Raw genomic sequence first — 288,358 nt, 5'->3', positions numbered from 1 at the left:
CTCACCAATGAATTCAGTAATGTTGCAGGATACAAAATTAATACACAGAAATCCTCGGAGTTCCCGTCGTGGCGCAGTGGTTAACGAATCCGACTAGGAACCATGAGGTTGCGGGTTCGGTCCCTCCCCTTGCTCAGTGGGTTAACAATCCGGCGTTGCCGTGAGCCGTGGTGTAGGTTGCAGACGTGGCTCAGATCCCGCGTTGCTGTGGCTCTGGCATAGGCCGGTGGCTACAGCTCCAATTCAACCCCTAGCCTGGGAACCTCCATATGCCGCGGGAGCGGCCCAAGACCAAGAAATAGCAAAAAGACCAAAAAAAAAAAAAGAAAGAAATCCATTGCATTTCTATGTACTAACAATGAAATATCCAGAGGAGAAATTAAAGAAACAATTCCATTTACCGTCTCATCAAAAAGAATAAAGTACCTATGAATAAATCTACCTAGAAGGTAAAAGACCTGTACTCAGAAAACTATAAGACACTGATGAAAAAATTAAAGATGACACAGATGGAAAGATATATTGTGTTAATGGATTGGAAGAATTAATATTGTTAAAATGACCATATCACTTAAAACAATCTATAGACTCAATGATCAATGTAATCCTTATCAAGATATCTATGACTTTTTGTTGTTGTTGCTTTTTAGGGCCACATTTGCGGCATATGGAAGTTCCCAGCCTACTCCACAGCCACAGCAACATGGGATCCCCAACCCACTAAGAGAGGCCAGGGATTGAACCTGCATCCTCATGGATACAAGTCAGATTCATCTCTGCTGATCCACAATAGGAACTCCCTTCTTTTTTTTTTTTTTTTTTTTTTGCTACTAGAATATAGCTGATTTACAATGTTGTGTCAATTTCTGCTGTACAGCATAGTGACCAAGTCACACATAGACATGCACTCTTTTTCTCATCCTGTCTTCCATCATGTTCTACCCCAAGGGATTGTACATAGTTCCCTGTGCTGTACAGTAGGACCCCACTGCTTATCCATTCTGAATGTAATAGTTTACATCTACCAACCCCAAACTCATCCATCTCATTTCCTTCCCCCTCCCACCTGGCAATCACAAGTCTGCTCTCCCTGTATGTGATCTGTTTCTGTTTTGTAGATAGGATCCATCTGTGCCACCTACAATATTTTTCACGGGACCAGAACAAATAAATTAAAATTTTACATGGAAAGAAAAAAGATGCTGAATAGCAAAAACAGTCTTGAAAAAGAAGAGCGCTGAAAGTGTCATGGTGCTTGACTTCAAACTATACTACAAAGTAATTAAAACAATATGCTACCAGCACAAATACAGAAATATACATCAATGGAACAGGATAGAAAGCCCAGAAGTAAACCCATGCACCTATGGTCAATTATGACAAAGGAGACAAGAATACACAATAGAGAAAATATAGTATCTTCAATAACTTGTGCTTGGAAAATCAGACAGCTACATGTAAAAGAATGAAATTAGAACATTCTCTAACACTGCACACAAAGTAAAATGGATTAAAGACCTAAACATAAAACTCTAAGGTACTATAAAACTCTTAGAGGAAAATATAAGCAGCATATTCTCTGAAATAAATTGCAGGAATATCTTTTTAGATCTGTCTCCTAGAGTAATGAAAATAAAAATGAAATAAACAAATGGGACCTAATTAATCTTGAATTAATTAAAGCTTCTTAATGTGTGAAAATAGAATGTGTACATGATGTGTAACTGGGTCACCATGCTGTACAGTAGGAAAAAAAATTATATTGGGGAAATAACTATTAAAAAATAATGATAATTTTAAAAAATTAAAGCTTCTACACAGCAAAGAAACCATAAACAGAATAACAAGGCAACTTATTGAATGGGAAAAAATATTTGCAAATGATGTGATTGACAAGGGATTACTCTCCAAAATATACAAACAGTTCATACAACTCAACATCAAAAACAAACAACTCAATCAAAAAATGGGCAGAAGATCTAAATAAACATTCTCCAAAGAAGACATATAGATGACCAAAAAGCACATGAAAAGATGCTCAACATTGTTAATTATTAGAGATATGCAAATCAAAACTACAAGGTATCACCTCACACAAGTCAGAATGGCCACCATCAAAAAAATCAATGAATAATAAATGCTACAAAGTGTTTGCAGAAAAAGGAACCCCCCTACACTGTTGGTGGGAATGTAAATTGGTGCAGTCACTATGGGGAACAGTGTGGAGGTTGCTATGTGTATAGCTCTTCAGTGTTCTCACCACAAAAAAAAAGTTAACTATGTAAGGTGACAGGTATATTAATTATCTTGATCTTAGTAATCATTCTACAAAGGGTATGTGTGTACCAATACATCATTACATCACACATATATTTATGTAAAATCATTACATTGATCACTTTAAATATATGCAATTACATTTGTCTATTATTCCTCAATAAGTAAGAAAAAAATACTTCTATCAATTAGCTGACCTTTATTATATACCTACCTTGGGCCAGATTCTGACTATGGCTTCAAGAAATGAGGACTAGTGGAAGAAACAATAACAAATGAGTGAAAGAACTGAGAGAGAAGCAACTTAATAAATATACTGTGTATAATAAGTATGTAGAATGAGCTCTAGCTAGGAAAAGTAAGACAACTTCCTGAGGAGGAAAAAAAAAAAATCTGAGTTATGGCAAGTAGTAACATAGCTCAGTTGAGAAAAACTTCTTTAAAAATACTTTCCAAGAGTTCCTGTTGTGACTCAGTGGTAATGCATCTGACTAGTATCCATGAGGATTCGGGTTTGATTCCTGGCCTCACTCAGCAGGTTAAGGATCCAGCATTGTGGTGAGCTGTGGCATAGGTCGCAGACACAGCTCAGATCCCACATTGCTGTGGCTGTGGTGTAGGCTAACAGCTACAGCTCCAATTTGACCCTAGCCTGGGAACTTCCATAAGCCATGGATGTGGCCCTAAAAGACAAAAAAAAAATACTTTATAGGTATTATATGCACCACTTCTGGTACATATTTATTTTATTGAAGTATAGTTGACTTACACAATGTTGTGTTAATTTCTGCTGTACAGCAGGTGATTCAGTTATATATATTTACACATGTATATATTCTTTCCAATATGGCTTATCACAGGATACTGAATGTAGTTCCCTGTACTATATAGGGATATTGAATAGAGTTCCTTGTGCATCCATTCTAATAGTTTGCATCTGCTAACCCCAAATTATTGTCCATGATATTTTAAATGTTGTCATATAGATGAAGACTAGGCATGCTATTTCCAAAAGTTGGCCAACCATTGAGTAGAAGTCAAACAGGTTTTTTTTTTTTTTCTGTCTTTTTAGGGCAGCACCAGTGGCATATGGAGGTTTCCAGGCTAGGAGTTGAATTGGAGCTATAGCTGCTGGCCTACGCCACAGCCACAGTAATGCCAGATCTGAGCCGCGTCTGCAACCTACACCACAGCTCACAGCAACCCCAGATATTTAACCCACTGAACGAAGCCAGGGATCGAACCTGCATCCTCAGGGATGCTAGTCAGATTCGTTTCCACTGAGCCATGACAAGAACTCTCCAAACAGAATTTTAATCAACACTTCATGCCAGTCAAAAAAATCTTAACCCTGGGCTGGATCCAAACCTTGTGATGAGTGTGTGGATGCAAATTTAAATATGACCCAGGGAAGGACTTTCTGCTTTTCTAAGGCAGCCATTAAACAGAGTTAGGAGGATTTGCTGAACACTTTTTTTGGTGAATGGCACCATTTTTGTAAGCCTTCTAAAACCAGGAAAAATATACTTAATTTGGAAATAATGCAGGCATATTAATATCTAAAACCTCAATGTACCTCAGGAATATAACTATAAATTTTAGTGTAAATTGAGGAAAGGTATGAAGCTACAATTGGCAAGCCTTTCAAGTATACAGCAGTAAATGTAGCCAAAAACATTCAAAGAAAGCAGAGCAAAACTAAACTGAATAAAAAGGAATTTAAAACACTGCCAAAATGCAAAATTAAGCTTTCTGGTTCTCTCATTTTGCAGTTAATTTACCCCATTATAATCCCTTAACCTATTACTCACTATCAATTTTAGCTGTTCTGTTAATGTGTCCTCAGTTGTAGATATATGAACCTCAGGGTATAAATGACCTTCTGAGCAAAGAGAAAGAACCCACTGAACCCAAAGCAACGCATGCCCGGAACACTCTGTAATTCCTTCCAGCATCTGGAAGTACTTGTGTGTGAAAAATCTGCCCTGGGCCATTTCAAGCAACAAATTGCAAAATATAGATGTGAAGGAGTATTTAATGAGATTCTAAAATGATACATCTTTGCTTTAAGTTTCAACATTGTGTTACTTTGGCAAATCACTTAACTTTTTTTAAGCCTATAAAATGTGTATTATCAAAATGATACTTCGGAGTTCCTGTCATGGTGCAGCGGAAACGAATCCAACTAGGAACCATGAGGTTGTAGGTTTGATCCCTGGCCTTGCTCAGTGGGTTAAGGATCCAGCGTTGGCATGAGCTGTGGTGTAGGTCACAGACTCAGCTTGGATCTCACGTCATCGTGGCTGTGATGTAGCCCAGCAGATGTAGCTTAATCTCAAGAGTTGTGAAAATTAAATAATTCATTTTAAAACTTTTTATATGATTTTTATTTTTTCCATTATAGCTAGCTTACGGTGTTCTGTCAATTTTCTACTGTACAGCAAGGTGACCTAGTCACACATACATGTATACATTCTTTTTTCTCACATTATCATGCTCCATCATAAGTGACTAGATATAGTTCACAGTGCTATACAGCAGGATCTCACTGCTTAGTCATTCCAAAGGCAAGAAAACTCTTAACATATAGTACAATATTACTAGTGGTAGTACAAAATAATCATTGTAATAGCTGTTACGGTTGTTTACATATTATGCTTACAAAACAATTCTAGTCTTCTTATATGTCACAGCAAATTCCTATTGAAATATCCCAGAAAAATACAGTCATTCAGATCTTGCTTTGCCCAAATTTAGACCTTGAAAAACATAATTCTCTCTTCATATGCAGTTAGTTTTCAGTAGTACATGATATTCTAAGCCTACCTATTACATCTTATTCCTGTTCTTTAGTGTATTAATTTCAATAAGGTTCACAAAATGCATAGATGTATAGCCTATAGAAATATACACTTTTATAGAATGTAAATGTATTACATGTATATATTAAAATTTGTTACTTAGGAATAATTCTTTGCTCTGATGAATTAAGAAAAAAAAAGAAAAAAGAAGGAAAAAAGAGGTGCCAAAACCACAGACACCAGACCATCTCTGAGGAACAGGGTAACTACCTGCTCAGACCAATATTGTCACTGCCTTCCCTCCAGGGCAGTAGAACAGCTTGTTCTGAAAGGATGAGTATCTTTGGCTACAGGTTCTATCTTGGGTGATTGTTTCCTATGTAGACTATACTGATAGCTGGGCAAGTAATAGAGAAGTCTGTTTTAATCACAAAGATGATGACACCCTATTCTTCCCTGCAGCTTTCTGGAATGTGGAATGTAGCAGAATGTCTGAGATTCCAGACCACTAGAACAATTGAGGGAATGAAGGATATGCATATAGCATCAAAGTGTCCAGTCAGTTTACAGAAGGCCATATAGGAACATTATATCAAAGAAGTCACAAACTTCTCAGTAACAATGAGAATAGGAAAGATTCCACAGGAAATCAAATAGTGAAATGTATCTCAACACTGCTTTGAAGAATACAAATACAAAACACAATATCTATTTGGGAAATGATTAAAATTCCTGAACCAAAGCTCTACTTAACTTTATTCTTTCTGGGTTCTTTCCATCTGGATTCTCAACCCAGAGAGACAGGGGAAGACCAAAGTGCAACTCTGTTTAATTGCAGGATCCTATGTTCACTGAAAGTCTGAAAGCCTGAGTCATTATTGGAAGCTTAATCTACATCTCTTTTACAGCAGCACAGTTCTACCTGGGCCAGCTTTCTTTCTGTCTTGGCAAGTGAATTTAACCCAAAGAAATGCATTTGCTTTATTCTCTTGGACAAACGGAGTGTTGGCGGGATTTTGGCATTCTGGAATAGGAACTCTCATTATTTTCTCTGTTGTTACGCACAAACTTTGACATCTTCCTGTCAGTAGCATTATGCATGTAATTCATCAGAGCTTCGGTTCCAACATAAACTCTTCAAACACATCTTCACAGCATGTGAAGTATGCTCTCTGGCTTTCTTCTGTTATATCCCTTCAAGTTAACTTCCAGCTGACAGACCAAGATTTTCTTTTTCTTTGCTATAACCATTCATCCTCGCTGAAAAGCTGTTCAAATGCCTTCCAACAGCTTCAGGGGTAAAGCCTCCTGCTGGCACTAGTAACACTTATAAGTATTACTGGGACTAAGCATGTACATCAGGAAGAGATTTTTAACCCCAGAGAACATGTAAGAACCACCAGCAGTCTCATTCTGAGTGAGGAGGAGTTGTGCAACTGAGCACAGGTGAGAATGCAAGCAGGAAATTAGTTAGCAAATGAAAGGACAAACAGGTGTTCCACACAGGCTCTGCTTCTAGGGAGCAATAAGAACATCACACTTTATTGTGCATTGTTGTTCCTTATTATTACATCTTATCTCCATCAGTAAATGACAGACTTCCTGCAAGAAGCATCTTTGTATTATTCATGAAGTATTTGGCAGAAAAGCATTAAAAAAAAAAAAAAGTTTGCTGAATAAAGGAATGGATGAGTGGATAAAAGGGTGGATAGCTGGGTAGATGGATGAATACCTTGTAAAATAAAGTTTATATTGTTCACATGTCAAAAAAAATCCCTGGTAAGAACATACTCCCCAATATCAAGATGAGCAAAATATTCCAAGTCTTTTTTAAAAGAACTATCACATTATTTGTGTACGTATATATGTTTATGCTTCAAAGCCACCCACACAATTTCTGCAACTGTTTCAGAAACTAAAAACACCACTGTATTTTGAAAAAAAAAATCTTGATTTAGTTATCGAGCCATGTGCTGGAGTCTTAGAAGGATTTACTAAAGACATATTACCTATAGAAACCAGTCCCAGAAAATTATGACAGAAAAAAAGAAACATTCTTAACAAATCAGGTCAAAAAGAACCTCTAATATGCTCCTTTAAAAATTGTACTTAAGGGAGTTCCCATCGTGGCACAGTGGAAACAAATCCAACTAGTATCCATGAGGTTGCAGGTTCAATCCCTGGCCTCCCTCAGTGGGTTAGGGATCTGGTGGTGCCATGAGCTGTGGTGTAGGCTCAGATCTTGAGTTGTTGTGGCTGTGGTGTAGGCCAGCAGCTGTAACTGATTCAACCCCTAGCCTGGGAACTTCCATATGCATCCCTAGAAAGAAAAAATATATATACTTAATGTTTAGAACACTTATTTAAAAGTTAGAGGAGGGATAAAGCTCTTGTGCTGAAAGATTATGAATTTAGAGTTGTGGAATTACATTTACCACATTTAAGTGTCCTAGTGAGAATAAAATCCTAACAAAGAGAGTATCAAAATGTTTCTTCTGTTTCATTATTTCTATTTTACTCCCAACAAGCTGGCCAGCTGAGCTTGCTGGTTCGTGATGGTTCTGTATAAACTTACATTGTGATAAGCAAGTCTGAGCACAGCTTAAAACCCAATGCAAAATCTAGTTTCTGCCCCAGACATCAGAACTATTGGGCAGAGAATTTAAAATAAATTAATAGGTTAAAAGTCCTAATTTAAAAAGTAGAAGACATCTAAGATCAGAGGGGCAATTTCATCAGAGAGATGCTAGAAATAAAATAGTAACAGAGATAAAGAATACCCTCAACTGCTCATCAGTAGACTTGATACTTGAAAGAACAGACTTGAAGGAAAGGCAAGAGAAATTACCCAAACAGAAATACAACAAGAAAAAAAGGAATGAAAAAAAAATTTAATAGAACATCCAAGAGCTGTTGAACAATATGCTAAGGACAAAAAGGAAAGAAAGGCCCAGAAGAACATATTTGAAGAAATAAAGGACAAGCGTTTTCCAAATTAATGATAGTTATGAAACAGCATATTCAAGAAGTTCAGAGAACAGCAAGCATGGTAATTTTTTTAAATATAGGCCTATCATATTCAAACTTCTAAGAACGAAGACAACAAGAAGTTCTTAAAAATAGCCAGAGATAAAAGAAGCATTATATACAAAGGAATGAAAATAAGAATTACAGCAAACTTCTTACCAGAAACATCCAAGTTAGAAGACAATACTATTTAAATGGTGACAGAAAAAAAAAAAACTGTCAAGCCAAAATGTTTTATCCAGCAAAAATATCTTTTTAAAATGAAGGAAAAACAAATATCTTTCAGACCAAAACTAAGGAAATTCATTGCCAACATACCTCCTCTACAAGAGGCTATAGTGTAAGCCAGCAGCTACAGCTCCAATTTAACCTCTAGCCTGGGATCTTCCACATGCTGCAGGTGCAGCCCTTTAAAACAAAACAAAACAAAAAGAAGGGAGGGAGTTCCTCTAGTGGCTCAGTGGCACAGGAACCTAACTAGTATCCATGAGGACGTGGGTCGATCCCTGACCTCTCAGTGGGTTAAGGATCCAGCGTTGCCAATGAGCTGTGGTATAGGTCGCAGACATGGCTTGGATTTGGTGTTGCCATGGCTGTGGCGTAGCCCAGCAGGTACAGCTCCAATTCAACCCCCAGCTTGGGAATTTCCATATGCCATGGATGCAGCCCTAAAAAGACCAAAAAAAAAAGGAATGGTTCTGAGTGTGCTGAATCACTTTGTTGTATGCAGAAATTATCACATTATAAACCAACTGTACTTCAGTAAAACATTTAAAGGTGAAAAAAAAAAAAGAGCGACAGAATGGATAACAACAAAAATGACCCAACTCCTGTGCTCTTTTAAAAAAAATCAATCAACTATAACTGATGAAACATAGTGATAGAAAAAGATACATCAAGCATTAATCAAAAGAAAGCAAGAGTGTCTATATTAATATCATAAAAAGCAAGCTTTAGAACAAAGAAAATTACCAGGGACAAATTGGAACATCACATAATGATAAAGGGTCAATCCACCCAAGAGAGAAATTCTAAATATGTATGCACCAAAACAGAGCTGCAAAATAAGCAAAACAAGAACTGATAGAACTAAAAGGAAAAATAGATAAACCCACAATTATATTGGAGATTTTAACACTCTTCTCTCAACATTTAATAGAACCACTAAATATAATCAGTAAGGACATAGAGGGTGCTAACAGCACCACCAACTAGTAGGATCTAATTGACATTTACAAAACACTCCACACACTGATGGCAAAATACGTATTTTTTCAATTAAACCAGGATTCAGACATGTTTTCAGTATTTATTACACCCACTACACTTTCTTTAATTGATGTTTTTCAAACAGAAAAAGCAATAAATATTTGCAATTATATCTACTATAATAATACAATATAGTAATAAATAAAGATAAATCTAATCATGTCAGACCCACTCCTCTCCAATCACTATCCTCAAAGTTATTACAGGCATGAGAAATCTGCAATCCACAGATTTACTGGCTGCCTCTGATATTTCCAAATTTTTCAGATCTCTAAGCTTCCTTTCCCTCATCTGTATAATAGGGATAAGAATTACAGCTACCTTACAGGCAGTCTTGTTATCTCTTCCCAGGCCTGCACCGTCTCTCACCTGCTTCTCTCTCAATGTGTTCTTTTCTTCCCTCTGCACACTAGAAAAACAAAACAGGGAAAAACATGTTCCCACATATGGCAAAGTTTTAATGTTCTTAATATTTAAATTTCAATTAAAATGAATATGGCAAGGAAAAAAAGACAAAGAACATTTACAATATTGTATTGGTTTTTGCAGTAGAGTTAAGTGATTCAGTTACACATACATTTTTTTTCAGATTCTTTTCCATTATAGGTTATTACAAAATATTGAGTAATATTCCTTGTGTTACACAGTAGGTCTTATATGGCTATCTATTTTAAATATAGTAGTGTGTATATGTTAATCCCAAACTCCTAGTTTATCCCTTATCCCACCTCTTTCCCCTTTGGTAACCATATATTTATTTTTTTCTATGTCTGTGGGTCTATTTCTATTTTGCATATAAGTGCATTTGTATCACTGTTTTTGCTGTTGTCTCTTTCAGGGCCACACATGTGGCATATGGTTTCCAGGCTAGGTGTTGAATGGGAGCAATAGCTGCCCACTGGCACCACAGCCACAGCAACGCAGGATCCAAGCCATGTCTGCAACCTACATCACAGCTCACAGCAATGCCAGATCCTTAAGCCACTGAGCGAGGCCAGGGATTGAATCTGTGTCCCTGTGGATACTAGCTGGGTTTGTTTCCACTGAGCTATGATAGGAACTCCCATTTGTATCATTTTTTTTTAATTCCACAAACAAGCAATTGGATGAGTTAGGATTCAGCTCAGACCCTCTAGCTCCAAAGCCCATACCCACGGGGCTATAGAGCTACTTCTATACCAGGAGAGATTTGTAACAGTCAGAATCAGCTATATTGTGATTTTCAAGTCCTGGTGGGTTCTTCATGTCAACATACAGCCATTTAACACAACAAACTGAAGTGTAATGCACGCTGTCCAAATGTTGTGGTCGTCGGCTGCTCCTATTTTTCGCACAACCTTCTTTCAATCTTGGACCTCTCTCCTTGCTGTGGCCTCCTCTTCCCAAAACAACACCTATATCCTCACATTTTATCTGCCCTCCACTACATCAACATTTATGAACATGAAAGAGCCTTTTCAACTTTTCTATTCTAAAGTATATAATGACTGATGTGACACTGTTACCCCTTCCAAGAAACAGGTTCTTAAATTAGAAGACCAAATCTCTAACAGTGAAGGTTTCAAGGATTGGCAAGGCTGTGAAGCAAACAGCTGGATATAGAGAATTTCTTGTGCCATGAAATTTATATCCACAAAAGCGACCATCTAGGCCTCTGAAAACAGTATGAGCTTTGGAGTCTACTATTTTCTATCTGTGTGAACATAGAAACGTAATTAATTGGGCCTCCTTTTTTTAATTTTTAAAAGAGAACATGGTACCTACTCTCTAGGGATGTGACAAGATTAAGAGATAATGTATCTAAATTAGCGCCCACAATCTCTGATGTAAGGTTAATGTTCCATAAATTGTTGGTATTGGTGTTTAGTATTCAGTTTGGTATTAGCGTAAGTATTAACAATAATTAACGTTAATGAAAAAGCACTGAATCTAGCATCAGAAAACCTGGGCTTTGAGCATTCTTTGCTCAGCCCAGACTTTTGAGAGAAATGATCCCCATGGGCCCTGAATAACCCTCCACATTCTTTCTAGCTGTGCCAAGAATGGAAGCCCCTGGGGGCTCTTTATCTGGGCCATTTTCTCAGGTTGTTTCTGCAGCAAGCAATTTTGAAGCATCAGGTAATGCCGCCACCCAAAGAGCAAGTTTGCTTCTCGCTCACTATAAGAACAGTAAATTCCTCTACTGTGACACAACCCACTGCAAGAAGTACCTGTCTGGGTCCATCTCTGTCATCCCATGGGACTCGGGGGGGGGGGCATGGAGAAATGGAGCCAACATCATTCTCATGCTGTTTGCTGTGCTGCCTTTGTCTCTGACCTAGAAGGGGTTTTTTGTTTTGTTGTTTGTTGTTTGTTGTGGTAGCTGTTTCATTTTTTAAACTTTTGCTGAAGTACAGTTGATTTACAAGGTCGTGATAATTTCCGCTGCACAACAAAGTGATTCAGTTATACGTATACACTCATCCATTATTTTTCAGGTTCTTTTCCTACATAGATTATCACAGAATACTGAGGTCCCTGTGCTAAACAGCAAGTCCCCATTGGCCCAGTCATTCCCTATACCTCATTGTGCATATGCCAATCCCAACCACCAGTCCATCCCTCCCCCCACCACCTGTCCCCTTAGGTAACCATAGTATGTTTGAAAAATCTGTGAGTCTGTTTCTGTTCTGCAAGTAAATTCATTTGTGTCTGCTGCCAGTATCCAGAGAACATAACAGGCTAGCTTGTCACTTTGCACAGAGGGTAAAATTTCAGAGACTTCACAGGTCATGACAGACCCCTAATTTACCACAGAAGAATACTACCACCAGCACTCACTCCCTCTTAGGACTATTGGAATAGCTAAACAATGGAGTTCCCAGTGGTTAACAAACCCAACTGGTATCCATGAGGATGGAGGTTCGATCCCTGGCCTTGCTTAGTGGGTTAAGGATCTGGTGTTGCAGTGAGCTATAGTGTAGGTAGCAGACTTGGCTTGGATCCTGCATTGCTGTGGCTATGGTATAGGCTGGCAGTTGTAGCTATAGCTCAATTTGATCCCTAGCCTGAGAACCTGCATATGCCACTGGTGTGGCCCCAAAAGACAAAAAAAAAAAGAATAGCTAAACAAGAGATATGCTCATGCAGACTGTCAATTTTTAAATAAGATGACACAAGTGACCAAAGACCATAAGGAGAGCCTTGTGTCATGGCATTGAGAGCACTCTCAAATAAACTAATACTTGATTGTTAAACACAGGTCAGACTCTATCTTAAATGCATTCTGTGGGGTTTTGGCACCAAGGGTACCAGATTCAGAGAAATGGCACGTGAGTGATAAAATCCTATGCATGCAAGACAAGGAGCCTTCTGGTAAATCAAATGGAAACACCGACAAAAGTTTCCAAAATATCAACTTTCCCCTGCTGAGAATTCCATCACCCTTTTTATTGTAGTTTTACTGTAACAGCTTACATATTCATTTTTCACTCACTCAAATGAACTTCATCCTCATTGCTTTCCACAAGTACTTGGTCTGTTTTTATCTGGACCAAGAACCATGAAGATCCACATGGAAGGCTAGATTTACCTTGCTCCTCCTACTGCACACGTATCAAGGCCTAAAAGAAAACATCTGCTCTGAGACCTACTGCCAAACACAACGGACTAATAGAAAACCAGGGCCTTTGAGTGATGGGAATGCTAGTTACAGTCCTAATCTATCAAGTGACACCAAATATGCAATGACTCATATGCTGAAATCTTCAATCTGCTGGATGGGTCCTGCTCAGAAAACCACTAAGTGTCATTTAAAATCACCATAACTATGAATTCTATCAAACATTCAGAGAAGAGTTAATACCTCCTCAGAAATTCTGAAGCTCCTCAAAAACTCTGCAGAGGAACACGCCCAAGCTCATTCTATGAAGCCCCCATCACCCTGATACCAAAACAAAAGATAACACAAAAAAAGAACATTACAGGCCAATGTCTCTGATGAACATAGATGCAAAAATCTTCAATAAAATATTAGCAAATCACATATAAATATGTATTAAAAAGCTCATACACCACGATCAAGTAGGATTTATCCCAGGGTTGCAAGGATTCTTCATAATCTGCAAATCTATCAACCTGATACACCACATCAACAAACTGAAAGATAAAAATGATATGATCATCTCAATAGAGGCAGAAAATCCAATGACACATGCTAAGTGAAGTTAGAAAGAGAAGGAGAAACACCATATGATATCACTTACACATGGAATCTAAAATATGGCACAAATGACCTGTATACAAAACAGAAACAGATCATAGACACTGAGGACAGGAGGGCAGGCTTGCATTTGTCAGGGGGAATCAGGGAGAGAGGGAACTTGACGGGGAGTTTGGGGTTGGTAGATGTAGACTGTTACATTTAGAACAGATGGGTGATGGGGTCCTGCTGTACAGCACAGGAAACTGTATCTAGTCTCTTGGGTAAGAACATGATGGAAAATGAAAATAAAAATAAGTTTGTATGGGTGGCTGGATCACTTTGCTATACAGTGGAAATTGAAGGAACATTGTAAATAAACTATATTTTAATAAAAAAAATTTTTTAAATCACCATAACTAGTACTCTCAATATTTCCCAAACCATAAACCAAACCCTGCCCATATGAAAACTAAGTGGGAGTTCCTGTCATGGTGCAGCAGAAACGAATCCAACTAGGATCCATGAGGTTGTGGGTTTGACCCCTGGCCTTGCTCATTGGATTAAGGATCTAGCGTTGCCGTGAACTGTGGTGTAGGTTGCAGATGCGGCTTGGATCCCGAGTTGCTGTGGCTGTGGTGTAGGCCAGCAGCTGTAGCTCGAATTCGACCCCTAGCCTGGGAACTACCATATGCCATGGTGTGGCCCTAAAAAGCAAAACAAAACAAAACAAAGCAAAAGTGACTAAAGGAAAGGTCATTAACATACCTTTCATACTTCATATGAAGCCTGTAATTCAAGGGCAGCCTTTTGCTTCCGCAGTAAACCAAAATGATACGAAATCCATACGCATGTGAGCATGATAAATGTTTTATTAATAACAAGTGGGCCCACACTGAAATCCAGATGTCTGGTGCAATGCTGGGAGGCCAAAAGGAAGTAATTTGCCTGAAAAAACAAGTGAGTTTTTGGGTTGTTTTGTTTTGGCTGATGAAAGAAAGAAGTTTTGTGTGGCACCTAAGAAATTCTGAAAAAATGGACATGAGAATACTCTGCATGCACCTCCCATTTGCAGCTAGACTCCAGAGCACCAGGAGGGAGCTGCCTGTGAGGCTCTGGGAACTATCCAAGCATAGACTGTAATCTTGATTCCAAGTGACAGAATGAAACCTTGGAACACGCAGTCTCCCTGGCAAACAGAATTTGTATTCCATAGCTTTTGTTGCTCTTACACCAACACTTGAACCATGCGACTGCTGTTTGCTCCGGTTCAGTGAGCCTAGACAATAGACCTTAATGTGAAAAACAGGTAAACAGCTCAGTATTGCTAACTGAATACTACAATAATCTCTTCAGGGTTTGAGGGGATTCTTTGCAGCTGGAATTTTCTCATAAAAGCAGCCAATCAAGAGATAGAGAAAATGAGGGAAGAAAGAAGAGAGAAAGGAAAAGAGACACAGAGACCATAGCTAAGAAATTAAATTCCTGAAAGTATTGTTTTTGTTATTCTTCATAAAAAGAGCCTTATTTTTCATTTATTCTGTTTACCTTTAATTTTTTATATTGTTGCTATGCTACATAATTTTCTGTTTATATAACTAACCTCTTCGTAACAGAGCATGTGCTGCTTCTAGTGTTCATCACTGTTCCTCAAATAAATGCAGCTGCTTTCTTCTCTTGGTCTTTTCAGGCCTCTAGCACTGACCTGGTACTCGTCTCCTACCCAGGAGATGTTCAGATACTCAGAAGATAAGCTGCTCAAGAGTGAGGAAGGCAAGGTTGCCACTCAGCCTCCTGAGGCCCTGAGAGAACATGGACACTCTAGGCAACCTGAAGTCTGACCATGAGACTCCATCCTTTTAGTGCAGGAGCCAGGAGCTCCTGGAGACTATTATTCAGTTTTGGAGGAGGTAAGTTTGGAATAAAGAGGTCAAAGACTTTTTAAGAACAAACTGCAGAGAAGAAGGAGACAACTGGGAGTTCCCGTTGTGGCTCAGCAGGTTAATAACCCAATTAATATCTATGAGGATGCAGGTTCAATCCCTGGCCTCGCTCGGTGGGTTAAGGATCTGGCATTGCAGTGAGCTGTAGTGTAGGCCACAGATGCAGCTAAGATCCAGAATTGCTGTGGCCATGGCTGTGGCTGGCAACTGTAGCTCCAATTTGACCCCTAGCCTGGGAACTTCCATATGCCACAGGTACAGCCCTAAAAAGGTGGGGAAAAAAAGGAGAAAACTGGCCCTCACTGAGGCAGGTACTGCTTTGTTCTCTACTGGAGCTATACCTGCCTGTATAATGCATGTCCATTGCACTTATGTCCAGTGATAAGACTTGTTTAGCTGCCTTTATGAGGGATAAGAAGTTTCAAGCCAAGGACTTGATGCTTTAATTATATTTTGACCTTTATATCACTCATATATCATACACCAATATAACCCCAAACTACACTGTAAACCATTGCACCCAGGCCATATCAACCTGAACATTCAGTTAGGACTATGAGATCTGATAAGACATTCTCAGGATCGGCCTCCACAAGCAGAAGCTCTTCCTGACCCTGTGTCAATCGGCCCTTCTTAGAGAGGGTAGCTGTCTCACAGGTGTTCCTAAAGTGTGCCTCTCCTGACCACCTCCCTGAATCCTCTACCAGGGACTGTGATGCTTAATGCCATTCGTGGAGTGTCTTTTCCACTAAAGCTGCATAAAAGTGGGGACCAATGTCCTTGATACCTTGTTCCTGCCATGATTCATTGAATTCTGCTTGATCTACTTTAAAACTGTCCTCTAATAAATATTTTAAATAGGATAAGTTAGTATCCTTTTTCTTTTTGGCCTCACCCGTGGCATACAGCAGTTCCCGGGCCAAGGATCAAACCCATGCCACAGCAGTGACAATGCAGATCCTTAACCCACTGAGCCACCAGGGAATTCTGTTTGTATCCTTTTTTTAATTTGCAGGGGGTGAGGAAGGGGAAGGGCAAGAGGGAGTAACTACCATTATTGGAAGAAGCAGACCTTTGCAGTGTTAAATAAATGAAATTCAATGGAGTAGATCTGAAGAATTGGCTTCCTTCAGTGATTCATGAATAGGGCAGCATCCCATCTAACAATGAGGAGATGATCATGTTCATATCTTTTTATAATTAAATGTTCCTTCTGCCTCCCATATTTCAGTATTCTAGTTCTCTTGAGTGGGAGGGATCAAAAAGTATTCCCAGTGAAGCCAGAAAAACTGGGTTCCTACTTCCTGACATTTTCCAAGGTAATTATCCTACCTCAAAGGTAGTTGTCAGATTCCCTTATGTGATGCAATTAGGACCAGAGATTCATGGGTTCATTTTAAAAAGAACAGAAATATGGAGAGATTTTAAGAATTAATAATATATAGTACAGTAAACAAAACAATAGCCTCCAAAACATCTCCTGATCCTAATTCCCAGAACCTGTGAACACGCTACATTGCATTGGCAAATAGGAACTAAAATTGCAGATGGAATTAAGGTTGTTAATCAGATGGTTTTAACATAGGAAGAGCATCCTTGATTAGCCTGGAGGGCCCAATGCACTAAGGGTCCTTAAAGAGGAACAAGCAGAGAGCTGAAAACCTGAGAAGGATTCAGTCTGATATTACTGTCTTTGAAGATGGTGGAATGGAGCTACAAGCTGGGGAGTGTAGGAGTCCTCTAAAAGATGGGAAAAGCAAGGGATTGGATTCTCTCCTAGAACCTCCAGAAGGAAAGTGCCCTGCTGACACTTTGAATTTAGCCCAGCAAGACCTGTTTCAGACTTGTGAACTACAGACCTTGTAAGATAATAAATTTGTGCTGTTTTAAGCCACTATTTTGGTAATTTGTCACAGCAAAAATCGGAAATGAATACACATATGTTAAGCATTTCAGGTGAAAACATGTAACTGCTCATTCACCTGCCAACCTTTTAATACACTACCAAAACCCTTCACGTGAATGTATATCACAGTTTGTAGTCACATAAAATCCTTTTTATTAAATCACCCATATGTTTGGCTATAACTTTTTTTTCATGGCCATACCTATGGCATATGGAGGTTCCCAGGTTAGGGGTTGAATCAGAGCTGCAGCTGCTGGCCTATGCCACAGCCACAGCAACGCTGGATCAGAGCTGCATCTGCAACCTATACTGCAGCTTGCAGCAACACCGGATCCATAACCACCTGAATGAGGCCAGGAATCCAACCTGCATCCTCATGGACACTATGTTGGGTTCTTAACCCACTGAGCAACAGTGGCAACTCCTGGCTATAATTTCTAATTCAATTTCTTTTGCTTTTTTTTTTAGGGCCACACCCAAGGCATATGGAGTTTCCCAGGCTAGGGGTTGAAGCAGAGCTGCAGCTGCTGGCCTACGCCACAGCCACAGCAATGCCATATTCGAGCCACATCTGCAACCTACACCACGGCTCACAGCAACACCAGATCCTTAAACCACTGAGCAAGGCCAAGGATGGAACTTGCAACCTCATGGTTCCTAGGTGGGTTCACTTCCATTGCACCATGACGGGAACTCCTCTAATTCAATTTTTTAAAGTGAAGAAAATATCTGCTGAAAGAGTACATCTAGTAGTTCCCGTTGTGGCACAGTGGTTAACCAATCCGACTAGGAACCATGAGGTTGCAGGTTTGATCCCTGCCCTTGCTCAGCAGGTTAATGATCCGGTGTTGCCGTGAGCTGTGGTGTGGGTCACAGACGCAGCTCGGATCCCGCATTGCTGTGGCTCTGGCGTAGGCCGGTGGCTACAGCTCCAATTCGACCCCTAGCCTGGGAACCTCCACATGCCACAGGAGCGGCTCAAGAAAAGGCAAAAAGACAAAAAGAAAAAAAAAAGAAAAAAGAAAGGAATGCTGGTGAGCCACATAACAAGTAGGAGGAGGAGGAGAAAAGAAACAAAAGGAAGAGAGAGAGAAAAAAAGAAAAGAATGAAAGAATGAAGTGAGGGAAAAAGGAAAGGAAAAAGATATATTATTTTGAATATGTTCAATCAAACAAGACATACAACACAAACAATCCTTGAAAAAAGCTACAGGACATAAAAAATTAAGCAGTAATAATGTGGATCTAAAATATTATATTATGTTTTATTATCTGAGGGTGCAGTTAATGGTAGGAGAGGCAGAAGGTAAAATCACACTAAGTTTCTCAGGTCCTACCCTGTGCCATAAGTAAAGTATTTTATTTTTTATTTTTTTATTTTTTATTTTTTTATTTTTTATTTTTTTTTATTTTGTCTTTTTTGCCATTTCTTGGGCTGCTCCCACAGCATATGGAGGTTCCCAGGCTAGGGGTCTAATCGGAGCTGTAGCTGCCAGCCTACGCCAGAGCCACAGCAACACGGGATCCAAGCCGCGTCTGCAACCTACACCACAGCTCACGGCAACGCCGGATCGTTAACCCACTGAGCAAGGCCAGGGATTGAACCCACAACCTCATGGTTCCTAGTCAGAGTCGTTAACCACTGCACCACGATGCGAACTCCCAAGTAAAGTGTTTTAGATTTCCAAAAACAATAAGGACTTTGAACAATTTAAATGTTATACATTCATTTTAAAAAGTTACATATTCATTAAAAATATGTATTTCCTTGTGATGGTCATTGCACAACTATAAGTGTAATAAAATTCACTGAGTTAAAAAAATAGTATATCTGAGCCATAAAAAGAAATGAAATTTTGCCATTTGTTACAACATGGATTATGCTAAGTGAAATAAATTAGAGAAAGACAAATGATATCATTTATATGTGGAATCTAAAACACAAATCAGGAGTTTCCTGGTGGCTTAGCAGTTAAGGATTTGGTATTGTCACTGCTGTGGCTCAGGTTCAATCCCTGGCCCTGGTAACTTCCACAAGCCGTGAATGTGGCAAAAAAAAAAATTTAATTTTAAAAAATAATTACTCTTCAACAAAGGAGGCAAGAATATAAAATGGGAAAAAGAGTCTTTTCAGCAAGTGGTGCTGGGAAAACTGGATAGCCGCATGTAAATCAATGAAACTGGAACATACTCTCACACCACACATGAAAATAAACTTAAAATGGCTTAAAGACTTAAAGACACCATCAAACTCCTAGAAGAGAACATAGACAAGACATTCTCTGACATCAACCTTACAAATGTTTTTTCAGTTCAGTCTCCCAAGGCAACAGAAATAAAAGCAAAAATAAACCAATGGGACCTAATCAAAATGACAAGCTTTTACACAGAAAAGGAAACCAAAAAGAAAACAAAAAGACAACTTACAGAATGGGAGAAAATAGTTTCAAACGATGCAACTGACAAGGGCTTAATCTCTAAAATATACAAACAACTCATATAACTCAACAGCAAAAAAGCCAACAACCCAATGGAAAAGTGAGCAAAAGACCTGAATAGACATTTCTCCAAGGAAGATATACAGAGGGCCAACAAGCACATGAAAAAATGTTCAACATCACTGATTATTAGAGAAATACAAATCAAAACTACTATGAGATACCACCTCACACATCACTGATTATTAGAGTAATGCAAATCAAAACTACTATGAGATACCACCTCACACCACTCAGAATGGCCATCATTAATAAGTCCACGAATAACAAATGCTGGCGAGGGTATGGAGAAAAGGGAACCCTCCTACACTTCTGGTTGGAATATAAATTGGTACAACCACTATGAAGAACAGTATAGAGATACCTTAGAAAACTATACATAGAACTACCATACAACCACTATGGAGAACAGTATGGAAATACCTTAGAAAACTATATGTAGAACTACCAATCACACTCTTGGGCATATACCCAGACAAAATTTTCCTTGCAGAAGATACATGCACCTCTATATTCATTGCAGCACTATTCAAAATAGCCAAGACATGGAAACAACATAAATGTCCATCAACAAATGAATGGATTAAGAGGATGTGATGTATATACACAATGGAATACTACTCAACCATAAAAAAGAACAAAATAATGCCATTTGCAGCAACATGGATAGAACTAGAGACTCTCACACTGAGTGAAGAAAGTAAGATAGAAAAAGACAAATACCATATGATATCACTTATATCTGGAATCTAATATAAGGCACAAATGAACCTTTCCACAGAAAAGAAACTCATGGACATGGAGAACAGACTTGTGGTTGCCAAGGGGGAGAGGGAAGAAGGGGAATGTACTGGGAATCTGGGGTTAATACATGCAAACTATTGGATAAGCAATGAGATCCTGCTGTATATCACTGGGAACTATATCTTGTCACTTATGATGGAGCATGATGGAGGATAATGTGAGAAAAAGAATGTATATATGTATGTGTGACTGAGCCACTTTGCTATACAGTAGAAAACTGACAGAACAATGTAAACTAGCTATAATGGAAAAAATAAAAATCATTTAAAAATTAAAAAATAAAAGATAAAAATTGAATAAAAAACAAAACAAATGAACAAACATAACAAAACATTATAGACTCAGATACAGAGAACAAACAGTGGTTGCTAGAGGGGAGAAGGCTTGGGGAATGAGTAAAATAGGTCAGGGAGATTAAAAGGTACAAATTTCCACTAACAAAATAAGTGAGTCACAGAAATGAAATGTACAGTGTGGGGGATATAGCCAATGACATTGTAATATCTTTGCATGGTGACAGATGTTAACTAGACATATCATGATGATCATTTTCTAAGGTACGGAAACACCAAATCGCTATGCTGTGTAACTGGAACTAACATGGTGATGTAAGTCAATTATATTTCAGTTAAAAAAATACGTAGACACTGGAAGGAAATACATCAAAATGCTAATGATGATGACCTCTGGGGGGATGGGGATTAGAGTGATTGTTAATTTTTAAGTTATGCTTTTATGTAGTTCTATGTCTGCAATGAATATGTATTGCTTTTAAAATTAGAAAGAAAATAATAAATATCACTAAAAATAAAAATATATATGTATTTGTGGTAAAAGACAACACAGTAAATCCATTTCCCCCCAGGTCACACTGACCAGATTTGGTTCCCATGCCTATCCCTAAAGCTAACATTTGCAAAGACTAATCATGAGGCATCCTGGGTTCAGAGTGAGGCTGACCTCCTTGGAGGACATGACAGTTTCCAAAACATCTTGGTTCTGTTTCCAGGAAAGAAGGGATGCTGGGATTGGCTGTTGAGAACTCAGGGAATAGTATTAACATCTTCCAACCAAAGATCACCAGGAACACACCTATAGTTAAAAGAGTTGGGCTTATTGCGGTGCGGGAGGACACACACTATGGGGACGTGGGACAGCTCAGTAAGAGAAAGGATTCATTCTAGAAGTTGGGCAAGGGGTAGGTGCTCTGGGGAGGGCTGAGCACTTTGCTATAGAACAGATACCATCAGGAAAGAAGGGTCGGTCTAGACGAGACTCTTCATAAATCTTATCTATAAGGTATGAATTGAGGGCTGTGATAGTCACTCTAACTGGCTAAGACGGGGGGACATTTGCTATTTTTGTGGTTTGCTTTTGTCTGTTTACCGGCAAAAGTTTCGAGTCCCCTCATTTGTTTTTTTCTCTCACTTCAGCACAGTAACATGTCAATGTTCTATGAGATTGTTTATGTCCAACAGGAGAACACTTAACCTGTGAGTGTGCTGCCAGTTTCTGAAGGTCGGGAGCTGCTTTTCTCCTTTTTTATAATTCTATCCAGATTTATCTGGAGATGAGATGAGAGCTAATCTACTCCCAATGCTATTATTTGTACCTAATAGTCTCAATGCTTCATCTGTCAAAGAAGGGGCACAAATTTGACCAGATTCAACTAATCACTATTTTGAAAGAAAAATATATTTGCATTAAAACTAATGAAACAGTTAATCTTCTCTGTGCAGGAAATGATGATCCCCCATTCCCACTCCTCAGTTCCCCCACGGAAACCTCAACAGTGGTTCTGTTTGCAAGAAATATGTAGGGCTTTGTTTACTTGGTCTTCCTTAATACTCACAAATATTTATTTATATCAGTGGATTTATTTAAATGGCAAACAGAAAAGAGCCCCTCCAAATAAGCATTTCTAAGCCAAGTTTCTGGCCAGAGGGAATATGTTTCCCTTTCAGTTATAATTCTCTCCAAACAAGGTACTATCAGGGGAAGCCTGAGAAACAGCATATGTGACTCAGCCTATTGCTGCTGCTTTATGTCAGGTTTCAGCTCCATCCAGGCCCGAGTCACACAGCACAGAAACCAAAAGAAACAAAAGGCTCCATGCCCACCAAAAAGAGCAGCTTCTGGGTCTCAGCAGAAAGGAAAGAAGACTTCTCGTAAACAGAAAATGAGGCTTTTTCTAGCCCTAATTTACCTTCATTCGCGCTGCCATGCTTAGCTTTCTCACCATTTTAACCCTCTCAGCTTAAAGAAACCAAAATAAGAAAAATAAGCTGGCAGTCATTAAGTCTGTGAGACAAAATCACCTATTGGGTAACTATCTTCCACAATCTCCTGAGCTGGACACAGAAGACAGAAAGACACCCCAGTCAGGTTTGTATGCCTCTGCATAACTAAGGAGCCTAGGAATTGAGACAGATCTGGGTCTTAGCTGTGCCAGCCCACCCGAGGTACAGAGACAGCCAGTGGGCAACCCTCACCATCTGAGGATGCGTCTTGTCCTTCTTGATAGGGTGGAGAATTCACTCTCTGTGGTTTTCCATCCTTTCCCATCCCCCACTGCCTGCACTGGCACAGACTTCTTTAATCCTTGGTCAGTTGGTCAGAGTAGCCCCTTCTTCCTATTTCTGGGGCATTGTTCCACAACAGAGCCTTTCAGCAAAAACTTCACAGGAGGTCACCCCTACCTTGTTCCTCTGATTTTGCCTTCCCGTCCCCTCCCAGGTACAGCCCAGGTCCAATGTGGCAGGGACAGGAAGTAGAGCAGCCATTCCAGATCTCAAGGTGGTATGCCTAGACCCATTCCTGTGGTCCATGGACTTGGGGGTCTGCTCTGGGCCATCTGGTAGACCCCTAGTCACAGCTCTTCTTTCTGCCCACTGTCAGGACCACATCCCCTGTCTTACAGTGTTGACCAAGACCCTAGGACTTCTTGATTTCTTACTGCTCCCTAGGACCACCTGAGCCCAAGGAAGCCTGATTAGGGCACAAAAATCATACCAGCCTCTCCCAGGAGATTGGGTACTATTTCACCTCTCTGTCCCTAACCAGGGACATAGTTGAAATTGAATTGCCTTTACGCTTTCCAAAGTTAAGACTTTCACATTGATTCTAACCTGAATAAATGTGAGGTCTTCAATCCTCTGTTCTCCAGAATATCCTCCATTGACTGGGAAAAAAACACAAGTCAGGTTCACAGCCTTTCTCTACAAACCTCAAACCAATGATGTGATGTAATCATGCTACAATTAAAGGAGGGGACAGAGTACCTGTAATAAATAAGAAACCGCTTTGCTGTGAATAATGAGTCTGAGAACAGTTTCTACTCAAATTTAGGGGTATAAACGGCCCCCCAGCAGAGAGCACACACATGTGAAATCGAATGCCCGCCTGGAAAAGAGCCACACGTCAGTCGCGTGTGATGAATCAATCCCACATAATGGTCACATTACAAATATCATTATAGATTTTAGAGTTCAAAACATGTGGCCCCTTCTAACGTGGAGGTGCTCCCATCTGCTCCTGAGGTGATAAATCACGGTCCTGAGGAACTTGCACTCCCCTCCCTTTCCCTCTTCCCAGGATTGTCTTGAGGGCTCCACTCTGCCCTTCGGCAGTGATGAATGGAGTGTTGTGCTAATGCTGGGCACCTCCATTATTCATGTTCTCATCCTCCGTCCCAGCCTATAATTGCAGCATCTTGGAAGGAGAAGCAGAAACTGTGTTACAGAGGAAACCTTCATCTTCCTGATTATAATACCTGACAAAAGACAAGCTTTGCTATTAATCTCGGGTACCTTCTACCAGAGGGGCTTTCATTCACGCACCTTACATGTGAGGGGGCCCACATCCAGGCAGGGTCCCACAGAAACGGAATAGGTGGCTCTTGGGTTCTATAGATCAGCCTGAAGAAGATGAGGTCATAGTCACATCCCTCCACTGATACGACGATAATCACATCAATCCTTAGTGGGCCCATTACGGGCATAAATTTGGAGTTTTACTGGAGAGAGTCCATAGCCCAGAATTCCTGACTGTCAGGACCCAGATGAACTCTGCTGAATATCAAGTCTTCCAGCACACTCTCGCTCTCTCATTGCAGCCTATTATAATCCAATTCATGCTTATTCAGAAATGCCCTGGATTTGTCAGTGTCATCTCCTTCCCCCTTTTCAGTTCTTAAAGTAATACTCAAAAGAGGGTAGTCAGTTACACAAATTATATCTAAAGGATATTGGCCAAAGATTTATTGTTCAAAATGTATAATGATGGGGATTTTGGTCATAATTAACAAAGAGGCAGAACAAGTGGCAAGCCCATCAGAGCATAATAAAAGCATCAATGTGGGTTACAAGACAGTCCATTACTGTCGTTGATCGTGGTTTCTATTAAGTCTTAGAGCCACAAAGGTTGTAACTTTGCCATCTGCTACTTCATCAAATGGTTTATAGGAAAGCTTCTGGCCTGGAGAAAAACTGTGATGCAGCTGCAGGTGGCTTCCTTCTCTTCTTTTTATATTAAGATTTTTCATGAAAGTCTAGGATCCAATCCAAACTGCAGGAAATATGGTAAATGAATTTATGTACTACAGTACCCACAAAATATGGTATTCAGAATTGTAAAAGTTTATCCATGCTTTATTTCAGATCTGCTATATATTGGGCACTGTCTTAGTCACTAGAGCTGTCTAGGTAAAGGAAACAGAATGAGAACCGACTGGAAGTCGTGCCACACATCTGAGACATATCTATCTCTCCAGACAGACACAGCAAACCTCCATCCAGGTTGCCACACTGGAAGCCACTACCCAAGCTCTGTATAGCTGCAGAGACATTATGAGAGGAAGGCAGGGCCTTTGCTCCTCCACCTGCCCTGCCTCTTCTTGGACCACCCTTTTCTGGGTCCACAGCAGAACTGCCTCTAGTCCAAGGCTGACTCTTAGACTAGATAGACAGAAGAGAATCAAGGGTCTACTCCTAGACTATATCGACTAGGGCCTGTAAACAGGCAACTCCAAGCTTTCTTTAAGTAACTTAAGTTTTACTAAGAGTCTTTGTATCCCTAAGATTGAAGAGAAAACATGATCAACTACAGCCTCAATTGACTGATTTTAAAAAGGGAGTCCAGGGCCTAGACAAACAGGAAATTACTTATCTAGAGTTGCCATTTTCTGACAACAAGCCCCCTTTTCTCAAGACCTAAGGGTAGATCTATGCCTTGGAAATCTGGAGCAAAACTGGCTTTACCACCTCATGGTGGGAAAAGGGAGAGATTCCAGTTGGTAGAAATAGCCAGTGAACTTTAAACAGTGGCATTGTATTCTATCCTGTGATCTTTCTCATAGAAGCTAAAGTGTGTGTGTGTGTGTGTGTGTGTGTGTGTGTGTCTGTGTGTGTGTGTCTGTGTGTGTCTGTGTGTGTCTGTGTCTGTGTCTTTGGGGGAATGGTGTATAAGACAGACAAAGGATCAAAGTTAAAGCAAGCTTTTGGAGAGTTTCTATTCTCTCAAACATCTCATGATCTACTCAGAGAAATGGACAAGTAAACTGCACTAATTGCAAAATAGCACATTGTACTTTACGGTGGAGGTGTCATGTCGACACCAAGGAGGGAGCGGTAGATGCTGTTGGGTAAAGGCAGAGAAGGCTTTGTGGAAGAGGTGATGATAAACTGACTCTTGAGGGATGGTAGGAATTTCCAGATACCTTGGTGAGGGTCAAGGCCAGTTCTGCTTTGCTAAGGTGGGTGGTTCTCAAACCTTAGCATGCATAGTCACCTGGAGAGTTCATTAAAGTACAGACTGCTGAGCCTCACCCGCAGAGCTTCTGATGGAATAGGTCTGAAGTAGGCCCACAAATCTGCATTTCTGAGAAGCTCACAAGTGATGCTGATGCTGAGAGCCTGAGGCTTAGGTGCAGGGTAAGGAGCAGAAGTGGAGAACGATATGCTGGCAAGAAGACAGACACAGGATCATAAGGGACCCAGGGGTCCATAGAGAGACCATTCACTTTGTGGACGGTAAGGCTTTAAGTCACAGAGTGCAATAACCATTTTTGTTTTCAGAGGGCAACTCTGGTGGAAGTGTAGAGGGAAAGGGCAGTTATAACTCGTTCCAGTCAGCCTCTCAGGAAATGATGCAGTTAGCACAGAAGCCCAGGGGAGTGATAGGAATGTTGAGGATGGATCTGAGGTTACTTATGTGACAATGAGAACAAAAGCCTGGTCTCTCGAGCTACCCTCTCAAAGGGGGAAAATAAATCAACTGTCTCCTTTGCCTCCAGAAACTGTTATTTGTTCTCATCCCTTATTAAAATATGCATGATGGATCTTCTGGGAAAGGACACACAGACTTTAGTATCATTTCCTTAATAGCCACAGATTGTTCATTCCCTTTTCCAAGAAAAAGGGGAATATCTTTATTGAGTGGAGTCAGAGTATCCCATGGGTCTTTAATAAGCAATCTCTGTCACCTCCAAAGCCCTGGTTAAGGGTACCTGGTGAGAGGGGAGCCTGTGTATTCAGAGTTTGAGCAAAAGTCAACCCCAAAAGGCCGGAGTAGCACAGAGTAGTGATGTAGAGAAGGCAGGAGGAGTAGCAGAAATAATGAAAGCTGGGCCACCTGAGGACTTCTAGAAAGTCTCAGAAATATTCAGGCAACTGAATTTCCTGTAGAATATGCTACACGAGAGAAATATAAAATTATCTTACTTTACAATATTACCAAAGCTAACATTTACAGAGGCCTACTATCTTAGCCGGGGTTTTCCCAGTAGTAGAGTCTGAGACAAAGGTTCACATGCTGGTGGTTTATTTGGGAAGGGGGTGAGGCTTGAGAGCAGAGAAACCCAATCCTAGGCTATGGGACAGAAGTGACCACCGCCTGGGGCCACAGCTCACTTGATGCAGCAGCAGCTCCTAGGAAGCTTTATCAAACACTTCTCAGAACCATCCTCCTGAGGAAGAGAGGGACCAGGATTCCCTCAGTGGTCAAGGGCTGGCCTGCAGGACATTAAATCTCTCGGACTTCTAAGCTTCATACACTGGGGCGCCCACTGCAGGTGTCAGAGAAGCCCCAGGCAGGAAGTGAGGGCAGCTGGGAGCTGTCAGGTTGCACCTACACCAAGTGAGCCGGGCCTGGGCAGGACTGGTGACCACCTGTTAGCAGTGGAGGTGAGAACAGTAGGAGTTCTCTTGTGGCGCAGTAGGTTACAGATCCTGCATTGTCACTGCAGTGGCTTGGGTCCCTGCTGTGGCATGGGTTCAATTCCTGGCCCAGGAAGTTTCATGTGCTGCACCTGTTCAGTCTGGGAAGCAACTACTACACTTGAGATGGGCCAGATTCTGGGTGAAGGGTTTCACATGTATTCTTTTATTTAATGCATACAACAAGCCTATAAGGCAAGCATTGCTATCCCCACATTACAGATGAGGGAATGAGGGTTAGAGGCCCAAGATGAGATAGCTGAGAAATAGCAGGGTTAGAACTCAATTCTGCTTCCCTGTGACATGAGCCCATGCTTAACCACAAGATTAGACTGCACCCAACACATTAAACTAGAGGGTTATTCACATTTATATGGAACAACAAAAGACCCAGAATCGCCAAAGCAATCCTGAGAAACAAAAACCAAGCAGGAGGCATAACTCTCCCAGACTTCAAGAAACACTACAAAGCCACAGTCATCAAAACAGTGTGGTACTGGTATCAAAACAGACAGACAGACCAATGGAACAGAATAGAGAACCCAGAAATAAACCCTGACACCTATGGTCAATTAATCTTTGACAAGGGAGGCAAGAACATCAAATGGGAAAAAAGAAAGTCTATTCAGCAAGCATTGCTGGGAAACCTGGACAGCTGCATGCAAAGCAATGAAACTAGAACACACCCTCACACCATGCACAAAAAGAAACTCAAAATGGCTGAAAGACTTAAATATACGACAGGACACCATCAAACTCCTAGCAGAGAACATAGGCAAAACACTCTCTGACATCAACATCATGAATATTTTCTCAGGTCAGTCTCCCAAAGCAATAGAAATTAGAGCAAAAATAAACCCATGGGACCTCATCAAACTGAAAAGCTTTTGCACAGCAAAGGAAACCCAAAAGAAAACAAAAAGACAACTTACAGAATGGGAAAAAACAGTTTCAAATGATGCAACTGACAAGGGCTTAATCTCTAGAATATATAAACAACTTATACAACCCAACAGCAAAAAAAAAAACAAAACAATCAATCAATGGAAAAATGGGAAAAAGACCTGAATAGACATTTCTCCAAAGAAGATATACAGATGGCCAACAAACACATGAAAAAATGCTCAACATCGCTGGTTATAAGAGAAATGCAAATCAAAACTACCATGAGATATCACCTCACACCAGTCAGAATGGCCATCATTCATAAATCCACAAATAACAAGTGCTGGAGGGGCTGTGGAGAAAAGGGAACCCTCCTTCACTGTTGGTGGGAATGTAAACTGGTACAGCCACTATGGAGAACAGTTTGGAGATGCCTTAGAAATCTATACATAGAACTTCCACATGACCCTGCAATCCCACTCTTGGGCATCTATCCGGACAAAACTCTACTTAAAAGAGACACATGCACCCGCATGTTCATTGCAGCCCTATTCACAATAGCCAGGACATGGAAACAACCCAAATGTCCATCGACAGATGATTGGATTCAGAAGAAGTGGTATATATATACACAATGGAATACTACTCAGCCATCAAAAAGAATGACATAATGCCATTTGCAGCAACATGGATGGAACTAGAGAATCTTATCCTGAGTGAAATGAGCCAGAAAGACAAAGACAAATACCATATGATATCACTTATAACTGGAATCTAATATCCAGCACAAATGAACATCTCCTCAGAAAAGAAAATCATGGACTTGGAGAAAAGACTTGTGGCTGCCTGATGGGAGAGGGAGGGAGTGGGAGGGATCGGGAGCTTGGGCTTATCAGACACAATTTAGAATAGATTTACAAGGAGATCCTGCTGAATAGCATTGAGAACTTTGTCTAGATACTCATGTTGCAACAGAAGAAAGGGTGGGGAGAAAAATGTAATTGTAATGTATACATGTAAGGATAACCTGACCCCCTTGCTGTACAGTGGGAAAATAAAGTATTAAAAAAAAATTTTAAAAAAATATAAACTAGAGGGTTATTCAGGAAGTTGGTTCAGGAAGCCATATCAACAGGCTTTAAAATACTTGTTAATTTTATTTCTAGTCTAGAAATCTAACTTAAGGAAATAATCAGAAGTCTTATGTATAATGGGATAGATACATAGATGATAGATAGACAGACAGGTAGATAATGCAATTATTTTAAATGACTATGAAAAATATAAAAGAGAAACACTTATGACAACAAGTTAAGAAAAAATATAGCCCATAGAACATACAGTGCAAGCTTAACAACATATAAAATATAAATACATAGGAGAAAGACTGAAAAACCAAAAGTGTCAAGGTGGTGGTAAGATAACAATAATTTAAAAACATGTTTCTTGGAGTTCGCACTGGGTTAAAGACCAGGAACTTACATTTTCAACTTCTGCTTGAAATTTCTGAGTACCTAACTTTTTTTATTAACATCATAGAAAAGGGTCCCTGCCTGAAAACGTACATTAAAAATCCCAGGTATATAACACAAATTGCATGTTTAGACATGCAAGAACAACTCTGTCCTGAAATGTTTAACAAAAAATTTAACCTACATTTTCAGGCCAGTAAAATTCTCCAAAATGCCTAGGGGATGTGAAAAGGTGAAAGGAAGCCAGATTGTTTTGCTGGAAGTCGCCATCTTCCCCCACTTTTTCTCCATATCCAGAAATTTCTTGTGTCTCCAGGTAGTTCTCTAGGAGTGCTCTGCCCAGGCAGTGTCAAAACACCTCTCCTTCTTACGCTTGGAGGATATGGTGGAGTTTAAAAAGCTAAGCTTGAAGGAGGGCCATTTACAAGACACCATGTTTAGCAAATGAATTACTTCATTTCATCCTTCTAACTCTGTGAGGCACCATCATTACTGTCATTTTAAAGATGAGGAAAACAGATGAAAGCAAGGAGTCCAAGTTCTCAGTGAGTCTGTGGCAGAGGCAAGACATAAATGGTGGGATCTGACTCCAGAGTTTGTGTCCTTCAGGACTGTACCCTACTGATAGAGCTTGACAACAAGCAGATCAAAGACAGAGAAGGGAAATGTTGGGTGCTGCAAGGAAGCTGCCTGCCATATGCAATAAGGACCTCTCCAAAGCTCCAAGATTCAGAGAGAATCCTGGGGAGTTTCACAGGGGGCTGGGCTTCCCCATTAGCTAGTGAGGACCAGTCTCTGATGTATGCATGATAGTGAAACTGAGGACCCCATGGAGCTCCTAGGCACAAGCTTTTCTGTGTCCCCCATTTCTTTTTTTTTTTCTTCTTCTTTTTAGGGCTGCACCTGTGGCATATGGAAGTTCCTAGGCTAGGTGTTGAATTGGAACTGCAACTGTCAGCCTACACCACAGCCACAGGAACATGGGATCTGAGCCACATCTGCAACCTACACCACAGCTCATGGCTATGCCAGATCATTAACCCACTGAGCAAGGCCAGGGATCAAACCCACATCCTCATGGATACTAGTCGGGTTCTTGGGCCACAAAGGGAACTCCTCTGTGTCCCCCATTTCTTGTTTTTAGGGAATAAGCTTCAGCCTCCACAACCTTCCTTGAGTTCCCAGGGGCAGGTTCAAATAGTTGCTAATCAGGGAAGGGAGGGGATGCAGAGATGGGGGAAGAACCATCAAGAAACAATAGCACAGCCTTAGGGCAGGGTCCTGGTTCCTCTTCAAGGAATAGAATAGTATTTTCTTTGAGCTCTACTGCAGAACTAAAACCTCCAACAAATGAAAACCAGAGAGGAGGACCACCAGGACCAGTCCTGGGGCCACCAAACACCGACTGTGAAGAAGAATGAAAACTTGCATCTACCCTGATCCTGTGGCCCTATTTCCTCCTCCTAAACTATCAAACCACTTCCTTTTCTCTCCCAAGGGAGGGCACAGTCTTTAGGGCATTAGCCTGCTGTGGTCTCCTTTGCCTGGCCAAGCAATAAAGCTATTTTTTTCCTCCTTCACTCCAAACTCCATCTCCCCATTTCTATTCAGCACTAGTGGACAGAGGCCACCAGTGAAAAGAGGTGGAATTTGGGCACAGATGAGGACCTCATCCACAGTCTGTGACCTCAGGAGTTACAAATCCTATCTGTAAGGAGGCTACAGTTCTTATTACAGAGGGTGGATTCTTTCATTGCCGACTGATCCTTTTATGTCTTCATTAAAAACCAGCTAAAAGAATAACTTCCAGGAGTTCCCGTCATGGCGCAGTGGTTAACGAATCCGACTAGGAACCATGAGGTTGCGGGTTCAGTCCCTGCCCTTGCTCAGTGGGTTGATGATCCGGCGTTGCCATGAGCTGTGGTGTAGGTTGCAGACGCGGCTCGGACCCTGCGTTGCTGTGGCTCTGGCGTAGGCCGGTGGCTACAGCTCCGATTCAACCCCTGGCCTGGGAACCTCCATATGCTGCGGGAGCGGCCCAAGAAATAGCAACAACAACAACAACAACAAAAAAAGACAAAAGACAAAAATAATAATAATAATAATAACTTCCAGGGTTTCTGCTGGAAAGAATGGACCCAGGGTTCTTGCTGAAGCAGCCCCTGCCTCAATTCCACCTTCTTCACCATCTCACTTTCTCAGGTTTCAGGAGAATTGAAGCCCTCTCCAAGAAGTAGTGCAGCATACACCTGGGCTCTAAGCCTAACCACCACACAAGGTCCAACATCTCAGGCAACCTAGCTGACCTCTCTGAACCTCAGTGTTTGCATCTGTGGAAAGAAAATAAACATTCTTAACTCACAGGACTGATATGAGGATTAAATGAAAACAGTATTTAACAAAGGTCCTGGCAAAGACTACAAGCTCCACACACAAGAATTACTTGGATAGAGTTCCCGTTGAACTGACTAGGAACCACGAGGTTTCAGGTTCGATCCAGGCCTTGTTCAGTGGGTTAAGGATCCGGCGTTGTCGTGAGCTGCGGTATAGGTTGCAGACGCGGCTCGGATCCGCCGTTGCTGTGGCTCTGGCGTAGGCCAGCAGCAACAGCTCCAATTAGACCCCTAGCCTGGGAACCTCCATATGCCATCAGTGAGGCCCTAAAAGGACAAAAGACAAACAAAACAAAACAAAATAAAAGAAAGAGTTACTTGGATGGCTCTAATCTCTTCCTAAATCATTTATGCATTAATTTCTTTACACACAAGTCCCGTCAGCAAACATTTCCGAGTTTTGCACTTTTCCTTTGTGTATACACATGATAGATGGAGGACGTGGAGGTGTGTTATCAGGCCTGTGCTCACTTTCTCAGCAAAAGCTGTATCTGAAATACACAGCCCAGCTGCTGCCGTTTGCTTCCACAGAGCCGCCTACGGCAGAGCGAGGCCGAGGGATCCAGGGAATCGAGCTCTCTCTTCCTCCATGCGCTTTATCTTTTCTCTCAAAACAGCAAGAGCATGATTTCTTTTCACAAGGGAATAAGCGGGATGTAGAAAGTTTCTCTTCCGCTTACAGCTTCCCTCCCATCCCTCCACCATTGTGTATCCTGCGACTGTCCATAACCGAGCACCGTAAATCAGGTCCACATCCCAAAGCCACATTGAGGAATAAGTAAGACAAACCCAGATAAAAGACCATGCCTGTTCTGATGAGCGAGGACTGCCAGCCCCATCCGCTGAGGTAAGACTGAATGATGCCTTTCTAACGTTACGTGGATTTCATTTTCTGGCTTGCCCCCAGTGCCCCTCAGGTTGCCTTTTCTTCCATGTATTTTTGATGTTTATTCATAGGAATAAATGGATCATTTGATCTTTCTGGATTTTCCCGTTCAGTGACTAACCAAGAAAAGAAAAAAATCAAATACATAATTTCAAGCCCTCAAACCACTGGTTGCAACTGCAAATAAATGATAAGAAGTAAAAAGACTTTGTTCTTTAACCAACTGTTATGTTTATCATTCATTATGTATCACATACCCAGCTACAGGCTCCCTGCCCTCAAATCTCATAGACAAGAGCAGGATTTCTCAAACTCAGAATTATTGATGTGCAGCTGAAACTCAAAACACTTATGACTTGAACCTAGCCAGAACCCAGAAGCGCTTCTTTGCCTGCCCACTTAATAAAGTGTCCTATCTTAATAAATCTATTTCCTGCCTATCACTTTGTCTCTTGCTGAATTCCTTCTGTGCTGAGACACAAAGAACATGAACTTCAGTAAGTCCAGACACCAGGGGAGTGATTCTAAATTTAAAAAAAACAAAACAAACAAAAAAAAAAACCAAGTGGGTTCAAGTCCCTATCTGGTTTCTGGCTGGGTTCAAGTCATAAGTGTTGTTGGTTTCACAGGGAGGGATGGTTCTTTGTTGTGGAGAACAGTCCAGTGCATTGCAGGATTCGGTAATATCCACAGCCTCTACTCACTGGATGCCAGCAGCATCCCTCACCTCAGTTGTGCCAACCAAAAGCATTTCCAAACATTACCAGATGCCCCTTGGAGGACAAAACTTCCCCTGGTTGAGACCCACTGGACTAAGGAGACATGTAAACAAATTCCAGTAGGGAAATGAGACGGTGATCTAAGGCAGAAACATGTCAAGTGCTACAGCAGGAAAAACTTACTCCACCAGGGAAGGACGAAAATAGAGGATCAAGCTTTGGTGGTCAAAAGTAACTCCCTATTTTGCTTTTTACATAACTACTATCCTTCAGTCTAGAGCCTCTCATTTGATCCTTTGAAGTGAATAAATGCAAAAATTAATTGTCTGTGCAAATATTTCCCAGCTCACATGATATTGTCTGAATCCACTATTCTGGACTCTGGTCTTAAAGAGAAGAACGGGGAAACAGTCAATGGCTGAGCCTCAGCCACTGTCAGTGAGGAAGAGGGCAAAGGGAAGAGCAGTCCTGGGAAAAAACTTGAGAAGCATAAATGTATCATCTGTCACTAAGCATAAGCATCCAAATGTACAAAGTTTGGGCAAGAACTTTACCAGTCTGATATGTTTTTCTACTGTGAAATGAAACAAAAGTGAGCTATAGCAATGGAGTTTTTGAAATGTCATAAATTTAAGCTACCATATTCAACTCTTATCCAGAAACTCTCTGCACATGATCACACTGTTGCCTAGCAGTGTTCCCTTTGCTCTCCCTCCACATTTTAACTGTTTGCGCTCCTCTCCAGGTTAAGAAATGTTTCAGCGGAAAGAGCAGGTGCTCAGACACTCCCTGCTGTAGGCCATTCAGGCCAGGCAGCCACTCAGGATCACTGTCCCATGTAAGCAGAGCTATGTGGGTATATGGGAGTCTGTTTAATCTCATTGACTTTTAATGCTGATAAACAAAGTAAAAAGTAAAACAAAGTAAAAAAGGAAGAGACAGGAAAGAAGCACTCTGGAATGGTGGAGTAAGAACTGAAACCAGCAGGACCTTGTGGGGCCTTCCTGGGTACAAGCCCCTCCATGTCTCATGCTTCTTGTTTGTTTTAAAAAGAAGAAAACAAGCAAACAAAAAAAAAAACAAAAAAAACAAACAAACAAACAAAAAAAAAAAACCTTTGGTCTCCTAGGCCCTCCTCAAGTTCCAAAGAGCAGACTCAAATAGCTAATGATTAGTGACATGAGAAAATGAAGAAATAGAGGAAAAGCAGTCAAGCAAGAAAAGTAGCAATAGTTCAGTGGTAAAAACAGAGTCAGAAGACTCCTAGTTCCTCCTCCAGGGATGTAGGTAACAATCTAATGCATATCTTTGAGTCATTTTGCAGAAACTAAAACCCAGTGGAGGATTTTAACTACTTGTTGATCACAAACACATAGACCCCAGACTGGTGGGAACCAGAAGATTGTTAATTTAAAATTCCCAAGACATTGGAGTTTCCTGTCATGGTGCAGCAGATATGAATCCGACTAGGAACCATGAGGTAGTGGGTTCGATCCCTGGCCTCGCTCAGTGGGTTAAGGATCCAGTGTTGCCGTAAGCTGTGGTATAGGTTACAGATGCAGCTCAGATCTGACATTGCTATGGCTCTGGCATAGGCCAGCAGCTCTAGCTCCAGTTAGACCCCTAGCTTGGGGACCTCCGTATGCCACGGGTGTGGCCCTAAAAAGACAAAAGACAAAAATAAAATAAAATAAAATAAAAGTCCCAAGACATCACCCTTTTACTTCATCACCAACCAGTCAGAAAAGTGTTCATGTGTAGGAAAAAATGCCCTGATAAAAAGGTAGAAAGGAGATACCTCGGCCGTGATGACTAAGCAAAGTCAAGCCAAATGCCCTTAACCACCCCTCCTCAATACATCTGCTTCTGCAAAGTTGCCTCTGCAATTACAACCCTGCCTGTTCTCACTCCAGTCCTCTGATCAGCCAAGCACAGACCTGGAAGAGCTAGCCCATAAAAGCCTTGTGGAAACCCTTCTCCAGGGCTCAGACTCCAGAGAGCAATCTCCTCAGAGCCCACTGGCATAATAAACCTGAGTTCTCCAACTCTCCAAGAGCTTGCTTGGTTTCTCGCCAGGTGAAAGAGCTGCTGGAGCTGATACACTGCAGCCACAGGCCTGCTGGGCAGCTGCCATAACACATGAGCTGATCACACTTCCAATGATCATACACCTAATGTTGCCTTTAAAAATCTCTGCCTGAAAGCCATCAGGGAGTTCTAGTCTTCTGAACATTAACAGCCCATTCTCCTTCTTTAGTGCTCTGTAAATAAACACTGAGCTTTCCTTCACCACACCCCCATGTCAGTAGACTGGCTTTGCTGCACACCTTGAGCGAGTGAATGACTTTGAGTTCAGTCTGGTAAAGAACCTCTAAAAATCCAAGTCCCCCATAAAAGCAATCAGAACACCAGCACAAAAAAAAAGCCAAAATCAACTTTTTCAGAACTCTATAAATTAACTAAAAGCATGCAATGATCCAAGGAGTATTTAATCAAGAAAAGTGGCTGGATTTCAGTAAAAAGAGCCCAAGTTGAGATGTTTAAACTTGTCCTATAACCATCCTGTTTTGAATCAGAAAGTTTGCACCATTATTTGTTGAACAAATAGACGTAATTTGCTCTGGTTGATTAAGCATCAAATGGTTTATAAATGGCTGAGAATACACATGAAGAGCAAATAAAAAATAAAAATAAAATAAATAAATAAAAAGGAGTTCCCATTGCGACTCAGCAGAAACGAATCTGCCTAGGAACCATGAGGTTGCTGGTTCCATCCCTGGCCTTGCTCAGTCAGTTAAGGATCCAGCATTGCCATGAGCTGTGGTGTAGGTTGCAGACGCAGCTTGGATCTGGCATTGCTGTGGCTGTGGCAGAGGCCAGCAGCAACAGCTCTGATTAGACTCCTAGCCTGGGAAACTCCATATGCCATGGATGCAGCCCTAAAAAAAAAAGACAGAAGATAAAAAAAATTAAAAATGGCAAATAAGTAATGTCATCATCCATAAACCCAGCTTAGGCAGCTAAGTTTTTCACCAGTAAGTAGACTGACACAGTAATATTTCTCATGGCCTCCTGGAATTCTTGTAGATCCTAAGAGATGACTTTAATAAAGAGAGGATCTGAGCGCTTAATGTCCATGGCACATATTGAGTTCTTTGTGAGTTGTTGACAAGCTATCAACAACTACCTTTACTATAAAACATGTCAATGAGGGAGTTCCCGTCGTGGCGCAACAGAAACAAATCCCACTAGGAACCATGAGGTTGCGCGTTCAATCTCTGGCCTTGCTCAGTAGGTTAAGGATCTGGCGTTGCCGTGAGCTGTGGTGTAGGTCACAGACACGGCTTGGATCCCGCATTGCTGTGGTGCAGGCCAGCAGCTACAGCTCCGATTTGACGCCTAGCCTGGAAACCTCCATATGCCATGGATATGGCCCTTAAAGAAAGAAAGAAAGAAAGAAAGAAAGAAAGAAAGAAAGAAAGAAAGAAAGAAAGAAAGAAAGAAAGAAAGAAAGAAAGAAAGAAAGAAAGAAAGAAAGAAAGAAAGAAAATGTCTATGAGCTTTTAACTGAGCTTAGAATTATAAAATAGGAGTTGTAGGGGAAGCAACAAATAATCTTTCACTCTAACTACCACTCCTTCTGGGATGTAACTCCTCCATCAGAATGAAAAAAGAAAATTTAAATTGCCTAGAACTGTTAGTGAGTGTTTTAGGACTTTCCACACCATTTTTTTTTTAATTCATTTTTGCCCAAGAGTATAAGTCCTTTTCACTGTTCATCTCTGACTACATTGGTTGCCATGGTTTTCTAGCTTTCACTACTCCTGGAAATAAACAGCCCATTAGATTTATGTCATTGTTAATTTGTCTCCTTGTATAAAACACATAGGTGATTTGTAGCTTGGAAATCAGCACTAGTTACTCAAGTCTCCTTTAGCTAAAAGTTGACACTAGAATGTTTTACCAACATATATATATTAATATATATACAGCATGACTTTTATGAAGGAGGCCTGTTCTTACGTTCTTATCAAAAGTATTATTTTTAATTAGTATTTCAAGTTTGTGTGCTCCTAGAATTGCTAGACAGTTAATTTTATTAATCTTTTGTATATTTTCGGTATAACCTGTCCAAGTCCCTTTTTCTGTAAAAAATGTGAAGATAAAAATTAGCCTAGGCATTCCTGCTGTGGTCCAGTGGGTTAGGATTCCAACTGCAGCAGCTCAGGTCCCAGTGTAGGTGCGGGTTCAATCCCAATCCCAGTGCAGCGAGTTAAAGGATCCAGCACTGCCACAGCTTCAGTGTAAGTCACAGCTGTGGCTCAGATTCATTCCCTGGCCCAGGAACTTCCATGTGCCACAGGTGCAGTCATTAAAAAAAAAAAAAAAAGAAAGAAAAAAAAATAGTATAAATTTTTCCCCAAAATCGCAAAATTTAGTGATAACTTCAAATAAATGAGATCTTTTTAAAAAAACATTTTTACTTGAAAGTGATATTATAGCCTTATCTAGGTATTCTTTTGGGAGGTTCTAAACCCTTTTTATTCACAAACTTCGGACACCAAATACATGGGTTTTTTTCCCCCACTCCAACCAGTTTCCCAACCCTCCAGAATTAACTGGGTATCTGCAGTTCAACTCTGACACTAACTAACCAGAGTTAGGACAGATCCCACAGGTTGCAAGCTCAGTCCCACAAGACTGCCCCCACTTCACACACCAAGTCACAAGTCCTGAGTCTCTTGTCCTTTGGACTGTCCACCTATAAATCCAGGTTCCTGTGACCCCCTCCTCAGGTTTGATGGTTTGCTAGAATAACTCACAGAATTCAGGAAAAGTTTACTCACTATTACTGGTTTATTCTAAAAAATACAACTCAGGAGTTCCCATTGTGGCTCAGCAGATAACAAACCATGCATGAGAACATGGCTCAATCCCTAGCCTCACTCAGGGGGTCAAGGATCGGGTCTTTCTGTGAGCTTTGGTGTAGGCTGCAGATGCAGCTCAGATCCAGGGTTGCTATAGCTGTGGTGTAGGCCGGAGCTGAAGCTCCGATTTGACCCCTAGCCTGGGAACATCCATATACCATGGGTGCAGCCCTAAAAAGTAAAAACAAAAAAAATAAATAAATTTTAAAAATTAAAAATAAATAAAAAATATAACTCAGAAAGAGCCAAATGGAGGAGATGCATAGGGCAAGGTTTGGGGTGGGGCACACAGAGCTTCCCCGCCCTTTCCAGTCCACCACCCTCCCAGTACCTTAATGTGTTCACTGACCCAGAAGCCCTCCAAACTGTCTTCTAGGAGTTTTTATGGAGTGTTCATTAAGTAAGAATGATTAGATCATTAGCCATAGATGGTTAACCAATCTCATCATTCCTAGAGGCCAGGGGATGAGAATGAAAGTTCCAAGCCTCTAACCATGTCCTGGTCTTTCTCCTTTTTTTTTTTTTCTCTTTTTTAGGGCCACACCTGCAGCATAGGGGTTGAACTGACACTGTAGCTGCTGGCCTACGCCATAGCCACAGCAACGCAGGATCCGAGCTGCATCTGCAACCTACAGCACAGCTCACAGCAATGCCAAATAATTAACCCACTGATCGAGGCCAGGAATCGAACCCTCATCCTCATGAATACTAGTCAGGTTTGTTACAACTGAGCCACAACAGGAACTCCGTGACCTGGTCTTTCTGGCAACCAGCCCTTCATCCTGACAGTAACCTCAGTTCACCAATAACCTCATTATCACCCTAGAGATTCCAAGGGTCTTAGGAGCTCTTGTGTCAGAATCAAAAGGCAAATATTACAACAAAAGACACTGCTATCATCTCTGTCATTCAGGAAATAACAAGAGTTTTAGGAGCTCTGTGCCAGGAACTGAGGACAGAGACCAAATATATATTTCTTATTATATCACAATATCACAGAGCTACATCAACTCTTTCAAGCCACCAAGAGAACCAGTCAACATTCTGCGGGGTGTGAATGTTCACAATGACCTCATCCCCACCCAGTCCAGGACCCAAAGAGAACTCTGTCTGAAAGAAAATGCACAGCTTCATACCCACTATCGAGAAAAGAGGTTCGTAAAAAGTTTACAATCTCCTAAGGACCAGGTCCTATTTCCTGGGGAAATTCTCTTAAAAGCTCCTGAATCAAGATCATATTTCCTTTCTATGTCATGGAGAATTGCTGCCTAAAATCTTGATGCTGCAACTTCCCATCCCCCCACTCCACCCTACCCCCACCATCTCTAGCTTGGTTGAAATTTGGCATGTAATACTTGCTAATAACTTATGGCAGAGGTCCTATCTTATTCATGCGTGTATTGTCAGCACATACCACAGAACCTAATGCATAGGAAACTCTCCATTGTATTGAAATATGTGGAACTGAAATCTTTGCTGAATGAGATGTATGCACAGGCCTGCAATCATAGCAACTGGCATGCAGCTAAAATAAGGTATTTGAGGGCATAGACCAATGGGCCCATCCAAGCAGAAGCCCAGTCAGCCTGATAGAAAGAAGGATAGCAGATCCAAGGAGAGTGGCCAAGAATCAGAACCTGCGGGAAGGTCAGACACACCTGTGCCACTGACCAATTCAAGAAGCACTAAAGAGTCAAGATCACACATTAAAATTAATTACCTTCCCTACTGGCTTTGGGACATAGACTTGATTTCCAGTGTGCCCTGAATCCATTTATGCTTTGATTCACCCTTCTACAAGCTCATTTACAAAACCCTTATCTATGTAATACAAGGAAAACAGAAGCCTTCCAGACCCTCCAAAGACCTTCGGTGATGGACATAAGCAGCCATAAAACCAAGTCCAGTGGACACAGTCATAAGAGGGAGGTAACAGATATTAATGAATTCATTAATAACCATCTGATTATTACCAGAGAAGTTCTTTCTTACTGAAGACTTTTCTTTCTAAATATATGTATGCAGAGCAGAAAGGGACTATGAAGTGGTGCTCAGACTGGTCCCTCTGCTTACAACACTGGCTTTGCCCACCCCTTTCTCTTTCTCTACTCATCTTCAGATCTCCACCTAGAAGTCAGTTCCTCCAGAACAACTTTGATCCTTCCACTGTCCCTGCTTCCTGCTTCTTGCCTCATCAGAGCACTTACCACACTGTCTCCTAATTACTTCCTTCCTTTTCTATTCCTCTAATTAAATTCCATGCAGACAGAACTGCATTTGGCTGGGTCACCCTGTGTCTCTGCTCAGGGTCTTGGCACACAGTAGGCATGCAGTGAACCTCTATATGGATTTACCAATCTATCAACACAGGGCAACTTTAAAGATCCTCAGCAAAAATCAAAGTGGGATAACATTTAGTAGTCAAACTGCTCATAATCTAATTGGACATGAAAACAGATTAATGTACCTTTTCCCCACCAGGTATATAATTAAAGGCTAAAGGTCCCACCCTCATTAGGGAAAGGGGTTCACTTGTACTAGCAATAGGTCATAGAGGAAATGGAAGCAGAGAGAGCATTTGAAACACAAGATTATCCAACATGTGTTGATCAGTTTCCCTATCACCATAATACCTTTTAGCAGAACCACTAATAAAGAGGAGAAACCCTGCCCTGACTCTCCTCTCCTCTCCTCCTGCTTCTGCCTTCTACAAGCCTTGAAAATGAGCTGGCAGTAACCAGCAGAAGAATGAGGAATAAAGGGAGTGAATATTCCCTGCACTTCAACTTTCAGTTGTCACGCACTGTCAGCTTCTGACAAAGGATCAGAGTCATGCCCAAGGCTTAAACAATCAGGATGCCAGTGCCCAGGGTTCTATATCCCCAGTCCCAGACCCCCTACTCAGGAAGCTTCCCCATACAGCGTCTCCCAGGCTACCTGGGGAGGCTGATCCAACACCCATCAGCATCACCAAGTGTCATGCCCACCCAGACGCCGCTGAATGTGACCCTGAGCAGCCATGTTATCACTGGGACGCAAGCAATAAGCTGTGCTGCACTTTCCAATGAAAATGCTCCCATGTGATCCGTATCTGTACAGACTGCTTTCTCTACAAGCCTGTCACTGTATGTGATGCCTCTATTAACATACCCAGCCTCTGGCACCACAGACAAGACTGAATCCCTGCCCAAAATCAAAACGTACCAAAGCAGATCAAAACATGGAGCAGTGCTAAGCTGAGGTGGAGAGCAAATCACAGGCACAGACATCCACCTTCACTCTTTCTTTGCTTCTACTGTTAATTTCTAATTGGACTGTGGCAACCTGATTGGATGCCACATCACATCATCTTCCCTGCTCCTCAAAGCCATTATCACCACCTAGAATCACCCAGATTCTACTACACCCTACAATGATGTTCATTGGATTCTAGCAGAGAGGCAATGGAAACACAACAGGACATCTTCCATTTCCAAACAGAGCCCAGGGAACGCGTCGCTCCACCAACAAATGCTTGCTTTCAGGCACTCCCAGCTATCCCCAGGTGGTTCACATGCACACCCCGTTGGAGAGAGGCACTTTCCAGTCCAGAGCAGCTGCTCCTCTGAGCCCCCCTCAGAAGGCTGCCTCAGCTAAAAGCCCATGTTTTATGGCAATGCCCGCAGATTAATAAAGCATGTGCAAAGAGACAGCCCTCCAAATAACTAGCCTTCTTATGGCAGATTGTGGGAAGTCATGCCTGATCCAAGCCTGCCTCCAAGTCTGGCTCCTTTAACCAGCCCAGTTGTGAGCAAATCGGGTCGTCTGTTTAAAACTTCAAGCACCTTTCTTAAAACATAGGTGAAAAACACAGGACAGAATGGCTTCTCCCAGCTCTTATCGGAAGGCAAAACTGCCTCTCCCTCTGACCTGGAAGACAACAGTGGGGTAGCCATAAAGCTCCTAATTAAAATGAATCCAGGAGTTCTCCTGTGGCATAGTGGGTTAAGGATCCTGCATTGTCACTGCCATGGCTTGGGTTGCTGCTATGGTGTGGGTTCGATCCCTGGCCCAAGAGTTTCCACATACTATGGGTGTGGCCAAAAATATAAATAAAATAAAGTAAATCCACATCAGGGGAGGGATGAGAACAAGGGCTGATTTTAGAGCTTCTTGACTCCATCTTCCAGGAGGTGTGAAAGAAAGGACTGATAAAGAACCTTGTCAGGATCGATTCTTACAGCTGTTTAAAGACTAAAGTGGGAGTTCCCGTCGTGGCTCAGTGGTTAATGATCCGGACTAGCATCCATGAGGACTTAGGTTCAATCCCTGGCCTCGCTCAGTGGGTTAAGGATCCGGCGTTGCCCTGAGCTGTGGTGTAGGTTGCAGATAGGGCTCAGATCTCACATTGCCATGGCTCTGGTGTAGGCCGGCTGTGGCTACAGCTCTGATTCGACCCCTAGCCTGGGAACAACCTCCATATGCCACAGGTGTGGCACTAAAAGAAAAAAGACATAAAGAAAGAAAGAATAATGTGTTTCTTATTACAAAAAAAATTAATGTTCGCTATAGAAATACAAACAAGCATAGGGGGAAAAAGGTAAATTAGCAATAACTCACTTTCCAAAAGTAAGGATTGTTAAGATTTTAGTGCAATTCCACCTTGTCATGCTTGTGTGTGTATTTGCTGTTGTGAGTATTATTTCATAACTAATATTTTTACTTATAAAACTGCTCTATAGGGAGTTCCTGCAGGGATGCAGCAGGTTAAGGATTCAGCACTATTTTTGCAGTGATGCAGGTTTGATCCCTGGCCCAGAGCAGTGGGTTAAGGATCTGGTGTTGCAGCAGCGATGGCTGCTGCACCTTGGATTCAATCCCTGGCCTGGAAATTTCCATATACTGCAGGTGTATCCAAAAAAAAAAAATCTTCTATATAAATATTTTTGTACATTTTTTAAAGACCACACATATGGGTACTAAAAATAGCTAACATTTTCCTGAGCCAGGAACCTTGCTGTACTATCATTGCCTAAATCGTAAACTGAGGTATAGTAGACATTTTTAGAGTTGAGCAAAACTCTATTCAAATCCAGCAGCATCAACCTGACAGTGGTTAGAAACACTCTACTGACAGGAGTGCAGGGAGAGACTTAGAAAAAGTGCAGAAGCAAAGTAAGAACATTGTTAGTTGGCTACAGCTTAAAGCCTAGTTGGCTATTTGTGATTGGTTGCCCTTAGCATTTGATTCTGTAACTTTGAGGCATTTACAGGCTTAGATTTGGGATTGCTTATGTAAGGCAGCTTTAGGTGCTTTCTTACCTCTCCACACTCCAGGTAGTCCAGCCCTGAGAGAACAGGTCACCAGACAGACCTTCCAGGATCGTCTCTGCCAGGCAGAGCGGGTGTGCCTGCCACAGAGAACTCGGGTCCCCACCCACTGCCCCCTGATGCTTTCTTGCCCTGCTTCCACCCAGTTTTGGACCAGAACTTGGTTTTAACACTAATGTGGGAGAAGCAGAGCACCATTTTCTGTACGGTGTTCCCTCTGTTTTTTGTTCGTTTGTTTGTTTGCTTGCTTGCTTGCTTGCTTTTTAGGGCCACATGTGCAGCATATGGAAGTTCCCAGGCCAGGGGTTGAATCAAAGCTGCAGCTGCCAGCCTACGCCACAGCCATAGCCACAGCCATGCCAGATACCTAACCCACTGAGCAAGGCCAGGGATCAAACCCATATCCTCATGGATACTAGTCAGATTCTTTACCACTGAACCACAATTCAAACTCCTCCCTCTGTATCATTTTGAAGTCATAGTTCATGGGCTCAACTTCAGTCGCGCCAGGACCAGAAATCACATTCACCATGTTTGCTCTTGTTTGTACCACCTCTTTTCTACAAGGAGTTGAATCTTGTTTTCTCCTGCTTATCTCTTATTTCTGGTGATTTTTCTTCCATTTCTCTTCTCTTCCACACTATTTTCATACTGCTTATATCTTTGTAAGATAATATTTGTTCCCCTTTCTTCTCTTATTCCCTTTGTTCACTGCACCTCTCCCTCACCCCAGCTCGTTTTTCCTCTACCAGCTCATGAGCTCTGAGCTCCACTGCACAGAAGTTCCTCTAGCCTTTTCACCTTGGTCTAGCATGCTCTTTTAAGGCCGCCCCGGCATATAAAAGAGCCAATGGCACCAAAATTGACAAATCCCCACTCCATATAATAAAGAGATGGTGGGAAATTATCCCATCTGGAAGAACCAGCTAGCTGCTGCCACACACAGGCACCCTGACATCCCATTCATCTGCTCTCTCCTTGGACCTCCAGCTCCTGTCAGCACCTCAAACAACCAAAACCAACATGACTTTAATGCTAAAAGGTCTTTCCTAGAGCCTCTCAGTGGGAGTTTGTCTTCCCAGAAAAGTTACACCTCACAAATGCAAAAATACAGGTAATGAGTGCAGAAAGATTACAATGCACCCTCCAGGTACCATCTGGAGGCAGCTCCGCTTTCTGACAAAGGCTGGGATGTTCTGGAGACATTTCACTGCAATCCAACTGGCTACCTAGAAACCAGGCTGCCTAATTTCACTTGTCACCAATAACTCAGGTTTAGGAGTCAGAACACTGCCAGCAGTTTGGGCAGAAGCAGGAGAAGGGGGGCAGTCTAAAAAGTGATTCATTGTGCTTCCGGGCTGGCTCTCTGGCCAAACTTTAGGGAGCACTCGGTTTTCAGTTTTGATTACGTTCCTTTACCTCTCCGGTATCTGCAGCATCTCCTGTCTCTTCTCTGTGCCCTGCCTGCCCCCCACCCTAGTTTTCACATGCACACGCACACATGCTCTCACACATACACACACAAAACTATACACTTCAGATTCCAAGGTTTTCGAAATGCACTCACTAATGGGAACTAGGCGCTGTTTATAATGAGTCTTTCTGTGTGTTTGTTTTTCATTTTTACCATAATGGAAAAGAGAGAAGTAAAGGTATCTGCTAGTACAAGGACCAATCCCTGAATATCTGCTGAGACCTGTCCACTGAACATCTCCTCAGGGGAGCAGACAGCTCCCATGGGACCCGTCCCCACAGGCTTGCTGCTTTAGGCTCCTAAGTTGCTGGCAGCCTCACCCGAAAATAATAAATGACCCACAACTGTGTGCTGGGGCTACCCACTGGGTTTGCCTTCTGGAAGTCTATCCAATCCTGACCTGTCTTCTAATGGCAGCACTTGGGGAGCTATTTCACAGACAGCAGTGTTGCATGGAAGAGTGAAGAGGCTCCCATATGAATACTTTGAGATCCAAATCCTGTGGCTGCTTTACCTCACTTAAGGCTAAATGACAGTGGTGCAACTCTGCTTTGCACTGAGCTAGGAAAGAGTCTACATGATATCCTCAAGGATGACAGAAACATGCAAAAATATGTCATGATACAAATATCTTACTTAAGAATGAGACAAAGTCTATAGAGAAATCAGAAGAATCATTGATTTGGGATGATCTCAAGCAGGTAGGAATGAGAGGCAAGGTTTTAAATAGCTGCTGCCATCTATAAAAATAAGTGAACTGTAAATTCTTCTGACTGGAAGCTTCCTAAAACCTCAGAGATAGAAATATTCCTGAAATCCTAATGCAGGGAAAGTCACGCAAATAAATACTTCTTAAGGTAATCGATGCATTAAGAGGAAGCATTTGCAGACTAAAAGCCACATAACACACAGAGGTTGCATCCTGACAGGATAGTTGTTAAAAGAATCCATTTGCGGATTCCAATATTCAGGGTCAGTAATTTCTCAGAAAAAGGTTAATGGAAACAAAACAGAATTCAGGGCACATTCTCCCAACCAGCATGCAGAAAGAAGCACATTGGTATACAAGCAAAAATATACCCTTAGCATAGTCTCCGGCTACAGAATGCAAAATTGTTGCAATATTCTATTCAGCAGAATTTGGCATCAATACAATGGAGAACAGAGGCAGTCTGGCTATAGGGGGACATCTGTGTGGTTGGGCAGATGGACTAAATGACCCTTCCCCGGTTAAGGATGCAATGAAGGCAAAGAGTATGGATGTGAGTACACCAAGGGGGTGAATGGACAGAGCTGAAGAAATTTTCCTCAAATCAGCTTCTCAGCCCCAGAAGCTACTCTGAAATTTCTATAACTATGTCACAGAGTCACAGAAATTACAGTAAGTTGACCAAGAATGAAGCCATAAAGCCTAATGTCATCTGATCTTCCATCCTGGAAAGAGAGGGAAACCTGATCTGGGCAGCAGAGTTTTAGAAAGATTGGGACAGTGGGAGTCTGGCTTGTGTTTCAGGGTCGAGAGCAGCGATGTCCTTTGGAACATCACAAACAGAGCAAGAGTAGGATCAGGCTAGAGAAGATGTGAAGAGAAAGTCTTAGAAACACAAACAGGACCCAGAAGCAAGAGGTTTGGAACCAAAATGAGGGAGCAAACAGGAGACTGGAGGGAATCCTTCCAGAAAGGAATGTCAAAGTTCTCCTAGTTGAAGTGACTTTTGAAAACTACACGGTCGCATCTAACATGCTACACGGGGAATGTAAATTGGTGCAGCCACTATAGAAAACAGTAGAGAGGTTCCTCAAAAAAACTGAACAGAGAGCTACCCCATGATCCTATAATACCAACTGCTGGACATATATCCAGAGAAAACCATAATGTGAAAAGATACATGCACCCCTATGTTCACTGCAGCACTATTCACAATAGCCAAGACATGAAAATAACTTAAGTGTTCATCAACAGATGATTGGATAAAGATGTGGTACATATATATAATGGAATACTACTCAGCCATTAAAATAATGAAATAATGCCATTTTAATCAACACAGATAGACCTAGAGCTTATCACCCCAAGTGAAATAAATCAGAAAAAAGATTAAATACCATATGATATGACTTAGAAGTGGAATCTAAAATATGACACAAATGAACCTATCTATGAAACAGAAACAGACTCAAAGACACAGAGAACACACTTGTGGTTGGGGAAGAAGAGGGTGGGGAGGAATGGAGTGGGAGTTTGGGATTAGCAGATGTAAGCTATTATATTCAGAATGGATAAACAACAAGGTCCTGCTGTATAGCACAGGGAACTACAGTCAATATCCTGTGGTACATTACTATATATAAAATAGATGGCTAATAGGACTTACTGTATAACACAGGGAAATTTATTCAATACTGTGTAATCACCTATATGGGGAACGAATCTGAAAAGAAATGTACATAACAGATGCATAATTAATTTACTTTATTGTACACCTGAAATTAATACAACTTTGTAAGTCAACTATATTCCAACAAAGATTATTATATATATATAACTGAATCACTTTGCTATACAGCAGAAGTTAACACAATATCAATTATACATCAATAAAATAATTAAAAAAAATAAAATAAGCCACAGGGATAACCATGCAAGTCAGTCACAGCAAGAATTGTATGTCCTCTGACTGAGGGTGGTAGAGTCCAGGCTGGTCATGAATGGCTTTTAGGGAGGCCTCACTCCCTCCAGACTCAGAGCTAAGTGTCCTGCATGAACATGTTATTTAGTCTTCACAGCAACCCTCCATTCTGATCAAATCCCTTAGTTAGAGAAATAATATTTAAAGTGGATTCTAAATTGTATCCCTTGAGAGTTCCTCTTGTGGAAAATGGAAATGAATCCAACGAGCATCTATGAGGATGTGGGTTCGATCCCTGGTCTCACTCAGTGGGTTAAGGATCCAGGGTTGGCAGTGAGCTGTGGTGTAGGTCGTAGATGTGGCTTGGATCCTACAATGCTGTGGCTGTGGTGCAGGCCAGCAACTTCAGCTCTGATTCGACCCCTAGCCTGGGAACTTCCATAGGCCACCGGTGCGGCCCTAAAACAGCAAAAAAAATAATAATAATTAATTAATTAAATTGTATCCCTCTATTAAACTAGACCATCAGAAAGTTACACAACAAGGAATATTTGGGGGTACAGAGTGTTATCCTCTGTCCTCTACTCCAGCCCCTTTGACTGAAGAGCCCCGTAGTACTCTTGTATGACACTGTATGAAGTGAGTGTTGACACTGTATGAAGCAGTCATGTGACAAGCATCATTGGGCTTAATGTATCTATCACATTACGCAGGACCCTCTTCATGAATCCCCAAGTGACATGATTCCTAACCTTAGTATTATTACACCCAAGAATTATTATAGCGCTCTTAACACTTGGCATGATTTTACGTTACAGGCACTAGATTTTGCAGCTGATCCTGTTTTTCTATTAGCAGTGGCCGCTAAGAAGCTCCAGGCCATATGTGTGACCGCATTCAAGACAGGCTCTAACCTCATTCCATTCCATTCTTTCTTGCTCCACTTTTTAAATTTAGTGACGTTTTACCTTTTTTATCCTATAAAATTGTGGACATTGATTAAAAGCCTTTTTGTACAAGATAAACATGTACATGTACACTTTCATGTGTACAAACCTAAAAGTGCTATGGCCAAATTGTAAAAACGGTGCAGGTACTAAGAGATTCACGCAGATACAACTGAAATTAGTGAAATTCTTGTCCCTGTAAAATTATTTATTATTAAAATATATAAGTAACCCACTTTCCTGTTTCACATTTTTATTGAGGAAATCCATGTTCAACTTGGTAGAAACTTGAAGTTCTTTAGTCTTGTTGGAGGAACCCAGCACTCCGATTTGTATGGAACAATGTTGCCATCTATTGGCACCATTTAATATTGCAAATAATATCTTGAAATCAAATGTTCTCTTGTTAGCCTGTGGAAATTTTCCCCCCAATAAGAATCTCAAAAATCTTCTGCTGTCAATAAATACACCACCCCTGCTTTAAGCTCTTTGCTTTTAGGAGCTAATAAGCCTATAGAAATTAAATTCATGGCACTGTCACTGGGCTGAGAGGCTTCCTAGATCATAATCCCTACCTCCTAAAGGAAGTCAAGCCAAATTTTCCAAAATAAAATATAAAGGAATAAAGAAGTATTATGCATATACTTAATCTAAACCACCTTAGGATATAATAATTTTAATTTTTATTAAAATATAGTTGATTTATAACGTGCCAATTTCTGCTGCACAGGATAATTATTTTTAAATCATGTTTAAAAGTTTAGGGTTAGTAGAGGTAAACTATGACATTTATTGTTTTTGTTTTGTTTTGTTTTTGTCTTTTGTCCTTTTAGGGCCACACCCGCAGCATATGGAGGTTTCCCCGCTAGAGGTCTAATCGGATCTACAGCTGCCGGCCTATACCACAGCCACAGCAACGCCAGGTCCAAGCCACATCTGCAACCTACACCACAGCTCACGGCAACACTGGATCCTTAACCCACTGAGCAAGGCCAGCGATTAAACCCACAACCTCATGGTTCCTAGTTGGATTTGTTTCCACTGTACCACAACAGGAACTCCAAAGCAAACTATGACATTTAGAATGGATGAGCAATGAGGTCCTGCTGTATAGCACAGACAACTATATCCAATCACTTGTGATAGAACGTGATGGAAGACAACATGAGAAAAAGAATGTGTATGTGTGTGTGTGTGTGCGCGCGTGCATACACACATATGTATGTACATATATATGTATGACTGGGTCACTATGCTGTACAGCAGAAATTGACAGAACATTGTAAGTCAACTACACTATTTTTTTCTTTTTTAATTTTTTATTTTTTTATTATTCAATGAATTTATCACATCTGTAGTTATATAGTAATCATCACAATCCAGTTTCACAGGATTTCTATCCCAAAACCCAAGCACATCCCCCCACCCCCTAAACTGTCTCCTCCGGAGACCAAAAGTTTCTCAATGTCTGTGAGTCAGTATCTGTTCTGTAAAGAAGTTCAGTCTGTCCTTTTTTCAGATTCCACATGTCAGTGAAAGCATTTGATGTTGGTGTCTCATTGTATGGCTGACTTCATTTGGCATGATAGTTTCTAGGTCCATCCATGTTGCAAAAAATGCTGGTATTTCATTCATTTTAATGGCTGAGTAATATTCCATTGTGTATATGTACCACATCTTCTGGAACCACTCCTCTGTCGATGGACATTTACGTTGTTTCCATGTCTTGGCTATTGAAAAGAGTGCTGCAATGAACATTGGAGAACATGTGTCTTTGTGAGTCGTGGTTTTCTCTGGACAGATTCCCAGGAGTGGGATTGCTGGATCAAATGGTAGTTCTATGTTTAGTTTTCTGAGGAATCTCCATACTGTCTTCCACAGTGGTTGCACCAATTTACATTCCCACCATCAGTGTCATAGACTTCCTTTTTCTCCACACCCTCTCCGGTACTTATTGTTTGTAGACTTTTGGATGATGGCCATTCTGGCTGGTGTAAGGTAGTACGTCATAGTGGTTTTGATGTGCATTTCTCTAACAATGGGTGATGTTGAACATCTTTTCATGTGTTTCTCGGCCATCTGTATGCCTTCTTTGGAGAACTGTCTGTTTAGATCTTCTGCCAATGTTTTGATGGAGTTGTTTGTTTTTTTGGTATGGAGCTGCAGAAGGTGTTTATAAATTTTGTAGATTAATCCCTTGTCAGTTGATTCATTTGCAAAGATTTTCTCCCATTCTGTGGGTTGTCTTTTCAGTGAGTTTAGGGTTTCCTTTGCTGTGCAGAAACTTTTAAGTTTAATTAGGTCCCATTTATTTATTTTTGTTTTTTACTGTCATTACTCTAAGAGGTGGATCTGAGAAGATGTTGCTGTTGTTTATGTCAGAGAGTGTTTGGCCTATGTTTTCCTTTAGGAGTTTTATAGCGTCTGGTCTTATATCTAGGTCTTTAATCCATTTGGAGTTTATTTTTGTGTATGGTGTTAAGGAGTGTTCTAATTTCGTTCTTTTCCATGTGGCTGTCCAGTTTTCCAAGCACCACTTTGAACAAGCTGCCCTTTCTCCATTGTATATTCTTGCCTCCTTTGCCATAGATGAGTTGGCTGTAGGTGTGTGGGTTTAATTCTGGGCTTTCTATCCTGTTCCACTGATGTATATTTCTGTCTTTGTGCCAGTACCATGCAGTTTTGACGACTGTTGCTTTGTAGTATAGTCTGAGGTCAGGGAGCCTGATTCCTCCAGCTCCATTTTTCTTTTTCAGGATATCTTTGGCTATTCTGGGTCTTTTGTGCTTCCAAACAAACTTGAAAATATTTTGAGTTCTGTGGAAAATGTCCTTGGTAATTTGATAGGGATTGCATTGTATCTGTAGATTGCCTTAAGTAGTATAGTCATTTTGATAATATTAACTCTTCCAATCCAAGAGCATGGTATTTCTATTTGTGTCATCTTTGATTTCTATTTGTGTCATCTTTGATTTCTTTCATCCGTGTCTTGTAGTTTTCACAGTACAGGTCTTTTGTCTCTTTAGGTAGGTTTACTCCTAGGTATTTTATTGTTTTGGATGCAATGGTAAACGGGATTGCTTCCCTAATTTCTCTTTCAGGTCTTTCATTGTTAATGTATAGAAATGCCATCAATTTCTATGTATTAATTTTGTATCCTGCGACTTTGCCAAATTCATGGATGACTTTTTTTTCTTTTCTAAGGCTGCACCTGCAGCATATGAAGGTTCCCAAGCTAGGGGTCAAATCAGAGCTGTAGCCACCGGCTTAGGCCACAGCCACAGTAACACCAGATCCGAGCCATGTCTGTAACCTACACCACAGCTCACAGCAACACCGGATCCTTAACCCACTGAGCGAAGCCAAGGATCGAACCTGCATCATCATGGATGGTAGTCAGATTCATTTCCACTGAGCCACGACAGGAAGTCCTAAAAAATCTTTTAAATAAAAGATGCATGAAATATTGAACATGACAACATTTCAATCCTCATTTTTTACAGTGTATCAGTGACAAAACACAGGGGCATCCAAAAGGGCCAATCAGTTCTGAAAGTATGTGTCACAGACCAATATTGAAAACCGAGGCAGAACCTGTCTCACCATTCCTCTTCCACCAACAAATCTCTCTACTTTTGAATAAGTCATTCCCTTCATTGGACAAAGCAATCCCACTTTCTTGTAAATAAAATACCCTTAAATTTTTTAAAGCATGTTCCCAAAATCGTTGTGATATTGCAATATCTATATTACTATATATCTGCTGTGAATTTATTTATATGTATATCTCTTACATTATTACTCTACAGATCTGAGCTTAAAACCCAACTCTTTCACTTACATAAAGTGAACGGCCTTGAGCAAGGCATTTTACCTTTGGAAACTTCTTTCCTCATGTATACATGAAAATAATACTAATTACCTTGTAGATATGTTTTGAGGATTAAGATATTTTTAAAAATACATAGCACTTAGTAAATGTTCAATAAATGATAGACTAGTAACAATTTTAGCTGTTGTGAAGGAAGAAGAAAAGGCTTTGTCACACTTTCCCCACAAATCTTTGACCTCTCAATTCTTCACAAGCTGAATCTCTAACTTAATGAAAAAATTTCAGAGGAACTGGTTCATAAATAGCAAGAAATAAGAGCCTTAATGAAAACTATGATGTATCAGACAGGAAGAAGCAAATGGAAACAAAAGAAAAAATAATTAAGAATTAGAACAGAAATCAATGAAATCAAAAATAGGAAAGTAAGAGAAAAAATCAACAAAACACAAAGTTGGTTCTTCAAAAAAAATCAATTAAATTGGTAAGTCTCTAGCCAGGGTATCTAGGCAAATAAGAGAAAAGACACAAATTAACAATATCAGACATGGAAGAGGAGACATCACTATAGATCTCATGGATATCAAAAAAATAATAAAGGAATACTATGACCCTCTCTCTGTACCCACAAATTTGATAACCTAGATGATATCAACCAATTCCTTGAATGACACAATTTGCCAAAACTCACACAAAAACAAGAAGACAATCTGAATAAGCCTATAGGTATTAAGGAAAATATATTAATAATTAGTAACTTTCCAAAACAGAAAGTATTAAACTCACATGGCATCTGGTGAATTCTACTAATCATTTAAGGAAGAAATTTTACCAATTGTCTACAATCTCTTTCAGAAGATAAAAGCAGAGGAAATACTTCCTAACACATTCTATGAAGCCAGCATTACCCCAACACCAAAACCAGAAAAAGACATTTAAGAAAACTACAAATCAGTATCTCTCATGAACATAGATACAAAAACCTTGATGAAATATTAGCAAATCAGGAGTTCCTGTTGTGGCTCAGTGGTTAATGAATCCAACTAGGAACCATGAGGTTGTGGGTTCGATCCCTGGCCTTGATCAGCGAGTTAAGGACCCGGTGTTGCCATGAGCTGTGGTGTAGGTTACAGACATGGCCCGGATACCACCAGCGGCTACAGCTCCAATCCGACCCCTAGCCTGGGAACCTCCATGTGCCATGGGAGCAGCCCTAGAAATGGCAAAAAGACACCCCCCCCAAAAAAAGGAAATATTAGCAAATCAAACCCAAAAATGTGTAAAAAGAATATGGTACATCACAACCAAATGGGACTTATCCCAGGTATGCAAAGATGGTTCAATATTTGAAAATCAGTTAACGTGATGCATCTCATCAATAGGCTAAAGAAGAAAAATCACATGATCATATCAATAGATAAAGACAAAGCATTTCACAAAATCCAACACCATTTAAGATTAAAAAAACTCAGCAGGAGTTCCCGTCATGGAGCAGTGGTTAATGAATCCGACTAGGAACCATGAGGTTGTGGGTTCGGTCCCTGCCCTTGCTCAGTGGGTTAACGATCCGGCGTTGCCGTGAGCTGTAGTGTAGGTTGCAGACGCGGCTTGGATCCAGCGTTGCTGTGGCTCTGGTGTAGGCCGGTGGTTGCAGCTCCGATTCAACCCCTAGCCTGGGAACCTCCATATGCCCACAGGAGCGGCCCAAGAAATAGAAGAAAGAAAAAAAAAAAAACTCTCAGCAAATTAGGAATAGAGGGGAACTTCCTTAGTTTGATAAAGAACATCTACAGAAAAACCTATCACTAACATCAAACTTAACAATGAAAACCGTAAAGCTTTCCCCCAAATATTAGGAATGAGGTAAGGATGTCCCCTCTCACCACTGCTTTTAACATCTTATTAGAAGTTTTAACTAACTCAGTAAGAAAAGTAAATAGAAGGCAGACAGATTGGAAGGAAGTAAAACTGTCTTAGTTTGCAGATGAAAGAACTGTCTATGCAGAAAATGCAGAAGACTCCTGAAACTAACAAGTCATTATTTTACTATAGCAAGGTTGTAGCATACAAAAATAAAATATGAAAGTCAATCACTTTCCTATATACCAGCAATGAACAAGCACAACCTAGCAATGAACAAGTGAAACTGAAAATTAAAACTAACACTCCTAAAAATGAAATGCCTAGATATAAATTTCATAAAATATGTACAATGATGAAAGAAATCAAAGAACTAAATAAATGTTCATGGGATAGAAAGATTCAATATTATCAAGGTGTCAGTTCTTCCCAACTTGATCTATAGAATCAACACAATCCAAATTAAGATCTCAAGTTATTTTGTGGATATCAACAAGCTGGTTTTAAAGTTTATATAGAGAGGCAAAAGATTCAAAATAGCCAATTCAGTATTAAATGACTACCTGACTTCAAGGCTTACCTATGAGGCTACAGTAATCAAGAAAGTGTGGTATTAATGAAAGAATAGACTAACAGATCAATGGAACAGAATAGAGAGCCCAGAAATAGACCCATATAATATAATCAACTGATTTCTGATAAAGAAGCAAAGACAATGCAATGGAGCAAAGATAGTCTTTTCAACAAACGGTGCTGACACAGTTGGATATCCACATGCAAAAAAAAAATCAAAACACGGACCTTATACCCTTCATAAAAATTAATTCGAAATGGGAGTTCCCATTGTGGCTCAGCAAGCTAAGAACCCAACTAGTATCCATGAGGATGTGGGTTCAATCCCTGGCCTTGCTCAGTGGGTTAAAGATCCAGCATTGCCACGTGCCGCAGTGTAGGTCACAATGATTTTTTGATACACCACCAAAAGCCTGATTCATGAAAGAAAAAATCACTAAAATTAAAAATTTTCGCTCTGTAAAAGATAATGTCAAGAGAATGAGAAGACAAGCCACAAAACTAGGAGAAAATATCTATAAACGACACATCAACAAAGGACTAGAGTCCAAAATATACAAAGAATATGGCAAACTCAACAATATGAAAATGAACAATCTGATTAAAAATCCGATTAAAAAATTAAGATCCAAACAGATACCTCATCAAAGAGGTTATACACATGTCAGGTAAACACATGAAAAGATGCTCATGATGTGTCACCAGGGAACTGAAAATTTATACAACTATGACATACCATTACATACCTATTAAAGTGATTAGAATTCCAAATACTGACAACACCTAATGCTGGAGAAAACTTGGAGCAACAAGAACTCCTATTCACTGTAGGTGGAAATGCAAAACGGTAAAGCCACTTTGGAAGCCTACTGGCAATTTCTTCCTACAAAGCTAAACATATTCTTATTGCACGATTCAGCAGTTGCACTCCTTGGTATTTATCCAAATGAATTAAAAACTTATGTCCACACAAAAACCTACATGTGGATGTTTAAAGCAGCTTTATTCATAATTGCCAAAACTTGGAAGTAACAAAGTTATCCTTCAATAGGTGAATGATTAAATTAACTGTGGTATCCAGATAATGGAATGTTATTCAGCACTAAAAAGAAATAAGCTATCAAACCATGAAAAGACATGGAAGAATCTTAAATTCAAATTACTTAGTGAAAGAGTGAGTACAGAGGGTATCCAGGAACACTGTAGTTTCCTCAGTTTTGCTGTGAACCTGAAATGGCTCTAAAAAATTGTTAATTTCTTTTTAAGGTCATGTTAGTTTTTCTGACAGATAATAATCAATAAATTATAAAATATACTTTCACGTACTGTTATGTGCTGTCAGGGAAATAAAGAGGTATGTGACAGAATGTGACTGGTTGGGGGGGGAATCTCTGTATTTTTCCTCTATGATTTGTGCTTTTAATGTCATATCTAAGTAATCTACGCCTAACACACATAAATTATTTTCTCCTATGGTTTTCTCTGGAACTTTTATAGTTTTAGATGTTAAATTTAAGGATATGATCTCTTTTGAGTAATTTTTTACTATGGTATGAGGTATGGGTAGAAGTTGATTTTCTTCAATATGGATATTTAATTTTCCTTACGTATTTTCCATTGAATTACATTTGCATCTTTGTTGAACTCAGCTGTCTCTGAAGATGTCATGTATACATATGCATATCTATTTCCAGACTCTATTCTCTTGCTTTGATCTCTGTGTCTATTCTTTCATCAATACTATACTATCTTAATTGAAATAGTTTTACGATAAATCTGAAATCAGGCATAGTGAATGCTTCAGCTTGATTCTTCTTTTTCAAAATTTTTATGAAGTTCTCTGGTGACCTCACAGTTAAGGACTCAACATTGTCACTGCTATGGCCTCAAGTACTGCTGTGGCTCAGGTGTAATCCCTGGCCCGGGAACTTATGTGTGCTACAGGCACGGCCCCCCAAAAAAATTGTTATGGATATTCTATTTCATTTGCCTTTCCACCATAGGAAATTTTAGAATCAGCGTATCAACTTCTACCAAAAAAAAAAAAAAATCCTGCTGAATTTGACTGGTATTACATTGAATCTACCGTTCATATTGGAAAGAACTGACACCCTAATAATATTGAGACTTCAAATCCATGATCACTCTATTTAACTCTTCTTTGATTTATCAGTGTTTATAGTTTTCAGCTTACAGATACATACATATTTTTTAGATTTATACCTAAATATTGTATAATTTTCATACTAGTATAAATAGGACTGATCTTTAATTTCTAACTATTTGTTGCTAATATATAAAAGTATAATTGAATTTTATTTATTGACCCTGTATCCTAAAATTCTGCTAAACTTACTTATTAGTTTTAGAATCTTTTTGTAAATCCTTTGGGATTTTCCTCATAGTCATTTCATCACCTACGAGTAGAATACGGCTCTTTCTTTCCAAATTGTATGCCTTTTATCCTTTTTCCTAGCTTATTTCACTGGCTTGGACCTGGAACAAAATTGAATAGAAGTGATAACAGTGAATGGTCTTCTCTTGTTTCTGATTCTTTTTTTTGGGGGGGGGGTTGCTTTTTAGGGCCACACCTGCGGCATATGGAAGCTCCCAGGCTAAGGGTCAAATCAGAACTGTAGATGCCAGCCACAGCCATAGCCATAGCCACAGACACACCAGATCTGAGCTATATCTGTGCCCTACACCACATTCATAGCAACACCAGATCCTTAACCCACTGGACAAGGCCAGGGATGGATCACACATCCTCATGGCTACTAGTCAGGTTCATTACCACTGAGCCACAATGGGAGCTCCTTGTTTCTGATCTTACAGGGAAAGCATCAGTCTTTTGCTCTTAAGTATGATGTTAGCTGAAGTTTATGAAGATTACTGTAGATGCCTTCAATCAAATTGAGCAAGTTCTCTTCTGTTTCTACTTTGCTAAAGTGTTTATTATGAATAGATGCTGAATTTTGTCAGATGATTTTTCTCCATCTATTGAAGTGATTATAGTTTTTCTAAGTCTGTTGATAAACTGAATTACAGTGGTTAATTTTCAAATGTTGAACCACCCTTGCTTTCCTGAAATAAGTCATGATATGCTATCCTACTTATATATTGATAAATTTTTTCAAGATATGCTATCCTACTTATATATTGATAAATTTGATTGGCTAGGATTTTGTTGAAGATTTGCCTGTTCTGAACAAAGGGAATCACATGATACGTGGTCTTTTATGACTGGCTTTTTCCATTTAGCGTGATGTTTTCAAGATTCATCTATGGTGTGGCATATATCAATACTTATTCCTTTTATTACCAAATAATATTCCATTATATGGGGATACCACTTTTCGTTTATATATTCTTTAGTTGATGGACATTTGGGTTTTTATACTTTTGGCCAGCATAATAATGCTTCCATATAAACATTCGTGTATAAATTTTTATATGGATATACGTTTTCCTATCTCTTGGGTATATACCCAGAAGAAGAGTTCCTGAGTCATATGGTTAAGTATGTCTAACATTTTGAAAAACTTCCAAACTGTTTTCAAAGTGGCTTCACTATTTTACATTCCCACCAAAAAATGTATGAAGATTCTAATATCTTCACAACTTCATTAATACTTGTTATTGTCTATCATTTTAATTGTATTTGGTTTTTAAATGTTTCTGCTTTAAATACCATATATGTCTACAAAATATTTCCAAGAGAATATTTTATATGGTTTAGTTATAACAGGATCAATAAAGCCATAATCAGTTAATGAAGTAGTACAAAATTCAAATATAGGAGTTCCCGTTGTGGTGCAGTGGAAGTGAATCTTACTAGGAACCATGAGGATGCAGGTTCCATCCTTGGCCCAATTCAGTGGGTTAAGGATCCAGCGTTGCCATGAGCTGTGGTGTAGGTTGCAGACGGGGCTTGGATCCTGTGTTGCTGTGGCTGTGGCATAGGCCAAAAACTGTAGCTCCAATTTGACCCCTAGCCCAGGAATTTCCATATGCTGAGGGTGCGGCCCTAAAAAGCCAAAAAAAAGAAATTCAAATGTCTATAACTTGTATTAGATAAATAAAATTTTCTACTCCAAAAGAGTTGTTTGTTTTTTTTTTTTTTTGTCTTTCGTAGGGACGTACCAGCGGCATATGGAGGTTCCCAGGCTAGGGGTCTAATTGGAGCTACAGCCGTCAGCCTATGCCAGAGCCACAGCAGTGCAGGATCTGAGCTGTGTCTGTGACCTACACCACAGCTCACAACAACGCCGGATCCTTAACCCACTGGGCAAGGCCAGGGATCAAACCCACAACCTCATGGTTCCTAGTCAGATTCATTAACCACTGCGCCATGACAGGAACTCCCAAAAGAGTTTTTTTAAAAACAGTCTCAAGGTTAAAGATCAGTGTGTCACTGGAAAACAGCTTGCTGCTAAACTAGCCAGATCTAAATTCATGATACAAATATATATACATGAAAAATTTGACTGGAAATTTATTCTCCAACCTGATTAATATCTATATTTTTTCCAAAGGGTTAAACCATTTTTTCCAGCTGTTCTGAGGTATAACCAACAAATAGAAATTGTATATATTTAAGTTATACAATGTGATAATTTGGTGTATATATATAGAGAGAGAGAGAGAGATTATTAGCACAGTCAAGCTAATTAGCACGTCCTCACACAGCTGCCCTTTTTCTGTGTGTGGTAAAAACACATAAGATCTATTCTCCTTCGTGCTGTATAGTACTGGGAACTATATCTAGTCACTTATGATGGAGTATGATAATGTGAGAAAAAAATATGTGTACATGTATGTGTGACTGGTCTCCTTGCTGTACAGTAGAAAATTGACAGAACACTACAGACCAGCTATAATGGAAAAAATAAAAATCATTATAAAATAAAAAAGATCTATTCTCCTGCAAAGAAAGCTATAAGACACCAATAAAATAAATTGAAAAAGATACAAATAAATGGAAAAATATCCCATGTTTATGGATTGGAAGAACTAACATTGTTAAAATGTCTATACCACTAAAAGCAATCTAGAGATTCAGTGCAATCCCCATCAAAATTCCAAGAGCATTTTTCACAGAAATGGAAAAAGCAATCCTAAAATTCATAGGGAACCACAAAATACTCCAAATAGCCAAAGCAATACTGAAAGAAGAACAAAGCTCAAAGTATCACACTTTCTGATTTCAAACTACTTTACAAAGTTATAGTAAACAAAACAGTATCGTACTGGCTAACTTTACACTTTAAGAACATCAAGTTTTCGGCTTTGACCTCATCCCCTTAGTACCATAAAATGACTATCTTGGTGCTTTACACTTTTAAACAATCCAAGTCAATAATTATTTTTTCTAAAAATTCCTGTTATTTAAATGTTTGGCCTCTGGTTTCAACTATAATTTTGACCAAAGTTAAATCAGGAATATTTGGTCCTACAATTTTATTTACAAATTAGTATGCAAGAAATATAATTTTTTAACAAGTACCAATTATCAATTTCTTCCATTAAGTTAACCAAAAAAATTAATGATAATATCCATCATTGCACAAAATCCCAAAAGACAGTTATTCTGCCTCAGAAGGTGGATTTGTAAACTAATACAAGTTTTCTGTAGGATAACTTGGAAACATAATTTAAAACTTTTAAGAATGTGCAAACCCTTTGACCCGGCAATTCTTCTTCTAGGAATTTGTGCAAAGGAAGGCATTAAAAATGTAGTCAAAGTTTTATGCATAAAAATGTTAATCTTGGAGTTCCCGTCGTGGCGCAGTGGTTAACGAATCCGACTGGGAACCATGAGGTTGCGGGTTCGGTCCCTGCCCTTGCTCAGTGGGTTAACGATCCGGCGTTGCCGTGAGCTGTGTTGTAGGTTGCAGACGCAGCTCGGATCCTGCGTTGCTGTGGCTCTGGCGTAGGCCGGTGGCTACAGCTCCGATTCAACCCCTAGCCTGGGAACCTCCATATGCCCCGGGAGCAGCCCAAGAAATAGCAACAACAACAAAAGACAAAAGACAAAAAAAAATGTTAATCTTTATAATGAAAAATAGGGAAGTTCCCATCATGGCTCAGCAGTAATGAATCTGACTAGAATCCATGAGGATGCAGGTTTTGATCTCTAGTCTTGCTCAGTAGGTTAAGGACCCAGCATTGCTGTGAGCTGTGGTATAGGTCACATATGTGGCTCAGATCCCGAGTTGCTGTGGCTGTGGTGAAGGCCAGTGGCTACAGCTCCAATTCGACCCCTAGCCTGGGAACCTCCCATGTCGTGAGTGAGACCCTAAAAAAAAAAAGAATAAAAAAAGAAAGAAACTTCTACATAGCTAAAAATGAGGGATGATCGATGGTTAAATAAATACAATCTATTGTATATGCAATCGTATGCAGCAGTACAAAATTCAGGGTTTCAATGATTTTTTGTTTGTTTGTTTTAATTTTCTTTTTTTTTTTTTTCGTCTTTTTGCTATTTCTTGGGCCGCTCCCGAGGCATATGGAGGTTCCCAGGCTAGGGGTCGAATCGGAGCTGTAGCCACCGGCCTACGCCAGAGCCACAGCAACGCGGGATCCGAGCCGCGTCTGCAACCTACACTACAGCTCACGGGCAACGCCGGATCGTCAACCCACTGAGCAAGGGCAGGGACTGAACCCGCAACCTCATGGTTCCCAGTCGGATTCGTTAACCACTGCGCCACGACGGGAACTCCTGGTTTTAATTTTCAATGGCCTGAGAAAAGTTTTCGATGTTATATTTTGACAAAAATGCAACATATAAAACTACCTGCTATGTGTCTCCCAAGACAGAGACCAACAGAATTAAACTTAGTACCAGTGTTTAATGGAGTGTGTGTGTGAGTGTGTGCACATGCATGCACACACGTGGGTATATTTTCAAAGTTTTCTGCAGTGAATGTGTTTTACTTTTATAATAAAAGTGATGTACAGAAGTTTCTTAATTTCACCCCTGTTTAAAACCAGGTTTTTTTACTTTACTGCACAGCTATAAATGTCTCCTTCATGAATACCTCATTTTGCTTTCTCCAAAAGTTGCAAAAACAGCTTAGATAATGAGCAGTTTATTTGCAGTAATAATGTATTGACTCCGCTGAGGGAACCAGCTCTCAGAACTTTTCCCTATGGCAAAACAAAAATGTCATACACAGAGGCATTACAATGTTTATGCTAACTCTGGCATTTTACACGCTTGAGCTCATTATTATTTTCATTAATTTTGTGATTGTTAATAGCCCTGATATTTATATGATAACTTAACCTTTACAGATTTCAATCAAAGATTTCAAAACTTAATGGAGAATGTGTCTAGAATATAAGAGGATATATCTCTGAGTGATTTTCCCCAACAGGGAACATATTTTGATCTTCAACAACTTAAACGACTGGGATGCCTAGCTAGAGAGAAGTCAAGAAATACTTACTTTATCAGTAAAGGTACAAAAATTATAGATGACTAATTGGCTTTCATGAAAATATGTATGAATGCCAAAAATACATATCAAATGAAAACAACCTTCAGAAGTATTTTCTAGATGTTCCCTTTTATGTAGGTTATCTTAAAACAAGCCAGGAGTTAAAAAAAAAAAAATTTAACACAGCCTTATTTTATAGCAAAAGCTGTTCTATGCTTAAATCTGAGCAGAATAAACTGTAAATTTCCAAGGGATAAAAATACATAAAATTCTCTTTTGCCCACAGACGGTTCAAGCCATTTTGCACAATTATTTTAATCTTTGGTCATAGAGTTGTCCATTAGTTTGTGTCAGCTGTGTTTCCATATAGTCGTGGAATATTTTACAAGCATTGTTAAAGCCACTGCATATAATAAGCATAAAAGCAGTCAGAACTATTATATCTTCCACCTTTTCTATCTTTTACAGCAGTTTATAAGGCATGGTAATTACCTGTTGTTTAAAAGAAGCGTGTGATGGCAAAAATCTGCAAGTCTGACACAATATTCTGTTGCTGAGGCTGTGGTGAAAAAGCAATGGGTAGTGGAAATGCTTAACAGTTCCATGGAGATACATGCATCACATGCAGTCACCTATGGAGATTCCACCTACAGGGATTATGAAATTGCTGCCTCTCAGCTCTGTTTTTTTGTTTTGTTTTGTTTTGTTTTGTTTTTTTGTTTTTTGTTTTTTGTTTTTTTTTGATGCTGGGTCCAGGACTCAAACCACCTTTCTGCTTGGTCAGCTGGTTCTAAGTTAGGATGTGTCACTATGGGCACCAGAGGGCGCCAGAGAGGCCACAGGAGGACAAGGGGACGTGCTCCCTCCTATTTGTTTCCTGGGGGTTACCTGCCTGCTTGTGGTTCCCAGGAGTCAGCCCTGCAGGGGTTTCAGCCTGCAGCACCAGTGCCTTCCGCACAGCAGCAGCCAAAATCAGGTTTCAGTTTTCACCATAACTGCAAACTCCTGTCTCCCACAGAGACATCAGAATCAACTGGCCCTCTCTTCCTTCAAGGTCTGGGTCCGAGATAGAATCAGTTTTCTCAGTCCCCATCTCGCCATAGCAAAGCATTGGAAGAGCAGACATTTTACAAATTTATTAAAGCAAAAGTACATTTTCAGGGAGAGAAAGAGAGAGAACTCATGTGTGCACAGGTTATATATATCCCAACAGGCAGATCTGAGTAGAGACTCAATTTATCCTGCCCTGGCCCCCTAAGCTGTGTTCTGTGGGCTGAGAGTTGTTTTATCTCTGTATGGGGCACATATGATCTGATTGGTTTCAGGTAAGATAACTTATTTGCATGGGGAACAGGTTATATAGAGGCAGGGTGAGGAATGAGCGGACGTTCCTTCCCTACCAGGCTGTTGAAGGTGGGGGAAGGGACATTACAATGAGACAAGGTCAGAGGCTTTGGGTTTACTCTCCTTCAAGGGGACTTGAAGCCTATTAACACCAGGTCTACAAGGCTCCCTGTTTCAAATTCCAAACCAGCCAACAGTCCTCAGTTGCTGCAGGGAAGCACTCCCCTAAGTTTCCTCAGCTAAGGGCTGCCTACAGTTGCTGCCTTTTTGACACCTGAAAGTTCTCCTTTTACCTGCAGCATTAATAACATCATACCTAGTAAATATATCTTTCTATTAAATTCTTTCAGTTCAAGTAACTGGTGTGGTTTCTGTTTTCGAATGTGACTTTATCGTAGTCAGTTTGGACTGCTATTACAAGTTACCATAGACTGGGTGGCTGAAACAACAAACATTCATTTCTCACAGTTCTGGAGGCTGGAAGTCCAAGATGAAGGTGCTGGCAGGGTCAGGTTCCAGTGAGAACCTGGGTTGCAGAAAAAGTTACAACTGCTACCACTGTATCCTTGCATGGCAGAAAAGTCCTCGCCAGCTCTCTGGTCTCTTCTCATAAGGGCACTGATCTCATTCACAAGGGCTCCATCCTCATGATCTAATCATAGCAACAAGGCCCCATTTTCAAATACCATCACATTCGGGGATCAGGACTTCAACATACAAAATTGCTGGGAGGGAGACAAAAACATTTGGTCCACTACAGAGCCTAACTGATACAGAAAATAATTTGGCAATCTCCAGCAAAATGACACGGATTTACCCTTTGATCCATCAATACCTCTGCTAGTACTCTATGCAAAAAGATATATGGTCTTTCTTTGAAGTGTTATTTATCTTTCTGGGGTTTTGGTGGTTGTTTATGTGTTTTTGCTTCTTAGGGCCGCACCTGCGGCACATGGAAGTTCTAAGGCTAGGGGTTAAATCGGAGTTGCACCTGCTGGCCTACACCATAGCCACAGCAACAGAGGATCCAAGCCACATCTGCAACCTACACCATAGCTCATGGCAATGCCAGATCCTTAATCCAGTGAGTGAGGCCAGGGATCGAACCCACAACCTCAAGGATACTAGTCCGATTCTTTTCCATTGCGCCATGATGGGAACTCGCAAGGTGTTATTTATAATAGCAAAGATTGGCAACAAAAATGTCTACCAATGACACACACAGCTAATAGGATATTATAAAATCAAAAAAAGGAATGGGAAACGGCACCATATATGCTATGGAGTGATCCCCATGATATACGGCTAGGCAAAAACAAGCAAGAGGGAGAAAATGTGTGCAGGATGCTATTCATCTAAGAAAGGAGAGAATAAGAACACAGTCACATATTTGCTTCTGTTAAATTAAGGTGAAGGATAAACAAAACAAAACAAACAAACAAACAAAAAACAGGATACCCATTGGAGATAGGAAAGAATAGGTTTAAAAAGATTGGGACAGAAGCTAGACTTCTTTGGATATATCTTGTTTTACAGATTTGACTTTAAAAAGTTCTGAAGAACAATTCCAACATTTAGGTGTATATGGGGAATGGTCCCTATACCAACAAGTAATTCTTCAACACAAGCTAGATGTTCTACAAATCGACTGAACTCTGACAGCACCTGGAGAGAGCATAAGATCCCACAGGTTAACTCCATCCTATAAGACTGTTCCCATCACACCCCCAACTTTAGACACCATATGCAAGACCAGGTTATCACTCACGCTTCTGACCAACCAACAATTGATGAGGAAGTTCCAACAACTTTCAAACTCAATTAACTTGCAGAGTGACTCACAGAACCCAGATGAATATTTTACTTACAGATTACCATGCATTATAAAAGCTACATAACTCAGGAACAACCAGATGGAAGAGATGCACAGGATGAGGTATAGGGAAGGGGCTCAGAGCTTCTATGCCCTCTCCAGGCACACCGCTCTTTCCAAATCTCCACATGTTCACCAACTTGCAAGCTCTCCAAACCCTGTCTTTTGGGGATTTTATGGAGGCTTCATTACATACACATCATTGGCTATGACCAATTCAACCTCTGGCCCCTGTCCCCTCCCTAGAAGTCAGGGGGTTGGACTGAAACTTCCAACCCTAATCATAGGGTGGCTCCTCAGGCAACCAGGTCCCATCTTTAGGTGCTTTCCAAAAGCCACCTCATTAAAATAACAAAAGTGGTACTCCCCTCACGGCTCAGCAGTAAAAAAAAACCTGACAGGCATCCATGAGGACTTGAGTTTGATCCCAGGTCAGTGGGTTAAGGATCTGGCTTTGCCCTGCTCTGCAGTGTAGATCTCAGATGCAGCTCAGATCCCCGAGTTGCCATGACAGTGGTGTAGACCAGCAGCTGCAACTCCAATTTGACCCCTAGCCTGGGAACCTCTCTCCATATGCCACAGGCGCAGCCCTAAAATGACAAAAAAAAAAAAAAAAAACACTTTTAATTCAAAAAATAAAAATAACAAAAGATACCATTATGCTTTTATCACTCAGGAAATTCCAAGGGTTTTAGGAGCTCTGCCAGAATTAGGGACAAAGATCAAATATATATTTCTTACACAAATCACCATAACGCAACTTTACATAAAAAAATTTATATAATCATAAATAAAATTAAATTTTTTATTTTGTCTTTTTGCTATTTCTTGGGTTGCTCTTGTGGCATATGGAGGTTCCCAGGCTAGGGGTCGAATCGGAGCCGTAGCCACCGGCCTACGCCAGAGCCACAGCAACACGGGATCCGAGCCGCGTCTGTAAACTACACCACAGCTCACGGCAACGCCGGATCGTTAACCCACTGAGCAAAGGCAGGGACTGAACCCGCAACCTCATGGTTCCTAGTCAGATTCGTTAATCACTGCACCACGACGGGAACTCCCTAAAATTAAATTTTTAAAGATGATGTATCTTATAAACAAAAACTCTATCCACTGAAAAGGCATTCTACAAAGACCAATCCAACAGCAATGAGGACCTCTAGTGCCCATATTATGTCTCTAAATACCACTTCCCACTAAGAGAAACCAGGGCTCCTTTAAGAAATGGCAGGTTATAAGTCTGGAGCAGAAAATGTACAAAGAACTAAGGAACTTCTTGTCACACCAGAAAGCAAGGACACTGTCAAGGACAACTGGGTTCTGTCAAAAAGACTCAGGGAGTTCCCCTTGTGGCTCAGTGGTAACGAACCCAACTAGTATCCAAGAGGACTTGAGTTCAATCCCTGGCTCCACTCAGTGGGTTAAGGATCCAGCATTGCCATGAACTGTGGTATAGGTTGCAGACATGGCTTGGATCTGGCATTGCTGTGGCTGTGGTGCAGGATGGTTCTAAAAAGTAAAAAAGAAAAAAAAAAAAAAAGACTCAGTTGTCAACTTGAAGAGATTCTATTAGAATATTTCCATTTCCAATCCTTAATGATTAATGAGTCTAGGTACTGATCATCAATGCTTACTCATAGTCACCAAAGAGAGAGAGAGAATCAAATACTATGTATCTCCTGATGAAAGTATACAATGTTGGAGTTCCTGTTGTGGCACAGTGGAAACGAATCCAACTAGTATCCATGAGGATGTGGATTCGATCCCTGGCCTCACTCAGTGGGTCGGGAATCCAGCATTGCTGTGAGCTTTGGTGTAGGTCACACACTCAACTCGGATCCCGCGTTGCTGTGGCTGTGGCACAGGCCAGCAGCTGTATCTCCAATTCAACCCCTAGCAAACAGTGTTGGAGTTACCCCTTGGTGCAATGGGATCAGTAGTGTCTCTACAACACTAGGATGCAGGTTTGATTTCCAGCCCTACACAGTTAGTTAAAGGATCACACAGTGCCGCAGAGGTGGCCAAAAAAAGGGGAAAAAAAAAAAAGTACACAATGTCATCTATGAAGTATTCTTACGCAAAATATGGGAACCCTAATCTAATCAAGCTTCAAGATGCACATTTCTATTTACAGGGGACAGAATATATTAATGACATCAGAGATGCAATTAGCAAAATCCAAGTGGTAGAATGTAATTATTCTTCAACAAATAAACTACAAGAAAAAAGTAGAGTATAAATCTGTAAATTAACAGAGAAAAGATTATGGGCCTGATGTAAACAAATGAATTGTTTTTAAAATGTTATAAAACAGTTTGGGAAATTTAAACGAAGTATACTTATATTTTGGAATTATTTTTAACTCTGTAATATGATGATACTGTTGTTACATTTTTTAAACAAAAATATATAATACATAAAATTGTATTAGCAACTTAAAAAATATGCACAAGTTAAAAGCTGAAAGTTAAGTTTTATTTGGGGCCAAATGAGGACTATAGACCAGGAGGCAGCATTTCTAGAAAGCTCTGAGATACTGATCCTAAGAGGCAGAGGGAAATGTCAGTATACATGTAATTTTGGTGACGGGAGAGGAACGTGCAACCAAGCACACACTCTTACAGGACTTAGTTGCTGAATCTCGTGAAGACTACTGCTAGTCATGAGAAGCAGACGTCATCATGAAGGATTTTAGCGCTTTTCTAGATGCAAGGAGATGCAAGCATTGGGCTCATAAAATCTTCTAAAAATATCTAACTGTCTGAAGACCTGTTTGGCCGGTTTTCCCAGAGCACAGAGCGCCTCACTCCTTTCTCCACCCTGAGCTCCTTTCAGGGGGTGTTGCAAGTCAGCAGCTGCCGTGGCTCATGATTCAATCTGTGTTAAAGGCAGATGGCAAGTGCCAATCTCCAATTTACAGTATAAAGTCAGGTATTTGCTTCAAAATTACCAACTGTGAGAAGGAATTGAGTGAGGATATAGAAGAAATAATATTGTCCAAGATTTTATAATTGTAGAGTCTGGGTTATGGATACGTCGACTGAAAAGAAAATGCATGACATAAAAGCAGTGAGTTTCACTTTTATTTGAGGACCCTCTTGAAGACAATAGACCAGGAGACAGCTTCTCAGGTAGTTCTGAAGAACTGCTCTAAAGAGGTTGGCAAAGATTCGGTATACATAAGAATTTATTGGCTGAGAAATACATATAGTTAAGTGTGCATCTTAGTAAAATATTACTGCTAATCACAAAAACCAGATAACTCAAGTTAATGATTTTAGTGTTTCTCCATAAATGGGAAGATGCAAGAATCTGGGGTCATTGAAATTCTTGCTTAGATATGCATCTTAACCGTCTAGGAGCCCTGTGTTGAAAATAGAGAAGGCTGGAGTTCCCGTAGTGGCACAGTGGGAAATGAATCCAACTAGGAACCATGAGATTGTGGGTTTGATCCCTGGACTCACTCAGTGGGTCAAGGTTCTGGCATTGCCATAAGCTGTGGTGTAGGTCGCAGATGCAGCTCAGATCCTGTGTGGCTGTGGCTGTGGCTGGCAGCTGTAGCTCCAACTAGATGCCTAGCCCAGGAAACCACATGCTGCAGGTGTGGCCCTAAAAAAAGCAAAAAAAAAAAAAAATAAGAAGAAGAAGAAGAAGAAGAAGAAAGAAAGAAAATAGAGAAAGCTTCTTCCTATTTTTCTCCATCCTGAATTCCCCTCTGTTGGTGGAAGACTGTGGCGGGTTTTGATTTAACCCCTTATATCAGGGTGATACTCTTTTTTCTTTTTGTTTACAGGTACATGGGGATTCACTTTATAAAGTTCTTCATGCTTTTTTAAATGTTTATATTTTCCATAGTAAAAATCCCATTTAAAAACAAAAATAATCTAAGAGCTTTTTCTTTTTTGCTTTTTGCTTTTTAGGGCCACACACGCAGCATATGGAGGTTCCCAGGTTAGGGGTTGAATCAGAGCTAGAACTGCCAGCTTACACTAGAGCCATAGCAACACCAGATCTGAGCCACGTCTGCAACCTACACCACAGCTCATGGCAACACCAGATCCTTAACCCACTGAGCAAGGCCAGGGATCAAAACTGCAGCCTCCTGGTTCCTGGTCAGATTCGTTTCCGGGGCACCATGACAGGAACTCCAAGTTAGGAACATTTTTTAATGTACTTCTTTGATAATCTTTCCTATTACTTGTGTGATTATAGCACTAGCCAAGTTTTTTGTTTCTTCTAGAGTAGACTTTTGGTAATTTATATGTATTTACATAGATTTTTTTCAAATAACTAAAAAACTTATGGCTATACATTTACCACTATGCACAGCTTTGGCTACTGCCAAAATATTTCAGAGGTCAGAGAACAGGAGGACTGTGATGCTTTTCTTTTTTTAAAATTATTATTAATGGATCAATATACCCTATATTCACAATATAGCTCTTGAGAAATTCAAAGGATCTAGATACCATAAAACAAAGCAAGTTCCAGTCAATGATTTTAAAATAACATATATTAGAAATGAAACTATGCTTTTATAAACATGCTTCAAAATAATCAGGAATGAGAGGCAGACACAGAGGTAACAAGATAGCCATGAGCTGATAATTGTTGAAGCTGAGTGATGTCTAAATGGTGCTCATAATGCTAATGTGTCTTCATTTGTAAATGAGCTTTTTCATTATTTAAAAATTTTTAGGAGTTCCTGTTGTGGCTCAGCAGATTACAGATCTGACTAGTAGCCATGAGTATGCAGGTTTGATCCCTGGCCTCACTCACTCGGTTAAGGATCCAGCATTGCTGCACGCTGTGGTGGAAGTTGCAGATATGTCTTGGAACTTGTTTTTCTGTGGCTATGGCGTAGGCCAGCAGCTGCAGCTCTGACTTGACCCCTAGCCTGGGAACTTCCATATGCCATGGGCATTCCCCCCAACAAAAGGGATAAATAAATAAATAAATAAATAATAAAGTTTTAACAAAGTTTTAAAAATGACTGAAAAAAATTCTAAATTTTCAGCTTCACAAAATTTGGTGCAGCTGCAAGTTTAATAAGCTGAATTTTTTTTCCTTCAATGTAAAAACAAGATTACACAACTAAATTTGTGCCTGGTGACTTCAAGCAAGTACCATAGCATCCTTTACCCTCCCCCAAAACACACATACTTGTCAGGGTTTGAGATTTTACCCTATTTACAAGCTAACAAGAACCTGTTACTATTTTATGAATATTGGCAGGAGATGTAAGACTCGTCAGTCATAGAAAGACTTTATTACTCAAGGCACACAGGCATCAAGTCCTTGTCCCAGGTCCCATGGGAGTGATGTGGAGGGGCCCAGAAGGATGTTATATGTACAGAGGGTTAGTGCCACAGGGGAGGAACACTGAGCTTGGGAAGTCACTGCTTTTATAGAGATAACAAGGTGCACTTTGAACCTACATGTACCCATGACCCAAAATTATGATCACAATCACAATTCTTAGACAATATTGTCTCATCTATCCCCTCACTCAGGTCCTCCCCCCCCCCCCACCTGGTAATTTTGAAGCAAATGCCTGACTTTACATAATTTCAATGCTCAAAGCTGCTCTTTGTAAACACCACTCTAAGGAATGGCATGGGTAAAGAGCAGTCAGCATTCTAGGCATACCCTGCAAAAATGTTCCAGTATGCTCAGGGCCATGGAGAATTGCCATACCCATCAATCCACTTGTGGTCCTTATATGCCTTGACTTCCGGCAAAATTCACAAAAGTATGCCACACTGTTGACCACTCTAATTTAACCTACAGAAGCTAGACTTAAATCAGTTCAAATGGATCTCATACAGCATTTAATTAAGGCTGCTATCAACAAGACCCCAAACAAGATGAAGTTAACCTGCAGTATTGACCTCACATATACCTTCTAGGGTCCTGGACTCAGACAACTGTCCCCAGGGAGATGAGAGGACTTTACTTCAGACAGGATGTAGTCTAGTGGAAGGCCAGTCCATTATCCACTGTAACTCATGAACAGAAGTTACACTGACCTGCTAATCTTTGGTGGCACTGCCAATAATTGCAGAAGGTATAGATGAGTCAAACAAAACAAACATCCTTCCCCAATGGAAAGATATTCTATGGCCCATTTTCAGCCATAGGCAAAAACATACAACCCAAACAGGCACAAGTAATTCCTATCAGGTTTTTCATTAAACTCAACTTGGATCAGCCTTCCAATGATTTGGCTCAATCACACAGGCAGTGTCACTGAGTGGTTGTTGGTTGTAGCCTCCTTTGCCATACATGGCATAACCCATGCCCTCTCAAGCATCAGCAAAGCATGTGAATTTGTAACCAAATGAAACAAGGTTGTGCCAGTCTGTATGCTTGTACCTGTTTAAAGGGGGTCCATGTTGAGAGCTGCTATTGATGGCATCAGGCACAGCAGAATAAATCAGGATCAGTCGTGTCCACCGAATGTCAGCTGCAGGTGCTATTTGCCTCAAGTGCTAATGTTGGATCTAGGGGACAAAGAGACTACTAATTGCCCCCACCGTTACAGGTGCTGGGTCTGAAATGTTCCCACCAGAGGTATCAGGGTTGTTTAATCTATGAGCCTATAATATTCCAAGTGGCAGACCAGATAGTATCCCAGGCAGCTAAATCATTTGAACTATCCCAAGAATCAATTAAAAATATGTTTCATCACAAGGACTATTGGCCAAAGTTATGGCAATGGTCTTGAGTTCTGCCCATGGAGTGGACAACCATACTAGTTTTCCAGGTGACATATACTGAGCAGCAGCTGAATAGCCAAAAGAGCCCCAGTGGACACTAACAGGATCCAACCCAGCCAAACCATCAGTGAACCAGGCCTAAGCTTTAAAGTGGGCCCCTGGAGTTCGTGCTGTGGTGCAACAGGATCAGCAACATCTTGGAAGCACTGGGATGCAGGTTCAATCCCTGGCCTGGTACTGGGCCAAGGATTCAGCATTGCCACAGCTGTGACTTAGGCTGTGACTACAGCTCAGATCTGATCCCTGGCCTGGGATCTCCATATGCTACAGGGTAGCAAAAAATGAAAAAAATAAAATAAAAATAAAGTGGAAACCTATGAATCAAAGGCCCCAGTGAACCAATGAACTTATTTCAGGTGGTATAATGGGGTATAAAGTTTCTCCAAAGTGATAGCTGCTACTTTTTCATCTAAATGGAGATACTTATGGGGCTAGGCGAACTGTGTCTATACAATTTCCATTTGACAAGTGAGTATAATGGGCCTTTCCCTTATAGGTTGTCAAGTCTTAGTTGACCGACCCCAAAATGGGGACATCAGACTACAGAGTTGCTAGCCCTCTATGTATGGATCAGCCATTTGGCTTTTTTTTTTTTTTTTTTTCTGTACCAGTGGCATATGAAAGTTTCCAGGCAAGGAATCAAGACTGAGCCACCACAGTGACCCAAGGTACTACAGTGACAATACCAGATCCTACACCCACTGCATCACAGGGAAAATCCCCAGGGATTCAGCTCCCCCCCCCCATTTTTTAAAGTTTTATTGAAATATAATTGATTTATCTTTGGGGGAGGCGCATCCATGGCATATAGAGGTTCCCAGGCTAGGTGTCGAACTGGAGCTGCAGCTGCTGGCCTACACCACAGCAACACAGGATCTGAGCTGCATCTGCAACCTAAACGGTAGCTTAAGGCAATGGAAGATCTTTAACCCACTGAGCGAGGCCAGGGATTAAACTTGCATCCTGACAGATACTAGTCAGATTTGTTTCTGCTGAGCCACAACAGGAACTCCTGAAGTAAAACTGACTTATAATGTTGTGATCATTTCTGCTCTACAACAAAGTGATTCGGTTATACATATGCCACGCATCCATTCTTTTTTAGATTCCTTTCCCATATATATCAACACAGAATACTTCGTAGTTTCCTGTGCTATACAGTAGTCATTCCATATATCACAGTGTACATAAGCCAATCCCAAACCCCAGGCATTCATCTTTAAGAAGCCCTTGGTGACAGGTCACTAGCTGCCCCCTTTTTAAGAGGTGTATTTACTGCCTGTATCTGACAGGTGGCAGTGTTGTACTGGGAAACTGCCTCTCTGAGTGGCCATCATGCCTGTCCTTAAAGCTGTGATTGCCATCTCTTAGATTTTGCCTTCTTTTTCTAGACCACCAGGAAGAGGACTGAGGTTACCTCTCTACATACTTCAGTCTGAATGGAAGTATCCCTTCTGGACTTCATGAGCATTTACAATACTAGCATGTACAACATAAATATCAGGTATATGTTCAGCTGTGAATAACTCAACACATTATCATTTTCTGGAAAAAAAATGAAATAAGTCAATAGCAGCAACTTCAGAAGAGTGACATTACTGCTCCCGATTCCAACATCTCCACCCCCAGGATAGGGAGCATCTTTACCTGTGAGCACCTAAATTACAGGACTGCAGCAGGGACCTCTGTGCTATCAGGGAGATGCAGCCCTGAAAATAATTACAAATTCTAGACCATATGGTAACAGATCAGTGTTCCCTCCTAAGACATTTAAGATCCTCTTCTTTTCTGCAAAGAATAAATAACATATAACCTCACAATAGCCAATGTTCATATAAATAAAATTTTATTTGGTTGCATAGAATGTAAAGCACAAGCTCTGGAATTAGATCAGCCTTTGCTCAAACCCTGGCAACACCACTTACAAGTTATATGACCTGAAGCAGGTCATATAATCATTCTGAATCTCAGTTTCCTCATCTGCAAAATGGCAACAATGTCACAAGTCTCCAAGGGCTCTTGTAAGGATTCAATGGGACATTTAATCACATTTGGTTTGTATTAGTAGCTATGTTGAGGGGATTGGTGCTTAATTGTAAAGCAGATGGCCAGGGGATCCTGGTTTCCTGCGAAGGCAGCTCAGGAATTAAGGCACTCAGTAAGAAAGAGGGCATAAAAATTAAGACTATGACTGGCGTGGAAGGGGTGGCAGTTGGATATTTGTGGGAGGCTAAGATGACCCAAGAATTGCCTTTCCTTGTTATGAATGTAGCTTTTTCTTTCTTTTTCTTTTCTTTTTAGGGCCACATTCATTCCCAGGCTGGGGGTCGAATAGGAGCTACAGCTGCCTACACCTAGATCCAAGTGGTATATGCAACCTATACCACAGCTCAAGGCAGCAACGCCAGATCCTTAATCCACTGAACGAGGCCAGGGATTGAACGCAAGTCCTCATGGACACTGTTTGGGTTCATGACCCAGTAAGCTACAATGGGAACTCCTCAGGTTGGAGTTTGTTCAATGAAAATGAATGAAAGGACTTTAGAAAGTGGGTGAGAAAAAAGTCTTCTCCCATACTGGAAATAAAATGGATATGCCCTCTTTCAAAATTAAAGATAACCTTTTATATTTAAATATAAAATTTAAGTAGGGGACAGCTATAGCCTACCGTGCAGCATGATGAAATGGGGCTTAAGAGTCAGAAATCCCTGGGGACTGAATCCCAGCTAAGGAACATTTCATGTCTGCAAAACAAGGTCATATTTCTCCCTTTATGGGGCAATTGGAAGAACTGAACTGAATAACATATGCATCACAGGGCCCTGGCAGAGTAAGTACATGGTAACTGGTAGCAGCCGGAATCAGTATTAGTTATTATTTATTCATCCTGTTTATTCAGAAACTCAAGACAGAAAACTATAATCACTCTCTATATAAACTGGGCAAGAATATCTCACCTTTCATCTAGAAAGACTTAATCATCCATATTTGCCTGAGCAGGCGCAACTCCAAGCAACATATCAAAGCCGGTGCAGACAAAAAAACCCACTCAGTGTCAACTCGGCCATGTCTCTGACTTCTGACCAGTGAACAGCCTGCATTAGGAAGTGTTGTTACACGTTAAAAAAATTTTAAAAAAATAAAATAATTAACGTTTAAACTCTGCATTCGTAATCATGGAAACTCTGAAGTCCCCGCAAGTCATTCAGCGTGCTTTACAAGTCATTAAAGACAGGGGTGGGGGTGGGGGCAAAAGGAAAGAGAGGGAAGGTGACCGCAGGTACCAGGGCACCAGATAATGAAGCCTCCACCGAGACGGCCAAATCATTTTAAAATGCAGCATTTCTTCCCCGCGCCTTGGGTTACTTTCTAGCGAGCCGGGCAGTCACACTCCACTCCCCATAGAGAGCGTGTCCCAGGCCCTGGGCCCGCGGAGGTGGATCCTGGCCGGAGACAGTTTCCGGCCAGCGACCCCAAGCCACCCTCCCTCCTGCGGGCGGGGGCGAGGTCTCCCGCAGCCTACAGGCCCCGCCCCACCCCGCCCCTCGGGCCTCGGGTCCTAGTCGGGCACCGGCCACCCCACCATCGCCCCGCCCCGGCTCCGCCCCTAGGCCGGTGGCCCGAGGGCGACAGGGGGAGGCGCTCGGAGGCAGCGGCTGGAACCAAGCAGCGCACTGGAGCGCCCCGCAGCCTGGTGCCGGGCCCCCCATCAGACCCTGCCGTGCAGTACCGGTGAGTACTACGCGGCCCGATTGACGTCCCCAGGGCCAGAGCGCTGCCCGCTCCGGCCCAGGCGGGGTGGGTGCGAGCCCGCGGCACCCGGGCACCTTCCCGGCGCCCGGCTGCAGCGCACAAGGTGGCCCGGGGCGAGGATCCGGGGAAGGCCGAGGGGAGAATCGGGGACTAGTTCCTGGGGACTGACCCCTCTCCCTGTCCCCAGCCTGTGCCGCGCGGAGGACAGGGAAATGGCTCCCCTCAGCCTTATTTGCCTGGACTGTTCGGGCCGCCGGAAGAATCCACGTTGAGACAGTTCGGGCCGGCTGATCTGGGAAGTCCTAACCCCAAAGAGGGTGTGCGCGTCTCACGGAGCTGCGGGTGGCCAGATAGGGAAATCCGCACTGAGGAGCGCACAGATGGGGAGTCCACACTAACTGCTGAAATGAAAATGGAGGGGGAAGAGACCCTCGTGGAAGGGGTGGGCACAGAGCCCGTCCTATTGGATTCAGAGATCCAGGAAGGAGCACAGGCTGCCTTTCCTAATTCAGCCAGCACTTCAGAATGGCCCATCCTCCCTCCCTGCCACACTTAGAACCCTCCTCAGGGGGTGGTGTGAGGAGGCAGGGTGAGGGTGTTCCCGGGTGGGGGTAGGGAGTCTGGACAGCCTCTAGGATAGCCGTTCTCAAACTTTGGGGGAAGGAGTCAAAAACCCCTTTACTTAGGACTTTGGTTTATGTGGGTTATATGTATATGTACCATACATAACTAAAACAGAAACGTTTATTTAGAAATTCAGTTAAAAATAATAATGGATGTATTATATGTTGATATATTTTCATGAAAATAACCATTCTTTTCAAAACGGAATCTTAATGGGAAGAGTGGCATTGTATTGTATTTTTGCAAATCTCTTTAATGTCAGGTGTAATAGACAGCAGCTAGATTCCTACATCTGCTTCTGCATTCAGACTGTTGCACTATTACATGTGATATAGCCTCTGGAAAACTGCACTGTAGACTCCTGAAAATGTGAGAGCGAGGATAGCAAATAGCATCTTGGTATTATTATGAAATGGTTTTGACCACGTGGCTCTCTTGGGTCCCCAGTACCACACTTTGAGAACCACTGGTCTAAGAAAATGCTTCAGAGGCTTTAGTCACTTCACCGGGCTTTAGGCCCGCTTCTTATTTGTGATCTTTCTCTGAATGGGAACACACACCACCCCCTGTGTGGACAGTGTTAACCTCTGGTAGGTTCAGCCAAGCCTGACCTCACTCTGGAAACCGGCAGGGCTCTCAGATGCCTCTGGCTGCCTGCAGAGCTGAGCCGTGCGTGTCCAGATTGTGGCAGTCATGTGGCACACAGGACCTGTGCCTTCAGAGACCTGCCAATGGGGAGCCGGGGTCAAGTGTGGAGGAGTTTGTGCAAGTTGAGAAGTTCATTTCCAAAAGAACAGGGAGGCATGTTTTTGCCTTCCTTTCCTCCATGTTCATTTCTGAACATGGCTGGCTGTGTGGCCTGGAGTTTACTGGAATATGATCCCCCCAATCTTGGGGCTCCTTCACTTTGCACTTTCAGAGCTATGTCCCTGTGAGTGGCCCTTCCTTAGCCCCTGCCAGAATCCAGTGTCTGTCCTGCCTGCTGGTGTGTGGTAGGTGTGATCCCTCACTGGATCATTTCCTTGGCTTCTTGTTCACACACATATGTAGCCTTATAAATATGTGGAAGACAGGCATACCAAACTATTAACAGTAGCCAGTTCCAGGCAGTGGTATCCAGAGTCCATGGAAGGAACCTGTTACTCTTTGTAATATCACATGTCTGCCTAGCTTACAGCATTCGTGTATTGCTTTTACCACCTGAAAACAGAGAAAACAAAAACCTAAAATCCCAACAACCTATACTTTTTAAAGGATCATTTCTCTGGTAAGAATGTTACCATCACTTCCTCTCTCCCGATAAAACAAATGACTTGAATTGTCCCATCACATTTCTGAACGGACGTATATGATACTAGTATATATTAACTCAAAATAATATGGAGAGAAAGAGCCCTCCCAGAGCAAAACAGTTTATTGAACAGTATTGTCTGCCATAAACCTCTGCCCAAGGTTAGAAGTACCAGAAAGGAGTATTCTTTAATGGATTATGATGCAGCCCTTAAACTGATGTTATAAAATGCTGCTCCATGAAATGTCATAGAACACAGTGAAACTGAAAAACATGTTACCCAAGACTCTTTCCCTGTGATCCTGTTGCTATGAGGAGAGAAAGTTTGTGCATGTACATACAGATCTGCACATGCGTGGACAGAGGCGAAAGCTATGCCAAACGCTGAGTGATTTTTCTCTTGGTTGTGGGTTCAGTGGGTTTTTAGATGTTCTTCACTTTGCTTATTAATACTTTCTAGTAAGTACTAAGCAAGCGTCACACTTGATATGACAAAAAACAACCCCTATGGTTACTTGTACACCGAGGACAACATAGTTGCCTTCATTTTTCTTAGCTTGACTTAACCACCAGAGCCCTGAACAGGCCCCTGCTACTTACTCCCTTTCTTCAGTGGGAGGCGGAGAAAGAAGTATGGAGTGAGAGGCATGCATTTGTGTATTGCTTTTATAACCTGAAAACAGAAAAAAACAGGACCCATACAGACCTAAATCACACTGAGCAGTGTCTTCTTCCCCCTGTAGAGTCAGCTCCAACCTCAGCCCTGCCTTCCCCCTCCAAGCGACCTAGAGATTAGAAAGTCCTTTATCAGAGTAGCACCCTCACCTAAGAAGCCGTCAGCTGACCCTCTCCCCAAACTGAATGGCCTCATTTCTTCTTCTTTTTTTTTTTTTTTGTCTTTTTAGGGCTGCACCCACAGCATATGGAGGTTCCCAGGCTAAGGGTCACATCCAAGCTGTAGCTGCACCAGATCTGAGCCACATCTGCAAGCTACACCGATCTACACCACAGCTGACGGCAATGCTGGATCCTTAACCCACTGAGCAAGGCCAGGGATCGAACCTATGTCCTCATGGATGCTAGTCAGATTCGTTTCTGCTGAGCCACAACGGAAACTCCAGCCTTCATATCATTTCAAGCCATTTTTAATGGAAAATTTCAGACACACAAAGAAGTGGAGAGTCTAAATCCCCAGCTTCAACAATTATGAGCATTAACATTTGGCCAGAGTCTTGTTTCATTTAAACATTTCCTCAAACTCTTTTTTTTCCCTCTTCTAGGAGTAAGCATCTTCATTTTCAACTGTATAAACGAACAAGAAAGTATTTGTTGTGTCTTTTTAGTAATGTGCATGACCTGGCTGCTGTTGCAAAATCTTAAAATTCTTCTACCCTCATGTCAGCTGAGCCCTGGGTGGACTTTGAGCACTCGCTGTGTGGTCCCACTTCTCTGCTTCTGCATGTGCTTTCCTCTCTGCCTTCCCCTCTAAATCAATCTTCCCTCTTTCCTTCTCTCAGTTCTCCTCTGTTAAGCCTTTCTCAACTCCCATATTGTAGCTGTCTTTTCTGTGACCTGTCTTATGACCCCTAACATATTATAGTTCTTTGCGTGCTTATCTTAGTCTCCTTGTCAGATAGTAATCTTTGTAATATTCATGTGAAACAAGGTTTTCCTTGTCTCCTTTTCTCCTGTGGAGTTTAACAATGTTTAATGCAACAAAGACGCTCAAGAAGTAGATGCTAGATTTAAATTGATTGTTTTTGGAGAAAAATGTTGATTGCAAGAGAAATGCATCACGTTCAAAGGGAAAAATTCAGGTATTGCCTAGGAGCACAAATATTTTATCTCACCTACAAGATTTTTAAGAATTTTAAAGAACTGCAACAAAAAGAATTTTCCATTTGAGCCAATATAAAAAAGACAGATTTTTTTTGAGGAAAATGTCTTTCTTTACGGTCTGTTGTCCTTTTTCCACACATGTTTTGTTGTGTTCCCCCCCTTCCCCCACATTTGTTTCATTTTTTTTAATCTGGAGCATTTAGTTCTTCTCTGATTCTAAAATTGTTTTTAGAATATCTATGGTGTTTTAAGAGGTAGGTTTAAATCTTCAGTAAAAGAAATAGGTTACATTTAGGATCCACATGCCTCATGAAGAAGGTGACGTCAATCAATCCCATGAATAATAGAAGCTCACAGATACAGAGTTATTCCCATTGTCCACCAGTTCTTCATCTGCTGCCCCATTTCATTATCACAGCCGCCCTTGTGAGCTGGGCAGAGCAGGGCAATGCAGGTATTGTTACCTTAAGTTTGCAAAGAAGTAAACCGAAGTTTAAGCAGAGTGAATCTTGTCTAGGGCAGAAAGTGGCAGAGTCTGATTTTAAGTGTAGATTAGCACCAAATGGCTTTGGGATTAGATGTTGAAAACATGTAAAGACAGGAAGCTCTTCTCTCTAAGCATTATAGGTGTTTGGGAGCCAGACCAGGTTCTTGAAGTATAAACCTATCCCTAAAAACACAGAACTAGGGACATTCCGTTGTGGCGCAGTGGAAACAAATCCAACTAGTATCCATGAGGATGCAAGTTTGATCCCGGGCCTCTCTCAGTGGGTCAGGGACTGGATGTTGCTGTGAGCTGTGGTGTAGGCCGGCAGCTGCAGCTACAATTTGACCCCTAGCTGGGAACTTCCATATGCAGCAAACACACACACACACACACACACACAAAACTAACCAAAGTGATGTCACATTCTCTGAACCAGTCATTTCTCAGGTTCCCCTTTAGTTTTTGTTGTAAAAGTTAATCCACTTTCTGATGAATCAGCCAGGCCGCTGTGCGTGAACACTGGTGGGGTTCTTTCTCATTCTCTTTTTGTAACTTGAGAACTCTGGGGAAACCCATTTTTGAATAGTGTGAACTGCCTGGGCTTTTACTCAAATTGACGTGTGAGCACATAATTATTCCTTAACCTCATCATCCTTCCATGACTGTTACTGTAAAATTACAAAGCAAAGTACACATTGTGGCTCAGTTTGCAAAGAGAGCGTGTCAGTCTAAGACTGACTGTCCTCCCACATGGTCACGAGGCTTGAATTTTAGGTTGAAAAGAAAAGTGAACAAATCATTGTGGTCATTACCTACAAGAGCTGCACAGACAGACTCAGTACAGTTCTGTAACAGTGGTGGGGTCAAGAGCAGCCTCCTGATTGGTTTTAAGAATTATGTTTCATAAAACCCCTGTTTGCTCAGATAAGGAATCAGTTGCATCTTAACAGCTAGTGATGCCTGGTGATGATGGGTTTCTGACATCAACCAATACTTGAAAAGTTATCTATCATACGAATTTTGCCAAAATCAAGGATATTTTAGGGGAAATTAGAGGTTGACTATCTAGTCCTCACATATGTACCTTAGAGTTTGAAGACCATTTTAAAGTGAGATTTAACTTCCTTTTTTGTTTGTTTTGTTTTTTTAGGGCCGCATCTGTGGCATATGGAGGTTCCCAGGCTAGGGGTCAAATCAGAGCTATTGCTGCAGGCCTACGCCACAGCCACAGCAACGCCAGATCTGAGCCGCATCTTCGATCTGTGCCACAGCTCAGGGCAATGCCAGATCCTAACCCACTGAGCGAGGCCAGGGATCGAACCACAACCTCATGGTTCCTAGTCTGATTAGTTTCTGCTGTGCCAAGATAGGAACTCTTTTTTTATTTTATTTTACTTTAGATTTAACTTCTTTAATCCATTTAGTTAATTAGGGGTTTGGGATGAAGAGTGACTATAAAATGCTATTCCTTGTGCCACCTATTGGGGGCAGCATGGCGCAAGGGAGCGAGTCCTGGCATCAGGGGCCTGAGTTTGACACCCATCCTGGCCACTTACTATTCACAGGGCACTAGCAAGTTACTTACCCTCCCCGATCCTCAGTCTTCTCATCTGTAAAATGGGATGGTGATGCCTTTCTCACAGTTGTTGAGGGACAATGCAGATAAGGTGTCTGGCACCCCATAAGCAACCCATCCACTACTGATATAGCATGGACTGCTGAGCAGTGTCGTAACCTCCTCACCAGTCTTTGTGTCACTGAAGGGCGAGAGGGACTCTGCTCTCTTTATCCCATCAACGCCAAATCAGTGTCCACCAATGTCAAATGTATGAATGAATCAACATTAGTCCCTTCTCTGAGACAATTCAATGAGGCCCAGGTACCAGATACATCATGGTTGTATGCTGCTCTGTTACTTGTCACATCTTTGACCCAATGAAATGACCATTGCATGTAGATGCCATGCCACCGTGTGGGCCACTAAGATAAGACTACAGCTGGGCTTAAGGTTGGATGGACTTGAATTTGAGTTTGAGTTCCCTCTCAAGACACCGACAGTCAGACTGCAGCTTTCCAGCTCCTAACCACATGGCTATACCAGGAAAGAATGTGCTGGTCAGAAAACAGGAACCTCACAGCCTCCCGGCAGCTGCCTTTCTTCTGGAAAACTAAGAAACATGTGGGTTTATACCTCTAGCTTCCAGGAACACTACTAGCACGAGTCATTCTTGAGTCCGAGCAGTGCTGAAGTGGGTGGGGGTTGATGACCTCAGAAACATGGTGAATTCATGGAGAGAAATGCTGCCCTGGGAGAAATGCTGCCTGACAGCCTGCCTTTTGTGGTGACACTCTTAATTCCTAAATCTGAGTTAGAGAAGTTAATTACCAGTCTACAAAATGAGTTCAGAGTTTGAAGAAACTACACCGCCTTCTTAAATAATGGTTATTGACCAGGCTGTTAACTACTGCTGCTGCCCCCGCTCCCAACTGCTTCTTCCTATACTTTCTGGACAAATGTTTCATGACCCCACAAGAACTTTCTTTTCTCGGTCCATCTCTGGAATTAGAAATCTGAAGACTTTTTGTGAAATTCTGATTATATTAGCCCACAGAAAATAACTCTTTCTGTTCTTTGGAGTGTATGTTACTGTAGTTAATTTAAAATGAGCTTAAAGGATGTGTCAGGTAAGTGTTCTCTTTTGGGAATTACATATGGTGTTGTGCCATCTTAGCTACTGAGTCTGGAATAGGGGGACCTTAAAGAAGAAGGAGCCACTTGATAAGACAGTGTCATGGCCTTGGTCCTGGTTCCCCGAAGCTTGACCACTGTCTTTGGCAGGGCTATGCACATCTCCTAAGTGAGTCATGATCATTTTTATCATACATCCTGAAAATTTCCAGTGTTACTTAATGAGGTTCAGGGAAACAGAAAGGTTACATTTCAGGAAGTAGCTACTTTTTAACTGACAATTTAATACTTTGATGTTCTGAGTTAATTTCCTACCAAAACTAAATCCCAATGTTGGAAGCATACGATATAGACCAAGTGTAAAGTTTGGAGAGTACTTTGTAATTTGTCCTTAGAGTCTCTACGGTGGCTGGCCCTCTACTCCTCACCTCTTTGTGAAGCCTCTTTGATCTCCTGAAACCCTTCCAGGCGGACCCTTCCTACTGCCCTCCTCTTGCTGTATCCACAGAACTGGTCACAGCCTGACATTCCACCTGCCCTTCATTTATTTGTTTCGTCTATTTCTTTTTACTAAAATGGAAGTATCCTGAAGAGGGGTTGTCAGTTTTGTTCCTGGGTGCATTCCCAATGCCTAAAACAGTTCCCGGCACATATTAGATGGTTAACATTAAATATACATTGAGTACATGAATGAAATAATCTCATAGAATTTTTTCCCTCAGAAGGAACTTTTTAGATCATCAACTGGGAAAGTGAGGCACAGGAAGGCTATATGGCTTCTTCAGAATGAAACTGAATCATTTAAAAACTGTTACAGCTCTTTTAAGAAATCTAGGAATACATGTGAAGCATTCTGGCCAATGGTCTAGGATAAGAGAGAAGAAGTGAAAATAGACTGATAACTTAAAAATCTAGCAAAAAGAGACAGGTTATTGTGTGATGGCAGAGCTTTCTGAAGGCGAGTCTTGTTCATTTTTGTGGTGTAAAGTGCACCTTGCATTAATTAGTGCTCAAGAAAAATGTGTTGATGGACTTGGTTGTATTGTTTAAAAGCCATTCTTTCTCCATGACCCTCCTTCTGCACTACTCTTCTTCTTTTCTTTCTTTCATTCTCTCCCCAAATAGACAATTACACTTATGGCTTCTCCTTTCAAATTCTTTTGGTTACAAGTATCACATTTAAGAGATTTCTGTGTTGTTTCTGTACTTTTATGAACAGCTAAGATGATCAAAGAGGTGACTTGGTCTCTGGGAAAAGAGATATTTAGTTATTCCAGTTTCCCAGATGCATCTGCATCAAGTAAAGAACGAATATTTCTAGCTCTCTACTTTGTAAAAAGAACTGAGTTGACAAGCCGTGGTGGTTTGCTGCCTTGAATGGTTCTGACCTTGATCTTGTTTATATTTACATGGACATCCGTGGACTCTCGCTTTTGACAAAATGTTGTTTATACGTAGCAGGACGTTTAGATACACAACAGTCAGTTTGGGATTGGGACCAGTTAACTTCTCTTTAAACAAACAAACAAAAAAAAATGAAGCACAGCTAATCTTCGCAGTGAACGGAATTAACTCTGAGAGATGCACTGATACTACTTTAACTCTGGAGTTGGGAAAGGCAGGAAAATTCAGGAAGGGTATATTTAGAAAATATGAGAAGAGAGGAAGAGAGGTGGGTAAACCCCATGAAATGCAGGAGAAACCTCTTTGGGTTGTTTGCTTGTGTAGATTTTTAAAAAGCCGCTCTCGGGGATCTTTAGATATCCTAAGTAAACAATTTGGGTTGTGTTGACTGTACTTTATACCATAGGGCAGTGATTCTCTCACTAATCACCTGAAAGCTCTTTCAAACTATACAGACTCCCTGGTAAAGTGATATGCACATCCTCCACTCCCCTAAAAACCCTATTCTCCCCACCCTGTAATTGATAGGAGTTCTGCTACCCAGGGTTATGCCTCTCCTCTGCTCTTTCCTCTTTCCTATTGGTGCTTAGAAAGCCTGGGGTTGGTTGTAGGACTGGTTCAGATCCATGCTTTTTTTTTTTTTTTTGGCTTTTTAGGGCATATGTGCAGCAAATGGAAGTTCTCAGGCTAAGGGTCAAATCGGAGTTACAGCCGCTGGCCACAGCCACAGCATTGCCAGATTGGAGCCACATCTTCGACCTACACAGCAGCTCACAGCAACATGGGGTCCTTAACCCCAGGGATCGAACCTGCATCCTCATGGATTCTAGTCAGTTTCGTTAACCGCTGAGCCACGAAGGGAACTCCTCGTGCTTCTTTCTCTATCATAAGACAATCTAAGAGGATTCAACTCTGATAGTAGAAGCGCTCAATCTTGCATTTATAGACTCCAAAGGCTGGAATGAGACCTGAAAAGGTGACCTTTATTTTATCTGATCCTTGGCATTTAGCTAAATTCAAGTCCACTCTTCCAAACATCTCTACCAATCTGGCTGTGCCAAATAGGCGTTATCCCTGTCGGCTGGTTTTATGGTCTCAGGTGGTCTTCCAGCAAGAGTGATGTGTGGCAGCCCTCTACTCAGTCTCCCTCACAAAACCCATTTGCAAGACTGCTGCCAGGGCTTGGAAATTGTCTGGGTGACAGCACAGGTTACTGACCCCACTGGGGTTTTGCCCATGGCATAAACTAATCAATCAGTCACTCATCTTACCATAACCAACTAGGTTCAGACTGCATCAGATTCTAGAGATCCCTTCTGTAGACTACAAGTCTCAAGATCAGACAGAGGCCAAGGGCAGTCCTTGCCTCTCCAGGAGTACAGAGTCTCATCCACAGGGATAGCTCAGTGAGGTCCCCTTGGAGATGAGAACATTTGGTCACCAGAGACCATCTTAATGTCACTCAGTTTGGCTTTTCTGGCAGACAGGCAGTTTACAGAAGAAGAAATTGAGATGTCTAACAAAGGGATGAAAAAGTATTCACCTTCACTAACTAGAGCAATGCTCAAGATTAGCTTTTTAATCTCTCAATTTGGCAAAGGGGAAAGACAATTATGTTGCCTGGTTTAGGCACCTCCATTTACTGGCTGCTTCCAAGAAGGGTCATGAAATTGGTACAGCCTTTCCCAAGCAGTCTGGTGATGTGCAACCAGATAGGGATATCAGAGCCCTTCACCCAGCAGTCCCACTTCTAGGAAGTGAAAGCTCAGAGTTTAAGGAAATGGATTAAGGACCTATTTGAAGAAGTGTATATAAAAGGTTGCAAGCATTGTTTGAATGTTAATACTTGGAAACAACCTACATATTTTAATAATAAGAGATTTAAATAAATTCTTATATCTCTGAATGATAGTTTTTTTTTTGGGGGGGGGTTGGTCCTTTGTCTTTTAGGGCCACACCCACGGCATATTGAGGTTCTCCAGCTAGGGGTCTAATTGGAGCTGTACCCGCCAGCCACAAACACAGCCACAGCAACATCAGATCCAAGCCGTGTCTGTAACCTACACCACAGCTCACAGCAACGCTGGATCCTTAACCCACTGAGCAAGGCCATAGATCAAACCCGCAACCTCATGCTTCCTAGTCAGATTTGTTAACCACTGAGCCACAATGGGAACTCCATTTATTTTTAGATTCCATATAGTTCCTTCCAGGTCTCATTTTTTAAATTGGGATGTTTGTTTCTTGGTATTGAACTGTATGATCTGTTTATATGTTCTGTATATTCACTAACCCCTTATCAGTCATGTCATTTGCAAAATCTTCCCCAATTTAGGTTGTCTTTTCATTTTGTAGATGATTTCCTTTGTTGTGCAAAACCAAATGGGAATTAGGTCCCATTTGTTTATTTTTGCTTTGGTTTCCTTTGCTTTAAGAGACAGGCCCAAAAAATATTACTACAACTTATGTCAAAGAGTGTTCCACCCATGTTTTCTTCTAGGAGTTTAATGGTTTCTGGTCTTACATTTAAGTCTTTAACCATTTTGAGTTTATTTTTGTGTATGGCGTTAGAAAATTTTCTAGGAGTTTCTGTCGTGGTGCAGCAGAAACGAACCCAACTAGTATCCATGAGGATGTGGGTTTGATTCCTGGCCTTGCTCAGTGGGTTAAGGATCTGGTGTTGCCGTGAGTTGTGGTGTGGGTCACAGAAGTGACTCAGATCCTGCATTGCTGTGGTGTAGGCCGGCAGCTATAGCTAGGATTCGACCCCTAGCTTAGGAACTTCCACATGCCATGGGTTCCGCCCTAAAAAAAAGAAATAAAGAAAGAAAGAAAAGAAAATGTTCTAATTTCATTCTTTCACATGTAGCTGTCCAGTTTTCTCTGACTTACTTCACTAAGCACAATACCCTCCAGGTCCAGTCGTTATGGAAGGCAAAATTTTCATTCTTTTTTATAGCTGAGTAGTATTCCAGTGTATGTATATACCATAACTTCTTGATCCATTCATCTGTTGATGGATACTCAGGTTGCTTCCACATCTTAGCTATTGTAAACAATGCTACTGTGAACACTGGAGTGCATGTATCTTTTCAAATTAGTGTTTTGATTTTCTTTGGATACATACCCAGCATTGGAATTGCTGAATCACGATAGGTCTATTTTTAGATTTTGAGAACTTCCATACTGTTTTCCACAGCAGCTGGACCAATTGGTATTTTTGCCAATAGCAGATGAAGGTTCCCTTCTTCTCCTCCCCCTCCCCACATCCTTACCAGCATCGGTGGTCTTTTTCATAATAGCCATTGTGACAGGTGCGAGACTGTTGTTTTGATTTGTAAATCCACCAACACTGTGGTTTGGGTTTGCATTTCTCTGATGATTAGTGATGTTGAACATCTTTTCACATGATTCTTGGCCATCCATATGCCTTAACTTTGTATTTTTCTTTTTTGTATTCATTTATATATACAATAGGAGGTGTGTCTGGTATTTACCGCAATAGAATTGATTTGTCCTGACTCCTCTGCCTTTCTTGGAATCAACTAGTCACCCAGAGCAGATTGTTAACAGCTTAACCACAAAGTTGTTTTCCCAAAGTTTAGCTGTCAGTCAGTTCTCAGGAATTTCTAACCACATGGAAGGTTCAGTGAATGATTATAGAACTAACTCACAAACGTGCGGGAAAACTGTGATATGCCCAGGTAGTACTTTTTCCACCTCTACTTATGAAGGATTTTAAGCATTTTTCCCCCCTGCTAGAAATTTGCTTTTTATTGGAGGAGTAATCAGCTCTATTTTTTATTCCTGGGTCTACCAGTTTTAATCCTGTGACCCCAGGCAGTCACCTTCTTTTAGGGCCTCTATTTATTTCCCCATCAGGAGAATGTTAGTCATATCTAAGGTTCTTTTATCAAAAGCTCACCATTCTCTAATTTATCTCATTGCCTCCTAAGATCAGGGTGTTCCTAATGCCATGCTACATATACCCACGTGAAGTACCTTTTCAAGTCACCTGCAAGTGTCCTGAATTGAGGCCAAGGGTATGTTGGCAGCAAGCCTGTCTGAGGCTGGGGAGGAGTCCCAGCTCTAAATTTCCTTCACCTTTTTACTGGGAGCATAGTTCATGTGTCTCAGATCTTGCCTGCCTGTGCCTAATATTTAGTATTTTTAGTGATTTACTTTAAAAATCTGGTGTCCAGCACTCCCTTCCCCCACCTTCACTTGCATGCACAAAATGTACCTCTAAGGATGATGCCAAGTCCCCTAGCTGGTATTTCAGGATGGGTTAGCTTTGAGAGACACTGTTTCTCTACCAAATAATGACCTTTTCTTTCCAAATGTGAACAGATGGAGTGAAAGTTTTCAGAGACAGTGCAAGTGTCTCTTTTCGGATTTCTTTGGTTGGAGAACTGTCTGCCTGTCCCACTTGATTCAGAGGCCAGATGAATGTCAGCAGTCCTGGCGTTCTGAATACAAGTGTTCAGGAAGCACAAGCTCTTTTTTTTCCCCCCACACCCATGGTATGTGGAAGTTCCCAGGCTAGGAGTCAAATTGGAGCTACAGCTGCCAGCCTGCACCACAGCCACAGCAATGCAGGATCTGAGACGCATCTGTGACCTATACCACACCTCACGGCAATGCCAGATCCTGAACCCACTGAGCAGGGCCAGGAAGCGAATCCAAGTTTTCATGGATACTAGTCAGTTTCATTACCACTGAGCCACAATGGGAACTCCACGGAAGCACAAGTTCTGAATGAACTGCAACCTCTCTACTTAAAAGATATTATCATTTCCCCTTCTTTTCTTTTTTTTTTAAATCTCTTTTCTTTTCTTCTTTTTTTATTTGCCTCCATGCAGTCTCATCTTCTTGTGTGGAATAGAAAAGGAGTAACCCAAACATATTTCCATGCCTACTAACTCTTCCCTCTTCCAAAAAACAAAAAAAAAAACAAGGATGACTCCATTCCCCCCCCCCCAGATTCTCTCTGTTCATTCCTCTCTTTCATTAGTATTGAATGGGGATTAGATAAAACAGAAACAAGGCAGGAAGGAGGCAGAGGGAGTGGAGGTGGGAGATAAGAAAGGAATTGAAACAATGGGGTCTGTGCTTTGTGGCTGTGGAAGTAGATGGGATTCCCTGGCCAGCTGGTGGGGTTTCTCGCAAAATCATAGATCCTGGGATAATTTGAGGTCTGCAGGTCCCACAGTAATACTCAAGGTTGAGGATGGAGTAGGATTCTACCCAGGGTAAGACAGACCTAGGTAGCATTAATGATGCTTAGATTTTACCTAGATCTACACTGTTCCCAAGCCAAAGATCTTCCTACTCACACTCTCCTTGGAATGTGGTTGTTTGGGCTTCCTCTTGGCCTTGCTAAAGCACTGGGAACTCCTCTAAGCGCATTTGAAAAGAGAATGATAGAAGAAGTGAAACTGTGGTGTGGCTCTGATTTCCAGAACCCTCCAGGCTTATGTGTGGGTCGGGGGATCATTTCCCAATTTCCAAGCAAAACTAGTTTGGGGTTGCAAAAACATAGCTGCTGCTGCTTTCCATTGACCTGTGGCTCAAGAGTGGCAAGGGACATGTGACAATCAATGCCTGGCTCAAACCATCCTGCTGGAAAGAAAGAAAAGCAATTCTAGTGTTCAAACAGTCTTGTAGGAGGATTTCTCAGGCCCATGAATGTCTTCTGGCTTTTTTCAGCTCTGGGGGTTGGTTGGTGACCTCCAGCCAGCACCGCCTTCAGAACAAGAATTGCCACACCTAGGGAGGCAGCCCTAAGGAGCTGGTGGAAAAAGCCAGAGCTCAAAACCTAGCCCTGCCTCTTGCTGGACATGTGCCCTGAGGCAAGTATTTCTATCCCTCTGAGCTGCAGTTTCCTCAGCTGTAAAATGAGAATAATGATAGGCTGGAATTTACAGAGACGTTGTCAGAGTTATAGATGCTGGTGTAAAGTACCTGACAGGCACTGATTCTTAGTAATTAGTAACTGGTTCTTCTCCTAACTTGTACAGGTAAAATTTCTTTCTTTTTTTTAATAATGATTTTTATTTTCTTCCATTATAGTTGGTTTACAGTATTGTCAATTTTCTACTGCACAGCAAAGTGACCCAGTAACACACACACACACACACAAACACACACACACATTCTTTTTCTCACATTCTCCTCCATCATGCTCCATCGCAAGTGACTAGATATAGTTCCCAGTGCTATACGGCAGGTTCTCAATGCTTATCCATAAATTTCTTTCATTTATATAGTGAATCTGGACAATTAACAAGTTCCTAAGGGGAAGAGGAGGCAGACGGAGAGTGCTTTACTTAGGCCATTTTCTGCAAATACCTAGGCCATTTTCTGCAAGAGCCATATTGGTCACTATATCGGTGCTGACATATTAGCTGGTTTTGTAGGGTGGGAGGCATAGCAGGAATTGTGCTAAGGCTTCCAGAGTTCTGCCCAGGGCATTTTTAAGCTACAGGGAAGCAAACTGACATGGTGCATCCTCTCTGCATTCTGGCAGATATGGCTACAACTTCGTGACTTGTTTAACCACAGCATTTTGGCAAACTTGGGGCATCTGGCCCCTTTAGAGCTTGACATGGAGACAGGGATGATTCAGTGGTTTAAGGCTTTTTAAAGATGTGAACCACCTACCCTACCCAGTACAGTGAGGGGTTCCCACCACTTCTGGAGCTTCCCACCTGAGTTTTCTTTCTACGGTTTCCTACCATTCCTCCAAAACATTAGGAAACACAGGTCAGATAGCACCCACAGGCGTGTTTGGTTTGGCCCTCATGCTGCAGACTCCCACAGTAGTTTAGAAAAATTTAGATACCAGTATTTATAAATCAAAAGACTTGCTAAAGAAATCCAGATTGCCAGCCTCTCTTGAAAATTTGGCCCTGGCCACACGGGGCCAGCATTCCTGCATGCACTGCAGCCCTCTGCTGGAACCAAGAGGCCACTGTGCCCTTAGATGGGCAAACATGGCTCAGGCTGCCTGGCCCCACGTGGTGCTCACTCATGTCAGGCCCCTTCCTGAACTATGGTGGTATCTCAGTTGATTCCTTTCCCCTCTCAATCACACACTCTTCATGGTACCTCACTGCTTTCTGTGAATTAGTGCTCCTCAGCTGGTACTCCACAGTGACAGCAGTGATTCTCAAACTCCACATGTGTCAGAGACACCTGGGAGATTACTGACTCCTGCCCCTCCCCAGTCAGTTCTGATTCCATCACTCACGGGTGGGAACAGGAAAGTTGCCCAGGTAATGCTACTTGCACATGGTCCAGGGCATGTGCTTTTATAAATACATTTGCAACATGCCCCAGCATCCTGTGCCAGCCTTTCTTCTTTTTCAGCTTCTGTTTCAGCTGATTGGCTTTCCCTCTCCCCCACCAAATGGCAGCTCCTGCAAAAACCACCAGGGACTGGGGAGAAGAAGCAATGCCTAGCAAAGCAGGTGCTGGGCAGACGGCCCCATCCTTTCCTCTGCATTCTCTCCTGCCCCTCAGAGGTGCCTGGCCCATCCTTTCGCCTCCCACACTGGTAACTCCAGGAAGGCAGGACTGCTCCTTGCCCAGCTACTTCTCCCCAAAACTACCTGGTGCTGGACTTCAGACAGCACAGATGTATTTCTTTTGAGTTTTTCACTAGTTTTCAAACAGTTATATTTGTGCACAGTTAAAAATGCAAACACTACATACGGAGGGATATACAAGGAATCTGAGGCTTCCTCCTAGTCCTGACTTTGAGGCCTCTGTCCCTCCTAAATGAACCAGTCTCTTCTGTGTCTTTAAGATACAGGCATGTCTGTAGAGGCAAGGCACCCTTGTAACTTTTTATCCCCATGGTTGTTTTTCTATACAGACGGTTCTCTACTCACAGTAGTTTGACATAGGATTTTTTTGAGCACATTGGTGCAAAAGCGACTGGCATTCAGTAGAAACTATTTTGAATTTTGATATTTTCCTGGACTGGTGATGTGCAGTGCAGTCTCTCTTGAGATGCTGGCCAGTGGCAGCCGCAGCTCCCAGTCGGCCATGTGATCATGAGGGTAAACAACTGCTACCTTTACACCCATTCTGTACCCAGACGGCCATTCTGTTTTTCATTTTCAGTACAGTATTCAAGAAATTATGTGAGGCATTTCATTATAAAATGGGCTTTTGGAGTTCCTGTCGTGGCGCAGCGGAAACGAATCTGAGTAGGAACCATGAGGTTAAGGGTTTGATCCCTGGCCCTGCTCAGTGGGTTAAGAATCCGACGTGGCCGTGAGCCGTGGTGTAGGTCGCAGACATGGCTCAGATCTGGCGTTGCTGTGGCTGTGGCGTAGGCCAGCAGCTGTAGCTCTGATACGATCCCTAGCCTGGGAATCTCCATATGCCATGCTGTGGGTGTGGCCCTAAAAAGACAAAAAAATAAATAAATAAAATGGGCTTTGTACAAAGTTAGATGATCGTGTCCAACTATAAGCTAATGTAAGTAAGCATTGTGAGAATATTTAAGGTAAGCTAGGCTAAACTATGATACTCAATAGGTTACTACATTAAGTGCATTTCAGTTTATAATATTCTCAATTTACAATGACTTTATCAGGATGTAACTCCATCATAAGTCAAGTAAGATACTATACTCTTTTTTTTTTCCATTTTATAGGAACATGTTGATCATTCCATATCAGTCATCCCCAAAATAAGTTAAACATTTAACACTTTACTCACAAAGCCCTGGTTGAGGTAGGGGAATGTTACTGTTCTTATCTTAAAATCAAGACTGTTGAAGAATGATGGATCAATGGAAGAGACTAGAGAGTCTAGAAGTAAACCCACTCACCTATGGTCAATTAATCTTTGACAAAGGAGTCAAGAATATACAATGGAAAAAAAGTCTCTTCTGCAAGCAATGTTAGGAAAGCTACAGCTGCATTTAAATCAGTGAAGTCAGAACACACTCTCACACCATACAAAATATAAGCTCAAAATGGCTTAAAGACTTAAATATAAGACATGACACCGTAAAACTCCTAGAAGAGAACAGGCAAAACATTCTCTGACATAAACCACATAAATGTTTTCTTAGGTCAGTCTCCCAAGGCAATAGAAATAAAAGCAAAAATAAACAGATGGGACCTAATCAAACTTAAAAGCTTTTGCACAGCAAAGGAAACCATAAACAAAATGAAAAGATAACCTAAAGACTAGGAGAAAATATTTGAAAATGATGCAACTGACAAGGGCTTAAATTCCAAAATATGCTAACAGCTTTTATAATTCAACAGCAATAAAAACAAATAACCTAATCAAAAAATGGGCAGAAGACCTAAATAGACATTTATCCAAAGAAGACATATGGGTGACCAATAGGCCAAGAAAAGATGCTTATTATCACTAATTGTTAGAGGAATACAGGTCAAAACTACAATGAGTTACCATCTCACACCAGTCATTAATAAGTCTACAAATAACAAATGCTGGAGAGGGTGTGCAGAAAAGGGCACACTCCTACACCATTGGTGGAAATGTAAGCTGATGCAACCATTATGGGAAACAGTATGCGGGTTCCTCAAAAACTAAAAATAGAACTACCATGTGATCCAGAATGCCACTCCTGGGCATCTATCTAGAGAAAACCACAATTCAAAAAGATACATACACCCCAATATTCATTGCAACACTATTTGCTATAGCCAGGACACAGAATCAACCTAAATGTCCATTACAGAGAAATGGATAGAGAAGATATGGCACATATGTACAATGAAATATTATTCAGCCATGAAAAAGGAATGAAATAATGCCATTTACAGCAACATGGATGCAACTAGAGATTACCATACTAGGTGAAATAAGTCAGAAAGACAAAGAAAATACCATTATGAGATCTCCTATATGTGGCACTTTACTAGACAAAGGAGTGCCTGCTGTGGTGCAGTGGGTTAAGGATCTGACTACAGCATCTCAGGTCACTGCAGAGGCATGAGTTCAATCCTCAGCCCAGCACAGTGGGTTAAGGACCTTGCATTGCTGCAGCTGTGGCATAGGTTGCAGTGGCAGCTCAGATTTGATCCCTGGCCCATATGCCATGGGTGCAGTCAAAACAAACTAATAAAATATGACACAAATCAGGATATCTACAAGACAAAAATAGATTCACAAAGAGAGCAGACTTGTGGTTGCCAAGGGTGTGGGGTGGGGGAGGGAAAGATTAGGAGTTTGGGATTAGCATACACAAACATGGATAAGCAAGGTCCTACTCTATAGCCCAGAGAACTATATTCAATATCCTTGATAAACCATAATGGAAAAGAATATGAAAAAGAACGTGTGTGTTTGTGTGTGTATAACTGAATCATTTTGCTCTACCATAAAATTAACATTGTAAATCAACTAGACTTCAATAAAATATTAAAAAAAAAAAAAAAAAAGACTGTTGGTGAATGGATTGATTAAAGATTTTTGTCCAAGGGGCAGGACTAGAAAGCAAGTCTTCCAACTCCCATCTCCAACTGCTTTGCTTTGCTCTGAAGTTGTATAACTATTTGAAATAACTGTTTATCTCTGTGGTGGTGGCCAGGAACAGTGCCCTTTCTTGTTCGCCACTTATAATTTATAAAAAGATACAGACGTTCTGCAAAGAGGTGGGGTAGAGGGTCCTCTCCAAACACAACTGGGGATTTTGGGCCTTTAAGCCACCATGGCGTAACTTAAAGATTCCCTGATGTGAACACACTCTTGCTACCATATGCAGAAGTGTGTCAGAGGCTGCAGAGACCCTTATAACAGAAAGCCACTGCTTTCCAGTCCCTTTTTCCAAAGTTGGAGTTTTATACAAATGCACAATGTCACCTGCTCTGAGGACATCTTGCCTCCAGTCAACAAAAACATGAGTCCAGCTCAGAGGTCAGTTCATATGTTTGAGATTTACTATGCGACACATCCTTCATTTCCCCTTCTTCCTCATGTCTCATCAGCAGAAGAATGCTGGAAAGTTGTAGAAATAAGACAAAAGAAGTTTGGGATTGTATGCTCTCTTGAGAGGCAAACACTCGTTTCCACAAGGGTGTCATTTTTGTACTCATTTCTGTCCTACCTTCCACCTACTCTGAAAAGATAACAAATGATTTCTTGACATAACCGTGTACCATAACTGCAAAAAGGGCAGACGCTCATTGGAATAAATGAGGTCCAGCTTTGAGAGCCAAAATTAAATGTTCTCTGGCCTTTTCAGGGACACGTGGCCATCAGGAACCATGAGCAACCCATTTGCACACCTTGCTGAGCCTCTGGATCCTGCACAACCAGGAAAGAAATTCTTTAATTTGAATAAATTGGAAGATTCAAGATATGGTAGGTACATGGCTCTGTGATGCAAATGCTCTGACAGCTGTTGGAATATCATCTGCATAATAAATAAGCCACATAATAAATTAGCCTTCAGAAGAGTTGGGAGGAGATAGTGGACAAGTGCTGAATGGTCTTAGATTAGGCACAGGAATATGCACACACACCCTTCTCACACTGCTCCCTTCCAAGTAGGTAATAATAACTACATACATGTAGCATTTACATAACACTTAGTATAGAGAGCGTTTGTACATATATATTATTTAACCCGAATAACAATCCTGTCGGGTTACGTTTTAAAATATAACAAGTCCTGAGGAAGCTGAGTCCCAGAGAGGGTTGATGACATGATTAAATAACTACTATGTAGGTATAAGAAGAAAAACAAAAACACGTATTTTTTTTTCCCCAACTCCATGACTTTCTACCTTTGTACTTTTGCCTTTTCTGGATATTACTGGTGAATAATTCTCATGTATCAGGATGGACCATTTCTTTTGTAAAAAATAGCTTTTCTTGTGAATTACCATTGTTTTATCCTAGAAACCCCAGTTACCAATGACCATCCTATATCCTTTGAAAGATGTATATGACTATTCTTTGATTTTAATTATCATAATTGTAAAGGGGTTATTTTCTCATTTCTTAAATTAGACCCCTAGCTTGGGAACCTCCATATGCTGTGGGTGTGGCCCTGGAAAAGACAAAAAAGACAAAAAAGAAAGAAAGAAAGAAAGAAAATACTCCTAAATCCATTCAATATCCTTATATTTTATTTTATTTTATTTTTTGTCTTTTGTCTTTTTAGGGCCACACCTGTGGCATATGGAGGTTCCCAGGCTAGGGGTCTAATTGAAGCTGTTGCTACCTGCCTATGCCAGAGCCATGGCAACGCCAGATCCGAGCCGCATCTGCCACCTACACTACAGCTCGTGACAATGCAGGATCCTTAACCCACAGAGGGAGGCAGGGATCAAACCTGTGTCCTCATGGATCCTAGTCAGGTTCATTAACCACTGAGCCACAATGGGAACTCTCAATATCCTTATATTTTAAACTTTTGAGATCAGTTTAAATTCACCCCCTTTATCTATTGGAAGAATAGCATGATGCTTTGTGTCAAGTATGTATAGAGACTGGCTTTAAAGAGCTCTTATAATGAGATGTCTCATGGTATTTGTTTGTTTGTTTCCTGATGCTTTCCCCTTTACTCCTAGGACGCTTACCTTTTTCTATCAGAGTTCTCCTGGAGGCAGCCATTAGGAACTGTGATCAATTTTTGGTGAAGAAAGATGACGTGGAAAATATCCTGAATTGGAATGTGTTGCAGCATGAGAACATAGAAGTACCGTTTAAGCCTGCCCGAGTCATCCTGCAGGACTTTACGTGAGCCTAATGTCCCTTCACTCTCTTCTTCTCTGCCTCCCCTGTCACCCTCTAGAGAAAGCTTTTTAAGAACAAAAGCAAAAACAAAGTCAGTGACTATAAAATTTTTCACCCAACATCTAGAGACCTTTGAGAGCAAAAGGGGGCGGTCATCCCAGACAGCAGGAGAGAACCTCAAGGCAAGTCGGAATGGTACTCACACCAGTTTTTCCAATGCCAAAGGTCACTGTCCTTGGTCCTGAAGATCTGAGTCCCAAGTACACTAGCGAGAGTTGAAAGAAACAGCATGGAGTAGAGCTATCTTGGAATCTTTCTCCCCTCTGTCCTCTCCCCCAGGGAGCCAGATTTCAAACCACTGTCCTTGAATGTGGCTCACTTGAGGGGGGACATGGAGGTCACCAGGCCCCATGTGCTGCTCTTAGGCCTCTGCTCACATCTTGCTTGTCCCAGGACCTGCTCCCCATCACAGCCTCATTTTGAGACACTACATTTTCAATGTCTTTTATTTACTTATTTTTTTAATTTCCCCGATGTATTATTAATTTTTTTATACTATACAGCACGGTGACCCAGTTACACATACATGTACATATTCTATTTTCTCACATTATCATGCTCCATAGTAAGTGACTAGACATAGTTCCAAGAGCTATACAGCAGGATCTCATTGCTAATCCATTACAAAGGCAATAGTTTGCATCTATTAACCCCAAGCTCCCAGTCCCTCCCACTCTCTCCTCCTCCCCCACAGCAACCACAAGTCTATTCTCCAAGTCCATGAGTTTCTTTTCTGTGGAAAGGTTCATCTGTGCTGTACATTAGATTCCAGATATAAGCGATATCGTAAGGTATTTGTCTTTCTCTTTCTGACTTACTTCACACAGGATGAGAGTCTCTAGTTCCATCCATGCTGCTGCAAATAGCATTATTTTGTTCTTCTTTATGGCTGAGTAGTTTTACATTGTGAATATATACCACATCTTAATCCATTTATCTGTCAATGGACATTTAGGTTGTTTCCTTGTCTTGGCTATTGTGAATAGTGCTGCAATGAACATGCAGGTGCATGTATCTTTTCCAAGGCAAGTTTTGTCCAGGTATATCCCCCAGAGTGGGATTGCTGGGTCATATGGTAGTTCTAGGTATAGTTTTCTAAAGTATCTCCATACTGTTCTCCATAGTGGTTGTACAAGCTTACATTCCCACCAGCAGTGGAGGAGGATCCCTTTTGTCTACACCCCCTCCAGCATTTGTTATCTGTGGACTTATTAAGGATGGCCATTCCGACTGGTGTGAGGTGGTATCTCATGGTAGTTTTGATTTGCATTTCTCTAATGATCAGTGATGTTGAGCATTTTTTCATGTGCTTGTTGGCCATCTTTATGTCATCCTTGGAGAAATGTCTATTCAGGTCTTTTGCTCACTTTTCCATTGGGTTGTTGGCTTTTTTGCTGTTGAGTTGTATAAGTTGTTCTTATATTTTAGAGATTAGGCCCTTGTCAGTTGCATCATTTGAAACTACTTTCTCCCATTCTGTAAGTTATCTTTTTGTTTTCTTTTTGGTTTCCTTTGCTATGCAAAAGCTTTTCAGTTTGATTAGGTCCCACTGGTTTATTTTTGCTTTTGTTTCTTTTGCTTTGGGAGACTGACCTGAGAAAACATTTGTAAGGCTGACGTCAGCGAATGTTTTGCTTGTGTTCTCTTCCAAGAGTTTGATGGTGTCTTGTCTTATATATAAGTCTTTAAGCCATTTTGAGTTTATTTTCTTGCATGGTGTGAGGCTGTGTTCTAGTTTCACTGATTTACATGCAGCTGTCCAGGTTTCCCAGCAACAGTTACTAAAAAGACTTTTTCCCATTTTATGCTCTTGCCTCCTTTGTCAAAGATGAATTGACCATAGGTGTCTGGGTTTATTTCTGGGTTCTCTATTCTGTTCAATTGGTCTGTAGGTCTGTACCTTTTCATTTTCAAATCATGTTACTGTATTCCTTCTGGAGACCAAATTTCATTTTTCAAGATAAAATCACCCACATTTTATTGTCCAATATAACAGAAAGGATTCACTTAGTCTAAATTTGATTTACAGCCTACTTTTCTGAATTAGATCCATTCTTTTAAACTGGGTTTGAAGTTGAAGGGTGTGATCCAAGTATCTCGTCCAGGTCTTTGTCACCCCTCCATGGGAACGGGGAACAGTGATGGCAGAAAAAGGTCCAGAGTCTTTGCACAGTTTCTCTGTTTAGACTGTACTGGTTGTTAACTTTACTGCAGGGATAAAACTGCCTGTAGAAATATCACTTGGTTGTGGCATTTATTGCTGATAGTATTTCTGCTCAGGAAAATGTATTGAGAAACTTTCACTTTTCTAACTCATCCGTTGTTAGCCCCACTGAAGAGAAAGGCCCATTGCCAGTATTATCAATATTTATCAGTATTATCAGGTAAAAGCTGAAGAAAATTCATGACACATGTTTTAGAGATTTATTTCCGGCTTAATTCTGTTTTCTCAGCGGTGTGCCAGCTGTGGTTGACTTTGCTGCCATGCGTGATGCTGTGAAAAAGTTAGGAGGAAATCCAGAGAAAATAAACCCTGTCTGTCCCGCTGACCTCGTCATTGATCATTCTATCCAGGTTGATTTCAACAGAAGGTAAGAGTTTAGGGTGAATACTTGGGTTGTCTGCTTTGTGCAAAATCCTGGAGTATAATTTTCTTTTGTGTGTGTATATGTAGTTAAATAAAAGAAGAAAACCTTTAAAAACTATATTCAGGAAAACTCAAACTTTGCATATATTTTCCCCTTAAATTTTTTTTTTAGTGAGACAGGTAAAATTTTTTTAATGTTTTTTTTCCTTTTTACTTCTTGGGTGGATGCAGCCTGTGTTTAAGCTTGAGGTTTGGGTGAAAAACATACATACAAATTTCTGCCATGAGGGCTTGTCAATCAAGTATGTATCTGAGTTGAGTCTGGGCTTGTTTTTTTTGTTTCTTTTTTACCAGTGGTTCTTTTTTTTGTTTGTTTGTGTTTTGATCCCAAGCAACTATTGCATATCTGGTCATCTTCTGTCTCTGCATGCAGGTGTCCAAAATGTCTTTCCCATTCTTTTCCTTTGTTCTTTCTATTGTTTGGAATATCCACTTCTCTCTTCCTGCCAAAATCCTATCAACAACCTACCAATCCTACCAATGGCAATAGCCAACAAGAGTGTATTTCTTACACATGTACAAGTTGGTTGGGAGGTTAGCTGGTCTAAGTGGAGCAAAGCTGGGCAGCTGTGCTTCATCCAGCTCTGGCTGGGTTGACTGTACACACTGCACATCTGCAGGGCACTTGGACTGCTCCATTTCTGTGTGGGGGCTGAAGGAGAAGCAGTTGATGGGTGATCACAGAGGTTCAAGAGGGCAAGGGGGAACCTGCAGGACTGACACAGGATCACTTCTATTCACAATGGCATTCATCAGAGCAAGTCACACAGCCCAAAGTCAGGGATGGAGGAGTACACTCCAGTAACTACAAGATCACACAAGGCTTTGGAAAGAGGGAGGGCAACCAGGTACTGCTAGAAGGCTAATGTCTTAAGCTAGAAGTACAACCAAATAAAATGATCAACTTTAGATAGAACTTGGTTAGAAATAACTGTTCTGCATACAATGCTAGGAAAATTTATTTGGTAGAGAGAGCAGTGCTTTAATATGTGATTTAAAGCACTAATATTTTAAAAATTAATTCATCAAAAATTTAAAGAAAATTTAATTATATATGTCTTGATGAGAAAGACCTTTCTAAATTTAGATGCAATGAATGAAACAAAGTTAAAAAAAAAATCTATAGAGTTAATGACTTACTTTTTTTTTTTTTTTTGCTTTTTAGGGCAGCACATGTGGCATATGGAAGTTCCTGGGCTAGGGGTCAATTCAGACCTACAGCTGTTGGCCTACACTACAGCACAGCAACTCGGATCCAAGCTGTGTCTGCCACCTACACCACAGCTCATGGCAGCACCAGATTGTTAACCCACTGAATGAGGCCAGGGATCGAACCCACATCCTCATGGATACTAGTTGGATTCATTTCTGCTGAGGCACAAAGGAAACTTTAATGATTACAGTTTAACAGGAGAGAACTTGAAAAACCTTTTCAACAGCTATGACAAAGAATTAATATCCTTAATATATAAAGAACATATGTAATCCATCTTAAAAGAAAAAAGCACACATAGTAAAACCCAGCAGATAAATGGACAGGTGCACATTCTACAATGAATGGAAATGCAGACAGTAAACAGTATATAAAGCCTTTTCAACTTTACAAGTGATAAAAAAAAAGTCAATTCAATCCTTAAGATACCATTTTCTTTTATCAACATAGTTAAGATTAGAAAGCAAACATGGTTAATTATAAAGGTGTCGTGAGGGAAAAACCGTTATACACGGTTGGTAGCACTGCAAATTAGAAATGATGAAAGCAAGGTACATGTGAGATGCTTAGAAACTGCCATATCCTTTGTCCTGGAATTTCCACTTCTAACCATACCATTTGTAGATATCTGAAATTCAGAGAAAGCTTAATGATTAAACATTAACATATTATTTATAATAAAAACCTGGAAGCATTCTAAGGGTTCATTTACAAATGAGAGTGATTTATTAAATGATGGTATGTTCTTAAAGTGAATTATTAGGTAACCTTTACAGTTGTATCTATGTGCTTAATGACAGTCAGAACATGCTCACGTCATAGCTCAATGAGCCAGGTATAAATTGCATGTATACAATGATCTCAGCTACATGAAAAGCTTGGCAGAGATCAAAAAACTGGAAAGAAGTGTCAAACTGCTAAGCAATTGTACCTATTCTATTTTTCCAAAAGAAGCTGTTGTTTTTACAATAGAAAGTTTTTTAAGATTATGAAACAAACCTACTTGAAGGAAAAAAATTAACTTTCATTTGCTTTCTTAAGTGGGTTCCATTATAGCCTCAAGAGAAATGGAGAAGCTGGTCATTTTCAAATTAATGTTGCCAAGAGCCAGACCAGAGAAATTCAGGAATAGAGAGGAATCTGCTTTGTCCCCTGAATTTACAGTTCTTGGAACAAATAGCCTGGATACTTGCCAGCTCTTTGCTTTGCTTTGGACTCTAAAACTCATCCTTAGGAAACTTTTATTAATGTTCTGATTTCAAAGGGAAGAGTTAAAAATATATACACAAACTGGAGTTCCCGTCGTGGTGCAACAGAAACAAATCCGACTGGGAACCATGAGGTTACTGGTTCAATCCCTGGCCTCACTTGGTGGGTTAAGGATCCAGCACTGCCATGAGCTGTGGTGTAGGTTGCAGACACAGCTCAGATCCCACACTGCTGTGGCTCTGGCGTAGGCCAGCGGCAACTGCTCTGATGAGACCCCTAGCCTGGGAACCTCCCTATGCCATGGGTGTGGCCCTAAAAGGACGAAAGACAAATACACACACACACACACACACACACAGAAACTGTTATCCTACTGGAGAGTAAACATGTTCCCTGAAGTCCCACTTCAGCAATTATAAAAAGTAGCCTCACAAAGTCATGGGCAACTTTATCTTTTTGGAAAAACTCTCATTGGTCTTGATGGATTGACCTTATTTCCTTGGAAGTTCTGGTGGAGCCAGAACTGTAATTGTTTTAATGTCTAAAGGCTGACTCAAAACTCAAAGAGCTCCTGATGATTAAGCAGGTAAAGAATCTGAGTCATCACCAGTTCACTGTGACTTTTTCCTCTTTAAACGTTGACACCCATTAACTCTGGTTTCAGTTTTGTATAGGTCTTTTTCATCTACACTGTAATACTAAAAACATTATAAGGAAAACAGCAAAGTCCAGGGATGAACTTGATCCAAAATGATATCCAAATTTAGCAAACATTTTTTTTTAACTAGAGAAATATTTCTTTTAGAAGTATTTTCATTGGTAGTTTTTTTTGCTTATTTCTTGAGTTTGATTTTGCAATTTGACCTCCCAGTCTCTTTCCTCATTTTTGTAAGAAACTAAATGTGCTATGTCTCAACTTTTGTGGAACTGTGCGCTATAGGCTTATGTCCAGCTGTTTCCAGAAATGAACTAGAAAAACTGGGTAAGGGGTGATGGTGAATTTTCTAAGTATTTCTAAGCTCTTTCCTTGGTTTGAATAACATTAATTGGCCTCACCCCATCTTTAGGAATTGAGGATCTAAAATTATCAATAGTTAATGCATTATTGTTATGTTTTACAGTTATCTCAGAAATAACCTTTTAAAAAGGAATCCCAACAAGAATATCATAACAGTTTCTGACCAGACTTCATGAGTATTTCTGAAGAACCATTAACTGTAATACTCCAGAACTTCGAACTACATCCAAATCTGATTTAAAATTTTAAGTAAAGAGAAATTTCCGCTTTAGTCTGTGAGACTAGTCACTTTGAGAGATCTTTTTCATTTTCTTTTTTTTTTTTTTTGGCCATGACTGCAGCATGCAGAAGTTCCTGGGCCAGCAATGGAACCCAAGCCATAGCAGTGACAATGCCAAATCCTTAACCACTAGGCCACAGGGGAACTCCTCAGAGACCTTATTAAATGCTCACCAGACTGGATGAACTTAGGAAAGTTCTGAGTAATAGAAAAATCTACAAGGACCACAGTGTGGTTGAAGCTGAAAGTTTGGATTGGAGGATGGGAGAGGGCCTGTAAAGGAAGTCAGGACAGACTGGAGGACCCTGTTTTTTCTAAACATTTCCACCCTTGTTTCCGTGGGACAGCAAGGGTCAGACAGTTAGGTGAGGCTAGTTGGTTGTGGACTTTTATTTTATTATTATTATTTTTTTTTTTTGTCTTTTTCTAGGGCTGCACCCACGGCATATGGAGGTTCTCAGGCTGGGGTCTAATCAGAGCTGTAGCTGCCGGCCTACACCACAGCCACAGCAACCCAGATCCGACTGAGCCGCATCTGTGACCTACACCACAGCTCACAGCAATGCCAGATCCTTAACCCACTGAGCAAGGCCAGGGATCGAACCCTCAACCTCATGGTTCCTTGTGGGATTCATTAACCACTGAGCCACGACGGGAACTCCGATCTTGTTTTTTAAGGCAAAGGATTTGCACTTTATTAAGAAAAGGGATCCACTGGCAGATTCAGGATGGGTTGAGACAGTCTATATTTTGGAAGACCAATTCTGGTGACAGTACAAAAGATGGGTTGACTAGTCTGAGAGAGAAACTAGTGAGGAGTCTGTGTCTGGAATAAACACTTTGATAGCTGTAGGTACTAATTGGCTCAAGAGGAGGTCTTCAGATGAAAGATGGACGGACAGGGATGAGGAGGAGATTTAGGAAAGAAGGTCATGCGGCAGGGTTTGACCTGTTGAGTGTGTGATGCCCAAGATGGTCCTGCTGCAAGATACACTGGAAATATGGACGTGGACCTGAAGAGACAGGTGGGCACTGGAGGGATGCAGCCCTCAGTGTACTGGTGAGAAGGTGGAGATGAGAACAAGGAAGAGTGGCTCCCTCTGGTGCAGAGGGTCCACAGGGGCTGCTGATCGGGGGGTCACATCAGAGGTCAGAACAGCTACCTCGTGCCTCCCAGCTCTCTCCTCTAGTTCTCTTACTTCCCTTTCTTTTTTCTTTTTTTTTTTTTTTGGTCTTTTTAGGGCCGCACCCACAGCATATAGAGGTTCCCAAGCTAGGGGTCAAATTGGAGCTATAGCCGCTGGCCTACGTCACAACCACAGCAATGCCAGATCCGAACCACGTCTGCAACCTACCCCACAGCTCATGGCAACACCAGATCCTTGACCCACTGAGCAAGGCCAGGGATCGAACCTGCGTCCTCACGGATGCTAGCCACATTTGTTTCTGCTGAGCCACGATGGGAATTCCCCTCTCTTACTTTTCTCTAACATGTACCCACAGTCACAGACATTCCTTCTCCATGTCAGGGATGGGCAAACTTTTACTGTAAATGGCCAGTACCAAATACTTTAGTTTTGCTGGCCACCTACTGTCTCTGTTCACATATTTTTTTTTCTAACCTTTAAAAATTTTAAAAATACTCTTTGCTTGAGAGCCAGAGTTTAGGCCAGATTTGGCCCATTCTCTAAAGTCCTCTCATGAATTAATTCCGTCAAAGCAACTGTCACTTATCTGGAAGAATATTCACATCAAGAGAAAAAGAAAAAAATCCAAGTGGTAGCTGAATGTGTTTCTGTAGAGTAAATAATAAGTGCCTCCAGTACTTTTCTTAAGGAGTGCCTACCCATTTTTATGTGGTGGACTCTCCCTCACCCTCCAGACTACCCTGATGTCATTTCCTTCTAGAAGGCATCCCTGGCTCCCTGGTCCGAGATCATGGCCCTTCCTGAGTGTTCCCACAGCACCCAGCACTTTGCGTATCAAAACACTGATGGTCACATTCACAGATGCCTGGTTGCTGCTCTGTGTCTCTTGCCAGGCTCTGAGCTCCAGCTGGGCGATGCACAGGCCTCTTGTGCACCATTGTACACCCGGCATGTGGCACAAGGTAGGCTCAGTAGGTCATTAATGAGGGAAGAAGGTGGGTATGCTGGTTAAGGTAGAGGCTCCAAGACCAGTCAGATCTGGGTTCAGGGACGGCTCTGTCATTTACAAGTGTGTGACCTTGGAAAATTTCTCTTCCTGTGCCACAGCTTCCTCTTCTATATGAGGCGTAATCGTACTACCTATGAGAGGGGTTGTTAATGACTAAATGAGTACCTGTACGTTAAGCACTCAGAACCTATATGACATAACCTGCAATCTTGCACTTTGGCTTCTGCCATTATTGTTATTTTGGCAGTCGTCATCACCACGGGAGCCATTCCTGCTACAGACGCTGTAACTACTACTACAGAGGGGCAGTGTGGAACAGGGACTTAGAGCATCAGCTCTGGAATCAGACTGCCTGGATTTCAGCTCCACTTCCACCATTTACTAGCTGTGTGGTCCTGACCAAGTTTCTTACCCTCTCTGTCGCTCAGTTTCCTCTTTTGAAAAATGTGGCTATGAGTCATGCCTAACTCGGAGGGCTATTTTGAAGACTAAATGAGAAAGTAAATGTAAAGTATGTATTCATTTATTCAGCCACGAGTACAGTGTCTTGATGCTGGATCACAGTTCCCAGACCAGAGATCACATTGCTGAAGAGGTCAAAGCACCAATTCCTAACCCCTGCTCCACCAGGGAATTCCCTAAAGTGGCTGATTCCTAGTAATGTCAGTAAGAGTTAACTATCAGTTAGTGAAGTCTGACTTGGGGGTTTTTGTTTTTGTTTTTTGCTTTTTAGGGCCGCACTCATGGCATATGGAGGTTCCCAGGCTAGGGGTCCAATTGGAGCTACCAGCCTACACCACAGCCACAGCAACATCAGATCTCACCCACATCTTTGATCTACACCACAGCTCACAGCAACGCCAGATCCTTAACCCACTGAGCAAGGCCAGGGATGGAACCCACAACCTCATGGTTCCATTTGTTTCCACTGCACCAGATGGGAACTCCTGACTTGGTTCCTAGCTATTAATGTTACCATCCTTTCCTGTGTTTACTCAATCCATACCACATGGTTTACAAATGTTCCTTTGTGCTCAATATGCAAAGTTGCAACTCTGTCTAATTCGGCCTTAGCTCAAGGCCATGTAGTTTGATTAGAGATACTCTGGGAAAGCTTCCCAATGCCCTGCGTGGTCCACATCAGTCCTGATGGACTGACTGACTTTGAGCAAACCTGGGCATATATTCTGGGCTTTACAGATCTTCTTGGGTGGCACCATCCTTCTCATCAACCTCCGTTTGAAAGACAGGAGGCTGTGATTCGATAAATTCCTCTGCCCCCTGGTGTCACTAGTTCCCTGTCTCCCAACATAAACAGATTAAAATGCCAGCCCAGACATGGCTCAGCTCAGAGAGGTGTTGGTAACAAGGTCACAGATGAGAAAGGAGCACAGGAAGAAGCCTTCTTTAAATACTTAAACTGCCACTGTCATCATCAATGTTTGAGTCTGCTCCTAAGAATGAGACTATGATTAAATTAGTTTTAACCCAGATTCATTTAATATTTTCTTCCCACCATGTTTAAAGGCATTGTAAGGATCACTTGAACCAAATAATGATTTTTTACTTTCTTTAATTACCTCTCCTTTCCTTTCCTGAATACATAATACCACCTAGCCACCCTGCACATGAAATTGCCATCTTGTTTGTATCAGCAATAAATTTGACCAGTAACATTTTAAGCCTTCGAGTTTATACATTTAGCTTTTCTCTCTACCAGGGCAGACAGTTTACAGAAGAATCAAGACCTGGAATTTGAAAGAAATAGAGAACGATTTGAATTTTTAAAGGTATGGACAGGGTCTGGCTCCACTGGTCAATTCTTTATGTGTGGGGGTGAGCTATGTAAAGATGAGCCGGGCATTCATAGTGTTCTTCCCATTCTTTGATCCTAGTGGGGCTCTCAGGCTTTTCGCAACATGCGGATTATTCCTCCTGGCTCGGGAATCATCCACCAGGTGAATCTGGAGTATTTGGCAAGAGTGGTGTTTGATCAGGATGGATATTATTACCCGGACAGCCTTGTGGGCACAGATTCACACACTACCATGATTGATGGTTTGGGTATTCTCGGTTGGGGTGAGTATTCTTCTGGGTTCCTCTTCCACATATGCTGTTCTATGCATACACCTTGATTTTTTTTTGTCTTTTTAGGCCCGCACTCATGGCATGTGGAGGTTCCCAGGCTAGGGGTCGAATGGGAGCTGTAGCCGCCAACCTACACCACAGCTCACGGCAATGCCAGATCCTTATTAACCCACTGCGCAGGGCCAGGAAGAGAATCCAAGTCCTCATGGATGCTAGTCAGATTTGTTTCTGCTGAGTCCCGATAGGAACTCCGGCATGTACCTTGATTTACTTGGATGCAATACATCCCAGCACCATGAATTTGAGTCACCACAAATATGAAAGACGTGTTTTGTTTTGTTTACTGCTGTATTTCTAGCACCCAGAAAAGTGTCTCATGCCTCCTAGAAACTCAGTATAATGTCTGGAAGAATGAACTGGCATAATTGGTATTAGAATAAGTGAAAATCACTTATAGGACGTTTATTAAAAATGGAGACTCCTGAATCACACTCTTTAGTGTGCAATCATGGGGATTTTGATACAGGTGTCTAGAGGACCACAGTTTGAGAAACATTTGTTAAAAAAAATTCTATAGAGGGAAAGAGAAAAGGAAACTTAACTCTATACTAGTAATACTGGGTTGACTACTTGTTAAGGACACTGAACTATGTATGCCTGAAGCATAGAGTGAGGAGTAATGAAGTACTTCTGACATGCCTTTCCTTACAGGTGTGGGTGGTATCGAAGCAGAAGCTGTCATGCTGGGCCAGCCAATCAGCATGGTGCTTCCTCAGGTGATTGGCTACAAGCTGATGGGAAGTCCCCACCCCCTGGTAACATCCACTGACATCGTGCTCACCATCACCAAGGTAACAATGTGTTGTCTCCTCTGTGGTCTTAGAGAGTCAAAGTGACAAACAGAGAGGAAGCCCATGCTAGAGTCTCTCTTGGTTTCCATGTGCTCTAGAAATGCTTGGAGACAGCACATTGATGACTTTAAAAGATATGAGATAAGAGGCGAACTGTGGTTAAGTTTGTTTTGTTTGGGTTTTTTTTTTAATTTTTTTTTTCCTTTTATGGCCACACCGTGGCATAGTGGTTAAAGATTTAAATCATTATGTTCATTTTACTCTTCTATGGCTACATGGATCTTTTTCTTTAAAAAAATTTTTTTTGAAATTGGGAAATAGTTTAAATACACAGAAGTTAAAATGACATTTATATGCCCAACCACGTAGACTTAACAGATGGTAACATTTTGCTGTATTTCCTTCAGAGTTCTCTCTGTATGTATATTTTTCAGAAGTAAAGTATAATATTTATGGCTAAGGCGACTCTCCTCATTCCTAGAAATAATCACTATCCTGAGGCTGTAAGAAATCATTTCCATGCGTATGTTTATACTTCTACTACATTTTTTCCATGCAGTTTCTTCTTTATACATAAATAACTCTTTCCATGAATTATTGTTTACTTTTTTTATTCCATTCTCTGTATTATAAGTTACATTATTGTAACAGATGTTTCTTCAAGTTGGAAAGTATTAGGTTTTTTTTTTCTTTTGCCCTTGAGGAAATAATCGTGTGTGTGTGTGTGAGAGAGAGAGAGAGAGAGAGAGAGAGAGATTTGCTCGCTTTGTAAAAAGAAGGCAGTTCCACTCTGAAAAAAGATTAGCAAAACAATTTTTTATTATCACACAAACGTACATTTTTTTGTAGTTGTATAGTTTGGAGGTTTGAGGTATTTGGAATAGATGCTGTACTGTTGATTTAATCTTCATGGAGATCAGAACTCGATTTATTTGAACACTACTGGTCATCAGAGATGTCTGCATCATTCTGCAAATGTGGAATAAGACAGGCTTTGCCCACAAAATTTGGCAGAATTCCACATAATCAAAAGAGCCTGTCCATGTGGTTGACCACACTTTACGAAACTGATTTCAGGCAGGGCGAAGCCAGTCACTGAAGCCCCAGCCCTGGCTGATGGCTTGTATGGAGAAGAGGTAGGTGTCAGGCTGTGTGGATCTTTTGATTACATTTGAATACCAGTGTTCAGAATATCTGTTCATTATACCCTTGAGAACAAAGCATGTGCATCCTCAACAAGTGCAAATCATAATTTATGTAAGTTGAAAGAATTTAATTTTTAGCACTTCTTTTATCTGATGAGAGTGAAAGAAAGTTTCTCATTTAAAAAAAAAATCGGGAGTTCCCCGTCGTGGCGCAGTGGTTAACGAATCCGACTAGGAACCATGAGGTTGCGGGTTCGATCCCTGCCCTTGCTCAGTGGGTTAACGATCTGGCGTTGCCGTGAGCTGTAGTGTAGGTTGCAGACGCGGCTCGGATCCCGCGTTGCTGTGGCTCTGGTGTAGGCCAGTGGCTACAGCTCCGATTGGACCCCTAGCCTGGGAACCTCCATATGCTGCAGGAGCGGCCCAAAGAAATAGCAAAAAGACAAAAAAAAAAAAATCGCTTAATTTTTTTTCTTTTTTTGCTTTTTAGAGCTGCACTTGTAGCATATGGAAGTTCGCAGGCCAGGAGTTGAATTGGGAGCTACAGCTGCTGGCCTACACCACAGCTACAGCAACTTGGGATCCTTAACCCACTGAACCCAGGGATCGAGCCCCCATCCTCATAGATACCAGTGGGGTTCATTTCCATTGCACTACAACGGAAACTCCAAAACTCTTAATATTATTTGTGTTTTGATATTACTTTTTCTTTAATAATTTTTTTTTTTTTTTTTAGGGCCTCACCCACAGCATGTGGAAGTTCACAGGCTAGGGGTTGATTTGGAGCTGTAGCTGATGGGCTACACTACAGCCACAGCAACACCAGATCTGAGCCACGTCTGCGACCTACACCTCAGCTCATGGCAACCTTCAGGGATCAAAGGCCAGGGGTCAAACCTTCATCGTCAGGGATACTAGTCAGATTCATTTCCGCTGAGTCATGATGGGAACTCCGTCTTTTAAGAAATTTTTGACAGAATTTTGGATTTATAGGAGAGTTGATGTAAAGACAACACAGAGCTCCTATTCCCTTTCTCCGAGCTTCCACAGATGTTAACATCTTACATAACCACAGACATTTTTCAGAAAGCGAAGTACCTAACATTAGTATGACATTATTAACTAAATAGAGACTTCACCAGTTTTTCAGGAATGTCTCTTTTCCATTCCAGGATCTACACCAGGATACCATGCTGTATTTAGTTAGAACTACTTTTTTAAGTTTTATTTTTCAAAGTAATCAAAAATATGTTGGGCTAATTTATTATCTGTGTTGACTCACAAGGCTAGTTTATGAGAATTGCAAGGTGTTTTAAATAAGGGCTTATCAAGTCTCAGACTTTCCTGTTGTTCTGTTGCTCAGCACCTCCGCCAAGTTGGGGTTGTGGGCAAGTTTGTTGAGTTCTTCGGGCCAGGTGTAGCCCAGCTATCCATTGCTGACCGAGCCACCATTGCCAACATGTGTCCAGAGTATGGAGCAACCGCTGCCTTCTTCCCAGTTGATGAAGTCAGTATCAAGTACCTGGTGCAGACAGGTAAGTGCAGAGCCCTGAAAACAGAACGTCCTTTCTAAAGTTTCACGGGTGCTAATACTACTCAGCCATAAAAAAAGAACAAAATGATGCCATTTGCGGCAACATGGGTGGAACGAGAGACTCTCTTACCAAATGAAGTCAGTAAGAAAGAGAAAGATGCACACCATATGATACCACTTGTATCTGGGATCTGATATATGGCACAAATGAACCTTTCCACAGGAAAGAAACTCACGAACTTGGAGAAGAGACCTGTGGTTGCCAAAGGGGAGGGGGAGGGAGTGGGATGGACTGGGAATCTGGTGTTAATAGATGCAAACGATTGCATTTGCAGTGGATAAGCAGTGAGATCCTGCTGTATAGCACAGGGACCATATCTAGTTACTCATGATGGAGCGTGACGGCAGATAATGTGAGAAAAAGAATGTCTATATGTATGTGTGACTAGGTCACTTTGCTGTACAGTAGAAGATTAACGGAACACTAACCAACTATAAAAGAAAAAATAAAAATCATTTAAAACAAATAAATGTTAAAAAGCATAGTACACCAAAAATAAATAAATAAAAATAAAGTTTCATAGGATGCTGAGCATCAGAGCACTACTTTCTACCTCTGTCCCTCAATTAAAGAGCTGAGCCACCTTAAGAGAGAAGGGACAGGATGGTGGGGAGAGGAAAGCTGCAAAATACATCCGGAGAGAAGATTAGTTTGTGGCTTTAGAGGTGGCCACTGAATGTCTTGCTGATCTGGTACCAAATCTGTAACATCTCTTGAATTGATACAGATGGTTTCGGGGAAGTTGAACCCTTTCTCAAACTGAAACCTATGAGAAATTTCTCCCGTGCCTCTTCCTGGAGCAGATGACACGGGATGTGATGACACTGGAGCCCAAGAACAGGTCATGATAAACATGTTAACGAAGACCAGATAGTCATCTGTTATAAAGTCCATGCTGAAAGCTGATGACTTTACAGTTCAGTTAAAACAAGCAGGCAAACAAACAAAAAAAAAAAAATGCTGATTTGTTGTGGATCTAAGAATCAAGCTCTCACACAATCTTATTTAACTGTCAGAAAAATGGGAGGAATACACATCCTTTGAACAAACTGTGCGTATTATCTCCTGCAACCAAGGCCTTGATAAGAAAGAAACAGCCTAGTGTTCAGGGTCATAATCCTTGTGACACAGCATTCTGAGTAAGGACTTTGAACTTAAACTTAGGTTCAGATACTGGTTCTGCCATTTACTGCCTGTGTTTCATGGGAAGGTTATTTCATCTTCTCAAGTCACTATTTCTGCATCTATAAATGTTTAACACACAGTGCTGGGTGCGCAGGAGACTGTATGGTGGGAGATGGGAAGATTACTGTTTTAACAAGAATGTGGAATGCTGAGGGTCTGTGGCCAGTGGTAGGCAGATACGTAAGAGGTATGCTGGATCCTCCTAATTAAGAACCATAACCAGGGCGTTCCTGTTGTGGCTCAGCAGAAGCGAATCCAACTAGTATCCATGAGGATGAAGGTTCAATCCCTGGCCTCACTCAGCATGCTGTGGGATCCAGCATTGCCGTGAGCTGTGGTGTAGGTTGTAGATGCGGCTCAGATCTGGTGTGGCTGTGGCTATGGTGTAGGCCGGCAGCTGCAGTTTGATCCGACCCCTAGCCTGGAATTTCCATATGCCGAGGGTAAAAAGAAAAAAAAAAACCACCATAACCAAAGAGAGATCAGAATCTTCTTCAGGAAATGGTCACTTTGGTAGGACAGCAGATCAAGTTAATGGCCCCCAATAAACACAGGAGTATCAGCTGGAGAGTTAGACTATTCGCCCAAAAGCTGCAATATCAGCAGGGCTCTGGGTGTTTAAGTAAAATGCCCACTGCTTGTACAGTTGTTGGGGAAGGCATTAGTTTCACCAGGAAATATTCATATCTGTTATTTGTTACTTCTTAAAATGCCATTAGGTCGTGATGAAGATAAAGTAAAGCATATTAAAAAGTATCTTCAGGCTGTGGGAATGTTTCGGGATTTCAGTGACTCCTCTCAAGACCCAGACTTTGCCCAGGTATGAGAGCGCCTTTCACCAAACATGTGTTTCCTCTTCCTGGAGGCTGTGGTTTTAGTTGTGAATGTTTGTTCTTGGGGGGGGGGTGCTTGTAGGAAATTAGACACTGCCAAGTTATCACAGAAGAAGAGGGTGTTAAAGGCCGAAAAGTCAAAAAGATAAGGAATTATAGACAAAATAACACCTCCCATCTTCCTGACCATTAGCTTGAATTGTGTGCTCCCCTCTTTTTAATTTACTCCTCATGTGTAGTTGCCTTGGAGCCAAGGAAGACCTTTGGAGAAGGAGTTTAGAAGGCCTGGAGCTATTTAAAGGCTGATAAGCTCTTTGTTATTATAGATGAAAACAGGTGCGAGCCAGTCAATTAGTTCTGATTTATCCATCAACATACTTATCCTTATTCATTTTCTAGGGTGCAAACTGAATCCACATTTTCCTCTGGAGCCAAGATCAGAGGATAAACTAGATGTAGGGCCCTTGTTTTGTTACTACCTTGAGGAAAAAATATATTCAATTAGGCTTAGGCCCACTTCCTGGAATTGATGACATCATGGCTTCACAACCCCGGCCCCCAAGTCATCTTAGTAAATTACAGTGGTTTATCTATCATTTCAGTAGAAAGCCCATCTCAGACTTAAACAATACAAAGGACGCATGAGCTGGTTTACAAAGGTGGGCAAGTGGAAGACACTTGGCACAGTGCCCACCCTGGTCTGCGAGGTGGCCAGGCTTCTGCCTGTCCCGCACCACCCCCAAAGTGCTTGTCTGGATCTTTGGAAATTCATCCCTTAAGTGTGAAAATGGACCATGACGTCCTTGGTTTTGAACGTGATAGTTTAGCTTTTATTGATGCGGTGTTTTACACTCTGGCATGGCTGTGTTTTTTCTTTGTGGGTATAATGTCAGTTCTACGGTTCCTTTTCTTTTGGGTGGGCAGGTTGTAGAATTAGACCTGAAAACAGTAGTGCCTTGCTGCAGTGGACCCAAAAGACCTCAGGACAAAGTTGCCGTGTCTGACATGAAAAAGGACTTTGAGAGCTGCCTTGGAGCCAAGGTAGGGACCCGAAGAGGTGGGTGGAAATCCTCCCCAACCCTGCCCTACCCCTGGCTTTGCACGTGGGCTTCTTCTCACTCCCCTCAATGAAGAACCTTCCTGGAGCCTGGTGTGGAGGGTGTTTCCTCTCCATCCTCGAGTCCTTGATGCTTCCCACATTAACTAAGAGCCATACAGCCTCCTTAGAGTGCCTGATTGCCTGCAAACACAACTCACCCCTGCTGTTCCAAAGCATGTCTACTTTCCACGGGATTCTCACCACAGTGTTCACTCTACTTACTCAAGCTTTTCCAGCCACTGTACTTCTATTGAGCCATTCTCTGCCTGCCTGTCCTTTCCCCATCTGCACGCCCTCATCTATCAGCTCTTCCCCTGCGTGGCCTCAGATCTCACCGTAGAATGTCGCCTCCCACACTTGAACCTTCATGGCACTCAGTCCGAAACTCCGATGGCATTTCATAGTCTTTACCTTCATTGTTGGTACTTTATCTTACTTGCATCTTGCATTAGGAACAGGTAAGTGCATTTGAATTCCTCCTGATAGTGGTGTGGACATGTGGGTGGAAACCTCCCAAGACATGCCCCAGACAGTCTGATTTCTCTTCCAAGAATGTAGGTCTGAGGATAGGATTTATGTCACAGTCACCTTTGGATCTCACAAAGTGCCCAGCATAGCATCTTGTATACAGATTTTCAGTGAACATTTTACAAATGAATGAGAAAATTAAGATCTGTGATGGATTTTACCCAGGGGATGGCAGCATTTTACCAAATGTTCAGCTGTCTTTTGTTAGCCTTACTGTTCATGACTGGTTGAATGGCCAAAATGGCACCCTTTTCCATATTTCAGTAAAGTTATTAACAGCACTCTGTCTGTAACTATTACGTCTCCACTAGTTAGCTTTGATTAGCTTAACTGTGAACTAAATTTGTAGTTTCAGTGTTTCAGTATTTGAAGTAGGAAGGAAGGAACAGTTAATAATTTCAAAGCAGAATAAGATTCAGAAATCATGACTCCTGGAGTTCCCATTGCGGCACAGTGGTTAACGAATCCGATTACGAACCATGAGGTTGCGGGTTCAATTCCTGGCCTCGCTCAGTGGACTGAGGATCCGGCATTGCCGTGAGCTGTGGCGTAGGTCGCAGATGCAGCTTGGATCCCTCGTTGCTGTGGCTCTGGCGTAGGCGAGTGGCTACGGCTCCAATTAGACCCCTAGCCTGGGAATCTCCATATGCCTTGGGAGCAGCCCTAGAAAAGGCAAAAAGACAAAAAGAAAAAAAAAAACAAAAGAAATCATGACTCCGTTTTATAAAGATTTTAAAAGAGTCAAGAGAACTTTAATTTTTCAGCAGCATTTCAGAGGTTACCAGCAAAGGTGTTTATGTTTTATTAATAATTGGCCTTTAAAGTTATTAAATTTTTTTTTCTGCCAAAGTGAGAACTTTTGACCCTATTTTTTTTTCTTCCTATAGCAAGGATTTAAAGGATTCCAGATTGCTCCAGACCGTCACAACGATCACAAGACATTTATCTATGATAACAGTGAGTTCACCCTTGCTCATGGTTCTGTGGTAATTGCTGCCATTACGAGCTGCACAAATACCAGTAATCCGTCTGTGATGTTAGGAGCCGGTAAGTGCATTTGAATTCCTCCTGATAGTGGTGTGGACATGTGGGTGGGAACTTCCCAAGACATGCCGCAGAGGCTTAGCTTTGTGCTGCATATAGTTCCCTGAACCTTATCTTTTCCAGATGCAGAGATTAATTGGCCCAGAAATGTTTACACCATAAATACTGCCAGATGCAAAGTATTTAAAGTAGAATACATAATGCATTACAGTCTTTAGAATTAACACAGAAAGTATGTAGAAGAAAGGAAAGGAAGATGAATTTCTGGTAAAGCCTAGAATCTTGTGATAGACTTTGGAGTAAAAAAAAAAAAAAAAAAACTGTTTTCATGGCACAGACTGTTCCCTATGAAACCCCTGATAGGCCTTTTTGTACAGTGGAACTTAGTGTGACTTAGATGCATTGTCAAGTGCATCTGAATTGGCTGATAAAACATATCTATCTATTATGCAATTCTGGTTGAATATTTAATATTTATATGCAGAATTTCATTAATACAGGGTCCCTTTAGTTTCCATTTTAAGTTACCCCCCAGAGTTTCCTCTTGTGTCCATCAACCAAAAAGCTATCAACAGTTCTTTCTTTATGACATGGACAAGTGCTAAGGAAAACCTTCTTTGTCTGAGAATTCATCTATTGCCACCCAAGCTTTGGACAAAACCAGTTTCCTTAAGATAAGTCATAGGCTTGTCTATACTTTTTGTTTTTTTTAACCACCCTCCCCCATTATTTTTTCCTACTTCTATGATATGTCATAAGTCAGAGCACCCAGTGTCCCTGTAATAGTCTATTTGCTCAGAGTTCAGTGGCACAGGAACTCTTGACCTTCTGTTTTAAGAAATCTGAGGACTAGATTTTTACTCCTAGGTGGACTGTATTCCTCGCCAACCAGTACACAATTCATAACCTTTAAAAGGGGGCCCTTCCAATTATTTGTCATCTAAATCTAATTAGAAAGAATGCTTTCCCTCAAAATTAAAAACTCATTCAGTAATGTAATCATGAATGGTTTCAGGTTTATCTCATACCCAAAAAAGCAGGAGTTCCTGTTGTGACGTACAGAAACGGATCTGACTAGCATCCAGGAGGACGCGAGTTTGATCCGTGGGTCGGGGGTCCAGCATTGCCCTGAGCTGTGGTATAGGTCACAGATGCGGCTCGGATCCCCTGTTGCTATGGCTGTGGCATAGGCCTGCAACTACAGCTCCAATTTGACCCCTAGCCTGGGACCTTCCATGTGCCATGGGTGCAGCCCTAGGAAGCAAAAAAAAAGAAAAAAGAAAAGAAAAAGAAAAAAAAGAAAGCATATCCCTTCCTGCCTGGAACCAATTTTGAGCTTACACGTTAATGACTGAGCCAGTGAGTTTTTGATTTCTCTTAGGCAGCAGAAATGGCAGAAAGCACCAGCATGAATGAGGCTCTCTGGCAGGGACAGAAAGTACAGACTGAAAAGTGAGTCTGTTTCCTAAACTGTCCGTGGCACCTAGAGTGGGCAGCCCCCCTGCGTCGTGTCTGTGTTTACCACTTCACAGGCTTGTTAGCAAAGAAAGCTGTGGATGCTGGCCTGAATGTGAAGCCTTACATCAAAACCAGCCTGTCTCCTGGAAGTGGTGTGGTTACCTACTACCTGCGAGAAAGTGGAGTCATGCCTTACCTGTCTCAGCTTGGGTGAGGAAGAAATTTTTTTACACCATTGCTTTTGTTGTATTGTATTCCACAAGTACCTTGCTAGGTCACCTTGTAATGACTGTACGCTTATCTGATGGTGGCTAATTGCATAGTTTTTTGTCAGACAGAAAATAGACTTAAACCCTCACATTCCAACAGAGCAGGGCCCTCCTGTACGGCTGTGCTGGTCATTCATGAGACAAGAGTGTCTGTGAAGAAAGCAGGGGCTGAAATCCATCCTGGGTGCTGCACTCCTGAGGGAAGGGGTGCTCTTTCTCGGTTGCAAGAAGATGTGCTATGGGCTAGCATTGGCTCTGCAACTGAGAGTCTGTCCTTTGGTTTGAAAAGAATTATTTACCATGCCTAAAGATGTTCTGATCCCTTGAAGTTAATTAGTCATTTGTTGCCACATACAGTTTCTCCAGTTAACCCACTATTCCTAATTTGGATGACATAGATTTTTATCATGTGCCTCAAAAGGTCAGAGGTCTTTGGGATTATATAATAAAAATGGTGAATAGAGACATCAAACTTGTAAAAATTCTAGATCATTTAGGTAGACTCCTTATAATTTACTTATAAATTTAAAAAGTAAATTACCTTTAAAGGTAAATTATATGGGACAGAATAGAGATCCCAGAAATAAACCCATATGTCTACAGTTATCTAATCTTCAACAAAGGAGGTCCGAATGTGCAATGAAAAAAAGACAGTCTCTTCAGGGACGTGGTGTTGGAAAGGCTGGACAGCCTCATGTAAATCAATGAAATTAGAATATTCTCTCACAGCATATCCAAAAATAAACTCTAAATGGTTTAAAGACCCAAATGTAAGACATGACACCATAAAACTCCTAGAAGAGAACATAGGCAAAGCATTCTCTGACATAAATTATAGCAATATTTTCTTAATTAGTATCCCAAGGCAAAAGAAATTAAAGCAAAAATAAATAGGACCTAATCAAACTTAGAAGCACAGCAAAGGAAACCATCAACGAAAGAAAAGAAAAGCTACAGAAAGGGAGAAGATATTTGCAAATGATTCAACCAGTAAGGGAATCATGTCCAAAATACACAAACAGCTCATACAACTGGGTATCAAAATAACAATCCAGTCAAAAAATCGGCATAAGTTTTTTTTTTTTTTTGGACATTTTTCCAAAGAAGACATACAGATGGGCAACAGGCACATGAAAAGATGCTCAACATTGCTAATTATTAGAGAAATGCAAATCACAACCACAATGAGGTATTACCTCACACCAGTCAGAAAGGCCATCATCAAAAAGTCTACAATTAATAAAGGCTGGACAGGGTGTGGAGAAAAGGGAACTCTCCTACATTGTTGGAGCTTTTTTTTTTTATTATTTTTTCAGGGCTGCACCTATGGCATATGGAAGTTCCCCGGCTGGAGATCAAATCAGAGCTGTAGCTGCTGTTGGGCCTACCCCACAGCCACAGCAATGTGGGATCTGAGCCGCATCTGCAACCTACAACCACAGCTCACAATACCAGATCCTTGACACAGAGAGCAAGGCCAGGGAATGAACCCGAGTCCTCATGGATACTAGTCAGGTTCATTACCACTGAGCCACAGTGGGAACTCCCAATTCTCCCACATTGTTGTTGGGAATGTAAATTGGTGCAAACACTACGGAGAACAGTATAAAGGTTCCTTAAAAAAACAAAATAGAAGTACTATATGATCCAGCAATTCCACCCCGGGCATTATATCTGGAAAAGATGAAAACTTTAATTCAAAAAGATATATGCACCCCTATGTTCATAGAAACATTATTTATAATAGCCAGATACGGAAGCAACCTAAGTGTCCCTCAACAGATGAATGGATAAAGACTATGTGGTATGCACACACACAGGAATATTACTCAGCCATAAAGAAGAATGAAATCAGAGTTCCCGTCGTGGCACAGTGGTTAATGAATCCGACTAGGAACCATGAGGTTGCGGGTTCGATCCCTGCCCTTGCTCAGTGGGTTAACGATCCGGCGTTGCCGTGAGCTGTGGTGTAGGTTGCAGACGCGGCTCGGATCCCGCATTGCTGTGGCTCTGGCGTAGGCCAGTGGCTACAGCTACGATTGGACCCCTAGCCTGGGAACCTCCATATGCTGCGGGAGCGGCCCAAGAAATAGCAACAACAACAACAACAACAAAAAAGAGACAAAAGACAAAAAAAAAAAAAAAGAAATATTACCATCTGCAGCAACATGGATGGACCTAGAGATTATCATACTAAGTGAAGGAAGTCAGACCAAGACACACATTATATGATAGCACTTGTATGTGAAATCTAAAAAAATAGAGCAAATCAGTCTCTTTACAAAATAGAAACAGACTCACAACAAAGAATTCCTTTGCTGTACACCTGAAATTAACACAATAGTGTACATCAACTATGCTTCATTTTTTTTAAGTCAATTATGGAAAGGACCCTAATTGAATGACCTGGAATGGATGAAGAGCAAATCAAAACACTCCCAAGAATGACTGCTTTATAGAAACTGCCCTGTGCTAAACTTACTTCCTACACTGCTGTTCTCCAAGTCAATGGCCTCCAGGACCTGTAAGGGCAGACAGGCCCCCTGAAAGTCCCTCCCTGTCATCTGCTTCTCTCCTGCACCCAGGTTCGATGTGGTGGGCTATGGCTGCATGACCTGCATCGGCAACAGTGGGCCCTTACCCGAAGCTGTGGTAGAAGCCATTACGCAGGTAATTACAGAGGAGCCTGTGGGTCTTCAGGGCTGTTGTCTTTTTTCATATGACATGTCATCATAGTCCTGGTAATTTTCAGACAGTCCCAGGAAGCAGGGAATGTGGTGAAGAGCATGGTCTTTGGAGTTGAGCTCAGCGTTACTAGTTGTAGACCTCTGGGCAAGCTATTAACCTCTTTGTGCCTCAGTTTTCACAACTGGAGACAATAATCCCTGTTTCATAGAAGAGTTGTAAGCATTAAGGCGACAGTGGACATGAAGGATTTAGATGGCGCCTGGCACACACATGCTCCGTAAATGTGGTTTTGACTGCAAAAGGCACCGAGTCATTTGTTCCTATTGTCTGAAAAGTGGGTCCACACAAATGAACCTAAACTAAACTGCCTTGGCTTGATTTTTGTCCCATAAATTCTACATCATTGAGAAATACTATTTGGTTCGCTTTGTATTTAATTTTAGAATCCCTGCCAGTCAGTATGGCTTCCTTTAGCTTTCAGCTTGCAGTCTTCCTCACCTATTCCCAGGAAAATACCCAGGATGATGCCTGCTGAGCCGCCAGGTATTGTCTCAAGAGCAGAAACCACTGACTGTCTCTCTGCTGCTTCTGACCCAGACTGTCTTCCACAGGTCACCCTGTAAAGTCAAGGGCTCCTTGACTTAAAGGGAAAACTGACAGGTGGTCGAAGAAGCCATGGCAGTCTCTTCTCTCTGTGACCTGCTTTTTCCCTTGCCTCACACAGGGGGACCTTGTCGCAGTCGGAGTGCTTTCTGGGAACAGGAATTTTGAAGGGCGAGTCCACCCCAATACCCGGGCCAACTATTTGGCTTCACCGCCCTTGGTCATAGCTTATGCAATTGCTGGGACCATCCGGATCGACTTTGAGAAAGAGCCCCTGGGTAAGATTTGATTCGTGTGGTTACAGTTTTTCCAGTGAATTTGAAAACTGCTGGAAGAAAGTTACTGCTTTCCTCAGTACGTTCTGAAGGCTAGACCTCCAGAAATCAGAGGAGGAGGAGAAGGCTTTTCTTTACTTCCCAATACACAGCTAAGACATAACTGAAATAGTTAAACAAGAATTTACTCAAGGGGAAGGGCCTGCAAAAAGGAAAGAAATACGGGAAATAATGGAGATCTTGCTATTCTGGCTTCTTCTCGAGCCCCTCCCTTCCCAGCTCCTGCTTTAATCTAATGGTAGGCATTGTTTTAGTATCTACCCCAGAGGAATGCATCCCACATGGGGCAGCTGCTCGAAATTCAGGGGACATGATGCTTTGTCTCCTTTCTCCTGGTCTCTGTGCAGTACCCTCCTCAGCCTGCACGAAGCAGATGAGATAACATGAACACTGTACCCTGGAATTTTCTTTTAAAAAATACACAGCTTGGAGTTCCCGTCGTGACTCAGAGGTTAACGAATCCAACTAGGAACCATGAGGTTGCGGGTTCGATGCCTGGCCTTGTTCAGTGGGTTAAGGATCCGGCGTTGCCCTGAGCTGTGGTGTAGGTCGCAGACACAGCTTGGATCCCATGTTGCTGTGGCTCTGGCGTAGGCCGGTGGCTACAACTCCGATTCGACCCCTAGCCTGGGAACCTCCATATGCCACGGGAGCGGCCCAAGAAATGGCAAAAGGACAAAAAAATTTTAAAAATACATAGCTTTAGAGGTACAGTGAATCTTCATTATAGATGGACTCCGTATTTGTGAATTTGACTACTCATTAAAATGGATTTTAGGAGTTCCTGTCATGGGTCAGCGGAAATGAATCTGACTAGGAAGATGAGGTTGCGGGTTCGATCCCTGGCCTCGCTCAGTCAGTTAAGGATCTGGCATTGTCGTGAGCTGTGGTATAGGCTGCAGACGCGGCTCGCATCTGGCATTGCTGTGGCTGTGGCATAGGCCAGCAGCAACAGTTCCAACTCGACGCCTAGCCTGGGAACCTCCATATGCCGCAGGTACAGCCCTCAAAAGAGAAAAGATCAAAAAATCAATGCTCATCATGCTCCTGTCATCCCTTACTGATGTGCACAGAGGGTGGAAACCTGGAGTCACCATGGTGCCTGCTCTCAGCTGAGGTCAAACAAGGTGACATTTTGCCTTTGTTTCAGGCCTCATATTGCAAACACGTGTCCTGTTCGTGGTCTGTTTAATGTCATGTAATTCCCATTTTTGGGCTTTTCGTTGGTGATTTCACTTTTACAGTGCCCGCCCCCCCAGAGTGGCGCCAAGGTGCTATGGAGTGTTCCCCAACCCACGAAGGCTAGGAGAGGCCTCGTGTTAGGCAGGCTTGTGAGTTCAATGTGAAAGCATCAACAGTGTAGACTAAGGAAGGTGTCCTGAAACAGAAACGCACATAAAGCAGGGTTACTATTGAGCAGCTGATGAAAACATTGTGGACAGAGGCTCTCAGGAGCCTCCCTGTGCTTCCCTTGAGGGCAGTGACTGCGTGTTCTGTCACTCAGTGTACACGCAGGTGCGACAGAACATGACTACCCTGAACAACAGGACTTGACCGATGGACTTGACCGTGAAAATGAGGTATGAAATGATGTTTGCACTAACACACCTTGTTCCCCAGGCATGAATGCAAAGGGACAACAGGTATTTCTGAAAGATATCTGGCCAACCAGAGACGAGATCCAGGCGGTGGAACGCCAGTACGTCATCCCCGGGATGTTTAAGGAGGTCTACCAGAAAATAGAGGTGAGCCCCGGCCACTGGGCCAAGCGCCTGAGAGAAGGCTGCTCTGTGCATCATCTCTGCCGACTGACCCCGAGGCCACTGGGGCTGTCAGCTGTACGAAGCACCATTTATGTCTTCAGGTGACTAAGGAAGTGGTTTTTCATTCTTCTCCATGACTCACATTTTTATAGACCCCCACACTCCCCGGATGTCCTCAGATTTAGACAAGTGAGTGGCCACCTCAGGAAGAAAGGCCCCAGCCGGTGTGTGGCTCCTGGCCAGCTCTCTGTAGCTGCCCTCTTTCTCACACAGCCTGGGGTGTTTTGTCAGCTGTGGCTGAGGACCCCTGATATCACCATAATGGGTCACAGAGGGTCAACTGGTTGAATGCACCTCTCAGATTTATTCAGATGCTTCAAAAATTAATAAAAACAAAAGCCACTCAGTAGGAAGCACCAAACTGCTAAAATAAAACTTTCTGTGCATGTTACAAATAGGGGGGACATATACAGGGCTCAGGATCATTTTCTGAGACCCTTGGATGTTACCCTTGCCCTCCCCCCCCCTTTTTTTTTTTGCTTTTTAGGGCCACACCTGCAGCTTATGGAGGTTCCCAGGCCAAGGGTCAAATCAGAACTACAGCTGCCAGCCTACACCATGGCCACAGCAACATGGGATCCAAGCCTCATCTGTGACCTACACCACAGCTCATGGCAATGCTGGATCTTTAACCCGCTACAGAGGCCAGGGAGCGAACCCACATCCTCATGGATCCTAGTCAGTTTTGTTAACCTTTGAGCCAAGAAGGGAACTCCTCCTTGCCCTGCTTTCTGTGTTAGGCTGACACAAGGGCTTCTGCCCTGCAATGGTGGTTTAAAATAAGAGGACAGAGTAGGGAGTGGAGTCAAATGGTGAGTGTGTTTACACACTATGAATCCCTCAAGCTGCTCACTGGGAAACGCTGGGAGCAAGTTTGGCAAATATTGGGTGCAATGCATTTCTCCAGAGATTGAATTAATAGACATGTAGAGTGAATTAAAGCCAATTTCAATGCATAGCGGCAGTCACTGTCTATCAAATGTTCTTGTGACCGGTACATCTACTTCCCAAAATCTTCAGAGAATAAATGATTTCCCCTTTGGTACAATATGGATTATTATTATTTCATAAATTATATTTTTATGTATTTGTTATCTATTGCACTGTAACAAATTACACTTAAACTTAGTGGGTTAAGACACCAAGTACTTATTATCTTACAGTTTCCATGGGTCAGAAACAGAGGTGGGGCTTAGTAGGATGTATCTGCCTTCACCAGGCTCCACTTAAGGTGTCTTCTGGGGCTGCAGTCTCACCTGAAGACTCAACTGTGGAAGGGTCCGCTTCTAACACCACTCATGTGGTTGTTGGCAGGATAAGGACCTCACATGCTGTGGGTGGAGACCTCGGCCCCTCACTGACTCAGTCCCTCTAGGTCTCTTCCTAGCTCTTCACAGAACAGTAGCTGGCTTCCATCAGAGCAAGCAAGCAAGAGAGCGTAAGAGGGTGAGAGAGACAGAAGGCAGAGTCTTTTTATGACCTAACCTTGTAAATGAGTCAATAGGCTCAGCCCTCACCCAGCAGGAGGGGACCATTTATGGGTGTGAATCCCAGCAGTCAGTTCCATGGGGACCATTTCACTTTATGTTTTTCTCTTTTCTAGGGCCACACCCACGGCATATGGAGGTTCCCAGGCTAGGGGTCCAATCAGAGCTGTAGCCGCCAGCCTATGCCACAGCCACAGCCACAGCAATGGACATCCGAGCCACATCTGTGACCTACACCACAGCTCACAGCAACACCAGATCCTTAACCCACTGAACAAGGCTAGGGATCGAATCCGCAACCTCTTGGTTCCTAGTCGGATTCGTTAGCCACTGAGCCAAAATGGGAATTCCATGGGGATCATTTTAGAGGCTGCATATCACAGTGCACATGTACTTTTAAATGACATAGCATGGTGTTGTGTTAGTATAGAGGAACTCTGTTGTGTGACCATTTAAAATTAAGGTTGTTATTTTTCTTTTTAGCGCCATACCTGCAGCATATGGACGCTCCCAGGCTAAGGGTCAAATCAGAGCCACAGCCACCCAACACCAGATCTGAGCCACATTTTTGATCTATACCGCAGCTTGCAGCAACACCAGATCCTTAACTCATTAAGCAAGGCCAGAGAATGAACCCACATCCTCAGGGATACTCATCAGGTTCTTAACCTGCTGAGCCACAATGAGAACTCCCTGAGAATGGTTTTTATGATACTCAGAACTTGAATACATGTTTTGTGTTTGCATGTTGAATTTTCCTTTGGATGGACTATGATTAGATCTGCCTTTTTTCTTTTTTTCCCCTCAAGACTGTGAATGAGAGCTGGAATGCCTTAGAAGCCCCATCAGATACACTGTATAGCTGGAATCCCAAATCTACCTACATTAAGTCACCGCCTTTCTTTGAAGACCTGGTAGGGCTTTTTATTTTTTTTAGACAAAATGACTTCAAAAGGTTTCTCACCGTACAAAATCTGCTTGATTACCTAATACTCTTGCTTTGACTACCCATTTCATTAAAACCTTTACAAGCCTGAGAAGGTAATATTGGGGAGAGTTGGGGCAGCTGGGTTATCTGGCTGGGTTAGGCCTGCAGTTCTCTGTCCAGGGCTTCTGTGGTGGCTACATAGAGACATTCTGGAAAGAGACTCAGTTAAGTCTGAGGGACCGTCCAGGAGAACATCCCCAGGGGCTTTAAACCTCATATCCATAAAACAAGGGAAATCTTCCCTGAAACTGCTGGTTAGGTTATCCGCGCTGCCCTGAGTGGGAAGGGCATGGGAGCACACAGCAGGACTTCTGCCATCCTTGGCATCTGGGGCCTTCTCTGGATGTGAAGAAAGAGAATGTCATTTGCAACAGCATCTCTTTTGCTCTGGAGGGGATGGTCCCAATACATCACCTCCCTTCTAGGGTGAGAGATGACAAGTTTGCATAAATTCACCTCACTTTTCTAAACACCCCAATAAAACCGATAAAACTAGAATTTTCTTTGCATTGATGGATGGCTGTCATCTGGCTCAGGTCCATGGACCGCTACTGTGGAGGCTTCCATAGTGATGTGCTGAGGAAAACCTGGGTGAACACTGACTAGTTGTTTTCTCTGCTAGACTTTGGATCTCCAGCCCCCTAAATCTATAGTGGATGCTTATGTGCTGTTAAATTTGGGGGATTCAGTAACAACAGACCACATCTCTCCAGCTGGAAATATTGCAAGAAACAGCCCTGCTGCCCGCTACTTAACCAACAGAGGGTAAGTATGAGTAAGGGGAGGAAAGCCTGAAAGCAAAAATGGAGAGAGTGAAGCCAGGATTTCTCTTTTCACATGGTCTTTGGAATCAGACTCCGATGCTTCACCAAGCCCTGGGGCTTGAAAACCAGTGGCTCTTTCTGTTTGCTGCTTTGAAGTGCCCATGAGAGAATCCACTAGCACGTGAACCCCAGAAGGGGTGGGACCTTCTTTTCCAGCAAGTGTACTTTTTTTTTTCCCTGTCTTTTGTCTTTTTAGGGCTGCACCTGTGGCATATGGAGGTTCCCAGGCTAGGGGTCTAATCAGAGCTACAACTGCTGGCCTACACCACAGCTCACAGGCAACGCTGGATCCTTACCCCACTGAGTGAGGCCAGGGATCAAACCTGCATCCTCACAGATGCTAGTCAGGTTCGTTAACTGCTGAGCCACTGCATGAACTCCCAAGTGTACTCTTAGACTGGGCTGTCATCTCTTCTTCTGGGTTCCCTTATTATTCAGGTTCAAGGCTCTGTTCTTAACCTGTGGCCTAGTTACTTGAAGTACTCAACAGAAGAGAACCAGAAATGCACTGACATTTCCTGGTTGAGAGACATACTCTTTACCGAGAACTGCTTTGAGGATTTGCAGTTTGCACATCCAGTCGTCAGTGCTGGTTTTAACATATATTATCCCACTATTATCTACTGTTATCTAATGTACTGATATTAATCAAAATCGGCCCTAAATCTGATTTTCCATGGGAGTCATCTGTGGAAATAAAAGTTCCTGGTTCCCATAGCACCTCCTGAATCAGCTTCTCCAGGGATGGAGCCAAAAGCTCAAACAACAAAATGCAATACCTTTTTTCCCCCTTTTTTTTTTTTTCCCCAGTGGGAGAGGACAGCTGCCTTGCCCCTCATCTCACTTGCCTGGTGTCTACAAGGTAGACACAGCCTTCTAAAAAGGGCATCTTAGGAGTTGCCGTCATGGCTCTTTTATGAATTTCCCCTTCTATGGTGCTCACCCGTCTCTGCCTCCTCCTGGTACATCCTACTGGGACAGTCTGTTCATTCAGAGCAAGAAGGTTTCATTTTCCCCAGGATGTGAGTATCGTAAGTTTAGGAAGATAGCCTACGTCTCGAGGAGGTGATGACAGGGGTCCGTGTCAAGTTTTTTTTTTAACGCGGGGCAACTACTTTAAAGTATGGGATCTGCCTATACACAGACACATATTAACGAGATTTTAAGGGGATATGATTTTGCTTTGAGGGGGAGACATGAGTCCATCAGCAAGTAGAGAAGGCAAGTGACATCCAAGTGGGATCAGCGAGTCCCTGCTCTTCCCCTCACGCACACTGCCCTGGACACACTGCCTATCACTTTATTCAATGGATGTTCCAGGCATCGCCAAATGCCCTTTTGCCTGAAAGCCTCTGGGCAAGCTGGCTCCTTTTCCTCTTGGCTGCCCTTCCCCAGGATTACCCTTTTAGCTAACTCCCTCATCAAGTTCAAGTCTTCATCACCTCACCATACTCCTATTCTAGTAACACTCTTTAAGATGCCCCCCCCCTTTTTCTTTTGTCTATTTAGGGCTGTACCTGCAGCATATGGAAGTTCCCAGGCTAGGGGCTGAATCAGAGCTATAACTGCTGGCCACAGCTCACAGCAAGGCTAGGGATCAAACCCGTCCGTGTCCTCATGGATACTAGTCAGATTCGTTAACCACTGAGCCACGACGGCAACTCCTAAGATGCCCTTTTTAGAAGGCTGTGTCTACCTTGTAGAATGTAAGCCCTGCAGAGGCAGTGATCTTAATCTGTTTTGTTCACTGATGGACTCCAGGCACCTCAACAGTTCCTGGCACCTAACTGGGGTTCGATTAAAAGTTGTTGAATGACTGAATGAATGAATGAGAGAAAAGGCTTCTAGGAACAAACAGAGAAAGTACAGAAATAAAACGGTTCAGGCTGGAGGAAAAAACTAGGAAAATGGGCAGGAACCAACACTTTTAGATTGGTGATTATTGACACTCTTTTGAGACATGGACTCTAAAGGAATTGGATGAAAGGAAATGAACCTTCCCAGAAAAATTCACACCCACATCTTTGACATTATTTCAGTGGTTTATAAACACACACACTTACTCCTGAAGCCTGTTTAACCTCTCAATCCTCAAATTAGAGCTAACCAATACATCATTAACACACACACTTCCTAGCATTTTAAGAAACGAGCTCAGTACACTGGCTACTATATTTACTGTAAGATGTCATTCCTGACATTGCAAAGTTCCCTTTCACTGGGACCCACAGACCAGATTCTTCTTTGATTTTAGAACCAGAAATAAGTATTCTGCCTCTTTGGGACTGCTCTGATTTTGATCTTATGAAAAGTCTAAGTCAAGTTGCCAGTTGTGTGTCCTCCCATTGCACTGTGTTCCTGATAACTCAGGGGCAAATTTGAACAGACTTCTGTTTAGTTTGTAGAATGTATTTTATATGTCCCCCATCCCTGGCGACACCTGACTGGTTTACTCCAAACATTCCCTTTGCTTCCTTTTTTCTTACCCATTTTTAGTATTTTATCTTCTGTGAAGTTTTATTGGCTACTGTACTGAATAAATATAGTAAGTCTTCTTCTTAGAGCTCCTCTTGATTGTTCTATCTAGATTTCTAAGACGGTACGTTGATGCTAGGGTGTATGGACTCACCATCCCACTTCCCACCTCTCCTTCTGCCCTTGGTTGAAGCTACAGGAACAGCTTTCCTGCCTTGGAGAACAATGCTCCGTAGACTTAGAGAACTATCTAGACATGTGGTTTTTCTCTTTCCCTGATGTAAGCCAAGTTCAATCTTCTCTCAGTTTCACTAAACCAGCTCCTCTTCTGCTTTCGTCACTAGCCTGACTCCACGAGACTTCAACTCCTACGGCTCCCGCCGAGGGAACGACGCCATCATGGCGCGAGGGACATTTGCCAACATCCGCTTACTAAACAAGTTCTTGAACAAGCAGGCACCACAGACCATCCATCTGCCTTCTGGAGAAGTGGTGAGTATTCTGTCCGCTGCTTTGTTGAGAAGCCAGCCTTCCCGGGCTCGGGGTGGCTGGGAACTTTTGCCCAGTCAACTTGCCTTTCGGTCCTCATTTTTTCTTCGCAGCTCCTCCACCTCTTGCTTCGGGTTGAGCCCCTTGCTAGGTGTCCAAGTGTGTGAAGTTCATCACCGATGGAGAGACCCTTTACACTGGAAAACTGCCTTTTCCTGCTTAGAAATGCTGCTTCTTGCTTTAACTAAATCTAGTTTCCTAGAAGTTGAGCTTAATTAAGGCTCTGAGTGAAAATTCATCAGTTCAGAACACTTGAGGGGGAAATTCCAGGTTAAGACAGAGGATATTAATTAAGAAGTACTCTTTTATGACTTTTTTTTTGTCTTTTTTTCTAGGGCTGCTCCCGCGGCATATGGAGGTTCCCAGGTCAGGGATCTAATTGGAGCCGTAACCACAGGCCTACGCCAGAGCCATAGCAATGCTGGATCCAAGCTGAGTCTGCAACGTACACCACAGCTCACGGCAACGCCGGATCCCTAACCCACTGAGCAAGGCCAGGGATCGAACCCACAACCTCATGGTTCCTAGTCAGATTTGTTAACCACTGCACCACGACGGGAACTCCAGGAAGTGCTTTTTTATAACTTTTAATAGCATTTCATGAATTTACTGCACCACTGGGAAAGGAAGGAATGTCGAGGACTGTGCTGGTCCACTTGGGAACCACTTAGAATTGGTTTATTACAGCTGCAATAGTCTCTTCACAGATGGGAGGCATGTGAGAGGTGGGGAAGCCTGCACGTTCAGTCAGACAAGCTTGGGTTCAAGTCCCAGCTCCACCTCATACCATCTGTGGAGCCCTCAGCCAGTTATTTCCCTCTCTGAGCAGCAGAGCTTTCTTACCTGTGAAGTGGAAATAATATCCACCTTTTAAGGCTCTGAGGCTTAACCTGAGATGGAATGACATGTAAAACACGTAGCCTCGTACCTGGCATACACAGTGTGTCCTCAGGTCACTTCCCTTCCCAGTGAATGCTGTCAAACTACTTGAAAACTGGTTCAACTGCCTCAGAAATAACCCTCGCAAAGTATTTTAAAATCGTCATGGCTAATATGTCTGTCAAACTTACTGTGTCCCAGGTGCTGTTCTAAGCACTTTGCCTCTGTTGACTTGTTTAATCCTCGTAACAGCCCTTTGAGGAAGGTATCATAATTCTCATGCAACTCCCTAAGGTCACACGTTGAGGAGCAGAGATGAAAACCCACAGAATAAGGCTCTGAAGTCAGTGCTCTTTTACCACCATGCACACCCCCTCACTTGTAACTGGTTCTCTGTGTGTAAAACGACCTCATCGCAGACACTCTGATCATCAGGACGCAGCACAAAGTCCGTGCCCAGGAGATTTGTGTTCAGTGACTAGCAGGGGTGATCGACTAGTGAGTGACAAAGAGACACCATAAATGGTAAAATGCACAAGGGATGAGGGGAAAAGCTGCAGTTACAGATGCCCGGGGCTTCCAGGGTACCGACTATCACAGTGAACTTCCCTTGTCCACAGCCCTGCCATCACACACAGCTCCTAGTCACATGTTTAGTGCCTCAACTTAAATAAGGAGACAGAATTGGAGATGAGCAGACATTTGAGCCAAGCTTTGATCTTGGAAAGCAGACCTAGACAAAGAACAGGGGATGAGAAAGGGCAATGGATAATGAAGAGCAGAAGAAAATTTAAAAAACCAACTGTCTCCTTGGAGTGACAAGAGATGATTTCTCTCTCTCTCTCTTTTTTTTTTTGCTTTTTAGGGCAATACCTGCAGCATATAGAGATTCCCAGGATAGGGGTCCAATTGGAGCTACAGCTGCAGGCCTACACCCCAGCCACAGCAACACAGGATCTGAGCCGCATCTGCCACCTACACAACAACTCACAGCAACACCAGATCCTTAACCCACTAAGGGAGGCCACGGATCAAACCTGCAACCTCATCGTCACTAGTTGGATTCGTTTCTACTGCGCCATAATGACAACTCCAAGAGAAAATTTCTTGTTGCTATAAAGTAATCAGAGGACTAGAAAGAGCTCTCTAAATTCAAAAGAAAAGGGGGGGTCCTTAAAAAAATTCAGAGGGGAGTTCCCGTCGTGGCGCAGTGGTTGGCAAGTCTGACTAGGAACCATCAGGTTGCAGGTTCGATCCCTGGCCTTGTTCAGTGGGTTAACGATCTGGCGTTGCTGTGAGCTGTGGTGTAGGTTGCAAATGCGGCTCAGATCCCAAGTTGCTGTGGCTCTGGCGTAGGCCGGTGGCTAGAGCTCCAATTAGACCCCTAGCCCTGGGACTCTCCATGTGCCCCGGAAGCGGCCCTAGAAAAGGCAAAAAGACAAAAAAAAAAAAAATTCAGCATTGCCAAGAGCTGTGGCATAGGTAGTGGATGTGGCTTGGATCTGGCACAGCTGTGGGTGTGGTGTAGGCCAGAGGCTACGGCTCCGATTCAACCCCTGGTCTGGGAACCTCCATATGCTGGGTACGGCCTAAAAAGACAAAAAAAAAAAACCTAAAATAAAAATTAAAACAAAAAAAAATTCAGAGGAAAATTTAATTAGTTGAGAAAATCATATAGAAAGACAAAGGGGAAATTAGAGGAAATATGTAAGAATAATAAAGTACGAACTGGAGTTCCCGTCGTGGCGCAGTGGTTAACGAGTCCGACTAGGAACCATGAGGTTGCGGGTTCGGTCCCTGCCCTTGCTCAGTGGGTTAAGGATCTGGCGTTGCCGTGAGCTGTGGTGTAGGTTGCAGACACGGCTCGGATCCCGCATTGCTGTGGCTCTGGCGTAGGCCAGTGGCTACAGCTCCGATTCAACCCCTAGCCTGGGAACCTCCATATGCCGCGGGAGCGGCCCAAGAAATAGCAACAACAACAAAAAAAAAAAAACAAAAGACAAAAAAAAATAATAATAAAGTACGAACTAAGGAGGGCCAACATCAGACTGAAGAGAGGTGCTATAAAGAGAACAAACAAAATGTTGAGGGGAAATTACTGAAGAAACACAAGGAAATTCCCCAGCTGCAAAACCTGAGACTCCAGACTGAAGAGTCCACTGAATGCCTGGCCATAGAATTAAAGTAGATCCACTCGAGTCATGTCATCATGAAACTAAGAGCAGGAGAACTAAGGAGAAGATCTAAACTTCTGGAAAGGGAAAAACAGCTTATGTGCTGGAGATCAGAAGTGCTCAGACAAACCCTAGAAACTGAAACTGAGCAAAATTATTGGTACTTTAAAATCTCTGCCACTCATACTACCAGCCAAATAAAATCACAGTACTAACACTTTGACATCTTCAAAAGCTTTAAAAATCACCCTCAAGCCCAGTCTCAGGAAACTCCTTGGTAAATGTTTTCCACCAAAACGAGGGAATAAACCAAAAAAGGGGAAGACATGGGATCCAGGAAAAAGAAATGCAGGAACCGCCAGGATGTTGGGGAAAGAAGATTCCTCCGTAATAGGATTCGCTGCACCATCAGAGCCCCGTCAGTCCACACAGGAATGCAGGGCTCCAGTAGTGACATCCTCATGAAAAATGACAGACTACCTGACGGATTTGAAAGTCTTTAGTTCTGGGACTCGTCCTTTAGCAGCAAATTTGGGGATTAATTAATGGGTAGGGACACAGAAACAGATGAGCACACACGCAGAAAAAAAAAATGATTAATTCCAGTGGAAATATTTTTTAATTGCCAAGAAAAGGAGATCAGAGTACATTATGTGGCTCAACTATAAATAGCATTTACAGGATCACAAGGTATGACAGTGATATTAGAAGGCTGTGGCAGAGGGGAGGGTAGAAGCCCAGTGGGAGTGACAGTTAAAGGAACTAAATCCTCTAAGTAGGAAATGAGTAGATAATAACAAAAAAGGAGATATGAAGAACCGGCAGATTAAATACTTAGAGATACAAAGGCACAGCAACAAAAGAAACCACTACATTTTATGTTTCTTTAGATGAGAGGGTGAGTGCAAGGAGCTGCTATTTATAAGCTGCTTTTTACCCTCAGTATGGCTCATGTTCCAAAAAAGCCAAGAGCCTGGAATTCTAGACCTGCTTAGTCCCACTGATCTTGGCTTCCATGACCTGCTTGACTGTGGGATTATCAGCTTTGCAGTAGTTCTGAAAACACTTTAGAACACCCATTCCCACATTCTTAATACCCAAAGTTAGTGACAGATATCTCCGAAAATACCAAGTCGGTTGTTTCTTTTTGGTCTTTGAAAGGATCCAGACTATTTGGTTAAAAAGAGAAGGCTTTTTGCTTTTTGTTTGTTTGTTGGCCACGCCCATGACCTACAGAAGTTCCCAGGGTAGGGATCACACCTGTGCCCCAGCAGCGACTGGAGCTGCTGCAGTGACAACACTGGATCCTAAACCTACTGCGCCACAAGGGACCTCTTAAAAAGTTTCTATAGTCATGAGTTCTACCCAGCTGAGGACGTACAGAATCCTACGCAGATTTAGGCAATGCCATGTGACATTAACCACCTACGAGATGCCATGTGACATTATCCACTGGCTCCAGTGGTTCACCGGAATGGTAATTTGTGAGAGCTACTTGAGAGTTTGATTATACACCTTTCCAGAGCTCCTTTCAAGTGAAATGCTCCCTCTCTGGAGACATCCTATTTTCCCATTTAAGTAGCCAGGAAGAAACAATGTTTCATTACTCACCAGCAGTTTTATCACATGCCTGTGAAGTCTCAACTCAGCACAATACACAGAGTTCCTGGAGAAGCAAAAGGAATCTGTGTTAAGATGTTTCTCATACCTACTGAAATATCCCTTAATCCCTTCCTGTCCTTCATTGATTGGTGTTTCCATCAGTGCTTCTACTGTCTCGGCCTTGACCGCTGTGTTAGAAGGTTGACGAATGAAGACTGTGCATTTTCTATCATTTCCAAACATGGGACTTTCTTTGCATTTGGCCCCCTTCACAACTGACCATCACTGAGTCGAAATCCAGGTGTAGGTGGGATTCTCTGCTTAAGCTTCAGTATGCTTTAATCAGTGGATGTCTTAAAAAAAAAAAAAAAGAAAACAAAAAACGGGTCTATTTTCCTTTTTTCCTCTGACTCCCTAGGATTTGAACGTTTTTCTAAAACTAGGACAATAATTAGGCATTGCAGTTAAGAGTATAAAATTCAGAGTTCCCGTCATGGCTCAGTGGTTAACGAACCTAATAACCTTGAGGTTGTGGGTTTGATCCCTGGCCTTGCTCAGTGGGTTAAGGATCCAGCATTGCTGTTAGCTGTGGTGTAGATCACAGATGCAGCTCAGATCTGGTGTTGCTGTGGCTGTGGTGTAGGCCGGCAGCTACAGCTCCGATTCCACCCCTAGCCTGGGAACTTCCATATGCCGCAGATGCGGCCCTAAAAAGACAAAACAGAACAAACAAAAAATGCATACTCCTTGAATATTTGTTATAAAAACAGGGCGATTAAGTTTTTTTAAGAAAGTATAAACTTCAACTTGGGAGAGGTAAATAGAGTTAACTGGGAATGCGTAGAGCCGGCAATGGACTGGATGAGTTTCCCATTGGCTTGGCCAACTGCAGGCACTTCTGCCCCTGCATGTGCACCAGGACTCAGTGGCCTGTATCCACACTGTGCCGTTGCTGTGCCTGTAACACCTCCCTCTTCTCTTCCTTTAGCTTGACGTGTTCGATGCCGCTGAGCGGTACCAGCAGGCGGGCCTTCCCCTGATCATTCTGGCCGGCAAGGAGTATGGCTCTGGCAGCTCCCGAGACTGGGCAGCCAAGGGCCCCTTCCTGTTGGTGAGTAGAACACAGGACATCCCAGCAGGCAACTACCCCTCAGACCGGGAAAGGAAGCTGGGAGGGGCCAGAAAGAAATTCCTCTGCTTTACTTTCCAAGAAGATGTCGTGGAAGAGCAAAGCAAGATCGGAAAAGCCTGGGGTGTTTATTCCTCTCCTGCTTTTGTGGTGGGACTGGATTTATTCACTCAGTGAAGGGTAAGCTAGGGTTCATCTGGTTCCTTTCGATCAAACATTCATATGCTGGGAACCGTGGATCTTCAGGGGTGTCTATAGCACAGTTGGGGGTAGGGTCTTAAAGTCTATGAAATGATATCCAGAAGTATGTAGTGTGTCTTTTTTTAATGGGGAAAGTTTAATTGTTTCATAAGGTTCTTAGAGGGAAACACCCAAAGTTTATTTTGGGCCATTGTCCCTGGTGAATTTGAGGAATAAGCCAGGGGTCCTGCTGCTACTGGATTGTCTGTCAGGTTCACAGAAGGGAAAAAGTAAGGAGCCTGAGCTTTGGATTAACTCAGGGAATTGCACTTTTTGCAGCTGCTTTTCACTGCCTGGGAAAAACCTACGTTCACGTCCAACAGAAAAGGAAGCCCTACCCTGTATGTAGACACAGACATTTCAGGGCCTGACCTGCTTGATGTGGCCCCGTGGGAGGAACCACTCAGGAAGGGGAGAGCTTTTATCTCCTGAGCTCTTGCTTGCCCTGAAAACCCTGGTACACTCCTGGTGCCTGGCTTTAATCCTTAGGGCAGGTAAAATAGCTTAGCTGATAGCAATTTAAATAATGTATGGTTTGAGCAAATTAACACACTTGGGAGACATTAAGTTGATATCCACAAGTACAATTTTTTAAAAATGTGGCTGTCTGGCAGGCAGCCCTCCAGACACCCAGGCTTCCGAAAAATATCTTTGAACATCACACCCTCACACCTTTTTTTTTTTTGGTCAATCTGTTAGCAGTATAGGAAGAAAAAGATGTTCTCATTAGTTGGTAATTTGTCAAAGGCCTGCCATTTGAAGAAACTGCTGAAAAGAAATCAAGAAATGAGAGAAGAAAGGATTTTAGGAAGGGGGCAGGTAGGGGCTGTGTGATCTGGGGGATAAGAAGGGGCCTGGCAAGAGACACTCTCTAGAGTCTTGTTGGACTGCATCAGCCACAGGACTAAAGAAGAGCCTGGAAACAACCACAGAGACATCAGAGGTTTCATAGAGGGAGCCACTGACACACATAAAGCAGAGTCCACGGGTGACGCCCTCACCAAGTGCAATAGACGGCAGGCGGGCAGGACACAGCAGCAACCATCTCCTCTGCCCCAGGGAGACATGGGCTGCCATTTATAGGGGAAATGATGTCAGGTTGGCTCATCAGTTACCAAGGAAACCAGCAGCTGGGGGCACATCCCTCACACCCCCTCAGGGTAACAGCCATCATGAGAGCAGATGTTTCCCTTTAATAAACTAGCAGGTGGAGCTGTTCTGGCATAAGGGGCAGCAGGCAAGCACGTTCTTGTGAGTAGGTCGGAGGTATAACAGGACTAGTTGAGCCAGGGATATACGGAGAACAAGAGAACTGACATCTTAAGGGGCCTGACCAAACATGTTTAAACCTCTCTACAGAACCACTCCAAGTTCTCTCTGCCCAGAGAGCCATAGCTGCCCATCCTCGGCCACTCGGGTGTCTGGGCTGTCCTACTGCAGAGAGGGATGGGCAGCTGTGATCTGCAGCATTTGCAGCACTGCACAGCCTTTTACACAGAGCTTGGGCGGTGAACAGCCTGTTTACAAAGATTGCTACTTCCCCTCAGATAAATACACAATACATATATACATAAATCCACACAAAACATCTGCTGTTCTAAAGAATAGGGCAGCGCTTCCTCTGTAAATGTGTTTTTAAATTTGGAAACACCTTGGGATTTTAAAAAATATCTATACCTGGATCTTATTCTCAGGGATTCTGGCTTAATTGGTAAGGAAAAAGGCCTGGACATCTGGATTTTAAAAGCCTTCCCTGGTGATTCTAGTAACATCCAGAGTTTACAAACCACTGCTCTATAGCCATGGTTCTCATTAACTTATAGAAGTCACTATCTCCTTCCCACCCATGCTCCCTGCAAGATTCTGACAAATCTGAGGTAGTACCCTAGTATTTTTAACAAGCTGCCCTAGTGTCCCTGATTCTGGGGGTCTTAAAAGTACCCTAGATACTAAGAGACCTTTTAGGGGGTACCTTAATATTACATTAACTAATATTTGAGGATGGGGTGTTGTAGTTCATTGAGTGTCCTGATTTATTGAGCATTGCTGTATATTGCCAGTTATTACCAATAAGATGTACTTTATAGGAAGCTTTATGTCCAGAGTATATTCAATGCAACTTGATCCTTGCAACAGGAAGTATAAAAGCAGCACAGAGTAGATAATCATTTACTTTCTCTGTAGTATGTTCTGAAATCTAATTTTGATTAAATCTTCTGTGTCTGCTGGTGCACCTATAACAGCAAAATTCAAGGGAAAAAAAAGAAAATTTTCCTTATGTTGCTTTGAGGTGTAGTGTCCAGATATAATGGAAGTTTGCAATCACAAAGTGGTTCAGTGTGTGATTATATTGCATGGGTTTAAATACCAGATAAACCACTGGCTTCCTCGGGGAATGGGGGACAATAATAGTGTCTTCCTCCAAGGCTGGCAGAGGTTGGAAAGAAAGAATTCATTTCAGTGCCTACATGCTGCGTGTACAGTGGAAGCAATCGGTTAAGCCCTCGCCTGTGTTATTTATAACTAGAGGGTGACATTTTATGTCAATGATTAATTGGTACTTAGAAAGAATTTAGGTGTGAGAAAAGTTGTGACTTAGGAAGCCTTTTGTATAGTGTCTGGGTATCTAAAGAATAACTGTTTCCAAACTACTCTCTTGGCTCATCAGGGAATCAAGGCTGTCCTGGCTGAGAGTTACGAGCGCATTCACCGAAGTAACTTGGTGGGAATGGGGGTGATCCCCCTCGAGTACCTCCCTGGGGAGAATGCAGACACCCTGGGACTCACAGGGCGGGAACGATACACTATCAGCATTCCAGAAACCCTCAAACCACAAATGAAAGTCCAGGTCAAGGTAAGATAGCACCTTTCCAGGCCAGGCCCAATTAAAAGGGACCCTGTATTCGTCATCATCTTGTTAGAAGGAAATCAGTGAGATTTGGAAGAAAAAAGAAATCACGCAGAAAAGTGCTTTCAACTTAGGAGTTCTAGCACCTTTCCTAGCTGCCAACACAGTGATAACTGCTCTGTTGGTTTATTATGTATTTCTGTTTATTCATAGGGTTATCATCAGTTTCGTCATTACCTCCCAACTCCAGCTAGCCCCACTGTCTCCTGTTCCTTCCAGTCCTGGTCCCGAGAATAGTAATGAAAGCCCAGAGAACAGGGCATTTTCACATTACCTAAAAAGCACCATTTTATTATAAAAATGTGGACACACTCCATCCCTGAGTCTCACCGGCTCCCCTCCCCATCCTCAGCTTTGATTAGCCCAGAGGTGAAAATGACAGCCCTGGATGAGGTGAGGACAAAGTGCCAGCACTAGAGTCCCAGGGTGACCCAGCCGCCCTGGCAGAGCAAGCTGCCAAGCCGTGTCCCTGGGTGAGCAGCTGGGACAGTGCCCCAGAAACAGCCTTAGAAACCTCTGCTGACTGTGGCAGCCTCCGCAGAGGGGTTAGAAAATACCCCAAACCTCACTAGTGGCTGCTGCTCTGGGCGGCTATAAAATGCTCGGGTGTCGCTCATTTCCATCAGTTACTCTTCTGCGGTGCTTTACCCTGTGGTGAAGTCCGCTAGGGATCTTGTGAAATAAAATGCAACTTACGGCTTAGCGGGTCTGGGCTGGGGCCAGCGGGCACCTATTCCCAGGTGCTGGGGTGCTGGGCGCTGCCAGGGTGTGGGCCGCACTTTGAGGGGCACCCCGAGGACAGCCAGGCAGGATCGCTTCCTTCCTTAGCGGTTCTTCTCTACTTCATCATCCTCGCAGCTCGATACGGGGAAGACCTTCCAGGCTGTCATGAGGTTTGACACCGACGTGGAGCTCACTTATTTCCACAACGGGGGCATCCTCAACTACATGATCCGCAAGATGGCCAAGTAGGCCCTGGTTTCCTCGGAGACTGGCATTCCTGCCACAGTGGCGCAGAGCCTGAAGCCCACGGACCCCCTGCGGCACCGCAGCAGCCCCTCCCTTTGCCTAACCACGCCCTCATCCCGCCCACTCCTCCCTCGCCCCGCCCCTCTCCTCCCTGCCCTGGGCGCCCTGGAGTTCAGGCCAGGTTCTCTGCCCACAAAATCAGCAGTTTCTACTTTCTCTATTTTTATTGATCTTTTTATCTTTTTCTAGAATTTGGAAGCTTAGAATGATGGGGTTGTGAATAGTGCCAGAAAGGGAGAGCTGAGCTCTCTTCAGTATTACTGATCCACAGAATATTGATTTTTCACTCTTAGCCTCTTAGTGTTCAGCTGCGCGCATATACTTCTCCGGCCCCTTTTTTGGCTCCTCTCTGTTACCCTCTGCTTAGTGAAACCTTTGCCCTGAGAGTCCTTCACCCCTGCACCCTGCACCAGAGTTAACTGACAGGGTAGTGAGGAGCTCTTGCATTCAAATCCTAGGTGTGATCGTTTCTCCCCAACCCCCCTTTTCCTCCAGAGTGAATGATCCAGACGTGGTCAGAATTTGGAACTTTTGGATTTATGTACCTTTTGATAGATCAGCACTGAAGAAATATGAAGGTTTCCTTTTCAGTCTTCAAAAATGTTTTCCTATAAATTTTTTCATTTATCGAGACGAGAACATTGTTTGAAGGGGGTTTTGGAGAGAGAAGCAGAACATTTCTAATTTGAATAAGATTAAATCTATTTTCAAGGAAAACTGTGGCGTTGGTATTGAACTGTGTTGTGTGTGTGGCTCTCATTTCGGGACATTTCGAGCAGAGCAACCTCAGACTGCAGGATCCTGAAGCCTGGATCACCTTGGTGTTCTGTTTTTATTACCACATCAGTAATACCCAGGTATAATGGCAGTGTCGAGCCAAGAGGTTGTCTGCCGTGTTTGAGAGCAGACAAGAAAGTAGCAGCTATCTGGTATCTGTGGCAATAATGTAGTCTAGTGAGCAGATCATAATTTTATGTTCATCTAGGTTCTCTGCTCATTTTCATCACTGAAAGGCACATCATCCCTCCGGGGCACAGGTCTTGGTCTACTCCAGCTGACATAAAGGAATATCATAGACTGGGTGGCTCAAACATCAAAAATTGATTTTCCCACAGTTCTAGAGGCTAGAAGTCCAGGTCAAGTTTCTAGCAAATTCATTTTCTCCTGAGAGCTCTTCCTGACTTGCAGCTAGCCACCTTCTCACTGTGTCCTCCACACAGCCTTCCCAGTGCACGCACACATGGAGAGAAAGAACGAGCTCTATGGTGTCTTCTTACAAGGGCCCCCCTCTTGTGACCTCCTTTTACCTTAATTACTTCCCTAGAGGTCCCATCTCCACTGAGTCATGGTGGGGGAATAGGACTTCAACCTATGAATTCTGAGTGGGACACATTTGGTCCATAACAGGGCACCTTATAGCTCACAAATTAATCTCTCTGTAATGAGCTTGCAATCTCAACTTTATTATTATCATTTTTTTTTGCCTTTTGTCTTTTTGTGGTCGCACCCACAGTATATGGAGGTTCCCAGGCTAGGGGTCAAATTGGAACTGCAGCTGCCAGCCTGCACCACAGCCACAGCAACACGGGATCCGGGCCACATCTACAACCTACACCATAGCTCACGGCAACGCCGGATCCTTAACCCACTGAGTGAGGCCAGGGATCGACCCCGAGTCCTCATGGATACTAATGGAGTTCGTTAACCACTGAGCCACCACAGGAACTCTGAAATCTCAACTTTAAACTCAGGGTGTGTGGGCTGGTCAACAGAACACCTAGGATCAAATCTTCTCTCCAGCTCTTCCCAGATGGCAAACAGGACAGGTTATGGAGCACCCCTCCCTCTCAGGTCTTGGGATCTAGCTTCTGTTCACGAATAAAAATCACAAACAGAACCCTGTTGCACAATAAAAGCCTGGGACCCTCAAATTAAGATCAGCCCCAGCACGAAAACGCAAAGAAGGGCTGAGAAAACAGACCTCCACCCTCCAGTACTGAGAGGGGGAGAGTCTGGCCCTCCACAGTCAGTGGTTATGGGGAAAGGAATCCTTACGGCTGGCTGTGAGTTCTGGATGGGGTCCCTTCACTTCTGGACTTCTCCCTCTAAACACATCCTCCATCCTGTTCATTAATAAAGTATCTCAACCATTGTCCCAACGTTACCCCACCAAGCCTGAACATATAAACCCTTTTCACCTGGTTTCTCAAGAAGGCGCTGGTCGGCTTACTCTCCAGATCAGACACATGCCTGCTCTTGCTGGTCCTAGCCCCTCCTTCCTCTCCATGGGGTTCCCATTGCCTTTGTTTTTGCAGTTTTCTAAATCCATTCCTGTCTGATTCCCTCCTAGGGAATCAAGCTTTCCTCAGTGTGCAAAGTGAGTTAATTTACCAACTGTTTTAAACTCACAAACTTTTTTAATGCAGCAATTAAGCACAGGTGTCTTTAGCTATGGACAGCCTTCATGTGAGTGGAGAATTACCTATGGGAAGGATGTACCAGTCACGACTCTCTTAGTTATAGTGTTAGAAGCATAACTCAAACTGCCTAAAGCAAAAAACAACCAAACAAAAAACCTGGCTCCTCGAACTTGAAGAACAGGCGTGGCCATGGCCACAGGCTTGATTGGATCTAGTGACTCAAGTTCCTTCCCTATCATTTTCCCCTCTCACCTCCCATCTGTGATGGCCTCATTTGGGACCATTCTGTGTGCCAAGGGATATGGCCACTTGCAGCTCTGGGCTGAGAGTTAATAATTTGTGATCCTAGAGATCTGTCTCTGAGTAAAAACATTGTCTCCCAGGCTAAAAAACATTGGGGAGTTTCCTAGTCACCTAAATCAAGAACCGGATTTTTGGCACAGTTCCCCCTTCAGGGTTGAATTAGGACAGTGTGGCGTATGCACAGGGTTATGCAGGAGCAATGTAGAGCTGCTTCTAAAAAAGAGTAACCAAAGTTCCACTGGGAAGTTGTTCAATGTCATGACCGCAGACAGAATTTAACACCCAAGTTGTTTTTTTCACCTGGACAGCCTAATGATCAGGAACAAAGATTATATAATTATAGCTGATATTTTTAACAGTTTTAACAATTTGCACCTTCCAAACTGAGGTCTACAAATTAAATACAGATTTATGGAGTGAAATCTGGAGATTTAATACATAATACAATAAAACAGAGTGACTGCTATGATCTTGAAATACAACCATTTGGTTCTAGCTGTCTAGTCAGCATCAGGGCTGGCTCTCGGCTACTGTGCTCCTGCAGGACGTTAACAATGTCCCATGAATAAAAGGGCAGCAGGGTCAGTGTACTGGGAAACAAAGGGTTAGATGGGCCTTATCGCCACAGAACTGACACAAGGACACACGATAGAAGTGTGTGCTGGAAATTGCTCATTTGAGAGGAGAGGGGGCATTGGACAATATAAAAGCCCATCTGCCCACAGAACTGCTTTTCTCAGAGCATTTCACAGCACACTTGAGGAAAACTGACCCATTGGCTTACTTGATTTTTTTCGTTTGTTTTTTGTTTTTTGTCTTTTTAGGACTGCATCTGCAGTATATGGAATTCCCAGGCTAGGGGTCGAATCAGAGCTGTAGCCTCCAGCCTACACCACAGCCACAACAACATGGGATCCGAGCCAAGTCTGCAACCTACACCACAGCTCACGGCAATGCCAGATCCTTAACCCACTGAGCAAGGCCAGGGATCGAACCTGCATCCTTGTGGATGCTAGTCGGGTTCATCTACTGCTGAGCCACGACAGGAACGCCAGCCACGATGGGAACTCCTGTTTTAAAATTCAAATAATGATGTCAGTCTGAAGGGTGGGAATCAGTCTACTGGCCCTGTGGCACCCTCAGGCATTTGACTGAAAGATGGCTTTCCATTTCAGATGAAATATCACAAAGTCAGCCCTGGTGGGGACCACAGATTTGTGGCTATGGTGTAGGCTGGCAGCTACAGCTCCGATTCGACCCCTAGCCTGGGAACCTTCATATGCCGCTGGCGCAGCCCTAAAAAGGCTACATAAATAAATATTAGCCAAATGCCAAATGCATACTCTGTGCCATACTCTGCCTGCAACAGCTTGACTCCCATGTTGAAGTCAAGCAAAGAAATTCTGTTTTTATTTTGGCTTTAGTCTGCATTTTTCTGTTGGCTGTCTAGAAAGGAAGACTACTCACCTTCATCCTAACCGAAATATTTAGATACTTGAAAGAAATTTTCTCAAATCGCTTTCCAGTAGATGTTGTATGTATCCTACTGGAGTGCTTAAATAGCAGCATCCAAAAAGGGCAATCACATATAAAAAGACATACTTGTTAGACTAAGATTTATAATAAGAAATACGTATTTGTCTTTGGTCCTCCTTTCTAGCACAGAGCTCCTAAAACTCTTGGAATTTCCTAAGTGATGAAAGCAACAAAGGTATCTCTTATTATGTTAATGAGTGACTTCTGGGCTCCACCTAAGGATGGGGGCTGGTTACCAGGAGAACCAACCTGCTTGATGAGAACATTCAGTCCTATCCCCTGACCTCTGGGGAGCAGAAAGGGGCTGAAGGTTGAATCAATTGCCAGTGGCCAATGATTTAAGCAATCGCACCTACATAACAAGGCTTCCAGAAAACCCAAAGGAGAGGGTTCAAAGATCTTCTGTGTTTGTGAACACAAAGAGGTTCAGAGGCGACAGGAACTCAGCCCTTTCACCAGCATCTCTTTCACCTGGTTGTTCTTGAGTTAAATCCTTTTATAAGAACCCGGTGATTTAGTAAGTAAAGTGTTTCTCTGGGTGCTGTACGCCCCTCTTGCAAGTTAATTAAGGCCCAAGGAGGTTGCTGGAACCTCTCACCTGTAGCCAAGTGGTCAGAAGCACAAGTAATAATAACAATTTGGCTTCTGAAGTAGGCAGGAGGCAGGGCAGTCTTAAACCTGCAGGGCTCTGACGCCATCTCCAGGCAGACAGTGGCAGAATGGAGGTGAACTACAGGACACCCATCTGGTGACTTGCTTGCATGGTGGCCTGGAAAAAAAGCCCACGTTAAAACTGGTGACCAGGACCTTAATACTCTCATAAAATACAAATGGAAAAATGAAGAAAAATCAGCAAGCAAGTTGGCTTAAATAATCTATTTTTATTGTGTCTCACTAAGAATGCTACTAATAGTTACCATTAATAAGCAGCTACTATGTATATCAAGCAATTCTTATATGTTATGTCGGTTAAACATTCTGTACAAACTTTTGTAGGTATGTATTACCCTTATTTGACAGATGAATAAACTTAAGCCTAGGAGTTATATAACTGACAAGTTCTGGGACTTGCAGCCTGCATAACCACTCATCAGATGTCAAGGAGACTGAGGTGGCCAGAGCGTGTCACCCCAGTGATCTCCAAGATTGATCTGGGTAGTCTGGGTGGACTCTTGGACAAAAAAATAACCTTCAGGTGTAAATAGGTGCTATTTGAAAAGGATTATGCAATTACATATGCTGAACATATTAACATTATATGATGTTTGGAGGTTTGTTTTAGCCATTGATGATCCTAGTGAATTACAAACAATCTGAATATGGTTTAGGAAGACGCTTAAATTACTATAGAGCCTTCCCTGAATTGAACATAAAATACCTTGACCTGGATGGAACAGCAAAACTCAGGTAGTTGCCTCTGTGTCTGCAAAACCCCAAACTAAACCCTAGAGCCTCAGCAAACCTTGTTAATGACCCAGGAACATCATTTTAACATGCATCCTAATTTTTTAAATAGAAAGGAGAGCCAAACTTAAGTGCCCTAACAATAACATCTAAGGGACCTGCCTGAGAACAGAGTCCAAATATTGATCATCAACTAGGACTGGAAAATGGCTTGAGATGACCGTTTAAAGCAAACGGTAGCAAAGGTTAAGAAAACAAATGAATCAGGCAAGATGTACAATAAACTCAAAGAACAGAAATCAACTTCTCAAGGATCCCTGTATCATTTATATGCCCCCATTACTGACAGTTGTCCACTACAGAATTTTAAATTATATGCCACATATTGTTACGTAGAGAACACAAGCATATGTGACTATTATGCCTACTTATACATACATGTGTGTGTGTGTGTGTGTGTGTGTGTGTGTGTTGAAGCTTTGGAATTACCAACTGTAAGGGATCAGCAAAAAGGAGCCAAAGAAAAGAAAAGACTGGGATCAAGCTAGATGAGATAGAGGCCAAGAGGGAGTTCCAAGAAAGGAGTATTCTAAAGGGCCAAAAGCAGCAAAGAGGACAAAGAGAGAAAAGGACTAAGAAATGCCCAATGGATGTGGCAGCCAGAGTGACCGGTGATTCCGACAAAAACAATTCAATAGACTTTTAAGGGCACAAGCCAGTTTATGGTTTTAAGCTAAAGAAAGAAAGGGAGGCATGGAAAACCTTCCAACATTCCACTCATCCATTTCTCCCAACATACACTGAGTGGCTATGGGTATACACTGGCAGTGGGTTCTGAAGAGCAACAAGTTAAGGCTTTTTAATTCTTTCCAAGTTCTGCCGGCCTACAATGCATTTAGTGTCATGATTCAGTCACTTGTGCTTTACATAAACAACATAACAGAAACTGCAGAAAACAACAGAATGAAGTGACAAACACTCAGTACGGTACAAGCCTTAGGTAAACTATCTTAACAGTGGTACAGGCGATCCATGATTTAGCCCCAGTACAATTTCTTCTTCACTCAAGGTTGCCCACTCCCTGAAGACCCAGGTCCTGAGCTCCACCGGCCATTTCTGCAGCATCAAATGATATCTTCTCAAAATTAAAGTCCTTCCACTTGGCATGCAGGGTCTGAACTCCAGTTGCAATATCCTCCACCACAAAACTTTCGATTTTTATAAATGGCATCTCAAATGCCTTATACCTCACATAGATTCCCCAGTCATGGCTGCAGTCTGGCCTAGCACAATATATCTTTGCTCTCTTTTCAATATCCCCAAAACTCTTTGGTTTGGGGTGCAGTTTACTCACAAAGCGCTCCCTGAAAGCATCTCCAACCACAGTGAAATGGCATTTCTACAGATGAAGGGATCAAACACATACAAAATACAACGTTAGAACCAGAACCTAACTGTGATTAAAATAAAGAAAACTCCATCATTAAAAAGTCTACAAACACAAATACTGGACAGGATGTGGAGAAAAGGGAACCCTCCGACACTGTTCATGAAAATGGAAGTTGGTGCAGCCACTATGGAGAACAGTATGGAGGTTCCTCAGAAAACTAAAACTAGAGTTGCCATATGAGCCAGCAATCCCCTCTAGATAAAACTATAATCCAAAAAGATACATGCCCCCTATATTCATATCAGCACGACATGGAAGTAACCTGAAGGTCTATCAAGGGGTGAATGGATTACGACGATGTGGTACATATATAAAATGGGATATTGCTCAGTCATAAAAATGAATGAGGCATTCCCATTGTGGCACAGTGTAAACAAATCTGACTAGCTGTATCCACGAGGATGCGGGTTCAATCTCTGGTCTTGCTCAGTGGGTTAAGGATCTGGAGTTGCCGTGGGCTGTGGTGTAGATCACAGACAAGGCTCGGATCCCACATTGCTGTGCTTGTGATGTAGGCTGGCAGCTGCAGCTCTGATTCAACCCCTAAGCCTGGGAACTTCCATATGCAGTGGATGCAGCCCAAGAAAGAAAGAAAGAAAAAAAAAAAGAATGAAATAATACCATTTGTAGCAACGTATGAAACTAGAGATTATCACACTAAGTGAAGTTAAGTTAGAAAGAGAAAGGCAAACACCATATCCTATCACTTGTATGTGGAATCTAAAATATGGCACATGGAGTTCCCATTTGTGGCTCAGTCGTTAACGAATCCGACTAGGAACCATGAGGTTGCTGGTTCAATCCCTGGCCTTGTTCAGTGGGTTGGGGATCCAGCGTTGCCGTGAGATGTGGTGTAGTTCGCAGGCGCAGCTCAGATCCCTTGGACGCAAGCTCCAAGAGATCCGAGCTCCAATCCCCAAGCTCTGATTGGACCCCTAGCCTGGGAGCCTCCATATGCCAAAGGTGCAGCCCTAAGAGTAGCAAGGGAGAAAAACGATGGTGTCTCACTGAAAAATATGAATACATTTTAGTATATTTCCTTTAGCCTTTTTTTTTTGCACAAAGGTCAGTGTTTCTGTTGGTGCTGGTGACAAAGGTAATGATGCTCTTAGGTCACCGGCTGTGATCACAGCATCTCTACTATTTTGTACCCTGGTTATTGTTTCCACTTTACCATTAGTTTGTAAGAAGGTTTTCATTATGCTACATAAGTTCCTAATCATTTTGTCGCATAAACTTCATTTTGAAGTCATTTCAGAGCTATAGAAAAGTTGCAAAGACAGTCCAAAGAACTCCTGTACACCCTTCACCCAGCTTGCCTGAATGCTAACACCTTGCACTTTTTTCTTTTTCTTTTTAGGGCTGCACCTGCAGTATATGGAGGTTCCCAGGCTAAGGGTTGAATCGGATCTATGGCAGCCAGCCTACACCACAGCTACAGTAATGCAGGATCTGAGCCACGTCTGCAACCTACCCCATAGCTCACAGCAACTTGGGATCCTTAACTGAGAGAGCAGGGCCAGGGATCGAACCCGAGTCTTCACGGATCCTACTCAGGTTCATTACTGCTGCGCCACAATGGGAACTCCACATCTTGCACATTTATTAAACTCAGAAATTAATATTAGTACATTTACTACTACCTGAAATACAGATTTTACCACTTTTTCTAATAATATACTTCATCTGTTCTAGGGTCTAACCCGGGAAACCGCATTGCATTTAGCAGCAACTATTATTTGTAATGGCTACATAATATTTAATTCAGTTGCTGTGCAGCAATTTTTAAACTATTTCTTTATTGTTGAACATTAAGGGTTTCTTTTAAATGTTTTAGCCTTTTAAAAATACGTGGACCATGGCTGTGATAACAGAAATAATTGTACTCTTAGTATAAATATCTCCCTGATAGACTGTAAGCTGTAATTAGTGCTAAAATACGACCCAGTGCTCTCTGTGAAAAGGCTGCTTACCTCCACCATTCTTATATCAGCTGTATAACATGCAAAGGCTTTGCACTTTTTGCAGAGTAGTTTTTTAGTTTTCTTATCAGGCACAGGTTCTGGTTTTCCTTGATTATCCCTGATGATTTTTTCACGAATCTGTATCTGGTGAACCTGGGGGTGGGAGGGGGGAAACGAACAAAAAACTCTCAGATACGTAATTTGAATAGAACTAGGATACACACACACGCATATATATCTATGTAATCATTCATTCCTATACAACTTCCATGAACATGGAAGAATGGCTTTGTTTGGAATTCCCATCAAGGCTCAGCAGTAACGAATCTGACTAGTATCCAAGAGGATACAGGTTCGATCCCTGGCCTTGCTCAGTGGGTTAAGGATCCAGCATTGCCGTGAGCTGTGGTGTAGGTCACAGATGCAGCTTGGATCCCGAGTTGCCCGTGGCTCTGGCACTGGCCAGCAGCTACAGCTCTGATTAGACCCCTGGCCTGGGAACCTCCATATGCCATGGATGTGGCTCTAAAAAGACAAAAGACAAAAAAAACAAAAACCAAAAAACAAAAAAAACCATAGATAATTTTATTGAGTCTCTTAACTACTGTGGCCTCCAACTGTCTTTTAATTTCCCCATCAAAGATGCCCATAAAAGCACTGAAGATGTCCAGAGAATAGTCATGTGAACCACACTTTCAATTTCAGTAGTTTCTAACACTTTAAAAATACTTCACAAATAGCATTGACTGTTGCAGCAATAAATATACCCACTCCCAAGGCATAAACCCACTGAATGGGATGGTAGGCCCCATCCATCTAAAATCTTCCTCTCTTCCCTTCCAACCACAGAGAGTACTGCTGGATTAAAGTAAACTTCAATGTCTATACAGGATGACTACATTCTATCTCAAAATTTAGGCCTTGGATAAATACAACTAAGAACTCTGGACTTTATATATGACAAAAACACAGGAAGATGCTGAAGGGTGATGAGAGAAAGGTAGACCAATTATGAACCATGGGACCTTAGAAACCACATGGTGGTAAGTTCCCTGGGTTTTCTTTTTGCCTCCAGACATGGTGCTGAAGAAGCTAGCAATCAGAAATGCATATGGGCACAGACAGAAAAAAAGAGTCTTAACAAAAGCCTATCATCTCCAGCCAAAGAACCAGGGTAGGGGCTGCCTGCAAGACAGAAAATTTGTAAATAAGAGTTGTTCTACCCCTGTCAAACACCACAGGAAAAACAACAACCACAAATACAACAACCAAAAAACAAGAACCAAAAAATCCTGAGGTTGAGGGGAACCCAGATTTCCACTTTGCAGGCGCCTCAACACTCCCACTTGGTGGTGTCAGAGAAAGCCATACAGGGAGCCAGGATTTTCAGTCCTGCCAAATGGTACCCTCCTTTGCCTGTGGTGTCCATGCAGACCACGTCAGGGGCCAGAACTCCCATCCCTGCCCAGCAGTAAAAGGAGCCTCTCCTTGCTGGTATCAGCAGAGGCTGAGTCAGAAACCTAGACTTCTACCTCCACCTGGCAGAGATCAGTGTCCCCCACCTCCCTGCCAGAACAATGGCAGCTGGCACAGAACATTAAGTAAAATCCCAAGTTTCATCATTTCCCATGAACATCCTTGGGTTTGCATTAAAAAAAAAATCACTATGCATACTGAAAAGCATAAAAGATCTCAAAACTGAATGACAAAAGGACAATTGACTGATGCCAAAACTAAGATGACAGAGATGTAAGAATTATCTGAAAAAGATTTTAAAGTCACTATAATAAAAATGCTTCAATGAGTAATTATAAACACTCCTGAAACATAAATAAATATAGAGGTTTAGCAAAAAAAATGGAAGGAGTCCTCTTGTGGTTCAGCAGATTAAGGATCTGGCATAGTCACTGCAGTGGCTCAGGTCATTGCTATGGCATGAGTTTGATTCCTGGCCTGGGAACTTCCAAGTGCCATAGGCATGGCTAAAAAAAAAGAAGAAAAAGAACCAAATGGAAATTTTAGGACTAAAAGATACAATAACCAAAATAAAAAGCTTAATAGATGGGCTTAACAGCAGAATAGAAAGGAAAAGCAAAGAATCAATGAACTGGAAGACAGAACAAGAGAAATGACCCAATCAAAAAAGAAAGAAAATAGAATGGGAGTTCCTCTGTGGCTTAGCAGGTTAAGGATCTGGTGTTGACACTGCTGTGGCATGGGTTTGATCCCTGGACCTCCAACTTCCACGTGCCATAAACGATGCCAAAAAGAAAAAAAAAAGCAGACTGAAAAAAATTAACAAACAAAGCCTCAGGGAACTTCAGGACTATAAAAAAGATGTAGGAGGAGATGAGGAATAGGAGAGCTTAAAAAGTATTGGTAGAAATAATGGGTAAACATTTCTCAAATTTAACATAACATAACATAATTTAGAGATACAAGTTGCTGGACAAATCCAAATAGGATAAAACCAAAGAAACCACACCAAGATACTTTTTTTTTTTTTGTCTTTTGTCGTTTAGGGCTGCACCCACAGCATATGGAGGTTCCCAGGCTAGGGGTCTAACTGGAGCTACAGCTGCCAGCCTATACCACAGCCACAGCAACACCAGATCTGAGCCATGTCTGCAACCTACACCACAGCTCACGGCAACACCCGATCCTTAAGCTGCTGAGCAAGGCCAGGGATTGAACGAGCAACCTCATGGTTCCTAGTCAGATTCGTTTCTGCTGTGCCAAGCCAGGAAATCCTTTTTTTTTTTTTTTTTTCCAAGATCCATTTTAATTAAACTTCTAAAAACTAGAGCCACAGGAAAAAATCTTGAAAGTAGCTAGGGGGAAAAAAAACGACACCTTACCTATAGGGGAAAACAATCTGAATGATACCAGATTTCTCATCAGAAACCATGGAAAGCATAAGAAAGTAACACAGTATTTTTCAAATGCTGAAAGAAAAATCTGTCAACTCAAACTCCTATACCCAGCAATCTATCCTTCAAAAATAAAGGGGAAATCAACCTGCTTTATAGCACAGAGAACTCTATCCAGTATTCTGTGATAATCTATGTGGGAAAAAATTCTGAGAGAGAAAGGATATGTCTATATTATAACTGGATCACTTTGTTGTACAGCAGAAATTATCACAACCTTGTAAATTAACTATATACTTCAATAATAGTTTAAAAAAATAAAATAAAGAGGAAATTTAGACAGTCTCAGATGAAGGGAAACTAAAAGAATTTATTCACCAGCGGTCTTCCTTAAAAGAAGAGCAAAAGGAAGTTTTCTAAACAGAAGGACATGATAAAAGAAGGAAAACTGGGAGTCTAGCAGTTAAGGACTTGGCATTGTCCCTCGCCCGAGAACTTCCTCAAGCCATGAGTACAGCCAAAAAAATAAAAAGAGGAAACTTGAAACATCATAAAGGGGAGTTCCCGTTGTGGCTCAGAGGTTAATGAACCCGACTAGTATCTATGAGGACTTGGGTTTGATCCCTGGCCTTGCTCATTGGGTTAAGGATCTGGTGTTGCTGTGAGCTTCAGCATAGGTTGGCAGACTGGGCTCAGATCTGGCGTTGCTGTGGCTGTGGTGTAGACCGGCAGCTGCAGCTCCAATTTGACCTCTAGCCTGGGAACTTCCATATGCTACAGGAATATGGAAGTTAATAAATAAATAAATAAATAAACAAATAAATAAAAGCATAGCTTAAGGTATTAGCACTAATACAATATATTTTAATTCACTGAAACTTAAAGCAGAATGAATCTGATGCTCACTGCAGGAGGATGAAATTTTAAGCATAATAAACTTATGGTTTTAAAACAGTTGGACTAATATGCTAACAGGCCCCCAACCATCCTCCCAGCTGACATTTGTTTCCTATGATCAGATTCTGAAAGAGCAACACAGATGCAAAGTCTTACCTTTTCTTTAAATACTGCTTCATCCCATGTCTGCAGGATTAAAATGGCGCCATTCATCATTTCTTCTTTGTACATGTTCATTTTCTCTTTGTCGATCAGATCAGCGTTAGCGGTCAGAAGGAAGCACTTGCTCCCTCTTGCTCTTCCTCTGCCTATTAGAAAATAAATGTTTTATCTGCTGTCTCTGACTTAAAACCCTGGTAAATCTGGGAACATGAGAGGGGTAGGGGTATTCCTAAAATTCAACTTTGGTTCACGGAATCCCGCTTTCTAGCAAAGCTGAGCTGGGGGTACGCAGAGTCAAACCCAGGTGTGCACCTGCATATTAAACATGTGGATAAAGAAAGTAGGAAGTCTGTCCAGTTCAAGTGGGACAACTCCTCTGGAATACAGGAAGCCCACCTTAGACTGGCCTTCTTGGAGTCTCCATGGTGCAATGTGACTGGACAGGCATGTTATTAGAAATACTGCTTTCAGACAATCCAGCATCAAGCCTCAGGATGACACTGTGAGGGCCCCGAGATGAATCATAAACAGATCTGCTTTCAAGCGCCTTCTCGGAGTTGGGGAAATAAGGTATGTTCATGACTACCAGAATATAGGTGGAAAATGATCAAGGCTTTAAGAAAGAGTCATAGGCATTCAAAATAGAGATTATTGCCAGGTGGGAGGATCAAGGACAGTGTGGAGGTGGGGGAAGAGGTAAAACAAAGAGCAGCAGCAGTATACAAGCAATTCCTTCAAAAAGGAAAAAAGGATTAAGTCAGGTGGGCTGAAGTGGATAAGGAATAAAGTGGAAGAATGGGGAATAAGATTATAAAGGTAAGTGAGGAGTGGATCTTGAAGAGCTTTTTTTTTTTTTTTTTTGGCTGTCCCTTAGGCATGCTAAAGTTCCCGGGCCAGGGATTGAACCCACAATGCACCTGAGCCGCTGCAGTGACAATGCTGGATCCTTAACTTGCTGCACCATAACAATTCTGAACACTCCTTCTTTTTTTTTTTTTTTGACTTTTGTTTTTATAGGGCCACACATGTATGGCACATAGAGGTTCCCAGGCTAAGAGTCTAATATGAGCTGCAGCCGCCGGCCTACTCTAGAGCCACAGCAACTCGGGATCCAAGCAGAGTCTTTGACCTACACCACAGGTCACAGCAATGCCAGGTCCTTAACCCACTGAGCGAGGCCAGGGATCGAACCCGCAACCTCATGGTTCCTAGTTGGATTCATTAACCACCGAGCCACAACAGGAACTCCCCGAACACTCTTTTTTTTTTTTCTTTTTGTCTTTTTGCTATTTCTTTGGGCCGCTCCCGCGGCATATGGAGGTTCCCAGGATAGGGGTCTAATCGGAGCTGCAGCCACCGGCCTACTCTAGAGCCACAGGAACACGGGATCCGAGCCGCGTCTGCAACCTACACCACAGCTCACGGCAACGCCGGATCGTTAACCCACTGAGCAAGGGCAGGGACTGAACCCACAACCCCATGGTTCCTATTGGATTCGTTAACCACTGTGCCACAACGGGAACTCCCCGAACACTCTTTTAACATCAAGAAAATTGGGGAATCACTGGAGTTTCTATACAGAGAAGTGACATGCTCAGAGATGCTTTTCAGGAAAAGTAACGTGGCAGCTGTTACTATGGAAATTAGAAAAATTAACTAGGAGATCATCTAGTTCAAGTGGGGCAACTCCTTCAAGGGTCTTTCCTGGAATACAGGGAGCCCGCCAGTACCATTAGTACCATAAGCATAGCCATGAAAGGTCCATATGTGACTGCCAAAGCCTCAATCCAAGTTGGAATTATCCTTCCATAAACATGTCAGCCAGCAGTGGTCTAGTAAACAGTATTTGTTGCAAACAAGAACCAAAATAGGGTCTATGTTAGTGGATAATACTAACAATTCTGACCAAGTAAACCACCTTTAGGGCCAACGATACCAGGGTCTCCTGTGCTACTGGTCACAACTCAGGGGAAAGGCCAGTATGACAGGCACACTCGCAAATCCAACAAAATGGCATCGAAGCTTCTCTTACCTCTGGTTTGGATCATTTTGATGACGTTGCCCACATACTCATACAGGATGACCAGATTGCACTGAGCAATGTCGATGCCTTCATCTGCCACCGAGGTGGTGATCAGAATCTTGTTATCCTTGTCAGTTCTGAAGGTATCCAGTACACACTTCTGGACTGGGAGGGTCATCCCTGTCAGAGCCAGAGGGTATCAGATAACTCAGCAAAGAGGGAACCTCACCCTTGACAAAACAGCTATTAATTATGGAATGCTAATGACACACCAGGTACTGGGGTAAATGCTTCACAATCATGATGAGAGTGGTAGGGCCTGCCCCTATCTTTGTTTGAAGAGGATATTTAGGGTGGGGTCTGACTACTGGGACTCTGCCACAGGTCTGCCTGCCCGAAAAGCCCAGCTGCAGGGCTCACTAGCTATGTGGCTTCAGTCATGCGATCTCAAAACAAATACTGATTTTTTTTTTTTTTGGAAAAATATCAACAGCTGATTGTAACACCTTTGCGCAGGTATAGGAATTTTCAGCTGAGCAGACATTTTCACCTCTACTTATTCACTGGGACTTCACAAGGCTCTTTGAGGTTGAGGAGGCAAGTGTTATGATTCCCCTTTATCACAGGAGAAGACCTTGAGGTCCTGGAGGTAAGATAAACTGTTGGCAGCAGAACAGAGCCTTGAATTTAAGCCTAGGACCCTACCAGTGTGCAGTTCCCAGACACTGACACCCTGGAAAGAGAAAGAATTTCAGTGGTCTCCATCTCAGAGTTAATAAAATTTATAAATTTCCAAGTTTTCCTTGCATATGGGCAGCCGAGATCTTGCAATGTATTTCGTTGAGGCCAGAACAAATTATTTTCACCATCACCTTGTACTGAACAGTGAACATGCCCAAGACAGACAATCATTTCTGAACTTACCCACTTGTTTATCAAACATTCACTCAGCAACTATGGTTTGTCAGATTAGGATAGAATGGTTAAAAAGTCCATTTTTATCTATAAGGAGATCCTACTTTGTGGAAGGATTTAAATAAGAAGCTGTGATTCAGTGTGATGAGCAATGAAATGGAGGCAGGAAGGGGTTTTGTGGGATCATGGAGGAGAGACACACCCACTAGTGGTCCAGCCTTAGGAGGAGAGGAAGGCTGCTTGGCTGAAACACAATAACTGGCAAGGGTACGTTCTAAATGGATGTGGATGGATGGATGGATGGATGGATGGATGGACGGACGGACAGACCAACCAACCAACCAGTAAGGAAATATTTTTTCGGATGCTTATTTGTGGAATAATAACAAAGTTTGAAAATCAAATAGCTCTCAGGCTAGAGTCAGATGGCACAGAACTCTGAATTGCAACCACAATAATTTGGTAAAACAACTTTTCAGAATCTGACTTTACTTTTTAGATTCCTAAGTCTAAAATATGCATAAAGGGAAAGTGCAAGGGTGATGACTGAGGACTACTTATTATAAATAACACTAGATAAGAAACAATGAGGACCTGTCACTGCCCGTCACTGCGGCACGGGGAGCACAGCTGTGACACTGTCTGGGGGAGGACTGGCCACCTAGGATCCTCCTGGCATTAAAGCCTCCTGTATGACAACAGAGTCACTCTGTCACTCTTTAAACCCCCTACCTAGATTTCAGGATTATCTCTTGGACTTTTTTTTTTTCTTTTTCCTTTTCTTTTTAGGGCTGCACCCGCAGCATATGGAAGTTCTCAGGCTAGGGGTCAAATCAGAGCTACAGCTGCTGGCCTACACCATAACCACAGCCACAAGAGATCCAAGCCGCATCTGTGACTTACACCACAGCTCACAGCAATGCCAGAGCCTTAACCCACTGTGTGAGGCCAGGGATTGAACCTGCATCCTCATGGGTACTACTTGGATTCATTTCAGCTGTGCCACAATGGGAACTCCTGGACTTTTTTTTTTAAATTGTAAACTATGTAATGTACACAGAGGTATCTGCAGTTTAAAGAATAACAATAAAATAGAAAGAACGTTTCTACTTCTAGTTAGTCTTAATCTATTGGTTGAGAATTTGAGCAAGAGAGTAATACACTCAAACAGTATTTTAAAAAAATTTTTAAAAACTGGTTTTGACAGAAAGACATATAGGAGGAGTCAAAGTCTACAGGTTTTTGGCATTTGAGCATTGTGATGGCTTTTTTTTCTGGTCACATCCACAGCATGAGGACGTTCCCAGGCCAAGGATTGAGCCTGAGCCACAGCAGTGGCACAGCCAGGTCCTTAACCACCAGGCCACCAGGGAACTCCTGTGATGGCTTTTTTTTTTTCTTCTTTTTATGGCCACTGCAGCATATGGAAGTTCCCAGACTAGGGGTTGAACCAGAGCTGCACCTGCCAGCCTACACCACAGCCAGGGCAACACAACATCTGAGCTACATCTGCGACCTATGCCACAGCTTATGGCAAATGTCGGATCCTTAACTCACTGAGTGAGGCCAGGCATCAAACCTCCATCTTCATGGACACTATGTCAGGCTCTTAAAACTGCTGAGCCATGACGGGGAACTCGCTGATATGGCTTTGTAAGGTACTGACTTAGCTAGGCTGAACTACATTCTCCAAATATTCACCTAGGTGCTGCTGTGAATGGAATTTGCAGATGTAATTAAAGTTCCTAATCAGTTGATATTGTTAATCAAAAGGGATTTCATCTTAGGTGGGTGTGACCTAATCAAATCAACCCTTGAAAGAGCTTCCTAATCTCAGAGACTCCAAATAGTTCATGCCTGTGGGGTTCCACCTGGGTCTGCACCAGCCCTATGGACTTCAGACTTGCTTTGCTAGTCTAAGTCCTTGTAATAAATCCCTGTGTGTGTGTGTGTTTGTGCGTGTGTGTGTTATACATATAAATATGTTGTGATGTATATGTACGTTTGCATGCATATATATATATATTTTTTTCTCCTACTAGTTTTGTTTCTCTGGTTGAACCCTGACTGAAACAAGCACTAAGAAAGAATTCAAAAATATGTGTTCTTATATATATAGTATACTAAATCTAATTCACTAAATATAAATACCTATGTTCTGATTCGTTTTGCCACGTCCAGTCAATATGCTAGGTTTCAGAAAGCTGAGCTTAGGATTTTCTTTAATCCATTTCTTTAAAGCCTGAAAATACAAAGCAATTATTAGTTGGATATTATCTGTATACAATCTGTGTTAATTCAATATTGAATATATGCAAGAAGAAAAAAATGTAAACTATAATGGAAAAGAATATAAAAAAAGGATGTAGGTTTATGTATAACTGAATCACTTTGCTATATAGCAGAAATTAACACAACAATTGTAACTCAACTATACTTCAATTAAAAAAAAACAAAATATATAGGCAAATATATTTAGGTAGCGTTCACACTGACAAAACTGAGGGAGAAGAGCTTCTTATAACTGAATTCTATGCAATAATTAATGATAATGGTATAATCTTTGTAATCTTACATGGTTTAATCTTTAAGACATTTTTAAGTTCAGAACAGTGAGTACGTAGAACAAACAATGAGCTTAGCAAGCTCTTAGGACACGAGATGGATATATAGAAATCAGCTGTATTTCTGTATACCAGCAACAAACAATTAAAAGTACTATTTATAATAGCATTAATATTTAGGTATAAGTTGAACAAAATATATGCAGAAAATGGCAAAACACTAATAAAAGAACCCAAAGAAGATGTGACAGGCGGCCTCTAAAGTCGTCCTGAGTGACCACCACCCTCTGGTATTCAGATCCTTGTGTAATCCCTCCTAAATGTGAACTGAATTTACAGACTTGCTTCTAATGAATAAACTATGGCAGACATGAGGTGAACCACTTCCAGGCTGAAGTTATAACATGACTGTGCCCTCCATACTGGGTGCTCTCCTTCAGCCTCTCTTGGATCACCCACTCTAGGGAAAGCCAGCAGCCACACTCTGAGAGGCCCCCATGAATGAACGAAGCACATCTTCTGAGGCCTGCCAAAAGCCACACAAGTGGGGTTGAAAGTCAGTCCTCCCAGGTCAAGCCCTGAGATGACTGCAGCCTCATGAGAGATCCTGAAACAAAAGCACCCAGCTAAGTTTCCAGACTCCTGACCCATACATATTATATGATGATGGATGCCTGCTGTTTCCAGCTACTAAGTTTTGGGGTAATTTGTTATCAGCAGTGGGTAACTAATACAGAAGCCCTATATAGATGAAGAGATATACTATGGTCATGGACTGGAAGACTCAATACTGCTAAGATGTCATTTCTCCCCAGGCCCGGCTTTGTCTATAGAGTCAATGCAATCCCAAACAAAATTCCAGCAGACTTTCTTATGGATGCGGATGAGCTGATTCTTAAATAAAATCAGAGGAGTTCTCGCTGTGGTGCAGTGGGTTAAGATTCTGACTGCAGCAGCTCAGGTTGCTGCAGAGGCAAGAGTTCAATCCCCAGGCCCGGCCCAATGGGTTAAAGTATCCAGCATTGCTGCAGGTGCTGTGTAGGTCTCAGCTGTGGCTCAAATTCAATCCCTGGCCCAGGAGCTTCCATATGCCACAGGGTGCGCCCATAAATAAATAAAAGAAATAAAATAAAAGTGGATAGGTAAAGAAAGATACTTAAAACAATTTTGAAAAAAATTAAAAAGTTGTAAGATTCACACTATAAGACTTACTATAAAGCTACAGTAATTATGACTGTATGGGATGTGTGAAAGGTAGATGCATAGACGAACAGAATAGAATGGAAAGTCTAGAAATAGACCTATATAAATACGGTCAACTAATTTTTTTTAAGTTACATAGGCAATTCAATGGAGAAAGGAAAATCTTTTCAGCATACATGCTGGAACAAGTGGATGTCCACATGCTAAAAGAAAAAAAAAACTTTATATCTTAAAATGGATTATAGATATAAAATATAAAATGCAAGGCTATAAAACTTCTAGAAGATAACACAGAGAAAATTTTTGTGCTCTTGGGTAAGCAAAGAGTTCTTAGACATAACACCAAAAACATAACCCACAAAAAAAAATAATGAAACACGGGACTTTGTCAAAAGTTAAAATTTACGGGATTCCCTTCATGGCTCAGTGGTTAACTAATCCAACTAGGATCCATGAGGGTGTGGGTTCAATCCCTGGCTTTGTTCAGTGGGTTAAGGATCCAGTGTTGCCATGAGCTGTGGTGTAGGTCGCAGACAATGGTCAGATCCTGCATTGCAGTGGCTGTGGCTGTGGCTGGCAGCTATAGCTCCAATTTGACCCCTAGCCTGGGAACTTCCATATGCTGCAGGTATGGCCCTAAAAAGACAAAAAAAGAAAAAAAAAGAGAGAGAGAGAGAGAGAGATACTGTCAAGACAATGAAAAGATCAGAAGAAAATATTTGCAAGTCACATTTCTGATGGATGACTTTTTTTGTCAGAAAAAAAAAAAACCTCTCAAAAATTCAACAATAGCATGATAAGCAATCCAATTCAGTGCAGGAGCCGTACTTGAAATGGGCAAAAGATGTGAACAGACACTTCACCAAAGGAGACATCTGGATGGCTAATAAGCACATGAAAAAATGCGCAATCACAGTCATTTGTAAAACACAAATTAAAACCCTACTGAAGTACCACTAGATATCTATAAAATGGCTAAAATTTTTCAGATAGATGAAAAGAATTTTTAAAAATCTGAATAGTTTGCTCTATAGGTATCAAGACATTATAAACCAAAGTGACTGAGACAGGGAGGTATCAGTGTAAGAATAAACAAACAGAAAATGGGAACAGAATTAAGTGCCTCAAAACAGACCCACACATATACAGCTGCCTGATTACAAAGCACTGAGGAATGGACAATCTTTTTTTTTTTTTTTTTTTTAGTTTATCAAGAAGAACTAGAAATCTCATTCCCTGCTTTTGAAGAGGTTATCAGTTAGCAATTTCTCCATTCACTTCCAAGGCTGGTAGAAGACTCCTTTTTTTTTTTTTTTTTGTCTTTTTGCTATTTCTTTGGGCCGCTCCCGCGGCATATGGAGGTTCCCAGGCTAGGGGTCCAATCAGAGCTGTAGCCACTGGCCTACACCAGAGCCACAGCAACGTGGGATCCGAGCCGCGTCTGCAACCTACACCACAGCTCACGGCAACGCCGGATCGTTAACCCACTGAGCAAAGGCAGGGACCGAACCCGCAACCTCATGGTTCCTAGTCGGATTCGTTAACCACCGCGCCACGACGGGAGCTCTGACAATCTTTTTAATACAATGTACTGGGTCAATGTGTTACCCACAGGGAGGAAGAAACTTACATCCACAAGGGCTCTGGTTTTCACAAAGAGAATGGTTCTGGTCTCTGGGTTTAAGTGGTACTCTTCTTGCAAGATGAAGCAGAGGTCTCTGAGTTTAGGGTTCTCGTTGCTGGGATCTATGGAAATGCTTTCTAGTTCTTGCAGCTTTTCTACGAAAAGGGAACATTTTACAAAAAGCTTATAAATTCTAGTAATGTAGAACACACTGTGACCTTTTAGCTATAGTTCAGTTTATCTCTCAACGTCTGACCAGAATTTTATGAGGAAGAACCATCAATTTAATGCATATATTAAATATACCAATAAATGCATACATTACTCCCCACCCCGCGAGAGCTGACTGTTCAAAGTTTAGCAGCACACATATGTAGAGAAAATACAAGAGTTCCCATTGTGGCTCAGTGGTTAACGAATCCAACTAGGAACCATGAGGTTGCGGGTTCGATCCCTGGCCTTGCTCAGTGGGTTGAGGATCTGGCGTTGACGTGAGCTGTGGTGTAGGTTGCATACTCGGCTTGGATCCTGCGTTGCTGTGGCTCTGGCGTAGGCCAGCGGCTACAGCTTCAATTTGACCCCTAGCCTGGGAACCTCCATATGCCCAGAGAACGGCCCTAGAAAAGGCAAAAGGACAAAAAAAAAAAAAAAGTTAAACCCAAATATGCTATTATCAATTGACTATTTCTATGGGATGTGTCCTTTGCAAATCCTACTATTTTTCTTCTTCTGTATAAGCAGCGGAAGTGCCAGATTTCCCTGAAGCTTAATAGTTTTGCTGTATATAATAACTTCTCTCTCTCTCTTTTTTTGTCTTTTTAGGGCTACACCCGCAGCATATGGAGGTTCCCAGGCTAGGGGTCCCATTGGAGCTGTAGCCATTAGCCTGTGCCACAACCACAGCAATGCGGGATCCAAGCCAGTCTGAGACCTACACCACAGCTCACAGCAACATTGGATTCTTAACCCACTGAGCGAGACCAGGGATCGAACCCACATCCTCATGGATGCCAGTCGGGTTTGTTAACCACGAAGCCACAATGGGAACTCCCGTATAATATCTTCTTAAGCTTGGGACAAGTCCCTGAGTGGCACCATGTGCACCATGATATATGTCTGCCATCCCTGGAGTCTCCAGTCTCCACTGGTTTCCTTCTCTGGAAACACAACTCACCTTCAAATCTCTGAGTGAGATCTTGCTCAATCTCATCAAAGCCTGCTGCTCGGATATTTCTGAAGAAGTCTTTCAAGTAATCCAAAGCATCTTTCATTCGGGCATGTTCATTGATAATAAGGGCATCATTGTATATCTGTTGAAAATGAGAAGTCTTAATGTGTTTCTAACATCGAATGCATTCGCTGTACTTGAGTTCAATTCACTGTACTTAACATGGAATTAATTTTAACAATACAGTTGTTTCAAATCTATTCCAACTTAGTTTTTTAAGATGAATGATCTCCAACGGTACTATAATAAAACCTTAGAATCAAATACTGTTTAAGAAAAAAACAACCTCAAGTAGCTAGAATGATTAATTCATTAGGATATCACTTTGGACTCTAGAATTCTATCTTCTAAGAAACAGAAGAGAAAGAAAACTACAAGAAAAATGCATATCAAAGATTAAAACACAAATAAAAAAAACAAAAGCAAGTCAACTTCCACATCAACTTAATTTCTTTATACATCCAAATCCACCACTGAATTATAATTGCACCTGCTGAGAATAATGGTGCTGCCCACCTATACCAGATATTCAATTAAGTTCATTAAGATTCTACAAATGCATACTGACTGCATGTATTTTATTTTATTTTTGTCTTTTTAGGGCCACACCCACAGCAGATGGAGGTTCCGAGGCTAAGGGTCCAATGAATTGGAGCTACAGCTGACAGCCTATGCCACAGCTACAGCCACAGCCACACCATATTGGAGCCGCTTCTTCGACCTACATCACAGCTCACAGCAGTGCCGGATCCTTATCCCACTGAGCAAGGCCGGGGATCAAACCTGCATCCTCATGGATACTAGTCAGATTGTTTCCGCTGAGCCACAACATGAACTCCTGCATGCGTTTTAAAATTTTTTCAATGGCATGATAAGCAGAGGTGTTGGTGGTTGTTGTTGCTTACCTTCTTGGTTAATCAGTAAACAACCAGAGACTCAGGATTTCTCAGCATGTGGTTTTACCAAAGGTAGGAAAACAAGTGCTTCAGGATATGGCAACAGAACCCACATACTAAACTTTGGCGATGGCCTGTCACATGTCTACAGTAATGCTCACCATCCCCTGTTTTCCTGTCTCATCAGTTACGGAGATGCTGAGGCAAGGAATAGAACCTCGGCCTTTGTTTCTGTCCTGTTGCCTCTAGAGCTACATTTCACCGACCAAAGAAAATGCCGAATGGGGTATCTTTCGGAGTTTGCTTCCTAAGAACCTCCTGGAGAGTTTCTAATGAGCTCTTGAGGACAGAGTGAAAGTTGATGCTCTCTGAGCTGCCCCAGCCCAGCTCCCAGTTGGTGCTAGGATTCAAATAGGCTTTTCCAAAGAAGCCACATACCCGCAAATGTGACATGTACGAAAACAGTGCTTTACAAATCCTGCTTTCTTTGTCTTTGTCTGGCATCTGAAACACCGCACACTCTTTCTGAACCTTGACAATCCACTGCTCATATTTCTGTGTTCCGAAATTACTATTTTGAATTTGAAATAAGCCTCCTGGAAAAAAAAAGAGAGAGAAGTTTTTCATTGTGCCATCTGGCCAGTCATTTAAGGTCCTAAGTATGCCTCACCTTCTAATTTTCTTCCTTCCTCTCTGTACACATAGTATTCCTCCTGAGTAGTTTTCAGCAGCCTGTCAGTGTAGACATACCACTGTTTACTGAATAACTACTAGGCACTGAGAATCAATGTGTCTTACATTTATCACTTCATTCACTACCCCATGAAGTAGATGTTACATTTTACGGATGAGGAAATGGAAGCTCAGGGAAGCAAAGCCATTATCCAAAGTCACACAGCTAGTACATGGGGGCAGGAACTCAAACTTGGGTGTGCTGGATACCCAAGCTTTACTGACTCTCTGATCTGGGCTGACCAAAGCAGCTCAGAGCCGAAATAATGGCTGTGAAAAAAAACTAATTTTGCCTTTAAAAATGAAATAGCGGCGAAGAAGCATAGGGCTCGTGGGCTTCACCAGAGGAGGATACTTAAAAGCAGGGGAGACTGAACCCCACACGGCCTGCTCTGCCTTGCTGGAAACTTAGCCATGTGATCTCCACAGTACATTCACAGGACCAAGCACAGGATAGGGGCTCAAAAGCCACTTGTCATGGATGCTTCTGTATGCCAGCAGCTCCTAAACAGCTTCAGTTACTTGCTTCAAAAACTAAGCTTCTGCTGTGGCCCAGGCTCTGTCCAAGATGCTAGGGATAAAAAGGACGAAGGAGATACGGCCCTGGTGTCTGTGAGCTATCGTCAGAGCAATTATTTTTCCCCCTTTTTTTGGCCCTGCCCGCCATATGTGGAAGTTCACAGGCTAAGGACTGACCTGAGCTGCTACAGTGACAACACTGAATCCTTAACCTGCTGCACAAAGGAACTATTCATTCTTTTTTTCTTTTTTTTAAGAGCTGCACCTGCAGCATATGGAGGTTCCCAGGCAAGGGGTCGAATCCGAGCTGCAGCTGCCAGCCTACACCACAGCCACAGCACCACGAGATCCTAGCCATGTCTTTGACCTACACCACAGCTCATGGCAAAGCTAGATCCTTAACTTACTGAGCAAGGCCAGGGATCGAACCCGTGTCCTCATGAATATTAGTCAAGTTCGTTTCCACTGTGCTGCAATGGGAACTCCCTCACCCATTCATTTTTAATAAGAGGCACAAAAGTGGCCACCCAGACAGGCAGCATTATATCTTTCCCAGCCCCAATGACAAGGGGCCTGTCAGTAAACTAAATGAATCAGTAAGTATTTACTGAACTTAGGTGTGAAAATAAGCTAAGCCATCTGGCAATGAGCAGCTCATGGAATGTGGACAGGTGATGAGGTAGAGGGAAGGTATTGGAGGTGGAGGAATAGGAAGGCAGAAATCCACGTCTCTCCACCCTTCTGCCATGTCCCCAACTCCAACCGTATCCTAGTGCTTCTGGAAGATACAATGGCCTCCCACCTGGTCTTCTCACCTCCTGCCTTGTTCTTTCCAATCCAGTCTCCATTCAACAGATGCAGGTAGTTTCCAAAATTGCAGATGAGAAACAACACTAACCCACTATTTTAAAACATTTAATGGAGGCGTTCCTGTTGTGGCACAGCAGAAACAAATTCAACTAGGAACCATGAGGCTGTGGGTTCGATCCCTGGCCTTGCCCAGTGGGTTAAGGATCTGGCATGGCCGTGACCTGTGGTGTAGGTTGCAGACATGGCTCAGATCCCGTGTTGCTGTGGCTCTAGTGTAGGCCGGTGGCTACAGCTCTGATTTTGACCCCAGCCTGGGAACCTCCATATGCCTCAGATATGGCCCTAAAAAGCGAAAAATAAAAAAAATTAAAACCTTTAATGGGATTTCCCATTGTGTCCCAGCAGTAACGAACCCAATTTGTATCCATGAGGCTGCAGGTTGGACCCCTGGCCTCGCTCAGTGGATGAAGAACCGGCGTTGCTGTGACAGAGGCTGGCAGCTGCAGCTCTGATTTGACCCCTGGCCTGGGAATTTTCTTTTTTTTTTCTTTTTTTTTTTTTTTGTCTTTTTGCCATTTCTTGGGCCGCTCCCGGGGCATATGGAGGTTCCCAGGCTAGGGGTCAAATCGGAGCTGTAGCTGCCGGCCTACACCAGAGCCACAGCAATGTGGGATCCGAGCTGCATCTGCGACCTATACCACAGCTCACGGCAACGCTGGATCCTTAGCCCACTGAGCAAGGCCAGGAATCCAACCCGCAACCTCATGGTTCCTAGTCGGATTCATTAACCACTGAGCCACAACAGGAACTCCTAGCCTGGGAATTTCCATATGCTATGGGAACAGCCCTAAAAAGAAAAAAAAAAAAAAAAAGGTTTAATGGATTCTTCCAGCCAAACTCCTGCATCAGCCCCCAGAGTCTTCTGTGATCCCACCACTGCCCACTTCTGACTCTCATGTCCAGCTACTCCCCTTCCTGTGGTTCACTGGATTAGTGGAAAATTCCACACCACACTCTCTCTGCTGTCATGTCTCCTCTGCCTGAAACACGCCTTATCCCCACTGCTCACCTGCCCCATCACCTGTTATTTCATGACTATCACTTACCTACCTTTGGGACTACCATTGGCCAAACTGGAAATGCCTTGAAGGCTGGGGCTGTGTGGGAGGGTCCAAGCTGCATTCCCATCACCTAGGACCTAGTCCAACACTGAATGAACCAACAAGTGAGTGAGAGTGTTTGGGGAACAGCCAGTCAAAGGGTTTGAGTAGGGAAGGAGCAGAAAGCTGGCAAGAGAAGCAGATGGTAGGGGCAGGTTAGAGGCTGTGAGAGCTTGGCCTGGATGGACAGAGATGCCAGCAGCACATGGACAGGATAAAACTTGTTGTTTCAGGAGGACAAGGCAGGTTGGGGGGTGGAGGTGGGGGGTGGTTTGATGAAAAAGAAAGTGGAGGTAGGCCAACCAGCTGTTAGAATAAGTGTGAAATCAGGCTGTAAAAGAAAGGAAAGAGGAGAGCCCATTAAGTGTGAGAAAAGACGAGACCCTAGGAGTTATCTTGCATCAAGAATTCAATATCTCCAAAACTCTAAACTCGCCTGCACCTGCCAAAGCAGCCCCTAGTTCTGGAACCAGGACCATCGGCTGGTGCACACACAGGTGCCAAGCCAGAAGCCCAGGGTAAGCCTCCCCACCCCTTCCCCTGTTAGTTCCCACCTGAGCCCAGTAAAAGCCCTTAAATCTGAGCACCTCCTGTTTGCACAAGCCTCCTCCCTTCAGCACCCCATCTTCACTGCCTGTTTGCCCGTCCTCATTCACTGGAATCCTCATCATAGGACGCATCAGTTTAAAATCCTCCGAGGCTTCCTATTGCTTTTAGGACAAAATTCAAGCTCAGCTTGGCCTACCAGGCCCTTCACTGCCCCCCACCTCTCCCTTTAGCCTCACACCTGTCTACTAATCACTTGTTAGAATTATCACAAAATCTTGCAGGTCCTGAAATTCATGGTGCTCTCTCCTTCCTTCTAGGTCTAATGCCTGTTCGACCTCACTCGATTCTCTCTCGTTCTTAACCTGGCTGACTCCAAGATCTGCCTCAGACATCACCTCCCCCAGAAAGTCTTCCCTGCAGCCCAGCCCAGGGCTTGGCTCCCACGAGCTCCCGGTGTCCAGTGTATAACTCTACCCTGCTGGCTGCATGGAAGCAATTTGCATCTGATTCTCATCATTTGACTGTGAGTTCCTTGAAGGCAGAACTGTCTTTAATCTTGCTATTTCTGTCACCTAGCATAGCACCTGGCACAATAAGTACCTGGTGAATGAATTAATTAATTAAAAGAAGAACAGAACTTGGGGACTTCAAAAGAGAATCTCTAAAGAAGAAAGAACCAAAGATCGACTCCTAGGCTCGAATCTGAGCCTTCGGGGAATGGTGGTTTCATTCATATAAATAGGGAGGTCAGGATAGAAAGGTAATTGGGAAAGTCAAGAAACAGTAGATTGATTTAAATATGGTATATTTCAGGGGTGCGTGTATCCAGATGGCTTTACTTTGGATTAAAAAAAAAAACACACAAGAGGAAATAAAAGGATTATAAGGCTTCTGAATAACCTATAATCAAGAAAGTCAACCTCTGGCTACAGTCTTGACATTGTCTGAACTAAGGAGAATGCACAAAGACACCAGTGAACTAGAGATGGCTTTTCCCAAATGGAGAGAATACAAAATGAGATGAGCTCACCAAGAGTTATGGTACCAAGTTCTTCAAAGATGCTCTTCGCCAGACTCTCTATCTCCATCATCAGCTGCGATATGATGCACTTAAATCTGTCAGTGGTCCGTAATTCCACTTTCCTGAAAACTAGAGCCATCAAAGGAAAGTGATTATTTTTCAGGAAGAACAAATCAGAGTTCAAAACAGGCCTCTCTAAACCTTTCCCTGCCTTTGCTAGTTGCTCTGTAAAACCCGAGGGCCCACACTCACAGGAAGGTTGTCTGAATGACTAAACAAAGACTCAAAAACCTTGCAGTGCCTCCCTAAGGCTTAATGCACTCATCCTAACATCCCTGCTATTCATGGTCTGGGTCTAACTCAATTCTTCACGAGGGCTTTCCCTGTACTCAATGTAGCCCCCCGTCTCAGGAGGCTCTTTCCGTCTTGTTTCTGCAGATGTCTTTTTTTTTTTTCCAGGGCCGATCTGCAGCATATGGAAGTTTCCAGGCTAGAGGTTGAATCGGAGCAGCAGCTACCAACCAACACCATAGCAACAGCCGCATCTGCGACCTACACTGCAGCTCTCGGCAACACTGGATCCTGAACCCACTGAGCGAGGCCAGGGATCAAACCTACATCCTCATGGATACTAGTTCGGTTCATCTCCACTGAGCCATGAGAGGAACTCCCAAGACACCCCATTTTAAGCCCTGTCTCTGTTCTTTGATCTGCTCCCCTCACCAAACCCCAGGAGTGTTCACTATGTTCCTGACGTTCATATCTGCACTGTGTCCACAGGAGCTTATTCTTCACCTGCTGTAGGCCATGTTCTGCTGAGAGCTGGAAAGAGCACACTCTGTGCTCCAGGGAGGCCTGTGCTCTTAGGGGAGAAAAAGATATGTGGCCAAATGACCACACGGAGTGCTGTGATACAGTATGTACAGGGAGTCACGGGGCACAGGAGAGGCCCTAACTCTTCCAGGAGAGGCAGCGTTGTGAGGAAATAGGGAAAGAGGCAAGGGGGAGTGAGCAGTCATGAGCAAAGGCTGGGATGGACAAAACTTGGAGAGAGAACACACAGGACCCACCTGAGGAGGCAGGAGGAAGGCCACGTGCTTGGGTTTATGGGAGGTGGGAGGAGATGAAGCTCAGAGCATGTGAGGGACAGGATTATAAAGATATGTGGGAGTTCCCACCATGGCGCAAAGGGATTGGTGGCATCTCTGGAGCCCTGGCATGCAAGTTCGATCCCTGGCCTGGCACAGTGGGATAGGGATCTAGAGCTGCTATGGCTGGATCACAGCTGTGGCTCTCATCTGATCCCTGGCTCAGGAACTCCATATGCCATGGTCAGGACGGGGCGGGGACAGAAAACAAAACGAAACAAAATGTGTATGTGATATTAAGAGGTTCAGATTGAGTACTTTCTCTAAACTCCTTCCATGAAGCTCCTGGACTCTTTCATGTGTATTTGTTCTGCTTTTTATCCAAGCCAGCCCTACACTGTTCAGAGAGCAAGGCAACAAGAGTTACAGGCATCTTCTGTATCCCTTTTGCCTGCTGGGCTAGTACAGCATTGTACTCAATAAACATGTGTTAGTCAATTGTAGTCATAAAATCATATTCTGATCTTTTGAGGAAAGATGAGTTCAAATAATTTCACATCAACCAAAATTCCCAGATACATATTCAAAGATTGGCCAAGCACTCAGTGTCCTTCCCAGGCCTGGCACCTGGGAAAGACCGAGCCATCTGTATGCTCAGATCTTCCCAGCAGCTCTCCCTTACTGCCAGTGCCTTCACAAGAGTGTTAGGAAAATGAAGAATAAGCGTGTCTGCTCTCTACAGGCCACTTCTGAACTCAGGTGGGAAGAGAACGGGAAATGTGATTCCTTCCTAAGCTTGGGGTTAAATATTTCAACAGAGAAAGGGTAAAAACACAGGGTTCATCTAAATGGCCCTGAACCAAGAAGAGCAAAGGGTAACAAAATCTGGAAGGGCTTGTTACTGGATCCCACTTACACTTCTGGGGCTTATATACAACTTCCTCTAGTTCTTCCAAGTTGTCTCTGACTGTTGCTATGACCGAAGTGTCAAGAGAAGCACACAACTTGCAGATGTATTCTGTGGCTTCAGCCTTGTTTTTTGCATCCCCAACACCAACCGAGGCAGTCAGTCCAATGACCTGTGAGGAGCATCCCAAACCATTAGATGTCTGGGAAATAGCATGATACTCCGCTCCTGGAACTCTTTTCTGCACAATAGGGCTTTTTATTGTTTTTTTTTTTTTTTTTTCCTTTTTATGGCCGCACCGTCAGCACATGGAAATTTCCAGGCTAGGGGTCAAATCGGAGCTGCACCTGAGGCCCACACCACAGCCTCAGCAACACCAGATCCTTAACCCACTGAGCAAGGCCAGGGATTGAACCGCATCCTCATGGATACTAGTTGGATTCGTTACTGCTGAGCCACAACAGGAACTCCAAGAATGGTTTTTCATCTGCCCCATCTTTACTTATTTCTGCTTGCACACTTATCCCATGCCCTCTAGTCTCCTGGTATCTTGTTCTGTCAATCATTCCCTCTCCCCCTCCTGCCTCACCGACTGGTCTCAGGTGATGCTGAAGAAGTTCAAGACTCTTGAGCACACCTTACTTTTTCACACATCTGTGCCTCTGGACACACAGAAGCCTTTACTGAAAACCATCCAGCTATCTGCCTCGTAAACTCCCATTAGTTTTTGCCTCACCCAACTTCTGTTAGGTCTTGCCTTACTTTCACAGCATCTTTCTGTTCTGTACATCCATAGTGTGCCATCACCATAAATCGTAATACTTAAGCATGTGGCTCCCCACAAAACTTAAGTTGTGTGAGGGCAAGGACCATGTCTTTTTATATTTGTACCCCCAATGCCTAGCATAGTGCATGACACAGAGAGGCACCTAATACCTATTTGTGAAGTGAATAAATGAATCGATATTAATTAAGGAGCCATACGAAAGGCACTTAGGATCTCAGAAGGACATCCTCGATATGGCCACAGGGTATGCAAATAGGATCTAGGAAAGTTAGGGATTTCTCATTGTGGCTCAGAAGTAATGAACCTGACTAGTATCCATGAAGATGCGGGTTCAATCCCTGTCCTCCAGCAGTGGGTTAAGGATCCAGCCTTGCAGTGAGCTGTGGTATGGGTCTCGGAGGCAGCTCGGATCTGGTGTTGCTGTGGCTGTGCTGTAGACCAGCAGCTGCAGCTCCGATTTGACCCCCAGCCTGGGAGCCTCCATATGCCTTAGGTGCAGCCCTAAAAAGACAAAAAAGATCTAGACAAGTTCGAGCTCTTCTCAGAAATCCATCTGACTTGGGAGATACCTGGGGCAGTGAGTCTGAAGATCCTCCAAGTTTCCGATCTAGATAATTAAACATGATGACATTATAAGGATGCTGTTTGCTGGTGTTGTGGCATTCATCAAATATCATCAAAGTAAACACAGAGAGTGATGGAATCGTCCCATTGGTAAGACAGTTCACAAGAATCTGTGGCGTTAAGATGATGATGTCGTTGTTCTCAACAATCTGTTCCACACAGACAGTGTCAGACGTTGCTCCAGAAATGCCTGCAACTTTGTACCTGGAAAATGACAGAAATTTCCTATTACCAACCATGACAGGAATGAGGAACCACACAGAGAGGACGTACCAGATCAGAACATCGACTGATTAGTTCTCCCTAAGTCTAAAAGGAAAAGATCTGGAGAAAAGTTAAGAGCTTAGCACAAAGCCCTGCACACAGTAAGTGATCAACAAATGTAAGCCAGGAAGAACTGCTAGAAAACATTCCATGTGGCACCTGCAGATAGAGAGAGACGAAAGCAGTTTTTTCAAGGCATTGAAAAAGAAAATAAAGGCAAGACTAACATAAAATACTGATTCAATCAAAATCATTGAAAAGTTAAATGTGGCATTTAGCTGTAAAATTTATCTCAAGTCATTTACCCACACTGCCAAAGCTAATCACAGGAGGTTAGCATTTCAGCTATATCTAACAAAAAAGACTTGAATCTATGAAGGAATTAATATCTAGCTGAATCTACCGTAAATTTTTTGGATCATGGTTTTCCAAAAGCAAAACAAAGCAGAAAACACATCGGTTACATGAAGCTAGAGAAAAAGAAGTTGGACCAACTGCTATACGTACCCAAGTCTTTCAAAATGTTTTGAGAACACAGATTTCTGCTGCTCATACACTGGGAGTTGAATAGCAAAAAAGACAACCTTCCCCTTTTGTCCTTGTGGAAATTTCTTAAGATGATGTTCACATATAAGAAGAGAAACAAAGGTTTTTCCACAACCTTTAGTATATAAAAGATAAAGAAAACATGTAACTAAGAGTATACGAAAATATTTCTGTAGAAAAATCATTATATTTGGCGCCCCTAAAACCACTGCTCTGACTAGTAAATTGGTAATGTGGGTGGGTTAAAAACTGGAGAATTTATGCAATGACTCAAAAGCCAAGTTACCTCCTGGGTCACATGCACTCAAACAGCCAGGGCCTGCAGGAAGTTAAAAGGAGTCATTTTTCTTTCCCTCCTCATGTTCCTTAGGATACCTTGAGACATATGAATAGAATGGTTTTCTCAAAAGACAAATGGAACAATGAAAAAAATGAAACTGGGGGAGGGGGAGGGAGTGGGATGGACTGGGAGTTTGGGGTTAGTAGATGCAAACCATAGCATCTGAAGTGGATAAGCAATGAGATCCTGCTGTATAGCACAGGGAACTATATCTAAATACTTGTGGAGGAACATGACGGAGGATAAGGTGAGAAAAAAAATTATGACCCAGGTATACAACCTGGGTCACTTTACTGTACAGCAGAAATTGACAGAACATTATAAATCAACTGTAATAAAAGAAATGTATAAAAAAAAGAAGAAACTGAAACTTGCCTGTTTTGCGCCAGTGTTCAACAAAAGAGGGGAAAAGGAAGCAAAAAGAGAAACAAACTATCAGTAATGGCAATCAACTTACCAGTAGGAGCACATATTATTGTGTTTTTTCCATTCTGAGCAGGTAAAGCGAGCTCCAGTTGGTAATTTCTTGGCTTCAGTGGGCTGTAAGTATGAGGTGCTTCTAGAATAAAACAGGCATTCAATTACCAAAGAGTGACTGCTCTGAGGAATCAAGGCAATAGCCATAGCCCAATAGACAAGGCTGACTCTAGGAAGAAAGGTCTTATTTAAGGAAGTTTAGAATCCTTGTCTCTAATTAATCATTCCAGCTTCTGCTCTGATTTGAAGTACAGCACTCTCTGTCAATGACAAAGTACCAAATGGCAAGAAGGAAAAAAAGAAAAATCCCACAAAGATTTCTTTCTGAAACAATCATGGGAGCCTCGTAAGGAGAAACTAGAGCAAGAAAGTCCTAATTCAGGGCCAGGCAGAGGGCTATTAACTAAAGGAAATGCTGCATGAGCCAAAACAACAACAAAAAAACCTTGCAAGATCTTTGAAAAACCTCAAGCTGTACAGACCTCCCCAAGTAATGGCTTTTTGAAAAGCAACCGCACTTTGTAATTCTGCAGCCTCTCACATGGTATTTTGTCTCAACAGAACCAGAAGTTTTTAAAAAATAATCAGAGGCTTTATCTCACTAACAGATAAGCATAGAGCATGTTAGGAGCTAGAAAAGATTTTGGAAATAATCTATTGAGTCCAAGCTACTCATTTTAAAGAAAAGAGGGGAGTTCCTACTGTGGTTCAACAAGTTACAAACCCGACTGTTATCCTTGAGGATGTGGGTTCCATCCCTGGCCTCGCTCAGTGGGTTAAGGATCTGGTGTTGCCTTGAGCTGTGGTGTAGGTCACAGATGCAACTCAGGTCCCATGTTGCTGTGGCAATGGTGCAGCCTGGCAGCTGCAGCTATGATTCAACCCCTAGCCTGGGAACTTCCATATGCCACAGGTGCAGCTCTAAAAAATGAAAAGCAAAGCAAAAATAAAGAAAAGAGGAAATTTAAAAGGTTAAGTGAGTTCACTAAGGACCTTTACAAGTCAGAAAAATTTAAAGCAATTTACATTCATTGATTTTATTCTGGAATGGCAAAAAATGTGTATAATTCAGTTTGTAGAAGTAATCTACATACTTTGTTTTTATGGTGTTATCCCCAAATCACATCTTCCTTCTAACACTACTCATTATTAACGCTAATTTCTCTCCTGATGCCCTCTTATAAATGACTTTTTACTATGGTTTGTTATGCAACTTTCTGGTCTCCTCATGACAATATGTTTCTGGAAACATAAAGTGGGTTTTATAAGGCTACAGCTAATTTAGACAGAGACTCTGTGTAAATTAGAAAAAGGAGCCCCTTTTTGGAGGACACAGCCCCTCTGCACCATTTGGCAAACAGCACAGGCTTATCTCGGCCCTGGCTCAATCTCTCAGCCCCACACATGTGTGCAATGCACACACCTCACTAATATACACTGCAGCCCTGGGATCTAAAGAGGAAATTGAACAAGTGACTCACAAAGAGTGGAAGTATTTCTTTATAAAGCAGGGCTGCTTTTGGATTTCAGAGACATGGATTTTCTGGGAGAATTCTATTTGCATTTTCAAAACAAATGTGCACATACTTCGTGATAAGAAGACCAAAAAAAAAAAAAAAAGAAGCTGGTGATATCCATGGAAGGGAGAGAGTGACTTTTCTAATTATAGAAAAGTATCTATTTTAACATAAATTCTCTTTTCTCTCTTACTTTTCCTTAAAGACCACTTTTGTGAGGCTATGACATTTGGCATTGCAAAACATTTCCCCACACAAAATACCTAAAGAGTACCATTATTGAAAAGAATAAACAATACTGAGTACCTGAAGAGGAACACGAATTCTGACTAAGATTCTGGTTTTCTGGTTCATCCTTGTAGAAAATCTGTACATCACAAGTTTTCATTTCGTCATCCTCAAGATCTTTCATTTTAACATCTTCTGCACCTTTATGACACCAAAAAAAACATCTTAGCATCTTTAGATTACCTGATTATGATCTTGGTGGTGAAAGCCCTACAAGGAGGTCATGATACTAAAATTTTAAATTTCCATTAAGTTTTCTCACAACTACTCCCTCCACTTTTTAAAACAACTAGAAGAATCTTGCCAAGTTTGAAATCTCGATTTGGAGTTGGAACGCCAGTGTCATTTAGGGCTTTGTTATTCAAAGTGTAGGATGAGGACCAGAAACTTGTTCAGGAACTTTTTAGAAATGCAGATTCTTGAGCCCCAGAAACTACATCTTAACAGGATCTCCCAGCAGATTCACAATCGCACCAAAGAAAAGAACAGAACTATTTAACAGACGTTTATGTCCCTGACCTGACCCCAGAAATCAGATGTTTATTTATACAGACAATTCTGGAACAGTATATCTTCCTAAAGAAGCCTATGAAAGGCTAAGGCCAGACACTCAGATGGTTTCCCAAACACAGCCTTTGAAAGGGAATTCCTGTTATGGCTTAGCAGTAACAAATCTGACTAGCATCCATGAGGATGCAGGTTTGATCCCTGGCCTCGCTCAGTGGGTTAAGGATCCAGCGTTGCCATGACCTGTGGCGTAGATCTCACACGTGGCTTGGATCCCACATTGCTGTGGTGTAGCTCTCACACGTGGCTTGGATCCCACATTGCTGTGGCAATGGACCCCTAGTCTGAGAACTTCCAGAAGCCTCAGGTGCACATAAAAAAAATTTAAAATAACCTATCGCTTTTGGTATGGATAAGCAATGAGATCCTGCTGTATAGCACTGGGAACTATATCTAGTCATTTAGGATGGAGCATGATAATGTGAGAAAAAAGAAAGGGTACATATATATGTAACCTTGCTGTACAGTAGAAAATTGACAGAATCTGTAAACCAACTATAATGGAAAAAATAAAAATCATTATATAAAAAATTAAAAAATTATAATAATATTCTGAGATGATGTTATTAACTTCAGGAAGCCAAATGATGGCTCAGATGCTTAATCACAACAGATTCTTTTTTCCAATCCTGTTCTAGTTCAGTTCCAGATGACTTCCAATTGAGAGAATCAGGCAATGTCTACCATGATTCTATTCTGAAAAGGGGGTGAGTTCTGGAGTTTGAACCTTTACCTCTAGAATTTTTAAGCTATTTCTGTGACAGTCTAAACCCAGACAGTGGGCTCAGACTCTGCCTCCCCACAAACTCTGGGCAGGATGGGCTAATTCTGGATGAGAGTAGTGTGTCCTTGGTCCATTTTTAGGAGTTGTATGCAACCCGACTAATTCTACAAAGACCCACCTGACTCCCAGTACCCAAGTTCAAGTTGGTCTCTCACTAGAGGTGTAGCCATGAGTATCTGAAGGAGAAAATGCCTCTGCCAGTGAGTGAAAACCAGGTAAGGGAGTTCCCGTTGTGGCGCAGTGGTTAACGAATCCGACTAGGAACCATGAGGTTGCGGGTTCGGTCCCTGCCCTTGCTCAGCGGGTTAACGATCCGGCGTTGCCATGAGCTGTGGTGTAGGTTGCAGATGCCGCTCAGATCCTGCGTTGCTGTGGCTCTGGCGTAGGCCGGTGGCTACAGCTCCGATTGGACCCCTAGCCTGGGAATCTCCACATGCCGCGGGAGCGGCCCAAGAAATAGCAAACAAACAAACAAACAAAAAAAGACAAAACAAACAAACAAACAAACAAAACCAGGTAGGAATGCAGGAAGCCCTACATAGAACCAGGAGGAAGGGCCAAGGGCCTGTTTTCAGACCCTCCTACCCTTCTGAACATCCTACCTTTGTCTACCATCCACAGTTCACTGAACCTGCTCTCTTCTTTCTCCAAAGCAAGTTTCAAAGTTTTAGGCCAGTTCTCCTTGTCTGATCTGAGGAGGCATTCAACCATTTTCTCTGCACCTGCCATCAGCCCCTTGCTGGAACAAATCTAAGCAAGGCAAACATAGTTTTGATTAAACAAGTATTTCAGAGGTTTCCCTTTTACAACTTTTTACTGAAGAAACAATTCAATCACTGTATACTCCGGTTCCATAGGTCTCCTTCATGACTATTCTTGCCCCATCCAATGTGTCTCTTAAGATACCCTTTCCTTCATCCTTGTCCTCTACATGTGATATCACCATGTCAAGCCTTGTGTTCGCACCTCCTCCAAGATGTTAGACATTATCCTCATCAGCAATATTAGGAAAACCAATCCATTTGATGACCACTCAAAATATGGGTATACTGGTATAGGTATATTTGGAAGGATAAAACAAAATAGTAACAAATGGGTTTTTTTTATGACTTACATGGTTTTTCTTATTAATCACAATAACTAAAATTTATTGAGCACTTATTACGTGCCAGGCACATGTAAGCCCTTTACACATATCCTATCATCCAATCCCTATAAAAATGCCATATGAATAAGTACTACTGTTATTTCCATTTTATACAGGAAGAAACCAAATAATTTGCTTAAGATCACACCACTAGTAAGTGGTTGAGCTAGGATTCACACAATTTATTTGTGTCCAGAGCCTTGAACACTTAACCACTGGAGTCTACAGCCTTTTTTCTTTTTATCTATTATACTGTCTGATTTTATTTCAACTTGCAAAAAACATTATTCACAAAAGTAATGAAATATAATTTTAACTGAAAACAGGGCAAACGTGAAAAAAACTTGTGACATAAAAATTACTTGGATCACAATTAAAGGTACTCTTCCAGGTCATTATGCCTTAGATTTGAGGACTTTCAGCGATTTCAATGACCTCTCTCAGGTCTAAAACAGTACAGAAAACAGAAGACATTCCCCATGTTCAAATTATTTTCCCCCAATTCAATATTTAATATTAATTAAAATACCTGTAGAATTTCTTCACATTCCTGACTAATTAAACATTCAGCTATTTCAGGAAGGATATCTTTTGGATTGATCGTGGTTTTAAATTCTGGTTGTAAACGCCTTAAGAGTGATCTGTACTCCTCCAACTTCTCAATTTTTTGGAAATCCCAACTTTCAATGGCTTCACAGAGTCCAGAATAACCTAAAAAGTAGGAAGAAAATGCAACTTTTTTGGAGACACACTAAAAAATACTTTGAAGAGTTCCCATTGAGGCTCAGTGGTAACGAACCGAACTAGTATCAGTGAGGACATGGGTTCAATCCCTGGCCTTACTCAGTGGATTAAGGATCCGGTGTTGCCACAAGCTGTGGTCGCAGATGCAGCTTGGATCCCGAGTTGCTGTGGCTGTGGTATAGGCCGGCAGCTACAGCTCAACCCCTAGCCTGGGAACTTCCATATGCCATGGGTATGGCCCTAATAAAAAAAAAAAATCTGATATTAATATCATAGAAATCATGTTTGAATGTATAGTGAAAGGATTCAAAACATATTTGTAAATCACCTCCATTATCAATGATCTTTGCAAAAGAAAATTCAATATCCATTTTAGGCACTCCACATTTCAGGTACTCTAACAACATAATCATCTCATAGGAGAAAGTACAAAGGATAAATTTGAAGTCATACATTTGGTCTTAGTATGAAATCTTCCCTCCAAGGTACCCTGTGAACTTCACCTACAATCTCTGATTTGCCTTTCAAACGGTCAAACTATCATGCTATTAAGTATCTTCTCAGTGCAAAGCAGTAAAAAGGGCAAAAATAAATATAAATTTTGATTTCTGCCCCTCAAGAGCTTACCTTCACTATTATTCTAAAAAGAGAATAATACATATAATGAGAAATCTGAGCGGGAAATTATTTCTAACTATAATAATCCAAGAAATGCTTTGCTCCAAGTTTCTCTCAACAGAATCACCAGGCTTATCTGACTAGAAGACCCACACTCTTTTCATTAGGCTAGAAAAGGTACAACAACAAAATGAATGCATACGAACCTATGTCTGATTCCCTAAACAATACACATTTAGTTTAAGCTTGTTTGAAACTTGATAATTACATCCTACTAAATGCAATTTTCTCCAACTTTTTCAAAAGTTTAATATTACATTTCTAAGTTTCACCTTGCTGTAGCTACATTTGTACATTTTCTTTTTTTTTTTCCCCCCAGGGGCCTCATCTGTGGCATATGGAGGTTCCCAGGCTAGGGGTCCAATCGGAGCTGCAGCTGCCGGCCTACACCACAGCCACAGCAATGCCAGATCCGAGTCGAGTCTGCAACCTACACCATAGCTCACGGCAACACCAGATCCCCAACCCACTGAGTGAGGCCAGGGATCGAACCTGAAACCTCATGGTTCCTAGTCAGATTCGTTTCCACTGTGCAACGACGGGAACTCTGATGATTTTCCTTTTTAATCATGACTGAGCACCTCTGTAAACCTAGGATGCTGGGACCTTTAAAGAGTATCAGGGAAATAGGTATATCTATACATTTCTTTTTCCTCCCCCCGCCCCCGTTTTTTCCTTTTGAGGGCTGTCATTACCACTGTTCAACCCTGAAGTGTTTTGCTAACAATAAATGTTGTACCTGTTTTTACAGGCTTTGCCTCCTTGAGACAGTCTTTCAAGGCAGGGCAGCCTTGGAGGGGGAAATCAGGGAAATTCTGCTTTTAGCCTCTAACTAGTCTAGTAACTAGGATTCCTGGCTTTCACTCAGGCTGCCCAGGTTCAATTCCTAAGCAGAAAATTAAGATCTCACTTCAAGCCATCAGGCACTGCTGTCTCTCCAAAATAACTCTGACTTGTAATAAGAAGGAACCAACCTGCTTGGTTAAGGGCATCCAAAAAGCCTCGGAACCAGCCTTCCTCCTGGAGCTCCAACAGGAACTGGAGAAAAAGCGACGCAGCCTCTGTCGGGCCCTTGTTGTTTTTCTCAGCCTGAATATGCTGCACCTCATCTACAAACAGAAGCAAGAATAACTCATCAAACTGCAGAACCTCTAAGCACTGGAAGTAAGACCACCATCATTGGAAGGGCTGTCAGACCTCAAATGGGGCTGAGGATTATAGCAAATCCCATGAAGTGCAGGAAAACAGCAAATTCTCCGCCCAGGCCAATCATGCCTATTCTTCACCAACCCACTTTCCTATCCTCTCTGGAAACATCTCTTAGTTTGTCGTGGAAGTTTGGGAACACGCTCTAGGGCAGAACTTAAGAAAAGGAGTTTCTCAAGGATATTTGCAAGAATCTCCCCACAAGGGAGAAGTCATGGTAGCATCAGGTTAGATGGAAGAACAAAGGCTGCTTCTAACATTTTGATTGTTTCTAGTTCAAAAGTCTGAATTAACTGCAGAGCTAAAAGTGTGAGGATAGGACCTCACTGTAATGCCATCGATAACAGCTATGGTGGACTCAGCAAGCAGAGTTATAAGTAGAGAGGAATTCCTGTTGTGGCTCAGCAGTAACAAACCTGACTAGGTTCCATGAGGATCCAGTTTCGATCCCTGGCCTCACTCAGTGGGTTAAGGATCTGGCATTGCCTCGAGCTGCAGCAGAGGTCTCAGATGCAGCTTGGGTTCTGTGTTACTGTAGCTGTGGCGTAGGCCAGCAGCTATGGCTCCAATTCGACCCCTAGCCTAGGAACTACATATGCCATAGGTGCAGCCCTTAAAGAAAAAAGGAAGAAAGAGAGATACTTTCATGGTCCTTCTCCAGGTTTTGTGCTAAGACATGTAAAAAAGTAGGAAACAGAAACTTCAATTAAATAGAGTCAGGAGACCAGAGGAGTTCTCATGCCGTGTGACCATAGCCAAGCCCAAGAGGAAGAACACAGACTCTTGTTTACTGACAAGAACTCAGCCAATGAAAAGCCATGGGCTCTACCACCCATATACAAGTGTTCTCTTGCTCTGCAGGAACTTGCACGTGGCTGCCATGGTTGCAGACCCCAGATTGCAATTCTCTGCTGATCCTAAATAAACCCATCTTTGCTGGAGAAATGTCTGGCAGTCTATTTCGGCTCAATGGATGGTAGGAAATACAGCAGAAAAGGGAAAGCAAAAGGAACTAAAGAGAAACACAGTGAGGTCAGGTAGCAGAAGACTACCGACCAACCGATGGTCACATTGACTTTAAACTAACTCCATGTCTGGGGTGATGACCAAACTGCTGCCTTTGTATAATTTGACATTTGATAATCTTCCAATTTTTCTCCCTGTCAATGGAATGGAAACTCCAGGGGAGTAAGTCAGTTGTCTGGCTGGTTAACCTCCATATTCTCAGAGATTAGAAGAGGATCTACCATTTAATATACATAGACTCAACAAAAGTATGTGAATGAATGAAAGAAAGGAAGGAATGCCTTCCTTCCCTGCCAAGGTCTCTGTCTCGGCAACAACAAAACAAACTCTTTCAAAGTGTAAAATTCAGGAGTTCCCCTCGTGGCTCAGCAGAAGTGAATCTGACTAGCATCCATCAGGACGCAGGTTTGATCCTTGGCCTTGCTCAGTGGGTTGGGGATCCAGCGTTGCCGTGAGCTGTGGCTTGGATACCATGTTGCTGTGGCTATGGTGTAGGCCAACAGCTACAGCTCCAATTTGCCCCCGAGCCTGGGAACCTCCATATGCCTCTAGTGCTGCCCTAAAAATATCAAAAAAAAAAAATAATAAATAAAATAAAGTGTAAAACTCAATGGTTTTTAGAGTTGTAAATCTATCACAACTATCTGATTTTACTGCATTTTTCATTACTGTAAAAAGAAATCTTGTATGCACTAACCCTTACTCCTCATTTTCCCTCCCCTTAGCCCAGGCAACCATTAATTTACTGAGTCTCTATGGATTTGCCTATTTTGGACATTTCATATGAATGGAATCATATAGTATATGTTCTGTGTGACTGGGGTCTTTCACTTAGCATAGTTTTCAAGGTGCATGCATACTGTGTCATGTATAATTCAATCCTTTTTAATGCTGAATAATACTCCACCGTATGGATACACCAATTCTGTCTATCCATTCATCAGTTAAGAAGCATTTAGGTTGTTTCTACAGCTTGTCTTTTATGAATAGTAATGCTATGAACATTCATGTACAAGTTTTTGAGTGGATATGTATTCATTGTTTTTGAGTATACATCTAGGTGCTAGACTGCTGGTTCCTATGGCAACTCCACATTTAGCACTGTAAGGAATTGCCAAACCGTTGTTCAAAGGAGCTTTACCATTTTACCAGCAATTTATGAGGATTCCAATTTCTACATATCCTTGCCAACACTTTTCATTGTTTGCCTATTTATTTATTGCTTTTTAGGGCCACACCTGCAGCATATGGAGGTTCTCAGGCTAGGGGTCGAATTGCAGCTACAGTTGTTGGCCTACGCCACAGCCACAGCAATGAGAGATCCGAGCTGTGGCTGAACCTACACCACAGCTCACAGCAATGCTGGATCCTTAACCCACTGAGTGAGGCCAGGGATCAAAACTGCATCCTCATGGATACTAGTCGGGTTTGTAACCCACTGAGCCACACCAGGAACTCCCCTGTCTTTTTAATTTCCACCACCTATATTAGTTTCCTGTGTCTGCAGTAACAAATTGCCATAAACTGGGTGGCTAAAACAACAGTATTCTCTCAGTTCTGGAGGCTAGAGTCTGAAACCAAGGTTCTGGCAGGGCCACACTTCCTCTGAAAGCTCTAGAGGACCATATATAGTCCTTGCCCCTCCCAGCTCCTGGTAGCTGTTGGCATTCCTTGGCTTGTGGCTGTATCACTCCAATCTCTGCCTCTGTCTTCACATGGCCTTCTCTTTGTTTCTCTGTGTCTGCACATGGCAGTCTTGGTATGAAGACACCAGTCCCATTTGATCAGGAACACAGCCTACTCCAGTATGACCTCATCTTAACTAATTACCTCTGTAAAAATCCTTTTTCCAAATAAGGTCACATTCTGAGCCCTGGAGTTAGGACCTCAATATATCTTTTGGGGAGGAGGGAACAATTCAATCCATAACTGTAACCTATGTTGTCACCTATCCCGGCTTCCTTGGGCACACAATCCTACCCTGTTCCTTTGAGTGAGTTAATTCTATTCCTAAACCCAGTCCTTACAGCTGGGTTCTTGTTTCCAGGCATCCCTGCTACTTACCAGCTATTACTGGTTCTCCACATGGAGGTCTAGGTTGGTCCAGTCACAGCTGAGACCTTCCCAGGTAAGATGCCTCACCATACCCTGGGCCGTTTAGTTTCACTCTGCACATGGTTGGGCCAAGCCTGCTGCTACCTGGCCCCTATATCTGCTGCTACTAGGTCGTGCTACTTTTCTCAAAAGCACCGAGAGTTGAATGCATGGGAACTGGCATTTGGGGCAGTCAGTATCTCCCACTCCTTTTGCCTTCCTGGCCACTCTGTGATGCCATCCTCAGCTTCCCAAGATAGAATTTATTGATCTCTTTCCTGTGCTTTCTTGCTGTCTTTCCATGCCTCTGACTGGAGTGCTAACACTGAATAGTGCGGAGTCCTCATGGAGCAGGGAGGGGGGAGGCATCCTCTCCCTTAGAGGGCGACTGTGAGCATGTTGTACTCATCTTTCTCTTCACATCATCAACAAAGTACCTGCCTCATGCATGTGTCTAAAATATGTTGCTGAGAGAATGGACAAGTGCTTAGAATACTGCCCACCAGTGCCCCTGCTGGATAAGAGTTAGGCTTGACTCCAAAGGGATGTTGCAAAAAATCTGTAACCCATACCCAGGTTTACCTTGAAACATCCTGGATAACTGTGAATAAGCCAAGCCTGAGAGCACCTCAGTAACCAAGCAAGCGCTCCGGGAAAAACATGGCTGCAGTGCTCCTTTCCCAAAAAGGCACTCATGCACAATATCCAACATGTGGAGAGAGGAATCACAGTAAAAGACAGTGGATGTTGTTAGTGTACTTTAAATATATGGGGGGGCGGTGTTCACGGGAAACTTCTGTATGGGCATAAAAGTTCCCACTGCCTTCTAACGAAAGCAAAAAAGTAAGTCAAAAAGCTTCTATCCAGCCATAATGCTCCTTAGTGTCTCTGAACCCTGAATCCTCACTGAATCCTGCTGATAAAGTATATTTGTCACAAGTAAAGTTAAAACAGAAATCAGAACTTCTAAGGCAGCCAAGAAAAAAGCAGGAGATAGAGAAACTTTATCAATCTAATAGAAAACAGAGAAAGATGGGGAGAAAGCAAAAAGTTTTTGTGATAAATGATAAAGAAAGAAGCAGGAAAGGTGTAAACTAAATGAAAACAGTTGCCTCTGGGGAAGGGCTCAAAATAAAAACTCTATGATATCTTTGACATTCAAAAATAAGGCAGTATAGGAGTTCCCATTATGGCACAGCAGAAATGAATCTAAGAACCATGAGGTTACCGTTTCGATCCCTGGCCTCCCTCAGTGGGTTAAGGATCTGGCGTTGCCATGAGCTGCGGTGTTCAGATCTGGTGTTGCTGTGACTATGGTGTAGGCCAGCAGGCAGCTGTAGCTCCGATTAGACTTCTAACCTGGGAACTTCCATATGCACATGTGCGGCCCTAAAACAAAACAAAACAAAACAAAACAATAAAAGAGTATACAAAATGTTCTTCAGCTTACTTTTTTTAAACTTACCTTTGGTGTTTTTATTGTGATTGTATTATAACTATAAATTAAAATTACTATCTCTGAAAAACTACTCCACCTATGCACTCCCATAGCACACTATGGTTTTCCATCAAAGCACTCACCACACTTTACTGATTTGGTTACATGCATTCACACATGCTCTCTGCTCTCTCTTAGGACAGGAACCATTTCTATAGACCCCTCAGTTCCCAACAGAACACTTTCTATTAGACAATATGTCTAGTAATATGTGTAAATTCCCTCCAAAGCTAGCCTAATACCTGACACATGAGTTCTGGCTTATTGAATCAATACACAAGTGCATGGGAAAAAGGAAATTAATATGATTATTAGGTGTCACTCATTCCAAGGATTTCTAAAAGAGATACAGAGGTCTTGTCCAACTTACAGTCTTCAAGGACCCAAGCTCCTCTGTGGTTATTATGATGTTATTTTGTTACTTCCCTCTAAGCACAACTAGAAAGCAGGGGTGGGGTGGCGTGGAGGGGTCCATTTATGTTGGTGGCATTCTTTCACGTCTCATTCCACAGCCTGTGGTTTGGTTTTACACAGCAGTTAGCACTCAAGTTACCTGCCTGCTTTAATGCAATTTCCAAAAATTGCCTCACTGCAGGAAAGCTCTGTAGGGGAGCCAGATCCCCTCTCTCACCTCGACTTCTTCCAGGCACCACCGTCTCCCTCTATTCCCCAAGCCCCTGCTCACCTCACCACCATGCACTTCTACACAAATTGGTAAAATGGCCATTCTCCATCATCATGGGCCCCATGAACTACATTCAACCTGAACTGAAGCCTGGAGCCTTTCACTCCAGGGAGTCTTGCTCCTCTCAAGCTTCCAGTTACTTGCAAGTGCAAATAAGGTCCCGCAGAGTAAGCCTCAACATCCTTGGCCTTCTGACAGCACTCTGTAATCACCGTCTCCCACCTCCAAATTCTGAGACTGTAAAGTATATTAAGGAAGGACTTGTATCTTATTTCTGAATCTTTGATGTCAGCACAAAGCCTAACACACAGTAAATGGAACTATTAGGAGAAACCAATAAAACGGACAGTGACTTGTTTCCCCAGCTTCTAATGTAAACAGTTGTGCACCCCTAAGCAAGTCATTTCATTTCGTTGAGACTCAGTTTCTTGACCTCCTCGGGCACCTCAAACTCCGACAATCTCTAGTCTAAAATGCTGTGGAGATGTTGCCACAAACCCGGCCTTCCTAGCAAGCTCCCAGTATTGAGTGAAAAAACAGGTGAAAGCAAGAGGGAAATAAGACCTGAACTGGGTTTTTTTGCTCCAAGGGCCAGGAGCGGCTGGGAAGCACTCACCGTCCCTAAACCAGGGGGCCATGTAGCTCAGGATGAAGGTGGGGTCGAGAGTCTTCCTGACATAGTCCCCGAAAGCGTGCAGATTCCGCCGCTGCTCTGCTGTCATACTGCCGGCTCAGCTTCTGGCCGCGCCTCGTCTGCGCCTGGCTGCACTAAAGCCCGGCGAGCCGGGAGTCTCCTAAAAAGCACCCCGCGCCGGGAGGCGGAGCAGCTGAAGAACCGAGAATCGAAACTGCGGCGAGTTGGGAAAGGGGCGGAACCGGCCCAACCCCCGAGCCCTCACTTTCCCAGCGCGGTTTCATTTCTTCTTGGATGCGTGGTTCCCCAACCTGCGGGCGCTCGAGGATCTGGAGCGCCCCAAGAGGACCCCTGGGGATTGCTTTTTGATGTTCATCTTCTCTTCGTTTTGCTTTTACAGCGGTCGAGATACAGTAAAATGCACAGATTTTAAGCGTACAGTTCATTTGGCAAATGTATGCGGTGTAACCACTTCTCCCAAGTTGTGTGGGTCAGAAGGGCAGCGTCTAACTTTACAGGAAGACGTCACCTTCCAAAATGGCCGTCCAGGGGCTCATTCCCACCTGGCGTGGGGTCGCCAGGTGATGCACCTACAGGAAATACACACGTGGGACAGTTTGGTGTTTGTTTGTTGGATTTGGCTTGGAGTTTTGCCATATCTGCACTCCAAATATCTTCTCCCAGGCTGTGACTTATTTTCTTAAAAGTGTCTTTTGAGGGGTTCTCATCGTGGCTCAGTGGCTAACGAATCTGACTAGCATCCATGGGGACGCAGGTTCGATCCCTACCCTCGCTCAGTGGGTTAAGGATCCTGCCGTTTCCCTGAGCTGTGGTGTAGGTCACAGGCGCCGCTCGGATCCAGCGTCACTGTGGACGCAGCTACAGCTCAGATTGGACCCCTAGCCTGGGAGCCCCCATATACCACGGATGTGGCCATAAAAGGCCGAAAAAAAAAAAAGTGCCCTTTGAGCCAAAGATATTTATCAGTTTCTCTTTTAAGTTTTATTTATTGCCTTAGTAAATCTTTGCCTTCTCTAAAGCCATAGAGATATTCTGTGTTTTCCTTTAGAATCTTTGTGTTTTTAGCTTTTACACTTAGGTTATGATATCTCAGATTAATCTCATTGTGGTGTGAGCTAATTAAGAGTCAAGGCTTCTTTTTTTCCCATACTTCTAATTGTTCCCCACAAACTATTTCATTTGTTGAAAACGTTTCCTTCTCCAGTTGAATAATAGCCTTGGCACCTTTGTCAAAAAAAGTCAATTGCCTGTATGTGTGCAGGCCTATTCTGTTCTACTTATCTATTTGCTAATACTGCTTTATTTTTTTTGGTAAATATTATATTGACTATTGTGGGGTCTTTGCATTTTACTATGAAATAATCAACCTGCCAATTCCTACCCCCCCCAAAAAAAAGCATATTGGATGAACCTGGGGTGATTTGACATTTTTAACAATATTTGAATCCATGAACAATTTTTCATTTATTTCAATCTTCTTTAATTTTCCTCAGCAATATCTTATAGTAGTTAGAGTACAAATCTTATACATATCTGTTAAATTTATTCTTAACTATTTTATGTTCTTTGATGCTAATGTAAATTGAATTGTTTGAGGGGGTTTTCGGTTTTTTTTTTTAGGGCCACACCCACAGCATGTGGAAATTTCCAGGCTAGGGGTCTAATCGGAGCTACAGATGCCAGGCCCACACCACAGCCATAGCAACATGAGATCCCAGCCACGTCTCCTCACACCACGACTCACTGCAATGCTGGATCCTTAACCTACTGAGCGAGGCCAGGGATGGAACCCAAATTCTCATGGTTCTTAGTAGGTTCCTTAACGACTGAGCCATGAAAGGAACTCCCTAAATTGAATTGTTTTTAAAGTTTCATTTTCAAAGTGTTTGTTGCTAGTACATAGAAATAAAAGGGGTTTTTGTTTCTTGGCCTTGTATTACACAATTCACTTGCATTATGCAATTCATTGATTTACTTAGCTCTAGTAATTGTTCTGTATATTTCTTAAATTTTTCTAGGTAAACAATCATGTCACATGTGAATACCTGGTTTTATTCTTTTCAAATCTTCATGTCTTTTGTTTCCCTTCCTTAAGGCAACACCTATGGTCTCCAATAGAAAGTTGAATAAAAGTGATGAGTTGATACCCTTACCTTATTACTAATCTCAGCAGGGAAACATTCTTTAATTACAAAATTTGTAACAGAGAAGAATAAACCTGATTCCATATTGAATATACTCCTTTAGCTCTAAACATGTGTGCTCTGTTGCTTGTGCTCAGCCATGCTGGCTCTGCACCAAGAGCTCCTCATACTCAAAAGAATGTTGCCTCGAGCCTGAAATATACGGGATAGCTCATTCTCAAGGTTCTGACCTTCCAAGGTAAAGAACTTCCACTCATATAGAGATAAAAAGTTGCTGCAGAGAATATAACAATATTTGCCTTGGAGGTTTATGATAACACTCTGACCAGACCTACATGGACAGCTGCAAGAACAAAGGATTCCAGCCCCAAGAAGTTTGCACCAACCAGCTACATCTCTTCTCCATTTAGTATAAAAGAAGCCTGAATTCTGACTCAGGCAAGATGGTTCTTTGGGACACCACCATCTGCTCCTTCTGCTGGCTTTCCAAATAAAGTTGCTATTCCTTGCCCCCAACTCATCTATTTATTGGCCTGTTGTGCTGCAAGGAATATGAGCTTGGACTTGGTAAACAAGTTTGCTGTTAGTTTTCTTACATACCCATTATGATACTGATGTTTTCTTGTATTCCTAGTTTGCTTGGAGTTTTTATCATGAGTGGGTGTTGAATATCTCAGCTTTTTTTTTAATATATTGAGGTAATAATATATTAACATATTTAATTTCATTGATTCATTTTTTTAATATTAAACCAACCTAGAATTCTTGGGATCTGGTCATGATGTAGCATACTTTAAATTTTTTTTTTTTTTTTTTTTGTCCTTTTAGAGCTGCACCCACAGCATCTGGAGGTTCCCAGGCTAGGGGTCTAATTGGAGCTATAGCCGCAGGCCTACGCCACAGCCACAGCAATGTCAGATGCGAGCCGTGTCTGTGAACTACACCACAGCTCACAGCAACGCTGGATCCTTAACCCACTAAGCGAGGCCAGGGATCAAACCCAAAACCTCATGGTTCCTAGTCGGATTCGTTTCTGCTGTGCCACGACAGGAACTCCTTAAAAATATATTTCTGATTTAATAAGCTAATGTTTTGTATTTTGTTCATAAGGAATATTGGTCTGTAGTTTTCTCTTCAGGGTTATGCTGGTCTCATAAAACAAGTTTGTGTAAGACTGGTATCATTCCTCCGTAAATATTTAACAGAATCCACCAATGAAACTACTTCATCTTAGAGTTCTATTTAAAGATTCTTTACAACAGTTTAATTTCGGAGTTCCTGCTGTGGCTCAGCAGATTAAGAACCCAACTAGTATCCATAAGGTTGCGAATTAGATCCCTGGCCTTGCTCAGTGGGTTAAGGATCCTGTGTTGCAGTGAGCTGCAGCATAGGTCGAAGATGTGGCTTGGATCTGGCCATGCGGTGGCTATGGTGTAGGCTGGCAGCTGCAGTTGCAATTTGACCTCTAACCCAGGAACTTCCATATGCAGCACATGTGGCCCTAAAAGGAATAAAGAAAATAATAATAAAAACAAGTTCAATTTCTTTACTATGAGGATATTCTGACTTTTTAACTGATGTGCAATCAGTTTTGGTAAGTTGTGTTTATCAAGGAATTTGGCCATTCCCTCTAAGTTATCAAATTTATTGGTATAAAGTTGTTCATGATATTCCTTATTTTCCTTTTACCTGTTTTAAAAAATGAGTCTTGCCAGGGACCTACCAACTGTATATATCTTTTCAAAAATCCTTTGGCCTTGATAGTTTCATTGTTATTCTATTTTCTATTTCATTGATTTCTGCTCTAAACATTATTTATTTCACCCACTTCCTTTTGATCTAATTTGACCTTCTTAACTAGTTCGTGAAGGTAAAAAATTAGATAGATCACTAATTGTATACATTTTTCTTTCCTAACATAAGCATTTGAGGCTATAAATTTCCCTTCTCCCAGCTGAGTTCTAACATCCCATCAGTTTTCATATACTGTATTTTCAATGTCATTCCATTTGCAGTAGTTGCTACTATCCCTGTAACTTCTTCTTTAACCTCTGAGTTAATTAGAACTGTGTTGTTTATTTTTCAAGTATAGGGAATTTCCTAAACAGCTTGACGTTATTAACTTCTGATTTTAAACTGCTGTGATCCAAAAGCATATGTTGCAAGATCTTTTGAAATTTATTGAAACTTGCTTTATGACCCAGCATATGGATTATCTTGATATATGTTCCAGATATACTTAAAAAATATGTATCCTGCAGTTCTTGAGTATAGTGTTTCATAAACTTCAACTATGTCAGGCTGGTTTACTAGTGTGGTTCTAATCTCCTACACCTACTATAATCTAGTCTCCTATAGCTCACAGCAACACCGGATCCTTAACCCACTGATAGAGGCAAGGATCGAACCAGCATCCTCATGGATACGAGTTGGGTTCACAGCCCACTGAGCCACAACAGGAACTCTTTTTTTTTTTTTTTTTTAATCTTCTAATTCAATGACTGTGGCTTTTTCCTTGTGTTCAAACCCCCATGTGGACTTGGGGGAACCCTCAGAAGAAAAGCCAAGTATATGCAGTTATGTAGTACAGTTCCTGTCTTTAAATAGTCTACTTCCCTCCCTATTTCTGCCCCCTTTTTTTTTCAGTGCTTTCAAGTACTTGTTCTTTATATTTTGTCCATTTTTATCATTATCTCATGCAAGCTAGTCTGCCACTAGTTGTGTTTAGATTTTTAACTAAAAAAAATATCAAATCCAAAATTCCTTAAAAAAAAAAAAAGACATGCCTCCTTTCATGCTACCAATGGGAAGTAATATAGGTTTGAATAGCAATGAATTTATTAAACACCAACAATCATAGTGTAGACTGAATCTGAAAGAACTGAAGTCCCAGGGGTAGAGCCATCCAGCAGATTTGTATGTAAAATGTGACCAAGGCCAGGGAAGAAAGAGAAGGGAAATGTCACAGAACGGTGAGAAGAAAGAACTCCAGACCCTCTACCTCACCTGGTCATTAATTCAAGCAATATGTTTATAGAATATCTACCATATGTCAGGTTCGTGAAAAGAACTGGCATATGGAGATATGTGAAATAGAGTGTCCCTCATAAGATTAGAGTCTGATTGGATGGAGCAGACAATAAAGATGTAAAAGAATAAATAATTTCCAAATGTTAAGTAATACAATGAAAGCAAATAGAAACATGAGACAGAAAGCTAACAGATATTGGAAAAAACTATTTTAATATGTATCTTTCTGAATAGGTCACATTTCAGCTGAATCTAAGAATAAGGAGGAATCAACTATTCAAAAGCTGTAGGGATGGGGGGGATTCCATGCAGGGAGACAGAAAAGGCACAGCTGGAACTTCATGAACAAGGGGTAAACAGTGTGCAGTGCTGCTGAAGAGGTAAAGGGGACTTGTAAGGCAAGGAATGAAGTGCACTAAGAACACAGCGCAGGATTTTAGGCAAGAAGAAAGGGAAAGGGAAAGGGAAAGGGAAAGGGAAAGGGAAAGGGAAAGGGAGAAAGAAAAAGAAAGAAAGAAAGAAAGAAAGAAAGAAAGAAAGAAAGGAAGGAAGGAAGGAAGGAAGGAAGGAAGGAAGGAAGGAAGGAAGGAAGGAAGGAAGGAAGGAAGGAAGGAAAGAAAGAGAAAAAGAGGGAGAGAAAAAAAAGAAAAACACATACTCTGATCACACTTCAAAAAATAGCTCTCTAGCTCCTATGCAGGACAAGCAGTTTGGTTGGGAGGTGACTCAAGCAGGAGATGATGAGAGTTTAGATAAGGACAGTGGCAGTGAAGAGGAGAACTTTATGAGATGTATTTTAGAGATAGGATTGAGTGAATGGCAGCAGAAAGGAAAAGGAAAAAGAATCAAGGCTGTATTTCAGCTATCTGGTTTGAATAACTGTGAAAATGGTAGCACCATGACTAAAATGGAGAAGATAAGTTTACAGCTTATGACATTCTAGTGTGGAAGATGGACAAGAAAGAAGATGTACGGTAGTAGTAAGGGCAGTGAGGAGTAATAAAGCAGGCAAAGGGAATAAAGAGTACTGGGGGCTGCTTATGTTACATGAGTTGATCCGGGAAGACACCCATGAAGTGAGAGAGCATGCCACCTTGATGAAGAGCATTCTACTCAAAAGCAAGAGAAAAGTGCAAAGGCCAGACTGTAGTAGTGAACTGGGCCTGCAAAAGGAGGTGAGCAGGGCTGCAGGAGTGGAATGAGTCAGGGAAAGAGAGGGAGAGAGGCAGCCAAGGCAGTTCATGTAAACCCTGACAGACCAAGATAAGGACAGTGGTTTGTTTTGTTTGTCTTTTAAAAAAGTCTTTTTAGGGCCACACTAGTGGCATATGGGTTCCCAGGCTAGGGGTCTAATTGGAGCTGTAGCTGTGGGCCTATACCACAGTCATGGCAATGTCGAATCCTTAACCCACTGAGCGAGGCCAGGGATGGAACCTGCAACCTCACGGTTCCTAGTTGGATTCATTTCCGCTGCACCACGATGGGAACTCCAAGGACAGTGGTTTTGACGCTAAATATGATGGGGAACCAATGCAGGATTTTGAGAAGGAGAACAGAAAACAAAATACAGGGGGGAAGGGAAGGAGGAAGTGATGACCTGGTAAGAAGCTAGAGCACTAGTCCCTGTGAGAAATGATGGCATCTTGAATAGCATCAAAGCAATGGAAGTGATGAAGTTCCTGGATGTGTAGCCCTAAAATCCCATACAATTTGCTGATGAACTGGATGAAGGATACGTGAGAGAGGAGTCAAGAATTCCAATTTGCTTAACCTGAGAATCTGCATGAATGCTGTGCCATCTACTAATGTGGACACTGGAGGAGGGCAAACATGAAGCAGGAAATCTAGAACATTCATGCTCTCTTGCTTGCTGATAAGAACAATCCACAGGCAGTGCCTCAAACCTTAATTTAATGTGCACACCAGTCACCCACAGGTCTTGTTAAATAAAGTGCAGATTCTGATCCAGTAGGCCTGAGACTGCGTTCCTAACAAGCTCCCAGGTACTGCTGGTCCATAGACCTCACTCGGAAGAGCAGTCACTAAAAAAAGACAGAAAGGAACAAGGAGGATAACTGAAAAATCAAAATTATTAAACTTGTTGGAAAAACACATTCTTGGCACCCCGCACCTTTGGAATCAAACTACAGTCTATGTTTTAACAAGCCTTCCAGATGATCCTGATACATGTCAGAGTTTGAGAAGAGAGGCCTAAGAGAAAGAGGGCTTCAGCCATTGAGTGGCAAGATGAATGCTATAGTAAGTTGATAGCAAAAATTGTACTTTTTCACTTTTCTCATTATTTATACCTTTTACAATATAACTGCAGTTCCTCCCAGCAACAGTGGAGTCTCTTTTCCCTCCCCTTGAACCTGCCTGGCATTATGAGGTAAAGTGGAGTGAAGAAGGGTGACTGATGGAAAAGGTCAAAAGACCATCCTTCTGGGTGCAGGACACTGCCTTTGGCATAGGAGACACAAGATAAAACTGGAGGCAAAGAAAGTATATGGAACTAGAGGGAACATTTCCTGGACTCTTCAAAGTTACTCGTCTTTTACCACTCTCAAGGCTGGATTCCCTAGAATTCTGACTTACGTCTGCTTCTCCTTTTGCTCTACTTTCCCTCTCTGAAAGTTTGCATCCATTCCCAAAGCTTTGTCACTACTCTGTCCCGTTGATTCTTTAATCCTCTTTAGCCCCAACCACTCCGCCCAGATGCACTTTCCTATTTCCAGCTGCCCACTGGACACCTTCATCGGCATGGGTATCCTCTATTCCACACTATACAAAGAATTTTCTAAGGTGATGGAAATGCTACCTGTACTGGCCAATCTAGTAACCACAAGACCCACCTGGCTATTGAGCATTTAAAAAAAAAAATCAAAGTTCAAAAGTTCCTTGATTTTACTAGACACATTTCAAGCTACGTGGCCAGTAGCTGCTAAACTGGACAGCACAGCTCTCAGCAATGCCAACAGTCTCAACGTGAACTCATCTTTCTCCAACTATCCCTATTCCTATATTTCCTACTTTGAATACTGTCACTACATAGCGCTCACATTAAAAAAATAAAAAAGTGGAGTTCTCGTCGTGGCGCAGTGGTTAACGAATCCGACTAGGAACCATGAGGTTGCCCGTTCGGCCCCTGCCCTTGCTCAGTGGGTTAACGATTCGGTGTTGCCGTGAGCTGTGGTGTAGATTGCAGATGCGGCTCGGATCCTGCGTTGCTGTGGCTCTGGCGTAGGCCGGCGGCTACAGCTCCGATTGGACCCCTAGCCTGGGAACCTCCATATGCCGTGGGAGCGGCCCAAAGAAATAGCAAAAAAAGACCAAAATAAAATAAAATAAAATAAAAATAAAAATTAAAAAAAATAAATAAAATAAAAAAGTTTGGTCCTACTGGACTCCCCTGTCCCTCACAGCCCATCTTCATGGAAATGGTATCCAAATCTTGTCTCATCTAGTCTACCTCAGAAATCTACTGAATCTAGCCTCTCCTCTGGATCCCTATAGTCACTGTTCTACACACTCTTTCGATTTCTAATTTGAGCTACTGCAAAGAGCCTCTCCGTTTTTCAGCAAGGCTTTCCCCACTCCAAACTTTCTTCCACATTACCATTATTTGTTTCTTAAGAACAAAGCTAAATTACCCCATGCCCTCTTCTTGAAATGCTTGTTGGTGACAACCTATTCAACTTTATACCCCTAGCCTTTAGCATAATCTTGGACCATAGGTACAGTGTCTGTAGATAAATGAATTTTACAGATAGAAAGGAAAGAGATAGTCTCTTGCCTAGGAGAGAACTGTTTACCTATCCAAAGTGCAGATGATCGTGCAGAGAAACAGAAGCCAGCTTACTTCAGACAAATGCTAGACCCTTTAATTTTGCCGTCTCTATGCAAGTATACCATTTAATGTTCTGGCAAAGAGCACAGTGACAGCTCCTGAGATGAATTTAGACTCAGATCTTAGCCTAAGTTGAATTCCATTTTCCTTACCTCTTGCATTCCTCAGGCACAGATCCAATGGTATTTACCATCCCCAATATCTTTGCAAGTAAAGCATGAAAGAATTTATTTTCATGACAACCTTACCTTACTATACTTTTTAAAATGGCCATATCCCGCTTACTGTTTTCCCATAACTAAGAGACTTAGATATGGACTAATAAACTCAAAATGAGGAATTATTTACCAAGCTTTGATTATCTTCTGTGTGTGAGTCAGCTGCTATGGCAGAACACAAATGTGGTTTAAAGAACAAGATGTAATACCTGTGACACAACAAGCATTCTCTCCTCCATCCTCTATCTCCTGCCATCACTCACAGTGTTCTTCCACAGAGAGAATACTTAACTGCCTCATAGATTATTATCCTCAATTGCAATCACCTTCACCTCCACTCATTCTGGTTATTTCCAGTCAAGACTAGAATCAGGCGCTCTATAAAATATCTTTTCAGTCTTCTTATTCCTACCACCACACCTACTTGAACCTCACTGGAAAACTAATTCCTGGACATTTCACTGTCCTCTAACAGTCACCTCACAGCTTCATTTCCTTCCCTACAAGCCCAGACACCAAAATGCATCTCAAGTGCACTCACCACCAACTCCCTCAACTCCCCTCCGCCTTTTAACTACTCATATTCAGCGATAATTCAACCATAGATAAATCTACCCACTTATTCATTCACTATATAGTGAATGCATACTAGATGTCCAACGTTCAATTTCTACTTCTACTTCCACAGTTCTGAATGCTACCAGGGCAAAATCACAAATCTCAGGGTCCCTACATTTAAATAGCCCCTTATCTCAGGGCAGGCTTCAACACTCATCAGCAATTCTTAAGACAACCCTCTGCCCACACCCCTCAACGAGCATTTTTCCACTCTTCTCAAGCCCAATCCTACTCATGATTCATCTTTCTCAGAAGATGGCACTGCTTCCTACTTCATGGAGAAGAGGCTTAGAACATGAACTACCTCATCTTAATCATCTATCTACCAACGTAATGTCTCTGTGCCTTTTAACCTTCTTCTGCCGCTTTGGAGAAGACTTGCCTCTGCTTCTATCCATGACATTCAAAGAGCCCCCTCCCCATTTTGCTACATCAATTATTATTATTTTTTGCCCCCCACCCCCACCCAAGGCATATGGAGTTCCTCGGCCAGGGATCAGATCCAAGCAGCAATTGCAACCTAAGCCACAGCTACGGCAATGCTGGATCCTTAACTCACTGTGCCCTCAAGATGCTGCCAATGTATCCCATTGTGCAACAGCAGGATCTACTGATTCATTAATTATTGTTCTCCTTTATTTTCAACTTTTCCTATTTCAGGGGCCCCTTCTCAAAAATCTCTTCCTCCCATACTAAATTAAGACAACATAAACTCTCCTCTGGTTTTAAAACCTCAAAAACTTGCTTCTGAGCATGGAACCAAGAGTACCTAACTATGTATCTCAGACAATATTCTCAACTCCAACAGGCCCAGCCTTATGAATTATCTAGTCACTTCAGTTCTTTCACACGGAGAAAGTGGCTCTGAAAGTCACCATGTCTGCCTTTGAGTTTTCCCTTTTGCACAGTATACAAGGTTGCTAACTTACTCTCACACATTTCTCACATGCAGGCAACCTGGCAGGCCTAAAGGGAAACATTATAATTTTGAAATTATTTCAAACTTAAAGAAAAATTACCACAAAAGTACAAAAAATTCCTGTACTTTTACCCTCATTCACCAATCTTTGACATTTGACACCATTTATCACTACTTCTATCTACATATTTTTTCTGAACCATTTGAGAGTAGGCTACATACTGATAACAATTTAGGTTCTCGCGTGAGTTTTCCTAAAGGCACTGATCACCAAACATGACTAAAAATTCTGGTCCCAGTGACATCTACATTATCATAGTAATTTAATCAGTTACAATTTGGACAGTACCAAATCTAACAAGCTTAATGTAAAAATGGATCCGTGTTCTGAACCCTGATGAAATCTGGTTTGTTCAGAGGAAACCATCTCACTCTATTTCTCATCTCCTGCCCCCACTGGTGGGGACATTGGAACTGGCAACAACCCAAACCATGTTGTACATGGTTTCCAGCACCCCAAAACACATTCTGAAAAATTTTCCAAGTCCAGAGGCACATTATTGGCTGGTTCAGGTGTTCATAGTCTAAGCCAGAGGGGACTGCAATTATTCCCCATGATGGAAGAATAACTCCCATGAAGTAAGGGCTGTCAACTGCCCTTGCATAAATCATTTCCCCTTTGTACACACCACCCACTGTAACTACAGATTAGATGCACTGGGCAAGCCCTTAGACGGCCTCCCCTAAGAGCAGAGGCCAAACTTGATTACTCAGACTAAGAAGCAGTAATAACAAAAGATTTTGCTATTCTCAGGCTATGGGTTGAATCAGAGCTGCAGCTACCAGCCTATGTAACAGCCTTAGCAATGCGGGATCCAAGCAGCATCTGCGACCTACACCACAGCTCATGGCAACACTGAATCTTTAACCCACTGAGCAGGGCCAGGGATTGAACCTGCGTCCTCATGGGTACTAGTTGGGTTCTTAACCTGCTGAGCCACAATGGGAATTCAATAACAAGTTTTCCTGCTGTGAATCAGAAGATCAATGAATGAGCAAGTGCAAATGCTTTGTTGCATTTCATTTTCGCAAACAAGTCCCAGAAATACTGAACATCTGAGGTAAAGTAAAATACTTCTTGGACCACAAACTGTTACGAACAAGTTAAAATACTCAATTAAATAGATATTTATAGAAAATTTATAGAGACCAGAGCTTTGTGAAAGCAGGCCTTAGATAATTTTTAAAATCTCTAGCACCTACTCATCTACCAAACATGTGTCTTAAACATATCCTACGTGAAAGAAAATCAGAGAAGGGATACAGGACACTTACAGTTGCCAAGGAACTTTAAGACTGGTCAGAGAGGAGACATTTAGCAATCAATTGCAATCCGTGATGCATGCTCTAAAGAAGTCCAAGATTGTTAAGAGCAAGTAATTGAGGGGAAATAATGGAGGGGATGGACACACTTTAACATTAACCTAGTTTAGCCAGGATAGAATTCGGTTCCCAGGAAAAGAGAAATGCTATGTATGAAGGCTCTGAATTACTAGAGAGCAGCACCTCCCTAGACGTGAAGCAGACCAGTGTAGCTAGAGCACAAAAGAAGTGAGGAAAATGGAGTTCCCGTCGTGGCACAGTGGTTAATGAATCCAACTAGGAACCATGAGGTTGCGGGTTCGATCCCTGGCCTTGCTCAGTGGGTTAAGGATCTGGCGTTGCCATGAGCTGTGGTGTAGGTCACAGACATGGCTTGGATCCCATGTTGCTGTGGCTGTGGCGTAGGCCGGCGGCTACAGCTCTGATTAGACCCCTAGCCTTGGAACCTCCACATTCCACGGGAAGCAGCCCTAGCAAAGGCAAAAAGACAAAGAAGTGAGGAAAAAGCTAAAGATGGACTGGAGTCTAATTAGGCAGAGATCTGTAATCCATATTATTCTGGACTTTTGTTTCCTTCTAATAAATATCCTATAATAGGAAGCTACTGAAGGATTTTAAGAAGGATAAAAGGAAAAAATAATTTTAAAAGTCTTTCGAGTGCTACATCAAGAATGGATGAAGGCAAACAGTGGATGCAGGCAGACTCATTATGGTAGTACAGGTGAGCAGTCATGGCCACCTAGACTGGATGACAGACAGACAGATTAGAAATATTCGAGAACTATTTTGTGGCCAGGACTTGGAAAATGGATGATAGAAACAAAGGAGGAAGAAGAATCAAAGACTTAGAAATGTTTGGCTTGAACACTAAGATGGGATGCCATCACATATTAAGATGGGCTTTCACTAAATATTTAACTGAAAACATTAAGATGGGTTTTCATTAAAGCATCATGCAAAGCAGATTGTGGAATAAAACAGCATTCTTACATATAATTAAATCTTACAATAATTAAGAAAAACCACAAAGTCATTTCATCATTTCAAAGTATATTCCTTGATCAACTACAGTCTTTCCACAATTTCTCAATGTCTGAGTTCACTAAAGACAATCAATTGTCAATTTTAAATTCTTGTCACTTTAAACCAGGCTCCTACTGCCTTTAGGATAACCATAAACTCTTTAAGCATGGCTTACAAAGCTTGGTTCCATATTCTGTCCTGTGGCTAAGGCTGCCTTCTTTTAGTTCTTGGATTATGCAAGGTTCCCCTTCTGCCTTTGGGTCTCTGCACATCTCCTTTGCAATAACTCTATTTCTAGTTAAAATCTACTTGTTCTCTAGATTTCAATACAACCATCATTCCCACAGGAGATTAGGCCCCCCCCAACGTATGCTCTTGTAGAAAGTTATACTTTCTCTCGAGAACTTAGTTTTTTTTTTTGTCTTTTTTGTTGTTGTTGTTGCTATTTCTTGGGCCGCTCCCACGGCATATGGAGGTTCCCAGGCTAGGGGTTGAATCGGAGCTGTAGCCACCGGCCTACGCCAGAGCCACAGCAACGCGGGATCCGAGCCGAGTCTGCAACCTACACCATAGCTCACGGCAACGCTGGATCGTTAACCCACTGAGCAAGGGCAGGGACCGAACCCACAACCTCATGGTTCCTAGTCGGATTCGTTAAGCACTGGGCCACGACGGGAACTCTGAGAACTTAGTTTTTAATATGCATATACACATATATGCAGGGAGCATACCTGCTTCTATCTAGCATGGAATCCCTAAAAACCAGTACAGAATCTGCCATGCAGCAGGCATTCCAGTTTCTGTTAAACAATGAACCAATAAGGCAGCAAGGCAAAATGACAGCTAAACTCAGACCTGATCCAAGGCCTGCTATTCACGGGCAAGCCTACATCGAGCTACAGACTAGAACAGTTTTTATCATCTCTGAAACAGAGTAAAACATAAACAAACATAGCCACTTTGTGGAAAAAGAACCACCAATGAGAAAGAAATCTGGCAAGGGTTTTTGTTTTTAGTAAGCTAAATGCTACATAACTGCATTTTGCTGAAGACAGAGAGCAAATAAGATACTCTTCATAACCATTAAAGAACTAAAATAATCACTAAAACTGTGAGGTTAAATGCAGTTCAGCTAAAACTCAGTATTTATAACACAAGTATATCCTTAACTATTTACAAGATTTTAGCTCTACTAAAATAATTTGATTTAAAAAACAATACTGCATAAGAAAATTTCTGGATTGTTTTAAAGTGTTAACTGTTTTATTTCTTTTGTTGAATACACATTTGCTTTACTGGCAGTCCAGATAAACAAGTATATAAAGGAAATATTTAAATTTTTCTTTTGGCAGGTGTCAAGATAAACCGTGTAGATTAAAATGCCTCAATTTAACCTGAAGAAATGGTTTTGAATCATATAAATTCTTAAGAAGAAAAATAAAGACTGTCCAAAGGGATTCTCCTAGTTTATAACACATTTCCAGAATAACTCTCAAAAAAAAAATTCAAAAATACTCATCAACTACTTTAAAAATATGTCAATACCATATGGCTTTATGAAATAACTTCTAAAATTTATATTTTTTTATTTAAAAAGGATCCCAAGTTTTAAATAAACTGCTAGCAATATCATTTTCTTCACTTAAAAGTGCATATCTCTGAGGGTGGGACATACATACTTTTGAACAAATAATGGTTTTTACAAATTTTTAACATACACACACAGACCAAAAAAAACCACTTAAAATATTTTTAAAGGAGAAAAGAGTTTTTACCAAAAGTCATCTTTAAATAGACTGCAGTAGATGACATTGTTTTTTGCTTGTCTTTTCCTCTTTTTATACCATCAGGATTCTCAATGAGATGCTTTGGCAGTTTTAAGACATATCATGGTCTCTACCAAGAGACACTGACATTAATGATGTCCGTGGCGACGGCAGCTGCCTTGACAGCTCAGTCTGAATCGAGCCATTACTGGACTGGTTCTCCAAATGAGAGGCAAAGGTGCTCTCTTCTCTCACATCAAGAGTTTGTTCAACTGAAGCTGCCTGGGGTGGAATATTATCTACAGTTTTGTTGGCATTATTCAAGTTGTTACTAAGTGTGGTGAAATCACACTCCTTGCTCAGGACACCAAATTCATCTTCTATTGTAACTACATCTTTAGTTTCAAATGATTCCAAGGAAGAAGCCAAAAATTCACTTTGCAGAGGGTCTTGAGGACCACTAGGGTCACATTCTACATCCTCCTTTACTTCAGAATCCTTATCACTGTCGCTATCAATGGTAATCACAACTGGGGAATGTGAAGCATTATCGCCATGGTGTTTCTTATGCTTCTTCTTATGTTTCTTCTTTTTCTTTTTATGATGTCTAGCTGTATCGGTAGCTTTCCCTTCATAAACTATCTCTACACTTAGGCTCCGGGTCCTTCTCCTTCTCCTCTTGTGTTTTGTCTCTCTGTCTGATGATCGGCTGTCTGAAAAGCTGTCACTCTCATTTTTGTAGCTTGCATCCAATTTTGATGAAGATTTTTGGTAATGACTTTCCTTTACTTTAGAAGCAAATTCACGAGATGGCTGAGCCATTTCGTTAGCACCTTCCAAATGCCGCGTTTTGTATTTTCGCTTCCCGCCAGGCTTTTCATTTCTCGTCCGGTCAGGCCCTGTAGATGCAGTCCTTGATCGAGTACTAGACAGGCTCCTTGATCTATGCCTTTCATAGTAGTAGTATTTCCTTTCACTGTGATTATTTTTTTTCCTAGCATTTGTTCTTTCAGAAAAGGATGAATTAATTCTAAACTCTGGACTTGAAGATTGTCTGGAATAATGAGCTCTGGACAGAGTCCTCCTCCTGTAAGATGATTCGTAGCCATCCCTGTCCTTGTTTCTACTATAGTAAGTATACTCCCACTTATATCTGCTTCCGTAATTATTTCTTAAATAGTAACGATCTCTATTTCTGCTCCGTGATCTTCTTTTACCATGATCACTGCTACGAGATCTTGATCTGCTTGTGCTTTCACTACTTAGAGACAGAGTCTGGCTTCTTCTAGACCAACTGCTATCTCTAGTTCTTGACCTCTTTTTGTCTCTTCTACCTCTAGGTCTGCTACTCTCCCTGCTTCTGGATCGTTTGCTTTTCATTCTTTTCTTCCCATGATGCTTTCTACGATTCTTCTGATCATGCCCACTCCTACTCTGGGAGCGTGAATCTGAACTTCTCGATCTTCCCCTCCTTCTGTGTCTGTGGGCATATGGGGAATATACTCTGTCTCCTCTGATGGATGAGCTCAGGTCTCTGGGAGAGGACAATGATGTAGAGTGTTTCTCTTCTTTCTTTGATTTGATTCTTGTACCAGAATCACAATGACCTTTATTTATTTGTTCATCCTTTCCAAGGACAGACCTTGGAGATGAACATCTGCTAACATCACTATCACCAGAACTGTAAGACTGTTCTTGTTCTTGTGTCTTCACCGTCTCCATTTTCTCATAAGAGCCTAATTCCTCAGAATCAGAGGACAGTTCAACAAGTTCTGGGGTCCTCTCAGCTAGTGGCTTAACAAACCCAACAATAACACAATTATCTGAAGAAGAATCACTGTCATTATTTAGGTCTTCATTGCTTTGTACTCCTTGTATCTGAGATGTGGCTCTTCCTGTTACAAGCTCTTCATCTGAGCTATCAGAAGTATTTAAAAGGGAAGACATGGAAGCCTGCACCTGCTCTGAGCTTGAATACGATGGCCCTGGAGTTTCATCATCCCATGGTGCTTGACTAACAGTGGCTACATTAATATCTAGCTCTTGGGTCTCAGCTTCATCTGGAGATATTGTTATGACTGAAGAATCAGAATGGCTACCTTCTTCATATGAAGGAGCAGGGCAATCATAATTTGCATGCTGGTCAAAAGCTGCCATATTAAAAGGAGATCGAGCAAAACTGATAAATTCATGTATAAAATGCTCAGTCCGATTAAGTAAAAATGGCCTTAAATCAGACACAAATGCCTGACTCTCCAAGTCATAACGAGTAACATTGCTCATGATGATGTGCTGGACGATATTCACCAAAGATCCATGAGCTCCAAAGAGAACTGTGAGTTCACGTTTTAACCAGGGGACTAATCTGTGAAGGCAAGCTGGATTTCTACGGAAAAATTCAGCTGAAATATCCCTGTAGCGACCACCATCTTCAATATTTCTAACTCGAGCACCAGCACGATAAAGAGTTCGCCTAAAATTAATAATATCCTGTTCTTGAATTTTCCGCAAAGATCTTTCGTCTGCAGTTGTTGGCCTCCTCACTGCAATCTGTCTCATGAATGGAGAAATTTCACCATCTCTGGATCTTGCTGAAAGGCCTAACCCTTCAAATAGTACTCCACTATCTGGTGGAGTTGTTGTTCTTCTATTCAAGGGACGACTAGGTGAATAAACAGAAGCACTTCGTTCCCTTGTCATAGTTGTACGGTAGCGGAATCTCCGAACATCAGGAGTAGCAAAGGAACCATTGTGTGAAGGCCTTAGGACATACTCCTTGAAGTCATCTTCTGCCCTCACAGAATGGAAAATAGAATCAAAGGGCTGTTTACACAGTGGACATTCAGCTTTGTTTTTTGACCACTCCTGTACACAGCGAAAACAGAACTTATGTAAACAGCGATCTAAGTAAGACACATTATCAAATCTATCCAAGCATATAGGACACTTAGAATCAGGAGATGCATCAGCTGGAACTGTTTGCTGCAATTTGCTAGTGCCTGCTTTAGGTGAAAAGTTGTCCATTTTAAATTCCTTAGCGGCTGATGCCATTATCTGTAAAAGGGAAAAAAATATATCAGTAACCTGATAAAAGAGGAATGACTAAATCTGAAAAAAAAATGCAAATGACTAAAACACACTTTGGTGAAAATAGCTGAGTAGTTCACTATCTTTGTAACATAAAAGGGCAGTGTAGCATAGTAACATAGTACTTAAAGCGCAAGATCTAAAAGTCAGATTTCCTAAGTTTAAATCCTGATTCCACACCAGCAATGTGACTGAGAACTAGTTACTACCCTCACGCTTCAATTTCACCTGTAGATCACTGATAATACAATCTGCTTCACAGGATTTGTGAAGATGCTTTAAAAAAACCCAAACCCTTAGAAAAGGTGCCTGGTACTTAGTAAGCTCTCAGATATTATGTAATATTCTCTTACTCTTTAAAAAAATTCGAGAAATATTTGAACTGTACAAAAAATTACAAAAGAAAATATACCAAGTATCCATGTATCCACCACTCAGATTTAACAACTAACATTTTCTCATGATTATCCCAGATTTTTTAAAATGTTATGTCCTCCTCCCCCAATCCTCTAGAAAACAAACCCCCAAAATATCAGAGTTCTCAGTTGGAGTTATTTCTGTGTAAGGTCTTATATCTTTCATACATATGCCTCAAAAAATACGGACTACTGATTTTATTTGTGGTAGGTATTACATATGTCCCTTTAAAAATAGCTTTAGTGAGAAAATCTGCACACCAGAAAATTCACCTATATTTAAACTAGTTCTCTACTTTTGGTGGATCTTTCACACACAGAAAAGGATCTTTTAGTGAAGACTAAATGAAATAAGTAAATGTAAAAAGCACTCAAGAGCAGTGTCTGGTTGTAGAAACTGCTGAGTAAATGTCAGTTGCTGCTATTACTACACTAGTATTATACTACACTATTGTTACTCCACTATGATATTCAGTTCATCACTGACTCCTTTCGGCATCCCTACGAAGCTTTTTTTCAACTTTTTATTTGATCCAGTCAACTACAAAGTATCCTGAAATCATGCTTTCAGTCCCCTTATCTTTCCCCACAAGGATCACTAGAATCTTAAAGACTAGTTTTGTTTTCTTTAAATTTATCAGTTTATATTGGTCCACAACTTACAAAATGATTTTGCCAGAGCTGAAATCTAATTGCATTCATTTTGGCCTTGTTATCCTATAAAATCTCTCTTCACCTGCTTTCTATACTAATCATTTACATATGGCAAATATTAATTTCTTTCTGTATGTTTTCTTGGGCTTATTATCCATCTTTCTCCACCTCCTTTATTATAGGAAGTCCAATTACCAGTCACTGTGCTGTCTAGTCAAATAAAATTCGAATTTTCTAAACAAGAGACTCATTGGCCATATCCAGCCAAGAAAATTAAAAGAAATAAAATCCACAACAAAAACCTATGATTGTAAAATATAAATATTTCATCATAGATTTCAAACTAAACTTGCTCATCTAGGGCACCTTAGCTTTCTTAAGAGCCATAACTTACTAGGAACCAATTAATACTGAATGAGTTTCTTTACAGGGTCCAGATACTTCTAGTCCTCTGTTTTCTAGCACAGAAGTATAAAAATTACCACTGTTCTTAAACATAATGGAATAAATACATTAATGCCAACTGTATTTTTGCTAAGATATTTAAACCCTGAAATCTTAATACTGCATAAATCCTCAGCATTCCCCCTACTTCAAATATTTTTAAGTTCTCCTACTCAAGGAAGAAAACAAAACAAAACAAAACAAAACCAAAAAACCCCCTAAAAATAAAAGCCTTTAGGATAGGAGACTATGTGTGCATTAGGGGAAGGAGTGAAGAGTGGAGAGGACACTGGAGAGGTTATCAGACCTGGATTAAAGACCAGGTTTCACCTAAAACAAACTCTATATACTGGGGAAATCCACATTAATTCTGGACTCTAGTTTGCCTCTCTATATAAGAAAGGGATTAGACTTTCAAAAATGACTGTGAATTTCAAGTTAATACCCTTTATCTTCATTTGTTTCTTTGAAATATGGACTCTATATGAATATAGACTCTAAATGTTTATTAAACATTTCTAGTTCACATAAAAATTACAACCTAGAATGAATTTATTAAAAATTATTTGGGGAGTTCCCGTCGTGGCTCAGTGGTTAACAAATCCGACTAGGAACCATGAGGATGAGGGTTCGATCCCTGGCCTTGCTCAGTGGGTTAAGGATCCGGTGTTGCCATGAGCTGTGGTGTAGGTTGGAGACGCCGCTAGGATCCCAAGTTGCCATGGCTCTGGCGTAGCTGGCGGCTACAGCTCTGATTAGACCCCTAGCCTGGGAACCTCCATATGCCACAGGAGCGGCCCAAGAAAAATGGCAGAGAGACCAAAAAAAAAAAAAAAAAATCTTGGTAGTAAATTTAAAGTTCAAGTGAAACAAAATCTCAATTATAATGTTTAAAAAAATGGAATCTTAGTCCTCCCTTCCTTAGTTTTATAAGCCTGTTAACCAATTTGACAGCACAAATCAAAAGAATGATGAGTAACATCATCCACATCAGGTAAAAGGAACAATTACTAGTTCTGGTCTGTATTTCTACACAGGAATATCTTTAGCTACAAAGAAATGTATTCATCAGGAACATCAAGTAATAGCAATGAATGTAAATCACATTAGTGATTTACTCTTTCAAAATCACCACTATATACTAAATTTAAAATATATGCTAATTCACATGACCCAGTACTCCACACCTATCTATCCAAAAGAAACAAAAACACACAAAAACTTGTACGTGAATATTCATAGCTGTGTTTGTTATAATAGCTTAAAAATGGAAAAAAACGGAGTTCCCTTCATGGCTCAGTGGTTAATGAACCTGACTAGGATCCATGAGGATGTGGGTTCAATCCCTGGCCCTGCTCAGTGGGTTAAGGATCTGGCACTGCCATGAGCTGTGGTGTAGGTCGCAGACTTGGCTTGGATCCTGTGTGGCTGTGGCGTAGGCCTACAGCTATAGCTCTGATTCAGCCCTTAGCCTGGGAACTTCCATATGCTGCAGATGCGGGCCTAAAAAGCAAAAACAAACCAACCCAAATGTCCATCAACTGATTATGTACTATCTCTGTACAATAAAATATATGACAATAAAAAGGAATAAAGTACTGATACATAACAGGGATGAACCTCTGCATTATGCTAAAAGTAAAAAAATTAATCACAAAAGACCACATGCTATTTTATGTGAAATGTAGAGAAGAGGCAAATCTATAGATAGAAAGTAGACTGATGGTTGGTAGAGGGGGATAAAGTTTCCCTCTAGGATAATGAAAATGTTCAATTACATCACAGCTGCACAATTCTGTAAATATACTAAAACCCACTGCATCCTCTACTTTTAAAAAGTGAGCTTAGTTCCTTTCGTGGCTCAGTGGTTAACGAACCCGACTAGGATCCATGAGGATGTGGGTTCCATCCCTGGCCTTGCTCAGTGGATTATAAATCCTGCGTTGCTGTGAGCTGTGGTGTAAGTTGCAGACACAGCTCGGTTCCTGAGTTGCTGTGGCTATGGTGTAGGCTGGTGGCTACAGCTCTGATTCAACCCCTAGCCTGGGAACTTCCATATGCCGAAGGTGCAGCCCTAAAAAGACAAAAAATAAATAAATAAAATTAAAAAATAAAAAGTGAGCTTATATCGCAACAAAAATTTTAAAATAAATACAAATAAAGGTATAAAACAAGGAAGGCTAAAAGAGATATTTAAGATTTGTAGGTTTGGGAGTTCCTGTCATGGCCCAGTGGTTAACGAATCCGACTAGAATCATGAGGTTGCAGGCTCGATCCCTGCCCTTGCTCAGTGGGTTAAGGATCCAGCGTTGCCATGAGCTGTGGTGTAGGTCGCAGACGCGGCTCGGATCCCGCGTTGCTGTGGCTCTGGCGAAGGCCGATGGCTACAGCTCGGATTAGATCCTCTAGCCTGGGAATCTCCATATGCCTCGGGAGCGGCCCCAGAAATGGCAAAAAAACAAACAACAACAACAAAAAAAGATATGTAGGTTTGCAAGAGGAGTTCTGGCTCACATAGCAAAGGTAGACCTGATGGTAGATTTAATGTTACAGGTTCTAGAAGAAGGCTGTGATAAAGGTTTCTCTACCCTAGTACTCTAGGAATAATGACTTCAAATGAATTTCCTCACAAAAGAGAAGATTAATCAGCTCTTCTGAACACTTTTCCTTAACTGCCTCCCAAATTCCACATAAAGTTTACCATCTTTAGGATAAACTGATTAAGCAAAACCTTCCCTTACACAGATTCCGAAATGTGTTGGCTTTACTGGGGCTAAGAACCCTTCATATCACATTTTGGGGGGAATTTCAGATAATCAAAAAGCATACATATCTAGGGAAAATGGATCGGAGGGGCAGGTGGGAAGTGATAAATAATCAGGAGTCTAGAGTCTAAATTAGACCACGGACTGGGCATTTAAAAAACTTCAGTGATACAAACAAAGTAGGATTTCTCTGCAGAATTAAATATTTAATAAAGCCACACTTCCTTAAAAGTTGTCTTTTACGGCACTCCTTAAATTATCACTATATATACATACAATTTAATCACTTGTTGATTACATTTGATGAAGAAATTGATGTTAATTCTAAATGCAGAGCCAGGGCTGAGAATCAAAACCACTTCTTAGGGTGTAATCTGGAGAAAGTTATTTATTTCCTCAAAACCTTACATTTTCTCAATTCTAAAACAGGTTAAGTAACAGTACTTAACTAAAAAAAGTGGTTGTGTGAAGGGATATATTCCATGTAAACATTTGGCACAGTACTTGGTGTGTAGTAAGAACTTTTTTTTTGTCTTTTGTCTTTTCAGGGCTGCACCTGCAGCACATGGAGGTTCCCAGTCTACGGGTCTAATTGGAACTACAGCTGCCAGCCTACGCCACAGCCACAGCCACGCCAGATCTGAGCCACATGTGCGACTTACACCACAGCTCACCACAACACTAGATCCTTAACCCTCTGAGTGAGGCCAGGGATCAAACACGCAACCTCATGGTTCCTAGTCAGATTTGTTTCCACTGCGCCACAAGGGGAACTCTGATGTGCAGCTGTACAGTAAGAACTTAATACTGTTTTTCTACGTTATGTGAAAATAAAGTTAATCTTGGTCGTTTCCATCACCCATGATGGATTATAAATGCCCAGAAAGATGACAGTCTGTAACAACTAAATGATCTTCATATTAATATCAGTGTTGCATTTAACATATCTAAGCAAAGCAGCTAAAATGGGTTCACCAAGTGGATGAACTAGAAATATACCCCGAAGTATTAAAAGTAATCTGGGCCTTATCTTTTTTGACAGTAAAGAAATCACTGTACCTTTCTGAACTGTAATTTCATCACCAATCCCAAAGAAATCAAACAGAAGTTATAGAATCTACTGACCATAACACAAAATTTAATTTCATTTCCAGCAATTAAAAAGAACTACTTGGAAACCATTCCCCTCTAAAGCCACTCATTCCAGATAAGACTGCTTTGAGTGACTGTGCAGCTGTCAAAGTCATTGACTAAAAACAAGCAAAAACCCCAAACTCTCACCGGCTATTAAATCTTCGATAGCTTTGTAGTTATTCATCTTAAAAAAATCTTGAAAATTACCTACCAAAAATTCTATCCATTTTTGCCCTCAAATCACTATTTGTTTTATCTCAGTACTGCCCCCTTCCAGTCTACCAATCAGCAGCCCGTGAGAAAAGCTGCACTGACTTGATGAAGAAGTCACAGGCTCAAGGGATGTAACAGTACACAGACAACTCCAACAGCCACAGCGACAGTCCCTTCCTTAGGGTGAGCACCGCGTGCATTACATAATCACAACAAACTAAAATATTGTTATTCCCATTTTAAAGACATACTCAGAGAGGTTAGGCAACCCATCCAAGGTCACATCTCTGACAGAGGTGACGCCACGATTCAGACTCGACTGTTTTGTGTTTTGTGTCAGGTTTTTCCCCTACGACCAAGCTCCATCTAGTACACCGACGGGCTCGCGCTCTCGGTAGCGCTGCTAAGAAACGCAGCCCTTCCCCGCCCACCCGAACCGCGTGGATCCACAGGTGTGCCGCAGGAGCCGTTGTCCCGGACCCCGGCCCGCCGGGTCGCGACGGCCCCTCAGGCCCGACTGCAGCTCCCGCGCCCCTGGGCCTCGATGCGAGCGGGAGCTTGGGCTCGCCCAGCCCTTCCGACCTCCGCGCCCCATTGTTCCCGATCTCACTCACCTCGGAGGATGCCGGTGCAGGCCCGGCTGGGGCGCTCGTGGCAAGCTCCCGGCGGCCCAGAAAGCTGGGTCGGTGACGGCAGGACCCACGAAGGCGAACCCGGCGACTTCTCCGCCGGCCCTCAAGAGCCGGAGCGGGCGGGGGCGCTTCACCCTCCTCGCGAGACAGCGGAGACCCCGGCGGCTGCTGCGACCCCTGTGACGTAAAGCGATCATCACCAATGGCAGCTTGGAGGCGGTGGCAGAAGGCAAAACCCACTTGGCAGGCCCAGCGCGTCAAAACACAGCACCCGCCAGCGTAACGCATGCGCGGTGGAAGACGCCAGCAGCGAGGGCGGGGCCTAGCGCACTCAGCCCGGGCCCGGCCCTTCCCCCACCGTCCACCGCCCTCCGCCCCAGGAATGGGAGCGGCGAGAGCACCCCCGAGACAGAAATCGCTACCACAGCTTCACTCCTGTTACTATCAATCTCTCGGGGGGGGGGGGGGGTGGACGGCGGACGGCGGGGGGTTTAATGTTCGCTTCTACCTTACCCGGAAGACACGGTAACTAGTTCTATCTCCTTTTAAACCTCACCAAACTCTGAGAAGTTACTGAAACTCTCTGCTGTACAGATAAAGGAACGGAGCTACACGGAGCTGAAGAGACTTTCGGTTGCAGTTACCAACCAACACCGGGATTCGAATGGAATCCCAAGTCCGAGGTTTACAGTCTTCAGAGACAGAGATCTATTCCAGTCTGGGGATAAACAGGGATTTTACCTATGACCACAGAGCCTTGAAATCGTCCCCAGATAACGTTTTCCTCCTTCCGCACTCCCCGAAAGCTGGATGAAAACTCTGTGCAGTTGATAACTGAGATACTTAGAGACAAGACGTCTAGAGCCTAAAGCGGTCCGTTGCCCCATTCAACCGTTAGGCCTCAAATGTGCGCGTCACAAACATTCTAGAGCTGAACTTACTACAACGGCCCGAGTACAGAACTCCGTCCTTTGGCTTAATATTTATCTTATCTTGCTACCGTTCTGAGCACAAATGTTCAACCAACACTTGTTGATTGGCAGGTACATTAGGCTAGGTAGTCCGTGCCAGGTGACTTCTTTTTATAAGTATCACTGACATCAACAAGCCACCGCGTTCTCAAAGACTTTTTAAAGAAGCTCAATTAACAAGGACTCCCATAACGATGAGTTAGTTAACATAAAAGCGGGCGGCATTCTAGCTTACTTCAAAGATAAATATACACGAATGACTACCTATGTTGTGGGAACAAGTCCCGGAGGAAACATTAATTCTTCCACCGCTGGACGCCGGTGTAATATTTAAAACGTGGATTTTTTTTTTCAAGTAAACTTTTAAATGCACACGACAGTACCTTATCCTGCATTAATACTGCACAGCAACTGAAGGAAGATCGGCTGACGACTCAAGCCTATCCCTCTTAGCGGCAAAAACAAAAAACCCACTTTGGAAGTAAATAATTCCTCGTTTCTCCCACCTCCTCCCTCAAAGGCGGGCTAGGCCGCCGTCACGTGACCCCGCCCCCAGCTCCGGGCGGAAGAGGCCGGCCGCTCGATGGGAAACGCGCGCGGAGGCGACGGGGCGGGCGCTCGCGCCCGGCTGCAAGATGGCCGCCGCTGCCGCCGCCGCCGCCCGGCAGCCACCGCCCGGGAGGATACTACAAGGCCTGTAGCTTCTGCTCGTGCCCGTGGACCGCCGCCGCCTCCTTACCATGAAGCCAGTGAGTCGCCGCACCCTAGACCGGATTTATTCAGCGGTAGGTCCCGGGCCTGGCGGGGCCCCAAGGGCTCGACTCCTGCGGCCCTCGGGTGGAAGGCCCCGTATTTCTTCAGCGCCCAAAAACTCCAAAATCCATTCCTGAATTAAGCTTTTCACTCTCTCACCTCGACTCCGCCTCTTCCTGGAGGACACGCTCTTCCGCTTCTTACGTCAGGGCGGCTTGGTGTACTCGCCTCCGGAACCCCATTTATTCAAGTTTGTTATTAAAATTTCCACCTTGGCAACGTGCAGGTCTGTCTGATGGGGGCGGGGAGGAAATGCCACTCACGTGTTTTTGCTTTTACTCCTTTTCTTGCATTTTTCAGTTGCTCCTCGCGGTCGTACTGCTCTCATGGGGATATGTCATCTATGCATCAACTGTAGCTGCGCGGCGACAGCTAAAGCAGGAACACCCAGACAAAATGTTCGGGACGAATGAACATTTGTAACGCCTCTGAATTTAATTCTATGCATATACAGTTCTTTACCTCATGCTTATCGGACTCGTCTTGATTCACAATAAAATCCTTAATACAAGTTTCCACTTTCATTTTGGTGTAGTCTTTTGTAATAACCGTTAATGTATTAATTAATTTATCAAATATTTAGGGGTTTGTCTTTTACCATCTCGTATAACAAAGAACCTGGATCTGACAGCCTTTCAAGCTAGTTTCTAAAACACTTTTGAAATGCCTCAAAAAGCCTTCTTTAAAACAGTCTGTAGTTCCCATTATGGCTCAGCGGTAACAAACCAGGCTAGTAGCCATAAGGATGCCGGTTCAATCCCTGGCCTCACTCGTTGGGTTAAGGATCTGGAGTTGCATGAGCTGTGTGGTGTAGGTGGTGGACGCAATTCAGATCTGGCATGGCTATGGCTGCAGCAATTAAACCCCTAGCCTGGGAACTTACATGGGGGGAGGGGAGAAGGGGGTGGCCCTAAAAGGCAAAAAGAAAAAATTGAAAGTGTTTAAAATTTCTTATATTTATTGCATGATTTCATTATGTTGCATACCTTCACATAAGACTAGATTACATACTGTAAGAAAAAAACTATCATGTGACTAAATTTCCTACATCCTGTTTTCCAAATCAAGAATGGCCAAAAAAGTAAGTGATTTGCTCAAATCATTTAACATGCCCAGTTTTTACTTATTAAATAATTCAAAGAGTCTCAAATTGTATAATGTTTGGGAAGAAAAAGACACATATCTGAGAGTAAACTTTATTAAAGTTACTTTTCCAGAAAATATATTCAGTAAGTGTGGTAATATAGCTCATATGCCTTTGAAATTTTAAAGTTATCTTCAGTGATGTTGATCAGGAAATTCTTTCATTAGTGGGATTACTTCTCCAGTTTCCAGGATTGTATCACCCTAGAAAAAGAAAAATGCATTAGTGAAAAATCTTGTCTTCAGAGGTGATAGTTCCACCATGTGGATAGACCTTGTGGAAAATCTAGTTCAGCTCTGTCATTCACACTTTAAAAGGGACAAAAGCAAAATAGATGCTGTCTGAAGATAAGCAACCAGTATTCAAAGTCTTAAGGTGTAAGTGAAAGAAGAGGGGAAGTTTCACTCAAGCAAAATGACCAGAAAGAACAAGAAAGTTGACTTTACAAAGTGATAAAGACATAATTTTGCTTGGCCCCAAGAAATAGGAGAATCCCTTGAAAGAAGTTGCAGGGAAACATCTTCACTTCAATAATAAGGAGGTAATGTGTTCCCAGAAACTGAATGTGTTAGGCCATCACCAGTTTACTGTTTGGCTCAGGTGTTGCAGAATGCACACTTTCCTTGGGCAGCTTACAATTACCCCAACAAGAGACACTTCGATAATGCAGATGGGTTGCTAAGTGGATTTTAAAAAGAGGTGCCAAAAGAAGAATCATTTTATTTTCCAAAGACAGTAGCTACACCTTTGTGCTTTGTTTTTGTTCTCTTCCATCACTTTTTTGTCTTCTTAGCTGGTTCAGGTGTCTTTCCAAACATAGATATAGTGTGTTTGGCAGAATGGGCACAGACTTTAAAGCCAGAGCCAAGTAGTGAGAATCCTGGAACCCTCCACTGACAAACTGTATAATTTAAGCAGAGTACTTAGGTTGAATTTCAGCTCTGTTAAGACAGCAGATTCTGTCAGCTTGATAGTCCATGACTTGACTGAGGAGAACTGTTCCCAACCTGGTACTGCTCAGGATTGTAAATTTGTATTATGTTTAAGCCAAAATACATTTTGGGGAAAACTTGTTACCACAGATAGCATTACCCTAACACAGAAATTAGTAACAAAGTGGTACTAATGCTGTGTAATAAAAACTGAGCCATATGGCACTGGCTTAGCAGCCTGGCAGCAAAAACACTGGCATTGGAAGCTAAAAGATGGAAACAAAACGTGCTATTAACTTAGAAGCAGACTGTCTAATGAACTTGAGACCTCAGGAGAACTAGCTGAAAAAAAGTTACACTATGTGTGTAACTACCATGGCTACCTTAGGAATGTACTTTAAGAAACAAATTCATGGATCACCATGTTGTACAGTAGAAAACTGACAGAACACTGTAAACCAGCTATAATAGAAAAAAATAAAAATCATTATATATTAAAAAAAAAAAGCTCAGGCGTAAGTAGCTGATTTGAGAGGAGAAATAAAAATAAGAATCTAAAAATTGAAGACCTTAGCAATATTATAAAATCAGACTGATTTGTCTCTGAATCTCTAAACAGTAACAGCTAAAGCTGAAAAGATTCTGAGAAAGAGAAGCCCAATAAAACTATGGCAAAGATCAAAAGTAAAGGTAGTAGCCTTTGAATCAGAGTCTGTTTCAGGTGGCCTCCATATAGCTGCCCCTGAGTAGAAAGGGGCAGCTGCATGAGGACAAAGAAATTGGAGAACTATGTAGAGAAAGCAAAGATATATGACACGTGGGGCAGACTAGAAGCAAAAAGATTAGACTCCTACCAAGTACTTTTCTTTCCACACCTGCCAAATGTTGTAAGAACTCGATGGTCAAAGAAACCAACCACAGACAGCAAAAGCCTATGAATGTTTCAGCTTAAAACAACCTCTGCATTCAACCTTCTGTGAGCTGGAGGCAAAGGCTATACAACTCTAAGGAGGGCATGCTTCCCAGGACTCATTTTAGATGTGGTCTAGGGTTAATAATGGAAAAGACAGAACCTGTCTGAACTTGGGGCAAGGAAGAACAATGAACAAAGGTGTTCCTTCCAGAAGCAAAATCAGTGTCCATTCAAGTAACTTCCCACACAAGGGTTAGGAGTCTTTACAATGTTTGACCACTGGGGGGTTTCAGAACCAAATGACTGCCAAGAACCAGTGATTGATATGCTGTCCAAATTCCACCACAGGATAATGGGTGTGGTTGTGGCAGCAAGGGATACAGTTCACTTGCTGTTGATCCTCAAACCTCCAAGAATAAATGTGATAGATACTACTACGCATCATCTAGAGATCTTGGGTTTAAGTATGGTTGCAGTGATGGAGAGGGACCTGCATTAACGTGGGGGAAGAAGGAAGCAAAGAGCTATTTGTTGACTAGGAGGATGGACCATGAGAGTTCCCTTCGTGGCTCAGCAGAAATGAATCTGACTAGCATGGTGTAGGTTGCAGACGTGGCTCGCATCCCGAGTTGCTGTGGCTCTGGTGTAGGCCGGTGGCTACAGCTCCGATTGGACCCCTAGCCTGGGAATCTCCGTATGCCGTGGGAGCGGCCCAAGAAATAGCAAAAAAAAAAAAAAAAAAAAGAAAGAAATGACAGTTTGGAAATAATGACAGAGGAATTTAGCTGCTGTTACTATGCTCAGATGGCTGCTCAGGATGGTGCCCTAAGTCCTTAACCCTGCATGAAACAGGGAACCAGTGACAAACTGTTGGTACCTTTAAATTCAACTTAGGACTCAAAGGTTATACAAGTTTCACAACCAGGTTGAAAAGAAATGTGCCCACATCCCAGATTCAACTATAATGGCTAACTCATACTGCTTCCTCCTTAAAAAACAAAAACAAAAAACAAGAATATACAAAATAGGCACTTAAACTTTCAGCAAGAAGAAAGGAACATTTAAGTCTAATGATCACCTAGGAAGGGAAAGAAGAAAAATAAAGAAAAACCAGAGATGTTTTGAGACTTACTGGGAATATTCTGGGCTTCCTTTCAACGACGGTATATGGTTTTGCCTGCAATAAAAGTAATGTTCTGTTAATTACAGTTTTAGATTTTCTTCTAAAATAAAACAGGTAACATTCCAAATTTTAACCTAAGCCCCCAACTTTCACTGAACTCCAGACTCATACCTCCAACTATTTACTCAAGATCTCTACTTGATTAAACAGGCATTGCAAACTTAACCACATCCAACAATTAGCTTCCCTCAGCCCCAAAATGCTATCTCAGTAAATGGCATTTTCCTTCTCCCAGTTACAAAGGCAAAAACCTTCATTCCTTGGCAGATGCTGCTGGTTCCACCTTGAGATTATATTCTGAATCTAACTGCTTCTCACCACCTCCAGAGCTCCTTTCCTTGTCCAAGCTGCTATCAGGTTTTCACCTACTAGTCTCCCGCTTCCTTTGTGCCCTTTAACAGTCTATTCTCCATTCTGCGGGCAGACTGCAGTGATTCTCTTAAGATGTATCACTCCTCGGCTCAAAGTTTCTTCATTCTTAGGAAAAAAGCCTGAGTCCTTGCAGTGATCTCTAAGAACACCATCTGGCCCTTGTTTACCTCCTCCTGCTCTCTCTCACAGCACTGTAGCTGGGATGGCTCCTTTGTATTATTCAAATCAGTTGGATGTGCTTTGTGCCTCAGAGCCCTTATGCTTAATGATTTTTCTACCTGAAATGCTCTTCTTCTAGATATCTGCTGGGTCCATATCCTCATGTATTTATGTTTTTCTTTTCTTTTGCATTTTAGGGCCACACCTGTGGCATTTGGAGGTTCCCAGGCTAGGAGTCCAATCAGAGCTACAGCTTCCGGCCTATGCCACAGCCAGAGCAACGCCAGATCTGATCCGCGTCTGTGACCTACACCACAGCTCATGGCAACGCCAGATCCTTACCCACTGAGCGAGGCCAGGGATGGAACCTGCAACCTCATGGTTCCTAGTCGGATTCGTTTCCCCTGTGCCACGATGGGAACTCCTATCTATTTATGTTTTTCAAATAGCACTTCCTCAAAGAAGTTTAATTAAAATCGCAGCCCTGTCATTCTCTACCCTTTTTCCCTTAGTTTGTCTTCTATAGAAGACTATCCCCTCCCAGAACATTACATGCCTCTTTATCTACTTATTGCCAGTCTCCAAGACTAGAATAAACATTTCTGAAGACAGGGACTTGATCTGCCTGCTTCAGTGCTGTATCCCTGAGTGCTTTGCACAGAGGAGGTGCTAAATAATTATTTCTTAACTTCAAGTCCTTCTTAAGCATATACATCTGCCCAAGATACTACACCAAAAAATGTTAAAAGACTATTGTCATGATGTAAGACTCAGGCGTACCAGAGCCAAAAGCAGGAGAGAAACTAGAATACATTAAAACGTTTTGATGAGGACATTAAAATGCCTCTAACAGGAGTTCCCATCATGGCTCAGCGGAAACGAATCTGACTAGTATCCATGAGGATGCAGGTTCGAGCCCTGGCCCCATTGAGTGAGTGAAGGATCTGGCATTGCCGGGAGCTGTGGTGTAGGTCACAGATGTAGCTCAGATCTGGCATTGCTGTGGCTGTGGTACAGGCCAGTGGCTGCAGCTCCAATTCAACCCCTAGCCTGGGAACTTCAATTATGCAGCGGGTGCAGCCCTAAAAAGACAAACAAACAAAAAAATTAAATAAATAAAAATAAAATGTCTCTAAGACCTGTGGCCAGAGGCAAGAAGACAGTGAAATGTCTTCAGAAAGAATTTAAGCATAAAGGTATTAGCTGAGGCAAACTGGCTTCAACAGTACTGAGGAGGCAGGCCTACCTAAACCAAGAGAGAGAATAAGATAAAGAAATGCCTCTACTGACATAAAACCTTTAATTATGTCCATCTGTGGCTCAGGAAAAAATCACCTAGAAGTAGGAATCCCTCAGATAAGCAGCCATATTAATGTCTTGAATTGTCAACCCAGTAACTGCAGCTTGTTAAATTTGCTTCTCTTGAGAGGTGTTTTTTCAAGCCTAGAAATATTTTTTTTTAATTTTTTTTTTGTCTTTTTTGCTATTTCTTTGGGCCGCTCCTGTGGCATATGGAGGTTCCCAGGCTAGGGGTCCAATCGGAGCTGTAGCCACTGGCCTACGCCAGAGCCACAGCAACGCGGGATCTGAGCCGCGTCTGCAACCTACACCACAGCTCACGGCAACGCCGGATCGTTAACCCACTGAGCAAGGGCAGGGACCGAACGCACAACCTCATGGTTCCTAGTCGGATTCGTTAACCACTGCGCCATGACGGGAACTCCCAAGCCTAGAAATATTTAGTTAAATAGAGATATGACAAAGTAAATTAACCCAGGGTAGAAATAGGTGAGTGTCAAATTTAGTAAGTTCTGAGAACATTAGGACAATCCATATATTCTAATAGTTAGAGTATTTGTAATGTTTAAGGCAATCAGGCTATCAGAGATTCTAAAAGATTAGTTTTAGGATTCTAGTTAAAATGTATAATTGATTTAAATTTGTGATTTTTTTTTTTTTAATTTAAAAAGATTTTGCAGAGTTCCCGTTGTGGCTCAGTGCTTAACAAACCTGACTAGCATCCATGAGGATGAAGGTTCTACCCCTGGCCTTGCTCAGTGGGTTAAGGATCCGGCATTACCATAAGCTGTCGTATAGGTTGCAGACACAGCTCGGATACTGCATTTCTGTGACTGTGGTGCAGGCCAGCAGCTATAGCTCTGATTCAACCCCTAGCCTGGGAACCTCCATATGCTGCAGATCTCACCCTAAAAAGTACAAAAAAAAAAATTTGAAGATTTTGCTTCATAGGGTCATTAATGTGCCCTATAAATACCTAAAAATAAAACTGAATGTAAAACATTTATAAATGCAGTTTAAGACATTTAAGAGATGTTTGTAAGTGGAATTGTTTTAGTTTAAGAGTTCCCATTGTGGCTCAGTGAGTTACAAACCCGACAAGTATCCATGAGGATGTGGGTTCAATCCCCGGCTTTGCTCTGTGGGTTAAGGATCTGGTGTTGCTATGGATGTGGTGTAGGCCAGCAGCTGCAGCTCTGATTCGACCTCTTGCTTGGGGAACTTCCAAATGCCACAAATCTGGTCCTAAAAAGCAAAAAAACAAAAAACAAAAACCATTCTTCCAAATTAAAAAAAAACTTTCTCTGGGATCCCCTCATGGTGCAGCAGAAATGAATCCGACTAGTATATATGAGGATGCAGGTTCCATCCCTGGCCTTTCTCAGTGGGCTGGGGATCCAGTGTTGCCATGAGCTGTGGTGTAGTGGCAGATAGGGCGCAGATCCCGAGTTGCTGTGGCTGTGGTACAGGCCAGCAGCTGTAACTCCAATTCAATCCCTAGCCTGGGAACTTTCATATGCTGCAGGTGTGGCCCTAAAAAATAAACAACAACAACAAAAACTTTCACTGACAGAAAGTAATGTTTTTCTTCTCTGGGTCTTGTAGGTTAAGACAGTAAAACAATAACGGAGTTATAATGAGATGAAGTGGCCTCTTGACATGCAGGTGAACATGAATATAAAACTTTAAGCTCATGGAGTTCCTTTGTGGAGCAGCAGGTTAAGGATCCAAAACTGCCAATGCAGTGGCTCGGGTTGCTGCTGTGGTGTGGGTTCGATCCTTGGCCTGGGAACTTCCACATGCCACAGGCATGACCAGAAAAAAAAAAAAAAAAGAATTATAAGCTCATCAACAATAGAATGTAAACTATACTCAGACCCTTACCCATATATTGTTAGCCCCCTTTAATGGTTGCAGAAAATATTTCTGTTGGCTTATAAAGTGAAACACTAACCCCTAACTCTTAATTTCCACTAGCCTCCACTAATCTCAGGTTTCTAACTCTTAACACAGGCCATGTCCACTCTGACTTCCACAGAAACTGATGTCCCAACACATGCTCCTAAAAAAGCTTACTTCCCCCCATTACTAAAAAGCCCTCCTTTCTGAAACCCTACTTGTAAGTTCTCTGGTGGAGGAAGAAATTTTCCTCTACCTTTCCAGGTTCTTCTCGGTGGTCTAAGAATTAAACTGACATGAGACAGATTAACAGGTGAAAACTTAACAAAATTTGGTAACATATATATATAGAAGAGTGCCAAGAGAACTGAGTAATTCCCAAAATGTCTAAACCCCTCACCTTAAATACCGTGTCAGCTAAAGACAAAAGAGGATGCTGGGGGCAGTGATTTGGGACTTCAAAGGACAGGGGGAGGCAATTTACACAGAGATGGAAAAGCAAATGTTTGGTAAATAAACGTTTGCTGCGTGATGCAGAGATAATGGGAATTTTAACAGACTTTGCTAGGTTCAACCGTGTCTACCATACCTACAGTGACAGGAGACTTCATGGAAAAAGTCCTGTATCTACATTCTTAGGTATTTGGGGGAAGGTCAAAGCTTCTTCCTGAGTCTTTTGGGCCTTGATTGTTTTTAGCTTGAAATAATCTACATGCCAGAGACATTCTGGGGTGGCAAATTTTGTTCCCTAAACTTTCAAATTGTAGTCATCCCCATCTTGAGTTACTCCTTCCTTAAAAAGTATGTTCTTGAAGTTCCCATCGTGGCGCAGTGGTTAACGAATCCAACTAGGAACCATTAGGTTGAGGGTTCGATCCCTGCCCTTGCTCAGTGGGTTAAGGATCTGGCGTTGCCGTGAGCTGTGGTGTAGGTTGCAGACGCGGCTCGGATCCAGCGTTGCTGTGGCTCTGGCGTAGGTTGGCAGCTACAGCTCCAATTAGACCCCTAGCCTGGGAACATCCATATGCCACGGGAGCAGCCCAAGAAATGGCAAAAAGACAAAAAAAAAAAAAAGTTTGTCCTGGGAGTTCTCGTCGTGGCTCAATGGTTAATGAACCTGACTAGTATCCATGAGGACATGGGTTGGATCCCTGGCCTTGCTCAGTCAGTTACGGATCAGCGTTGCCCAGAGCTGTGGTGTAGGCCAGCAGCTACAGCTCCAATTTGACCCCTAGCCTGGGAACATCCATATGCCATGGTGCGGACTTAAAAAGACAAAAGACAAAAGACAAAAAAAAAAAAAAAGGATGTTCTGGCCTCACTTCACTTTTTTATTCCTGCTATAGCTGCCCTAACCAGATCTCATCAGCTAACATCTACTAAACTGCAACAGCCTCCAGATCATCTGCCTGATGTCAGCAAGTTCCTCCCTCCAATTCATCCTGCATATCAATGTTTTTTATATTTTCCTAAATATATCATTTTATCAACTCACTCTCCAATTTAAAAATGGAAAGCTTCCCACCGACTATGGCACAAAGTTCACTCTCCTCTGCCTAGCTTTCAAGCTTTTCCATTAACTGGTCCCACCTTACTGACCAAGAGACTCCCAGTTCTATGCAATCCTGTCTTAGGTAGATATAGCCACGCTCACTACTGACCCTTATCTTTCTTTCTAAATGGAACAGCTTTTCTCTTCCATACAGTCTAAACCAAATCATACCTATCTTTCAATTTTAAACTCCTTGAGGAGGCAGGAATCTTGTCTTAAATATTCTTCTCAAAGCAATAAAGGAAGAGGACATACTAGGCACTCCATAGTTGATGATCAATGGACATAATCTCCTTAGTGAAGAGAACAAAAATGTTGTCAGCAATCAGAATTTTAAAGAACCACACAATCAACAGAGAACAAGTGACATAAGAGTGAATTTTTGGAAAGACCTAGTTATTTGTTTCACTCTCCTTTCAACAGAATAAAAGAAGGCAAAACTCAACTGGATTAGCCACAACCTGTTAGGCAGTTCCAAACTTTTGTTGTTTTCACCTTGAAATAATTTAAAACTTACAGAGAGTTGCAAGAATTCAAAAAATATTTTTTTTTTACTAAATCACTTCATTACTTTGGTGTGTATTTTCTGCAAATAAGGACAGTATTCTTTAAAAAAAAAATCACAAATAGCCATCAAGTTCAGAAAAAACACTGATAGATTACTACCTTCTATATTGTCTAAAGAACTCATTCAAATTTTATCAATTGTCTTAATAACTGGAGTTCTCAGAAAATCCCCTTTTATATAATCTATCCTCCATGGTGTAGGTTTTTTTTTTTTCCTTTTCTTTTCTTTCTTTTTATGGCCACACCTGCAGCACATGGAAGTTCCTAGGCCAGGGGATGAACTGGAGCCAGAGCTGAGGCCCATGCCACGGCCACACCAGATCCAAGCCACATCTGTGATCTACACCACAGCTTGAGGCAATGCCAGATCCTTAACCCACTGAGCAAAGCCAGTGATCAAATCTGAGTCCTTATGGACACCACATTGGGTTCTTAATCCACTGAGCCACAAGGAGAACTCTGTATGGGCTCTTTATTGTTCTGATTGCCAACACTATCTTTGTTCTTTTGTTAAAGCAGATGTGCCCTTAAATCAAGTTTGCATTTAGTTGGTAAGTCTCTTTAGTCTTCTTCAATCTGGAGCGAATCTTTAACTTCCTAATCCTGACATTTTTGAAGGTAATAAGCCAATTACTATGCAGAAAAGTCCCTCAATTTTGGTTTCCCTTAAATTTCCTAATGATTTGATTTAGCTTGTGCATTTTTACAGGAGTATCACAAAACTGATGCTGTTTTCTTCTCACTGCATCCTATTAAGCAGTACACAATTTCAGTTTGTCCCATTACTGGCAATGTAATTCAGATTTTTTTTTTTTTTTTTTTTTTTTTTGCTGAGCCCAAAGCATGCAGAAGTTCCTGGGCCAGGGATGGAACTCATGCCACAGCAATGACAATACTGACTACCAGGGAACTCCTAACTTAGATTTCTTGATTAAGGTGGTGTCCGCCTACAGGTTTCTTCACTACAAAGTTACTTTTGTTCCCTTTGTAACAAATATGTAAATTGAAGGATTAATTTGGGGATGAATTTTAGCATCTTTTGATGTTCCTAGGCTGAAGAAAATACTACTGTGATGATTCTCAAATGCTGACTTTTTTATCATGCCTTGTTAACAATCTATTGTATCAAAAAATTTTCTCTTCTATTCATTTATTGATTTATTTATATGAGTATGGACCCACAGATTTGGATTTTATTTATTCAGCTGGCTACCACCTATTACTATTGTTACTTATTCTAATGCTCAAATTCTCCCAGTGGAGGCTTTTCCAGGTGACTCTGTGTCCTTTGGATTTATCTCCATCATTCTTTGAATACTTCTTTACTTGCTGGCACAACAAGCACATCTTGCACTTTCCCTGCCCCAGCCCTGGAGTAAGCCATTTCTACTAGGAGCTCTGGATCCTTTCAGTGAACTGTGTTTAGAAAATAAGACCAGGCTGCTAGATGAGCTGCTTACATGGGGGCAGCACTACTCATAGGCCCTATCAGTGAAGAGAGCCAGGGAATATCCATATGTACAGCTATACTTACGTCTATATCTGTCAGTACACATTAAAAATCATCATCACTTCCAATTCCATTCCAGTACCACTAGGCTTTCTCCCTTTACTCCATATGCATAACTCCCTTTTCTGACATTGAGAAATCTGAGTCCCAATATCATCAACATATGTGTTTAGTTGATCAATCTTCCTGTATATAACCTATCTCCTATTGTCACCACCACCACACTCCAGTATAAATAACCTCCTCACCTCATTCAGGTTCTGACAACTTACTCTGGGTTGCCAACTCCATTATTGCCCCAAACTCTTCTGATATTTTCCTCCCTTTGCTCAGGTTCCAATATCCTACACCAGGTTGCTGTTGCTGCTCCTCTCCAGACAGGCTCACCAGCCCCCCACCCCCACCCACTCAGGACCTAACACTCCTCACTGCGTACAACAAAGCCCTCCCTCATTCTGTTTGGAATACAAAACTCCATCCTGGGCAACTACCACTGCTCTCCCTTCCATGCCACTCCCAAAATGCACTCCTTCCTCACCCTGCCTGGGATCTAACCCCCTATACCAGGGTATCCCTAGCCTTTAAAATATGGCAACAGGGCATGCTCAGTTCAATCACCACATGCAAGATCTTTCAGGGAAAAAAATTCAAGCCTCTAGATGTGCTGGATTTTAAAGAAAGTTAAGTTGTGAAAAAACACAGAGCAAAAGGAAAGGGAATAGTAAGATGACAAAGACAACTTTTAACTATTTTGAATTTTATCTTAGATCTGTGTTCAAAAAAAAAGGAACAGAAATTCTTTTCTCCCTTCCAACTCAGGACTCCAAGTTTACACTCACATTATCAGGTCAACTACATTTCTGATCACATAATGTTGTTTCTATGAGGAAACGCAACTCAAGTTGTAAGCAACTAATATAAAGATTAAATTTTTGAAAAACCATACATTACTTAAGTTTCCTTAAACCGTTTACCTAAAAGGATTCAACTTCAAAATCAGTTATACATGGCAGATTATTTCCATTAAGTAGAGCAGAGTAAGGCATACTCGCATAGAAAATAATTTTGCACAATATTAAAAACAAATTCTGAAAAACATACACTTAAAGCATACTTACAGTCACATGATATTTAAGATAATAATGAATAATCCATACAGGGATAAGCACATGAGTAACAGCAAAGATGCTGTGTCGGTATGTCTTATAGATCTGGGGGAAAAAGCATACAAGAAATAGATACCTTATTTTTTTACATTTGTGGCAGGAAAAAAAAGCATCAATGCTATAATAACATTGTAAAATCAACATTGTAACAGCATCATGATCATTGTAAAATCCCTAAATGTTACATATTTCCTTAAAGTCTGCAGCTAATTTCATGTATTCGAATATTTTTATTAAACACAGGGCCTACTAGGTGACACCTCCAGAGTTCAGAGCAAAGGAGGCTTAAGCAGCATTTTGCAAAGATATAGTAATGTATTTATAGATATACGTTTTTTAAAAGACTTCTAAAAATATCTGTATTATAAGTTTAAGACAAAACATGGCATAAATAATGAAAAAATAATTTTAATAGATTTAACCAGAATTATCAGCATACAGAGTTTTCATTTCCCTAATTTATCAATTTCAAATACATAATCAACATCACTTGTACCATCTTAGATGTAAGGCAGATAATTATGAGTACACTAATGCTGGAAAAAGGATGTCTTACATACTGGGATGGGGTGTTCCATGCTCAGTGAGCTGCCTTCAGACATACTGTTTTTAAAAAGAGGAGTTCCCGTCCTGGCTCAGTGGTTAACAAATCTGACTAGCATCTGTGAGGATGCAGGTTCAATCCCTGGCCTCGCTGGGTGGGTTAAGGATCCTGTGTTGCCGTAAGCTGTGGTGGAGGTCGCTGACAAGGCTAGGATCTGGCATTGCTGTGGCTGTGGCATACGTAGGCTGGCGGATACAGCTCCGATTTGACCCCTAGCCTGGGAAACTCCATATGCTGCAGGTGCGGCCCCGAAAAGACCAAAAAAAAAAAAAAAAAAAGGGAAAGGCAAAAGTCATCTAAAACTGGAACTTTTCCAGGGCAGCCAATTTGAAAGAATCGGACCTATCCTTTCAGGGAAAGGACAATCTAAATTTTAAGTGTTATAACAGATATGATTATGGAAAAGGTTAATATCAAGTAAGTCAGATTTCAACAAATTATTATTTACTTCCTTAAATCTCCTGCTTGATGGGTGGTATGTCAACTTTCAACCAGTGGTTGCCAAATCAGTTAGTAAAATGTCAGAAATCCAAAGGGAGAAAAGAGGAGAGTTGACTTAGAGTTTAATTTTACCACCGTAAATAAGTATCTAATACCACTTGCTCAGAAAAATGTGCACCAGACTTCGTAGCTCAGTAAGAAAGTAGATACACATGGATTTCAATGTGAACTCCAATTCCTCACCCTGCGACCATGGCTATATCACTGAATTTTTGTAGGCCTCAGTTTCCACACTTAAAATTAAGATTAGGACCAATTTCTACCTTACAGGAGTCCAAAATAAAGTAACACATGTAAAACCCTTGAAAAATGCCAGGCATAAAGTAAGAACCCAATAGGACCCATTCTTATAAGGTGATTACATGGAGCTGTACTACCAGTTAGAAGCACACTGTCTTCTAGGTTGGATGTAATGGCAGTTAGTTTCTATAATCTCAACCTCAAAGATCAGACAAATGCCCTCAAATACCGAAATCACTGAATTTTAACTCTAGTGAATCCTTGGCTACCATTCTGAGGGAAGATTCCCACAGTCAAAAGAGATGCAAGACTGCACCATCCTGTAAAACCCAGGCAAAGATTCGCCTCCTACTCATCACACCTGACAGTTAAATGGTATGACAATCCCAAAGCCAAACGTGCTCCGGACTCCTGACCCCCAGGCCAAGACTCTAGGAACCAGACAGCGTCCCCACTACACCCAAGTCTCGGCAGAACCTAATTCCCCCTTGGGAAACTACCAGTACTTTCGGGGAAAGGGAGAATCAGTCCCTACCTAATGTTGCTACAGAGAGCAGGCGTCACAGCAGCCAGGCTGGGGACGGCGACGGGGCGGGGGTGGGAGAGGGCCATCACTCACCACGTTCTTCCAGGGGGCTCCATCCTGCAAAAACTTATTCCAGAATTGCTCCATAGGCCACACCCTCCGCGGGGGCAGCACCGGTTCCCGGGGGCTCAGCTCCTGATCCTTCAGCCATCGCCTTCTCAGCTCTCGCAGCTGCTGCAGTCGCAGTTTCTCGTCGGGCGTATATCCCGACATGTCGCCGCCGGTACCAAGGAAGCAGGACACGGCGCGCCCCTGAACCAGGGTCCTGTCACTTACGCGCGCTTCCCCTTCTGCAAAGCGACCTTGCGAGGACACCTGCGAGCGGCGCGCCGTTACGACGTCACTGGGGGGCCCTGCCCTCGAGCGGCTCCAATCTGCGCGTAGTGACTAGGCATGCGCAAACTCCTGCAGACCCCGCACCGCTTTACGCGCCCAGATTTCCAGTGAGAAGCGGTTACTGGCCGACAGTTAGTTACCGGATGAGGAGGGAAGTAATGAAAAACAGGAAGTATCAGAGGTCAGTGTACTAAACGCTCTGACCAGGAAGAACTGGTGTCTTGGGAGCTGGAAGTATGTGAATATGTGACTCAATGAGTGACTTCTACATGCAAAGTTCATTTGCCTCTCCCACCTTGGAATTCGTCCTCTTCCCGTAACCTAGAGTATATGGGGGACCCTTTACATCCATGTTCCGGTAAAGAGTCCTTGAGCAGCCGTCTCATCTGTTCCTTCATCAGTACTGCAGAAGTAGAAAGTCGCTTACTATCCAGCAGAATTAGACACATTCACCCTTCGTACCAGCAATCCCACTTCTAGACCTCTAGTCTAAAGATACAGTGGTAAAAATATGAAAAGAATGTGCACAAACTGCAGCACTCTTTATAATAAAATCCTGTAAATTGACGCTCAATTTCTCAATAAAGGGCTGGTTGAATAAGTTGTGGTACAATAACTAAATGAAATGCTTTGTATAAAACTGGAGAGAGCTACTGAGTACATAAGTTGTTAAGAGAAAAAAGCTAAACGGAGAGAAGTATGTATAGTATGCTACCTTTTATCCAAAAAGGGGAGGGTGGTAGTGATACTAAATGTATATATATATACATATGTTTGTTTAAGTTTTTAAAATAATGGAAAGGAAAATTACTTTTTTTTTTTAAATGTTACCTATAGGAAGAGGAAGGGGGTAGGCTAGAAACGAGAAGGATAGAAGCTAAACGTCTCCAAATTGGTTTTTTAAAAGCACCCTCTAAAAATCAAAAGTAAAAATAGATGGATCTGACTGCTTGGCGGCATAATTTCAAAAACACACACCACTTCAGGTAACTTTATTTTTGCGTTTTAGGACTGTACCTGAGATATATGGAAGTTCTCAGTCTTAGGGGTTGAATCAGAGCTGCAGCCACCAACCTACACCACAGCCACAGCAACACCAAATCCGAGCTGAGTCTTCGACCTACGCCACCACTCACTGCAAACGCCAGATCCTTAACCCACTGAGCAGGGCCAGGGATGGAACCTGCCTCCTGATGGATACTAACCAGTTTCGTTACAACTGAGCCACAATGGGGACTCCCACTTCAGGTAACTTTAAATCATCACATTATTGTACATCCATAGAGAGGTATACTTCAAAGACAAAAAGAACAGCAAGAAAGAAAGAAAGGAAAGAAAGAGAAAGAAAAAGAAAGAAAAGAGAAAGAAAGAAGTCAAATTGTTTTAAGTAACCATATCCTTGATAGTGATGGTGGTGATGGTATTGTTAACCTGCAACTGAAAATAAATGTTTAGGCTGGGATTTGTGTTATGAGAGAAAGGAGATACAAAGATAAATTGTATGAGTTTAAGTTAAAACTCTGTAGTCCTAAATTTGGACAGAAAGAGTCAGTATTAACTAATGATGTATTTCACCTTTAAATATATGTAATTTTTGTCTTAGTGCTGCCCATTGAAATGGCTAAAAACAATGGCCAACCCCAGTAACATTGAACATCTTTAGTTCCTAGATTGTGATCTCTAAATACCATTTTCCATTAAAAGGAACCAAGTATTCCTTGGAGTGGCAGTTCTCAAAACATTTTGCTCCCCAAATCTATTTTTTTTTTTGGTCTTTTTGTTTTTTTAGGGCCGCACCTGTGGCATATGGAGGTTCCCAGTTCAGGGGTCTAATGGGAGCTGCAGCTGCCGCCAACACCAGAGCCACGGCAACCTCAGATCCAAGGCGCTTCTGTGACCTACACCACAGCTCATGGCACCACTGAGTGAGGCCAAGGATCGAACCCGAAACCTCATGGTTCCTAGTCAGATTCGTTTCTGATGTACCATGATGGGAATTCCCCTGAATCTCTTAAAATTCCTAAAGTTGTTGATGCCCCAAAGAACTTTTGTTTATGTGGGTTATATCTACTGATGTTCACTGAATTAGAAATTAAAACATTTTAGGAGATCCCACTGTGGCTCTGAAAGTTAAGAACACAACTAGTATCCATGAGGATACAGGTTTGATCCCTGGCCTTGCTCAATAGGTTAAGGACCTGGAGTTGTGGAGAGCTGTGGTGCAGGCTAAAGATGTGGCCCAGATCTGGTGTTGCTATGGTTGTGGCATAAGCTGGCAGCTGCAGCTCTGATCCAACATCTAGCCTGAAGGTGCAGCGCTAAAAAGAAAAAAAAAACTAAAACATTTAAAAATAACAAAATATCCACTAACAAAAATTACTTAGAAGAGTGCCATTGTTTTACATCTTTGTAAATCTCTTTAATGTCTGGTTTAATAAATGACAGAATTCTTATAGTGGCTTCTGCATAATCATAATATCACACATCATGTAACCTTTGGGAAACTCCATATATATTTGCAAGAGAGTGAGAGTTAAAAAGGGCAAACACCATGTCAGTAGTATTATAAAAATAGTTTTGACCTCATAAACCCCATGAAAGGATCATAGGGACTACAGGGGTTCCGCTATCACACTTTTGAGAACCATGCCTTGGAGAAATAACTAATTTCAGGGTCCAGTTAGGAAATGCTAAATAAGCTTGGAACATCCTATCTTAGCAGAAAGCAAGGAAGTTTTTTAAAGACTATTATGTTTATGTCAAAAGGATTCAGGAGACAACCTGAATAGACTTCTGATCAAGGATGAAATGATGTGAGCATCAATAAGTATAGTGATTTCAGTGGAATGGAAAATATCAAATACATTCACATATCAAACTGAGTTCATAATGATTAAAAAAAAAACCCTCACTGATCACTTTTTGATGGTGTTAGGGAACCAACTCATTATTTTGAAAACTGATGAATACAGGAAAATCAAGCATTTTCTGGCCTCTTTATATAAATTGCATCTTAAAGTAACAAAATAGTTGATGGGGGAAATTTATTCGAAGAGGTTTAAAAACCTAATAAAAGAAGAATGGATGATATTTCCCTGGTGGTACAGTGGCGTTGTCACTTCTGTGGCTCTGGCCCAGGAACTTCTGCATACTGCAGGCACAGCCAAAAGGAAAAAAAAAAAAAAAAAGAATGGCAGAGTTAGAATATCACTATTTTGCAACCATTAGTTTGTCAATGAATCAGTGTCCCCATCAATAGAGGCTGAAATCTCAAAAAGACAGCAGCTTCGCCACCTGGTGGAAGACTGCCTCACTGCCTGTAAAGTAACTGCCAAACAATTGAATCTGATTAAGTTTCTAGATCTAACCACTTATTTAAAAAAAGAATGTACATATGTATGTGTGACTGGGTCACTTTGCTGTACAGTAGAAAACTGACAGAACACTGTAAACCAACTATAAGGGAAAAATAATTTAAAAATAAATACGGGGGGAAAGGAACTCCTTTTATAACATCAAAATGATACATTAAAAAAAATACAGTTTGTAAAAACTTCAGACAAGCAACTCAGTTTCTTAAAAATATATATAGGGCAAAAAAGAGTGATAGAGAACCCACACTCTATCAACAATAATAAACAACTCAACAATAATAAAACAAATAACAATAATAAAACAAACAATCCAATTTGAAAATTGTCCAAACACCTTAACAGACACCTCACCAAAGATGTACAGATGGCAAGTAAGCATAGGAAAAGATGCTCCACATCACATGACATCAGGGAAATGCAAATTAACAATGAAATACCATTATGCACCTATTAGAACGGCCAAAATCTGGACAACTGACAATACCAAATGCTGTGGGGGAGGAACTGGAGGAACAGGAACAATTACTCATGGCTTCTGGGAATGCAAAATGGCACCAATTTGGAAGACTGCAGATTTCTTACAAAATAAAACATTCTCTTACTATAAAATCCAACAGTTTTGTTCTTTTGTATTTACCCAAAGTAGTTAAAAATTTGTCCACACAAAAACCTGCACGCAAATGTTTACAGTAACTTTATTCATAATTACCCAAACTTGGAGCAACCAAGATGTACTTCAGTAGGTAAATGGGTAAATAAACTGATCCATCCAGACAATGGCATACTATTCAGTGCCAAAAAGAAGTGAGCTGTCAAGCCATGAAAATACATGGAGGTTTTTTTTTTTTTTTTTTTTTTTTTTTGCTTTTTAGGGCCACACCAGCGGCATATGGAAGTTCCCAGGCTAGGAGTCAAATCAGAGCTGTAGCCACTGGCATGTGCCACAGCCACAGCAACATAAGATCCGAGCCTCGTCTGTGAGCTGCACCGCAGCTCACTGCAATGCTGGATCCCTAACCCACTGAGTGAGGCCAGGGATCAAACCCACTTCATTTCCTCATGGATCGTAGTTGGGTTAATTACCACTGAGCCACTAAGGGAACTCCTGGAGGAATCTTAATTACACATAACTAAGTGAAAGAAACCAAACTGAGAAGCTGTCTATGATTCTAACTATATGACATTCTGGAAAAGACAAAACTATGGAGACAATAAAAGATCTGTGGTTGGCAGGGGAGGGGTGGTTGTGGGGAGATGAACAGGCAGAGTACAGAGGATTTTTAAGTCAGTGAAAATATTCTGTATGATACTATCATACTAATGGATATGTTATTATACATTTGTCCAAAACCATTGAATTCTAAACACCAAGAATGAACACCATAGACTTTGGGTGATTATGCTGTAGGTTCATCTTTGGTTAAAAAAAAAAAAAAGTACTATTCCTGTGAGTGATAACGGTGTAGGCTATGCAAGTGTTAGAACAGAAGATATATGGGGAATTTCTAAGCTTCCTCTCAATATCATTATAAACCCAAAACTGCTCTTAAAAAACTAAGGTTTTGGCTACACCCATGGCATATGGGAGTTCCATATGGCCACAGCTGCGACCTAAATGCCAGCTGCAGCAATGCTGGATCCTTAACCGACTGCACCACAGTGTGAACTCCTTGTGGTTGTATTTTTTAAAGGGGCATTCTTATCTTTAGAGTTAACTTCTGAAATAATTACGAATGAAAGGACATGAAGCCTGCATTTTACTTCTAAATAATGAGAGCAGGAAATAAGATTAGTAAGGAGCCACTAATTGTTGAAGCTGATAGATAAGTGGGGGTTAATTATACTCCTCTCATGTACTATTTTGTATACGTTTGAAATTCTTCCAAATAAAAAATATTAAGATTTATGCCTTGAAGTCATAGTAGACTCTATATTTAAGCTTTTACTAATTCTGACTCTGTCTTAAAACAGCTACTTTTTTTTTTTTGTCTTTTTGCCTTTTCTAGGGCCGCTCCTGCGGCATATGGAGGTTCCCAGGCTAGGGGTCTGATCAGAGCTGTAGCTGCCGGCCTACGCCAGAGCCACAGCAACGCGGGTTTGAGCCTCGTTTGCAGTCTACACCACAGCTCACAGCAACGCTCGATCCTTAACCCACTGAGCAAGGGCAGGGATCGAACCAGCAACCTCATGGTTCCTAGTCGGATTCGTTAACCACTGAGCCACGACAGGAACTCCAGCAGCTACATTTTGGACTAAAATTCTGCAGCCTACTTTGGTTAGCCCTCGCAACTCTGTGACAAGATATAACAATTGATAGTCAGTTGTGTGTAAGTCCCTGAGTGTTTAATAGTCCCCCAAAGGGCTGTGTTTAGATCCGCAGGGAGGCATTTGATACTCCAAATAAGTGTTTCCTTTTCGAGAACAGTTAAAGACATCTAGTAGTTTCTTGAATTGGGGCCTTTCATTCTAGACTTTCTCTGGAAACTTACCACACTTTCCTCCACTTCCCACCACCATCACATTTACAAAGGAAAAGAAAGAAAGAAAATCAATATTGTTTTGGAAAATATGTTCCTATGCCACTGGCTACTGCCTATCATATTTCTATCTCTTCCCATTTACCTATGGCTGTGAAACCCATGAAGATTAAAATAAAACACAAGGCTGGAGCATGACCAGCTCCGCAGGCTTAGGAAATGGAGACTCACAAAGGATAGTTGGTGGTGCCTGGATAACTACCAGATACTCCCACAAGAGGGCACTCCAGGTTTCTAAAAAAATGAAACCAATGAAATTGGGTTTTATATTAAGGTCTCATTAACCAGACCAAAAAGCTTGAAAGGAGTTGGGCTTGGTCCACAGGGAAAAGAAGAGGCCAGGAGATAAGGCGAGAGGTTGTCCTCTGTCCAGCAAACTTAACTCTCAACTTGGGATCTAATAAAGGTCTATACGTAAACAGCTGTGTTTTGTTTTGTTTTGTAATGTTGGCTGCAGCATGCAAAAGTTCCGGGGCCAGGGATCTAAACCCCGATCCAGCAGTGACAAAACTGGATCCTTAACCTGCTGTGCCACCAGGGAACCGCCTAAAGCTAGAGCTTTGAGCTGAACCTTTGGTTGAACATTATAGTTTGCATCTACATAGCACGGCTGGCATAACAACGGCCTTAATTTCCTTCTGAGGTGAGTAGAGCAGACTGAGTTGTCTGACATCTTAAGCATTTAGCAGTCCAGAATTGTGTCCATTTTCTCAAGTTTTTACTTCTATTTGGACGCCTGCATTTTTCAGTGGCAGGTGAAGCCAATCAGAAATCACCCAAGCAAGAGCAACTGATGAAAACTGCTAACTTTAACACAGAAGGTAATCCTCAAGTTCTCTACAAGAGTTTCTAAATTTTTTATATTTTCATTTCACTGATGATTTAAAAAAATGTACTGTGAGCATGCTCTAGATCATTTCAATAACAACCTTTTAACCAAATACCCAAATTTGCCTGTGTGTTCACATTAGGACAGGAGCCACGTGGAGGGCACGTGATGTTATACACACTATATATAAAGCCTCACAGTCATCCAGAGGTAGGGAGGTGGTATGTGAAGCCATCTCACAGCACAAAGCACCTCACAGCAAAAATCCCATTTTGTATATATACTGACTAGCAACGGTGCATTTAGCAAATGAGGTACTAAGTAGGCAAAAAGAAAACATTTTCATTCTTCTTACTGTTAGAATAGTATGTTACTATTGTAATTTGGAGGGTGCTATTACACAGATCAGCCCAACAAAACAACACATTGATTAAAATGAATATTATAACGATGCTCAATAAATCAGTGTTCTAGCATACTAAAAATCTAGGCAATATACAATGAATCAGAAAACCCGAGAACATATCTTTCCAGTATTTAACCCAACATCATTATTTTTGTTTTATTAAAATATATCTGGAGTTCCCATTGTGGCTCAGTGGGTTAAGAACCTCGCATAGTGTCTGTGACGATACGGGTTCAGTCCCTGGCCTCACTCAGTGGGCTAAGGATGCGGCCTTGCCACAAGCTGTGGCATGGGTTGCAGATGTGGCTCAGATCCAGTGTTGCTTGGCTGTGGTGTAGGCCTGTAGCTGCAGCTCCGATTTGATCCTTAGCCCAGACTTCAATATGATGCAGGTGCAGCCCTAAAAAGAAAGAAAATCCATATTTGAATTTTGTTTGTTTTATGATTATTTTTTATGGCTACACCCATGGACTATAGAAGTTCCCAGGCCAGGGACTGAATCCAAGCTGCAGCTGAGACCTACACCTCAGCTGCAGCAACACTGGACTCTTTAACTCACTGCACTGGACCAGGGATGGAGCCCGCACTTCAGCAGCCACCTGAGCCACTGTAATCAGATTCTTAAACCACTTCACCACAGCAGGAACTCATTCATGTCATATTTTTGTTCTCATTTACTTTGCAAGTTAATTTCTGTTTTATATTTGAAGCAGAGTATAGACAATGAGGTTATATATAGTTTGTGTTTGTGAATATTTAAGTAAAGTCATAATGAAAATTATTATTATTATTTTGTCTTTTTGCCTTTTCTAGGGCCACTCCCGCAGCATATGGAGGTTCCCAGGATAGGGGTCTAATCGGAGCTGTAGCTGCCAAGCCTACCCCATAGCCACAGCAAGGCGGGATCCGAGCTGCATCTGCAACCTACACCACAGCTCACGGCAACGCCAGATCCTTAACCCACTGAGCAAGGCCAGGGACCGAACCCGAAACCTCACGGTTTCTAATTGGATTCGTTAACCACTGAGCCACGATGGGAACTCCCGAAAATTATTTTATTCTAGGAATGTGCAAGAATTTGCTTTCCCTACTTTAAAAGGGATTAGTATGTACTCAAATTTGAAAAACACTGTTGTAACATCTTAAGTGTTGGTTTTTTAAAAGTAAGATACAACTATTATTAAGATACATAAATTATAAATACGTAGCTAAATATTATTAATATATAAACTGTAAAGGAAATAATGACCAACAGGGGAGAAACTAAGGAAAACTCAGAGTTAGCATGTAGCCATAAGAACAGCTACACTGCTTTTTGGGGATTAGAGTGATAACTTTTTATAAGATCTGATATTCTTACATGAAAAGATCATTCCTTAATTTCAACCTGGTAAATTATATCTCATAAATAATAACATCTCACAAAATATCAGGGCAAAGTACTTAAGACCAAGATTTTCTGAGGTTGCCAGAAGGACACTTTTTCTTTTCTTCCTTTTTTTTTTCTTTTCCTTTTTCCCTCTCATGAGCATCTAATTTTGACTTTTTCACTCTCGGTTTTAGTTGGTTTTCTTGGATGAAAGAAATGGTTTTTAGAGAAAGGGAGGGAGGTGGAATCTAAATCATCTCAATGGGTTATAACAGAAATTTGCATAATAATTTATAAAGTTTATCTTCACTTTTTACTTAATAGGTCTGACAGAAGACTCTTTAGCTCTTCATTATTAGTAAAAAGGAAAAGTATTGTTTAAAATACTTAACATTAGGAGTTCCCATCATGGCTCAGTGGTTAACAAATCCAACTAGGAACCATAGGGTTGCAGGTTCAATCCCTGGCCTCGCTCAGTGGGTTAAGGATCCGGCGTTGCCGTGAGCTGTGGTGTAGGTTGCAGATGCAGCTCGGATCCCGCGTTGCTGTGGCTCTGGCATAGGCCGGTGGCTACAGCTCCGATTAGACCCCTATCCTGGGAACCTCCATATGCCGTGGGTGTGGCCCTAGAAAGGACAAAAAGACAAATGAATAAATAAATAAATAAATAAATAAATATTTAACATTAAAACCCCTTGTCATTATGAAAATGCAACTCTCTCTGAGTTTTTGAAATAGCATTGTATTTCTTTGCTGCTCATAAGTTATCTTTGATCTCACGCACCTACTTAGGTGTATTCATGGGTTTCTATAATGAAATGAGTGATGGGACTATTTGAATGACTTGTTTTCTTTTCTGTACTAATGCATTTCATGAGCATGAAGATGCAGTGACCATAATCCAGAAGAGTTCTTGTTATTCTCGCCCACTTCCTTGTTTATACACACACGGGGGCTGGGGGAGTGGGATGGGCTGGGAGTTTGGGGTTAGTCAATGCAAACTATTACATTTAGAATGGATAAGCAAAACGGTCCTGCTGTATGGCACAAGCAACTATATCCAATCACTTGTGACAGAACATGATAGAAGATAATATGAGAAAATGAATGTATGACTGGGTCACTTTGCTGTACAGCAGAAATTGACAGAACATTGTAAATCGACTATACTTAAAACAATAAATTAAAAGTAAAATCAAATTAAAAAAAAGAAGAAGCAGTGTGTCTAGACTAGGCCCAATAAAATGGAGGGTTGGGATATTAAGCTGGATAAAATCCTTTCTAAATATTTATTTTTAGCCAGAATTTTTTAAAATGATTTTTATTTTTTTTCCATTTCCAGTGTTCTATAAATTTTCTACTATACAGCAAAGTGACCCAGTCACACATACATATATACATTCTTTTTCTCACATTATCCTCCATCATGCTCATCATAAGTGACTAGATACAGTTCCCAATGCTATACAGCAGGATCTCATTGCTTATCCATTCCAAAGGCAATAGTTTGCATCTATTAACCCAAGATTCCCAGTCCATCCCACTCCCCCACCTCCCCCTTGGCAACCACAAGTCTGTTTTCCAAGTCCTTGAGTTTCTTTTCTGTGGAAATGTTTATTTGTGCTGTATTTTAGATTCCAGATATAAGTGGTATCATTTGGTCTTTGCCTTTCTCTTTATGACCTACTTTACTTAGTATGAGAGTCTTTAGTTCCATCCATGTTGCTGCAAATAGCATTATTTTGTCTTTTTACAGTTGAATAGTATTCCCTGGTGTATATATACCACATCTTCTTAATCCATTCATCTGTCAACAGTTTAGCCAGAATTATACCAATGCTTGTTAGCACTGCTCAATTCATTGAATGTTACTTGAACTATTTATCTTTAGGGAAGATAAATATTCACTGATTATACCAATATTTATTCAGTGAAAACAATATGCATTTATTTTGTGGGTAAGCCTTAATTATAGTACATATATGACACAGAATTTCCCTGTTGTAAAGCACTTTCACACATAGGTTTTGTTTAAGGTTCACAGCAACCTTTTAAGTCTGTGTTTATGGTTTTTTTTGTCAACTTGTTTAGTTGTTTAGAGAAATTAAGGTCAGAGGTAATGTTCCATTTCATTTCTTCCCAAGCTACTAAAAACCGAATGAAGCACTTTTAACCCTCTCCTCTTAAAAAGGAAAGAAAGAAGTCTGTCTGTTTTAGTGGATCAAGCACAAAAAGAAACCACGTACCCAAACATTTTCTACTGCTCTTGGTTATGGTTGGGTATAAATGCAAGGCCAGTGGCTCCTCTTGGGTAGAAGGTGGAGGTCACAAGGTCACACGTTCACATTAGTGGATGTACCCTTCAACAGCCCTCCCGTGGCAGGGCCCAGCACACCTACTTCTCCCTTCCAAATAATAACCAGACCCAACCCTTCTTACCTTCTGAAACCAGACAAGATTGGGCATGCTCAGCACACCTACTTCTATTACACAGAGGTCAGCTCCTCACAGCCCACATCCTTCAAGGCTAGTACCTCAGAAACTATGGCTCACTTTCTTTTTTTTACTTTTTAGGGCTGCACCTACAGCAAGTGGAAGTTCCCAGGCTAGGCTGCTTGCCTGGGCCACAGCCAGAGCCAAAGCAATTTTCAACCTATGCCAACTTGCAGCAATGCTGGATCCTTAACCCACTGAGTGAGGCCAAGGATCCAACTTGCATCCTCACAGAGACAACGTTCAGTCCTTAACTCACTTTTTACTGGTCTTTTTACTCACAAGAACTACTCAGAGAAGCAACAGACTAATTACAATGGACCCTGTTTGGCTTATTTTATGCAGGGAGAAAAGGTTTCAATAACAAAACCCAAAACATCCCTGTGATCAAGAGCAAAGTTTTCTGTAATTTGTTTACTTCAAACACTTGTCATAATGTGATTTCAAATATGCGACATTCTCAAGTGTGTCTTCCTGCAAATCTGTGTCTTACCTTGTGTGAATATGTAAGTGAATTTTAGCAGCTGTTTACTTATAATAATACAAAATTGTCATTTATCAAAGTCCATCCAAGCCCTCATACCACATCACCAAATCTTGGTAATATGTGCGTATAGGCACCATCCACACATCCCCTCATTCAGTAAACATTTTACTTAGTGTTTTATATATGTGTAGGGGAGCAAAATTCACCACCCTAAAATATGTCTTTTTGGCATAAGGATTAATTAAAGCTGATTTTTTTGGTCACACCCACAGCATATGAGGTTCCTAGACCAGGGGTTGAGCTGCAACTGTGACCTGCACCACAGCTATGACAATGCCAGATCCTTAACCCACTGCACCAGGCCAGGGATCAGTTCCTCACCTCAGCACAACTCAAGCCACTGCAGAGACCATACCAGACCCTTAACCCACTGCACCACAGCAGGAACTCCAAAGATGATTATTTTTAAGTCCCCAAAGACTCAGGAAGAACATTTGACTTTCCCCCTAATTGTTTAAAGAACGTAGATAGACGACCTGTTCCGGGGAGTGGAGCGCTCACCATAGATAAAGGTAGTGTGAACCAGGTCTGTGGACAGGGAGACATTTAGCAAAGTCTATTTGGTAAAATTCCTCTCTGTGTCCCATTGTCTCAGCCTGGCCCAGCAAACATTTGTTAACAAACTTTTGCTTTTCCAATTTTTTGAATTACCTCCCTCCCCATGAAGTCCCAAACCTCTGTTCTCAACATCCCTTTTTTTTTTTTTTTTGTCTTTAGCTGAAGACGGTATTTAAGGTGGGGGCTTCACTCATTTTGGAGGTTACTCAGTTCTCCCATGTATACATGCTTAGGAAATTTTGTTTGATTTTCTCCTGTTAGTCTCATGTCAGTTTAATGCTTAGACCAGCCAGAAAAACACAGAAGGACAGAGGAAAATTTCTTCCTCTCCAGTATGTGCCAGTCACCAAACTGTGCTGAGAATAAATTTATGAACCAGATTCAAGGAGACTTATGATCTAATAAAGAAAGACCAATGTGCCAGTAATGGCTGGGTGTGTGAATGAAATCCCAGCTTTGGGAAAATAAACCCACCTCCTTTTCACTCATCTATCCTTCTGTGCATTCATCATTATCAATCTTAGGCACCCAAGAGATGGCAGGCCTTGTCCTGGGTGTCAGGGAGACAGAGTTAACACGACATAGCTCCTGCCTTCAAGGACTCCACAGTCAGTGTGGGAGCCAGATCAGTAACAAATACTTGCAATAAGCATGAGACAGAATGACACCATCTTGTACTGTGGCTGCACAAGGGAAGGAGGGATCAGCTACCCGGGTGAGGCTTCAGGGCAGGTGTCACAGTAGAGAAGGAGATAGAATGGAATCTAGAAAGATGAGACGAGACAACATCACTGGGCAGACGAGGAGAGAGGGGACTCAAGGAAGAAGCACCAACTGGTACTTCCCATCACCTCTGGTGTTTAGATATAGGAGCTGGGTATTCAATCACACCATCTCTCAGCTCGAAATGCCCAAGTGTTCCATGGGGGACACGTGAATAATGGCAGGTCCTAGAACAAATGGTTGGGTAAGTCCAGTTTGTCTATTAATTAATATTACTAGAAAATATCTGATTGGGAGTTCCCCTCATGGCACAGCAGAAATGAATCCGACTAGGAACCATGAGGTTGCCAGTTTGATCCCTAGTTTTGCTCTGTGGGTTAAGGATCCCTCATTGCCGTGAGCTGTGGTGTAGGTCCCAGACGAGGCTCGGATAGGGCGTTGCTATGCCTGTGGCATAGGCTGGCGGCTGGGAACTCAAATCCAAATCCCACTGATGGTTTTCAAAGTTTTTAGTACATTGGCTTCATCTTGACTATGCTGCTTAATTTCACCCTCTTCCTCTTACCTCAATCCTATAAAACCAACCGCCTTTCTGCCCCTCACCAATATCTCCTACTTACCCCTCTCTCTTTGCCTTCTGCCACCAGTCATCTTCCCTCCTCCTCTGCCAGCCCTGAGTTCAGTTTAACTCCTAGCTCCTCTGCAAAACTTTGACCTCTTTGGCCAGTGACATCTACTTCTTTTGCCTATTTAAAGGGCTCCTTGTGTGTAACACCTGTGCCAAGTATAGCTTCCACAAACGGCTCAGATGAAGGATGTTGCTAGCATCTCACTCTGCCTCATCTGAATAAACCTGGCACACCAGTGACGATGTGGAAGCAGGCTCGTAACCATAGGTCAGAGGACATCTTGGAAAAGTTAACTGAGAAGTTTAGTTAGCCTGAAAAAATGTATGATAACATTTGTAAGTGTCTGGTGGCTAAAGCTGACAAGCTCTACTCCCCCATTTTCCATACCGTAAATACTTCACGCCACAGCCCCCACGTCTCAAGCTGTGGGAGGCATCTCCACCCACAGCCAGCCTTCCTGACCCCGTTAAGTTCAAAGCCTGTCAGGAAACAGCTCCACTGCCAGCTGTCCTGCTAGATGTTTTCAGAATTCATCAGCCATGTGCTGACTCTGAAACGTGGGAGCAAGAGTCAGAACGCCCACCAATGCCTCTGAAGGAAATTTGGACCTTATTGCCTTCCTCTCACATCATCTTCTTTTCTTTCCTCAATCACTTCTTCCCTCCTGGACTATTCAGGGTAATTAAAAACAACCCTCAAGTCTCACTGACTTAAAATGATGAAAGCATAGCCCGTGTCCTTGTCATGGGTGCTATAGATTGTGGGGAGCAGAGGGCAGGAGTCAGCTCCACACAGACGTTGAAGGACTCAGGCTGGTAAAGCCTCTGGTGTTCCATGGGGGTGATGACACCCACCCGATGATGGGGGTTGCAGGGAGGGAGACTAAAGACAGGTGTTGCAGGGTACTTTAGGAATCAGGGCTGGAAGGGGTATGTATCTCGTCCATTCGCATTCCATTTGCCAGACCTCAATTACAGGACCCCCATCTAATTGCAGGAGATGCTGCAAAATGCAATTTAGCTAAGTTTCCAGGAAGAGAATGAAATGTATTTGGGGAACAAACCCTCCATCTCATTTGGTTAGGGAGAAATTGTACATACCTCTCCTTAGAGGCCTGTTCTTCCCAACCAGTCCCAGGAAACACTCTTATGTGACACCTCATGTAATTCCAACTATGTGTTTGATGGTTCATCTCCAGTAACATTTGTAACAAACATCTTAATCCTATGTCACACACTGTCCTGCATAATTCTCAGATTGTTGCACATATACGTTTCTTAATTCTCCAGTGAGATTTTATGGTGGGAGGGGTGGTAATGTAAGAGGAGGCAGACCAGAAGAGGCTATTTTTCCTAGGAAGGGAAAAACAGTAAACAACTTAAAACTTTTAGAAACTTAATTGAATGTGCATCCAAAGATTATGATAATACCTAACCGATCAGTGCAGGAATTTGAATGGAAAGGTATTTATTTCTGAGAAGACTATGTAAGATATAGTTAATTTGGATTTAGAGGCATTAAAAGGATTTCAAAATTTTTGTTTGAAGATAAAAAAATTTAATTTAATTAAAAAAACTTGAACATAAGGTTTTTAAAAGATTCACTCATGGTCCCATAGTTAGGGAGTTCCCACTAGATGGCCCTGTTTCAAAATTGTACAAAGCTGGAGATGAACAGCTTTCTGAATTTCAACTCTCATATCTTTTCAAGTATTTAGGGCACTTCATTATCATTGTAGCTGGCTTTCCCAAAATACTATTGATGTGGCAAATCTCATCTTTTAGTATGACATGGGAACTGTTTTGGTAAAATAATTCAGCCCAAAGTTTTCTTAACAGAGAGTATTTTGTTCTGAACAGATCATTTAAAATGAACAAAATGGCAACACTGAAATGACAATCTGTCGCCTAAAGTGCAGAATCAGCAGTGATGTTGGGAGAGTCCAGAATCAGCCCAGCTGTAAATTTCCCCTGCTCCAGTGGATTTTAAAACCAATACAGACTCTACCTCTCCTTTTTTTTTTTTTTTCCGGTTCTATTTTGAGACACACATTTCAAAATCCCTAAGGTTATTCTGCTATGGTATATGAATTCTGACAACTCCAAATAAGTCAAAACCACCCAATTAAAATATGCTCTGAAAATAAAATGGGGTGATTATAATAAAGTGCTCCAAACCCAGTATTTAGCAACCAGAGCCTGGTAGGTGCCACTGTAAGGCATCTCCAGAACTGCTGACGAGAGAGAACAGACAACACTAGTGTCTCTTTCTTCTCTCTGAGCATCCATTAAACCTGGCATCCTTTGTATCAGGAGCTAGCCCTCATACAAAAAGGAGTTCAATCTGATTAAAAATAAACAGAGTCAAGGAAATGGATAGTGGGCCTTAACTCTCTCTTTCCTTTCCTCCCCCAACCTTCAGTCTTGTTCAGAGGACACCAGCAATGGGGTCTCCTAGCACTTCAGCTCTTGTAATCCCTTTTGCAAATCTGACAATAGCAACATCTGTTTGTGTCCAGAAATGAAGGAAGTCACCACCAGAGCCTTCTTCCTCCATTTCTCCCATCCTTCAGGATACTTCCTATATCTACATGGAGACATCACACTACACTCAGCATCACTAAACCATGCGAATACATATCCACAGTTGAACACAAGAAACCAGAAGAGTACAATCAGGCTAGAATAATTCCCCACCAGTACTGTGGTCATCTGAGTTATCTTAGACACTACATTGAAAATATTTCCTATCTTGGTTCTTCCAAACTTATGGTAGCCATATATATATCTGTAACCATTAAATTCTAGACCACAAAAATTGCACATTTGTGTACCCAGAGAGTCGAGGCATTAAACCTGGCCGAGCTAATGTGCATGTAATTTTACCTCCTGCCACGACCAAGTAACAGGGACTGGATTTACCTTTCTGCCTTAAACAATTAGAAAATCAGACATGTATGAAATAATGGTTTTCAGACATTGACACCAGCAACATAGGACTATAATCCCTTAGAGAAGGGACATACACTCCCCCAGCTCTCTGCCTGGAAGAAAATTCTAGGTTGTAGTACAAGAAGTGATAACCCAGAGCACAGCAATCTCACTGAGTTGAAGAGATAGAGACTGAAGTCCGATGAGGCCAAGGCAGCTAGACTTTCTGTCCAAGAGGAAAGGAGCTAATGGAGAGAGAGCTCTGAAATCTTCAGATGGGTTGATCTGTGCATATGTGAGGGAAATCCCCTGAGTTCAGAAAGAACCCCAAGAAATACCCTGAGAAGGGAATTGGCTTCTTTTTCTTTTTTCTTTTCGTCTGTCTTTTAGGGCCATACCCATGGCACATGGAGGTTCCCAGGCTAGGGGTCCATTCGGAACTTTAGCTGCCGGCCTACACCACAGCCACAGCGATGCCAGATCCAAGCTGCATCCATGACCCACACCACAGCTCACAGCAACACCGGATCCTCAACCCACTGAGTGAGGCCAGGGATCAAACCCAAGTCCCCATGGATGCTAGTCAGGTTCACTAACTGGTGAGCCAGGACAGGAACTCTGTGAATTGCCTTCTTGGTAGTAAGGCTACTCTGGATCCATCCTAAGCTTTATAGTAAGCCTTGAAACAATCCAACCAATTCCAAGTAACATAGTTACACAGTGGAAAAAAGTCCAGTGCCACATAAGGCGCACAACAAAGCGCAGCATCCAAAGAAGTAAATAATACAATGTCCTGAATTCAATTTAAAAAATTACTAGGTATGCAAAGGAGCAGAAAAAATAAGTTCATAACCAGTGGTGGTAGAGGGAAGATTCATGAAATGACCAGAGCCAAAAATGCCACAGATAATGCAATTAGCAGACAAGGATGTTTTTAAAATCTCTTACTTAAAAACTATTATAAACATCAAGGATGTTTTTAAAAACCATATATTAAATAAGGGAGAAGAAATTTAAGAAGGCCCAGGAGAAGATTGAAAGCTATTTAAAAAAGAACCATGAAACTTCCAGAAAATAAGAATACAATATCTGAAATTAAAAACACAATGAATGACATTAGCAGCAGCTGAAATATTGTAGAATAAAAGATCAGTGACTATCCTAAATGAATAATACGGAGATGAAAATAACAATAGAAATAAACAGAGCATCAGTAACCTGGGAGACAATATCAGTATGTGAAATTGGGAGTCCTACATACACTATAACATTGTGTAAACACAAAAACACAGACAGATTAAAAGGATGGAAAAGAAAAACCATTGCGAACATCAATATTTTCAGACAAAGTACATTTTAGAACAAGGAATATTATCTGGGACAAAGAGAGACATGTGATAATGACAAATGTGTATGCACCTAATAACAGAGCTTCAAATACACGAATAAAATATTCACGGAAAAGGAAGAAAAAAGATAAAATATAATTATAGCTGGAGGCTTCAGCACTGCTTTGTCAGTAGTTTATAGAACAAAGAGCAAGAAAATCAGTGAGTATGCAAAAGACTGATTAACACTACCAAACAACTTGATCTAACTAACATTTCCAGGGCACACCATGCAACGGCAGAAGACACGTTCTTTTCAAATGCATGTGGAATATTCACCAAGATAAACCGTGTTTAGGGTGAGAAAATAAGTCCCAAATTTAAGAGAACCAAAATCATACAAAATACATTCTCTAAGTGCAGTGGAATTAAATTAGCTATCAGTAACAGAAAAAAAAAATTCTGGGAAATACTCAACTAATTGGATATTAAGCAGAATATTTCTAAATATCCCATGGGTCAAGAAAGAAATCACAAGCAAAATTAGAATTTTTTTTTCTGAAAAATTAAAAATTTTCAGTAAAAAAATATATCAAATTTTGTGGAATGTAGTTAAAGTATTGCTCAGAGGGAAAGTTATAGCATTAAACAATAATATTTAAGAAGAAGAAAGGCCTTAAATCAATAATCTAATTTTCCATTTTAAGAAATTTTTATTAATGATTTTTTAAATTTTTTCCTTTGAAATATTAACATCATGAATTACCTTGTTTTTTTTTAATTAATTAATTAATTAATTTATTTATTTATTTTTGTCTTTTTGCTATTTCTTTGGGCCGCTCCTGCAGCATATGGAGGTTCCCAGGCTAGGGGTCGAATCGGAGCTGTAGCCACTGGCCTATGCCAGAGCCACAGCAAGGCGGGATCCGAGCCACGTCTGCAACCTACACCACAGCTCACGGCAACGCCGGATCATTAACCCACTGAGCAAGGGCAGGGACCGAACCCGCAACCTCATGGTTCCTAGTCGGATTCGTTAACCACTGCGCCACGACGGGAACTCCCCATTTTAAGAAATTTTTTAAAAGAAGAGCAAATGAAACCTAAAGTAAGCAAAGGAGGAAAAAAGCAGAAATCAATGAAAGAGGAAACAAAGATAACAGGGAAAAATCAATGAAACTAACAGTTGATTCTTTGAAAAGATAAGAAGTAAATTATAAATTTCTAGCAAGACCAATGAGAAAAACTACAGAGTGGTCACAATTCATCAACATGAGATGAAAGAGAACACCACTACACATCCTACACACATAAAATTTTTCAGTAAAAAACATATCAGAATTTGTGGAACGTGGAGTTTCCATCATGGCACAGCAGAAATTAATCCGAATAGGAACGATGACATTGTGGGTTTGATCTCTGGCCTCGCTCAGTGGGTTAAATATCCAGCAATGCCATGAGCTGAGGTCACAGATGGCTTGGATCTGGCATTGCTATGGCTGTGGCGTAGGCCAGTGGCCACAGTTCCAAATGGACCCCTAGCCTGGGAACCTCCATATGCCATGGGTATGGCCCTAAAAAAACAAAAGACAAAAAAAAAAAAAAAGAATTTGTGGAATGTACTTAAAATAGTGCTCAGAGGGAAAGTTATAGCATTAAATATAATGACAACATAGGGTTTCTTTAAGAATACAATTTTGGTTTATTCTCCAAAAATTGATCAATGGAATTCATCAATTAACAGACTAAAAGAAAATCTGGAGTTCCCGTTGTGGCTCAGCAGGCTAAGAACCAGATATAGTCTCTGTGAGGATATGGGTTCATTCCCTGGCCTTGCTCAGTGGGTTAAGGATCCTGTGTTGCCTCAAGCTGCAGCACAGGTCGCAGGTGTGGCTAGGATCTAATGTGTGAGAACCTTCTTAGAACTTCAAGCCTGGGACACAGCATCTTAGATCATGCAAGAAAATGTTCCAAAGAGGAAGAGGAGGGAAGCGAGGATATATAGGAGTTTTTGCAATAAAACCAGGGAGTCATGATTGGGGTGGGGGCGGGAGATAAGTTCAGCAGTGAGAGGACTTCAGTCCTTGTCTTCTTTGAAGAAAGAATTCAGCCAAGAGACCAGAATGGTGAAACAGATACAGAATTTATTAGAAGCACAGTATGCATAGAAGAGCACAGGGGCAAGCTCAAGGAATGAAGTGTGCCCAGTAGGAATGGCTTAGGCTATTTACCTGGGGTTGGTTCTTCTGGGCTGTTTCTAGCCATTCATCTTCTTTGTGCTCATATTTGGTCCTGCTCAGGGTCCTCCCTGGTGTGCATGCACTTCTCTCAGCCAAGATGAATTCCGGCATGGAAACTTTTAGGTTGTGCATCTTTTTCAGTCAACACTGGCTACTCCAATGGTCCAGGCTAGAGGCTGAACTCAAGTGGTGACAGTAGAACTGGAGAGACAAGGATAGTCAAGAGCTCTGCAGAAGGTATATAGGAGAGGCTGTGATGGTAGCCAGATGTGGGAAGTGAGAGAGAAGTAAATCTAGGATGATTCCTGGGTTTCTGACTGGCATAATAGGACTAATGGCGGTACACATCATCGGGAAAGAGAACACTCGGAAGGGGCCAATTTGGCAGAGAAAATAATAGGTTTTAGTACTCAACCTGTTTTACATGAGATGGCTTGAGATACCCAAAAAGCAGTGTCAAGTATGTGAGAGAACCTCCACACAAATGAGTTAAAAGGGCGGGGGGGGAGAGGGTGAGTGATGCACAAATTGCAGAGTAAAAAAATCACAGAAGTAGGTCATCAGACACAAGTGGAGTCAGAAGTTGAAATACTATTAAAGTGGTTCATTTTTCTCTCCTAATTGCTCAGAAAAAGCAATATTCATCTATTCAAATGAAAAACCAAAACGTTTCTTAAAAAAAAAAACCAAAAAAACCCTGTGATCTCAAACATGTCCCAGAATAAAGTAAGAAAGAAAGATGGATGGACTGAATGCCCTTCAAAATCTCATCCAGCCCTAAGATCTTATGGTATTGTCTAAGTTTTGAGTTGTCTAGAATGTTTACTCCTATTCAAAAAAATGTGCTTTTTCTTAACAGTACTAGTTTTATTATTATTGTTATTTCAAGCAAGCTACCTCCATTTTCCCTGGTCCTAACAGTCTTGATCTTGTTTTTTTTTTTTTTTTTTTTTGTCTTTTGTCCTTTTAGGGCCACACCCTCAGCACATGGAGGTTCCCAGGCTAGGGGTCAAATTGGAGCTGTAGCTGCCGGCCTATGCCACAGCCACAGCAACACCAGATCCTTAACCCACTGAGCGAGGCTAGGGATCGAACCCACAACCTATTGGTTCCTGGTCGGATTTGTTTCCACTGAGCCACAACGGGAACTCCTCAATCTTTTAATTGGTGTATTTAGACCACTGACATTTTTAAGTGATTATTGATACAGATGGAGGAATATCTACCATATTTGCTACTATTTTCTATTTATTGCTCTTATTATTACTTCCTATTTCTGTCTTTTGCTCCTTTTCTGCCTCTTGTGGTTTTATTTTATTTTACCTTTTGTCTTTTAGGGTGGCACTTGCAGCATATGGAGGTTCCCAGGCTAGGGGTCCAATTGGAGCTACAGCTACCGGCCTACGCCAGAGCTCACGGCAATGCCGGGGCCTTAACCCACTGAGCAAGGACAGGGAGCGAACCTGAGTCCTGAAGGATACTAGTCAGATTCCTTTCTGCTGCGCCATGGCAGGAGCTCCCACTTGTGGTTTTAATAGGGCATTTTATAACATTCGATTTTCTCTCCTGTCTTAATAATTATATCAGCCATAATTAATATCAATTTTCTTTTTCTATTTTATTGTTTTTTTAGTAGGTGCCCTAGAGTTTGCAATATACACCGACAATCCAGGTCCACTTTCAAATAGGACCACATCTTTTCACAGGTAGTGCAAGGACCTTATAATAACACAACTTCCAATCCCTCCCTCCTACCTCTTGTATCGTTGCTGTTATCCATTTCATTTATACATAAACTATAATTATTTAATACATTTCTGTTATTTTCTCAAGCTGTTATCTGTTCAATAAATTAAGAATAAAAAAGTTTTTATTTTACCTTCACTTTTTCCTTCTCTGACGCTCTCCCTTTCTTTAGGTAGACCAAGTTTCCAACCTGTGTCATTTTGCTTCTCTCTGAAGAACTTTTTAATATTACTTGCAAGGCAAGTCTATTGGCAATAAATTCCCCCAATTTTTGTTCATCTAAGAAAGTATTTCCCCATTTTTTTTTCTTTCTAGGCCCGCACCCGCGGCATACGAAGGTTCCCAGGCTAGGGGTCAAATCAGAGCTGTAGCTGCCAGCCTACACTGCAGCCACAGGAACTCAGGATCTGAGCCATGTCTGCAACCTACACCACAGCTCATGGCAATGCCAGATACTTAACCCACTGAGTGAGGCCAGGGATCGAACCCACAACCTCATGGTTCCTAGTCGGATTCGTTTCCACTGCACCACAATGGGAACTCCCTCCTTCAGATTTTCATGCTACTTGTACGTCAGAGGTAACCCAGACTTGGAGCTTCATTCTAATGTCAAAGCCCATGACTTCCCCCATGCTGCTTTATGAAGAGTTTGCTAGTAAAGACTTCACTGTTGAGCCATAAATCACTCAACCAGAAAAACTACACTGGCATAACATCAAGTGAGCCGGAGTGAACTAAAAAAAACAAAACAAACACCAGCCTTTAGGGCTATGAGAAATGGGTGGGAGTGGAAAAGAGACTACAATCACTGAACACTTAAAATGTACCAGGCTCTGTGTTCTGGTCTTTATGTACCTTTTCTCTTTACTCCTCCCAATACGCCTGTGAAGCAGAGATTATTTTTTCATGTTACCAACGAGGCTATGGAGCACAGGGAGTGTTAACTTGACACGAGACTGTCAATTTAATAAAGAGTGACTTTCATGCTTTCATTCCATTTCCCACTCCCCTATCCCCCAGAATTTCAATCCATGCCCTGAAGTAGGTGAGGTTTCTTTTGAAATTCGAATCTAGTCCTTGACAATCTCAGAAAAAAAAATTGATAGAAATATCAGGTGATTTAACCTCATCTCTTGACTGGCTTGTTTTTGTTAAAGAAGTATGTGTGTGTGTGTGTGTGTGTGTGTGTGTGCGCGCGCGCGCACACGTGCACATGTGTGCATGTGCATGTATGCATGTGTGTGTTTAAAATGGGCTTTATTTTTCTTTCTTTCCTCCTTCTTTCCCTCCTTCCTTTTTCCGCTCCCACCTTTAGTTATTTTTTGTGTTCAGAAATGTCTGCTTTTTTCCTTGCAACTTGAACGATAACTTGGCTTAGTATAATATCATTGGGTCTCACATTCTTTACTGTAGAAATTGTAGGTCCTGCTCACCTGTCTTCAGCGGAAAAGTAGGGGGCCAGTCTCACTTTACCCCTTATAGGTAGCTAGATTTTCCTGCTTGGATGCCTCAGGAAACTTTTTTTTTTTTAATCCCTGAAGTTAAATATCTGAAATCCATGTATATTGTTTTACATCAAATAGTTTATGTACATATGGTGACCCTTTCAATAGTAGATTTCATTCTCTCACTTCAGGGAAATTTTCCTTCACTGTATTTTGGAATAATTTTTACCTTCTATTGTTGAGTATACTATTTCAGGGACAATAATTATCTACATTTTTTTTATCTTTTTGCCTTTTCTAGGGCTGCGTGGCCCTAGAAAAGGCAAAAAGACCAAAAAAAAAAAAAAGAAAGAAAGAAAAAAAAAAGAAATCTAATCCCAGGCTAAGGTTCCCGCCGGCCACAGCCACAGCCACAGCCACGCCATATCTGAGCCATGTTTGCGATCTACACCACAGCTCACGGCAATGCCAGATCCTTAACCCACTGAGCAAAGCCAGGGATCAAACCTGCAACCTCATGGTTCCTAGTCGGATTTGTTAACCACTGAGCCACAGCAGGAACTCTGATAATTATCTACATTTTGTACCCTCTAGATCTGAACGTCTTATTTTATCTCTAACTGTTGTTTTAAATTGCTTTGTAGTTTTCTGCTATGTTCATAGTGATTAAGTTATTATTCAATGCCAGTAACTTGGTTGTGTCTAGACTGTTCTTTGATTTCTAACTTATCTGTTAGATCTATAATAGTATTACTTTGGTTCTGACAGGTTTCCTTAGGCTTGCAATTTCTCTTTCATTTTTCTGTTGTTTCAGCATTTTGTCCTTGAGTTCTTATTTTATTGATAGCATATTTTTAAGTTTTCCCTCAGCACAAGACAATCAGGGGGAGTTTTCTTCTGTTTTTTGGGTTTTGTTTTCTTCCATGCTGTTTCCTTCATGTCTGGTTCTTGTTTCTTTCTCTCTCTGGCATATTTACAACTTTGACATGACTTTTTTTTAACGTGCCCATTTATTGACATTTTGCTCCAGCTACAGTTGGGCAGTTCTGTGTACTTTCCAGTTTCTCTGACCTACTGTCGTTCTTTGGATTTCCCTGGAAACTATCAGCCCAGTGGACAGCTATTTAGGGGCTGGATGTGATTTTTTATTTACTTTTCTGTAGCCTGAGACTTGAGTGTGGAAAGGAGATGATGAGCTGCTCTGAACTGCCTGCAGCCCTTGCTGCGATCCTGGACTGCATTCTCTCTTCTGAATCCCAGATTCCAGTGAATTGTCCTTTAGCAGGGCATTCCCAGTCTTCCCAGTGAGGGCCAAGAATTTCCTAACCCACAGGCTCTGGTTGGCTCCTCCAACTCAGTAATGACCTTGGAGAACAGCTGGCCCTGTCATCCCCTCTTGCTTCAGCCAAGATCTGCAGAGAATGACTCCTATGCTCAGAGTTCCCACATGTATCCTCCAGCCCCTCCTCTTCAAATCCAGATGAGTTCAGGATATCAGAATTCTGTTGACTCGCCTCTCCTGGGTTCTCTTTCTGGGAAGTGGGTGTGGTAAGCAAGATTAAGAGCTACTTTTCAAAGTTAATAGCATGAAGTTTTTTTTTTTTTTTCCAATTTTGATTGCTGCTGATAAATTTCTGGCCTTTTGGAAAACAATGTTTGTTCACTTCACTGGGTAATCATCGGAGAGGCATGTTCTGTGACCTGATTTCCTTTACCCCAAAGTTTCAGAAAAACATTGAAACGAACAGTGCTGGTGATTCCAAGCAGATGGTTCATGAACAAAATTTAGGGAAAAAGAAACAAAAACAAAAACAAAAAAAGCCACAGCAAGAAATTGAGAGTCAAGGTAAAAATAAAATCAAGGATGGGGTAGAAAGTACAGAGCCTTATTTCATACTGGCTTTAAATACTGAGATGTTCCTCATTTCATATTTACTTAAATAATATACTTATGCATCTAAGAGCTGGACAAAAAGGTCAAGACACTTCAAGTTTTTACCTTTCCCAATGTTAAAAAGCACTGAAAGTGAATAAGGGCAGGTTAAAAACCTTATATATTAAGTATGTTTAAAAAACTAACCCAAAGCTTCTTCACAATCACATAAGGCATCAGAGCGGCATTAAAAAAGCATCCCCAAACCCTCCTGCACTGTTGATGGGAATGTAAACTGATACAACCACTATGGTAAACAGTGTGGAGATACCTTAGAAAACTACATAGAACTACCATATGACCCAGACATCCCACTCTCGGGCATATACCTTGACACAACTTTCCTTGAAAAAGACACATGCACCTGTATGTTCACTGCAGCACTATTCACAATAGCCAAGGCATGGAAACAACCCAAATGTCCATCGACAGATGAATGGATTAAGAAGATGTGGTATATATACACCATGGAACACTACCAGCCATAAAAAAGAACAAAATAATGCCATTTGCAGCAACATGGATGGAACTAGAGACTCTCATACTAAGTGAAGTAAGTCAGAAAGAGAAAGACAAATACCATAGGGTATCACTTATATCTGGAATCTAATATACAGCACAAATGAACCCTTCCACAGAAAAGAAAATCATGGACATGGAGAACAAACTTGTGGTTGCCAAGGGGGATGGGGAGGGAGTGGGATGGACTGGGAATTTGGGGTTAGTAGATGCAAACTAATTGCCTTTGGAATGGATAAGCAATGAGATCCTGCTGTATAGCACTGGGAACTATGTCCAGCCACTTTTTTTTTTGTCTTTTGTCTTTTTTGTTGTTGTTGTTGTTTGCTATTTCTTGGGCCGCTCCCGCGGCATATGGAGGTTCCCAGGCTAGGGGTTGAATCGGAGCTGTAGCCACCGGCCTACGCCAGAGCCATAGCAACGCGGGATCCGAGCCGCGTCTGCCACCTACACCACAGCTCACGGCAACGCCGGATCGTTAACCCACTGAGCAAGAGCAGGGACCGAACCCGCAACCTCATGGTTCCTAGTCGGATTCGTTAACCACTGCGCCACGACGGGAACTCCTGTCCAGCCACTTATGATGGAGTATGATCATGTGAGAAAAAAGAATGTGTACATGTATGTGTAACTGGGTCACCATGATGTACAGTAGAAGATTGAATGAACACTATAAACCAGCCATAATGGAAAAAATAAAAATCATTATTAAAAAAATGTGTCCCAAGCATACAGGATCCTTTCCCAAGACATGTCCTTCTAAAAGCAGCTAAGCTGAACACCTCTGACTTTACCACACTTTGTATTTATTTATCTTACAGAGTGAAATGAATTCTTTCCCCACTTGAAGGGATTAATTCTGTGTGCTGACTTCAACAAGACAATGTTTTCCATTTGCGCTCAGTCACAGTTTAAGCAACACCCTGGGAGATAGTCAGCACTGTGTACAGGGATTTCACTGCACAGTTCACATCGAGATCAGCAAAAGGATGGATAAATCCCTAGGTGCAGTTTTAATTTTGTTGCCAGGAAAAAAGACCAAACCAAAACAACCCAAACCCAGCCAGTGTTCAGAGCCCATCAGGCTTAGCTTCTCTGATGTGCCTCTGCAAAGTGCATCAGGCAGGAAACAGCACATCTTGGAGCCTGACCCCGCCTTGAATCACAGTTGCCAGCCAAACCCAGGAGGCTTGGTCCTTGGAGTCCCTGGAGTCACACTGCCCAGTGTTGCAGGTCACCAGTTCTTGAGAGTTGCTCATGCTGTGTTCAGCAGTTGGCAGCTGTGCTTCACCATTTGCTCAAGTTTCCCTGTGTTGCTTAGATGATTCACAATGATGGCTCCACATGTCACCTTAACCTAGTGGGCACATTTGCAAGAGCTGCTTATTCACTTTAATTAATTAATTTATTTATTTTTTATCTTGTCTTTTTTAGGGCTGCACCCACAGCACATGGAGGTTCCCAGGCTAGGGGTCGAATCGGAACTATAGCTGCTGGCCTACGCCACAGCCACAGCAACATGGGATCCGAGCTGCATCTGAGACCTACACCACAGCTCACAGAAACACAGGACCCTTAACCTACTGGGCAATGCCAGGGGTCGAACTTGCATCCTCATGGATACGAGTGAGATTTGTTTCCACTGGGCTATGACGGGAACTCCTGTTTATTCATTTTAAAGTTTAAGAATGCCCCCTAGTCACAATGGCTAAAGAGGCCATGCAGCCAATGGCCAGTAAATATTACTGATTTCCTAATATGCTTCAGTGACTAGTTAGGTGTAGTTATGGGGGCAGGGTAGGACTAACTAACTGCAGGACAGGACAAGGTACTTACTGTCCTTGACCCTCAAATTTCTTATCTTTGAAATGGCGGTAATAATGGCACCCACTGGGAAGATTTTAAAAAGTTAAATCTACGGGGAATTCTTAGCTCTGGGCAAATGATGCAGCTGCTGAAGAGGTCTATAATCTTATTATTTTATTAGAGAAGGTTGGCACCAAAGGTTCAAGCTTATGCATTTAAAATTTTTATTGAATTGCTTTTCAATGAAAATGAATTTATTGAAGCACTTCTGAAACCAGATGCTTTTTGTTTTCTTTTTCATTTCATTTCATTTTTAGGGCTGAACCTGCAGCATATGGAAATTCCCAGGCCAGGGGTCAAATCAGAGCTGCATGGAAACTCTTGTTTTCTAGTTTAAAAATTTTTATTTTTATTTTTTGTCTTTTTTGTTGTTGTTGCTATTTCTTTCTTGGGCCGCACCCGCGGCATATGGAGGTTCCCAGGCCAGGGGTCGAATCGGAGCTGCAGCCACCGGCCTATGCCAGAGCCACAGCAACTCGGGATCCAAGCCGCGTCTGCAACCTACACCACAGCTCACGGCAACGCCGGATTCTCAACCCACTGAGCCAGCCCAGGGATCAAACCTGCAACCTCATGGTTCCTAGTCGGATTCGTTAACCACTGCGCCACAACGGGAACTCCTAAAAATTTTTATTTTTAATGAGTTTGGAGTTTCCACTGTGGCACAGCAGGTTAAGAACATGACTAGTATCCATGAGGATGCAGGTAGATCCCTGGCCTAGCTCAGTGGGTTAAGGATCCAGCATTGCTGTGTGGCTGTGGCATAGGCTGGCAGCTGCAGCTCTGATTCAACCCCTAGCCTGGGAATTTCCATAGGCTGCAGGTGCGGCCCAAAAAAATAAAACAAAACAAAACAAAACAAACCACCTGGTTTTATGGATGAGGACACAAAGAATACAGACTTTCCTGGGGTCACAAAGCTGACTAGAGGTAAGCCAATAACCTTATTTTGAGTCCAGTGCTCTTTTTACTGCATTACCCTACCTTTCCTTGTGTGATCATATTCATATTCATGTAGTCATGTTCCCCCAGGGGCTTTCTAGATGTTAGTGACTTCACATTTTAGCTGTTGCAATAGAGAGCTTCAAAGTAAACCTGAATTAACCAAGACATGTACTTACGTTAGAATTCAGCTAAGCACACAGGCCTGGTATGGTAGTCCTGCAGTCATCAGAGACCCAGACTGCTTCTATTTTGATGACATACCCATTTCAGCACATGGTGTCCATTTATGGTCCAAGAGGGCAATCCAGCCTTTACCATTATTTCCACTTTCCCAGAAAGATGTGGAAAAGGGTAAAAAGTGTGCTCATCTCCTTTGTCTAAGAACACACAAACATTTTTTTCCCTCACATCTCATTCACTTGAACTTAGTTATACAGCTATGTCTAGCTGCACTGGAGGATGGGAAATGTGCTTTTTGGTTGTGTCCAGCCAATAATTCTATTTTTATGTGAAAAGAGAAGACTGGATATTGGGATATAATTAACAGTCTCTGATACACAGACACACAGACACACACACACACACACAGACACACACACAGAGAAAATAAGCTTTGAGTAGTGTGATATTTTTACAAAAGTACTAGAATTTCTAGATTTGAATACAACAGCTGGAAGGTAAGCATAGGTACAAAGCTCCTACAAAGGATAACTAATCTATTTCTTAAAATGTGGTTCTGCAGCTTCCACCTAAGGATCTAGGAAGGTGGTATGAGGTTCCACACAGTCTTTACAATACTTACAAAGCCAATGGATAAAGAGATACATAGTAACTAAGTAGATAGATAGAAATAAATAAAAACATAGAAAACCCTAAAGATGCTACCAGAAAACTACTAGAGCTCATCAATGAATTTGGTAAAGTTGCAGAACACCAAATTCATATATATAAAATCTCTTGCATTTCATATACTAACAATGAAATATAAGAAAGAGAAATTAAGGAAACAATCCCAATTACCTTCACATCAAAAAAGAATAAAATATCTAGGAATAAACATACCTAAGGAGGTAAAAGACCTGTACTCTGAAAACTCTAAGACCCTGATGAAACAAATTTTGATTTGTTGATGACACAAACAGGTGGAAAGATATACTTTGTTCTTGAACTGGAAGAATCAATATTGTAAAAATGACTATACTACTCAAGGTAATCTATAGATTCAATGCAATTCCTATCAAATTACCAATGGCATTTTTGCAGAAATATAACAAATAATTTTAATAATTTTTATGGAAACACAAAAGACCCTGAATAGCCAAAGAGATCTTGAGAAAGAAAAATAGAGCTGGAGGAATCAGGCTCCTTGACTTCAGACCATATTACAAAGCTACAGTTATCAAAACAATATGGTACTGGCACAAAACCAGAAATATAGATCAATAGAATATAGCTCTATCCTTTCTATCAAAGGATAGAAAACTCAGAAATAAACCCACATACTTATAGTCAGTTAATCTATGACAAGGGAGGAAAGCATATACAATGGAGAAAAGACAGCCTCATCAATAAGTGGTCCTGGGAAAACTGGACAGCTACAGGTAAAAGAATAAAGTTATAACATTCTCTAACACCATACATAAAAATAAACTCGAAATGAATTATAGACCTAAACATAAAACTGGATACTATAAGACTCCTAGAGAAAAACATTGGCAAAATATTCTGACACAAATCATAGCAATATATTCTGGGCTTTGTCTCCTAGAGTAATAAAAATAAAAGCAAAAATAAACTAATGGGGCCTAATTAAACCTAAAATCCTTTGCATAGCAAAAGAAATCATTTAAAATATAAAAAGACAACCCACAGCATGGGAAAAATACTTGCAAATGAAGCAACTGACAAGGGATTAATCTCCAAAATATACAAACAGCTCATACATATCAATATTGAAAAAACAAACAACCCAATCAAAAAATGGGCAGAAGATCTAAGCAAACATTCCTCCAAAGAAGACATACAGATGGCCAACAGGCATATGAAAAGATGTTAAATATCACCAATTATTAGAGAAATGCAAGTCAAAACTACCAAGAGGTATCACCTCAAGCCAGTCAGAATGGCCATCATTAAAAAGTCTACAAATAGAAGTTCCTGTTGTGGCTCAGTGGTTAACGGACCCAACTACTATCCATGAGGACTTGGGTTTGATCCCTGGCCTTGCTCAGTGGGTTAAGGATCTGGCATAACCGTGAGCTGTGGTGTAGGCTGGCAGCTACAGTTCCAATTCCTAAGAACCTCTTAACGCCATGGGTGTGGCCCTAAAAAAACAAAAAAGACAAAAAAAAAAACCTCTACAAATAATAAATGCTGGAGAGAGTGTACAGAAAAAGGAACCCTCCTGTACTGTTGGTGGTAATGTACACTGGTTCAGCTACTATGGAGAACAGTATGGAGGTTCCTCAAAAAACTAAAGTGAGAACTACCATATGATCCTGCAATCCCACTCCTGGACATTTATCTGGAGAAAGCCATAATTTGAAAAGATATATGCACTCCAATGTACACAGCAGCATTATTTACAATAGCTAAAACAGGGAAACAACCTAAATGTTCCCCCATCAACAAATGAAAGGATAAAGATGTGAGATGTGAGTTACACACACACACATATACACACACAATGGAATATTACTCACCCATAAAAAAGAATGAAATAATGCCATCTGCAGTAACATGGATGGACCTTGAGATTATCATACTAAGTGAAGTCAGACAGAAAAACAAATGCTATATGATATTACTTATATATATAGTGGAATCTAAAAAACACGATACAAATGAACTTATATACAAAACAGACATAGAAAACAAACTTATGCTTATGAAAGGGAAATGTGGGGAAGCGATAAATTAGGAGTTTGGGATTAATATATATACGCATAGTATTATAATATTAAATAGATAACCAATAAGCACCTACTGTATGGCACAAAGAACTATACTCAATATTTTATAATAACCTCTAAGGAAAGAGAATCTGGAAAAAAATAGATGTTTATGTATGTATTACTGAATCACTTTGCTATACACCTGAAACTAACACAACATTGTAAATCAACTATACTTCAGTAAGGAATTAGGATAAAATAAAATACATCAAATAAAATGCTAAAACAAAACAAAACCAAGTGTTGGCGAGAATGTAGAGAAACTGTAACACTTGCACTCTGTTGGTGGGAATGTAAAATGGTGTAGTCACTCTAAAACATTTGTCAGTTTCTTAAAATGTTAAACATAGAGCTACCCGTATGACCCAACAATCCCACTCCTATTTATCTAACCAAGAGAAATGAAAACTCATGTCCACACAAAGATTTGGATGTGAATGTCTATAGGAACATTAACATGGACAGGAATATCCAAAAGTGGAAACAACCCAAATGTCCATGAACTAGCAAATCGATAAATAGAACATGGTACATCTATGCAGTGGAATACCATTGCAGCAATAAAAAGCAATCCAGTTCTGACGTAAGTTTCGATATGGATGAACCTCAAAATACTGTGTTAGATAACTGGAACAACAGCCCAACATGCGAACTGACAATTCACATAGAGAAGAAAATGTCTAATTTACAGATACAAATCTTCAATCTAGCAAGCAGAGCATAGGGAAACCAAAAGTGCTATACTACTGCTGAGTGCAGAGTCTGTGTAGCCTTTTTGAAAGGTAACTAGATGATATGCACCCAAATATAAAATTTGCAGACTCACGATCTGGAAATTTCACTTCTAGGTATTCCTTCTAAGGAAATAACTCATTAAGGGCACAGTGATCTATGGATAAAGATATTTTCTGTAGAGTTACATAGCATAGAGGAAAGTTGGTCACGCTCTAAATGCTCATTAGCACAGGACTGATTAAATAAAGCACACACATCCCTCCAATGGCATTATACGCAGTTATTAAAAGAGATGCTTGGAAGATATAAACCAAGTTGGTATAACATTTATCTCTGAGGTCTATAATTAGGAGGAAATTTCATTTTATGCCCCAATTATATATTATTTTTATAAAAGAATAAAGAGAAAGTATTTAAATTTGAAAAAATATTTAAAAGGAGTTCTCCATTTGGTTCAGTCTAACTGGAGTTCTGCTCTGGGGCTTGGGATCCACCCTCAGAGGAATAAAAATTCCTTATTTGTCTGGCTTGTCTTTTGTGTATATAGGCTATTTCCTCTTGGGACCATGCAGGGACCAGTAGAGGACAGCAGTACTCATGTTCGGTAGAGACTAGGATTCAAGCATCCAGCATCTGATATCCTAGCCATCTGCCTCTCAACTTATAAATATCTCTTGGCACCCAGAGATATAACTATGCATGTATACATGTCATCTACAGTTAGAATTTTTTTGTGGGGTGTTTTTTTTGTTTTTTTTTTGTCTTTTGAGGTCCACACCCAGAACATATGGAGGTTCCCAGGCTAGGGGTCGAATCGGAGCTGTAGCTGCCCGCCTATGCTACAGCCACAGCAGTACCAGATCTGAGCAGCGTCTGTGACCTACACCACAGCTCATGGCAACGCTGGATCTGTGACCTGCTGAGTGAGGCCAGGGATGGAACCTGCAACCTCATGCATCCTAGTCAGACTCGTTTTCTCTGAGCCACGACAGGAACTCCCTACAGTTAGAATTTGTAAACAGAATAATTTTGCACCTCTTAGCCCTGGAATTAACATAATGCAAAGACCTTTCTCTTTACCTAAATTTTGAATCTGTATTGTATCATTAACCAATATCTTCACCATCCTACTTCTAGCTCCTTGATTTGGTTACTCTTAGGGTACCAGTTCCTCTGTCCCTTACTTCTTCATCTTCCTTTCTTTCACTTTACGTATGATGATCCTGGAGGTTCTGACCGAAACCCCCACCCCTTGTCAACTCCTATGGCTTCAAATCTCATTTCTCTGTTAGTGAGTCCCGTTCTCTCCACTGAGGATCTTTAACCCACTTCTAGGAATTTGTCCTACAGCTATACTTGCAAATGTCACGAAGATGTATATCCAAGCATTCTCATTACATTATCTGTAATAACAGCAAAAACAATCACAAAGGCAGAAAAAAAAAATCTTGTTATTGTTAGGTGAGTCAAATAAATCATGTTACATTTATGTAACAGGATACGATGCAACCATTAAAAACAACTGACTTACATTATAGAAAGCTATCCAAGACATATCTGTGAGGGGGAAAATAAGATGCAAAGCAATATAGACAATATCACATTTGGGTTTTAAAAAATAAGAAATAATATACATACAAAACATTCAGAAAAATTCTACCATAATACGGTAAGAGTCTAAAAAATTCAGCAGCCTAAGATGTGAGTTTCTTTTACTGTGAGGTTAATAAAATGACCCAGTCTGGAGTTAAATGAAGTCCAGTTTTGAGACCCAAATCTGACCTAGTTGTAACTGCAGTGTGGCACTACCTGCAGGCAGTAACCCACTGCAGCTTAAATATTACTGGCCTGCAGCTTCTAGAACCGTGGTAGTGCTTCCAGAAAACCTTGGATTAATTGGCTCCCACACGGAGGGGAGATTGGTCCAGATAATCATTATGACATGGAGACCAATTTTTCACTTCTCCACTTTCCAAGATAGGGTAGCTTGTCATGTTCCCTTCTTTCTTTGTCCCTCCTCCTGGCCTGAAAGCCTGAGCTGAGCAAGAATAGGAGGTAATCACATTTATGTCAGAATCTGAGCTCCCCTGGGCCACTCTCCACAGGGTTTCACTGCATGTGCTTATGTTTGCTACATGCTATGCTGTTCTCAACATTTGTATGTCTTTCTTTAAAACTAAAATTTGTCTAAAATTAGAAAACTGAATTGGAAGTAATAGGGGACATGAACAAGCAATCTAGGGTTGAAACCACTTGATTAACAGTAATAAAATATAAAAACCACATAGGATGCCTATCAATGTGCTGCTGACAATTGAGGGAGGGAGGAGTGGGGGTGGGACAGTGAAAAGACTGAGAAAAATTTACCCACAGTCATAACTGGAGGCTCTCAAGTTTGACCTTACCAAACAAGCTACAGGAAGCATTTATTGACTCAAAGACCTTCATCCAAAAATGACCCATGCCCCAAGCTTGCCAATTATCATCTCCATGTCCCACTGGACATCAAGAACCTGGAAGATATGAGGGATCCAGAAGTTCTCAGTGATGCAGGAATGTTCCTGGAACCACATCCTCAATGGCCACCAGGCTCTATATCGGATGCCTGAACCACAGTTACTCCATTCTGATTGTCACATACATTCTTTTCTTTAGTGGTTAAGGCAGCTGTACAATGCATGTTTAATAGGCCACAAAAGAAGCTGTTCTAGTTAACATAAAGTTTATGCTAAATCATGTAAAAGGCAAAATGACTTCCCCTTACCTCAATGTGTGAAAAATTCTTCTATCAGTCTTATCCTCACTTACTGTACTTGTGGAAATAACATTCCCACTTTTTCCTGATTTCCTTCCTTCTTGTTCTATTGTGCTTAACAGCATAGTGAGAAATGCTTCTTTCTTTCTGCTTTAGGAAATTAATAATATGTGTTCAATCAAATAACCTACAGATCACTTTTTAAAAATCATCTATTAGTAGTAGTTAACCATGGAAATAACTCTTTAGGCAAAATATTTATTTAGTTTCATTGAGGTTTTGTTTGAAGTGATTAGTATACACATACCATGCAAATAGGAATTCGTAGGGAATTTTTTTCTGGGACTCTGTTATTCTCCACAATCTTATTTCTTACATTTTTCTTTATTGCAAAATTCCATTTAAAAATGTAAACACTGGAGTTCCCATCATGGCTTGGTGATAACGAATACAATTAGTATCCATGAGGATTGGGGTTTGATCCCTGGCCTCACTCAATGGGTTAACCAATGTGGCATTGCCATGAGCTGTGATGTAGGTTGCAGACGCAGCTCGGACATGGCATTGCTGGGGCTGTGGTATAGGCCAGTGGCTACACCTCCGATTCGACCTCCTAGCCTGAGAACTTCCATATGCTGTGGATACAGCCCTAAAAAGACAAAAAAATTAAAAAATAAAATAAAAATAATATTCATTAGAGTGGTGTTAATTCATAAGTAGAATTTATTCTTTCTAAATCATTCATAGTTTACAAGTACTCACATGGAAGTTGAATATATATTTGCAAGTCAGGTTTTATTTCTATGTATGGGGAATAATTGATTTTTAAAATGATCTTAATTAACTCAACTCACAGATATGTGAAAAACTGTTTTAGCTTCTTAATCTGTAAAATGGAGCACTTCTAGAATTTTCAGGAAAGTCATCTTCTAAAGGATGTGTATGCATTATTGATGATTATCTGCATGTATCCCATGTGTAAATATTTTGGGATGGCTAACTGACATATGTATAATGAAAGCAATTTCTAGGTTGATAAGCAAGAACTTGTATCTAACTTTATGCAGAGTCAGTATCCCTCATTTGGTACACACATACAAGGTTACTACTAATAATAGCAATAAAATAAGAAAAGAACATGAATTATGCTGAGATTAAAAACTCAGAAGCAGGCCTGGGCTCTTGGACATGAAGTATGCAGGAAGATAAAACCCAGGGATATTATTAGTGATGCATGCTGCTTTGTTTTAAAGCGGCATTTTTAAAAATATAATAAGAAAGAACTATTAATAGCAACTGAACTGTGGGTTGCTAAACAGTTTTTAGAATTAATGCATTTTCTTCAATCACTTAGGATCCGAAATTTTTTCTGGAATTGCAGAACAATGGATACATACGGAACTAATCATGAATGGCAAACCAATTTTAAAGTTTTTGAAAAAGAACAGTAGAGAATAGTTTTGAAAAAGAATAGTAGAGATAAAAATAAAAGAAAACCCAAATTCATAATATAGTTCAAAGGATCACATATGAGGCAAACAAGACAAGTAGCCTCTAAATATGAGGAATGGAGATGGTTTGGTCTCTAGGCCGGTAAATCAGACCCCTCCTCCGGGGAGAGAAGTCTTGAGGGCAGAATGGCAGAATTTTTTTTCACTTAATAAATTAAAAAGCTACACATCTCCAAATATAATGTTAATCATTTTTCAACAATAAAGAGCTTATTCCTCTAATTGCATGCAGCCCATTTTTCCTTCTACCCGCTAATGTTTTTATCAGCACTAAGATTTCTGCAGCATCATGTGCAAGTGTTAGTTATCTGCGTGCCTTTTCTGGGTCATATGAAAAAAGTCTAATTGGCCCTGGGTGTGAGTTTTTATTGTAAAGAGCCTCTATCACATACCAGTTTCAAACCAAGAAATGTAAGCAGCAGGAGGGTCACGTTTCTGTACTTTTCCAAATCAAGATACATTGAGCTCAAGAGCTTCATTCTCTAAGAAGTCATTATCAGGCATGTAGGGATGATGAAGAACCTCTGACTTACAGGATCCAATCAAAAGGAGGACTCTGTCCTGGTCCCTGTGAAGGCCCCGGTGATCATCTGTGCAGCGCAAAGACAGAGATGTGCAGAGCACTGTGAGGGCAAATAATGCAACTGGTGAGCCACTCGAGGGGGACAAGATAGCATCCTTGGATCAGTGACACTGAACCAGAGACAGGGAAGAGGAGTAGGATTTGGTTCGGCTGGAGGGAACAGGGGGCGCATTTCAGGAAGAAGGAACAATATGTGGGACCTGGAGGCAGAACAGAGCCTGGAACTGAGAGAAGGCCAGGGTCCTCTCAGTATGTCAACGTCAACAGCCAACATGAACTGGATGCTCCGGGTGGGCCACCCCCAACCATAGAGATACAGGAGACCTGGCTCCTGCTCTCAGGAGGATCACAATCCAGAGCATGGGGGCAGGGAAGAAGCAGGTAGAGGGTGGTAAAAAGGTAAGCAAGCAAAGTGGGAGCTGTGAAGGGAGTACTCACATACTCTGGGAGGCTTTGGAGAGGAGGTGATGGCAATGTCAACTAGAATAGGGGTTCCCAGGCCTAGGGAAGCCCATGTGTACAAGGAAAGGCCCACCTGGTCAGGGAACTTCTTATGGACTGAAATGCATGATGGAGCGTGCATGCTGCATGAAAGGATGGAGAGAGAGGCAGAAGCCAGATCCTGAGGGACCTGTGTACAAAGCTTAAGAGTCTGAACTATGGTAGGTCAATGGTTCTTAGTGGGGGTGACACCACCGCTGTGCAGGCATTCTGGACTTTGTGGGTGGTGTTTTTGGTGGTCAAAATGACAGGAGGGAATGTGCAACTGGTATTTATTTAGTGGACAGGAACCAAGGAGGCTGGGGATCCTGAAGTGTGAGGGACACTCACCCACAACGAAGAACTGTTCCCTACCCAGGAGGATTCATGTGCACAAGGCATTTGTTTATCATGATCTGAGCCAAGAACCTAATTCCTCTTTTTCGTACAGAACCCCAAATTTGTTGTGGTTTTGTTTGTTTTAGCATGGATTTCATATGCTAGATTTTACAGGAATGAAACTTCCTTGTAAATCAGGGAACTTTGTTTTATCTAGAACTTTACCAAGAGCTAACTTTAGTTTGGAAAATTTTGGCAGCAGTGGTAATGCCTCTTGTGGTATTTGAGCTGCCAGGAATACACAAATGCTTGGCTGTATGGGTGGCTGTCACATCCATGGCAATTTGGCACTAGCCCTTGACTTCTTCACTATGTCTTCCAACGTAGTCAGGTGACGGAAGCATTTATGATTGAAATTCATACAATCTTATTAGAAATCATTTTAAGATATTTGCTTTTACATTCCAGTTAGTGCACTAGGCTTGGTTTTTAAAATGTATGTGTAGAATGCTCATATTATCTACAAATTTTATTTCTGAAGAGTAAAGGATTGGGAAAGGTATATTTGAGAGAATCATTAGGTAAGTAACAAATGAAGCTTTGTGTGTTGATGAGACCAACCACAGGCCACATATAAAGCAATGGTTACTTTTTGTGAAATTACAGATACTTCTGATAATTTTTTTTTTTCTTTTTAGGGCCACTCCTGAGGCATATGCAAGTTCCTGGGCTAGGGGTTGAATCAGAGGTGCAGCTGCCGGCCTACACCACAGGCATAGCAACACCTATGATGCAGCTGGTGGCAATGTCAGATTCTTAACCCACTGAGTGAGGCCAGAGATCAAACCCGAATCCTCATGGATACTAGTCAGGATCTTAACCCACTGAGCCACAATGGGAAATCCCACTTTTGAGAATTTAATGGACGTTATGAACACATTTCCCATGGAAACAAATAAGCACAAATATCCCAAACCACTCCCATGGTGTCGGATTCGCGGCCTGACTCCTAGCCTGGTGCCCTGCAAAGAACAACACACTTCCCTTCACCCCAACCTGGTGTCAAGGGATTGGCCTTACTGCGCACAGATGAGGTGACCCAAGTTTGATTTGGGAGCATAATCACCTTGAGTGGGGTTTGGAGGTTTGCATCCTCCTAGGAATGCTCAAGTAGCAGGAGATGGTCATTAGAAGGCTGGATTTCAACGACTGAAAGCCTGTTGCTTCACTAATTGACTATTCCCCATTCAGCCATCCTCAGAAGACCTACTTCACCTCTGACCTCTGCAGCGTTTTTTCTGGCAAAGCTCATTTCTTGATCTGCTCTTTTCTTGGGACTTTTTCTTCAGGGGGCCCCTAGTGCACCATGTTGACAACCTCAATACTGAAGTTCCAAATGTACCTGAATCCCAGCAACAAATGCTACTTAGGCTCAACCTGGAACATTCCATCCATCCACCTTTCCTACTGTGCCCTCCACAACCACCAAGATCACACTTGTGATATATTAAAGCATATTAAGCTTGTGGAAACTAGAAGTTTCGGGGGGATTTATAATGGGGAGGTAAATTTTTTTTTTTTTTTTTTTGCTTTTTAGAGTCCCACCTGCAGCATATGGAAGTTCCCAGGATAGGGGTCAAATCAGAGCTGCAGCTGCCAACCAGCCACAACAACGCAGGATCTGAGCATGTCGGTGACCTACACCACAGCTCACGGCAATGCTGGATCCTTAACCCATTGATAAAGGCCAGGGATTGAATCCACATCCTCATGGATACTAGTCAGGTTTGTAACCTGCTAAGCCATAATGGGAACTTCCCAAATTTTTGTTTTCTGTCATGTTACACTGTCTCCTATTTATTTCCATGTGAAAACAAATTTTTTTTACCAACTATAAAACATTCTCCCCAATGATTCAGTCACCACTTTGCATCAATAAAAATGAACATGATTCTACTGTCCATATACTCTCTCCAAGCATTGTGAGATGTTTCATTTCTGTTGATTCCCAACAATGATTTTATAAAAATCAATGCCAATAACCCAAACTAAATAAAACAAAATCAAATCAAAATGATCAAAACACAAGAAGAAAAGTACTTGTGTTCTGGGGAAAGGAGGACAGGGAGGATAGACACAAACTATAGGTAATAATAGATGTCTTAACTGTGTCTCTTTAACCTCCTTCTTTAACCTGAATACAGTTGCTGTTTAAATTAAAACTTGAAGGAGTGAAAACATGAGACAGTTAAACAACAGAATCCTTCCCTCTGAGAAAAAGAAAGTAAACATGGGAAACTTCTTGGCACCAAACAGGCACTAAAACCGCTGATGGTCAGTTGGGGGCGAGGGGGTAGACAGGTGACTTGGAACTACACAGACTCCTCTAATGCCGGACTTCTGATACTTCACTCCCCACTCTAACAATCTTTCCCCGTTTTAGATGCCCCACAATAGAGAGCTTCTGTTACTTACAGAATGGAACCAACTCCTTTAAGCATATAGGACAGAAAAGGCAGCTGCCAATCACTGTTCCAGGGCACCTGTACACAAAAACATACACTTCTTTCCTTATGGGGGAAAAAAAATGAAAAGAAAAAATAAATTCACTAGGAAGCAAAATATGCAAAGACCCCTATATATCTTTGAAACTTGTAATTCACAACTGATTCCTGTTCTTGGACATGTATCCCTTTAACCTAAATAATTTGGCACAGAATCTAGGACATAGTAGATGTTTATTAAATATTTGTGGAAAACGTGACACACAGCTGATAGTACTATTATTATTTTTACTTTTTAGGGTTGCACCCATGGCATACAGAAGTTCCCAGGCTAGGGGGGTCGAATGGGAGCTACAGCTGCTGGCCTATGCCACAGCTCACAGTAATGCTATATCCGAGCCGTGTCTAGGACCTGCACCACAGCTCACAGCAACCGGATCCCCAACCCACTGAGAGAGGCCAGGGATCAAACCCACATCCTCATGGATACTAGTGAGATTTGTTTCTGCTGTGCCACATTGGGAACTCCCAGCATAGCTGATATTCTTAAACTGAAGACATCAAGGTTATTATTTCTCCTCCAATGAATTAAGTATGGCTATTGCTAGGGAAACTTTAACTTGCATTCACTACACTTGAGGACACTAGGAACTACCTTTAGTATCTTAAAAGAAATCAAATCTGTGCACAAAACAAACATTTATTGGGCACCTACCACTTCTAAAGCTTTGTGCTTGACCATGGGTGACTATGGAAGCACAAGACAAGGTCCTGTCCTCAAGTTATAAGTCTATTTCTCCCTCCTGCTCCAGGGGATGTAAAACATTGGCTGAATTGGTGAGGCAGCTGAGCCCACAGCAAATGCCCTTCCTGTGGAAACATCCTTGGCTGTCTGGCCGTATCACAGGGGACCATGAGCTCAACCACAGGTGACAGCAGGAAGGGCTGAAAGAGCACCAAGTCAGATGAGGAACTGAGAGAGTCAAATGGAAGGGAGAAATGTGAAGTGATAGGACTTCTGCCCTCCCTAAGTTAAAGGTTCATCATCCTTCTTCTCCCAAGAGCTTCCATATATTTTGTCAGCAACCCATTAGAGGCGACTGAAAGTCAGATCAGTGCTCAAAGGGTCAACGGGGCTTTTTAAAAAGGGACTCTTCTCGGAGTTCCTGTCGTGGCGCAGTGGTTAACGAATCCGACTAGGAACCATGAGGTTGCGGGTTCGATCCCTGCCCTTGCTCAGTGGGTTAACGATCTGGCGTTGCCGTGAGCTGTGGTGTAGGTTGCAGATGCGGCTCGGATTCCGTGCTGCTGTGGTTCTGGCGTAGGCCGGCGGCTACAGCTCCGAATGGACCCCTAGCCTGGGAACCTCCATATGCCTTGGGAGTGGCCCAAGAAATAGCAAAAAGACAAAAATAAAATAAAAAGGGACTCTTCTTTTAAAATATTATATGATGTTATTGTATGTTAAATAATATACTAATTATTTAAGTATTGAATAATACTTATTCAATAATATACCCGGCTAATATTACTGAGTACTATTTCACTGTATGTTTATAGCAGTTTGTTTATCCATTTACTGATTGATAAATATTTCCAATTTTTTACAAGTATGAATAAAGCCACTATAAACATTTGTGAACAGGTTTTCGCATGGATATATATCTTATTTTTTCTTGAGTAAATATCTAGAAGTGGGATTGCTGGATCATATGGTAAGTGTACACTGAACTTTTTTTTTCATGGCTTCACCCATGGCATATGGAAGTTCCAGGCACGAGACTGATTCTGCAGCAATGCCACTGTGTCAGGCCAGGGACCAAACCTGCACCGCCTCAGCGACCCGATCAACTGCAGCTGGATTCTTAACCCACTGCGCCACAGTGGAAATTCCCACATTGAACTCTCTAATAACTGTCAAACTGTTTTGCAAAGTGGCTATCCTGTTTTATAATCCTACCAGTGGTGCATGTGAGTTCCAGTTGCTCTGCATCCCCACCTGCATTCAGTGTTATCATTTTCTTCTTTCCTTTTTATTGGATGTGCAGTGTGTGTGTGTGTTTTTTTGTTTTGTTTTTGTTTTTGTTTTTTTACAGTCACACCTGCCATATAAGGAAGTTCCTGGGCCAGGGGTTGAATTGGAGCTGCATCTATAGGCCTATGCCATGGCTAGAGCAGCACCAGATCCGAGCTGCACCTGTGACCTGTGCTGAAGCTTGTGGCAATGTTGGGTCCTTAACCCAGTGAGTGAGACCAGGGATCAAACCCACATCCTCAGAGACTAGTTGGGTTCTTAACTCAATGAGCCACAATGGGAACTTGGTTGTGGTGTTTTAATTTGCATCTCTGATGACTAATGATGTTAAGCATCTTTTCACATAAGAAGTGCTTAGGTGGTTTACAGCTACAATATTTGCCATTTGTCTTGAATCTTCATTTGCTTTATAATCTCTGACAGTTTGTTGGACAAATTAAAATTACATTTGGTGAGAATTAGAGACCCAGAATGTTATTTTCCTCCACAAAGTAATATATTTCCTTTTTTCCCCTATAAAACATTTGTGCTGATTAGCAGTCTGAGAACAAGATTTGAGGGGTTTTGCAGACTAGAATAAAATCCAGACTGCTTGCCTTCAGGATATAGCCTTTGAGTGTCTCAAGTCAGAAAAGGGGATATTATATTAGGGCCTCTGTCTTTGAAGGAGATGAATGCCAGTCCCCAAACCTTTATGCATCTGAGTCTTCAAAGGCTTAGCTACGTCTCAACTGCTTCCCGCGAATTGCCAAAGGGCCTCAGACCTGAATTTTAGTCCTTAGGATTTGGGATGTGAGTGGGTCATTTCCCAAGGCATTAGTGAAGCTCTGTCTTTCAATTTTCTTTATCAGTAAATAATCCTGTCCAAAAAAGGTTTGGGTTCACCTCTTTAACTCTCTTTCCTTGTTCTAATTTCTTAATATCTTGTTAAGTCTCTGATGTTTGTAAGAATGTGTGTGTGTGTTTCAGTTCTTTAAATCATCTTCAAGTGGGAGGCTTGGTTGGTATTACCTAGTATGCCAGTTCTGAAATCTGGAATATAGGCTAATATTCTTTTTTTTTTTTTTTTGGTCTTTTTAGGGCCATACCCACAGCATACGGATGTTGCCAGGCTAGGGGTCAAATGAGAGCTGCAGCTGCCAGGCTACACCACAGCCACAGCCACGCCAGCTTTGAGCTGCATCTGTAACCTACACCGTAGCTCACAGCAATGCCAGATCCTTAATCCACTGAGCAAGGCCAGGGATTGAACCTGCGTCCTCATGGTTGCTAGTCAGATTTGTTTCCACTGAGCTATGGTGGGAACTCCAAGGTTAATATTCTAATGGGAAAATAAAAAACAAACAAGCAACTATATATTGTGTTGGGGGTGAAAAGTACTCTAGAGAAAAGGCAGAGTAAAGGATAGAGGAGTACAAGGAAGAAGGGAAAGCATTGTCTAGAAAGATCTTTCTAAAATGATAAATTTGAGAAAATAATCTTGAAAAGTGAGAGAGGTATTTGTTCTAGGAAATCTAGAACAGACCGTGTGCAAGGAGGGAGGGAGCAAGAGATAAAAATGTGCGGTGGGAGAGGCAGATGAGGTAAAGTCATGTAAGGCCTTGCAGGTCATGTTGTCTTTGAATTTCATGCTGCGTGAGATGAGGAGCTCTTACAAGTTTTGAGCAAAAAAGTAACTTGATTTTACATGAAATTTAAATAGATCATTCTTGCCTCTCTGTGGCGAACAGACTGTAGTGAGGGAGGAACAAGAGAGTCCAATCTGAAAGTTTTTGAAATAATTCAGGTGAGAGGGTGAAATAGAATGGAAGCCTAGACCAGGAAAATAGTAATGCAAGTGCTGAAAGTGCTCAGATTTTTTTTTTTTTGTCTTTTTGCCTTTTCTAGGGCCTCTTCCTGCGGCATATGGAGGTTCCCAGGCTAGGGGTCGAATCGGAGCTGTAGCCACCAGCCTACGCCAGAGCCACAGCAACGTGGGATCCGAGCCGCATCTGCAACCTACACCACAGCTCTCGGCAACACCGGATCCTTAACCCACTGAGCAAGGCTAGGGATCGAACCCACAACCTCATGGTTCCTAGTCGGATTTGTTAACCACTGCACCATGACGGGAACTCCTGAAAGTGCTCAGATTTTTGATAAACAGTATTTTGAAGGTAAAGCCAATAGGATTTACTGATGGCTGTAGAGTGTCAGAGGAAGACGGAAAATAAGGTTTGGGGCTTGGCAACTAGATATTCCAGTTTCCTGAGGTGTCGAAGGTTGTACAGAGAGAATGGTCAATGGAGGGATGGGGAGTGTTGGTGGAGAAAGAACCGGGAGTTTGATTTTGGACAGGCGAAGCTTAAGATTGCTACTAGGGCTATATAGATGTTTTTAAGGCTAAGAGACTGGGTATGGCATTACAGAGGGGTAAATAAAGAGAAAGATGTGAAAAGGTTTTAGAGCTACACCCTGAAGTTTTTAACACTTAGCAGTCAGTAGATAAGAGGTGACCTGCTGGTGGAAGAGAAGGAGATCCAAGAGAAAGTGATGTCTCAAGCCAAACGAACAAAGGGTTTCAAGAAGGAAGGAAGATCATCAGTTCTTAGAGGTACAAGTAAAGCCAGGAAGTAAGCAATGTCCAGGACACTGGGCTATTTCAATAAAATAATGAGATTGACAAAGTGAAAATGGTTCTTCTTTTTCTTTACAAATGGCCTTTATCAAGCTTAACAGAAAAGGTGGTATTTATTATACCCACATGAGATGTACTAATTTTCCTCTGAGGCAGTTAATGTGAATTACATTGATAAACCAGTTGTTCAAAGATGCTTTACTTATTCTGAATAATCATTAGTTAAACTAGGGTTTTTAATATCCCAGGGAGAGACAAACCTTTATTTAAGAAAGAGAGGGCAAATTTTAGAAAAGTAAATCCAAGCAATAAATGGCATTCAACAATATTAGCACTAGAATGACACTTCTTCTTTTGAGCAAAACCCCAGAAAAAGAATTCTAATAAAACCCTCTTGGCAGCAGCAAATGATAGCTTTGAGTGGTGTCAACTCAACAGCTAGACGTGCCTCCTCACCTCTGCCGTGAAAAATGCTCAACGCTTTGTCCCATTATTTATTTGAAATATTATTTCTTTGGCCTCAGAAATACCTTTGTCTACTTTAATTTCTGGATTTTTTTCATATTCTCAAATGTCTCATATTTATCCAATATACGCACATCTTGTGATATGAAAGCAGGTGGGTATTATATAATTTTTTGAGCTCTTATAAAAAGTAACATTTGGAATTTTAAAATAACACTAGTAAGCTTTCATGTCTACAAATTCTCAAACTTTTTTTTTGGCCATACCTGCAGTATGCAGAAGTTCCTGAACCAGGGATTGAACCTGCCCTACCACAGCTGTGACAATGCTGGATCCTTAACTCACAGAGCCATCAGGGAACTCCTCAAATATTTTTATAAACTTTAAGTATTGCCATTATTTCTAAATCGTATATATCTTATAATTAGTTCTTTCAGACTTTGGTTTAAACATAATTTATTTTCTTTTTTTCTCCACATAATTACATTTATTCTCAAAATTTCCAAACGAAGTAAGAAATTCAATTTTCTTTCATCAAAATGATTTCTTGATTATCTTTCCATTAGAATTTTTGTTTCCATAAGATATCAAATATATCTAATTTACTAAAGATATTTAAAAGATGGAATGGTTCCTTTTTCAAGCACATTTTGATATCTTTCATGGACACAGAAAATCTTTTGGTTTGTGGGGAAAAAAATGGTAAACTAATAGCAGAGAAACAATATAACATAGTGGTTAAGAATGACAGAGTTGGAGTTACTCTTGGGTTTAAATCCCAGGCCCTTGGAGTTTCTGCTATAGCACAGCAGGTTAAGAGTCCAGCTGCAGTGGCTTAGGTCACTGTGGAGGTGTAGGTTCCAGACTCAGCCCAGTGCCATGGGCTAAAAGGATCTGGTATTGCTACAGCTGTGGCTCAGATTCAATCCCTGGCATGAGAACGTCCATATGCTGCAGGTGTGGCCATGAAAAAAAAAAATTCCAGGTCTTCTGCTACCTAATTTTATAACCTTGAGCAAGCCACTTAATCTTTCTTAACTTCATTTCTCATTTATTTAATGGGGATAATAATACCCACCTCATAGAGTTATTAGATGATTTTATGAGATAATATATGAAAAGCACTTAACACAGAGTAGGTACTGAATAAAAGGTAAGTATTCATCATCATCACCATCTTAAAACTAAATAATCTTCAAAGTTAAGTGGTTTCTTAAAAAATGTAGGTTATCAGCAGGATGGTGGAGTAGAAGGCCTTTGAACTCACCTCCTTTCATGAACACACCAAAATCACAACTAACTACTAGACCGTAAGCCCATCGACGAGACTCAACAACCATCGACTAAAAAAAAAAATAGAGAGTAAGCATGATCATTGGCAAAGTTTGGAATTTGGTTTCACAAAGGAGGTATTTATTTCTACTAAGGCTTTAATAATAAAACATACTAAAGGGGGACAGTCAGGAAGAGTCACTGCATTCTCTGTGCTGAATGCCAAGTGTTTTCACATGCACGTCTCCATTAAGTCTGACAGGAACCCCAGAAGTTGGTGGTATGTGCCCATTTTACAGATGAAGAAACTGAAGCTCAGAGGGGTGAAGAGATTTGGCCAAGATCATGGAGCTGTTAACTTGAAGAATCATGACTCAAGTTCGATTTCTTTGACTCCAAAGCCCTGTTTCAACTAAACTTCTAAATTAGAGTCCCTTTAGGGACCCTCCAAACTGAACCACTCACCCTCATGAGATATGAACTGAAAACATGAGATTGTGGTAGCAGTCTTGACAACACTCAGCTTTTTAAAAAATTAATTGTTTTATTATTTATTATTATTTATTATTACAGTGTAGTCACTGTAAATGTCCCACAAAGATTTATGAAACACTGTGAAAGTATGTTGTAAGACTAGCTGGCCTAATCAGAGTGAGGGCAGTGAGTGTCTGGGGTGAATGGGGAAGGGAGAGAGAGAGAAGTTTCTTATAAAGAAATACAATTTCAGCTGAGAACTAAAAGGAAACTGGTTCGAATCAAGGAGAAAGGAGGGAAACAGAGTACATTCAAGACAAAGAAAATTGCATGTAAACAAGCTTCCAGGTACAAAATAAATGAATCATGGGGATGAAATGTGTAAGATGAGCCAATTACATTGTAATATCTTTGTATGATGACAGATGGTAACTAGATATAACAGGATGGTCACTTTATAATGCACAGAAATATTGAAATCACTCTATTGTGCACCTTAAAATAACACAGTGTTGAAGATCAATTATTTCAATTAGAAAAACAGACATTTCAGTCCTTTGGTGGACTAGATTGTGGATGAAAGAAAGAATAAAAGCAGAGTGTTTTTTCCCTCAGCTTTCATTCTTTCCTTCATCCACAGTCTAGTCCGCTAAAGAACCCCAGAATTCAGCAGGCTAGTACCACACCTGCTGCCTGCATAGCCTGACGCTGCCAGCTCTTCTTTTCCTGGAGCTGGAACATTTCAATACCTTGGACTGAGCAAATCTGCTGGTTCTGGGCTGACTGAACCTCCTATGGTCCCATGGACACCAACACGATAATTACCAGTCAACTTTGGGTTGAAGAAGTTGCTTGACTCAGCAAGGCTGACATTTCCCCCTGCACAATTCTTTCCAGCTCATTGGCAATGTTATCCAGGAGTGGCTGGAGAGTTCTGATAACAGCTTGCTGGTTGGATTCCAGGAGAATAGCTCAGATTCTGCTGAAGACTCAGCGGAAGGTGAGGAAATACTGACAAAAAAGAAGTTAATGATGACCACTCCGGGAACTTCGACTACCTTCACAGATGCCTTCACAACTATTTAAAGCATCACCTTGGAGCTAACTGAGATACCAGAAAATGAAACAAACCCCATGAATGGAAATTAACAGTCAGGCTGTGACCCACTTAGGGAGGTGTTAGGCCTCTTGCCAAAGGCCTGCCAGAGAGTGCGCCCTGGATTAATGGCTTGGTGCCTTTGTTTTCAACACTTTTAGATGGAAATGGCACAACTGTCTCCTAATTCCCTTGCAGGACTGTGCCCTCTTCTTTCCTTACCCTCATTCTTGGTAGATTTTTCTAACTATTTAACCACTTCATAAAACACAACAAGCAAAGAACTTGGACTGGCGACTGGCTTAAACAATTGTCGATGTTGACATGTTAAAAGTTATGCTTATGGGGCAATATAAAAGCCATGAACCTTGAGTGAAGACACTGTATATTTCCATAAGCTGTAGGCAGTATTTGGCACACTCAGAGTGATTCATAAATGTTCTTCAAGGACTTCCAAGCTTGGGATAGAATCAACATCTCCAGGTGCATCTCGTTTGTTATTTTTAATCTCTTGCCTAGCACTGTCCAATAGAAACATAATAGAAACACAGCAGCTTGTGTCATTTTAAAGTTTCTAGTAACCATCTTAAAAAATTAACCGAAACAGAAGTTCCCTTCCCGGTGCAACAGAAATGAATCTGACAAGTATCCATGAGGATGAGGGCTTGACCCCTGGCCTTGCTCCGTGGGTCAGGGATCTGGTGTTGTCGTGAGCTGTGATGTAGGTCACAGACGCAGCTAGGATCCTGAGTTGCTGTGGCTGTGGTGTAGGCTGGCAGCTGTAGCTCTGATTCAACCCCTAGCCTGGGAACTTCCATGTGCCGTGGGTGTGGCCCAATAAACCACAAAAGAAAAAAAGAAAAAAAAATCAACAGAAAGAGGTGAAATCAATTTTAATAATATAGTTTAACCCAATGTATTCAAAACATTTCAACATGTTTGTATAAACAGTTCAAACTTACATACAAAGAGTTTGCACAGTAGCCTGAAACACAGGTTTTGTATTCCAAGAGACCCAGGTTCTAGTTCAGCTCTCCCAGTTACGGGAACTTTGGGCAAGGCTCTTAAACTCTCTACACATCATCTACACGATGGAAATAATAATATCTCTTAACCAAGATTGGTGAAATAATTTACTTAATGTGCAAAGCTACTGGAAAATTCTCCATAAATGTTAGTGACTATATGTTGCTACTTTGTAGTTTTGATCATTCTAGTGCAGCCATTCCCATTTAGTAAAATCTTTGGAATGGCTTCTTCATGTCAGTGGAAATTTTCCTTAGTGCAACAGCCAAATAAATGGCTATAGCAAATAGTATTTCTTCCAACTCCAAAAAGCTCCCTCCCCAAACAGCCATAGAACTTCTATATGACCCCGCAATCCCACTCTTGGGCATATATCCGGACAAAACTCTACTTAAAAGAGACACATGCACCCGCATGTTCATTGCAGCACTATTCACAACAGCCAGGACATGGAAACAACCCAAATGTCCATCAACAGATTATTGGATTAGGAAGATGTGGTATATATACACAATGGAATACTACTCAGCCATAAAAAAGAATGACATAATACCAGTAACATGGATGGAACTAGAGAATCTCATCCTGAGTGAAATGAGCCAGAAAGACAAAGACAAGTACCATATGATATCACTTATAACTGGAATCTAATATCCAGCACAAATGAACATCTCCTCAGAAAAGAAAATCATGGACTTGGAGAAGAGACTTGTGGCTGCCTGATGGGAGGGGGAGGGAGTGGGAGGGATCGGGGGCTTGGGGTTATCAGACACAACTTAGAATAGATTTACAAGGAGATCCTGCTGAGTAGCATTGAGAACTATGTCTAGATACTCATGTTGCAACAGAAGAAAGGGTGGGGGAAAAAATGTAATTGTAATGTATACATGTAAGGATAACTTGACCCCCTTGCTGTACAGTGGGAAAAAAAAAAAGAATCAAGGGCTGCTGAAAAGTGTTTGATGCCCTCCCTTCTCCGCTCAGAGCAGGAACTGGCTTGAGTAGCAACATCAACATGCACCAAGAAGACCCAGGAACCAGACACAACATCCTTGGCCAGGGAGCTCCTGGTGGAGTTCTTTCAGACTGTTCTACAGTGTGCAGTGAGTGAAATTCAATTCCAAGCTCTAGTTGTGTGGCTAAAAGCCTAAAGGAGCAAAACAAACAAACAACAACCACACATACACACACACACACACACACACAAACCACCCCCAAAAAACAAAAAACCCAGGAACATAGAAAACCAGCTTAAGAGTCCTGTCTGCTTTGAAAGACCTTCTAGCAACAAGAGATGTATGGCTATTGCTCCAGGAGGGCCAAAGGGGTCAAGAGAGCCATTTCCATTTCGTAACTCTCTTCCTAGACAAACACAGAGGAAAGATTTTCAAAGAAATGTATATTCATGAGGAGTGAAAGAATCACAGCAGAAAGAAAAAAAAAAAAGTAGCACAAGGTTGATTGGCCATCTCTGCTCAGCAACACACATTTGTCAGAAAATGGTGTGGCCATAGGACTCATCTTCTTAAAAGTCACACCTTTACATGATAAACTTATTCTGGAAACAATATTGTTCATTCCCATGGGGTGCTTAGCATTTCTAAGCTCTCACACTGACCAGAGCACTTTGATAAGCTTCATTGCTTAAGATCTGGGATCCTTGATTGATCAGGCTTTACCTAAGGAACTGGTACACAAAATAGATAACCTAGAGGGCAAGAGCCTGGCTTTGAGCCAGACAGCCTGACACTGGCCGTGGTCATAATTAGCCTGTGATCTCGACAAATATTCTCTAAGTCTCAGTTTCTTCTTCTATAAACTGGATTAAAAGACATCTACTTCCTAGGATTGTTATGAGAATGCCTATAAAGTGCTTAGAATAGTACCTGGCACATGGTAAGACTTTTTACAATGTTGAGTGTTTTCCCGTACAAGACTGGTGGGAGTGTGTCATAGTGGTTTCCAGAAAATGAAACTAGAAAACTGGCAATGATAGAAATCTATCCAATCTCAATTATGCAATTATACAACCAAATCAAGACTGCAGCAAGACCACATCCCTAGCTCCCTACGAAGCTCCTGAAGGACAAACACAACTGTGCTGGAAAAGCACAGCCTGGTAGAGCTGGAAAGGCCCTTAGAAACCATTCAGTCCAAACATTATTTCCCAAAAAAAGAAAGTAATGTAGAGGCAGGGTCAGAATTCAGATCCAGGTTTCTCGACTCCATTCTGCGATCTGATAAATTCAAGTGTTTTGTAGTTAAACCAACTCCTGAAAGGGCAGGACATGAGTCACCAAGGGAAAAACCTCCTGTATTTCTAATTCATCCCATTAACCCCTCATTTGAGATTCCATGACTATATCCCAAGATGCTCTCTCAATAGCAAAGAGAGAGCAAATGATTACAAATAGCTGCCTTAGAAGGAAGTGTCCACTCTATGGGCCACCACCATCATGACAGTTTTGTGTAGACTCATTTGAGAATAAGGCACAATGCTTTAAACCCTTGATCACAGGCCTGTGATAATTTATGACAAAGAATGGGGGAAATCATAGAAATCTACCTTGTGACCTACAACCCAAGAGGCATTCATGGCAGGTGAGAAAGGCTGTGCCAGACAGTCTCTCCAAGATGGCACCCCCAAATCCCCATTTCCTGGTATTCATACCCTGAGACATTTCTTTTCCTAGAGTGTGGACCGGACCTATTAACTTGATCCTAACAAACAGAATACAGAAAAAAGTGATAGGATGTCAATTCTGATGTTGGGTTATAAAAAGACTGTGTCTTCCATTTTGGGCATTCTCTTTTGCTCTCAGCCTGAGGGAGCCACATGCCACATTGTAATGAAGCCTGGGGAGAGGGTCACGTGAGTGGGATTGGAAGCAGATCTTCTGAAGCCTGACAACAACCACGGGAGTGGGTTTAGCAGCAGGTTTTCAGCCCCAGTCAAGTCTTGACATGACCGCAGCCCTAGCTGACAGAGACCCTGAGCCAGAGACACCCAACCAACCTGCTCCCAAATTCCTGATTCACAGAAACTGCAAAATAATGACTGCAAAATGCAGATAGGGTTTGGGGTATGAACCCTGAACCGAGGGCTTGATGCAATGGTTCCTCAAAAAAGCAAATATCTTTATTCTCATTTTACAGACAGTCCAGAAAAACACCAACTCATTTTCTGTGAGGTTCCTCCAAGGTGGGAAAATCAGATAATTATAATTGTGGATGCTCTCAGTGCTGTTGTCTGGGCTGTGAAAAGTAGGAAAGTTGCTTATTGCCATCCTCAGTGCCTGGCCTATGCTGGCTCTGTGTAAATATTCACAATTGAATGAATGAAAGATCCATCTTAATAGCATAACCATTGATCTTCACAAGTATCATGGGGATAATGTATTTTAAGTTTCTTTCATTATTTCCTCAGTAAGTTCTGAGTAACCCAGGGATTATTATTTTTTTTCTTTCTCAGCATCCTATCTGCCTTGAAGATAAGCCAAGAATTGTACTGTTCTAGGGAATGAGGAGGTCAGTTGCACATCAGCAAATGTCTTTTTTAAAATTTCAGATTAGCAATGTGGTTCTGCTGTATAGCAGAGGGAACTATATCCAATCATTTGTGATAGAACATGATGGAAGATAATATGAGAAAAAGTGTGTGTGTGTGTGTGTGTGTATTTGTATATGTATGACTTGGGTCACTTTACAGCAGAAATTGACAAAACATGGTAAATCAACTATAATAGAAAAAATAAAAATCTTTAAAAAAAAAGAAACAATGCCTGCGTGTCTGAAAATATATAGTTTTCCTCTAAGCCATGGGTAGTGTACTCAGAGGTAACCCAAGGAAGGTTCCTATGAGACAGGAATAGAAAATAGGAGTTCCCCTCATGGCTCAGCGGTTAACAAATCTGACTAGTATCCATGAAGACGCAAGGTTAGATCCCTAACCTTGCTCAGTGGATTAAGGATCCAGTGCTGCCATGAATTGTGGTAAAGGTTGCAGACGCAGCTGGATCCTGCGTTACTGTGGCTGTGGTGTAGGCCAGCAGCTACAGCTCTGATTGGACCCCTAGCCTGGGAACCTCCATATGCTGCCCTAAAAAAAGAAAATAAATGTCTTAGGTCAAAAGAAGAGAATGTCAGTGACAGATCAGATGCTAGGACCCTGGCTTCCCCTTCCCACCTTTGTTTCTCATTGGCACTTTAAGGGCTGTGCAAAAGAAAACTCTAGAAAGTGTGGGGGAAGGAAAACCAGAAGCATTTGTGCCCCACTCTCCGTCTGGGGATTTGGAAGGAAATTGCCTCACAGAATACCCGATGTTGATGCAAGGGGTGGGGTGTGTGGTGTGTGTGTGACAAGAGCATAGGGGAAGACAAAAGGGAAGTTCAACAAAACAAAGGAGCTAGAGTTGGTGCACTGCTTAGTGTTTACTTTGTTAAATTGTAACAGCAGTTCACAACTAGGTTTGACTGGTTTCAGGAGTCTTTCTGTGGCCTATGGGCAGAAAGGTGAGAAGCACTATTGCAGATGTGACTGGTTCCCAAGTCCTTCTGTCCCTAACTGATAGGATTCTGCCCAGAATCAACTGCTCCTCATTAGTCGGCCAGTTCTGCCTTTGCGGTTGGTGCTCTCAGAGTAACCACGTTCACTCTCATTTGTAGCAGTGGGATGTAATCAAAGGCAGGTAGACCTGCTTAGCCAGGCCGGTTGTTTGCTGTCTGACACTGGGCAATTTTCAAATCCTTATTATTAATAACAATAATAAAATAATTGTGAATAATTATACTTCAGGGCTTACTTAGCAAAAAAGGCCCTTTAGAAAACAAACTGCATGCATTATCTCATTTAATTCTCATGAGAGGAAAGTACTATTTTTATCCTCCCAGTAGAGAAAAAAAAAAAAACCCAAAAAAAAACCAACTTGCCCAAAGTCGCACAGCTAATAAGTAACAGTGGGAACTGAGCCTGGGTCTGGCTGACTGAAAAGCCCACGAGCTTGGTGGCTATATAGGAGGACCCTGTGATAGGGCTTATGTCCTGAGCACCTCAGAGCCTTGGAATGTAGCTTCTCTGTTAGTCTGTGTCAGCAGTTGGTCCTGAATAAAATCAACATTGATCCTTGTGTGATGGAGGTAACTCTTTTCTGTGTGTATACAACTTTTAAACAATCCCACATTTATTCTGACAAAAGTATCTGGACCTATAGCTATGACTTATCACTTTCCATTAGGCTACATATTGGGTAAGGGGTCATATTGCTGCAAGCTCCCCTAGATTTGGAGACAGAAGCCTGCTGGTGACCGCCTGCGGCAGTGTGCTTTAGAACCCATGACAGCCCCGGCAGGCGCCCAGCTGCTGAAATTAGCCTGCAGGATCCTTGCAGGCAAAGGTATATTTTAGGACAGCAGTGCTGAACAACATCAAAAAAAAAAACAAACAAAAAAAAAACCAGCAAGTGATCAGAACACAGCCCCTCCTACATTTCCTCTGACGTGCAAATAGCCCGTGCTCGCACATGACTCTTATTGTATACCTGGCTTGGAGAGCACGCAAGCATCTGTTTATTTGTTAAATCAACAAATATCCATGCAATACAATTCAGGAACTGAATGATAATGGCCTTCTTTTAATAAATTTTAATTATAATAAAACAAATCTCTTCTTCATGAGACTGCCCTGCGTTTTTAGCAAATTCATTTATTGTCGGTGATTTCATTAGCTGCTAAATTCTTCCATGGGAACCATTTAGAGTTACTGGTAATAATGCTTCTTAATGAATTAAGCAAAAGTATGACTCAGTAGCCCAGTATGGAAAGAACTTTCTCATGTACTGACAATTGGGAATTGTCAGAACAGGAGAAAACTTAGAATGTATTTGTTTCACCACCACCTGCCCTGTGACCTAATATACAAATCAGGAAGTAGGCTTAGAGAGTCAATATCACTCTCCAGGTCACTCAGTGGGTTAGAGGTGCCGCCAGGGGTCCTGTCATCCAGGTCAGGGAGGTCATGTCTCTTCACCATGCCACTCCATGTGTGTTCTGTTGCTCAGATGTGGCAGTAATTGTGAACCGGTAAATCACTGCTCCACCCCTGGGGGGTGGCGCTTTGAAGTTATTACACAGGTTATATTCACAGGAAGAACTCGAGATATTTATTGAGTATAAAGTAGAGATGTGCTAGGAATCCACATTCAGGAGGAATTTGTTGAACCTTCAACATGTCTGACACCCAGCATCTCATCCCAGGTCCAATCAAATCCTAGATTCATCACTTACTGTGTGAACTGGGTCACTTTGTGCCCTCACTGAGCCTGTTTCCTGCACTGTGAAATGAGGCAGTTATATCAACCTCCTGGACTTGTACCTTGGCCCTTTCCACAGCCTCAGAGTAACAGTTTATTAAAGTTTCCATAAACCCACCCCCAAGGGGTGAACTCAGGAGCTCCTTGCCTCAATAAATGTCCAGATACTGCATCATGCAGTATTTCCAGGTACTCTTTAAGGTAAGGCACAGCATTCAGCTCACGGCCCTTTCTGTTGAGGAATTATTCTTCCTAAAGGCTGAGGAAGTGAAATTATTCAGAAAGATCTTGGGTAAAGTGTAACTGTTGGCACAAAATACAATGCTAAGTGGAATAATAATAAATTACAAACTCAAGCATCTTCCCTACTGTTCCAGCTTGGAGAGCTTATTACCACACAGATAAATTCTCTAACTAGTTCAGAAAAAAATATAAACATCAGCTCCTGCATTTTATCCATATTGAAGGTTGGTCACATGCCAAATGGGTCTGCAATTTAGTGCACAATATTAAAACTTCTAAATCTACTATCCTTGGCTTGAATTTGATGCTCCCCCACCCACCCCCGGCCAGAGCTGAAAGGCTCCACCATTTATTCCCAGGCCAGCAGGGAATCTGTAACTTTACTAAACTCCCCTGCCTCTTATGGATCAGCTTCTTTTTTACGCATTTATTGTATCAGCTTATTATGTATGCTAGAAACCTTTAAATATTTAAAGTTGTAATTTAGCAAACTATGGAGAAGCCCGAAATAGAAATTTGGATTTTTAAACTTTTTCTTATAAAACAGAGTTAGAAAAGCACTAACCTGCAAAAGGAAAAGACTGACTCCCCTGCGCAAGTTTGGGGACTTGCTGTCCTTGTGAGGTGAACCCTATTTCCTACTGCACATGGAGACAAAGGGCATATGGTAAGCATTACTTCATTGTCCCTTCTGCAAGGGTTCTCCCATGAGAGTCAATGCCCTTCTCGTCTGTTTTTAGGTGACATAGCTAGTAAATGAAACCAGGTTTTCCTAACTCCAGAACCCATGTTCAGAAGATTTATATTACCATTGCCCCATTAGGTTTTCAAGAGAGTGACTATATGGAGACATCAGAGCCTCTAAAGCTAGCTAGACTGCAATTAGTTTTTCCTTTTTTTGCTTTTAGGGCCAAACCTGCAGCATATGGAAGTTCCCAGGCTAGGGGTCGAATCGGAGCTACAGCTGCTGGCCTACACCACAGCCATAGCAGTGAGGGATCCGAGCTGTGTCTGCGACCTACACCACGGATCATGGCAATGCCAGATCCTTAACCCACTGAGCGAGGGCAGGGGGCAGCGAACCCACATCCTTATGGATACTAGTCAGGTTCCTTACCACTGAGCCACAACGGTAACTCCTGTTTTTTCATTTTTAAGCTGGAGCAATGTTCAGAAAAATAAAACCTTTTTTTGTGGAAAGAAAACTGGACAATGTTGTATGTAAAATGTGAAAGCAAAAACAGACCACATAAGTACCATCAAATAAATTCTAGTCCTTTAGAAACTAAAGTAAAATGGAAAAGAGTTTGATTATTTGCAAGATTTTATCTCATCTCTTTTTAAAAAGGTCTATGGCAGATAGCTGCTCCTGGCATGATCCCTGCCCCTTGGATGATCCTCTCCCACGGAGTGTTGGCAGGACTTGTGGCCTGCTTTTCATCAACAGATTATAGCAAAGGTGATGGGATGTCAGTTCCATGATGAGGTTACATTTTACAAGGTCCCATCTTCTAGCAGTATTGTTCTAGAGATCCTGCCTGCTGGCTTGGTGAGGTAAGTAGCCATGGTGGGGAAGTCCATGGGGAAATTGAGGGTGGTCACTGGGAACTGTGGGCAGTCTCCAGGAATTAGCCAACAAGAAGCTGGGACCCTCAGTCCTACAACTGCAAGGAAGTTAATTCTGCCACAAATCTGCATAAGCTTGTGGTACGCACACACACACACACACACACACACACACAATAGAATATTACTCAGCCATTAAAAAGAGTGAAACAATGTCATTTGCAACAACATGAATGGACCTAGACATTATATTAAGTGAAGTCAGAAAGAGACAAATACCATATGATATTACTTATATGCGGAATCTAAAATATGATACAAACGAACCTGTCTATGAAATAAAAAGAGATTCACAGATATAGAGAGCAGGCTTGTGGTTGCCAAGGGGGAGGTGAGGAGGGGAGGGAAGGATTAAGAGTTTGGGATTAGCAGAGCAAGCTATTATATATAACATGGATAAACAACAAGGTCCTACTGTATAGCACAGGAAACCATATTCAGTATCCTGTGACAAATCGAAATGAAAAAGAATATGAATAAGAATATGTGTGTATGTGTAACTACATCACTTTGCTGTACGGAAGAAATTAACACACTATAAATCAATTTACATTAATAATATTTTCCTAAGAAAGAGAGCAAGGCAGGAAATACCATATCTATTATCTCCTGTCTCAGAACCCAGGTGCCTTCAACTTTGCAGAAAGTAAGAGATTCTGTTTGGCTTCTTGCCAATTTTCTTTCTCTGGTAGGAAAGCCAAGGTCTTTACCAATACTAAGAACACATCCATCCATTGTAAGAATGCTATTATCAAAATGTTACCAGAATGTTATTCTCTGTCTCCTATTTTTCTACATTATCAGCAACTATAACTCCCACAAGCCATGTAAACATGAAGCAGGAATGATATGGGGTAGCATATCAGGTATGTCATCAGGTAGAGGGCAGTAGATGGAGCTGGAGAAAGTTAGCTTGGTAAAAAGCTATACAGGAAGTTGTGAAATTTCATGACATCATCTATTTAATTACTAGAGAGTCTGGCAGCAGGGGTAGGAAGCTATAGTATCTCAGTGGACTGGAGAGAAGAAAAATGAAAGAGTGTAAATTCCGCCTTCTTGAAAATTTAATACAATCAGATTCAAGGAGACAAAGAATAAGACCAAAGATCATCCAATTACCACATCTATTGGTCATCATCAGTGTAGAAATATCTCTTACTTAAGTGTAAGTTAGTAGGGAAAAAAGTATAAAGCTTATTTTAAAAAGTAGTGTAGAATAAGGAAAAGGGAAATGTATGCTCAGTGTAAGAAGACACCTCTGAACATAACCTAATTTAAGATCCAGAAAAAGAAAATTCGAGAAATTTATTTAGCATGTTTAGCAGACTATAAAACTCATCATAGAAGAAAACTATAAAAAGAGAATAGTATGAGATGGAAGATAAGAGGATGACATGAAAATGGAGTCGAAGATATACAGATGGCCAACAAACACATGAAAAAATGCTCAACATCACTGATTATTAGATAAATGCAAATCAAAACTACTAGGAGGTACCACCTCACACCAGTCAGAATGGCCATCATTAATAAGTCCACAAATAACAAATGCTGGAGAGGGTACGGAGAAAAGGAAACCCTCCTGCACTGTTGGTGGGAATGTAAGCTGGTACAACCACTATGGACAACAGTATGGAGGTACCTTAGAAAACTATACATAGAACTACCATATGACCCACCAGTCCCACTCTTGGGCATGTAAATTGGTACAACCACAATGGAAAAGAGCATGGAGGTACCTTAGAAAATTATACGTAGAACTACCATATGACCCAGCAATCCTACTCTTGGGAATATATTCGGACAAAACTTTCTTTGAAAAAGACATATGCACCCATATGTTCACTGCAGCACTATTCACAATAGCCAAGACAAGGAAACAACCTAAATGTCCATTGACAGATGACTGGATTAAGAAGATGTGGTATATATATACACAATGGAATACTACTCAGCCATAAAAAAAGAAGAAAATAATGCCATTTGCAGCAATATGGATGGAACTAGAGACTCTCATACTAAGTAAGTCAGAAAGAGAAAGACAAATACCATATGATATCACACATCTGGAATGTAATATATGGCACAAATAAACCCTTCCACAGGAAAAAAACTCATGGACTTGGAGAACAGACTTGTGGTTGCCAAGAGGGAGTGGGATAGACGGGGAATCTGGGGTTAATACATGCAAACTATTGCCTTTGGAATGGATTAGCAATGAGATCCTGCTATATATTACTGGGAACTATATCTAGTCACTTATGATGGAACATGATGGAGGCTAATGTGAGAAAAATAATTATGTGTGTGTGTGTGTGTGTGTGTGTGACTGGGTCACTTTGCTGTTTAGTAGAAAACTGACAGAATACTGTAAACCAACTATAATGGAAAAGGTAAAAATCATTAAAAAAAAAAAAAAAAAGGGAGTTGAGGGAGTTCCCGTCATGGCTCAGTGGTTAACAAATCCAACTAGGAACCTTGAGGTTTCGGGTTCGATCCCTGGCCTTGCTCAGTGGGTTAACGATCCGGCGTTGCCGTAAGCTGTGGTGTGGGTTGCAGACGCGGCTCGGATCCCGTGTTGCTGTGGCTCTGGCGTAGGCCGGCGGCTACAGCTCCGATTGGACCCCTAGCCTGAGAACCTCCATATGCCTCGGAAGCAGCCCAAGAAATAGCAAAAAGACTAAAAAAAAAAAAAAAGAAAATGGAGTTTAGTGAGATAAAACATGAACCCAAATAATAATACTTAAATCTACATTTAGAGAGAAAATTCACACTATGAAAAAGTGAGGGGGAAAGAAGAAAATATGATTTTTAAAAAATGTTTTATTGGAGTATAGTTGACTTAGAAAATCGTGTTAAGAAAATATGATTTTTGAAATGGTAGATATGGAAAACAAAGAAAAAGGATTGGACACAAGGATTATTGATGTTCCTTACAAAGAAGTAAGAAAACTTGAGACAGAAGCAGTAATCAAAGACAAATTCTAGAAAAATTTTTCTGAGTTGAAAAACATAGGAATATGAAGATTAGGAAGGAAAGGACTAACTCCTTTACCCAGGGGAATAACTGACCTCAGTCAGAATTCAAGGTAAATACACTGAGTATTTTTCCTGAGGAGACTCTATCTATATATTGTTTTCATTAGGATATGCCTGGTCAGTCTAGGTTGCTTATTGTGAATAGACCCAGAATGCCTGGATTTAAG

General features: G+C 41.7%; 5 protein-coding genes across 7 annotated transcripts; 2 read left to right on the top strand and 3 right to left on the bottom strand.

The window, feature by feature from the left end:
- Positions 1 to 76,868: 76,868 nt before the first annotated feature.
- On the top strand, positions 76,869 to 141,217 carry ACO1 (aconitase 1). The gene is made up of 21 exons (XM_047755544.1): positions 76,869 to 76,995; positions 96,590 to 96,708; positions 97,923 to 98,091; positions 100,602 to 100,739; positions 108,393 to 108,462; positions 108,568 to 108,751; positions 109,472 to 109,611; positions 112,120 to 112,291; positions 114,256 to 114,356; positions 115,294 to 115,410; positions 116,884 to 117,043; positions 118,573 to 118,708; positions 121,353 to 121,437; positions 122,180 to 122,336; positions 124,014 to 124,138; positions 126,513 to 126,617; positions 127,314 to 127,456; positions 130,335 to 130,482; positions 136,183 to 136,305; positions 139,232 to 139,417; positions 140,330 to 141,217. The coding sequence occupies exons 2-21, from the start codon at positions 96,612 to 96,614 to the stop codon at positions 140,441 to 140,443; spliced, it is 2,670 nt and encodes an 889-aa protein (XP_047611500.1). The 5' UTR covers positions 76,869 to 76,995; positions 96,590 to 96,611; the 3' UTR covers positions 140,444 to 141,217.
- Positions 134,204 to 187,272, bottom strand: RIGI (RNA sensor RIG-I). Of its 2 annotated transcripts, none has more exons than XM_047755543.1 (18): positions 186,634 to 187,272; positions 180,483 to 180,617; positions 178,616 to 178,797; positions 177,542 to 177,689; positions 175,607 to 175,729; positions 173,764 to 173,865; positions 172,928 to 173,081; positions 172,102 to 172,360; positions 170,755 to 170,917; positions 168,760 to 168,879; positions 164,398 to 164,555; positions 163,010 to 163,145; positions 161,842 to 161,990; positions 158,596 to 158,686; positions 155,539 to 155,709; positions 153,501 to 153,652; positions 149,587 to 149,730; positions 134,204 to 135,258 (listed from the first exon to the last, which is right to left on the bottom strand). In XM_047755543.1, exons 1-18 carry the CDS (start codon positions 186,737 to 186,739, stop codon positions 135,238 to 135,240), a joined length of 2,514 nt encoding a protein of 837 aa, XP_047611499.1. In that variant the 5' UTR covers positions 186,740 to 187,272; the 3' UTR covers positions 134,204 to 135,237. The 2 variants fall into 2 exon arrangements, with proteins under 2 accessions (XP_047611499.1, XP_047611498.1); XM_047755542.1 differs by lacking the exon at positions 134,204 to 135,258 and adding an exon at positions 145,621 to 147,562 and having other exon boundaries at positions 186,634 to 187,270.
- Positions 187,273 to 200,848: 13,576 nt separating this feature from the next.
- TOPORS (TOP1 binding arginine/serine rich protein, E3 ubiquitin ligase) lies at positions 200,849 to 212,872 on the bottom strand. 2 transcript variants are annotated; one of them, XM_047754992.1, is made up of 3 exons: positions 212,676 to 212,872; positions 210,948 to 211,142; positions 200,849 to 204,674 (listed from the first exon to the last, which is right to left on the bottom strand). In XM_047754992.1, exons 1-3 carry the CDS (start codon positions 212,676 to 212,678, stop codon positions 201,732 to 201,734), a joined length of 3,141 nt encoding a protein of 1,046 aa, XP_047610948.1. In that variant the 5' UTR covers positions 212,679 to 212,872; the 3' UTR covers positions 200,849 to 201,731. The 2 variants fall into 2 exon arrangements, with proteins under 2 accessions (XP_047610948.1, XP_047610947.1); XM_047754991.1 differs by lacking the exon at positions 212,676 to 212,872 and adding an exon at positions 212,320 to 212,446.
- Positions 212,539 to 213,273, top strand: SMIM27 (small integral membrane protein 27). Its single transcript, XM_047754993.1, has 2 exons — positions 212,539 to 212,721; positions 213,050 to 213,273. The coding sequence occupies exons 1-2, from the start codon at positions 212,677 to 212,679 to the stop codon at positions 213,170 to 213,172; spliced, it is 168 nt and encodes a 55-aa protein (XP_047610949.1). The 5' UTR covers positions 212,539 to 212,676; the 3' UTR covers positions 213,173 to 213,273.
- A 658-nt stretch (positions 213,274 to 213,931) lies between these two features.
- On the bottom strand, positions 213,932 to 227,797 carry NDUFB6 (NADH:ubiquinone oxidoreductase subunit B6). The gene is made up of 4 exons (XM_047755198.1): positions 227,410 to 227,797; positions 225,398 to 225,490; positions 216,871 to 216,915; positions 213,932 to 214,096 (listed from the first exon to the last, which is right to left on the bottom strand). The coding sequence occupies exons 1-4, from the start codon at positions 227,587 to 227,589 to the stop codon at positions 214,028 to 214,030; spliced, it is 387 nt and encodes a 128-aa protein (XP_047611154.1). The 5' UTR covers positions 227,590 to 227,797; the 3' UTR covers positions 213,932 to 214,027.
- Between the last annotated feature and the right edge of the window lie 60,561 nt (positions 227,798 to 288,358).

The sequence above is a fragment of the Phacochoerus africanus genome, chromosome 12 (assembly GCF_016906955.1).
Source record: "Phacochoerus africanus isolate WHEZ1 chromosome 12, ROS_Pafr_v1, whole genome shotgun sequence".
Lineage (NCBI taxonomy): Eukaryota > Metazoa > Chordata > Mammalia > Artiodactyla > Suidae > Phacochoerus > Phacochoerus africanus.
Note: the sequence above shows the minus strand (reverse complement) of the source record. Positions and strands in the feature narration are given on the sequence as shown.

What these genes read in the sequence shown, in the direction of transcription:
- TOPORS (XM_047754991.1), bottom strand. An exon ending in CTGCACCGGCATCCTCCGAG is followed by an intron (nt 204,675 to 210,947) that starts GTGAGTGAGATC and finishes TCCCTTTTACAG; the next exon opens with ATAATGGCATCAGCCGCTAA.
- ACO1 (XM_047755544.1), top strand. Translation starts at nt 96,612, where the DNA reads ATGAGCAACCCATTTGCACACCTTGCTGAGCCTCTGGATCCTGCACAA. An exon ending in CCTTACCTGTCTCAGCTTGG is followed by an intron (nt 118,709 to 121,352) that starts GTGAGGAAGAAA and finishes TCCTGCACCCAG; the next exon opens with GTTCGATGTGGTGGGCTATG. An exon ending in TGGTAGAAGCCATTACGCAG is followed by an intron (nt 121,438 to 122,179) that starts GTAATTACAGAG and finishes TGCCTCACACAG; the next exon opens with GGGGACCTTGTCGCAGTCGG.
- SMIM27 (XM_047754993.1), top strand. Translation starts at nt 212,677, where the DNA reads ATGAAGCCAGTGAGTCGCCGCACCCTAGACCGGATTTATTCAGCG. An exon ending in TAGACCGGATTTATTCAGCG is followed by an intron (nt 212,722 to 213,049) that starts GTAGGTCCCGGG and finishes TGCATTTTTCAG; the next exon opens with TTGCTCCTCGCGGTCGTACT.
- RIGI (XM_047755542.1), bottom strand. Translation starts at nt 186,739, where the DNA reads ATGACAGCAGAGCAGCGGCGGAATCTGCACGCTTTCGGGGACTATGTC. An exon ending in TCTCACTCAGAGATTTGAAG is followed by an intron (nt 161,991 to 163,009) that starts GTGAGTTGTGTT and finishes CCCTTTTCGTAG; the next exon opens with AAAAGCTGCAAGAACTAGAA. An exon ending in CTGATATAAGAATGGTGGAG is followed by an intron (nt 147,563 to 149,586) that starts GTAAGCAGCCTT and finishes CTTCATCTGTAG; the next exon opens with AAATGCCATTTCACTGTGGT.
- NDUFB6 (XM_047755198.1), bottom strand. Translation starts at nt 227,589, where the DNA reads ATGTCGGGATATACGCCCGACGAGAAACTGCGACTGCAGCAGCTGCGA. An exon ending in GAGCCCCCTGGAAGAACGTG is followed by an intron (nt 225,491 to 227,409) that starts GTGAGTGATGGC and finishes TTTTTCCCCCAG; the next exon opens with ATCTATAAGACATACCGACA. An exon ending in GGAAGCCCAGAATATTCCCA is followed by an intron (nt 214,097 to 216,870) that starts GTAAGTCTCAAA and finishes TTCTTTTTCTAG; the next exon opens with GGTGATACAATCCTGGAAAC.